Source organism: Cervus elaphus, chromosome 23 (genome assembly GCF_910594005.1).
Source record: "Cervus elaphus chromosome 23, mCerEla1.1, whole genome shotgun sequence".
Lineage (NCBI taxonomy): Eukaryota > Metazoa > Chordata > Mammalia > Artiodactyla > Cervidae > Cervus > Cervus elaphus.
Window position 1 is genome coordinate 31,411,998 of NC_057837.1, and position 243,793 is coordinate 31,655,790.

At 41.7% G+C, this 243,793-nt stretch overlaps 1 protein-coding gene and 1 non-coding gene across 2 annotated transcripts; one reads left to right on the forward strand and one right to left on the reverse strand.

Moving 5' to 3' along the window:
* Positions 1–39,405: 39,405 nt before the first annotated feature.
* Positions 39,406–241,777, reverse strand: RSU1 (Ras suppressor protein 1). Its single transcript, XM_043885150.1, has 9 exons — positions 241,617–241,777; positions 241,266–241,377; positions 216,643–216,693; positions 196,680–196,800; positions 188,648–188,766; positions 186,568–186,650; positions 186,177–186,291; positions 141,583–141,715; positions 39,406–39,958 (listed from the first exon to the last, which is right to left on the reverse strand). Exons 2-9 carry the CDS (start codon positions 241,372–241,374, stop codon positions 39,856–39,858), a joined length of 834 nt encoding a protein of 277 aa, XP_043741085.1. The 5' UTR covers positions 241,375–241,377; positions 241,617–241,777; the 3' UTR covers positions 39,406–39,855.
* On the forward strand, positions 64,924–64,995 carry TRNAE-UUC. The gene has a single exon. It is a non-coding gene; the product is annotated as a tRNA-Glu (tRNA).
* Positions 241,778–243,793: the final 2,016 nt, after the last annotated feature.

A 243,793-nucleotide genomic window follows, 5' to 3' on the forward strand; every position in this document is an offset into this window, starting at 1 on the left:
TGCAGAGGGGACACAATTCAGTCCATACTTAATGTCTAGTGTGGATATGCCCAAGAGACAAAGCATCATTGAAAATTCCAGTCATTAGCATGGCTGGGAAACTGGTATCCCTTGAGACTGGAGACCTATTAAGCATTTCCAATCCAAGTGTGGCTGCATTTTCTGCATTTTAATTGTGGCAACAGATGAATTACAGACATGGGCATCGCTTGACGCCAGGTTACCATTTCCTGGGAGTTTAATGAGTGTGACTTCTTTCATATAACTATGAGGTTTGAATGTCAATTGTGACTCAGTCGAGTTCTCTTTTGAAATCATCTCTAATTTTGAATTTTCTTCCTCCCAACTGCTATCAAAAGCATATCTTTATGACCAACACCGGGACCCTCATAACAGCTTCCTCTACCACCCCTGGGCTCGAGTTTGCTCGGTTCTTGTTTGCTGTAGATACTGAGCTTAGATTTTTCTTCCCAAGAGACATTGTTTATTGTTCTTTCCATTTCTTGTAACCTTCAAAGGAGACTTTCTTAGCTTAATCATCTCAAGATTAATCCTACATTCATAATGTCTTGCTAAGTACATGCTTAGGACTTTAATTTCTATTGCTACCAAAAATACCCCCCAAAGCCTCTTTTCTGAATCCCTCTAGATCAAGTTCCTCAACTTTCTGCTCACACATTTCATACACATTTCCAAGCCCAAGTCCTTGCTTATATCATTCCATCTGGAATATCTCAAAAGGTCTCAGCTCTCAGGAGACTTATCATTCTTTAAAAGAAAACCTGTCAGACGGAGAAAGACAAATATCATAAGATATTGTTTATATGCAAAATCTAAAAAATGGTACAAGCGAACTTTTTACAAAACAGAAATAGAGTCACAGATGTAGAAAATAAACTTATGTTTACCAGTGGGGAAGAGGGGGAGGGATAAATTAGGAGATTGGGATTAATATGTACACACTACTCTATATAAAATAGATAACTAATAAGAAGCTCTATTCAATACTCTAATGGGCTATACGGGAAAAGAATCTGAAAAACAGAGGATATATGTATTTATAACTGGAGAAGGGCATGGCAACCCACTCCAGTATTCTTGCCTGGAGAATTCCATGGACAGAGGAGACTGGTAGGCTACAGTCCATAGGGTTACAAAGAGCTGGACACGACTAAAGCGACTAAGCATGCATGCATGTGTATGTATAACTGATTCACTTGGCTGTATACCTAAACTAACACAACCTTGTAAATCAAGTATACTGCAATATAAATTTTTAAAAAAGAAAACTTGTATTCAAATTTTACTTCCTCAGAAATGTTTTCCCTGACCATTTTGACTACAATGGTGCCTCATCCACTGACATCCTATCACCCTGCTTTGCTTTTCTTTATGGTGCTATATTATTGGCTGAATTATGTTTCCCTCAAAAATTCAAAAATTCTTGTTTGAAGTCTTAACCTCCACTACCTCCAGATGTGGCTGTATTTGGGGATAGGGACTTTAGAGGAGAGATAAAGTTAAAATGAGGTCACTAGGGTGGGCCCTAATCCAACGTGACTGATGTCCTTGTAAGAGGAAAGTGTCAGACACAACTGAAGTGACTTAGCATACCCTCTACTAGAAAGTCAAGTTCAAAAGTGCAGAAACTTAATTTTGTTCACTGCTGTATCTTCATTTTCTAGACCTTAGTGCCCAGTGGATAGTAGGTGTTCAAAGAAATGAAGTTTGGAGCCCTTTCTATATGCCCAGCTGCAGCCATCTCTGCCTAATTCTGGGCAAGTCCATTGGCCAGCAGATACCAACTACCCCTCCTCAAAACATAGCTTTTTTTGGTAATAAAGGTAGTACTTTGGTCTCTGTTTGCTTTATACTATTTCTCAATTGGTCTTAAACTTGGGCAGGGAGGACAGGGTGCTAGGTTTCAGTACCCTTGCTCCCTAACATTCTGTAGCATCTTTTTTTTTTTTTTTTTCTGTAGCATCTTATAAATGCAGGTACTTCATGAATTTTTATCCCTAAGTCCCCTTTACATGGTTCCTGACAACTTCCACATATATTTTTATTTCTGGTTAAATTACCAGCTTCTAGAGGGCAGAGATTGTTCTCAGTGCCTGCACGTGCCCTTCTATTACAGGAGAAGCTCAGTAAACCAGTAATGACCAAACGACCAATACACATGTGGTGTGGAACCTTGGGGGAGTTATTAGTCCAATCCCAACAACTCTCCTTCTCAGAAGATGTTCTCACTTCTCCACCTCTCATCTCTCCTCCACAATCAACGTACACAGCACAGAGATGGATGGAGGTGAGTGTGCACCATGAGTCTCTGTCTCGTTCCCTTGGCCACAGACACTGGACCAGAGACGGATGCTGTTCCACCAGGGTAACTTCTTGGATTGAGACAGAGAGACTCATGCTGGCCTCTCGCAGCTGCTGGACTTATTTTTGTCCATTTAGGTGACAGAAGGAGGGCAACTGAGGCCCACCTTGTGACCCAGAAGAGAAACTGAAGGCGCAGGCAGCCAGGCAGAGAGGAAGGGAGACTGGGAGCCACCTGGAGCCATCATTTCCAGGAGACACCCTTGTGTCTTTGTTACCAATTTCTCCCTCTCTTGTCCCATCTTTACTTAAACTGGTTTGCTCCTGTTGTGTGCAGAAGAAAGCAAAATACACAAGGATAAAACAGAACCAACCAAAACCATTAATGCATTCACCCCATGAGAGCTTTTTGAGGTATAGGTGTAATTCCCTTCAGAGAATGAGGAATAAAAATCCCCAAGCCCCTCCTGAACCTCTCAAATCATCCATTAAAGTCCGTTTACCTCCAGGTAATTGAGAAGCTGCTGCTACGCATCAGTTAGTGTACAGTGCTGGACAGTATTTCTTTGCAATTCTTTCCAAATGGAAGAAAGTACACCTGTGCTCTGAAGTCTACCAGGAACACTCAATGTTTTTAAATCTATCTTTTGCTAAATTGCCTCATAAATTCTGGCTGTTCTCAGGATCACCTTTCTCAATTCTGCCAGCTGAGATCAACTCAGGTGGTTACCTGAAGAGTTCCAAGATGTTAAATTTGAAATGCTAAACAAAGACCTTTTATGGGAAGAAGGGTGTTCATTTTTTTTCTTCATGTGTTTACAGCTATACTGTTCAAGTGAGAAAGCTGGTGGGGGGAATCCTTGCATATGAAATTAAATCCAGATTGAACTGAGAGGAAAAAATTGTTGGACTCACCTTCAAGGACTCCCACCCATCTTCATTTGCATCTTATTGATAACCAATTAGAAGGTTGCTATAATAGATCAGGTCAGAGGGAGGCATGGACCAGGAGGTCTCACTTATCCAAGGAGACGGTGATAAGTGGTCAGTGAGGGCTCGGTGAGAATAAGAACCTGGGGGCAGAAAAGGAAGAGATAGTTCATAGACACAAGAATATAATGAACCAAGCAAGGATACATTTTGTAAAGAAAATAAAAAGGGTGATAGGACAGTGCCCTGTGGGCTACCTTAGTAGTAGTCACCCAGGACGTCTCTGAGAAATTAATAGGTAAACTAAGTCCTGGAATATATGGGAAGGAAAAAAATAACCCAGGTTAAGGAACCCGCTAGCAAAACACCCTCTCTTGTGAACAAGACTGACCGACTTGAGAACCACAAGAAAGGTCAGTGTGGCTGCAACAGAGTAAAATGAGGGGAAAAAGAGGTGGGGGGAGAGGACAGCACCTCAAGATCTCTGGTAATTTAAAAAGTCTTTTTTTGTGTGTGTGGTCTATATAGGATTTCTCTTTTTAAAAAAATCAGTATTTTAAAGAGAAGTTTTAGTTGTGCAGAAAAACAGAGCAGAGAGTACAGGGTTCTTATATCCCACATCTGCCCTCCATGCATGGTTTTCCCTCTTATTAATATCTTTGCATTTGTGTGGTGCATTTGTTATAATTGATGAACCAATACTGATACACTATTATTAACAGAAGTCTAAGGTTTATATTAGGATTCACTGTTTCATTAAAGGGGTCTTACCATAGGCAGGGGGATGGGATCGGCATGGTCTGACTTACAATTTTGAAAGAATCTGGTTCACAAAATTGTTGATACTGGTTGTACTGTTTCTCCCCAAAATTCATATGTTGAGGTCCTAAACCCTAGTCCGTCAGAATGTGACTATACTTGGAAATTGGCTCTTCAGAGATAATAAAGGTGAAATGAGGTCACTGGAGTGGGTTTCAACGTAATATAACTAGTGTCCTTAGGCTCTCCGGTGGCTCGGTGGTGAAGAATCTGTTTGCCAGTGCAGGAGATGCACATTCAATCCCTGTGTTGGGAAGATCCCCTGGTGAAGGAAATGGCAACCTACTTCCATATTCTTGCCAGGAAAATCCCATGAACAGAGGAGCCTATAGGGCTACAGTCACAAAACTGTAAGCTGGACATGACTTGGTGACTAACCAACAACTAGTGTCCTTATCAGAAGAGGAGATGATGACACTGATAAAAAGGGAAAACCATGTGAAGACAGGGGGAAAGACAGCCGTCTACAAGCCAAGGAGAAAGACTGAAGAAGAAATAATCCTACCCAAACCTTCATCCAGGCTCCTGGCCTGAGAGACTATAAATTTCTATCATTTAAGCTTCCCAGTCTGTGGAACTTTCCCTAAAAACCAATATGGCCGTGAGGACCTGCTGTAAGAAAATCGACTTGATTTCATTCAACCAAGTATTTTCCAACATTTAAAATCAGAGGACCTCCTTTCCAGTATAGACTATTGACACTCCACAGACTAGCAATTTGTAGAGGGTGCCCTGGGATGCCCTGAACTAGAATATAAGCTCCATGAGGGAGGGGGCTTGGTTCTGGTCACCGCTATGTCCTCAAACCCTGAAATAATGTTTGGAATTCATTAAATATTTGTTGAATAAGTGAACGACGCACATGGCTTTATGCCATTCATGTATACCTACTTCTTGTCCATCCTGTCCATCTATTCCCAGTCCCTTTACAAATCTCAGTACCACTTTTCCTCAGGTAAAGGGAAGGATTACCTCACAGCCTTCCTTTATTTTCTATGAACAATTCACAGGGAATGGGGGTCAACACCATCCAGAAACAGTCCTATCTACACACCCGTATCTTCCACAGTTTGGAAAAATGCCACACACTCCCTGATGTTTCCTTCTCAATGAAATTTTATAATTTTTCTATTTTCTCTGATGTTATTTTTAAAACACCTAAGCAAAAGGAACAGCCATAAGAAAACAGATATTCACTTTTTTTCCCTCATCATTCGAACCAGGGAAGTCTCTAGGAGCAGCTGGTTAACTAGGTAGTGTATACCAGGAAACTATATTCTCTGGAGAACTGTTTCATTGTCTACAGAGGGCTGGTATGCAGTAAGATTCTCCAAATAGTCACTGAATCTACATGGGACTTCCCTGGTGGTCTACTGGTTAAGACTCTGTGCTCCCAATGCCAGGGGTTGGGGTTTGATCCCTGGTCAGCGAACTAGATCCCACATGTTGCAACTAAGAGTTCTCATGAAGCAGTTAAAGACCCGGTACAGCCAAATAAATAAATAAAAATAAATATTAAAGAAGGAAATCAAGACTACACAGTACCATGTGAAAGTGAAAAGTGATCATCTTTGTTCTACATAGATTTAAGAGTAACTTTATAAGATATTTGAGAATAACAGCAATATCTGTTCTAGGAATTAAACTAGACTATTACTATTTGTAATAGTCTATGGTAGTAGACTCATTGACTCATTGGAAAAGACTCTGATGCTGGGAAAGATTGAAGGCAGGAGGAAAAGGGGACGGCAGAGGATGAGATAGTTGGATGGCATCACCTACTCGATGGACATGAGTTTGAGCAAGCTCCAGGAGTTGGTGATGGACAGGGAAGCCTGGTGTGCTGCAGTCCCTGGGGTTGCAAAGAGTCGGACACGACTGAGCGACTGAACAGATGGTAGTAGTAGGGCTTCCCTGGTAGCTCAGCTGGTAAAGAATCCTCCTGCAATGCAGGAGATCTCAGTCTGATCCCTGTGTCGGAAGGATCCCCTGGAGAAGAGACAGGCTACCCATCCCAGTATTCTTGGGCTTCCCTGGTGGCTCAGATGAAAACAAATCTGCCTACAGTGTGGGAGACCTGGGTTTGATCCCTGGGTTGGGAAGATCCCCTGGTGGAGGGCATGGCAACCCACTCCAGTATCCTTGTCTGGAGAATCCCATGGACAGAGGAGCCTGGTGGGCTACAGTCCGTGGGGTCACAGAGTCAGACACGACTGAGCAAGTAAGCACACACGGCAGTTGTATCTATAGTAGCACCTCCGGGACCAGGATGATTCTGAAAAAAGAACAGAGGTTCACTTCGGCGACTGAAGCAAAAGGGTATGTAACATAAAAACATCCATGCACTAGAGCAAAACCCATCAGAAAATAAGGTGTTCTTTATGACTGGCTTGAATTTTCTAGTGTCCACGTTCTCTCTTAAGTCTCCCTTCTTGTTTTCCTGATTCTGGGCATGTGGGCTCAGTTCTCCTTCAGGTCCTAATTGATCATTCTTTTGTATATTCTCAGATTCTGGACGGACCCAGTCTTCTTTGCTTAGTTCATTACCATAGTAACTTTGGGCAGAGTCCTTTGTATGAAGAAATCACAGGTCTTCAGACAGGCTGCCCAGGACCATTTCACAGGGCCCTACAGGTCTATGACTCCACAGTGACAGAGACTCTGGGGCTGCCTGTGGGCCACATCACTGGTCCAGTCAGAGCCCAGGCTTCCAGAGGGAGTAACTGGAGGGCCTGGGACCATGACATTCACTTGAATCTCAGTTGCCATCTAAGTTCTGCTTTAAGGCTCACAGTCTGAAGTGGTATAGTACAGCTTGGCCCTAAAAGCTTAATATAACAATGATGATCTCTTTATTGGTTATTTTCATATCTACTAATTGTATTTCATTTATTTGCAAATTATATTTTCTTTGCCCATGAGCTAGTGAATGTAAAACCCAACCTTGTTAAAAAAAAAAACCTCAGATGTACCTTGAGTGCAATTATCTTGATAGCAATTTCTCAATATTTATTTTAACTTGTAAACAGAAAGCCTGATAGCAAATATAAAATATGACAGCAAATAGATGGTTAAAAATTGTCAAGTAAATGAGATTTTAAGAAGCTGACATTGAAAACTGATGTCTCAGGGTGGGAAGAAGGCACAAGAGGGAGGGGATATATGTATACACATAGATGACTCACTTTGTTCTACAGAGGAAACTAACACAACATGTAAAGCAACTATACTCCAACAAAAAAGCAGAAAGAATCTCCGTCTAGATGAAAATTTCCTCTCTGTTTCCCTTGCTACGTGGGTGAGACCATGAAGTTGGCTCATGTGATCTGAGGAAAATGGAACATTTCCAGCATCAGTATGTGTAACTCTCTGCCCCTCCCAGCCCTTTTGACTGAAGAAGGACACATTTATTACTACACCTCAAACATCCTCCTTGCAGCTTCCTGGCTTCCTTCATCTGAAGGTAGACAAAGAGTAAAGAGTCTGTCTCCTCAAAAACAAATTCTGAAGGTTCTAATGGTCATCTCAAAGAACTTATTTTCTAGCAACTTCTTAAAAATCCAAGGGCTATGTGGACCTCGGCGGCGGGGCGGGGCGGGGGGGGGGGCTGGGGGGGGGTTGTGGAAGATGTACAAGCCAAAGCATTGGGATAAAAAATGACAAGAACATTTAGCCATTTAAAAAACCCATCCACGATAGTGCTGCTTAGATGTACAAACATCTTATATAAAATCTTCTCGCTTATTGGAAAAGAAAGAGGTGCCAAACCTGAGAAATGGCAGCTTCCCCCAAAATGCGTGAACAGGGAGGAAAGTCGGTTTATTTCTCACTGTCTTTGGGAATCCTGTTTTCACTGGGAAAAGACTGCCCCGTTTTTCTTTTCACTATATACTTAGCAGCTCTGCAGCCAGATTTCTTTCTGAGGAAGGAGGAAGGCTGGTGAGAAGCACTGTATGAGTTTTCCAGCCACTTGGCTGGCACGATGCATTTTAAAATGGGTCATATCACTTTGTATTTCCCAAGAACCCCAAATCATTCCAAAAGGAAGATCAAGGTAGAGCTAAAGTGGTTTTTTCCCTCCCCAAAGGATAACAAGTAGTTGTTTTACATTTTAATCTTGGGTTGATCTTTGATAGCTGAACTTAAAACATCTTAGATGTCCAACTTAAAATTTTTAAAAAACACATGGTATAAACTAGGAGTCACATTTTTGTCTCCTTTTCTGCTGGCAAGCATTTTTTTATTTCCCTTGGCTTGGGTGACAGCATATGCCAACCACCAGGCTTCCTTCCTATTTCCTGGTTGTCAGAAGCCTTGTTGATGGACTGCATCTTTAAGCTTCAGTATTGTGTTAAGGGATAGGGTTGTTGACTGGCAAAAAAAAAGAGAAGCGCCCTCTGCTGGCTGTGCACTCTCTCTGCAGAAATAAACATCTCAATATCCATTTAGAGGCTGGATTCTTCCATGTCCCGGCCCTGCCAGGCAAGTCTCTCTTATAATGGAGGTAAGGAGGGTCCATGAACCTGAGACCTCGGACAGCTCAACAGGCAAATGATCGAGCTGATTTCTCTGAGGATGCTCCATGAAGTTCTACATGCAAAACCTGAGATTCTGGACAGAGTTAAATTCCAACATTTATAACTCTGGAAGGGACAGATGGCAGACCTACCCTGAAATAGCTTTTCTGGAAGAGTAACACATGGTAAATTGCATTAATTGTAATAATTGCTTTTTATGCCTTGATAAAAACTGGCAAAGACCTTCAAAGATCTTTTAATCGTGGCAAATTAATACAGCTCCTCTTAGCAGTGACAGGGCTACAATGCTCTGGCTTTGGCTTCTGCTTAGAGCCTACAGGATTAAAAAGAGCATAGGAACCACTGACTCTGGAAAGAGCCACAGCTGAAGTCCTGGATATGCACAAGCTAGAGAAGTAGCTAGTCTCACTGGGAGCCAGACGGTAGGTATTTCTTACAGGTACATATTTGGTTAATTTCATAGTGACAGCACAGAAGGATATAGAAAAGCACCTCCCTCACCATATACTGTGGGTGAAGGTTATGTGTGTATCATAGCTTCCTTCCTTTCAAACCCAACAGAATAGAGAAGGGCAAGCTCTCCTACAACGTTTCCACATTTTTCTTCTAATAACGAACCATGTAACTCAAGAAGAGTTTCTATTATTTAACAAAAGCTTTGCATTTTTTCCTTTTCTCTTTCTTGTATGGAGGCTTTTATATCTTTGCGTCATTGCCCCACCTTTAAGTACTCTAAGTCAAACTTTGGCTTTGTGTGTGGAATTTGTCTACAACTGTGCGTATTTTCTCTTAGTTTAAGCCTCTAGGAATATTTATGTTTTTTTTTCTCTTCATTCACTCAATGAGTGCGAGAAATCTTTATGGAAAAAGCACCACATTTCAGTCATCTAACAATGTGGGGCATTCAAATGGCATGTGAGAGATAAAGATGACTTACAGGTGAATGAGCCCTTTTACAATATCTCATTTAATCCTCATGGCAAGCCTGTGAGATTATATTAACAATAACAATAATATAAACAGTATTCTTCCCATGAGAAACCAGGGAATCTAAACAAATGAAGTAATTTTCTCAAGGTCACACATTTCTTAAGTGGCAGAGCTAAAACCTGAAACTAGGCAGTCCAGAGCCCAAAGGACTAAGACAAAGATGATGTAAGTGAGCAAATTGGTTAAAAAAGCAAACAATTTCAGTTCAAGATGGTAAGAGCCCTGCTATATATATGCAGATGTTTTAGGGCAGGGGTCAGCACACTTTTCCTGCCAAGTGCCAGACAGTGAGTATTTAGGCTTTGCGGGTCATACAGTCCCTGTTGCAATGACTCAATTTTACCATCGCAACAAGAAAGCGGCCACTGACAATATGCAAACAAATGAGGTGACTGTGTTCTAAAAAATCTTTATTTATAAAAAACAGGTGACAGGCTGGATTTGACCCACAGGACTATAGTTTGCCAATGTCTGTGCTCTGTATAAGGGGATTATGAAAAATCAGGCACCAACTCTGTCTACAAGTAAGAGGTAGACATTTCAAGTAAGTCTTGGCTATCAGGCAACAAAGAAGAATGGCATCTGAAGCAGACAAAAACATGTTTGACAATGAGGAACATCTGATAGAAAATGAATACTTGGGAAAGATGTGAAATTGTGTCAAGACATATAAGATGGTGGCAGAAAAGACGCCTGGAAAGAAGGATTTGTATCTATGTTAATGAACAGTTTATTGCTTTTTAAGTGAGGTTTGTTTATTTCTTGGTGGGTTTTTGCTTTCCCATGAGAAGAACTTGTTTCTCTTCCCCTGATACTACTTTGATATTTTCCATCTTAATTTGCAGCATGGAACATCTTCATTTGCAGTTTTCTCAGCAAAACAGGAAAAAGAAAAATCATAGAGGGTCTACTGTCTACATGGAGATAAACATTGTCAAAGAAATGTGGTGTTCTAGAGATGCTGGGCTTAGACATTCTAGGAGAATGCTCAGAAGATGAGGACAAATTTTTGTCTTTTGTAAAACCCCGTGGGTGTAATTTTGCCATTAGTCAAGATGGATGTTTCAGTGTTGAGACATGAGAAATCGTTGAAACACCAACGGCATAACAAGAAAGCTGCAGGGAAACTAAGTGGATTCCATTCCTTTTCTTGGGCTGTAAGTCAGCTAAAGTTGCTTATGACAGCTTGCTGATGAAACATGATTTATAATGTTCACAGACACTTGTCCAAGTTATTAAGTTTATTAGAATTACTGCATAGATCTGAAAGCTGTTGAGGATGAAGTTGGATTCTCAGCTCTAAAAATCAAATGATCTTCCCAGGAGTGTATCTGGGATAGTTTCTCACGAGAGTTGAGTGCCCTCTCTGTGAGAGAAAGGCGGGGCTGGAAGATAGATCAGTTTCCCTGGAAACATGGGTATGTCCTCTGTATGCAATAAGGGAATTCCATTGATTTTAAGATTCCCCATCTGGGGGGAAAAAAGTTTCAGATGAATCACTGAGTTAATTAGATAATATTCCTAAATCAGGTGCTTGGTCAAGATGCAAGTTTTCTCAAAAGAGGAAAAGAAAATAAATTACGTGAACCTTAAGCTCCTACCCACATCAAAGGAATAAAAGGGTGCAAAAGAGAGTGATTAGTGTGTTTTAAGCTCCACTTCACCACACTCACCCAAGATCGGGATGGTGAGACTGTGCCCTGCACTTCAAGCCTAGAGGGGCTTCACCTGAAACCCCATGGTTAGAATGACATGCTAGGGCTCAGTGGACGTGTATCTGGTTCCTACCCCTGAAGGGTGGAAAGCAGGATGGTTAGCTGAAGAAAGGATGGCTGAGCTGGGGATCACCCTGCCTGGGAGAATCTGCAAGAGCAAGGATCCCACCAGGGTCTCCTGGAATTGGAGAAGGATCATGCGGGAGAAAGCCAACAAGAGATGGTCTTAGCCTAGTCTAAGATGGCTACATGGCCAGTGAAGGGACTTCAGCATAGGGAGGCTGGAGGTGAATGCAGACTCACAGAGGTGGAGGAAGGAGCCTTTAGGGACCAGTGGGGAGAGAGGTTCATCTTCCTTCATTAAGGAGACTGCAGATGGGACAGCTCTGAAGATGTCTCTGTAGAAGCAGCCACAAGAAGGAGAAAGTGTCCGACCCTTGCCAGACCCAGAAAGCCTAAAGCCAACACTGAGAGCCCCAGGCATGGAAGGACATCCATGCCCACTCGCCACTTTCAATCTGTAGCCCTCTCTCCCCTCTGCTCCAATGGTGGCGGTGTCAGAACCTGCATTTGGCAACGTGGGGAGGAGAAGATGGCAGAGTAAGGAAACACGTGTTTACATACGAAATTTTTTCAGTAAGAGAATAAGCCAGTGCAGGTCCAATGGATGACTACTATTTCCAGAATGCTTTCACACTGATTAATAAACTTTCAAAAAGAAATACATTTGCTGGCACTTAGTAAAATGACATATTGAGAGCTTTCATAGACAGATCTTTATTATAATCGGGATTTCCCAGTCTAGCCTCTCTATCTAATCTGTTATGTCACACATCTTTGGGTGTCCTTACTCTAGGGTTTCCCGGGTGGCTCAGTGGTAAAAGAATCCGCCCACCAATGCAGGAGACACAGGTTTGATCCCTACATCTGGATGATCCCTGGAGGAGGAAATGGCAACCCATTCCAGTATTCTTACCTGGGAAATCCCATGGACAGAGGAAGCTGGTGGGCTACAGTCAGTGGGGTCACAAAGAGTTGGACACGGCTGAGTATACACACAGTCTTCTGTACTAGAAGCTGAATCAGTTAAGAGGACTCTGAAGAAAAACTCTACCTCCTCCTCTTCCCCTATCATCTTCTCATAGCTTCAATATAACGTTACATCACTGGCCTAAATCCACAAAGCCCAGAATTAGCAAGTGCTGGAAGCAAGGTGTGGTCCCCATGGTGTCCTAGTCATTCAACAATATATTTCATCCATAATAAGACATTTCAGAAACCCACTGATTTTTGGTCATGCTCATTTGGGCAAATTCTGCTATAAAGTGTAGATACTCTGTCAAAGAGGTAACTTCCTAGACCGTCAAAAAATTTCAACCCTCTTACTCCTTTTATGGCACACTATTTATGGCTTAAATTCCCCCCACACATAAAAATATTAAGAGGAAGAAACACTCATGTAGAAAACAAACTTATGGTCACCAAGGGGAAAAGGAGGGGAGGGATAAATTGGGAGATTGGAATTGATCTGTACATACTATTAATACTATATATAAAATGGATAAATAGTAAGGACCCACTATATAGCACAGGGATCCTCTGTAATGACCTATATGGGAAAAAAATCTAAAAAAGAGTGGATACGTATATGTCTATAACTGATTCACTTTGCTCAACAGCAGACATGAACACATCATACATCAACTATACTCCAATAAAATTTTCTAAAAAAAAGAGGAAGAGACACTCAGGTGCAGACTCAGTAACCCAACAAAAGTGAAGCTGCTGTACCAACTCTTTATTTAACACCCGTGTATGTATTAAAGAGCCAGTCAGTGCCTGGACTGTGGATTAGGGCTCCATATGAGTTCTCGATCTTTCATAGAGATAAAGCTATCATATAAATGCTGACTCAATTGCTGGACATAACCAGATGTGTCATCACCAGCGGCCAGTGTTAGCATTAGGCAGAGAAGGGGAGAACAGTTCAATGCGATCTAATTCATAGTAGAGGATCAGGACAAGCACCTCCTGGTGTGCAAACTTTACCTCACACCGGCTGGCCACTCAGTGCCGCTACGAAGACTCCCTCACGCCGGCGCGTCAGTCAGTTCTGTCATTCCCCACCGTCTGCCATTATGGAGACGCCGACAGAGAAGGGGTTTGGTTACATGCCAACAGGCAATGCAGAGCATTTACCTTTCTGATTTGTGAAATTCACAATGATGCTGTGTATGGAAACAACAACAATGGATTCAAAAGTGAGTTGAATGTACAAAACGCTTCGGTTGACTTCTGACGAATTCTGTGTCTGCAGACAAGCTATGGCCACCAATGATAAATGAGCAGAGTTCTGAGATAAACGCCGGTTGATATTTTCGTTTACGTTAATGAGTAAGAGAAAGGTGAAACAACAAAGAAGACATATGTTGGAATTTCACTCATTTGTCAGTGACATGAACGACTTTCTTGCGGAGTCAGGTAATAACTTTTGAATGTGAGAATACCGTCTCCACTTTCTGTGGTATTCTTGGTATAGTAGCTACACATATAACCAACTTTTAAATTCCATCTGCATGGTTAACATCTTCTCCTTCATTTAATCTTAAGTGTAGAAAATGAAGAGAACAATAAATCAAGCTCAGACTGGCTGTACTTGTCAGCTTCTGTGGTGCAAACCTTAGCAGGTAATCCTCAAATGTTAATCACTAAACTGGGGACTTCCTTGGTGGTCCAGTGCCTGTGACTCTGTGCTCCTAATGAAGAGAGCTTGGGTTCAATCCCTGGTCAGGGAATTAGACCCCACATGCCACAGCTAAGAGTTCACACACTACAACTAAGACCCGGCGTAGCCAAATAAATAAACATTAAAAAAAAAATTCACTAAGCTGGAAGCTTGAGGGCAAATCTTATGTGCTAAACGCTGTGCCCCCAGGTCCTGTATAGTTCATGGTGCCTGGTAGATGCTCAAGAGATACTGAAAGAATGAGTAAGTTCTCTCTACCTGATGGTGAAATAAATAGAAAATAAGCCTGTTCACCTTTTGGGAGTTACCCCATACAAATTCCTTGTTTTACAGAGTTTCTTGTTACTGTTTATTCCCAATTTATGACTGTATATATTATAATACAGTATATTATATATATATTTATGTATGTAAATTATATATTATAAAATACATGATGCATATTATATATAAATTATATAACATGTACAAATATTATATATAAAAATATATTTATATCATATATAATTAGATAATCATTATATCAATATCATAATTATATCACATATATTATAATATACAATTATACTGTATATTATAATTATAACATTGATATATTACAATTATTAAAGCTATATGTATTTGTATATACATATGTGTATATGAATTATATTTATAATTAATACTATATATTATACAATACATATTATATATATGTATTATACTATACATGATACATATATTATAACAAATAATTATATATTATAGCATGCCTATTATATACATGTATGTGTATATATATATATATGAGCATATATAGACATATAAAATACATATTTGTCTATATGTGTGTATACATATAAACAAGGTTTTAAATAATGTTAAAAGTGAAGGAAGTTATTTCTTAGTGGTGGGTTAATTTTTTAAAAATTAGATTTTGAACTTCTCTGTATTGCTTGAGTTTATTTCCATTTTATATACTTTTTTATAGAGAAACATAGTTGTTATGAAGATGAAGGAAGGTAAGGAGAAGAGTAGGAGGAGGGTCAATTGGAAGGGAGGAAGAAAGTCTGACCCGGGGTGGAGTGCTCCAGGGAACAGCCTGCAGTAGGAGGGTCTCAGCCCAAAAAGAAAGGAAGAGACATAAAGGAGGGCATATGAGGGAGTAGATAGAGATGAGCTGAGGACCAGAGACCCTACGTACACAGGACCTTGCAGGCTGCTTCAGGGACTGAGCACTATATCCAAGTTTGAAGCCGAGAAATACAACAGAATTTCTATAATAAAAAGATCACTCCTTGAAAAATAAAAAAGTTAAAATAAAGAACAGAGTAAAAAGAAAAAAAAAAGATCACTTCTTTAAAAATTTACCCAGGTGGCTGCTGATTTAAGCAGGTACTGACGCTTAGTGATAGGAATATAATCACTGTGAGTACACTTAATTTAAAACACAACAAAAACAAAAAGACTACTCCATGTAAAACAGATAACTAATTGGAACCTACTGTATAGCCAGGGAACTCTACTCAATACTCTGTAATGACCTCTATGGGAACAGAATCTAAAAAAGGGTGGATATATGCATATGAATAACTGATTCCCTTTATGTACAGCAGAAAGTAACACCACATTATAAATCAACTATAATCCAATTAAAATTATTACTCCAATAAAAATAATAGAAGATTTAAAAAAAACAACCCCCCCCTCCCACAAGAAGAACACATCAGAGTTTTCACCTGAAACAAGGTGAATTTCTTCTCTCTTACTCAACTCATCTAGGTAGCCAGCATTTCCACCCCAGCTGGCATCTGGGGCCCCAAAGTGCGTTCTGGGTTTTGCTTTTAGCTCTACCCCAATCAGGAGATTTTAAAGACATAATCAATTGTACGTTTTCCTGCACAACATGAAAATCGGGCTTTGATTGGTTATAAAAGTTGAGTTCGTCCTTTAAGACAGGCAAAGAGGGAGGCAGGGAGAGAAGGAGGGAGGGAGACGGGAATGGAAAGAAGACAGAGAATTGCAAAACAACGCTGAGCTGAATGAAGCACATATGGAACAGAAGGCAGAAAAAAAGAAAGAGGAGAAGGAAAAAAGAAAAGGAAAGAGGGAAGGGAAGGGGGGTGGAGGAAGAAAGGAAACAAAATAAGATTTAAAGAATCAATACCAGCCGACAAGGGTGGATCCCTTCAGGCCCTCGCCTGCTGTAATTACTTAGCTCAATGGGCTGGGGCACCAGGCAGAGACCCCTGAAGGGCTTGGATTAGGCCCAGCACTGTGACCAATTAGCTTCACCCCATTCCCTGCTCTGCCTCAGACACTTTTCACCACCTCAGGTCTTGTACTTCAGTTTTTCAGCTTTTCACACCTCAGATTATTTCTCTATAAAACGGGAGCAGCAATATTTTTTTTGATATATATTTTTTTTCTGGCTCACAGATTGCTTTAAAAAATCTGCATAACTTACTTGACGGAAGCCACAGTGTCAATACTGAAAACAGAATTTTCAATTCAGAGCTCACGTTTTTGCTATTCCCAGTTTGTCAGTAAACAAAGGTTCCCTAAGGGTCAACTTTTGTGTTCAAAACTCTCTATTCAAAGTGGTGAAGGAGAACAAGCAGGTATTAAAAAGAATCCTTTTTCATCAAAATTCACAACTTCTGGTCTTCGAATGACAGTGTTAAGAAAATGAAAAGGCAAGCCACAGACTGGAGAAAATATCTATATCTAAAAATATAAGGAATAAAAATATAAAATATAAAAAAAAAGCTTTTACAAGATGAACAACCCCATTTTTAAAAATGAGCTAAAGATATCAACAGACACTTCACAAGCAGAGATATATGCATGGCCAGTAAGCATATGAAATGATGCTCAACATCATTAGTCATCATCCACAATGAGATTTCACTACACATCCATTACAATGACCAAAATTAAACAGATTTGACAATACCAAGTGTTGGCAAATATATAGAACAACTGGTGGTGGGAGGATAAAATTGTCCAACCCCTTTTGAAAACAGTTTGACAGTTTCTTATAAAGTTAAATATACACCTAACAGGCATTCAATCATACTACTACTGCATATTTACCAACAGAAATAAAAACATATGTTCACACAAAGACTTATTCATGAACGTACAAAGCAACTTCATTTATCATAGCCAAAAAGTGGAAACAAACTGTCCATCATCAAGTGTATGGAAAATGAATACACACATACGTTATCTTCATAGACTAGAATAATAACAAGGAAAAAAAAAGAATGAATTACTGGTATATACAACAATGTGGAGGAATTTCAAAAGCAGTATGCTGAAAGAAGTCAGACTCAGAATACCACACTCTGTAAGATTTGATTTATACAAAATTCTAGAAAAGACAAAACCAATCTATAGTGACAGAAAGTAGTTTAGCAGTTGCCTAGGGCAGAGGAGGAAGGGTTGTTGCCTAGGAAGAAACAGAAGAGAATTTTTAGGGTGACGAAAACGTCTCAGACCTTGAGGAGACTGTATACATTTGTCAAAACTTATTGAAATGTGTTCTTAAAATAGGTGCATCTTACTATATATAAAGTATACTTCTAAAACTTGATTTATCTTTCTGAAAAATAAAGGAAGAATCTCTACAGCAGAGGACTTGCTGTCTAAGAAGCGTTGTATCCTTGGGGCACGTTATTCCAAATTATATCAATTTGAGGAGGGGGAGAATTTTATAGTAGGGGGATCTTAAAGCCTGTTCTAATATTAACATACTTTCTATATTAATGTAACCATCAATCATATCTCAATCTACAAAGTGACAAAGATGCTAAGTAAATCAAATAGCATACCAACTCCCTCTACTGACATCTTGACTATCCTTTATAATGTCATCTGCCTTCAAACAAATCAAATTTTGTCCTAAGAGGTACTATTCATAATATTTGTGTCATCAGTTTTACATTTACTGTGCTTACTGGTTAATAGCAAGGTTTTTTAAGCTTCAGAGACTTAAGTGACATTTGAAAAATATCCACGATGAAAAATACAGTAGATGAATAATTTCCTTAATCAGTATAATCTCCAAGAAATTGATTATCACAGTTTATAACTGGTTCATGGGAATAGCTTTAAAGGCTTAGACTACTGTCAAAATAAATGTGTTACAAATGATCATTTATATTATAAAAAGAGAATTAATAATAAAAAGCTACTTTTTCATCTCCCTTCTACTCAAATTATTTCCAATTACTGTCACTCATTCTTTTGTGGAATTTCTTGCCATTACCTTTTCATGACAAGTTTAAGCTCTGGTGTATCCACAGGGAACAAGAATTGTTTCATGACTGCAGAGAGCGCTGGTTACAGTGAAATAACAGACTTCAGTTAGCCAAGAATGACGGCATTCCCCAGCAATCCTTGTGGAATGTTCCTAGTCTGGTTCATCCTAAAGTTGTTGATTATAAATAACCCTATCAAACAACATGGAGTGGAAAGATCCCCTTCAGACCCAAGACACAACAGGTTGCAGTCCTGAGACCTTCTCTTCTTTTTCTTTGTAACTATCAGGGAAATGGATTCACTACAGCAGAGACTCTACCTGATATGGAAAATACAATTTGAGGTCTGGCATTTCATCTTGGAACATATTCAGTAATAAGTTTCATTCTTGCTTGATCCACATTCATCCCTTCCTTAAAAAAGAACCAACAAGTATAAAGTAAATACTGAAGGCAGATACTTCAGAACACTTCAGTGACAAAAGATTTGGTCTATTAAAGAATCAGCTCAATAGCTAAACACTTCAGACCACAAAGTTAATATAGGTACATACACCTAGTACCAGGCACTATAGAAAGAGTTTTAATTTAATTCTCTGAATCTCTCTACAAAGTAGTCTTTATTGCTACTTTTCCATTTTGCAGAAAAGAAAACTGAGTCGGAACAGTTATATAATTTGCCCAAGGACACACAGTTCACAATCAGAAGAGGTAGGAGTCAAGTGTAATCAGTCTGACTCCAAAGTCACCAAGGCATTCAGCTTTTCCTACTGGGAAACTCAGTGCTTACTTACTGAGACATCAAGGATAATCTCACCATATTCAATGAGAGAGATTCTGTAGAGCATAAGCAATAGACTTATACTAAATCTAAAAGTCAACCTGAAATATAATTTTGACCTTGCAATACACTGCAAATCTACTAAGATAAGAATATTGGTATACGTTCACCTTCTCCTAACACTCTACCAATTTTCAACAAGGTTGATCCAAATAAAAGCATTTAAAAAGGTAATTAGCAAATGCTTTGGAGGAAAGATTGGCATAAATAAAGTTTAGATTATGCATTGTTTGGACTAAGCATTTCCACTTCCAGGATCTGTCCTGCAGGAAATTTGCACAAGTAACCAAACACATATGTCCAAAAACATTCTTTGCAAACATTCTTACACTGGCAAAAACTGAAACAACCCAAGGAGCATCACTGGAGAATGATTTTTAAAGTTTTGCTACATTAAAAAAATAACATTACTATGCAGATTTCAAAGAAGGAGGTAGATTTACATGGTGTGGGAAGTTATCCAAAATGTATTTGGTGGAAACACAGGTTGCACAACAATATGTGTATTATTTTTGTAAGAATAAAAAGATGTATGAAGAGAAAAATCTGAAAGGATATATGCTAGTTGTTTTTTCTTTTTCTGTTTTTGATGTGGACCATTTTTTTAAAGTCTTGATTGAATTTGTTACAATATTGCTTCTGTGTTATTGTTTTGGCTTTTTCGGCCACAGGCATGTGGGGTCCTAGCTCCCCAACCAGGGATTGAATCCACAACCCCTGCCTTGGAAGGCGAAGTCTTAACCACTGGATGGCCAGGGAAGTCCCTACATTCTAATTGTTAATGGTAGCTATTAAAGTGGTAAAGTATTATAGTGAAGTATTGATGAGATATGGAGGGGAAACTTTAGTCATCTTAGGTCCTCATAGACGTCTGCAATGAGAATGTGTCTGTGTGTTTAAATAAAAGCAAAGTATTTGAATTTACATTGCTCTTTACTTTTCACAATATATTCATATATATACATACATACATTGAAATATGAAATATACATGTGAATAGATCAAAATGTAACAATGATTATCTCTGGATGGTGGGACTAAGATTTCCTCTGAATTCTGTGTTGCATAGATCTTTATATTTTATAACTTTCCTTAATGAATATGTATTACTTTTATAATCATCCTAAATTATGTGAATCCCTGGAGAAACATCCTTCTCTCTGGAATTTGGCTCTCTCAGCCATCCCAAATGGGACAGACTGAAGGAATAGGATGTTCTTTTACCTCATTAGGCAAAACAACACATTCCCAACCTAAAACATTTGGCTTGACCATACACATTGGAGTGTTTGGTTTTGTGAATACACAGAGGCACATTCTTACATCTCAGATGGCTTGGGCATATTTGTTGGGGAATGTGCTCATCCAATCAAGCAACACAGATTTCTTAGGCTTTTGTTTTGCTCAAGAGATAAGGTGCTGTGGAGGAATATAGGAATGAGACCTGGCTTTGTCCTTCAGGCCTGGGAAGGTCAGGATCTCACCGAGCGGAGGGATACACATACACAGAATGGGAGCCAACACCCAACACAACATCTGAAGAGTCAAAGTGTCTGGTACCGATGCATGAACGCTATAGCAGAGTCAGAAGAAGAAAAGGGTTGAAAGGGTTCAGGGCATCGTGGCCCACTTGCCTCATTTGACACAGGAAATGCCATCAAGCTTTAGGGAGCATTTTGAAGTTATTCAGCAGTGCTGTTTCTTGTACCCATTGCTTTTTGTATTGGGTTTGCCATATCAGGTTATGGCAGAATCTGAACAAACTTTTTGGCTAAGCCAGTACCTATTCTGCTAGGCTAGATTGGCTTAATCGAGGCACATTTTGTTGTGAAAGGCTGTCCTGCGCATGGCAGAATGTCTACCAGCATCCCTGACCTCTCTACATGCAGGTAACATTCTCTGGCCCAGCTGTAACTATCAAAAATGTCATATCTGATCCTGAGTGACCACAATGATGGGGTAAAAGTAACAGGAATGGGAATGGCAAGGAAGGAAGCCAAGGGACTTTGCTGGTGGTCCAGTGGTTAAGAATCTGCCTGCCAATGCAGGGGACATGGGTTTGATGCCTGGCCTGGGAAGATTCCACATGCCATGGGGCAGCTGAGCCAGTGTACCACAACTATTGAGCTTGTACCCTAGAGCCTGCAAGCCACAGCTACTGAAGCCCACATACTCTAGAGCCTGTGCTCTGCAAAGAGAAGCCACCACAATGAGAAGCCCACACACCACAAGTAGAGAAAGCATGTGTGCAACAAGGAAGGCCCAGTGCAGCCAAATATAAGTAAATAAATGAATGAATGAATAAAAATATTTTTTAAAAGGAAGCCAATTTTCATTCATAGATGATGATAAGTTTCTTCATCAACATGTTGAATTTGAGGTCACAATGAGATACCCAAAGAGTAATGACCACCAGGCAATTAGGGCTAAAGACCAGAGTGGTTTAAGATAATCATTCCATATTTTACCAGTCCCAGGAGTGGAGATGTGACCTCAAGATGGTGAGGCTGAGCTTGTTGGTTGGCTGTGCAAAGAACCTGAACTCACAAACTTAAAAACAAAAGCCAAACATCTATGTGACCCAGACTACAAGGTACAAAGTGTCTCCAATCCTATTAGTTTCTTATTTAGCCATTCCCTCCTGAAGAGTATATAAGATACAGGCTGAGAAGATTATTTCTCTGAGGAGTTCATTTTATGTTTTCAGATATCATCAACATCCAGAGGAATTTATTTATTGCCAAATTAAATTCACGGTATATCAGGTACTGCACAAAGATAACAGCACAGATGTGGTCCCTGACTTCTAGACTCTTACTGATACAAATAGGTAAAGCACTTACAGATAGAATAAAACAATTCTAAACAATACAGAAATTTAAGCATGCTCATCACATATAAGTTGAAAGTACGGGGGAAAAAAGTCATACTGGGAAGACAATTTCAATAGTCACACAAAATGGCACTGAAGACAAAGCAATGTGAAAATAAGGTGGTCAGAGGAGTCTCCCTCCCCCTCATGGAATCACTGAACAGTTTTCAGCAACTTGGTTCAATTCATGGAGTTTGTATCTCTCCAGCTGTTAAATGCCACGGACATTATCTGTTCGAGGATACATTCATCTATCTACTTATTCAACAAATATTGAATTTTACCTCCATATGCTGTTCCTGGGGAAGATCGAGACATTTAAAACTGAAAGCAACATAACCCTTACCTTTGGAGGAAGCTGATGAGAAAGCAAACTTTACTGGAGGGAACCGTACCTGTTAGGATGCTCTTGACTATAGGTAACAAAAGATACAATAGAATGTGGCTTAAATAATAAAAAATAATTTTGATATGAAATTATTTCACATCAAAAAGTATCTCAAGATAGAGAGTTCTAAAGTTGACTAAGTCAGTGTCCCTGTGTCATGACAAAGGGCCCAGGTATTTTCTTTCTATTGACATTCTCAATGTGTTGGCTTCATGAATCAAGAAGGCTGCTGTAATTCCAGACATCACATCCTGAAGCCACCACAGGTGAAACTGTGAGGCTTACGAGAAATAATATGTATATAAAGCATAGGTCCTAGCACATAGAAAGGGCTCAAGGGATGTTAGCTTTTATTATTTTGTGATATTACACCAGAACTGCCATAACAAAGTATCATATGCTGGGTGACTTAAACAAGAGAAATGTACTGTATCACAGTTGCGACAGCCAGCAGTCCAAAATCAAGGTGTCAGTAGGACTGATCCCTCCTGAGGGCTATGAAGGAAGGATCTGTTCTAACTTCTCCTCCCGGCATGTAGATGGCCATCTTCTCTCCCTTTGCCTTTTTCTCTTTTTATAAAGTCATCAGCCATAGTGGGTTAGGGGTTCATTCCATTGCAGTATGACCTCTTTTCAACTAATTATGTCTGCAACGACCTTATTTCCAAAGAAATTCATATTCTGGGGTGTTGAAGATTAGGATTTCAACCTATGAATGTTGGGGTGGGGGCAAAATTCAGTCCGTTTTAACATTGCTTAGCAATGTGCTTCAGTGCAAGTATCTTTATTTTATCAATACTTCTAAAAGGACCTTTGAAGAGATAGAAAATAGGTGGAAAAGACTTTGGTGAAGTGTTCAGCACACTAGAATCTCCCTTCTAGGTGACAAGTCTCCTTTATCTGGCTATGGGTGGATTTGTGATGCATTTGGATGTGAAAGCCATTATGGGGAATTCTTTATACATCGAGCTCTTTTGGTAAAGGATGATGTCGTCTTCTCCTGGCCTTATTTCCTTTATTCTCTCCCCTCCGATTTCATCGCACCTATTTCCTTGCCCTCTTTAAGAAAAGACCAAAATAAAAAACCCTCTTGTATTTGTTTGCATTTCTTCCCTATATGGAGGAGAAAAACAATAGTGAAGAGTCTGGAGTATGTTCTTATTTGCTGTTCTCCTTTTCTTCTGATAGAGACTGTGCCTGGAACTGGGCCCTGGCTTTTATGTGGCCCACAGAGTGAAACAGGAGAAGGGGGCAACAGAGGATGAGATGGCTGGATGGAATCATTGACTCAATGGACATAAGTTTGAGCAAACTCTGGGAGATACTGAAGGACAGGGAAGCCTGGCGTGCTGCAGTCCATGGGGTTGCAAAGAGTCAGACATGACTGAGTCGCTGAACAAGAACAGAGTAAAACAAAGCATAATCCTTTCTACCAAGTTGCGCTGTTCTCCTGGGTGCAGGAAGAGTTTATAAGTTATTAAAAGTCGAGTGAGTGCTCTGGGCTGCTCAAGAGAAACACCAAGCCCATCTGGACCGTCGGCCCATCTTTTACCTGGGGCCACAGTCACTCTGTCCTGGGCCTGGAGGGAAGTCAGATGGAAGACAGGACTAGGTTTCATTTCTGGAAAGAGAGGGAAGTGCAGAGGGGGCCTGATAGGGACTCTCCTTCCTGTTCCTCAGCAGGACTGCTGGCTCCTTGGTTATTCAAGCTGAGAAGCAGTCTGCTCTCTGCTCCCTCACTTTACCAGCTCCTGTCTCCCCCCACCCTCTTCCTTCAGATTTTCTTTCCACAGGATCTACAAGTGCTGGGGAACCGGAGCTTTTTAACTTTGTAAACCCAGACCTACCATCCCAGAGCTGCTCCCACTGGTGTACTCTGGCACACTACCTGTACCCAGTCGGTGAGATGGAGAACTCAGCACTGCCCTTCCGTTCAATTAAAACAATCAGATTTGTTCACTGTGATGACTCGCAGGTTGTATGCACAATTTTTAATTTCAAGCTAAGCTTCTGAAAAAACCAAATTAAAGGCTCTTCTTTTCTCTTTTAATGCTTTACCATTAATATTTTCTAAGGAGAAATGAAAAAAGTTTCAGCATCTCCAACAGTGTGTTCCATGAGTTTCCTGGTGGGAGGTGATAAAGGCATTTTTTTTAACTGACTAAAAATGGTTAGCCACAACACCATGAAAATATCTCAGAATGTTTTAAAATGAAAAAAATTTTTTTCTGTGACATGGAAATAGCCATTTAGGGGCGGGGGGGGGGGGGAGGGGTCCAGGGGTTGCCGGCAGCTTTGAATGGTTGATTTTAGCCCTCTCTGGACCTCCCTCATGATTTCCACACCAATTTTCATCAACTTCAAAAAAGCAAGCCACCCAAAGTACAGAGAAGGGGAAAAGTATGGGACCATTTGTTATTTTGGACACAGATGATTCCAACTGAGGGAGGACATTAAAATGTTTCAAGAAACAGCCTTTGAAATACAGCAATAGGCTCACATCTATAACAGACTCTTCGTAATACAACCTCCCTCCATCGAGCACAGAACCCTTTTGTGACTCTGTAGGCTTCAGATCCGACCCCTGGGAAACTTTTTTAAGTAGTGGAATGTAGCCATAGCTTCCACTGATGCTTAACAACTGCTTGCACCATATACAGATCTAAGCATAAAATTATGGTAGACAACACCATTCTAAAACCTTCCACCATTTTAAACTTTGCTGTCAAAAAGAGAATAGACATGCATTGCTTTGCTACATATTCCTGGAGAAGAATTAATATCATGATATCAAGTGCTGTGTGTCTCTTAAGAGGAGGATTTCAGTCATATGGCTGCAAAACAAAACTAATTTAACCTAATTTGCATGTCTAAAGTGAAGGTGTACTAAAGACCTAATGATTATCTACTGCTACTGCAAATAATATTGAATGAAAATATGAATCCCATCATCCCAGTTGTTAACGACCTCAATTATTTCATTGATATGCAGGCCTTTTCATGACCACCTTTCTGCTAAACTTCCCCACCTTTTCAATCTTATTCTAGCAGTTCTAAGGGTTTTGATGTCCAAGAACTAGATTACTCAAGGGCCCTCATTTAAACATTTTCTAGATGCTTATTTATTCTGATCACTCCTTATGTTTTGTTTACTCAGCCTCCCTCTTACTTAGGGTGAGCTGCTTAGGAATTGTAACTCTTAAAGGAGATGGAGGATTCTGAGGTCTGGAAGAGAGAGCAGGGGAGGCAAAGTTATGGTAAGATGCTTCTTTGCATTTCAATCAGGCTTAATACTTAAGCCATCTAGAGACTGTCATACTGAGTGAAGTAAGTCAGACAGAGAAAGACAAATATCAGATGCTATCACTTATACATGGAATCTTAAAAAAAATGGTACAAATGAACTTACAAGTCAGAGTTACAAACGTGGAAAATAAACTTACAGTTACTAGGGGGGATGGGGGGAGGGATAAATAAGGAGATTGAGATCGACATATACACACCGCTATATATAAAATAGATAACTAACAAGGACCTACTGTACAACACAGGGAAATCTACTGAATACTCTGTAATGACCTATATGGGAAGAGAATCTAAAAAAGGATATTTATGCATACATACACACACACACACATACACACATATATGGACTTCCCTCAGAGCTTAGTTGGTAAAGAATCTGCTTGCAGCGCAGGAGACCTGGGTTCAATTCCTGGGTCAGGAAGATTCCACTGGAGAAGGAAATGGCAACCCACTCCCGTATTCTTGCCCGGAGAATCCCATGACAGAGGAGCCTAGCAGGCTACAGTCCATGGGATCACAAGAGTCGTACATGACTTAGTGACTAAATCACTATATATACACTATATATATACACTATATACACTATATATACACACTATATACACTATACACACACACACACACACACACATATGTGTATATATATATATATATATATATATATATATGTAAATATATTGCAAAAACCATAGTGCAAAATAACCCCAGCATAACATGGTAATGCTAAACAATAGGTTTGCATATCTCAGTTCACTGCTTTGCTTCACTGTTCCAAAATGGCTTTTTAAAAAAATTTTTATTGGAGTATAATTGATTTACAATGCTGTGTTAGTATCTGCTGTACAAAAAAGTGAATCAGCTCTGTGTGTGTGTGTGTGTGTGTGTGTGTGTGTGTGTCTGTTTTGTTTCTTATCTGCTAAATACAGGGGTTGGAAGCGATGGTCTCCAAAAACCTTGCCTGAATGAAAGCTCCAAGGTTCTCTGGCATCTTGTTTTCATACCTCAATCTTTAAGGGGAGGGAGAATGTGGATAAAATGGCAATATTTTATTTCCCAAAGCTTTGATTACACAAAATTGGCTGAGTAGGGAACTTACATCTCTCTACTCTCGTCTCCATATATAACGGCGTAAGTTGCTAACTATATGCAAGGAAGCATTCCTTGGGAAAATGTGAAAAATGTAAATGTGGTTAGAACACTTTTATAATGCACACATATGATCGTTACTTTATAAAGTTGGTGGGGGACTTCCCTGGCCGTCCAGGGGTTAAGACTGCGCTTCCACTGCAGGGTCCACGAGTTTGATCCCTGGTCAGGGAATTAAGATCCCACATGCCACACAGTGAGGCCAAAAACAGAAAGAAGTAGGTGATCTCTATTCTCCTGCAATCAGAAATCATACTGAAAAGAAACTAAAGAACTGCTGGGAGAGCTGTGTTAGTGGTCTTAAAGAGTAAAATGGTAAATAAAAGTTATGACAGAAATATTAATTGATTCAGTGTGACGATTTGGTGCCATCTTATTCTGATGCCCTTACATGGCAGCCTGAGTTTATGATAATCGGTTAAATGATGGTGCAGTGGGGGACTTCATTTGTGCTCATTGCTCTTCATGTGGAAATGAAGCTTATAACTTCTTAAGAAAGTTAGTGGTCAAAATAAAGAACCAGATTAAATACCACCTTCTCGGTTTTTGGTGTCCTTCAAAGACTTTTCCAGATTGGGCATGCCATTGCCATGGAAGTGAATGGCTACCATTTTGCTATCGGAGGTCAGTGAACTAAATATTACTTGGCTAACCCTGGTATCCCAACATCCAGGCAGCCTGACAAAGGTCATCACCTGGGCGTTACTGCACCCAGGGAGTCTGATACCTGTGTTCTCCACTTTTCCAAAGTGGTCTTCACATTAGATGATGTGAATTCTCTTCTTCAAATATTTCAGTGGATTCCCTGTGGGCTCACGAGGAAACACAAACTCCATAGATGGCTGAGAAAGCCCTGTGTTTGTTTATGCTGTGTTTCTACTGTTAGGACAGTACCAGGCCTGAAGTGGGCACTTGAACACTTGCTGAATGAATGAAAATTCTGTGTGATCTGGTCCCTGCTCACTCTGCCTTCCTCTTCACTTTCCCCAGTCATTCTGGCCTTTTACAAGTTCAAGAAACATGTCAAGCCTGTGCTCTGCTCAATGTTATGTGGCAGCCTGGATGGGAGGGGAGTTTGGGGGAGAAATGGATACATCTATGTGTATGGCTGAGTTCCTTCCTTGTTCACCTGAAACTATCACAACATTGTTAATCGGCTATACCCCAATACAAAATAAAAAGTTCAAAAGAAAAATAGATACATAAAAACTATAAAAGAATTATATAAAGTAAGCCTGACCTCAGCAACAAAGGAAAAAATAATATAATTTAGCCCTCTCAGAAAAACAAAAAACAAAAAAATTTTCATATTACTTCTTTGTATATGGCTCTGGATCAGAAAATAAGCATGAATACAGAATGTTACCCAACATCTATAAAGAGACAAAATTTCTTGAATGAGGTCACCAAGAAGTTTTTTTTCCCTCAAGAGAGATCATTCCATTTTTTCCTGCAATTGATAGAAGACACCTGATGAAACAGGAGTCATTCGGGTTCTTAACTGGAGAATCTGATGCACAGCCAGGAAGGAGAAAAGGCATCTCCCTTCGGCGCTCCTGGGACTCACAGCCCAGGTTGATCCGCTGGCTCCTACGGTGCTGGCCACACAGATTTCTGGGCCCGCCAACAATGGGACCGAAACCGCAGACGGCGCCGCTCTGCCGTGGCTCCTCTGCTCTGATCAGCGGGGCAGGCACTGGTGGCCGTGTATTATGTTCTGTGGGCCTCGCTGGCCTGTTCCAGGAAGCTGCCCGGGTTTGCTCTGAGCTGATTCCAGAGGCTGTACTCATTTCCCAGGGCTGCTGTAACACTGTCTCACCAACTTAAAACCAAGAGAAATATATTTTCTCACAGTTCTGGACGTGAGAAGTTTAAAATCAAGGGGTCAGCTGGGCTCTGCTCTCTCTGAGGGCTCCAGGGAAGGCTCCTTCCTTGCCTTTTCCAGCAATGCTGTTGCCCAGCAATGCTTGGCGCTCCTTGGCTTGGAGCTGCCTTACTCTGATATCTGCTTCCATTGTCATGTGGCCTCCCCCCGTGTGTGTCCCTCTGACATCACATGGCTTTCTTATAAGGTCACCAGTCCTTGGATTTAGGGCACACCAAATTGAGATCAAAGCAATCAATCCTAAAGGAAATCAATCCTGAATATTCATTGGAAGAATTGATGCTAATGCTGAAGCTCCAATACTCTGGCCACCTGATGCGAAGACCCGACTCATTGGAAAATACTCTGATGCTGGGAAAGACTGAGGGCAGGACAAGAAGGAAGTGACAGAGGATGAGACAGTTGGATGGCATCATAGACTCAAGAGACATGAGTTTGGGCAAACCCTGGGAGACAGTGGAGGACATAGGAGTCTGGTGAGCTACAGTCCATGGGGTCGCAGAGTCAGACACAACTTAATGATTAAACAACAACAATGAATCCAATATGACTTAATTTTTCTTTAAATAATTACATCTGCAAAGCCTCTATTTCCAAATAAGGTCATGCTCCAAAGTTTCAAGGTGGCCATGAACCTTGCAGAGGACACTATTCAACCCAGCCTGGTACCCGAGGCGGACAGATGACCAGTGTCCAAGAACAGCTAAAGCCTGTGTCCATCTGCCCCTCCATCAACAAGGACAGTTCCCTCTGACTGCGGCTTCTTCCTGTTCTGCAGAACTTGGGCCTCTTCACATGTGTGCTCCACGCACCTGCAATTTAGACCATCACTCTCTCGTATCATTTGTTTTTAGATCTGGGGTGATTTTTATTGCCATTCAAATCCTTTCCAGCATGCAGATCCTGATAAACCAGCAACAACAAAGCTCCAGCTCACACTGGAGCTGCTCAATGGTGAGACAATCTCAGAGCTTGGACCTCGTGTTCAAACAGGGTCTTCCCTCATGGAGACATCAGTCTCGCAGCTGTGTTAAGAAGCAATGCTTTGTTAAAATCCTGGTTGCACGGTGAGAAATGCAGCAGCCCACAAGAGCAGCCAGACCGTCTGCCTGGAGCGGCAGGGATATTTTGGGCGGCACATCGGGGGAGTTATGAATGGATCCGCTTCTCTCCCTACTCTCAGCTGTCAAACCAGCAGTCAGGGCAAGCTGCTTCCTCCTGGGGCAGGAACGAGTTGGTTTTGCTGACAACATCTGTACACAGAAAATGCCAATTTGAGAGCGGGCTGGGTAGCAAAGTATCAAGAGAACAGTGCCTCCAGAGACCAACTTGATCCTGTGAATGTGGAAACTGGAATGCTTTCCAGGGTGAGAGAGCAGGGTTTTTTTTTTTTCCGCTGTGCCTGATCTTAGTCCTGGGTGTTCATTGGAAGGACTGATGTTTAAGCTCAAACTCCAATACTATGGCCACCTCATGCGAAGAGCTGACTCATTTGAAAAGACCCTGATGCTGGGAAGGATTGGGGGCAGGAGGAGAAGGGGATGACAGAGGATGAGATGGCTGGATGGCATCCCCGATTCGATGGACATGGGTTTGGGTAGACTCCGGGACATGATGATGGACAGGGAGGCCTGATGTGCTGCGATTCATGGGGTCGCAAAGAGTTGGACATGACTGAGTGACTGAACTGAACTGATTTTAGTAGCAGCATGAAGGATCCTTAGTTGCAGTACATGGGGTCTTTTAGTTGCACCATGTGGAATCTTTAGTTGCAGCATGCAAACTCTTACTTGCGACATGTGAGATCTAGTTCCCTAATCTGGGCCCTCTGTATTGGGGGTGTGGAGTCAGCCTCTGGACCACTAGGGAAGTCCCACTGCAACAGAACTCTTGACCTCAGGGAGTTGTGTGTGTACTGTCAGCTGTGTGACAATCGCTTTTTTACTTCTTATGTGAGGGGCTGACACATCCCAGAAGTAGCAGGAGATGGCCGATTTTTCCCAATTAGAGGAAATGCTAACATTTCTGATAACGCTACCTTCTCACCCAATTCTGTTTACTTAGTTCATGCCCAACTCCCAAACCTGCAAACTTTTAGAGGTATTGCCTGATTCTTCAGAGAGTCTCTAAATATCCCATTTGGAGACCTGGCCTCTTCATTAATAAAGTGAGTATAAATGCTTAGGTACAATAGCAACAAGACACTAGAAATACACAGTGGAAAGTATTTATTCATCCAACAAGGTTTGAATGTCAATATATTCTAGGTACCCTGCCCAGGAGAAGGAGACCAGGGTGCCAGGGTGAATGAGATGGGCTTTCTCTTCAGTCTGATCTACTCAAACCAAAATCAGGTGGTCTGCTCCTGCCTGGAAAAACTGTTTGAAAATGAAACCCAAAACCACCCGCTGACTATTTCACAGGGGACTGCTCTTTGTTGGGCGGGTCATGGGAAAGAATACCTTTTGGAGAAAAATATTCCTTTGATGGGACAGTCAGGAAAAGGGCAGAGCTATTCTCAGGAGTTGGGTTTATTTGCTTCAGTCAAAACCTCACTGGCCATCAGAGAGATGCTGTCACCTTATCTAGCATGGGGAACACAGACAGTCAACCCCGAGGGCCCAGCACGGACAGAAGCGGGATGAGGCCTCACTAACCTGGCTGCCATCATGCACCAACCTCAATGCACTAATAAACTGACCATTTCAAGAGATCAAAAACAGAATCTCCAATTTCAGAGATGGAGGGAAGGGAAGGTCCTTTTGGAGAGATTAAGCGAGTGAGCTTGAAGCAGAGTGGCCATGTGGTACTGAGGAAATGGCTTTAGCTCTAGAACCAAAAGAACCTTCTTTACCATCTCTTCTCTGCCACTCAGTAGCTCTGGGTCCTTAAGAAAGCTCCTTAATCTGAGGTCAAGTTCCCTAAAAAATGAAGATAAGCAAAGAGTAAGAGTGAAAGAAAACACTGAGATATGGAAGTCCCTTGATAAAAGTATTGCTGTTAGTAATACACAGGACAGTTAGGCAATGTTAAATGACCAAATTCTATGATGTATGAAGCAGCATGAGGTAAGAGGTAATATCACAACATATTTACATGCAGTGTTATTAGAGAACCCTGGGTTATTTTTAAAATGCATAGGGACCTCCTCAGTCCCTCAGCTTATTGATGGAAGGATCAATGACATATATACATATGTATATATATTCATACATGTGTATATGTACATATATGCATATAGATATGTGATTATACAATTAATAACATACACAAAGTATACACAGGATGAGATTCCAATCATATTCCAAATGGAGACATACACACAGCAATAATTAATGCCTGATTTGAGGTCACAGGGTGTCCAGGTAGAACAGAGACCAATAGCATTAATAGTTTAGTTGTTGGTCCTGGCATTTTTATTTTAAAAATATTTATCTATTTGGCTGTGTCAGGCCTCAGTCACAGCATGTGGAAATCTTTGGCTGCAACACGCAGACTCTTAGCTGTGACATTTGGGATCCAGTTCCCTGACCAGGGATTGAAACCAGACTCCTGCACTAGAATCACAGTCTTAGCCATTGGACCACCAGGGAAGTCCCAGTCCTGCCATCTTTACACATTGGTTCTCAGAAAATTATAGTTTGGTAAAGATCCTTTTGAAACTGACTCACACTGACCAGAGCATTTTTGGATCTTTATCTTGGTGGGGGAGCGCCTTCCTATGAACTCGTAACAGGGAAATTGAGATGCAGGGCCCTTCAAGTTCAAGCTGCTACAGAAGAACTCCATGCCCCATTCAAAGTCCAGGAGATATAAGAGTTAATGGAAAATAAGCCTAGCCAACTATTTCTCTTAAGGGCCAGACAGCTACATTTGGCTTTGTGGGCCAAAATACGTGACAGTCTCTGTCACAACTAGCCAGCTTGGCTGTGACAGCACAAAGGCAGCCAGACACGCTCTGTAATCGAGCGGGAGTGGCCGTGTTCCAGTAAGACTTTATTTGCAAAAACAGGCACAGGCCGGGCTTGGCCTGTGGCACATACTTTGCTGATTCTTATCCTCATGGACCCTACATTCTGGAGGTAGGACAGAGGCAATAAACAAATTACAATTGAAAACAGATTAATCAAGGTAGGCCTGATTATGAGAGTGATTTTTTTTTTTTCCTTAACAAAGATTTGAAGTTGGTGAGGGACTTCTATTTGGGAGAACATTCTAGAAAAGGGACAGAAGGCACAAAAGCCCTGAAGTGGGGAGAATCTGAGGGTTGGAGTGGATCAAGTGGTAAAACCTGGAGGAGGAGGAGGAAGGCAGGGGACTTACCTGGTGGTCCAGTGGCGAGGACTCCACGCTCCCCATGCAGGGGCCCTGGGTCTGATCCCTGGTCAGGGAACTAGATCCCACATGCTCCAACTAAGAGTTTGCAAACACTGCTAAAGATTCTGCATGCCATAACGAAGACCCAGTGCAGCCAAATAAATATTTCAAAACTTTATTTTTTAAAAAAGGAAAGCAGACTACAGATGACCATGAAGACCACAGTAACTGGGGCTTTTATCCTGAGCAAAAGGAAACATCGGTGAAGATACCAGAAGGAGGTCCTGATGTCTGTGTTACAAAGATCATTGTTGGACACAGATTATAAGAAAGCAAGAGGGACCACAGGCAGGCCAACTGGAGGAAGTTGCGGTAACCCAGGTGAGAAGCAAGGGTGGCTGGAAGATGCTATGAAGTCTGAAATTCTGATTATATTTTGAAGGTAAAGCCTAGAAGATCTTCTCAAGGGTCCAGGTGGGATATTATGACCAGGAAGCTTTGTTAGAAATTTAACTTTGCAATGAACACATATTTAATACACAGTGTGCGAGGGTAAATAAAAGCAAAAATGTAGGGTCAACTTTGGGTGTATACTTCTGGCAATTGATATTTGACACTGATTTTCAGTTCCTTCCAGATTCGTATGACTTTCGTTCTCTATTCCAACTTACCATAGTGAGGATTCACCTATACTAAGTGGTTTCTGAGCAGTTTCTATTCTATAGAATGAATCTAATGTGATTCTAGGCTAGCTTCTTGATCCTGTGGAGAACGCATCCCCATGTGTTCCACAGACTACGAGTATGGTGCAGTGTACAGGTAACAGCGGTTAGTGAAAAAGGGATTCTGTGGTCAGATGGCCCTGCATAATATAGTACCTTTTCTGAGATTCCAAATGCACATAAAAATGGTAAAGTGTCTGCAGTCTTGAAGCAAAAAACAAACAAACAAACAAAACCAAAAAAGTCCAGGGACCTCCTTAGTGATCCAGTGGTTAGGACTCTACACTCACACTTCAGGAGACATGAGTTCAATCCCTGATCGGGGAACTAAGATCCTGCAAGCTGGGAGATGCAGTCACACAAAAAAGTACACAAGTCATTTGCATTTTAAACCAAAACCAACCAACCAACAAAACCCAAAAGAACAACTCCTTAACCTGAACGTCTCTCCCCAACCCTAACTTTTACCACTTGCTTCCCCTTGCCTGCTTGCTTCTACCTTAACTGAAGAGAAAATCAATACACTCATTAACAGAACACTGAACTTCTAGTAAAGAGAAACATGCTCCTTAGAGATCTGAGAACCATTAGACAATGTACACAATCCTGCCCTGCCAATCTCACAAAGTAGTTGCAACAACGGAATACATTTATCTACACAAGACTAGACTGCAGTAGCCAGCACATGGGCAAGACCAGTCTCCTACAAAAAGTGAAGTCCAAGGAAATATGTCTCAAACAAGGAATAAAAAGATCATGGGTTCCCACACAGGCTTAGAGCCTTGGAGTAGAGGCTCTCTTGAGAGGCTGCAAGGCAACCGCAGCAACAACCAAACTCATCCTTGTGCTCAAAGGGTCAGGCTATTTTTGCCATAAAGCTGCATTTATTTTGGAGAGTGATGTCACAAGATGGTGACACAGGTCTTTCACAGCTTCATTCCCCTCGTGAGAACAACTGAAAGCTCTTCATGGATGAGATGCCGCTGAGAAAAATCTAGAAAACAGGGGTAAGGCTGAAGCACCCTCATCATCACAGAGGCCCTGACAGACCACATTAGAAGGACGAGAGGGGCAGCTACATGCTGACCACGCGTCCCTCCCCCAGGTCAGCACAGCACCACATTCTGCCCTGAGTCTACGGTTCTCCAGTCGGGAAAGGAGAGCAGGGGGGACGTCCACTCTCCCTGCACTGTAAGGGGTTTCCTGGGGATTCCCACTCTGCTCTAACCTCACAGATAACCCAGGAATCTGTGGGGCTCAGCCACTGGGCATGTAAGATCTAATCAAGGAGTTCCATAAAGCTGCAGGATACAAAACTAACATGCAAAAACCAGAAGCATTTCCATATAACAATAATAATGATCTGAATAACAAATAAAGAAAACGATCCCATTTATAACAGCATCAAAAAATACACAGACATAAATTTCAGTAAGTGAAAGATCTCTACAACTTAAAAAGACATTGATTAAAAAAAAAAACAGAGGCAGACAAAAATAAATGGAAAGTTATCCCATGTTAATGGACTAGAAGGATTAATATTAGTTAGTGTTAGCTGCTCAGTCATGCCTGACTCTTTGTGACTCCATGGACTGCAGCCCACCAGGCTCTTCTGTCCATGGGATTTTAATATTAAAGTGTCCATATTTACGAAAGCCATACACAGACTGAAAGCAATCTGTATCAAGATTCCAAAGGCATTTTTTTTAAACAGACGTAGAAAACTAATCATAAAGTTGACACAGAACCACAAAAGACTCCAAACTGCCAAAGCAATCCTAAGAAAGAAGTACAAAGCAGGAGGCATCACATTTTCTGATTTCAACTTTTACTATAAAGCTAGAGTAATTAAAGGGCTTCCCTGCTGGCTCAGTGGTATAGAATCTGCCTGCCAATGTAGAAGATGTGGGTTTGATCACTGGGTCAGGAAGATGCCCTGGAGAAGGAAATGGCAACTCACTGTAATATTCTTGCCTGGGAAATCCCATGGACAGAGAAGTCTGGCAGGCTACAGTCCATAGGGTTGCAAAGAGTTGGACATGACTTAGTGACTAAACAACATAGTAATTCAGAGTATGGTATTAGCATAAAAACAGACAGACTGAACAATGGGACTGAATCAAGAGTTCAGAAATAAACCCATGCATACACAGTCAATTAAAGTTGGACAAGAGGGCCAAGAATACTCAGTGAAGAAAAGACAGTCTCTTCAATGAATGGTGCTGGTAAAACTGATATTCACATGTAAATGAAGCTAGATTCCTAACTTATAACACCCACAAAATTTAACTCAAAATGTATAAACTTAAGACCAGAAACTGTAAAACTTCTAGAAAAAAAAAACACTGAAAAACAGCTCTATGATATAGATCTTCACAATAATTTTTAAGATGATAACAACTAAAGCACAAGCAACAGAATAAACAAGGGTCACTACCTCAAACTTTAAAGCTTCTGCACAGCAAAGGAAACCATCAACAAAGCTGAAAGGCAACCTATGGAATGGGGAAAAAATGCAAGCCATTTGTATGATAAGGGGTTAATATCCAAAAGATACAATCACACAACCCAATAGCTATAAATCAAATAATTCAATTAAACAACTGACAAAACACCTGAATAGACATTTTTTTTTTTTTCAAAGAAGATAGATGAATGACCAACAGGTACATGAAAATGTACTCAATATTTTGCTCAGGGAAATGCAAATCAAAATCGAGATCAGCTCACATTGGTTAGAAAGCCTATCATCAAAAAGACAAGGGAAAAAGTGCTGGAGAGGATATGGAGAAAAGGGAACCCTGGTGGACTGTTTGTGGGACTCTAATTGGTGCAGCTTCTATGGATAACACTAAAGAAGTTCCACAAAAATTAAAGATAGAACTACCATATGATCCAGCAATTCCACTTCTGGGAATGTATCCAAAAGATGAAAATACTATGTCAAAGAGATATTTGCACCCCCACGTCCATAGCAGCATTACTCATAATACCCAAGCCATGGAAACGACGTCAGTGTCCATCGATGGATGACTGGATAAAGAAATTGTGTGATATAAATGGAATATGGTTTGCCATAAAAAGAAGGAAATCCTGCCATTTGTGGCAACATGGATGGACCTTGAGGATATTATGCAAAGTGAGTTAAGTCAGACAAATACTGTATGATCTCATTTGTGGATTCTAAAAATGAAAACCAAATCAAAATAAAATGATAGGAAAAGAGATCAGGTTTGCAGTTACCAGAGGTGGGGAGAGAGGGTGGAAGAATTAGATGACAATGGTCAAAAGGTATAAATTGCCAGTTATAAATAAGTACTATGGATATCACGTAACACTGCTGGATTACATATTTAAAAGTTGTCAAGAGAGCAGAGTTCTCAATACAAAGAAATAAATTATTTTTCTTTTTGGGGCGTATTAATACAAGATGATAGATATTAACTAAAATTACTGTACTCATCATTTCACCATATGCATAAGTCAATTCATTTATAATGTAAACATTAAAGTTACACAGTGTTTGGCAAATGTATCACAATAAAACTGGGAGAATGAAGTGTAACCTTTTGAACTGTATTTCATTAATCCACTTATTAAGTAACCAAAAAAACTGCAGGAGAAGATGTGAAAATGCACTTTGATGATTAATAAAAAGAAAAAAAAGGAAAGCCAACCTGAGATTTTATAGTACACTCCGTACTTAAATATATGATCACATTTTCTGGGTTGCATAATACACCAAATTCTATTTTGAAAAGATACTCATTTAGTATTTTCTGATTATGAAAATACACAGGATTATTACAGAGAATTTAAAGTACAGAATATAAAAAAGACGATTTAAAACATTTTAATCTACCATAGAAATAATTTATCAGCCATAAAATTCCAGTCCATTTCCATTTTTCTGTACATACACATTATAAACACATTTCCTTTTTTTCCACAATTGGAACCACACTTCTATAGTTTAAGTCTTTTTTTTTGTTTGTTTCTTACTTAACTGGATAATATGATTATCTCCCTTTGCCCCTAGATATTGTGCAATGATTTTTAGTATCTTCATAAAAGTTCATCATGTGGATACACAATTAACTCTCCTTCCATGGGTGGGCATTTAGCTTTTCACCACATTTCCACTGTGTCTACAAACCTATAGAAGCATTTTTCAAACAGAGCTCTGTGTGTGCAACTCTGACCATTTCCTCAGGATAAATTCCTAGAAATGAAAGTGCTGGGTCAGAGGACACAATTTTCAAGTTTTGCTACTTATTTTCAGATTTCTACCACCTTCTGGAGAGAAATTTATGTTCCCAAGAGCAGTGTATAAAGAATGTTTATCTCCTACGACTCCTCCAGCACTTAATATTACCTTTAAAAATATATGCACATTTCTCATTGTTATGCATGTCTTATTTTTGCTTTGATTTGTATTTTTTGGATTACTAGTGAGTCTAGATGTTTTCTCCCCGTTTCTTGAAGATTATTTTCTCTTTGTGAATTTATGTGTATTGCTCATATTTCTATCTAGAGTGTTCATCTTTTAAAAAAAATTATTTTATACTGTGATAGTTTTTACTAAGGCTTTGTTGCTAGTTAAATTTTAGATGAAGTCTTTCCAATCAACAATAGTAGAGGTATCGTTCTTACAGTAATTTCAAGAGCTAAAAAAAAAATCAATTAGAAAATTCAGACTGAGGCAAAGATGATACCTAGAAAAATTAAATCAACCAAATTTCCAAACAGGTGATGGCACCTGGGGATTCCTCTTCTCATGGCGAATGTTTTCTCAGGAAGTTATCCTGAAGCCAGAAGTATACAGACCTTCAGTAGTGACCTCTCTGACTCAAATGCAAAGTCCATCTCAGGATTTTTGGTTGGGTTTTTCTGTATTCTACAGGTCCTGGTCTCAGGGTTTCAACTGTAAGATGGAGAGAAGAGGATGCAGGGGTAGATACAGACAATCCACCTGAGCGTATGTTACATCTTCATACACCTTTTGAGACATTTCAGGCTTGGCAGTCTTTTTAGCACAAATGTTCTCCTTGGATTTGTTTCCATTGAGATACATATCAACTGTAGGTAAAAACAAAGCTGCCTATCACAGATGTTAATCAATGATTTGTTGAATGATTTTGCCACTGCAGTTTCTACTCTGGGCATGGTATTGAGTGTGCACATTTACACGACTTCTTTGGCATCATCAAAGTCACTTAGAAAGATGCTCTCATATGAGCAGATTTTCTGCAGTGACAAGAAACAGGCAAGTATTTTTCTCTCTCTGATTCGCAGCTCTCGCCGACCAGCCACTGGCAGAAGTCACCATTCCTTCAGCTAAGAAATGCTGCTTTCCAAAATCTCTTGGCAAAATCTTCTAGAGATTTGTTTTTCTGCTTCTTCCTAATTTAGAAACAGTCTTCAAAGAGGAAAAAAAAAAACAAACCTGACATATCAATGTGAGAAGAAACCAACTCATTTAATTCTGCATTTCTTTCACAGAAAGTTTCAGAATTTATCATCGATGACCAATAAATTGGACAAGATCATTGTGGGGTAAAAGTCAACAAGAACAGGTAGACCCCAAGATTCATTTTTTTTGTTTTAATTCAAGAAACAACGTGTGACACAAATTTAAGATTTTATTAAAATCATTTGTAAATTGACATAATATCTCAGTGGTGAAGGAAAACTTTGAACAAAGCAAAAATAATGAGTTGTGTGAATTAACAGAAGGGTGAACAGTGTTAAGGGTGGCATGTAAATGATTACATGATTTTAATTATTCTTTTCATAATAAGCAACTCTGTGAACATCTATTCAAGAAGTCGAAAGCTGTGCCTCGTATGGAACTTGCAGCTGAATTAAGGCTTTGTTTCCTGCCTTTGGCAATTTTAAGAAAACAAATGGAAATGGTTCGAAGAACTTATAAAAAATCCACCACCTACCGAAAGAATTTAAGGTAAGGTGGTAAGCATTAGAGAGAGAAAAAACAGAGTATTCATTTGTGAGACAGAAAAGAGAGAACAGACGTAATGAGAGAAGTGGCCGGAAGTGCAGCTCAGGCTGACCCCTTATTTATTCTTGGCTGTCAGGGGTTTCCGGCTGATCTTTTTCGATTTGTCATTATTTTTCTTTGGCGGTTCTGGGTTTGCCTGCATGTGTCTGCCGTAGAGGCTGAAAAGAGAGAGAAGGGAAACTGTGAGATCCACCTTGTGAACACAAGATACGCTTCTACTGGCAGAGTTTTCATCAACAGATTCATCTCCAGGCATACTGAGGGAGGCTATGAACACTGCAAGGGCATTTTTGTTTCCTCCGGTCATATGCTGAATTTACACATGTGCGCACACACACACACTCTCTCTCTCTCCTACTCACTCCACCATGCCATGAAGTCCAATTCTGGACCAGTCTCTTGGAATCGTACACTCTCTGGGCTAAGGAAGAGAGACCCAGGGCTAGGAAAAACATGAGGCTCAGCTTGGCCGCTCCAGACTGACGCTCCACAGGCCGTGAGTGTTGGAGCTGACGGTGACCAAAACTGAGCTGAGCTGAAAAGAAAGGGTGTCCACTTCCTGCAAAGTGAGCAGCGTGCTGGCCCGAGAGCCCCGGGGCTGGGTGATGCGACAGAGAGTGATGCTGTCCGAGCCTGCGCTAGCTGCTCACCCGTGATGGATGGCACTGGGGTGGCGACCACCCATCAATGCCACGTTAATAAGCACCGCTGATTAAATGTTGACGAAGTACCCTACAATCACAGCCACGGCATCCATCGCAGAGCAGAGCTGGCTCTGTGGCTGAGGGGATTGAACCTGATAGCAGATAGTAATTAATCGGTAATTTATGAGTCGTTCTGATTAAACCAAATTAAAAGCCACCCGAAAGTGAAAACAGCTCAACCTTAACTCCCCTTGTTGCTATAACTGTGTCCCTGAGAGAGGCCGGTGGGTGTCTCAGTGCTTCCCTAAGAGACGCAATACCTGACCCCACACTGAACAGGCTGGACACAAACACTGACCTTCCTGTACAAGGCGCCCCGTCTTCTAGGATCCATGTGGGTGATCGACACCCTCTCCTGCACTTGGCATACACTCCTGCTCCCGATGACACTGATGCTGTGGTTGATGGGCTGAGGGACAGACCTGGTGCCCAGAATTGTCCAGTTGACGGGGCGCTTAGGGAAACTTGGACTCTGGGTTTTGACAGGTCATACTGTCGTCTGCTTCTCCAGAGGCTTCCGAGCATCTCCTGAGAAGCAGGATCTACCAACAGTGGTCATGAACTTGGGTCTCTGTTCCCAAGGAGTTTAGAATGCGGAGAGTGGCAGCAGACAGACCTACAAGCTGAAGAATGTTAAGTCCAGCCAGGTGCTGGGAATGTTCTCCAGGTAAGGGGGAGCATCAGGGAGGAACTACATGTCCTCGACGTCATATCAGAGCCTGTAAGTTAGCATTTACCTCCTGTAGAAGTTCCCTTAGAGCAGGAGTCCCCAGCCTCTCAGATCTCATATCTGATGATCTGAGTGGAGCAGCTGTAGTAATAATAATGTGTACCATAAACATAACATGCTTGAATCATCTACCAACCACCATTCCCCTAGCCCCACCGTCCGTGCCAAAACTGTCTTCCATGAAACCGATCCCTGGTGCCAAAAAGGCTGCAGACTGCTGACAGAAGACTCTGAATGGGGTCTAACTGAAAGGAGAGGCAGGCCCAGTTCTGCCTGGCGTCCACAGCAGAAACATCCCCAAAAGAACCTGTCATCCAGGAAAATGGATCTTTAAACCTACACATGCCCCCTCCCTACACTTTTTAAGAAAACTGGAGTATCATTGCTTTACATACTGCATTAGTTTTTGCTGTGTGGCAAAGTGAATCAGCTCCACATACATATGTCCCCTCTCTTGGATTTCTTTCCCATCTAGGCCGCCACAGAGCAGAGTCGAGTCCCCTGCGTTATACAGCAGGTTCCTACTAGCTAGCTATTTTACACATGGTCGTGTATGTCAATCCTAATCTCCCAATTCTTCCCACCCTCCCTTCCCCATGTGGTGTCCATATGTTTGCTCACTGCGTCTGTGTCTCTATTTCTGCTTTGCAAATAGGTTCATTTGTACCATTTTTTTAGATTCCACATACATGCATCACCCCTACACTTTAAAAGGAGAAGCCGGTTCCCGTCAAAGTCTATGCTGTGGACACCTGGCAGTCCTGGATCCAGGCAAACAAACATTGGTTTGGGCAGAAAGGAAGGTTCAGCCAATCTGGCCTTACCACTGTTACCAGTCCCACTCCCAGTGATGTCCCTGTCCTAATCCCCCAGAACTTGCTGTTGTCACCTTACATGACCAAAGGGACTCTGCAGAGGAAATGAGGTTAAGGATCTTGAGGTGGAAAGATGATCTTACAATTTTCTAGGGGGTTCCAAGCTGTGCACCCCTTCCCCCACCCTGCCAGCATCTCTCCTGGATGCACCAGAACAGGGAGAGCAAACTGAGCCGAAGGAGAGTTGTGTGTTACACTCTTGATGAGACAAGCTGATCCTCCATAGCGTCGGCCCCTCTCCTCCTCCTCCCAGGATGCTGCTTTCCTAAAGATCAGCGGCTTAGCGCTAGAGTGGGGTGTGCACAAAGGGGCCTGGGGGGTGGGGCTCTGGTCTCCAAGCTCCTCCCACCTGGCACAAAGCCAAGGTCTGACTGTCCTGAGCATCCACAAAGGCATCTATGGTCTCAGCATCTTCCACTGTAATTTCTTTCTCACAGCTTCAGGGTCTCTCCTCTACTTTCCAAACTCTTATCCCTATACTCATTCTTGCTCGCAGATAACATCCAACTTTAAGGATCACAAAAATCTGTAGATACACAACTCCCTCGTTTGTGAATTTGGAAACCTGGCAAGACTCAGGGGCTGGGAAAGTGGTATCAACAGAAATAAAGAGGTCAGAGGAGGGAGAAGAGATGAAAGACTCAATGAGGGCCTTCTATGCACCACATCCTGAACACGCAGGCATGGAAGGCTTCCTGGACGGAGAGGCGGTGTTGCCGGGCCCTGACAGCGGTCATGAAGCAAAGTCATTTCAGCAGGTGTGCCAAAGCTGCTTGGGGCTCAGCAAGGCTCCTCTATGCAGGAAGGAACTAGAATGTTCCAATCTTTCATCGCCTGCCTTTTTAGACTCAGACCCCACTGTGTGCCTGGCCTTCCTGGGGCTACACAGCAAGCCACTCACTACAAAGGGTTGGAAGGGAGAGTGAAAAGTCTGTTTGCCACTTATGAGCTGTCAGTTCTAGGCACATGATTAGCAAGCCTCATCCCCACCGTGCCTTCGTTTCTTCATCTGTAAAAGAAAAAATGATGCTGTTTTCTCATAGCGTGGCCGTAATGCTGAGGTAAGCCAGGCACCAGGGCATGACATGGGGTTAGAGTGATTAAATAAAGATAATTATATGATTACTTCTCCAGGGTTTTTTCCTCTGAAAAATAACATGGTATTTTCTACCGACACCAAATCGCCAAGCATATATGGAAGAAAGGTTTGGATCCTCTTTGAAGATAGCGGCTCAGGCTAAAGGCACTGTCCCACTTCCTCCATGAGTCACCAGCGGATGACTCTGCCCTGCCCTGCGGGATCCTCTCACTCCTCCAGCTGTGTGCCAGAAGACAGCCGCGTTTCACTCTCATCTGCAGACTGGATCCATCAGAGCGATCATTCCCACCTGGAGATGAGGCTCTGGCCGGGCAGGAAGGACAAGCATCTCAGGGTCCCAAGTCTTGGATTCCCTCAGCTGTTAGTATTAGCCCTGGGGCCTCCATTCAGTAAGTGCAGGGGGCAGAATAATGGCCCCTCAAAATGTCCACATCCTGATCCCAGAGACCTTGGGGTCTGTAACCTTTTATCGCTAAAGGGACTGTGCAGAGCTGATTAAGGACTTGAAAAAAATTTTTATTGGAGTTGCTTTAGAATGTTGTGTTAGTTTCTGCCGTATAGCAAACCCAATCAGTCACATGTATACATATATTCCCTCCTTGTTTTTGGATTTCCTTCCCATTTAGGTCACCACAGAGCACTAAGCAGAGTTCCCTGGGCTATACAGTAGGTTCTCATCAGCTATCTATTTTATATGTAGTATCAACAGTGTGGGTCAGTCCCAGTCTCCCAGTTCATCCCATCTTTTCTTCCCCCTTTGCTATCCATGTTTGTTCTCTACAGATTTGTCTCTATTTTTGCTTTGCAAACAGGTTCATAGATGGAGAGATGATCCTGGATTATCTGGGTGGGCCCAACATAATCACAGGGGTCCTCTTAAGAGGGGAGACGGGGGTGCTGGAGGGCCAGAGTCAGGGATGCTCAGATGCTGGCTTTGATGATGGAGGAAGGGACTGCCAGTTGAGGACTGCAGGCAGACTCTAGACCCTAGAAAGGCAAGGAAACACATTCTTGCCTAGAGCCTCCAAAAGATGAAACCCTGCTGACACCTAACTTTCAGACTTCTGACTCCCAGAACTGTGAGATAATATACTTGTTCTGTTTTTGGCTACTAGGTTCGTGTTGATGTTTAGTGGCTAAGTCATGTCTGACTCTTTTGCAACCCCATGTACTATAGCCTGCCAGGCGCCTCTGTCCATGAAATTTCCCAGGCAAGAACACTGGAGTAGGTTGCCCTTTCCTCCTCTAGGGGATCTTCCCAACCCAGGGGTCGAACCCATGCATCTCGTGTTGGCAGGTGGATTCTTTACCACTGAGTCACCAGCGAAGCCCTTTTTGGCCACTAAGATCATCTTAGTTTGTTATCAGCAGCAACAGGGAACCAATACAGTAACTGAATCTCTCTGGGGCTGTCTGTGAAGGATTTTGCTTAGTTTTAGCTGGAGAAATTTTCTTCTGGGGTAGCAACTCACTGACAAGAAAGGAAAGTTAAAAACTAAGTTGCAGAAAGGCCACAGAAGGAGAATCTCCAAGGAAAAACGTGTGCTGTCTACAAGAAGAGAGGAGGTGGGCAGGCCAACTACCCCTCTCTGCTACAGTGAGACACGATGGGCCTGGATCCCTCTATGCGCTGAAGCTGATAGTCATGGTCCATGTTTGAAATGCATCCAGAATTTAATTTACAGAGGGGACAGTGACCAGATGGGCAGGTCAATGCCTTGGAAAGAAGTTCTATCACATGCAGTTACGTGCAGGGCCACATGGGGAAGCACCAGGTTGACTGGGAGGCAGAGGAGCCCCGGGGAGAGCAAAGCCCAGAGTCTTTATGGGTGGTTTCACAGGAAGGAATGGGCGAAACAGGGTAGGTGAAGAATTTGTTTAAAATCTCAGAGCCTAGAGCTAAAGAAGTGATCTCCAGTTGCCCAGTACCTGGATCAGGGGGAATATTGGCTTGGTGCATCAGAGTTAGAGAAAAGAAGTGGTTAGGATTGGGGCTTGGGGTTGGTTGGCTTGGATATGAAAGGCATGCTAACAGATGAACTGTTTGCTCCTCTGGGAATGAGCTCACTTGGGAGGGACAGTCTCCCCTCACCAGCATCATTATAGGAAGTGAAAAACAGGATTGATCTATACAACCTGCAGCCTTCAGGATGGATTTCTGTCCTCCTGACCATTCTGTACTCTCCTCTCATTATGTAACTTCCACCTCCTTGATCTTTGAAGATTTCAACTAACCCTTGGATCCTGGCACAAGATGCTTCTTGATGAGCACATCCCCTCAGTGATCTGCTCAGGTGGTACCCATCATCTAGTCCTACAAGAGCCCTGGCTCACTGCACGGGGGATTCTGGAGAACAGTCCTGGGGTTTCAAGCATCTGCATTCCCGAACCCTGTTTGCTCCAAAGGACGTGTGACATTGAGCAGGTGACTAACTTGCCACAGTCTGATGTCTTCATCTGCAAAATGATGAAAACTGCTATCCTGAAGGGCTTGTGGGGGAGATTAAATCAGACACGGACAGGGGCTGTGTGCAGGCACAGAACAGGTGTTCCAGGGCAACAGCTGCCACCTTTAACCTCTCGTGAAGGCCTAAGACCCAGGCTAAGCCGGCCAATTCCTCCTGCTTCCCAGACACTGCCTCTGAGCACAGCTAGGAGTTCAGCTTTGCCATCATGAGCTTGGGGGGCAGACTCTACTCGGGAAGGTTTCCAGGGGCACTGAAATCTGGTCATGCTGGTGTGAGAAACTGACAAGGGAGCCTGGCTCCCTGTCACGGATGGGGCTGCAGCCACCAGTGGTGAAGTGATCAGTTCAGAATATGGAGTGAACCTGTGGCACAGAGTCTTGGAAAATCATCTCTCCTCTGAAAGCTGAGGTCTACAGAGGATGACTGGGAGCAGTTCATGGAAGGAGAAAAATCAACAGAGAACCAGTTAAAGTGACAGGAAAGGATGAATTACGCTCAGGAGTCTGATGAACAGACTTCTGACGGTGAAGAGAATCCTCAAAGGTGAGATGCCTATGGATGACCTGTGCTGTGGGTGATGAGCGAGGCGGCATCACTTAGCTCATGAGGGCTCTCGTCTGGTCCCTGTGGGAGCAGCCCCTGACCACAGCAGCTAGCTGTCTGTAGAACCCCGGCCGAATATCAGCTCTGGAGGATTCATCATGAAATGATGCCGTGAACAGTAGAGGTCACCAGCCTGGTCACTTGAGAGGCATCGTGTTAAAGTTGTCTGCACACTGGCTCCCGACACTCCACACAACTCAACACCCCTGCCTGGTGACATCTAAGACGGCACAGCAAACAATTCCAGCCCATGAGAATGAGAATACATTTATTTCTCAGCAAACATTACATTGAGTAGTAGTCTGATATGCATGCTCTTCTATTATTGGTGGGTATATTTATTTAACATGGGCATATTCATTTTGTGAAAAAAAAAATCATTTGAGTTTTGCTGTTTCTGTTCAATCCAAGGGTCTCGTGCAGACCCTCACACCCCTTCATGGTTGCAGCAATGACCACCACTGGGGGCCGCATTTTTCCTTCTTGAGAAGTCTCCTCCCCTGGCTCCAATGCACTATCCTTGTTCTTATTTTTCCCCTGGACAATTATTACATCCTCCTCTACCATAGAGATTCTCGGTCTGTGGCAAGGGAGGATCTGAAGCTCCAAGCAAAGTTATATGTGCCTTTTTTCACCTGAAAGTGAACACAGCTTTCATCGGCTTCTCAAAAGGTCCATGACTCAATGGATTAATAAGATGCTTCATGGTACTTATTCTTATTTCTATCATCCTATGATTTTATTCATTCTCCTTTTCTTCTACCCTAAAATATGGCCATTAGATTAGTGTTTAACTGGTTCCTTCTTGGTCTCCCTTTTTTTGGCCATGCTGTGCAACTTATGGGATCTCAGATCCCCAACCTGAGATTGAACCCAGGCCCCACAGTGAAAACACCAAGTCCCAATCACTGGACCACCAGAGAATCCCCCCTTCCTGATCTCCTTGATAACAGTTCCTTCCTTCCTTCAAGTGTCCTACACACAACTGACAGAATTCTCTCTCCTTGGTTTATGCATGGAAAGCAGCGTCCACTACCCACTGGATCAGGTACCCAGCCCAGTATGTGACAGAGTGTCCACTGAACATGCCACGTAATGCCTACCCAGCCAAATTTCCTCTCTCTCTGTTCACTAACAGACCAAATACAGAAACGCTGATCTAGAGAAAGGCAATGTAGAGTGTAGGAAAGGTAGGCTGAGTGTTAGCTTTGCCACCTATTAGCTCAGTAACCTTAGAGTCTGTTATCATTCTGGAATCTCTGCTTATCTTTATTGAAAACTGGAAATATCTGAATACTGCCTACACCTTGCAGTTGATTTGAAAAAAATTTTGAGTGCTACACCCATCTAAGGCCTTTGTCAGCCAGGATTCCTTCTGGCCTCAGTTTTTGGCTGATTTGTGTTACTACTGCCTGAAATGCCCGCCCCCATCCTTTCTACAACTCAGATCTCATCCACATATTCAGGCTTTTCACAGCTTTCTCTGCTCTGCCCCCTGTCCAATTTCTGCCTTCACAAAATACTGTGGTGTTTATTGAGATTTCATCACTAAGTCCTTCAGAATAGACAAAGTACTTTCTGCTCTTGTCTGTTATTTCCAAGTACTAAAAGAGTGCCTTGATCAGGACACATGGTAAATATGGTTACCATGCAGTCAGCATTCACTACCGCAACTATCCAAGAAAGAAGGGGCTTTCATTATTTTCATTTTCCAAATGAGGAAACTGAGGATTAGAAAAAGGTGCAGATCACCCCCAGGTAATGACTCCAGAGTTCAAATTTTCTAGGAATTAAGTATATGGGCTTTCCTGGTGGCTCAGTGGTAAAGACTCTGTCTGCAATGCAAGAGACACGGGTTTGATCCCTGGGTCAGAAAGAGTCCCTTAAGAAGGGGATGGCAACCCACTCCAGTATTCTTGCCTGGGAAATCTCATGGACAAAGGAGCCTGCGGGACCGCAGTCAATGGGGTTGCAAGAGTTGGACATGACTTAGCAACTAAACCACCAACCATCACCACCACCATCTTTCTGGATTTCTCAGTTTTGTCCTCTTCATCAGCCTACCATTTTCTCAAGGGTGGGGACAGCAGACTTCACCTCTTTTGTATTCTACATACACAAGGCACTGCTGGAAGCACATTGTGTGCTATGTAAATATTATGTTTCAGAATGCCAGGTATATGAGAGGTACAATATGCTGTGCTTAAGTCGTTTGCTCCTGTCATATGCCTCCCTCCTGTTGTTTTGGGTGTTTCCATGGAAAGTCCTTATACAGACCAAGAAAAGAACCAATTTGAAAAATCTCAGTATATGGCCAGTGACAATAATGGAGAGAAATCATTTTGTGTCTAATCTGTAATCTTATGGTAGGATGCTAAATTTACAATCTCCGCAAATAAATCTGTGGACAAAGTGTGAAGCCCAGATTATTAATAAGCATTTGCCATATCTTTATTTATCCTATCTAGCAGCTTCTGAGGGGTTGGTGACAGAACCTTAGCACTTAAATTGCTGAGTCTTAAAGAAAAAAAGGGAACAGTTACCATATTCCCATGAGAAGTCTCATTAATTCAAAAGGCAATGATTTTTTGAGATCAAACCTCCAAGAGATGGTTCCATGAAATTCACTAGCACCAGGAGGTGTCTTCTACATTCTCCCTTATAACCCTCACTGCTCTCTGCCCCCAACATACAGTGTAAAAAGAAATTATCAACATACATGTGTGCAAACAGCATCTGTATAAATAGGAAAGAAGAATCTGTAGCTGGCTTAGGACAGATACTAAACTACACAAAAAAAAAAAACAAAATGCAAGGCAGATTTTAAAAATACCCCATACATTCTAGACTAACTATCTGCCCCACTGGAGGAGAGAAATGAGGATTCTGGCAGAACAAAACTAACAATCTCATGCACAAAAGATGCTCATTAAACTTCATCATCCTGTCTATTCTAATGATGCTTTTACTTAATAAAAATTCCCCAAGCAGTTGCAAGGATATTAGGCAAGGTCTTTGGTTATGTATCAGAGGTCTGAGCTGTCACCAGCAAGCATGCAGTTCGGGGGGTAAGGCTCCCTGGGGAAGGAGCAAATACAGCTTTCACAGAATACATGCAGAGAAAAATCAATAACTGCAACTTGCTTCCCTGCTTAAGCATTTAAGAGAATAGGTAATCCTTTTAAATTAAACTGCAAAGTGCTAAATGTTGCAATTTCCAGAATAAACTAAAAAACAAAGGAAAACAGGAGGAAGAGCATTTTTGTAAGTTTTCTAAGCAAGCTACTTCCTTAATAGACTTCAGACCTGGAGTATTGGAGAATATTTTTTATGAAAAGAATTATTTAGCGATACTGTTACATTGAGGCTGCAGAGGTGTCAATGTGTTGGTTATACACAAACCTATTTATAGACACAAGCAAGGAAGTGACAAGCATTTCTTTATTTTGTTGTTGTTTTCTATTTTTTGACCATGCCACGTGGTATAGCATGTAGGACCTTAGTTCCCTGACCAGTGATCGAACCTCTGACCCCTGCAATAGAAGTCCATTAATCAATGGACTGCCAGGGATGTCGCAAGAAATTATTTCTATTACATGCATGTAATACCACCAAAAATTATTCCTAAGAAAACATTACTATTAAAATTAACTATCTTGATAAGCATATGTGTAACTGATTTACCTTGCTATACACCTGAAACTAAGACAGCTCTGTAAATCAACTATCAGTTAAGTTCTGTTCAGTCGCTCAGTCGTGTCTGGCTCTTTGCAACCCCATGAACCACAGCACGCCAGGCCTCCCTGTCCATCACCAACTCCTGGAGTTTACTCAAACTCATGTCCATTGAGTTGGTGATGCCATCCAGCCATCTCATCCTCTGTCATCCCCTTCTCCTCCTGCCCCCAATCCCTCCCAGCATCAGGGTCTTTTCCAATGAGTCAACTCTTCGCATGAGGTGGCCAAAGTATTGGAGTTTCAGCTTCAGCATCAGTCCTTCCAACGAACACCCAGGACTGATCTCCTTTAGGATGGACTGGTTGGATCTCCTTATAGTCCAACACAAATTAAAAAAAAAAAAAAATTCACTAACTAGAATCTGGCTCTCAAAAGCTAAACAGTAATTATCTAATAGATCCCTTAACATGGACAGCTAGATGTTAATTCTATATAATCACAAATTATTGCTTCTGTTCACATTGTACAACCCATTTTAAATTTCATGTCCACTCAATACAGAGTTGGCTGGAGAGATATGAGAGTCGATGCAAGAATGAGGTGTGACCCCAAAACTTAAAGGCAGAAAGGTTGCCCTCTATGTGTTAAATGATCACGTCAACACAAATGAACCAAAGCAGGAACTCAGAAAGTCTCCCCAAGTAATACCAGCACAACTCAGGCCAGCAAGATTTGATCAGAAGCCAGCCAAATGAATGAAGAAAGCTGGAGAGAGACCCTGTGCATCAGAAGCATGGTGGTGTCCATCAGCAGCTCCAAGAGTGGGGTAGACGCAGGCAGTGGGCATCGGTGGGACCCAGCTGGGAGTTCTGTGGGCACCTTGATAAGGCAATGTCTGCAAGTGCAGGAAGAGAAATAAACATGGTGCCACTGCAACCCTTCCAAGGCTTCATGGTACAGCTGGGGCCACCTCCCTGCCTTCTGCCATGACCCTGCACGCTCCCAATCTCCAGCACATGGGCAAACAAATTAGGCCTCTGCCCACTTCTGAGGTCCATACTTCTATCCCCTCTGTCCAGCATGCTTTTCTCCAGGCCTCCCTAAGATCGGCATCGTACTGTCCCTGTTGCACAGGTTAGGGAAAGGACAGGTTAGGGAAAGAACTTCAATAACTTTGGTGTCAAAACAATTCAGTCTCAACCCTCCCTCTTTACTCTGGGTGCAGACACTGGTTCATACACGAGCATGTGGCCAACCTATGCCAACCACAGAAAGACCCAAGATCTTAGCTCAAGCTATTGGGAAGAAGAGCCCTTTCTTTTGAGTTGAATTAGGAGCCTAGATCAGCTGCTGGCCATGGTGGCGTCTGAGAAGAGAGCTTGCCTGGGAAAGAAATCAGCAGGCAAAGCAGAACTGAAAGATGGAGGGAAACGGAGTCCAGAGACATTGAGCCCTTGCTCACGTCATGTCTTAAAAAACCTACTTACGTACTGCTGGATTATTAGTAATATAAATTTCTTCTAACGCTTTGTGTTTGTTGCATTCCAAGGAACACTGAGCCCTGAATGACACATCACTCTGATCTACTTCAAATGTGAGTTCCTAAGAGACTTTTTTTGCCCGCATTCTGTCTTTAACCACATTCGTTTCCTTCATACCACAGTCACGATATAATTATTTTGATTATTATTAATTGATTTTTGTTTGCCACCTCCTTTAATGGAAGATTAACTCCAAGAGGACGGGAATCTTGTCTGTCTTCATTAGTATCCCCTCTGACCGGTGCACCACGGGCACACCATGATTGTTTGCTGATTGACTGAAGGAAAGCACACACCACTGCACTTACTAGGATTACTGAAATATCCAACTACCTGAGTCTCTTAACCAGCCGGATCATCAGTGCCTCGGAGGCAGGAGGTGTCTTAATCCTTTTATTTCTCCAGCGTTGGCCACACTAGTCACCACATAAACATCTACTGGTGGACTGAAAGAATATATTTTTAAAAAATATTCTTAATTGTAGGATAATTACTTTATAACACTGTGATGGCTTCTGCCATACAACAATATGGAATGCCATAGATATATGTATGACCCCTCCCTCTTAAACCCCCCTCCCTCCCCATCCCACTCCTCTAAGGTGGTCACAGAGCACCAGCTTTGAGTTCCCTGCATCACACAGCAGACTCCCACTGGCTATCTGTTTTACATAAGGCAATGTGACTGTTCCAATGCTGTTCTCTCAAATCATCCCACCCTCTCCTTCCCCTACAGTGTCCAAAAATTTGTCGTTCCTGTCTGTGTCTCCTCTGCTGCCCTGCAGGTAGGCTCATCAGTACTGCCCCGAAAGAGTATCTGAGCTGAGGAACATTTCCTGATTCATTCCTTAATTCCATACTCATCAAGTGATGATAGACATGTTTCCCATACAGAGGTGTTCACTGAGAAAACACGTGCTGTGCACGCCAAGGCAAGTCTTCTAGTCTTTAGGGGCAGATCTCCTCTGTTACAGAATTCCGGGCCCCTACGTAAGTTTCTTCTGTTGTTTCCCCCAGTCTCTGTGGGGTTTCTGAGGCTTGGAGAGGAGAGTGAGGTGCAGTAAGTGCATCATGGCGCCATTTTGTGAAGCTGCTTGGGAGCCATCCATTCTTCTCTTGTGGAGATTCTCTTTTTAAAAAATTTTTTAAAGGTTTTTTTTTTTTTTTTTTTTTTTTGCTGTGGACCATTTTTTAAAGCCTTTATTGGATTGTTGTAACACTGCTTCTGTTGTTTATGCCCTGTTTTTTTTTGGCCATGAGGCATATGGGATCTTAGCTACCCAACCAGGAACTGAACCTGCAGCCCCTGCATTAGAAGGCGAAGTTTTAACCACTGGACCACAAGGGAAGTCCTGGAGGGTCCCTCTCAAAATACTGTGTTACCAGGGGTTTTCATTCAATTCCTTTACAGCACAGTTTTACTGAATATTAACCATCATTTGATATTAGCAAGAATTAGCTGAGTGCTGGAATAGCTTAACACAGAGAATTAAGTCAAAATGGACATTATAAAAACGCTGGGGATTTCTTCCTTTCCTTCAGACAAATTAAACATCAGAATGAATTTTTATTATCATGGAAAGATGGAAGTTTTTCAAGCTACACATGGTTCCTTCAGGAAAGGCTCGGTGTTCACGACCTTTTAAGTTATTAAGCTAGTGATTGTAACAGCCAAACGCAGGCAGCACACGCTATACACCAGCATTTCCACAGGAAGCTTCTGCAGCATTTTCTGTATTAACTCATTTAAGCCTGAACAAAAGACATCACGGAGGGCTGCACAGCTGTCCTGGGGGTCTAGACATAAATGACGCTGCAACTGGAATACCAGTGTCCAAACAGCGAAGCTTCCGCCGGGTCTTTGTTTCTCAGACACAGGCCAACGGTAAAGCGTATCTACAGGTATTATTACTCATCCTCCTCTTCCTCTCGGTGGCTACTAATGTGGACTCCCTGCTTCCAGGGCCCTCCTCCCCTCTCAGCCCCGATGACCGGATGATGCGACACTGGCAGGTGACTCAAGGCCAGGTCAACAGAGAGCGAGCCATCTCTAAGTGCTAGTCTATTCAGGGTTCAGAGTGCATGGCAGATAATACCGACTCAGGAGGCAGAAGGCTTTGGAGTTAATCCATTGACTAAGGTAATCTGTGTTTTCCTACATAGGAAATGGCGCATTTGTATTTAAACAGGGGTGGGAGCCATCTAATATATGCACTGCCACCCTCCTGCCCTTCACCTTGCACACCGACTGAGCATTCACTCAGAATGCATCCAGAACCAACCTAGATCAAACCCTACGGGCAATGGCTGCAACCTGGTCACAGCTGGGCATCTGAATGGAACCTGCACGTTGTATGTATGAAACTTGTATAGGACTCTGCTTACATTAAAACTCATTTACCCTTCGGAAAAACCACATTCAATGAAACCTATCTCCAAGGTTCCTCTTACGTTCAGGTTACATTACAGCATGGTGCCTGAGATTCTAGGCAGCACTGTATCATCTGCCTCTCCTCCATGTCCACTAGATGGTCTGTGAGGTTATGTTCCACTTACACAGCAAAGAGAGTAAAAAAAAAAAAAAGAAATCACCTTAGAAGTCAAAACCAGAAAGCGTGCATCTACCTACAGATGGATGCAGCCATGAGGCTCCTGCCAGGTGGACTTCAGGAAGCAGCAGCTACAAGTCAGTTCTGGTCACTGTCTCCTGTCGCTTCTTCCCTCATCTAAGCTGGGCTGTCTCTGAAGTGCCAAGCCCTGCCACCCCTGGAACATGGCAGGTCAAGTTGACTGTGCTTTCCCTCCATTCCTGATTGCAATATTTTAACTAGTGGCCAGAGGTCGGCAGTAGAGGAGAAGCCAGGCTTTTGCGGCAAAGAAACAAAACAAATTACGTGTATTCACACATATATATGGAATCTAGGACAATGGTACAGGTGATCTTATTTGCAAAGCAGAAGGAAGACAGATGTAGGGAACAAACCTATGGATACCAAGGGGAAATGGTGGGTAGGATAAATTGGTAGACTGGAATTGACATGTATACACTATAGATAGACTATGTATAAAATAGTTAACTAGTGAGAACCTACTGAATAGCACGGGGAAGGCTGCTCAATTCTATGTGGGGACCTAAGTGGGAGGGAAATCCCAAAAAAAGGGATATATGTAAACGTACAGCGGATTCACTTTGCTGTACAGTAGAAAATAACACAACATTGTAAAGCAACCATATTCCAATGAAAACAAATAAAAAACTAGAGTGGATATATGTATATGGATAACTGATTCATTTTGCTGTACATCTGAAACTAATACATCACTATAAATCAACTACATTCCAATAAAATTTTTTTTAAGATATAGGAAATCAACAAAAACCCCAAAATGGTGCTTGGGAATTAGCCCAACAACTGGGGAAGAGAATAATGGAGAAAAACATCTAAGAGAGCTCAAGAATAGAAGAGCCTTTGGATCCCCATCTTCCTTGAGTTTTGAGTTCTGCAGCAAAAATATACTCCAAAAAGGAATGGAAGATTAAAAAAAAATAATTGTAGCTTTGATATACTCAGCAGATTTAATACATGTCATCTAGTTCCTCCTAGTTTTTTTTTTTAATCAGATTTTTAAGAGTTTCAGAGAAATTTATGGTCATCAAGTGCAAAAAGGTTAAAAATTAAGATGTCTGTGGCTTCTGCTGGATGTTAAAAATGGTCTACCGGAGAATTCTGTGCATCAGCCATGAATCTGGGTGGGGGTCCTGGGAATTTGGGGGGCGGCGAGGACTCTCCCCTGGGGCTCCAGCTTTAGTTGCCTGATGGCCCCATTGGGCCCTGAAGTCTCAGAGCAAAACCGTGGCTGTGGGTGGAGAGAGAAGAGCTTGTCACAACAGACCTTTTCATCCAAGAATCGCAAGTGTTTCATCTAGGAATCGCACCCGGCAAACACTCCTGGAAGGTGTTAGTGCTAAGCACAGGCGGTGGAAGTGAGGCGGAAGTAGAAGCGTGAGGTGGAGGTGCCAGAGGCCCGGGGTTTCTGCAAAATCCAGCCTGGTGCTGCTCTTTTGTCAGTTTCTGGTACAGGCAGACCCTGCTGTACTGGGCTTCACAGAAATTGCCTTTTTTATAATTTGAAGATCTGCAGCAACCCCACGTAGAGCAAGTCTACTAGTGCCATTTTCCCAATAGCGTTATTTATTTTTTAATTTTTAGTTTTTTTGGCCATGCTGTGTGGCGTGTGAGATCTTAGTTCCCCAACCAGGGATTGAACCTGTGCCCCCTGCTTTGGAAGTGCAGAGACCTAACTATTGGACTGCCTGGGAAAAGTGAAAGCATTAGTTACGGACTGTAGACCACCAGGCTCCTCTGTCCATGGGATTCTCCAGGCAAGAATACTGGAGTGAGTTGCCATTCCCTTATCCAGGGGGTCTTCCTAACTCAGGAATCGAGCCCAGGTCTCCTGCATTACAGGTGGTTTCTTTATATATATATAAATATATATATATTTAACTATAATGTTATCACACAGTTCACAATGTCAACATGACTTTTATATGCACTGGGAAACCAAACATCATGGGACTCACTTTATTTAGATATTTGCTTTATTGTGGGGTACAATGTGGTCATGATGTGGCCACGTGATGACACCTGGGATCACAAAGGAAACACGTACTCAACAGTTATTTCAAATATTAGAAAACAAAACAAAACAAAAATATTAGAAAACAATATTCCATTACAAATGACTCGAACTGACCTATCTTTGCATGGAAAAATACTCCTCCCTGAAGAGCTGTTAATCAAGAAGATTTCTGCCTGACATATATTGCCTGGAATGGTAAAAACAAGCCCCTCTTAGTCAGCCTACTGAATACCTACAGTGAGTTCATTTTTCCTCTCATAAATATTTCAGAAAGCTATTTTTAAAGTCTTATTTTTAAACACATATTAGTCCTTCCAATTTGTGGAGACATATTCTCTACTTTCACGTATGTACAGCATAGCTTGGTCCAAAACAGGAGATTCACAAAGGTAACTTTAAATTTTCTAGGAGCCACATTAAAAAAGGAAAAAGGAATAGATGAAATCAAGTTTAGGAATATATTTAATTTAACCCAATAGATCCAAAATATGATCATTTCAATGGGTAATCTGTATCAACATGGTAAATGATCTATTTTATTCCCAATCTAAGGATAAATGATTTAGTAAGTATATCATATAAATTTAATGATTTCTTTTTTGGTTCTAAGTGTCTTTGAAATCTGGTGAGTATTTGAAAACCCTGATAGCATATCCCAACCAGACAAGCTATAGTTCAAGGGCTCAAGAGTCACATGTTATTAGCAGCTACCATGCTGCAGAACACAGATAGAGACCATTTGAAAATGGTGCAATCGAGCCATCTTTTGTACTTAGATGAAAGACATTTTGAAAGCTGATGGACCCTTTCTTGACACATGGTTAGTTTTAATGTTTTTAGAAAAGTAAGGATGGAAATATGTACATATGCTTTATAAATATACATAAAAGTGTATACATACATATTTTTAAGAGTCATTCCATTTACCTAGAGGGTGTTCCAGTATGTTTGTGTGTAGTATTTTTGAGTATGAGCCTGGAAAGGTCACCAGGCTGACAAACAGAACTCCTAAAGCCCGTGAACTTGGTGAGGGCAAAGTATAGTCAGTCCCCTTCTTTCCCAATGCAAGAAAACATAAAAACAACAGTAAGGGCCAAAGAAACTCAGCAAGCAGCTGGGGACAGGCAACCAAGCAGATCTTCACTAAAAGGGGCTCAAGCAGCAGCAACAGCTCTAGACCATGTGCGTTCAGGAGTTTTGCTGCATCCCAGGCAAGCCTGACTTCCTCACTGAGCTGTGTTCCATTCATCCATTTATCTGCCCCACCACATGGCATGCATGCAGGATCCTAGCTCCCCAACCAGGGGTCAAATCTGTTCCCTTGTAGTGGAAGCACAAAGTCCTAACCACTGGTCCACCAGGGAAGTTCAGCTGTACTCTTCCAACATTTTTTTTTTTTTTGTATTAGGGTATTGACAGTTTCAGGTGAATACTGAAGGGACTCAGCCATACACATACAAGTATCCATCCTTCCCCAAACTCCTCTCCCATTCAGGCTGCCACTAACTTTGAGCAGAGTTCCCTATGCTACACAGTAGGTCCTTTAACCAATTTAAAATTGGTTATCTGCTTTTTTTTTTTTGGGGGTTAACATTTTTTTTTCCCTGATTATTTTTATTAGTTGGAGGCTAATTACTTTACAATATTGTAGTGGTTTTTGCCATACATTGACATGAATCAGCCATGGATTTACATGTGTTCCCCATCCTGAACCCCCCTCCTACCTCCCTCCCCATCCCATCCCTCTGGGTCATCCCGGTACACTAGCCCCGAGCACTTGTCTCATGCATCCAACCTGGACTGGAGATCTGTTTCACACTTGATAATATACATGTTTTGATGCTGTTCTCTCAGATCATCCCACCCTTGCCTTCTCCCATTGAGTCCAAAAGTCTGTTCTATACATCTGTGTCTTGCATATAGGGGTATCGTTACCATCTTTCTAAATTCCATATATATGCGCTAGTATACTGTATTGGTGTTTATCTTTCTGGCTTACTTCACTCTGTATAATGGGCTCCAGTTTTATCCATCTTATTAGAACTGATTCAAATGTATTCTTTTTAATGGTTGAGTAATATTCCATTGTGTATATATACCAAAACTTTCTTATCCATTCGTCGGCTGATGGGCATCTAGGTTGCTTCCCCTGGTTATCCCTCTTAAATACAGTTGTGTGCATATGTCTATCCCTTCACCCCTCACCCCCGCTGCTTTCCCCTCATGACCCCCTGTGGCGAGCTTCTGTAGACCAAGCAGCCACCCCCGACCCCCTGGCCCACAGGTGGGGGTGGGGCCCAGGAGACAGAGCAGGGTGAAGGACCAGAGTCTGAATTTAGTATTTGCCACTGAAAAAGAAGTGTACTGAGTGAAGTAAGTCAGAGAAGGAGAAATATCATTTGACTTCCCTTATATGTGGAATCTAAAAAGAAATGATACACATGAACTTACTTACAAAACAGAAAGAGACTCACAGACTTAGACAAAGAACTTATGGTTTCTGGGGGGAAAGGACAGGGAGTTTGGGATGGACATGTACATGCTGCTATATTTAAAATGGATAACCAACAGGTCCTACTGTATATAGCATATGGAACTCTGATCAATGTTACCTGGCAGCTTGGATGGGAGGGGAGTTTGGGGGAGAATGGATACATGTATATGGATGGCTGAGTCCCACAGCTATTCGCCTGAAACTAATTGTTAATCAGCTACACCCCAACACAAATTAAAAAATTTAAAATAATAAAAAAAAAAAGAGGGTTAAAAAAATAACTGGAAGCTGGGTAATCTTGGAGAGCTTAACTTCTCTGAGCATGCTTTCTTATCTAGAAAATGGGATGGATGATAATAATAGTACATAGCTCATAGGGTCCTTAGGAGGATGAAATAACCCGAAGTGCTTAGCAGGTACCCAACAGGTGCTTATTCAACAAGACTTTTACATACAATGTGCTCTGAACTGGGCTTGTCCATTCTAAACTCATCTGGAGCCACAAAGGTAGAAAATGCCTCATGGCTGCATGCCCAAGTTTTGCACAAGATGCAATCTCTTTCCAAAGAGATATTTTCTTAAATGTTATAATTTGTATGCTTGAGAAAAAAAAAAAAAAAGAAAAGAAATGGCAGAGAACATAAGCTAGGGGCCTTGGATATAAAACTACCAAAAAAGTTAGTCACTTTCTGAGCCTGGTCCTCATTGAACGTTAACACATAACCATGTTATTCAATGATAAAGATGATCATGGAGGCGCTTCCTGGAGAAAGGTGCCATCTCTTTTGCTCTGTCCAGGGTTCTGAATGGGAGGCTCCCCAGCACCAATGGGAAAAATGAATAAGGGTATTGAATACACTTTCAGTCCTCCTCTTGCATCAGCCCTCCCATTCACAGGCTAAGCTGTTCTGGAATCTATTCAGAGGGGAACCACATTACATAAGACTCAATAATCTTAATGGTAACTCTGCAGTGAAAGTGTCATTTGTTGTAATGAACACTGATCATAAGTTAAGCCCTGAGCTACTCTCTCTGTTATTTTTCATTATACTGTTCCTTGCTCTGTTATATTTCAGGAGCACTGAGGGAATTCACTCAACTGTGTTTGTTAGTCAGCGTTTCATTCCTCAAATTAGATTCTGCTAAGATGCAATGGACCAATGTGCAAACACACTGATTCTCAAGGAAACGCATCAGACGCTGATTATAGGTTCTCTGCTGGTGCCAAGGGGCACCTCCCCTTCCTCTTGGTTATGTATGTCTTTAGTTTACCATTTTTCTATCTTCCACTCAATCCACAGCATCGTTCTGCAGGCTCCAATCTGAGAGAGGATTAACAACGTGTCTCTGGATACTTGTCCTTCAGGAATGACTGTTCAATTCGACCACCAGAATACTGTTTCCAAAATCATCATCATCATCTCTCATTGAGCTCTCACTTGCAAACACCACTCTGCTTACATGACAATCATCGTCCTACCCCCCTCCCCACCCCCTGCTGCTTTAAAGCATACTAAGACAAATGGCACACCAGTGAGGGGAAGCTGGGATTTGTCCAAGTTTTAAAAACTCAATGTGAAAAATTCATCTTGGGCATTGTATATGAAGCTTGGGCGTATGTGCTTCCACGGGCATCTGTGCTCTTGGAATTGCTTATAAGTAGGTTGTGAGTCCTTGGAGAGACCACATCACCACCATACCTCAGAGGTCAACAGCACAAACACTTGGAGACTGTGTGGGTTGGTTCCTGGTCAAGAACACTCACAGGCTTTACCATTCTCACTGACCGCATCTCCACCTGACACTGGGCACTATCACTATTCCTTAGACCACAGGCCCCCAACCTCTGGGATCCACTGCCTGATGATCTGAGCGGAGCTGATCACTAATAATAGAAAGACAGTGAACAATACATGTAATGCACTTGAATGTGCTTGAAAACAGAGGGCGCAGCCACACTGCCTGCTTTAGTACCCATTATTTTGACTGGGTTCCCCAAGGAAGTAGCCTATGAATTTACTTCCTCTAACACGAGGTGCCAGGCTGGCCTTCTGACCAGTGAAAGTGCTCAGTCATGTCCAACTCTTTGCAACCCCATGGACTGTATATTCTCCAGGCCAGAAAACTGGAGTGGGTAGCCTATCCCTTCTCCAGGGGATCTTCCCGACCCAGGAATCGAACTGGGGTCTCCTGCATTGCAGATGGATTCTTTACCAACTGAGCTATCAGGGAAGCTCCGGCCTTCTGCCCAAAGACACAGAAAATCAACTCTGAAAGACTGCTGTTCCCAGACATACGGACGCTTACATTTGGACATGTGCGGAATATGAACTGTCAACTACAAATTGACATTTGCCATCTACCTTTACAAGATTAAATTATGTGCTGCTGCAGCTGCTGATTTTCAACACCCCCGAAGGAGCTCAGGGTGGAGAGCAAAAACGACCCACTCGGTGCTCAGGGAAAAACTGTCAGATCTTCAGATAGTTATTAATAAATATGTTCAGGAGATGATTTTACGAGCCCAATTCTGTATCTTCTTATATCTAGAAAAGCACTAAAATCCTTCATAGTGATAACTGCTCCCCAGAACTAACAGAAACCTTCTGTTAAAAAAAAAAAAGTATGTGCTTGATTGCATGTACTCCCCCTCCACCCAAATCACATATATACTGACCTTCCTCTTTGTCTCTTTGGAGCAATTTCTCAGTTATCTGAAATGTTGTCTCCCGGATTATAGTCCTCATTTGTCTCACGTAAAACTTAACTCACAACTCTCACATTGTACTTTTTAAAAGTCGATTGACAATTTCTTAAAATCGTAGAGAAAAAGGAGAAACTCTGGCATAAATCCAAACTATGTCTTCCTTCATTTTTAGACTTCTACATTTTACTTTTTAAAGAAACAGAAATATATTACATCCCATTGAGAAATTAAAAAGAGGGTTGAAAAAAAAAAACTGCCAAGAGTCTCCTACTTAAACATAAATTCTACTAGTATTTGGGTAAATTTCTTTCAAGTTTTCATCTGAAGTATTTTTAAAATATCAATAATCATAGTTTATAATTTTATAATTAGGTTTAGAATTTTATTTAAAAGTTAAGGCATCAGTATTTGCAACATAACTGCCATATATCAACAGGTTATCTATGAATCCATATAATTGCCATATATCGATAGGTTATCTATGAATCGCAATTAATGTGAACATTTTTTTGCTTGAAGACAGCAGTGTGGCTTTGGGGAAGCCATTTAACCTCTCTAAGTTTCAGTTTTTCTCATTGGAAAAAACAAACAAAAAAGGGATAAGTGATATTAACCAGCATCATTAGAACTTCATGCAAGTTAAGAGATCATACACTGAATGGAAGTAGATCTTACCAAAATGAAAGCCTCGGTTGAGGTGAACAATGGATAACACAGAAAATCATTTCCCACTGGATTATCTTAAAACAAAGCATATTTGCATATAAGCTGGAAACCCACAAGGAGGGTAGGGAAGATCCAGTCTTTCATTTATTAAGGAGAGGCCTTTGAGAACTGATCAACAAGTCTCAGAGAAGGGACTCAGTATACCCTAAACTGGGATTAGGAATGGCCATAGCCACTTCTGTTTTGGAAGTAGAGGGGTTTCAGGCATAGGCACAAAAATGCTAAAACAAGATCTCAAAAACTGCAGCACCAGGACTTCCCTGGTGGTTCGGAGGTTAGGAGTCTGCCTTCCAGTGCAGCGGACACAGATTTGATCCCTGGCCAGGGAACTAAGATTCCACATGCCATGGGCAACTAAGCCTACACACCGCCAACTGCTGACCCTATGTTCTAGAGGCTGTGCTCCACAGCTAGAGAAGCCCTCGGATACCACAATGAAGACTCAGCACAGTCAAAAAAAAAAAAAAACAAAAATAGACACACTCCCCCTCAAGATAAAAAAAAAAAAACCAAAAACTGTAGCATATTTTAAATACGCACACTTACTAAACCATTTAAGACAGTGACAACAATGGCAGTGAAAGCAAAACAATGATCTACATATAACACAGTGGTCCTGGACCCGGCACCATTCTGCCCTCCCCACGGGGCTCTTGGCAATATCTAGACACAATGTCTTGTCACACCTGGGGTGTGCTACTGGCCTCTAGTGGTTAGAGACCAGGATGCTGCTAAACATGCTATACAGGATGGTCTCCAACAACAGTGTCATCTGGACCCAAAGGTATCAATCGCATTTAAGTTGAAAAATCAAGGTGTGAACAACTCACAAGTAAAATTAAACCTTACTGAATATTAAAGCCAGGGAGATATGTCTGTTTCCCTCATTCCACCTCAGTATCCCCTGCCCCTACCCCCCGCCCAACCAATATCACATCTCCCCCACGTGACATCTTCCAAAGCTGTGAAATGACTACAGGTGCGGACTTTAAATTTTAATTATTATGCATTTTCTTTCATTGGTTACGATGCCAGTCTATTGTTTAGAATATGCTAGACAGGATCTTTAAAAAGAAATGTAAGAATGTGAATTGATCTAAAGAAAAATATTAAACCTTATATTAACTCCTATCTGGATATGGCAAAATCACTCTTCCAGAAGAGCGCTCTGTGTTTATTTTGATTTTTGTAGAGATACCACTCATATGAAGCCACTGCACAGATTCAATTTGAGGCTAAGGATGACATGAGGTTAGTAAAATTCTCCAAATTAACAAAATGTAAAGAAAAAACCCAGATCCACCCATTCCAAGGCTTCTTTTTCTCAGAAGGAACTCTGCTTGCAGTAATACTCAGGGATTTCAGAACCATGGCATTCCAAAGATGGAAACTGATCAGGACTTTATCAGTAATAGGCAGGGCTCTAGAAAATAGTGAAAAATTTCTTAGTTGTCTAGATTTACTGAAAAAAGATTGTTATAAACTAAGGCTAGAGAGAGTTTATGCACATACACACAGGTGCAACATGAAGGAAAATTAGCATTCCATTGGAACAGATGTGTAAAGGCAGAGTTCAGTGGCTGAATTTGAGCTCTTGCACATCAAACAGCTCCCTAGGATGAGCCTATATCTTAGAGAATAAGCTCTTATGAGCGACCTTGACTTCACTCAAAGGTAAGTATTCTTGATCTAGAGCTCTCCTGGGATCATTTGAAGGAAATACTAACTATTCAAGAAAGTCTGACAGCCAAGGCATGGAAGCAATCTAAATGTCCATCGACAGATGAATAGAAAAAGAAGACGTGCTATATATATACAGTGGAATACCACTCAGTCATATAAAAATAATGAAATAATGCGACTTGCAGCATCACAGATGGGCCTAGAAACTATAATACTGAGTGACGTAAGTCAGACAAGACAAATGTCATATGATATCACTCGTATATGGGATCCAAAAAAAATGGTACAAATGAAATTCTTTATAAAGTAGAAACAGATTCACAACACAGAAAAAAAATTATGGCTACCAAAGGGGAAAGGAGGGGAGGGATAAATAAGGAGTCTGGGATTAACTTATACACAGTACCTAATATAAAATAGATACCAACAGAGACCTACTGTATAGCACAGGGAACTCTACTCCGTATTTCTGTAATAACCTATACAGGGAAAGAATTTGAAATATATATATATATATATATATATATATATATATATATATATATAACTGAATCACTTTGCTGTACATTTGAACACATTGTAAATCAACTATGTTTCAATTATTAACAATAAAAAAATACAGCCCATGAAGAAGCACAGTGGGCTTCAGATTTCTCGACTCTAGGCGCCTGCATGAGAAGAGCCACAGCCCTCTTTTAGGTGATTTGACTGACACAACTGTCCACCTGCAGATACAACTCAGCAACCTGAGTTTCTGAGTGTGAAATTAAGAAAAGATTGCAAATTCGACTACAATTAGAGCTTGGGTTAAAAAAAACTGGAAAAATTAACAGACTAATCAGGCAAAGTCAAAAGCACATCACAACTTTATCTTCATTTAATCCATCTATAACTGCTAGTGATTCAAGGAACTAGAATTCAATGGATAGTAACACCTCAGTGGTGAGACTTAAGAGTGTGAAAACCTGGGCGGAGGTTTTGAGGTGCTTCAGACTAAGCCCCTTGTTCTAAGCCTAACCCATGCTGGGAACACAGAGCACATTCAGTTCCTTCAAGCAGCATCCCCACCTCCAGCTCTGGGAACCAGGTCCCTGAAGGAAGCCACCTCTGAGTGTTTGCGATGTCAGCAGCACCAACAGAGGGACACTATGGACACCGTTCACCTGGAACCTTTCCAATGGTCCAGTGGTTAGGACTCAGCGCTTTCACTGCTGGGGCCCAGGTTCGACCCCTGGTTGGGGAACTAAGAGCCTACATGCCACACAGCTCAGATTAAAACAAACAAACAAAAAGAATAACTGTGCAGCAGCTGGCGGGAGACAGAGCACTGAAGAGCTGAAGCGTCATGCCAGCAAGATTACTTCCTTTTCCTCTGTCTCTGTAGGCTGCCCACTGCCCATCACCCATTGGAAAGCTGGTCCCTTCTCTTCAGAGCCTAGCTGTAGTCAGCCTAACTTTTTCTGCCCATGATGGTCATTTCTTCCTCTGAACTCCCAAACTTCCCAGTCTGTGGAGTGGTCCTCGATCTCCTGTCCACCCCACCATAGCTGGGGACACAATATTCCCCCATCATTCACACTGGCTGACTCCCGAGACCCGGCAGATGGGGGGCACCTGGCTACAGGAAGTCCCCTATAACTGAATTTTCAACTTGCAAACTTTCAAAGATGTGAACATGCATTCCATCAACATCAGGCGTGAGTGAAACTGCAGCTCGCCCTCCGTCTCCTATCGCGGCCAACCCTTCAGCTCTACCATCTCCCACCTCTTCTCCCTCCTCCAGTCAGTAACTCTTCTTGCCTGTCCACTCGATGCCAGCCTCTGTGTGCCAGCTATTGTGCTGTATGATTGTGCTGTTTAAGGAACTATACTGCAAGATTAAAAATGTTTGTTTTTTTTTAATGTATCCTTTGTTGAAAAGTATTATAAACCTTTATAGTTCAGTACAATATAGCCAGTTGTATTAGTTGGGAACCTAGGCTAACTTTGCTGGACTTACAAATTAGACTTAACAAAATGTGCTTTCAGAATGGAACTCGTTCGTATGCAGGGAACATAATGTAGTTTCAAAAAGCTCCCTCCCCTCTGCACTGCCATTCTCCTCTTAAGCCACCAATAACTCCCCAGAGCCTGCCTTTATTTCACTGTCCTGAAATCCTGGCTCTCTGGGTCGGTGTGAACACCTCAATTAGGTGGAGGTCCTGAAGGCAAAAAAGGACATCTTATAAATCTCTGTCCACACACCTGGGTCCCGAACACACAAAGTATACTCAATACCTAATTGCTCATGGGCTGATTGATTAAATCAGCTCAGACTTAACTCCCTTCACAGGTTTGTATGAAGAAATATACCAGAAAACTGAAGGATACAGCTGGCTTCCTAATTAATATTAGTCACTTGGCAGTTCTTAATTAAGAACTGTAAAATAAAGACCCACCTTTCCACCGTGCCAAGTAGGTACCACCTTCATTAGTATGGAAGGGCTGTAACCACAACTTCATTTTTATGTTCTTTTCTCTGCCCTGCCAGATGGGAACACTGGCTGCATGGTATTTATTAATATAATAAACAAAGACAAATGTGGTGGCTTGGGGGAAATTGGGCAGAATTAGTCAACTGCACTTCTTCTGGACCAGCTTTATGTAGAAGATGGAGGAAGCCTTCTCTTGTTCTGAGGTAAAGTGGACCGGACTTGACGTAGGAGGTGAGCTGTGCCTCTCAGTCACCACCTATGGAGGGCTTCTTGATTTGGGACAAAGGGATAAAATCAACTACATAGCAGGGATGTTGCGGACCTCAGATAATGTCAGCAAAGCGCCTGGACACAGAAAACAGCAAGTGATGGGTTTCCAACTCACCTCAATAAGCCCTTTTACTTTTGACATCATAATCCTAAGAAAGGGCCCATAAACCCCAAGGGTGCTCTCATGTGGCGATGCTGGCCCGTATCCATGTGCTGGGGAAGATGGAGCCAGAGGGTTAAATGTAGGATTTTGGAGTTGGATAGCACAGTCTGAATCTCAGCTCCACTATCTGGCCACATAAGTGACTTTGGGAAAACTACTGACGCTTCCAGATGGCACATGTGAAAGACAGGGATGAAACACAGTCCCCTTGCCTTGTGGGGTGACAATGACCCCCTGTGGACTCCCTGAAAGTCCGTTAGGGTATCTGTGGTTGTCTTAATGATTGAGGACTCTATTGGTATTTACTGGATGAAAGTTTTGAAAAACAGGTGTCTTTGGAGAAGCAGGCTAGATGTGCAACATTAACATGGTCTCCCAGGCTTCATGACCTCATGGTGTCCACTGGACCTTCATGTAGATGGGAAACCCTGTACGTATGAACACAAAGTATACATTTTCTGCCCAGCATCAATGTACACCAGACAGTCCAGCAATGCAATTTTTGTGCAAATCAAGGTGGGAATGTATTTTTTGTATGTATTTTGGAGCTTTACCAAGAACTGTTCACCATCTCGGATAACCATAATCCCATTTCCCACATGGAGGTGACTTACAGTATGTGAGTAAGCTAGCATGTCACATCTCTGTAGGTCTGGATATTCAAGAGAGAATTTCCAGGTAGAGATGCAGACATCAGACTACTGCTTCCTCACCCCCGGTACTCAGGAGCAGGTGGTTATACGTGGAAGTACTCAATAGTAACCAATAATAAGCTGTATTCCTTGTATTTCTCTATCCTGTTACAGTTCGGGAATTATAATGACTTAACTGCACTACACGTGGAACAGGTTATGTTACTGACAAAATCCGGTTTAGGACTTCAGCAGCACTGACAAAGACACTGGTTGCAGCAAGGTTCTGAGTGGTTGGAGAAACAGTGTCCATTCTCAGAGGGTCCCAGGGAAGATTAAATGAGGTAACTAGAAACAGAGTATTGGGCTCAGAACTCAGCCTATAGTAACTGCTCAAGAAACATTCGTTACTATCAGTTGCATTAACAGTACCACCTCTCATGGCTTAAGTAACTGCTGCTATACAGTTTAATTGTAATTTCTTGCCTGGTTCTCCAGGTACTTCATCCCGAGGTGAGACAGGCAACAGTGAGGGGCATTCTTCTCTGCATCAGAGGGAGACTAATCAAGTGTGGCAAGATGCCCAGAAGGGAGAGAGATTTTTCCCAATAGCTCTGACATGCACCGAGTACACTTCATTAGCCTGTCTATTACAAAGCACTTAAGACACATATTTATTGACAGCAATCTGCCAATTGATTAAACATCTCAATATATGAAGCTGACTCCACATTAATTAGCAGTTGGGAGAACATGGTCCTCGAAGTTAGTATGGATAGTTTTGGAAATCCTCACCACACTTCCACTTGCTTTAACCTTCTGTGAAATAGCAACACAGGATCCAAGAATGAATTGTTGTCCATTTCAGAGCCCAAAGATGTGCACATATGTGTTAAAAAGCTCACATCCTAACATTTCACAGGAGATCTGAATCTCATTGTGGTCCATTTATGTTCTGTACATATGCTAATTTTTTTCAATAGGAAATCTTAAAGACTTCACTGAATGCACAATTTCACTTCCTCTTTGCAAGCTAAGATTTGATTTTTACTTGTTAGAATAAACTGAGGGCAAAGAAAAGTTACATTTTTTACTCTATGTTCTACAATATTTTGTGCATTTAAGGAATAGCCGCAGGAGACAGGTAGAAAAGGCATTCACTCCAGCATGCTGTGTTTTGTTCTTAACAACAATTCTGAGTAATTATTTTATACGACACACATGATTTTTCACTGTGGAGCTGTTTGATAAGAAATGTGAACTTTCAGATGAAAAAACAAAGAGTCCAAGAGTCCCGCAGTTAGCTCAAAAGAAGAACCTTGAGAAGTTCGGAGTGTAACTAAGCTTTTACTTTCTCTCTTTTTATTAATTCATACTCTTTACTAATTGGACTTGCTTGTTTGCACGTCCAAACAATCTGGAATGATTTTTTTCTCCAAAGGAAAAGGCCTAGGTCTTCCTCAGCTATGTAAAAAGCAAGATCCATGGAAAGAGCTTTTTAACTTTTCAGCTTCTTTTTGTGTTCAGGTCATTTTAATTTCTCCTGAGTGTCACATTCTTCAATATCTTATATGTACATGGTTCTCAAAAGCTTCACTCTTGCCCACAGCACCATGAAGGTGGCTATCACGACTCGATATGTTAGCATTTTCTCTGCCTGGGATCTCCCCCAGGGATCACCTGGGGGGCCCACTAACCATGCAAAGCTCCCAAATGTCAGCACACACAGGAGTCGCCCAGTAACCTGTTCACGTGCAGAACCCAATTCAGTGGGCTTGGAGTAGAGCCCAAGACTCTGAATTTCTGACCAGCTACCAGATGATGCCAGTGCCGCTGGCCAGGAGGTGATACCGGAGTATCACATGGCCAGAGGATCATTTTATTTTTAATTAATTATTTCTCTGGCCACACCTTGCAGCATGTAGGATCTTAGTTCCTGGACCAGGGACTGAACCTGCATCCTCTGCAGGGGAAGCATGGAGTCTTAACCACTGGACCACCAGGGAAGTCCCAGGATCATGTCATTTTAATTAGTGAAACTTTACGAGTAGACCCATTGGCATGAAAATGATCTGGGAATACTGCAGCTCCTGTGCATAGTCAAACAAAATACTTAATAATGGGAAATAAAAAGACGACTTCAGCAGTACATGTCTTCAAAGTGATCCCATGAATAGTTTCAAACTTATTCTGCCCACCATGTGCTCACTGATTATGGAACCTTCCCTGTGGGACATGCCTTGTGGCTATAAATGTAATAAGAACATTATTCGAGTGGTTCTTTGAACCATATTAAAGACCCAATTCAATCAAATTCCATGTTAACGTTCAGGAACTTAATGTTCAGTGAACTTGAAGAGTTACTTAATCTCTGAGTTCTGATGCTCTGATCTGCACAACAAGGGGTACAGTGTGTACAAGGGTAACAATAGAACCTCCCTCCTAAGGTTATGGTGAAGGTCAAATGAAATCATGTCCATTAACCTGGACATGTCATTACTCAATAAATAGCAGTTGTAATTACTGAAACACTGTAACTGCAACTTAGGCAGCTCAGATGATGATATTTTTTAAACCCATCTTGTCCAAAATGGATAACAAAGTTTGGTTGGGTTTTTCTTCCCTATCTTGGCAACAAACATCGACTTCTGCTTCGTTGACTATGCCAAAGCCTTTGACTGTGTGGATCATAACAAACTGCGGAAAATTCTTCAAGAGATGGGAATACCAGACCACCTTACCTGCCTCCAGAGAAATCTGTATGCAGGCTGAGAAGCAACAGTTAGAACAGGACATGGAACAATGGACTGGCTGCAAACAGGGAAAGGAGTACGTCAAGCCTGTATATTGTCACCCTGCTTATTTGACTTATATGCAGAGTACCTCATACGAAATGCTGGTCTGGATGAAGCACAAACTGGAATCAAGATTGCCGGGAGAAATATCAATAACCTCAGATATGCAGATGACACCACTCTTATCGCAGAAAGTGAAGAGGAACTAAAGAGTCTCTTGATGAAAGTGAAAGAGGGGAGTGAAAAAGCTGGCTTAAAACTCATCATTCAAAAAAATAAGATCATGGCATCTGGCCCCATCATTTCATGGCAAATAGATGAGGAAACAATGGAAACAGTGACAGCCTTTATTTTCTTGGGCTTCAAAATCACTGAAGATGGTGACTGCAGCCATGAAGTTAAAAGACACTTGCTCCTTGGAAGAAAAGCTATGACCAACCTAGATAGCATATTAAAAAGCAGAGACATCGCTTTGCTGACAAAGGTCCATATAGTCAAAGCTATGATTTTTTCCAGTAGTCACGTATGGATGTGACAGTTGGACCATAAACAAAGCTGAGCATTGAAGAATTGATGCTTTTGAACTGTGGTGTTGGAGAAGACTCTTGAGAGTCCCTTGGACTGCAAGGAGATCAAACCAGTCCATCCTAAAGGAAACCAGTCCATCCTACAGGAAACCAGTCCTGAATATTCACTGGAAGGACTGATGCTGAAGGTGAAGCTCTAATACTTTGGCCACCTGATGCAAAGAGCTGACTCATTGGTAAAGACCCTGATGCTGGGAAAGACTGAAGGCAGGAAGAGAAGAGGACGACAGAGGATGAGATGACTGAATGGGATCACCGACTTGATGGACACGAATTTGAGCAAGCTCTGGGAGTTGGTGATGGACAGGGAAGCCTGGCGTGCTGCAGTCCATGGGATCGCTGAGTCGGACACGACTGAACTGAACTGACTGGGTGACAAAATCATTAGTTTAAACCTTAAAATGGCTGGGTTGTTACCCATTCAAGTAGAAAAGCATAGATTTTCAAAGTGACCTAAACTCACTTTGTTTAAGCATCCTGTTTCTTTTTTCTTAATCTTAAAAAATCATATGAACACAGTACATTTGCACTCAAAAGAACATATAATCATGATTCAAGAAATTTTTAATAGCCTGCAGTCATCCTTATGGAGGAGAGGGAGTCCTATTTAAATTTAGTTATTTAGCAATATTCATTTAATACATTTAACAAACATTTATCTTCGTGCCCCAGATCTAGTTTTTAGTATAGAAGATCATTGGCTTTAAGAACTTTGCAGTAGAAAGGGAACTTAAAATTCCTAATAGGTTGTTAAAAAACTGTATCACAGAGAAAATTCAATTCTGATGTAGTCATTAGACAAATACTTCATGATCCACTACAGTAAAAGCATCTGGTTTCACAGATGAGAAATTGGGACTTGTTTGGGGCAAATGAGTTGGCCACAGCGCCAGAGATGATCAGTAGCAGAAATGCACTCAAAACTGACTTGAAGCTCCGATCCAGGCTCTCTCCAGACAGACTGCATCACTCCCTGCAGAGTCACCCAGAAGGTGTCAAACCAAATTAACAGAATCCAGAGATACCTCCCTGATGAAACTGCTGATGTGTTAGGATGTGTTGGTTTTTTTTATTAAATATTCGACAAACTAGGGGGTGCAAAGTTCTCATTCTTGTGTCCACTTAAAAAAAGGACATGTTCTCCCAGCTGATTTAAAAACAAACAAACAAACAAAACAGCCCTTGGGCTGTATGAACTTGGCTCCTATATGCTTTACCTCCATGGAAACTGCTGGTGTGAGAAGCCACAATGCCACCCAGTTGCTGGAATGCATTGCTGGAAAGGGAACCCCTTAGGGTGGAGCCCATGCTTTCTTCACAGTGATGATGGGACTGCATCTCCATACCCTCTAATCCTCAGCAAGTTTCTGTGAACCAGTTAGTGAGTGAAAGAGCGTGCCAAGAAAGAAACACAGGAACTCCGGAACAAATCCAGGTGTTCGTGCGATGGGCCTGGGACCTGCCTTCCTTCCTTCTCACACTGAGCCAAAAACTGAGCCAGTCTCTCCCTCGGCCAGGTTCAGTTCTGCTCTGCACAGCTCCTGGTGAGCAGGACCAGGACAGACTGGAGGCTCTGAGTCTCTTTAAACACCGGGGGCTTTCCTCCTTGGCGCATGAGAGGGAGAAAGAAGATCTCTGAACTGCTGCATGCTGAGAACTACAATTATGAAGAAGACAGAGTAAAAGGCACAGACAAATGAGATTTATTAAGTACAATTCCTTTAAACATCCCATTCGTCTTAGTTTGCATTTGTACCTTGGAAGCAGGAAAATGCATCAGGAAATCCAACCCAAGGTGCAACTGGAGAAAAACGGCAGGGACTTTAAAATTGTCTTTATCACAGACCTGGGTTCTGAAGCACACCCTGTTCTTCCATGGAACAAGGCCGTTTCATGCCTCTGTCTCTGCATCTGTGTCAATTTCCCCCTGAGAAATGAAGCCCTGTGAAGAGTAGTTCATGAGGAGGGGCTTGCTGCACTGCTGCAAGGTCAGGTGACAAACCAAAAAAGCAGCTAATGCTTCTGCCAGACAACCTTATCCGATGATTAAGGGCTGAGATGTGACATTAACGTGTTTAAAAATTGTTATTTTATATCAGCCATCTAATTTAACAAGAAACTATGAACCATTTAACTTTCCTGGAGGGGGAAAAATGTATTGAAACTCTCTCTTTAATTCCCCAAAAGTATTTATGGGTGTCCACCCTGGTGGCGCTATTGGTAAAGTACCTGTCTGCCAATGCCAGAGATTCAAGAGACGCAGGTTCGATCCCCAGGTCAGGAAGATCGCCTGGAGAAGGGCATGGAAACACATATTCTTGCCTGAAGAATCCCATGGACAGAGGAGCTTGGTGTGCTACAGCTTGGTGTGCATGGGGTCGCACAGAGTTGGACATGACTGAAGTGACTTAGCATGCACCCATGCACTGTTTACTTATTAAAGATTATTCTAGGGATGTCCCTGGTGGCCCAGTGGTAAGAATCCACACTCCCAATGCAGGGAGCCTGGGGTCTGATCCTTGGTCAGGGAGCTAGAACCCACATGTGGTGGTTCAGTTGCTAAGTCATGTCCGACTCTTGCGACCCCATGGACTGTAGCCTGCCAGGCTCCTCTGTCCATGGGATTCTCCAGGCAAGAATACTAGAGTGGGTTGCCATTTCCTTCTCCAAGGGATCTTCCCGACCCAGGGATGAACCCGGGTCTCCTGCATTCCAGGTGGATGTTTTACCAAATGAGCTACAAGGGAAGCCCCAGATCCCACATGTTGCAACTCAGAGTTTGCATTCTACAACTAAAAGATCCTGTGTGCCGCAGCTAAGACCTGGCACAGGCAAATAAGTAAAAATAAATTAGTATCTTAAAAAAGATTATTCTAGAATGTATGCTGGAACACTGCTGGTTATCATATCATAAGCCTTGCTAAAGAAAACCAGACCATTCACATACCTACATGAAATTAAGTCTCTATTCTCACTTCTTCTGCTTTTCTGTTTTCCCATTAATACTGGATCCCGCTCCTACTGTTTGGACAATCTTCCAGTAGATTATAACCCCTTCCAAGGACCAAGGGTCTGCTAGCCTCCTTCCTACTTGTCCCAATGAGAGTCAGAGACAGCAACCATTTCCTTGCATTACACAGCTCTAGGAAGCACCCACCTGCCTTCATCTTGACACCTCATTAAGGTAACCATTGATGCAACAGCGAAATGCTACCCAGAGCGAGTATGAGACAGGCTGACACCCAAGCCGTTCCTTTGTGAGCTGGGTGACTTTGTTCACAACATGACCCCACACTGCAGGGGCCTTTCATGATCTTTTCTCCAATGGTCAGATCTATTTAATTGAAAATAATTCCTCCCAGGTGGAATCCGCTAGACAGATTTCACAAACCTGGGACACAGCGTGAGGTCAATTGGATACTCAGATCTTGACCTTCTGGGAACACCTCACCCAATGTCCCTCAGATCTAATCAATGCCAGTTTTTGAAATTGAAATATCCCAACTCAAACCTCTCTGGACCAGAAAGTAACAATTCATTAACCATTTCTTCAATCTCTTTCTGCATAACCAGACTGAGTAGTTTTAGCTCAGATCACAGAGAACTCCATCAAAGTTTCCTGGCCTCATCTGCATCGCATACATTTCTTTCAAAAAAAAATTCACATTTTATGGGTTTTCATTTTTACCACCACCAACAAACATCAACAAATTTGGTCTAAGGGCTGTGAAGGTACCTATCATAATTAGCATCCAACTGTCTGCCAGCAAATGGTTTCTGACAATTAATTCGGCCATCACAGATAAAACTGTCATGCTTCACGGGAGAAGATCAGAAGACGAGCCTTTTGCGTGAAGCTGCGGTGCCATCGTCAGGGGAGATGGTTCAGAGCTCGTCCCCAGGTGGGAGAATTCAGAGCACTGAGGTGATTTAAGCCACGAGGAAGCCCAGGGTGCAGCGGTGCTGGGTCCCTCGGGCACCCAGGGAGCACCGTCACCCTTCAAAGAGCCACTTGCCCATTACTGTCCACCACCAGGGCCTCAGCCCTGTGTTCCCAGGAGCCTCACAATGAAAGGAAAGTAGGAAAGTGATTTTTTTTAAAAATAAAAACATGAATAAATAGCACCGCCAAAGGAGGATTTCTAGAACACATCAAATTCCACTTCATCCACCACGACCCAAGCAACAGCTCACTAATTTTAGTTTGGCCATTTTCATTCTTTTTAAAGTCTTTATTGAGTTTTGCTACAATATTATTTCTGTTTTATGTTTGGGTCTTTTTGGCCATGTGGCATGTGGAATCTTAGCTCCCTGACCAGGGACTGAACCCATGCCTCCTGCAATGGAAACATGGAATCTTAACCACTGGACTGCCAGGGATGTCTCCAGCCATTTTCATTTAAAAAGTCATGCAATGATGGGACTTCCCCGGCGGCCCAGTGGTTAAGACACCAAGCTTCCAGTGCAGCGGATTCGGGGCTCAGTCCCTGGTCAGGGAACAAATATTCCACATGTCCCATGACCAAAAAATAACTAGTAATAACAGTAAAAAGTCATGCAGTGATCATGCTTACATAAGCCAGAAAAGAAGAGAAAATCACCTGGTGGGCCTTCCGGAATCCCACAGACCTCTGTTTATACAACTGGTATAAGACAGTGTATTATGCCACTGAGTTACATTCATCATGGGCCTGGATCCCCCTTTTGGTCCCCACTTTCAAGCGCCCTAAGGAATGAGCACTTTGTTTCCATTCTGACACCCCAGATCTGGCATAGGCAGTCCCAGCTCTGAGTGGGCACCCCAGAAATATTTATGCTCTCCCTTTCCAAGTGTGGACCGGCTTGAGTCAAAGGACTTGGGGAGGGGGGAGGGGGAGCCTGCACTGACACCCCTGGCAGATGTGACAGGGCGGGTGCATCTGGAAGGGAGCCAGGAGCACTGGAGCTCGTCTAATTAGCTGCTGCCTTGACTGACAAGCATCTTCTCTCAGCATGCGGTCCACCCCACAAAGGATGGAGGGCAATGATACAATGCTTATGTCTGTTACACGACCATTACATATCAAAACCTGCACTGATATGGCTTTTGCCTCCTCCAGACAATGCGAAAAAGAAAACTCACTTGATTTCCTCTCAAAAATGTTTCCCCCTACTACACAAACCAAACCAATGAAACAAACCCCTATCAGACAATAAACAACACGGCAGACTTAGAATTCTACGTCAATGATGGAAAACAAATTGCATACTAAAACCGTATGAATAAACTACTGAAAAAACAAAACGAAGAGCCTTTTGAAACTCTTTATCCTGACTGCTCACTCTTCTCTCTTAATTGGAGGTAACCGATACCTCCCTAGGGTATGACAAGTAAGTTGGATGTATCTTTAAAAGCCCGGGAGGCTTTTAGAAAATAAGTCCCTACTTAGGATTCTAAGACATCTACCACTGTGTGCAGGAAGTTATAGATTAAAGCAAGCGAACTGCACCATCACCAGCATCACGTGACAACCACATGCCTGACGACTGATTCTCAATGAATTTTCTAAGGCACATTGCTTGGTTCTACTCTAACTTGCCTGAAAGAACCCTGAAGACAGAAATAAATGCGGAAGCTCTTATACTTACTAAACTGAAAATCCTGAATCTTCCTAGATACAAATAAAGCTGTGTGCCAGAGCAAAACATGTCCACTGTGCTGGCCACTGCTGGGTGGTGGTACCACTGGCTGGTTGCAACTACTGTTTCCTTTAGACCAGTTTTTTTTTTTTTTTTTTTAATCTCAGGGCAAAGACAGCTGGATCAGATAATGCTTTGTAGTAGGGGGCTGTCCTGAGGCTTGTGGGATGCTTAGCAGCATCTCTGGCCTCTACCCAGCAGATAACATGTTAAGACATTAAAATGGAGACGTTTTGTTCAGGTTTCAGAAGTAGGGGAGCAGGCCTCTGGCCAACTTCTGACCCTGCCTGGACGACATGCCTGCCTGGGAGCATACCAACGGTTACCAGCAAGTCAAGCAGCACTTTAGATAAGAAAGGGACTAGGTCTTAGAATTTCTTAAGCCCTGGGGACCTGGCCAGTGCCCAGGTGGGGCGGACTGGGGTGGTGTCTGAGGAATTTTATGACTCAAAAGGTGAAACAAACAGCATTGGTAAAAGTTAAAAGAAAATCAGAACTGCATTTCTGCATGTAAACTGATGATGATATCAGCTTGTGGCCTGGGATTAAAAGTGGGAGCCTGCAAAGCTGCATCTGAAGTCTCACCCATGGGGTGGACGCACTGCTCGGGACCCTTTCCCAACTCTTTTCCCAACTGGGACTCCAGACTGCTGTTACTTGGGAATTCCCAGTGCTGTTCAAGTCTGGATATATGTTTTCGCCCAAGTTGGGGATATATACACTATATATACACTATATGTGTATGTATACACATATATATGTATGATATATATGGTGATATATACACTATATATGACTTTTCTCATTTGTTTCTATTTCTTTTCTTTCAATGATTATATGTTGAAATTAAGTTAAATAATCTATTAAAAATTGAAACTGTTTGTGTGCAAGACATGGTTTCTTTTTGTTAACATATCTTTCGAACCTAAAACGAAAGTAAAATTTTCAGCAAAACATATCAGCAGCACCCCGACCCCGTGTGTGGCAACCACAAGGTCTCTGGCCACTGCTAAGTGTCCCCCTGCTGATCAAGACTGTCCTGCTAGAGAATCACTGCTTTAGCATGACAAATAATGGACTTCTGAGCAGCTATGAAGACTATAAACCCAATGTGACAAAGAAATCATCTTTATCGATTCAGTATTAAGATCAGTCAAGGCCACTTAGGACACAACGGTCTCCGGCTAATGAAAAAATTGCTTATTTGTGTTCCTACAGATCACCAAGAAAGGACAGAAATAAAATACATATGGTGGCTGTGATCCATCCACTCCTGGGGAGAGAAATAAAGCAACCAGAGAGAGGCACCACCCCACGCTGGTTGGGAGTTTACTTCTGTTTTTAGATTCTCTCCTTGAGTGGTGGAGGTCACTGGCTGGCTTGGTGAAGTTTTACCTGAGGGAATGGTCTGAATAACATGTGTGTTTTACAGTGAATGTGCCGAGGCATGAGTCCCAGGTCACTGCAGGTGACCGAGGCAGAGGGCAAGTGACCCTCAGACCAGGGTCTGACCAGGGATGCTGCAGAAGGAACTCCACATGGGATAAGTATCTGGACTAACTGACCTCCTCCTAACATTCAGCTCCAGTGTGTCATGAGCCTATGAGCCTTTCACTGATCGGCTCGTCACAGTCCCTTCTGAAGAAGCTGTGAGAAGCAAAGGCATTTGTCCTGCCCTGGGTGGGTCAGAATCTCACAACCCTGGGACCCTAAGCAGGGTCCAGGGTGACGACGGGCACCAACTGGACATCTCTCTACCTTCCCCACCGACCACAGATGAGGCAAGGATCCCCACCTGGTTCCGAGCTATCTCCAACTGGTCTTCTCCTCCCCACTCCTAAATCTCATTAACCCAGAAGACAAATTACACAAGTATGTGATCTCACACTGATGTTCAATCTGTCTTTTCTAGCATCCTCTATTTATCAGACGGCTTCAACCTGGTGGACCGTGACTCCTCAGTCACTGCCAAAGTCTACCCTTCCTCATGCACTGCTGAAGTATGGGGACAGGCAGCCAGGAAGTCACAGACGGAGATGAGCATCAACTCACATTTTGGTTCACTGACAGATGACATCTACAGCAAGATGGCAGTGGGGCTATGGGCTCCTACGGTCAGAAGGAAACAAATTTTCTCCAGGTCTCGGCTGGAGGGAGCTCAGGTGAATAGAACACTCACTCAGTAGTTCTGCCAAGTAACAGAAGCCAGTGTTTTGCTGTTTTAGTTTCAAAGCAAGCCACAGACATCCAAACGGTGGATTTGTAAGCAGTTTTTTTTGTTTCTTTATTTTTAAACCACCCAACTGCATCTCCCAAAATTTGTTCTGATTCAAACAGAACAGGCGACTTCCCTGGTGGTCCAGGGGTTGGGCCTCTGTACTTCCAGTGCAGGAGACACGGGTTCAATCCTTGGTTGGGGAACTAAGATCCCACAAGCCACACAGTGCAGCCAGTAAATAAAATAAATTGCTTTTAAAAAACAGCAATGGGAGCTATTCATAGGCATACAACTTTCTACATTAAATTCTGAGTGGAAGCCTACATCACCTTACAATGTTTTCCCTTAAAGAGTATGTGATTTTCACACGCATCTATGTACCTCACAAAAGACTCATCCATTTGCCTCTGCACACCTTATGTTCTAGGTTTTCTTCCCACGCCCAGTACATTAAATACTGCTCAGCTCCCACGGAATAAAAATTTGCAGTGATGTGGCATTCTGTCTGTTTATTACCATGTAGTTGAATTTCACCAAAATTCATAGAATGTGGGATCTGAAAGGGGCCTTGTAGATTACCCAGTTTATTTCCCCCATGTAGCTTCTGGGGAAATTGGGTCCACAGAAGTTCAGGAATGTTCCTAAAATTAACTAATAACTAAGCTGAGATTCTGAATTCCTATCACCTTGCACTTTCCATTAATTACAGCCTCTTTTCTACCAAAAGGTGAAGCATTTGCCTGGTTACTTTAGCAGAACCATTTAGAAAACTGGCAGTTTCTTACAGAATTAAATATATATATATATATTCTACGACCCAGTGATTCTGCTTCTAGGAATTTACCCATGGGAAATGAAAACATATGTCTCTAAAGCGACTTGAAAAAGAACATTCACAGCAGTTATATTCACGGTAGCCCCAAAGTGGAGATGACATTAATGTCCAATAGTATATTAATGAATAAATAAATGGCAGTATATTTCTACAGTGGAACAGTGGTTATTTCTGCAGATACCCTGGGCAAATTCTCCTGGTATAAGAAGAAGGAAAAAGAGAAAGTTCTGGGACTTCCCTGGTGATCCAGTGCTTAGGATGTCACACTTCCACTACAAGAGAACAGGTTCGATCCCTGGTTGGGGAACTAAGATCCTGTATGTCAAGTGGGGCGACCAAAAATGTTTTTAAAATGTAAAAGAAATTAAAAAAAAAAACCACACACAGGAAAAAGCTGAATTCTCTTGGATTAGCACTAGGAGCCCTCTGTACTCCTGACTATCCTAGTTCATTTCTTCTTTTTTCTTTCTCCTAGACAACTACTTTATACCTTTTTTCCTCTCTCAAACCTCTAATACTGTAATATTTCCTCCTCCATCCTCCCTCCTGGCTGATAACCTTGCTCCCTATTTGGCTGAGAAAATACAAACACTCCAAAGAGAAGCTCCATCCAGTACCAACATGGGTTTACCAACCTACCCGTTGCTTGTACCACACATTCTGCCTTTCCTCCGGCCACTGTGGAGGAACTGCCCCAGACCCCACCCCAAGGCTGACCCCACCCCACCCCAGATCCCTGTTCCCTGTTTGTAATAAACAAGGACATTACTGGCAGCTGACCCTTCTTCTACCTCATCTCCTCCCCTCACCCTGCTAGTCATTCCCATCATCATAAAACACGCTGCACATCTTAAAAACACCAGCTCTTTTCATAATGAATTACAGATGATTTACCATGTTGTGCTAATTTCTGCTCTATGGCATAGTGACTCAGTTATACACACATATACATTCTTTTTTAATATTCTTTTCCATTACGATTTATCCCAGGAGATTGGATACAGTTCCCTGTGCTATACAGTAGGACCTTGCTCTTTACCCATCCTATATATAATAGTTTACATCTGCCAACCCCAAGCCCCCAATCAATCCTTCCCCTTCTTGCCCTCCCCCTTGGCAATCACCAATCTTTTCTCTATGTCTGGGAGTCTGTTTCCGTTTCCCACACAGGTTCATCTGTGTTGTATTTTAGATTCCACATATAAGTGATAAGTATGGTATTTAAGATCTCCACCATGTTAAGCAAAGTGATTCAGTTATACAAATACATATATTCATTCTTCAGATTCTTTTCTCATCTAGGTTATCCCAGAATGTTGAGTAGCGTTCTTTGTGCTGCATAGTAAGTAGTCCTTGCTGGTTATCTATCTTATATATAGTAGAGTGTATATGTTCATCCCAAGCTCCTGATTCATCCCTCCCTCTCCACTTTTCCCCTTTGATAACCATAAGTCTGTCCCTCCCCTCAGGTTTTTATTTTTTTTAAAGCTTAGACCAAGCTGGAAAAGCTGAAAGTGGAAAACAGAGGGATCATACAGATAATTCTAGATCTGCATTAATATAAAGAAAAGTGATTCTAGGTGTAATTAATAAGCGACAGTAAACATTTGTAAGACAGTATAAACACAACTGGTAAAACCACTTAAATGAACACTCGGCTCAGCCTTAGATGAATGATTCCCTTTCTCTGTTTTCTAATATTCACTTATTTATTTGGCTGTGTTAGGTCTCATTTGTGGCTCACGCAGTCTTCATTGCAGGGCCCAGATTCTCTAGCTGTGGCATGCAGGCTCAGTAGTTGTGGCACGTAGGCCTAGTTGCCCCAGGCACATGGCATCTTAGTTCCTTGCCCAGGAATAGAACCTGAGTGCCCTGCATTGCAAGGTGGATTCATAACCACTGGACCACCAGGGAAGTCCCTAATGATTCATCTTCTGTAACTTGTAATATGGGCCTTCAAACGAAGAAGAGATTTTCCCAGCACAAAGGAAAGTAGAGTAGGAAGAAAAAAGGATTCAGAGAGATGGCTAGAATCCAAACAATGACAGCATCAGCCATGTCATCTCTGACCCTCTATTTACAGTAAGATCAAAGGAAAAAAATAATCATAACGTGTTACACATTTCTGGTCCTTTACGGCTTGAAACTCATAGGAATGTCTATTATCTCTTTCTCTACCTTGAGAAAATTTGTGTCATGGCCAGAACAGTGTAACTGTACACTTTGAATAGGTTTTATGTATTTTTATTTGTCTATTTTACAAAGAAAGAACATGGAGGCAAGACACACTTCCAAAGAGGGTCCTCTGGTCAACAAAGTTTGAGAAATGCTGCACCATGTCTGGCCTGGCAGGACACCAGAGATGAACACGTGCATATCAGAGAACAGTTTCCCCAAGGTTTCTCAAGTTTGTCTGAACATAAAACACTCTTTTTTGGCTTATAGGCTATTAATATCTTTGCATCTTAGACAGATCCCTCTAGTCTGAAGCTTCTTCAGCATCACTTCCTGTCCTCAAAAGACTTTCCAGAACTGAAGCCCCGGGTGGGTTTATGTTTTGACATGAAATCTTCACGAAAATGACAAGTCTAAACTAGCCCCGTGCCTGCTGTTCCGTCAGTGAGCCTGAGCTTCCTGGCCTCTGCGAAAGGACAGGGGCCCGGGGTGTTCTCATGGGAACCCTGGGCAAGGTTAGTTTCGGATGTCGTCTCTGAAATAGACATGGACGCCCAGAGGTGAGAATGCCTAGGAGCTTGGCAAAACCTGAGCTGCAGTGTGATGCACATGCCATTAAAATACACACAGCTCAATCAAGTCCAGATAAGAGCTTGTGACATGCCCTGAGGTCTGGCAGGATAGGTGGGGGGTGCTGGGGGAGGAGGGCTGGCAGGATGCGGGAGGGGGGTGCCAGGGGAGGGGGACTGAGCAGAAAATGCTACAGCAGAGCATGAATTCAGATTTCACAACTGCAAGAACAGATACAAACACCTTGCTGGTCAATTCATGCTTTTTTTAAACACGTGTGAAGTTATTGTGATTCATAAATGACTCGGCGAAACCCAGATGTGGCCTCCACTGACACAACACGATGCGGTGTAAAATGATCTCATTATTAAAAGCATTCTTTGATGCAAAAGGATCTTGGACAGATAGTCGGATACGACCCTGAAGGGTTCTGTTCCTCTTGATGAGCACTCATGTATGGGTAAATTTATTTCTTTGGTGTTGGGCGAATGGACGTTCTGAACTCATTATGAATAAATTATTAAGTTATAAAACACCACTGCTAATAAAACTGGGGCTACAGTAAGAAATGTGATTAAAAATCATATGTGGCTGTGACCTATTAAACAATAATGCATTAATTCATATAGCTGTATGCAGCTTACCCAGTTACTATAATTAAACTATGCTTCATCACTAATTGCCTCGCAAATCTTAAATTTTCCCAAAACTGTTTGCAATTGATGGCCAAACAGCGGCTCTGGCGATGCTAAGTCTTCTGATTCTGGTAACTAAGACAAAAACCTCTGTAATTAAAAAAACACTTGATCACTGTCCTATGAGACACAGATTTTCAGCTGGCAAATATTTTGGTAAAATTAACGTGTCTAAAGGCAGAAAAAAAAAATCCATGTGCAGAAATTGAAGGAAATAACAATGTTTCCCATATTTCTGCCAAGATATTAACAAATACGGCAAAAAAGAGCCTTGATATGTCATTTGCTGACGGATGAGAGTGGGGTGAAGACTCACGCAAGGGAATTTTATTGCTGGAGACATTTTCATCTGCAGCCAAATCACCAGGGAAACACTTTGTCAAACAACTTCATTCTGCAGGGGGACCTGGTGACAATATTGGCATCCTAAGAATTTGTTCAGGTTTTTCCGATTGCATCTACCTGTCTGTGCCAGGAAATATTTACAGCAACACCGCAATTCTTGCAGACATGCGGTTCAGTGCCTGGAAGCCACCTCGCTGGCTCGTGTTTCATCTCACCAGCGAGTTCAAAATAAGTGCTCTCGAGTTGTATGCTTTTCATATAAATGAGACAATATATTTTAGGAAGGGTTCGTATCAACCCCTTGTTTCATATTAATACGAACTGATCTAGCATCTGGTACCTACAAAGTTACGGACTGAAGTATCTTCACAAGCACCCAAGCTTTCTGCCTGAGTTCCACCAGCAAGTTAGGAAAATTATGAGAGAAGAAGAGAGAAAGAGAGGGGGTGGGAAGAGGGAGGGAAGGAGGAGAGGAGCGAAAAAGAGAGGTGTGGGGGAGAGAGGAGGAAGGGGGAGGGCAGAACACATGGCCTGTTGGATTCTGGTTATTTTGAATAGTATCTATCTATTTTTGACTTAACTTTTTATTTTATATTGGAGTATATGGTTTATAATAATGTTGTGTTCAGGTGCAGAGCAAAGGGATTCAGTTATACATATACAGGTAACTTTCAATTTTTATCTTTTTAAGAGTTTTTTTTTTTTAATATGGATCAATTTTAAAGCCTTTATGAATCTGTTACAATATTGCCTCTGTTTTATGTTGTGGTTTTCTGGCCATGAGGCATGTGGGATCTTAGTTACTCAACCAGGACTCAAACCCACACCCCCTGCATTGGAAGATGAAGTCTTAACCACTGGACCGTGGAAGGCCTTCAATTTTAGATCCTGTATTTATTTTGCCTGCTGTGGGAGCATAACCTCCAAATAACCCTTGATACTTCACTTGCCCTCCTGTCCAATTTTCACAGAAGCGCGGCCAAGTTCTCAGCCCTGAGTCACTTTCTCAACCTCTCCATCACTTCCCTGGTTCAGACTACTCACCCAGGCCCCAGAGACAGCCCAGCTATGGGTCTCTCCACGTCCACTGGCTCCTCTCCTCTGTTCTATACATGCAATCTAAAGTGATCTTTTTCCAAAGCGATTCTAATCACACCACTGGCCTTTCACACTTGGCATTTCCCTTTGTTCCCTGGCATAAAAATACTCAAGATGGGCCAGCAGGTGGCATGAGGTGGTCCCCCTGTTTAACATTCTGACTTCACCTGGGACTTCTCTCCCTGCTCCAAGCACAGTCAGCTTCTTCAATGGGCCATGCTGTGGCCAAAAGGCCTTTGCATGTGTGGCCTTCTCTGCCAGAAACATCCTTCCAGGCAGCCCCTGGACACCCTTCACCCTTCTCATTCATCCCTTCACCCGGTTAGCGCTGTGGTTCAGCCATCGGGGGGCCCTGTACAAGCCCACCCAGCAAGGTGAGCTCTTCCTTCCCCACACTCCCTGCGGTGTATGATACACGTCTGCTGATGAGCCCACGTGATCAGGGTGCGGTTCCCCTACTGCGCTAGGTCACGTGCGCAGGGGACACAGCGAATTTCAGGCACCTCTGAATCCCTTGGCTGATGGCCTGTCATGAACATAACACAGGGGCTCCAACAATACAGGCATGGGAACGGACCTCAACAACGGGTCCTCTCACTATGTTAACACTAGGCGAGATGACGTGTGACATCCTTGCCCAGCATCGGTACCACAAAGTCTAGGCTCTTCAGAGCCACGTGAGGAAGCATTTCACAGGTTTTAATCCCCTCTCAAAACAGAGAGCAGAATCTAAAAAAGAACTTTAAAAGGTCACACACAAACAGATACTCCTAAACAAGATAGGGCTTGTTGTAATCACATCTTTTTTTAAAGTTGTTTTTTTTTTAATGTGGATCATTTTTAAAGTCTTTATTGATTTTGTTACAATACTGCTTCTGCTTTATGTTTTGGTTTTTTGACCCTGAGGAGTGTGACCTTAGCTCTCCGACCAGGGCTCAAACCCATACCCTCTGCATTGGAAGGTGAAGTCTTAACCAATGGACCACCAGGGAAGTCCCAGTAACCACATTTATTAGAATAATCACAGAGAACTTGGGTCTGCCTGTGAGCAGACCTGGCTCTTAGAGCAGAGACCACAAACCTGCTCCCATGGCAAAGGGCCAGGGGGTCTCCAGCCCGGCAGAGATGGCTTCCTATAAGCCAGCTGCTATCTAAGTCTCACAAGAGTCCTAGGTAACTCCTTTCATCTCTAACAGTCTAAGACACAGCTCACTTTTGCAAACCTGGCATTCTGTGTTTATCAGAATGGAGCAATAACATCCTGCTCTGGCGTTCTCGTGGACATGGACGAGGGATGGAGTTGATCATGGACGTCAGACCGACTGGAGTCTAATTTTGACTTCCTCTGTCACCTAACACATTACCTGATGATACAGAACAACACTAACATATTCACTTTCTCTAATATCATTCAGTTCAGTTCAGTCGCTCAGTCGAGTCCGACTCTTTGCGACCCCATGAATCTCAGCACGCCAGGCCTCCCTGTCCATTACCAACTCCCGGAGTTTACTCAAACTCATGTCCATTGAGTCAGTGATGCCATCCAGCCATCTCATCCTCTGTCGTCCCCTTCTCCTCCTGCCCCCCAATCCCTTCCAGCATCAGGGTCTTTTCCAATGAGTCAACTCTTCGCATGAGGTGGCCAAAGTAATGGAGTTTCAGCTTCAGCATCAGTCCTTCCAATGAACACCCAGGACTGATCTCCTTTAGGATGGACTGGCTGGATCTCCTTGTAGCCCTAGGGACTCTCAAGAGTCTTCTCCAACACCATATTCAAAAGCATCAATTCTTTGGTGCTCAGCTTTCTTCACAGTCCAACTCTCACATCCATACATGACCATTGGAACAACCATAGCCTTGACCAGACGGACCTTTGTTGGCAAAGTAATGTCTCTGCTTTTTAATATGCTTTCTAGGTTGGTCATAACCTTCCTTCCAAGGAGTAAGCATCTTTTAATTTCATGGCTGCAGTCACCATCTGCAGTGATTTTGGAGCCCAAAAAATAAAGTCTGTCACTGTTTCCACTGTTTCCCCATCTATTTCCCATGAAGCGATGAGACCAGATGCCATGATCTTAGCTTTCTGAATGTTGAGCTTTAAGCCAACTTTTTCACTCTCTTCTTTGACTTTCATCAAGAGGCTTTTAGGTCCTTTTCACTTTCTGCCATAAGAGTGGTGTCACCTGCATATCTGAGGTTACTGGGACCCAATTAGATGGGATGGGCAAAGGCAGGGAGGGAGGAGATGTGGGGAAGAAGCAAGGGACAAGATCATAAGTGGTCTGGAAAACCCAAGCCTGAATAACCCAGAAAAGCTGTAAAATAACAAAGCACTGGCACTTCCCTGGTGATCCAGTGGCTAAGACTCCACGCTCCCAATGCAGGGGGTCCAAGTCTGATCCCTGGTCAGGGAACTAGATCCCGCATGCCACAACTAAGGTCTGGTGCAGCCAAAATTAATTAATTAATTAATTAAAAACAAAAAAAAAAAACCCCAACAAAAACACAAAGCACTGCTCTGGGGAGATGCACAGAGGGCATCTTACAGGTAAAACTGCATCAAAGCCAGCCTTTGACTATGGGGTCCGGTGAGCAAAAGGAACCTACCACCAGCTGTAAAATCTGGGTTGCTGACTTTTTTTCAACATGGATTTTTCACAGAGTGTCTGCTGCCTGCTGACAGTGAGCCACTTTCCTTTGTCTTAAATTTTCTGGCCATTAATTATATCCAGGATGGCATGTTTTCATATGGTGAGTAAACAAAGAGACATCATTCTTGGCTTTGGAAGAATATCAGTGTTATGTAAAATCAGACCATTATTCTTGAAATCTAATCTATAACATTCTTTTCTCTTCATACAAATATTCTCTAAAAGGATCCTGAAATAATATATTATGTAAAAGCCGTCATCTTAAACCTATTTCCAAAAGACTAATCGCCGTTTATAACAAAATCCTTGTGGATTCTCTATTTCGAATTTATATATGATTCTTTGCAAGTCTCCAGATTTCAAATATTTATGCTTTTCTGTGCTTGTTAAAAGTCGGGTTTACCAGGATATAATTTACACACTGGAAAATTTCATGCTCGCTCTGCAAACAATAAGCCCCCCAAAAAAATGTATCAATGCTTTAAAATAAAAACACTAATTCTAAGAGGTGAAATCATAAAAAGAACTTTTGATCAATGCATGTGTTCACTGCTTAATTAACTCAGGAGACAAAAACCAGTGATTAGTATTTTCATTATGAAGGGATTTAAAAACAGGTTAGCTATTCAGAGGTACAACCATGGAGGACAGTTATGGATCAGGATACAGCATGAGAAGTGAGTCCAATAATGCCTGACCATGTGTCCAGATTTGTCTGGACAATGTCAAATGCGTAATGATGATTTACAGAAAAGGATAACAGGTGTGGCCTGTTACTGAGAAGGGAAATATCATGATTGCCTTAAAAATGATGGCTACCTTTTACTTCAGAGTGCTTTTCTAGTGGACACTTGAAGGTATTTAGATTATTTTCAGTATGTGAAGAAAGCTCATTCATGGAAGAATTCATTCAATAAGCTAGTTCAGCATTTTACGGACCAACGTTACATGCATGATAATAAATGAACAACTTAAAATATACGAATTTTATGTCTATATAAAAATATTAGGCTTAGTCACAAGTATATGGTGAATTCCTATTACCTTACTCCACCTCCTTCCAAGAATTATAACAAACTTCTGTCTCGAAATTTATTCCCACTCAAATAACATAAAAGTGTGTGTTCATGCTCAGACACTAAGCCTTTTCCAATTCTTTGCAACCCCATGGACTGTAGCCCACCAAGTTCCTCTGTCCACAGGATTTCCCAGGCAAGAATACTAGAGTGGGTTGCTACTTCCTACTTCAGAGGATCTTCCTGACCCAGGGATCAAACTCGTGTCTCCTGTGTCAGCAGGTGGATTTTTAGCACTCAGCCACTAGTTCAGTTCAGTTCAGTCGCTCAGTCATGTCCGACTCTTTGCGACCCCATGAACCAAGCCACTAGGGAAGCCAATATAAATGTGATCAATGTTAATATAAATTGACCTATAGTTATTTTTTTTAGACCCATAGTTACTGATCCTTGGGCCAGATGTATTAACTGTGTGACTTTAGAAAACTTCCCTAACTTCTCTGTGCCTCAGTTTCTAAACCTAGTCACAGGGATAATAAGAGTACCTGGCTTCCTGGCTGTCCACCAGTTAAACTAGAAAATACAAACCCAGTTCTCTCCTTCTGCCCCCATCTGGGCCTGGAATAGCCCAGCCTTCAGTAAACACAAGCTGCAGGGATTATTATCAATAACTTACCCACTACACCCTCGAATGCAGATGACTGACAAATCATATAGGAAGTTCATGCTTTCAGAGTGAGTTATCGCCACAATCAAAATGTTCCCTGACAGTCTGAGGGATGTGAATTTAAACACACTTCCTTCCCACTAAGATTTAACCACAGAGACAGTAATTTAGGCACCATGAATGGTGCGTCCCGTGTGTCAGGGGCTCTGCCCTGGGCAGTCCACATGCTCTCTTATTTATCCTCACAGCAGCCCTGGAATGCATGGAGATGTACGGAGTTTACATGCTACCAAAAAGATAAAAGAGAAGTTAAAGAACAACTCAAGGTCATACACCTAAAAAATGGTGATGCTAGAATAAAAACCAGACTCTATGTCTTCGAGTGGAATGAGCTGCCGTGCAGAGTATAAAGTTGTAATTTTTGCATGCTAAGTGGGTCTGCCAAAAAAAGAAAAGGAATATTTATGGTGAACTGCAGAGTAATATCCAAAGTACTAGGAATGAAAGTTTTCCCAATGTTACTAATAAAAGTGACTTTTAAAGCCAAGAATACATATTGTGATAGGTTAAATTCATTTAAGAAAATAGGGTGCAAATAACTGAGCTTTAATTATTTCACGGCATTCTTGCAACAGCCTATTTTTTTTTTTTCCATGAAAGACTTTCAGAAAACCCTTTGTTCCTGATCTAATCTTACCTAGAGGAAAAGAAAATCAAAACAATTTTAATAGCTCTGATTTCTTAGGACCCTCTTTTGAGGGAAAAAAAAACCCAAATCAGTGATGTTGGAAAGGCTCCAGAAGTTTCAAGGTACAAATCTCTTTTTCCTTAAGCCATCAGGTGTCAAAACTAATGAGCAAAATCACATTATATGGTTTTTGAGAATATCCTGTCCAAGCTGCAAATTCACTATAGGCAGACCTCATTTCAGTGTACTTTCTTGTACTGCATGTGGCAGATACTGCATTTTTTACAAATAGAAAGTTTGTGGTAATCCTGCATTGTCAGATGATGCTCAACATTTCTTAGCAATAAAGAATGTTTAAATGAAGTTATTAAAAATAAATAAATAAATGCAGTTTTATACTTTTTTAGACAAAATGCTACTGCACATTTACTAGACTACGTGTAGTGTAAACGTAACCTTTATTTGCACTGGGAGACCAAAAATCCCGTGGGACTTGCTTTATTGTGATATTTGCTTTACTGTGGTTGTCTGGAACTGAACCTGCACTATCTCCAAGGTGTGCCTGTGAACAGGAAGGATTTGAGCCAATCAAGCATGCAGTAAGTCACTTATACTGTACAGCTTTTAAAGACAATCTCAGAAAGTCTTTAAGAGGCAGCATTTTTCTAAGTGAGGTATAGTACAGAACGTGGTTTTACTTGCATGTTTCACAGAAGCTGATCTTTTCACCAAAATCATCATGAAAGCTATCATAAAAAGAAAGAATACGGAAAACAAATAAACAAAACCACCTGAAAGTTCAAACACTGAACCATAGACAAAGGCTACTGTATTTCTGAAAGGTACTGTCCTTCATGCTTGTGAAGGACCAAGAGAAGTCATTTCATTTGTTGTGAAGTGAAGATGACAAATCACACTCCTTTTCCAAAAGGAATTTTCCCCCCCCAGATATCAACTTGGCACTAAAAGGGATTTTCATGGGTACTCCAAAATAACAACAATAACGACAACAAAAGCACTTCCTGGACCAAATGGGCACAGCTCTTGTTCAGCTGCTTTGTAGCATCCAGTCCTGTCTTATTCGATATGAGAATGTCCTTTCCCCAGTGAAGAGGGTGGTCATAAGGAACAAGATGCCAGGTCAGGAGTGTTGTGTTAAACCTTGGCCTAAAACACCTGAAATGTCAAGAATGAAGATCCACACTGGACAAGGATTGTTCTTAGCACAGTCAGGAACCAAATCTCTCCGTCCTTATTCCCCCCTTTTGGTTCAATGCCTAAAACATAATTGTTCACCAGAAATCAATACCATCTCCATGACCTTTTTTTCCTGGGATCAATAGCAGAATTGAACACTTCTTCCCAAGTATCCCTGTTCTCTGCCCACACTTTCTTCCAACATATTTCCCCAAAGACGACACTTCATGCATGCCTTAATGTGATGCTTTTTTCTTCTTTCTATCCTGCATGGCAAGGAGGCAGGTCTCAAAGCTATTTCCAGCTTCAGGGCTCAGTACAGACATGACACATGTTAGTACATGGGTAGCAATCATCAGTTTGTAAGATGATGTAACCAACAATATTAAGGCGAGAGAATAAGCACATAAAAGGATGCTCAGTATCACAGCCATTAGGGAAATGCAAATTAAAGCCACAATGAGCTGATATTTCACACTCACCAGGACAGTTAAGATGGGTGTCATCAGACAGATAACAACATGTGTTGACCAGTATATGGCAACACTGACATCCTCAGACATCGCTGGTGGGAATAAAATAGGCTGCAGGAGCTGGGAGGGCAGTCTGGTGGTTAAAAGCAATTCCATTCCTAGGTATACACCCAAGAGAACTGAAAATACGTCTACACAAATACATGTACACAAGTGTTCACAGCAGCAAATTCACAGCCAAAAAAGTGAAAACACCATAAACACCTATCCACTGATGAATGGTTAAACAAAATGAGGCTGAACCACACAACGGGATATTATTTAGCCATAAAAAAGGAAGGAACTACTAATGACACAACACAGACCATGAACCATGAAAACATTACGTTGAAGTGAAAGAAGCCAACCACAAAGGATAAATGATTCCATTTTTATCAAATGTCCAGAGTAGGGAAACGTCTAGAGATAGATTAGTGGCTGCCAAGGCTGAAGAAAGGAGTGAGTGTGATGCTAAGATGTGTGATTTTTGTTTTCTTTTTCTTTCTTTTTTAAGTTAATTCTTACTGGAGTATAGTTGCTTTACAATATTGTGTTAAGTTTCTGCTGCACAGGTACAAAGTGAATCAGCTATACATATACTTACATCCCCTCTTCCTTGGATTTCCTTCCCATTTAGGTCACTACAGAGCATTGAGTAGAGTTCCCTGTGCTATATACAGAAAAGTGAAGTGAAGGTTCTAATTGTTTATTTTTACATAGTATCAATAGTGCATATATGTCAATCCCAATCTCCCAATTCCTCCCTCTCCTTCCTCCCCCTTGGTATCCATACATTTGTTCTCCACATAAGAGGTGTGCGTCTTGAGGTAATAAAAATATTCTAATACTCTTGTGATGATGGATGCAATCTCTATGCATATATTACACGTCACTGAATTATACAGTCTGAATGGGTAAATTCAGGCAGGTGAATTTTATCTCAATTAAAACCAATTAAAAAAAAACCAATAATACATAGGACCATTGGACTATTCTTTGACTGGCATATAAGCAGGGGCTGAATAGTCACTAAACTATGTAGTTACATCAGAATGAAGTCTCTCTGAATCACTTTTTTCTTTAGTCTCTCAAAGACTGATCATTTTGGGGATACTAAAGAAAGCTGAATGCCGAAGAATTGATGCTTCTGAACTGTGGTGTTGGAGAAGACTCTTGAGAGTCCCTTGGACTGCAAGGAGATCCAACCAGTCCATCCTAAAGGAGATCAGTCCTGGGTGTTCATTGGTAGGACTGATGTTGAAGCTGAAACTCCAGTACTTTGGCCAACTGATGTGAAGAACTGACTCATTGGAAAAGACCCTGACGCTGGGAAAGATTGAAGGCAGGAGGAGAAGGGGACAACAGAGGATGAGATGGTTGGATGGCATCACCGATTCAATGGACATGAATTTGAGTAAACCCCGGGAGTTAGAAATGGGACAGGGAGGCGTGATGTGCTGCATGCCATGGGGTCTCAAAGAGTCGGACACGACTGAGCAACTGAACTGAACTGAAGGCAGTTCAAAGACTATCAAGTCAATCAAGGTCAGCCACTCTGACATCTCAGAAGCTCACTGATTTGATGACTTTCTGGACAGACTGCTTGTTACTCTTCTCCCTCCTGTTGCCCGTGAGGATATGTCAAACCTTGTTACAAGCCTCCAAATTAGAGACACTTACAGGAGTCAAAGATGACCAATTAGTCAAATTTATAATTTGTTTCAGGAAGCAAGAAAGAAACAATACCAAGGGGGAAAGTTATCCAGATGGCTAAAACAAACAAAAAAAAAATTTTTTTTTTTGTGAAATGAAGTAGGAAATTCAATGATTTGCTCTCACATCTCAAAGTAATGACTTATAAAGAATTAAATATACTTGGAATATATACAGAAGATTCAGAACAAGTTTCCATAATTCACACTCTACTGCTGAAAAGCAAGATACTGTTTTTTAATTGCTAACTTCACTTAACTATTTAAAAACTATTTAAATTTGCCCAAGTCACAAAGTATGAAAGCATTAGTTATGGCAGATGACACTTAGATTTATTTACAAAGAAAGACTTTCCTGTTGTATATTCATTTTCTACTTCCCACTAAGAATCCTATAAAATGAGATTCTGTTCTGAGACTTTTCAAATAGTTAACGGAAATCCATTTAAATATTTCTTCGAAAAATACCATGAGAACCTGATGAACTTGCTTCATCAAAGATTTAAACAATCTCATCTTTATTTATAATATATTTTTGAGCCATCCATGTAGCTTTAACTTAAAAAGGTTTTCATCAAATTTATTCATAAGTAAGACAAATACCCTAACAAAATGCAGATTATAACTGGCCCCTGTGAATCACAAAGACACAGTTTTCAGCATGTGTAAAAACTGGGAATTAAATTACTCTCCTTCTAGGAGATATCCATCTTGTTTTTTCAATATCCAAATAACCGGGACAACTGATTTATCCAAATCAATTAACAAAATTAAAAAGGATGAAAACATTCAAAGGAGAGAATCTTATCAGTATTTAAAAAGAAATACTGAACCTGAAAGAATCTCAACATAGCTCTGCAAATCTTAAGAGGGACTTAAAATTAGAGCCAATAAAAGAAGAAAAAATAAATTAAAAAATTTTAACTTTCTTATGTGGAAGAGGCACAAAAAGAAAGAAAACTGAACCAAAGGCTTTGTAACCACTATCGTGCAGATCAAGACAGGGGAAAATGCCAAACAGAATGATCACCTCCTGTCTTCCTTATGAAGTTCTTTATAGGCAAGCTAGGGCAGTTGAACAAACTAAATTCTCTGCTGAATTCAGTATGAAAATCCTCTGTAGAAAAAGAATGCAATTACTATCTTCAAATATCATTAACATTTGACTAACATCTCAAGTTCACTGGAGATCACTCCTTAATCTTGATTGAGATGAAATTTTAAGACACATAAGCACATTTACTAGAAACAAACAAACCCATTCTAATACAGTGATAAAAGTAAATTCTCAACTCCCCACTATCATCACTTTTATAGTATATAACAGTATTTTTGGACTTCTGTTGAAAAAAACAAACCAAACAGATCTTTGCCATTGAAAACTTCAAATTTCACTTTCTCCAAAGGATGAATTAGGACCAGGCACCTCTCATCACAGAATAACATACTTGTAGACTGGTTTTCAAAACTATACATATGCAATTATCTCATTAATTTTAACAATAATTAATTTTCTCCTTCCCTCAGGCTCAATCCATAATAATGGAGTAACGCTAACACAAAACTAAATTAAAACATCTAGGCATGTCCAGTCTGCAAAAGCAGAGATTGTCTCTCTAGCTCATTGTGGTTATTTTTTAAAATCCCTATATTTGCAGACACATCACAAGACTGACAGGGAAATAAATAAGCTCACAGTTTCAGTAATCGTCTTTCTGTTACTGTAGAGGTTTAAATGAAGATGACACAGTAGCACCCCTAAGCAGGATTTTAACACTTTTCTTCCTACACAAAATACTACTGACCTATTGTCAATGTTTACCAAATATGGCACACAGCTGGTGCTTCTGAAGTATTTATTACTGTATTGATAAAGACAATGATAAAGGTATCTTTTGAGAAGAGACTCATAAGTAGAAAGATATATAAAAGAAAGAGGCACAATGGTTAAGAACTGAATTTAAATTACCAATAAGGAGTCCTGAAAAACTTTTTATGGTTTTATCTGAAAAGAGAACACGGTGAATTTTTCATAACATATATTTCATTCATGTTTTTAATATTTACAACTGACACATACAATTTACTAACAAAAATGTGGACTCTGGAATTTATTTAGATTTGATTTACTCTAACCGTCTTTATTAGATAAATTAATTTTTTATTGTCACATATCCAAGATGATCTTCTCCACATGAATTTTTACTACAAAATAGTTTAAAAATTTAAATGCTATATGCCTCAAAGTTTTTACTACTGAGCTATCATGTTTCTTTTTATGCATTTATAAAACTTATTTTTCAAGTTTATGTCAAACAAGGCCTATATGATTGAATCCACGATCTGAAATAATCTCTTCTTTTCTTTCTAGATTAAAAGATGTTCTGTGTTTAATGATGAAACGTCCATTTATTTGGCCAACTTTTCATCCAAAATTTATTTGAGGAAAAGCCAGCTCAAATTTACATTATTTGAAGGGAAAATGCCAAATGCTCACCCTTCAATATTATTATTTTTTTTTACCTTCCTTTAGCATAAGCACATAAATTCTCAGTGTCACTGCTGCTGAGTTTCCCTGCTATTTTTATTTTCTACTGACAGAATATTCAAGGCTGACAAATGTTGGAGAACAGACATAGTTATTAAAAGCTTCAATTTACAGCAAATAGTGACAGTTTGCTTTTGCTGTTCATAAAGTAAAATCAAAGAGGTGTAAATACACAAGGAGAGTGGAACAAACATACTTCAGATACTTTTTTTTTTAAAAACAGTTCTGATAAGCAATGATCATTTGAAATACTATTCAAAAGATAATTAGTTCAGGTATCAACTCACAGAGTAAAAACAGAATGATGGCCGGCAACTTTCACAGTACTTTAAAAACCTCACTTATGAGTATCTCTTATATATAAGGAAGGCTTTAAAAAAAATGACAAAGAGTTGACTTAAAATAGAAGATGGAGAGTTTCAAACTAACCAAGAACCATTTATTTGCAAGAAAAAAAGAAAATAAACAAGATATGTCCACTGCACAAGAATGGTTGGCATGGTAATGAGATGGATTTCCTCCCACTGACAATAACCCAGACTTTTACTACATCTGACTCAATTTTTTGAGGAGGAGAAAGCATTTATGTACACAAACACTACATAAATTCTGAGTGATGTCCAGGGTCAGATAACGTAAGATAAATTTCAGAGGCAACACTAAAACACTTCTTATGTGGAACCCTTCATAACCTTTAAATGACCTTTTTTGTGAGGCTGACTCACAGTGGTGCTAAACCATAAAATATCTCGCCAGGATCCATTAGAAATAGGGAGACATTAGGAAAAAAAAAAAAAAAAAGAAAGAAAAACACACACACACAGGAAAATTCATACAAAAAAAAGCAAGCGAACTTCCTTCTGCTCAAAAAGCATGTCATCAGCAAAAAAAAAAAAACCTAATTCAGAAATTCTGCTCTGAAGCCATGGAAGGAGCCCTGACAACATGAAGAGGTGATTCACACACCTTCAGGCAAGAAAACCCAGTGAGAAATCTGGAGAAGTGCACCACAGCCAAAAGTAGACGAGTTTTGCCAAACTTTTCGGGGAATGGGAATGTTCTGTATCTTGACTGGGGAGCTGATTACAGGGACGGATTCATTTGTCAAAACTCAAGCAACTATGGGGACTTTCCTGGTGGTCCAGTGGTTGAGAATTTGCTTTGCAATGCAGAAGATGTGGGTTCAATACCTGGTTAGGGAACCAAGATCCCATGTGTCATGGAGCAACTAGGCCCACGTGCCACAATTAGAGAGCCCACATATCGCAACTACCGAATCCATGTGCTACAGCTAGAGAGTCCACGTGCCAAAGCAAAAACTCTGAGAGACCTAACAAAGATCCCACGTGCTGCAACTAAGACCCGCTGCAGCCAAATAAATAAAAAACACAGAATACCCAAACACAAAGCAATTAGAGAATACAAATTTCCTAATTAAAAACAAAACAAAACTCAGGGAACTATGAACATACACTCAGGGTCTGTGCAGTATAGGTACAGAAATTACACCACGACTAAAAAAAAAAGCCACAAATGTGTGCTAAGCATTATGTTAATTTTAATGCATTAGATACAAAATTAAGTCTTTCATTAATAATTTTTTAGAAAATGTTCTCAATAGAAAAATATAAAAGGGAGAGCTAAGGAAATCAAGGGAAAAAATAAGAGGGGAGCAGAGAAACAAAACACCAACAGAAAAAAAAATTTTTTTCCAAGTCTCAAGTCGTGTTCCTGGAAGAAGTGAAAAAAGGAAGGAATAAAGCTTCATATTTGCATAATGATATATTATGTACATTTAATAAACAAGTTATGTTATAACTCATAACAATACCCCATTTTGTTTTTTAAAGCATTTTTTAACACATATCAAAATGTACTTATTTTTATGGGAGGATAAGTGCTTTACAATGTCGTGTTAGCTTCTGCGGTACAGCAAAGTGAATCAGCTATATATGTATATCCCCTCCCTCTTGAGTCTCTTCCCCTGATGCCACCCCTCTAGGCCATCACAGAGCACCCAGCTGAGCTCCCTATGATGGACAGCAGCTTCCCACGAGCTCTCTGCTTTACACACCGAGTGCAACACCCTCATTTTCAAGTTGATGAAATATACAAATTAGTTCAGGGATGTGCCCAAGGATACACAATTAGAAAAGAACCAGGATACAAATAGATCTCTCAGACTCCTACACACAATTCATCTCACAAAACAATACTCTGTGTGCATATTGTGTGTGTGGTGTATAAAACATAAAAAGAAAAGTCACTGTTAGCTTCATATAGTTAGTGATGAGGCGGCCCGCCTCGCCTCCACACAGCATGGATGAGTATGAATGTGCTGGAAACTAACTAAACTCATGAACTAAAACAACCAAGAATTTTTCTTTCTTAAATAGTCATCCATTCATAGGTTTAAAAATCTGCAACAAGGTACTCTTGGGTATGCTACATTCTTACAACCGACAGGGCTCTCTGACTAGAAAGAAACACTAAGTATAATTTTAATATGTTAGTACAATTTTCATTATGATTTTGTTGAAGTTAGTTGTACTTGATATCATAAGAGCAGGAAAAAGATAATGCCATGAGGTTGAATTTTCTGTGCATTAATTACTGGAACGTGCTTTTCAAAAATCTTATAAAAAGTGAGGGAGAATGGTAGTCTCAAAGCGGTTTCAAAGAAGTTCAAGAGGCCCAAATGTGACTGCAGAGTTAATGGATGCTTTGGCTGGTCCTGGAAGCTGTATTCTCACTTACAGCCCTGTATTCCTAAACATGTTAGTAAGATTCTGCATCAAAAGTGCTTTTTTTCCCCCAGAAACACTCCAGTAATTCCAGCTGTCTAGCCTAAGAGGGTCAGCATGACCTTGAAGCACAAATGGTTCACCATCTTGGGCTCACTGGACTTACTCCCAAGTTAAAACACACACCCTCCTCCACGCACAAATCAAGGAAATGAGTTAGTGTGTATGTCAAAAATCACAAATCACTGCAACAACCCAAATATACCTTTTTCCTTCCTAAACAGAAAAATGCATTTTGCATTATACAATAAGATATGCAAAATGCAATCAAAAGCTTAGTGGACATTTAGGGATATAATACAGGTGTGAACCACCTGTTTCAATTCAATTGTGACAATCCTTCAAATTTTCTCTCAATCGAAATTTGTATCTTCTTCTACAATGAGAAATAGAAGAGCAGAAATAGGGCAATAAATGCAAAACAGGAGAGAATATACAACCACAAAAAAAGTACAGCAAAGTGTAGGGTATGGGCTCGAAAACCACAGACAATCCAACCATGTGAGAAAATTATATTTATACTTGAGGTGTATCTTTTAAAACTTTGTAAACCACAGGTATATAGTTTGCTTTTTAAACGTGTAACATGTTATGAAAATTCTCCAAAGTCATTAATCTTCTACAACACAACTTTCAATGGTTGCCTAGCATTTGATTGTATGGCTCCATGATTATTTACTAATCATGTATCATATACTTCTTATTTCCAATCATTACTATTATAAATGAAGTTAAGTTTTTGTTTTCTTGTTTATCTGTTAAGAGGATTGTTAGTTTATGTACAACATAAAGTGAACCCTAGCTCAAGAATGCCATTTTCTTTAAGGTTTTAACCAGGGGGTTGTAAGGTGGGGTCTTCATGAAATCAATGGATTTAAACAAGTGATTTCATGGTAACTTCACAATTCCTTTCCATCACGAATCCACAAGAAACCAAGTATACAAAAGATATACTCAACCATACTTGAATTAACAGAGTTTAAAACTGGAATGACTTGGGGGAGGAGCCAAGATGGCGGAGGAGTAGGACGGGGAGACCACTTTCTCTCCTACAAATTCATCAAAAGAATAACTGAATGCAGAGCAAACCTCACAAAACAACTTCTGATCGCTAGCTGAGGTCATCAGGCGCCCAGAAAAGACCACTGTCTTCGAAAGGAGGTAGGACAAAATATAAAAGATAAAAAGTGAGACAAAAGAGCTAAGGACGGAGACCCGTCCCGGGAAGGGAGTCTTAGGCGGCCTTGCTTGGGCTAGGGTCCGGGCCTGAGTGCCCTGAGGACAATCGGAGGGAGCTTCTGTGAGGTGCCAACTTGAACTGTGGGAGACCAAAAGAGAGAAAATTAACCGGCCGGAACACACTGCCGGCCGTTCGCAGAACAAAGGGACAGAGAAAGTCCCGAGAAGAGCTCGCAGGCTGCGGACCGGCCCAGCCCCGCCGGAGGCAGGAGGCAGGGGGGAGGGGAATGTCGCGGCGAGACACAGGGCGCAGGCACCCGACCGGCGCGGGCGGGGACTGGGGCTGGGGACGCAGAGGGCGGAAGGCGCGCGCACCCGACTGGCGCCAGCGGAAACTGAGACTGGGTCTGCGGAAGGGAGTGAGTGCGCCACACCTGGGGATAGTGCGCCCATCAAGCCCCTCGCTGCCTGGACCGCTCTGACGGGGAAGGCACAGAGAGCAGGCGCAGCTTTTCCTTCCGCGCTTTTGTGTAACACCCGAGGGCTGGAACCTAGCGCAGCGCGGGGCGCGCTCCATATAGAACAGCCGGGAGCCTGAGCAGCGCAGACGGAGAAAGCAGCGTCAGCCCCTCCCGGCAGCGCCAGCCCGCCCCCGCAGGGCCAGCCCCTCCCCGCAGCGTCAGCCCCGCCCCGCAGCGCCAGCCCATCCCCGCAGCGTCAGCCCCTCCCAGCAGCGCAACGGAACTAGCTAACTGAGTAAGAGTCCACCTCCGCCCGCCTGTGTCAGGGCGGAAATGAGGCTCTGAAGAGACCGGCAAACAGAAGCCAAATAAACAAAGGGAACCGCTTCAGAAGGGACTGGTGCAACAGATTAAAATCCCTGTAGAAAACACCGACTTCACCGGAAGGGCCCTGTAGATATCGAGAAGTGTAAGCTGGAACGAGGAGCTATCTGAAACTGAGCCGAACCCACACTGACCGCAGCAGCTCCAGAGAAACTCCTAGATATATTTTTACTTTTTTTTTTCTAAGTAAGGGAAAAAAAAAAAATTTTTTTTTCTTTTTATATTTTTTCTTTTTTATTTTTTCTCTTTTATTTTCCTTTAAAATTCCCTATTACTCCCCCATTACTCCTTAACTTTCATTTACATAGATTTTTACGATTTTTTTAATTAGGGGGAAAAAAAAATTTTTTTTTTCTTTCTTTCTTTTTTTTTGTTTTTTTTTCTTTTTTTTCTTTTTCTTTTTTCTTCTTTTTTTTCCTTTCCGTTTTCTCTTTTATTTTCTATTTTTCTTTTTCTCTTATTTCTTTTAAAGTCCTCTAGTACTCCTCTACTACTCTTCATTTTCATTTTCACTGCACTATAACCTTACCAAACAAAAAAAAAAAGAGAAGCCCTATCTTTAAACCGAAGATTATTCTCTCCCAATCTTGACTCTCTGTTTTCTACCTCAGAACACCTCTATTTCCTCCTTTCCCCTTCTCTTCCCAATCCAATTCTGTGAATCCTTGTAGGTGTCTGAGATACGGAGAACACTCTGGGAACAGACAGCTGCGTAGATCTGTCTCTCTCCTCTTGAGTCCCCCTTTTTCTCCTCCTGCTCATCTCTATCTCCCTCCTCCCTTTTCTCCTGTTCATGTAACTCTGTGAACCTCTCTGGGTGTCCCTAACAGGGGAGAATCTTTTCGCCATTAACCTAGAAGTTTTATTATCAGTCCTGTATAGTTGGAGAAGTCCTGAGACTACAGGAAGAATAAAACTGAAATCCAGAGGCAGGAAACTTAAGCCCAAAAACCTGAGAACACCAGAAAACTCCCGACTACATGGAACTTTAAGCAATAAGTGACCGTCCAAAAGCCTCCATACTTACACTGAAACCAACCACCACCCAAGAGCCAGTAAGTTTTAGAGCAAGACATACCACGCAAATTCTCCAGCAACACAGGAACATAGCCCCGAATGTCAACATACAGGCTGCCCAAGGTGACACCTAACACATAGACCCATCTCAAAACTCATTACTGGGCACTCCATTGCTCTCCAAAAAGAAGAAATCAAGTTCCACGCACCAGTACACTGACGCAAGCTTCCCTAACCAGGAAATCTTGACAAGCCAATCGTCTAACCCCACCCACTGGGTAAATCCTCCACAATAAAAAGGAACCACAGACCTCCAGAATACAGAAAGTCCACTCCAGACACAGCAATCTAAACAAGATGAAAAGGCAAAGAAATACCCAACAGGTAAAGGAACATGAAAAATGCCCACCAAGTCAAACAAAAGAGGAGGAGATAGGGAATCTACCTGAAAAAGAATTTAGAATAATGATAATAAAAATGATCCAAAATCTTGAAAACAAAATGGAGTTACAGATAAATAGCCTGGAGACAAAGATTGAAAAGATAAAAGAATTGTTTAATAAAGACCTAGAAGAAATAAAAAAGAGTCAATTAAAAATGAACAATGCAATGAATGAGATCAAAAACACTTTGGAGGGAACCAAGAGTAGAATAACGGAGGCAGAAGATAGGATAAGTGAGGTAGAAGATAAAATGGTGGAAATAAATGAAGCAGAGAGGAAAAAAGAAAAAAGGATCAAAAGAAATGAGGACAACCTCAGGGACCTCTGGGACACTGTGAAATGCCCCAACATTCGAATCATAGGAGTTCCAGAAGAAGAAGACAAAAAGAAAGGCCATGAGAAAATACTCGAGGAGATAATAGCTGAAAACTTCCCTAAAATGGGGAAGGAAATAGCCACTCAAGTCCAAGAAACCCAGAGAGTCCCAAACAGGATAAACCCAAGGCGAAACACCCCAAGACACATATTAATCAAACTAACAAAGATCAAACACAAAGAACAAATATTAAAAGCAGCAAGGGAAAAACAACAAATAACACACAAAGGGATTCCCATAAGGATAACAGCTGACCTATCAATAGAAACCCTCCAGGCCAGAAGGGAATGGCAGGACGTCCTGAAAGTAATGAAAGAGAATAACCTACAACCTAGATTACCGTATCCAGCAAGGATCTCATTCAGATATGAAGGAGAACTCAAAAGCTTTACAGATAAGCAAAAGCTGAGAGAATTCAGCACCACCAAACCAGCTCTTCAACAAATGCTAAAGGATCTTCTCTAGACAGGAAATGCAGAAAGGGTGTATAAACGTGAACCCAAAACAACAAAGTAAATGGCAACGGGACCACACCTATCAATAATTACCTTAAATGTAAATGGGTTGAATGCCCCAACCAAAAGACAAAGATTGGCTGAATGGATACAAAAACAAGACCCCCATATATGCTGTCTACAAGAGACCCACCTCAAAACAAGAGACACATACAGACTAAAAGTGAAGGGCTGGAAAAAAATATTTCATGCAAATGGAGACCAAAAGAAAGCAGGAGTCGCAATACTCATATCAGATAAAATAGACTTTCAAATAAAGGATGTGAAAAGAGACAAAGAAGGACACTATATAATGATCAAAGGATCAATCCAAGAAGAAGATATAACAATTATAAATATATATGCACCCAACATAGGAGCACCGCAATATGTACGGCAAACGCTAACGAGTATGAAAGAGGAAATTAATAGTAACACAATAATAGTGGGAGACTTTAATACCCCACTCACAACTATGGATAGATCAACTAAACAGAAAATTAACAAGGAAACACAAACCTTAAATGACACAATGGACCAGCTAGACCTAATTGATATCTATAGGACATTTCACCCCAAAACAAGCAACTTCACCTTTTTCTCAAGTGCACACGGAACCTTCTCCAGAATAGATCACATCCTGGGCCATAAATCTAGTCTTGGAAAATTCAAAAAAATTGAAATCATTCCAGTCATCTTTTCTGACCACAGTGCAGTAAGATTAGATCTCAATTACAGGAAAAAAATTGTTAAAAATTCAAACACCTGGAGGCTAAATAACACGCTTCTGAATAACCAACAAATCATAGAAGAAATCAAAAAAGAAATCAAAATATGTATAGAAATGAATGAAAATGAAAACACAACAACCCAAAACCTATGGGACACTGTAAAAGCAGTGCTAAGGGGAAGGTTCATAGCATTACAGGCTTACATCAAGAAACAAGAAAAAAGCCAAATAAATAACCTAACTCTACACCTAAAGCAATTAGAGAAGGAAGAAATGAAGAACCCCAGGGTTAGCAGAAGGAAAGAAATCTTAAAAATTAAGGCAGAAATAAATGCAATAGAAACTAAAGAGACCATAGCAAAAATCAACAAAGCTAAAAGCTGGTTTTTTGAAAAAATAAACAAAATTGACAAACCATTAGCAAGACTCATTAAGAAACAAAGAGAGAAGAACCAAATTAACAAAATTAGAAATGAAAATGGAGAGATCACAACAGACAACACTGAAATACAAAGGATCATAAGAGACTACTACCAGCAGCTCTATGCCAATAAAATGGACAACTTGGATGAAATGGACAAATTCTTAGAAAAGTATAACTTTCCAAAACTGAACCAGGAAGAAATAGAAGATCTTAACAGACCCATCACAGGCAAGGAAATCGAAACTGTAATAAAAAATCTTCCAGCAAACAAAAGCCCAGGACCAGATGGCTTCACAGCTGAATTCTACCGAAAATTTAGAGAAGAGCTAACACCTACCTTACTCAAACTCTTCCAGAAAATTGCAGAAGGTAAACTTCCAAACTCATTCTATGAGGCCACCATCACCCTAATTCCAAAACCTGACAAAGATGCCACAAAAAAAGAAAACTACAGGCCAATATCACTGATGAACATAGATGCAAAAATACTTAACAAAATTCTAGCAAACAGAATCCAACAACATATTAAAAAAATCATACACCACAACCAAGTGGGCTTTATCCCAGGAATGCAAGGATTCTTTAATATCCGCAAATCAATCAATGTAATACACCACATTAACAAATTGAAAGATAAAAACCATATGATTATCTCAATAGATGCAGAGAAAGCCTTTGACAAAATTCAACACTCATTTATGATTAAAACTCTCCAAAAAGCAGGAATAGAAGGAACATACCTCAACATAATAAAAGCTATATATGACAAACCCACAGCAAGCATCACCCTCAATGGTGAAAAATTGAAGGCATTTCCCCTGAAATCAGGAACAAGACAAGGGTGCCCACTCTCACCACTACTGTTCAACATAGTGTTGGAAGTTTTGGCCACAGCAATCAGAGCAGAAAAAGAAGTAAAAGGAATCCAGATAGGAAAAGAAGAAGTGAAACTCTCACTGTTTGCAGATGACATGATCCTCTATATAGAAAACCCTAAAGACTCTACGAGAAAATTACTAGAACTAATCAATGAATATAGTAAAGTTGCAGGATATAAAATTAACACACAGAAATCCCTTGCATTCCTATATACTAACAATGAAAAAACAGAAAGAGAAATTAAGGAAACAATACCATTCACCATTGCAACAAAAAGAATAAAATACTTAGGAGTATATCTACCTAAAGAAACAAAAGACCTATACATAGAAAACTATAAAACACTGATGAAAGAAATCAAAGAGGACACAAACAGATGGAGAAACATACCCTGTTCATGGATTGGAAGAATCAATATTGTCAAAATGGCTATTCTACCGAAAGCAATCTATAGATTCAATGCAATCCCTATCAAGCTACCAACGGTATTTTTCACAGAACTAGACCAAAGAATTTCACAATTTGTATGGAAATACAAAAAACCTCGAATAGCCAAAGTAATCTTGAAAAAGAAGAATGGAACTGGAGGAATCAACCTGCCTGACTTCAGACTCTACTACAAAGCCACAGTCATCAAGACAGTGTGGTACTGGCACAAAGACAGAAATATAGACCAATGGAACAGAATAGAAAGCCCAGAGATAAAGCCACGAACCTATGGACACCTTATCTTTGACAAAGGAGGCAAGGATATACAATGGAAAAAAGACAACCTCTTTAACAAGTGGTGCTGGGAAAACTGGTCAACCACTTGCAAAAGAATGAAGCTAGAACACTTTCTAACACCATACACAAAAATAAACTCAAAATGGATTAAAGATCTAAATGTCAGACCAGAAACTATAAAACTCCTAGAGGAGAACATAGGCAAAACACTCTCTGACATAAATCACAGCAAGATCCTCTATGACCCACCTCCCAGAATATTGGAAATAAAAGCAAAACTAAACAAATGGGATCTAATGAAACTTAAAAGCTTTTGCACTACAAAAGAAACTATAAGTAAGGTGAAAAGACAGCCGTCAGATTGGGAGAAAATAATAGCAAATGAAGAAACAGACAAAGGATTAATCTCAAAAATATACAAGCAACTCCTGCAGCTCAATTCCAGAAAAATAAATGACCCAATCAAAAAATGGGCCAGAGAACTAAACAGACATTTCTCCAAAGAAGACATACAGATGGCTAACAAACACATGAAAAGGTGCTCAACATCACTCATTATTAGAGAAATGCAAATCAAAACCACAATGAGGTACCATTACACACCAGTCAGGATGGCTGCTATCCAAAAGTCTACAAGCAATAAATGCTGGAGAGGCTGTGGAGAAAAGGGAACCCTCTTACACTGTTGGTGGGAATGCAAACTAGTACAGCCACTATGGAAAACAGTGTGGAGATTCCTTAAAAAACTGGAAATAGAACTGCCATATGACCCAGCAATACCACTTCTGGGCATACACACTGAGGAAACCAGATCTGAAAGAGACACATGCACCCCAATGTTCATCGCAGCACTGTTTATAATAGCCAGGACATGGAAGCAACCTAGATGCCCATCAGCAGATGAATGGATAAGGAAGCTGTGGTACATATACACCATGGAATTTTACTCAGCCGTCAAAAAGAATTCATTTGAACCAGTCCTAATGAGATGGATGAAACTGGAGCCCCTTATACAGAGTGAAGTAAGCCAGAAAGATAAAGAACATTACAGCATACTAACACATATATATGGAATTTAGAAAGATGGTAACGATAGCCCTATATGCAAAACAGAAAAAGAGACACAGAAATACAGAGCAGACTTTTGAACTCTGTGGGAGAAGGTGAGGGTGGGATGTTTCAAAAGAACAGCATGTATACTCTCTATGGTGAAACAGATCACCAGCCCAGGTGGGATGCATGAGACAGGTGCTCCGGCCTGGTGCACTGGGAAGACCCAGAGGAGTCGGGTGGAGAGGGAGATGGGAGGGGGGATCGGGATGGGGAATAAGTGTAAATCTATGGCTGATTCATATCAATGTATGACAAAACCCACTGAAATGTTGTGAAGTAATTAGCCTCCAACTAATAAAAAAATTAAAAAAAAAAAAAACTGGAATGACTTATTTCACCTACAAAACTGCCTTATTGTTGGACTTCATCAACAGTTTATGTAAAATACAAAAAAAAAAAGAAAGAAAAAAAAAGTAGCTTTAACCACAGGCAGAAATTTCACTCTGGGTTTTAAATAAAAATTTTTGCAAATACGTTGGTGAATATAAGGAAAATTTTCCTTATTTCTTGTGCTACTGAATCAACAAAATGAGCAATCAGCAGAAACATAATGAGAGACAGACATCTTAAGAGCTGTCAATAATGTTTCCCCATATCACAGAAACAGAAAAAAAAAAAAAAAAAGGACAAATAAATAACATTTCAAGGAAAAACACCCTTTGCTTTAAATCCGGAAAACATGCAAATACAAGAGAGCTTCGTAGGCTCGGAAAACTGGTTCTTTATTCTGTAGAGATTTTTCTGTCAGTGTAACAAGCTGAAAACAAAATATGAGTGACAAGTGCACATACTTAGCTGACGAGGAACACGGAACCCAGCAGTAACCACATTAATCTCTCATTGAGGTTATGTGACTTCCAGGCAGAAATATTGATTCAGACCTGGTCTCCTGCCACAAAGCTGGACACAGATTCAAATCTGAGCTGGGAAACTTCTCCTGCAAACATTAATTCCTAACACGTCCTTCAGCTTAAAGCTTGCTAATCAAAGAACTGACTTAACTGGTTTAATTCAAACATTAAAAAATTTTAACAAACAGGCTGCTGAAGAATAACAGTATGGACGTACACCTCAACAGAGACTGAAAAAACTAGTCCAAATCACATAATTATTCTAGGTTAGATTTTTAGCTTTGTGGGGTTTGCACGCCATCTTAAAATATCACCATAAATCTTTATCATACTCAACAGAAAGAACAATCGTAGGTTAGATTTTTATTCTTCTTAGACATCTATGTTTGCTTGCATCAAAGTAGAGTTCAGAAAATTCTCTGTATTTTCCCATTCCCACAATTTTCTTCAACTGCTCCTGAAGTTACCCCTACAGACAGCTCTTGTATCATGGTCATCAGGTTCTGCATTTATTCCCCATGCACTGCTCTATAACAAGGTGCGATCTGATCTTCTAAGATAACTTGGTGCTTAATAAGAACAGGGAAGCCTGGCGGGCTGCAATCCACTGGGTCGCAAAGAGCTGGACACAACTGAGCCACTGAACTGAACTGAACTGACTAAAGAAAAACACACAGTAACGTTTTTGTTAATTTTTTTCCCCTTGTGTTTGATACAATGGTAGAAAAGTTAAACTCAACTAGTTTGCCTGGGCCTTTGAATGAAATGAGATCCTACAGAACCCCCCACGGTATCTAAATATGTATTTATGTTGCTTGGAAATCAGTGCTTTCTCTCTAATAGATGATTCCAATTTTGCAACATTCTGAGAAAATTCTGTCTTTATACCTTAAACAAAGTGCCTCTCTATTGTTGGGAAATAACTCCCCATAGGATGCTGACTGCTTCCACATGTTTTGTGAGCAGAGGCACTGGCAGCTTTGGTTCTGGGATCACTTTTCCAGGATATCTGCATAATGAACAACCTTAGAACACAGAGTTGTCCCCCAGAGCAGAGCGTAGATTTGTTTATTGGCCTGGAGACTACAGATGTTGTCTCTCTCCTGGGCAAACTACTGGTGTGCTTCAAGTCCATTTTAAAAGAGTAGAGTGCCTAAGCTCAGGTGTCTATGCACGTGATACACCCACTGAGGCATCACCCCCACAGGACTTGGGGAGCAGGTTCTTGACATCCCCCAGTTTCACTATTTTAATATTCTGAATCTAGATTGACATATATGAGAGCTTTACATTCGCAGAATCACTCCTACTTCTTGACTCTCATCACTATTTTTTCACCTCCTCTATGTTTCACGTTAGGTAATTTCTTCATGATCTTCCTGTCCGTTAATTATCTCATCAGATGTGTGTAATCTTCCTTTCACCTATCTACTGAGTTTTTAACTGCAATGATTATATATTTTTCTCTCCTGTAATTCTACTTGGTTCCTTTCCAAATCTTGCTGATCATTTTTGATGGTATCTTATTTCTTGCTCAATGTTTTTTTCTTTATACACTTCACATGCATTTGTTTTAGATGCAGTTTTGAGCTCCCTGGTGTCATGAGACACAGGGAAATATAAACCTGTTTGTTTACTATCTCAGATGACTCTGGTATTTTGTTATTTCCTGTTGGGTAATGTTTGGATTGCTTTGTTGAATGTTGCGTATGTTTTATGGTATCTTCATATAAGCTGCATCTGTAGGAATTCTGAGGGCGATGGATTGCTAGCTCTCTCCTCTAGAGACAGTTCATGCTTATCTCTAACAAGGGCTGTAGGGATCCTCCAATTTGGAAATACATTGCTTTTCTAGGTTAAGGTTTCATGACCCTGTAAAAACTATAAATCTATTCCTTAGATTCATCCAAAAATAAGCTTAAAAAACTAGAACTAGAAACTCCCTCCAAATAAGCTTATAATCGCAGATTCTTAGGGGAGATGATGATTTCAATGATCACTGGTTTTCCTCCGCTTAGAATAACAGTAGAAATGGGGACATTTCCTTCCCTTCCCTTTCCCGGTGAGCTAATTTGTTTTTCGGCTCTGACTTTCAGTAAAGGTGTAGCCTAGCTTTGAAAGAGTGTTTCACATTTGGCCCTCCAGCTTTATTCAGACCCTAGGTCCAATCACTTCTTTTCCATCCATGGTCCCGAAGCTGCTGAATTCCTTACCCAGGCACTGCCACGGGGGCAGTCCTGGTCTCCTTTCCACACCCCTCTGGTTTCAAACTACTTTGTGTAATTGGGAAGTCCAGACTTTTTGTCCCTTGGAGAATCTCCCTGATTCTCTTACAAGTTCAATAGTACATGTAAGAAACACGTTTCTCTGATTTATGTTGCATCCACTCTTTCCTGGTGAGAAGGCTTTCAGGATACCTGGTTCCTCCCATAAATTACCATTTCTACATTTTTCCCCCCATATTATACCACCCCCCCCCCCAAATGGGTATCTTTTCCTTTTTTGTAAGTGTCTTTTAGAGATGGGTAAAATTAGTTGACCCTACAAGTAGGCAGAAGAGATTTTTGAAGTAACAGCTTTGCTGTATATTATAAAATTTAGACCAAAAGCAATCTGCAACACCGATACAGCTGGTATAATTCAACATATTTCTCAGACTGACATTCTCATTTTCACAAGTGTAAGAAACAGCATTTCGCTGACCACTGCATGCCACGTTCCCATGAGGTCTACAGGTAGCATTTCTCTTTGTGAAACATGGGAGAGTTATTTGAATGCATATCTGATAAAAGAAAAGACCAGAAATCCTTGTGAACCAATATTTATTTACAAGGCATCATACAATTACTACTACAGGTGCTTTCCTTGGTGGTCCAGTGGCTAAGACTCAGTGCTCCCAATGCAGGGGTCCACTTTCAATCTCTAGTCAGGGACCTCGATCCCACAGGAGGCAACTAAGAGTTTCCATGCTACAACTAAAGACCCCACGCTGCAACTAAGACCCAGCGCAGATAAACAAATAAATGCTTTTAAAAATTACTACTACATACTTCTAAGAGGAGTTTCCTTTTATTTTTTTATTTTCAGTGTGATCACATTTGTACCTCTTTCTTAAAGTTTTATTTTATTGGCCATGCCACACAGCATGTGGGACCCAAGCTCCCTAAGGATCGAACCCACACTTCCTACAGTGGAAGTATGGAATCTTAACCACTGGACCACCAGGGAAGTCTTTCTCCTTTTATTTTTGTTAAATATACAATGTAGCTCCTTACTGATCGCAAGAAGACTTCTCTCTGCTCACTTTCCCAATAAAATCACTCCATCCTCTGTGTATTCATTCTAGCCTGTGTTAACTCTTAATAGACTCTTATGTGTCCTAATTTTGGCAAATTTTGATCAAAGCTTTAGAAGTATATTTTTGATGACTTGAAACACATTTCAAAAATAATCTCAGAATACAGGAAAGACAAATTCAGAAAAGAAAACACAGCTGAAATTCTGTGTGTCTTTAAACCAGGGGAGCTCCCAGACTTCAGTCAGTTAGACATTCTCTGATAGTTCACACACTAATACAGATTTATTTTAATTAAAAAAAAAAAAAACAATTTTTTTCCTGCCATTGAAAAATAAAAGACAAAACGATCAAAGAAATCAGGCAAAAGATGACTATTCGTGAAGTTAAAGATTAAATTGACTATAATCTGTGACTATAACTTCAGCTGTGGTGATGATAATAATTTTGGGGGCATCCCTTAGCAATCCTTAACAAAAGCCTCTAAGTTTCAAAGAATGGAAGCACACTTGTTCAGTATAAAAACTGAGTATAAAGGAGCCAGAAATCATGCTGGAGAGAAAAGTCCGTTCATGCTCCTCAGTTTGTTGCTCTCACGTCACATGGCCTGCATACCTTTAAATCTTCAGGCAGATTTTGTATGTGCCCGGCCAGTCTGGCAGACACATCCAATCTCAGGCAGAAAAACTTACTCAGGATGGTCCACTCAAAGCCGTCTTATTCTAAGACTCATGGACACAGAGATCAGACTTTGGGGTTGCCAAGGGGGAAAGGGGAAGGAGAGGGATAGACTGGGAGTTTGGGGTTGGCAGAGGCAAACTATTATATACAGGATGGACAAATAACAAGGTCCTACTGTATAGCACAGGAAAGTGAAAGAAAGTGAAGTCACTCAGTTGTGTCTGACTCTTTGCGACCCCATGGACTGTAGCCCACCAGGCTCCTCTGTCCATGGGATTCTCCAGGCAAGAATACTGGAGTGGGTTGCCATTTCCTTCTCCAGGGGATCTCCCCGATACAGGGATCGAACCCAGGTCTCCTGCATTGCAGACAGGTGCTTTAACCTCTGAGCCACCAGGGAAGCATATAGCACAGGGGACCATATCAAATCTCCTGGGATAAATCACAATGAAAAAGAACATGAAAAAAAAAGAACGTGTATACATATAAAACTGAGTCACTTCGCTATACAACAGAGAGACTGGCACAACATTATAAATCAACTATACTTTCATAAAAACAGACAAACAAAAATCAACACACTTCAACAAAGTCATCCTGCTCTACATAAGGCATGCTCCATGTTCATGGACGCCAGAAGAAGAATCATTTCTGTAAGACTCTAGCTGGTTCTGCCCTTTTTCATACTCTTGAGACAGAGAAGTCCTTATCCTGGAAAGATAAAGGTATGGAAAATAAAGACAGATTATATTTAAGGCTGTGATTGGCTTGTTTGGGTATCTTGGTTCTTTAATGGCAAGAGCTGCACCCATACTCTTTGAACATTTCCTCTGGATGCTTTTGATAATGGGATAAATCTTCAGTCAAGGCTCAGTGCTGCTCTGAGGAACAAGGCCAGGACCACCGGCTTCCCCAGGTGCAGGAGGCTAGCTGAGTGGGAGGTGACAACCAGAAAGGTCCCAAAAATTGCCACTCACAAAGCAGGATGAGTCCCTGCATCATGAGTGGATCAAGGTCACCCACTGGTCTTTCTTAGTTTCACACGTGGTCTCCACAGAAACACAGAAGAAGGACTCCCCTTGGTACATGCCCTAGACTAGTGTTATGACAATCTCTTCACTTTAACCTCAAATACAAAACTGCAGTCAAGCCCGAAGGAAAAACTCCTAAGCCTGTGCTATGTAACAGAGGTGAAATCACTTCCTTTTTCCTCTTTTCTAAATAGTTCATGCATCTCAATATAAAAAACAAACAATCCAATCAAAAAAATAGGTGGAAGACATAAATAGACATTTCTCCAAAGAAGACAGAAGTCCAAGAGGCACGGGAAAGAATGCTCAACATCACTAATTGTTAGAGAAATGCAAATCAAAACCACATTGAGACACCACCTCACACCAGTCAGAATAAGTAAATAAGTGTAAGTAAGTGTTAGTCGCTCAGTTGTGCCCAACTCTTTGCGACCCCACGGACTGCAGCCCACCAGGCTCTGCTGTCCATGAGATTTTCCAGGCCAAGGATACTGGAGTGTGTTGCCATTTCCTTCTCCAGGGGATCTTCCCCACCCAGGAACTGAACCCGCGTCGCCTGCAGTGCAGGCAGATTCTTTACCAACTGAGCTACAAGGGAAGCCCCTAGTCAGAATGGCCATCATCAAAAAATCTACAAGCGATAAATGCTGGAGAGGGTGTGAAATCACTTCTTTCCATTCTCTTCTTTGGTGAAAGGCTGGCCCCAGAACTCAGGTAGTTAGTACCTCTACAGAACAGAATGCTCAGGTGGGCGGGGGGGGGGGGGCTCTTTTTGGGGAGGTGATAGGTAACGGGGCACTATCCAAGGAGAGCAGCCCAATTAACAATACACTCTGGGAATCACAATAGGGCCTGGGGTTAAATACGCCTAGGAGAACACTGTTTATGATGCAAACACTGACCTTTCCTTTATTGAGAATTTTATGGAACTCACTAAAATCTACAGCAGAAGCCTCTAATGCATCCCCTTTCACTCATGACTCTTATGTGTAAGAAAGAAAGGCTTCTTTTAATATTAGAAGCTTATGAGATCTCAGGGGCAATTCTAGACCACTCGGTGGGCAATCTCTTTTCTGCATCCCCAGCACGGTCACAGTGACCACCCCACTGAGGCTGGCACAGACAGCCGCTCACGTTCACTGAGACTGTAGCTGCTCTGGGACAGTCAGCCATCTTCTGCATGACTCTTGGGGGTATGAAAGAATACTTATAGGCGTTATCCTGGTGGCTTTGTGGTGAAGAATCCACCTGCCAATGCAGGAGAAACAGGTTCGATCCCTGATCCGGGAAGATCCCACATGCTGTGGAACAGCTAAGCCCATGCACCACAGCTACTGAACCTCTGCTCTAGGGCCCACGAGCCACAACTACTGAAACCCGCCTGCCTACAAGTCCATGCTCTGCAATAAAAGAAGCCACTGCAACGAAAAGTCCGTGCTCTGGAACTATAGAGTAGCTTCCCCTCACTGCGACTAGAGAAAGGCCCGAGCAGCAGTGAAGACCCAGCACAGCCAAAAATAAATAAATAATTCATTTTCTGAAAGAGAAAAGATACTCTTAGAGGATTAATAATCAGGAGGATACCAAACCAAGAGGAGGGGGAAGGTATATACTAGGTATCACACACTTCTTAGGTCCTACAAATGACCACATCTAGGAGAGATTCAGTGACCATTTCCTTTTGATAAACCAGATGCCTCTCTGGGGCATCCTTCACCTTTTGGGGGGCATTTCCCACTCACCCATGAAGACAGCATATTAAACTAGATTATCTGCAGTTTTTTTGAACTATAGTATATGATCATTTGGGCTTCCTGATGGCTTAGACAGTAAAGAATCTGCCTGCAATGCAGGAGACCTGGGTTTGTTCCCTGCGTCGGAAAGATCCCCTGATATGACCATTAACAGCCAAGTTTAAAAAGTAATATCTAGGGACTTCCCTCGCGGTCCAGTGGTTGGGATTTGGCCTTCCACTGCACGGGGTGTATGTTCGATCCCCAGCTGGGGAGTTAAGATCCCACATGCCTCATGGCCAAAAATCCAAAACATAAAACTAAAGCAATACAGTAGCAAATTCAATAAAGACTTTATAAATGGTCCACATCAAGAAACCTAAAAAAAAAGTTGCATCTCTGCTTCTTTCTTATTATCTAAGTTTTTATCAGTTTAGAGACATGTTGTGAAAGTCGCTCAGTCATGTCCGACTCTTTGCGACCCCATGGACTATACAGTCCATGGAATTTTCCAGGCCAGAATACTGGAGTGGGTAGCCTTTCCCTTCTTCAGTGGATCTTCCAAACCCAGGGATCGAACCCAGGTCTCCAGCATTGCAGATGGATTCTTTACCAGCTGAGCCACAAAGGAAGCCCAGAGACATACTACTGGAGATTAAAATCTCTTTGTCATATATTCTCGCTAAAACTCTAGCCCACACTTTCCGTGGCATCCTATGATGTACTATTAAGACTTACAGCACCTAATATCTATTAAGTGCTTATTATGTGCCTGATCTAGCTGTAAGCACCCTCTGTGCATTATTTCATAGAATCTTCTCTGACAACCCTATAGACATCATCATTGTTCAATTTTACACATGAGATCACTGATGCTCAAAAACTTAAATATGATAATAAGCAGCAGACAGAGGGTATGAACTGAACTCTAGAACTCAGCATACTGACCACACTGTTATCATGGCCACAGCAAGACTCTACATACCTAAACAAACCCAGCAACACCTAAACAAATACAGTTCTCCATAAACTCCAAATGACAACGGTGAACTTGGACTGTTCTGTTATTCCAAAGAATTCACACTGTGTCCAAATTTGTAGGTAGCTGGAATATTTTGATACCTAAATATTAATGATATTATAGTAACTTTTCCTACTGAATAAAGATTTTTGTCTAAAATTTATTCCCCAAAGGAAAAAAAAAAATCCTGCAAATTTTCTATAGAGATAGATGATTTCTTCTAACCTATCTGAAAGATTACATCAAGCAAAATGGAAATGATGAAATATGTATTTAGGAGATGCTGATACTGAAAATATTCCATGGATCACTCTAAAATTTAGACAAATTCCTATTACCGTGCCATGATAAAATGGACAAGATAATATATTGGATCAAGAAACAAGAACTCAACAGTTCATCTAGGCAGCTCCACAGTTATGAATAATTTTAATAAATATGCAAAGCTGGTATTCGGCCACATAAAAAAGCTAGTCAATTGTGAACCTGAAATATATTTTTGGAATATAATGTGTCTGTCCTTGGAATTAAATAATTAATGTTCACTTTCATGAATACTACGATTTTTTATTCTATGGTACCTGCCTTTCGTTTTGTGCTTTTTTAGGATTAATTTTTATCTCTTCACTGTTTTATCTGTGACTTTTTTTTAACAGATTAATTTTATAGCTCAATTTTTATTCTACGGCTAGGTTCTGCATAGTATTAACAGAATACACTGCCGATCACTTGCCACATGCATCTCTATACTCCAGAGATGACACTGCTGAACTGACTTCAAGGACATGATTAAATCCTACCGGTAAGCATGTGCTGGGTTGCTCAGTCATGTCTGACTGCTTCTGACCCTATGGACTATAGCTCGCTAGGCTCCCCTATTCTTAGGATTCCCTAGGCAAGAATACTGGTGTGGTTTGCAATTTCCTTCTCCAGATCTTCCTGAGGCAGGGATCAAAGCTGTGTCTCCTGCATTAGCAGGCAGATCCCTTACCTCTGAGTCACCAGGGAAGCCCAATAAATACTATTTGCAGCCCGGCAAATAGAGACAGGAAAACACGGAATACATGTAGAAATAAATGGATCTAGAGAACCCAAGAAAAGCTAATGAAGCGACTACTCAGCTTCTGTAACTGAACAGGGACATGACAACTACCTGCTGTAGCCATAACTAGAGGTCCTTGCTCAAGAGGCTGGTTCAGAAGTTATGTGTTAACTAGGACTGGATTCTAAAGACTCCAGATCTGTCTTGGTCTCCGGGATGAAACCAACAATTACCAAGAATGAAACTTAACAACCTCGCTGCCTAGCTAGGTAAGAAATCAGATCTGGAATGCAATATATTTTCCAAGACTGAATTTTCTAATTACATTCATTATAGATACAAAAAGAAGATAATAAAAGTGAAGAGAAGAGCACTAAACACTCAATTTCAGATCCTGTCTGGTGGTTTAAGGTACCTTAAATTACAGCCCAACAGTTACAGAGTACTTATCAAGTGATGTGAACCAGTCAGCACTTGATGTGTATTTTCTCACTTAGTTCTCTTAACAATGCAGTTATAATACAGCACCATACCCAACTGTCCTACAGCATGGAACAATTCGACTAATACTATAAAATGAATTATTATTAATTCCATCTCTCATACTAAAAAATATATGTAAGGCCAGCTAGTTGTGAGGTGTTTAGGAGCTAAGCAAATGGGTGAATCAAAAGGTGCTGATTTGAGCCTTCCTATAGGTTACAATCTCATAGGAAAAATGCATTACATCATCACACAAATAAATGTAACCTTACAGGAGTGGTAAGTGCTAAGAGAGGTATGAGGTATCCTGATACCAAGTAGCTGATAGAATAATGTGGTGAACTGGATGGAGCTCAAACTTTGCAGTGAGACTGCCTAGGTCTGAATTCTGATTCTACCCCACTATCAATCATAACCCTGGGCAAGTTATTTAATCCCCCTTGGAGAAACTTCCCTGGTCTAGTGGTCTAGTGGCTAGGACTTGGTGCTCCCAATGCAGGGGGCCTAGGTTCGATCCCTGATTGGAAAACTAGACCCCACATGCTGCAATGAAGATGGAAGATCCTGTGTGCCATAAGTAAGACAAAGCACAGCCAAATAAACAAATAAATATTAAAAAAATAATTGCCTTTGGAGCAGTTTCTTCTTCCATAAAAATCTAGATAAACACCGCCTATACCATAGACTTGTTACAATAGTGAGGTGTTCAACAAACAGCTGTGGTTGTCTTCTGCTATTACAATGATCTGACCTTGATGATGGTCAAATCAGAACAGCAGGGATTAATCAGGCAATAGATGAGGACAGGTGTGTGATAGGAGCAATATTTTAGACAGAGGCAAAAACACATGAAAAGATTAGATGAGCAATAGACCATATTAACTAGTTAGGTTATCTGAGATCTTTTAATCACTCTTGGATTCAATTTCTCCATCTGAAAAATAAGGGGCATTAGATTATCCCACTGGTTTCACAATAAATCCTCCGAAACAGACTTTCATTGAACACTTTTTTTCTTTTCTTTTCTTTTTGTGGCATGCAAAACCCCAGTTGCAGCATGTGGCATCTAGCTCCCTGACCAGAGATAGAACCCATGCACCCTGCATTGGGAACTCAGAGTTCCCAATGGAACTCCAGTTCCCACTGGACCACCAGGAAAGACCCTTTAATTGAACCCATTTGACTCCTTTCCCTGGTTCTAAATGCCAACTGGTCCTCAAATGTAAATTTTAAGAACATCTCCATTTTATCTCCTTTCTGATCCCCTTGCACTGATCTCTTTTATTATTAACTTTCCTATACCTCTAAATAAAAGGAATCACACTGCAGTGACCTCATTTTTTCTTTCCTTGAAGGTGGTTCACATTTTTCCAACTGTCACGTCAATTTTCTGCTTCAGGAACATCATCCATGGACATGATTCTAGGTAGCTATGTCCTATCGAAGGGTGTGCCGCCATGTACAAATATGGTGGGAAATGTGTTGAAATTTACCAAAAGACTGATATAACATCAGACATATTTACGGCCATGAGATGTTAATTCACTGCGTGGTAGTGGGCTCTTCCATCCACACTAGTTTGTACTGCTTTCTACAGAAGTTCAAGTGTCATTAGGTCAATCTAGTCTGTTAGAAGTATTTGCAAATTTCAGCTGCTTAAGCTGAACATTAGTACAAACTTCAGAATATGCAATGTCAGTGCAATTAGAGGTTATTTTCAATAACTAAATATTAGACCAGGTGACTCAAGAGTCAAACCCATAACCCTGTAGCCCTTAATTCATTACCCAAGTCAAACAAGTTCAGACCATTTAAATAATGTACTCAGGATAATACAGCTACCCTGATGTCAGAGCTATGATTCAAACCCAGCTTTACCTCACCCTAAAAAGACCATGCAAGTTCTCTTGCAGTGTCTTCTTGAAATTAACCTTCCTTCCTCTCTTCCTTCCTTTTCAAATTACTACATGGCTTTTTATGTTTTTCATCAACTTACATTTTGGAATTTCCAAAAAGTGCTGAATCTTTCAGTGGTTGGCACTGTTTTACTCATCCTATGGAAAGCTGATGTCTATTTCTCAGATCGGAAACAAGCCTCCCTCTAATGGTGACACTGTATTCATAAAAGCAGCCATCTCCTCATCTCCTCCTCCTCATTCTTGCTCATCCACCAGGAGTCTGAACAAGGCAAAAGTGCTCGTATTTAATAGTACTGTCTGTTTTAGCACAGACTGACTGAGAGAGGTCCTTAGAAAGTAGACTTGAGCACAAATGGCTTCTAAGTCAAAATACTAAATTATAAAACTAGGGCCCAGATAAAGCAGTTCCTATTCAGGCCTATGTAATATGAGTCAAGTCAATAAACTGTCTTCTAAAGCTGACCAAGTGAATGTTTGCTTCTCACTGCTTAAGTAAGGATGAAAATTTTGATGTATTTTAAATTACAGAGGACAGCATAGGGACTAGCAGATTTAGAGTTCATTCAATGATCCCCATGCGTGCTACACAACTGTACATGCTGAGGACTCCTCTTTATTCCACAACAAGATACAGAATATAGGCAGTCCACCTCTGACAAATTCCTTAAATCAGCCAGCAATGGCTACATATGGACATAAATTGATAAGCTGATCCTACCTCTTCAAAGCAAAAAGCTCACCAGTTAGAATAATCTGTTGCTGCCAAGTCTTAGACTGTGTTCCAAAGAGGGGTTGACAGGTTGGTAACTGGTCAGGGCAGAGGCCCAGAAAAGACTCACTCAAAAAGAACTCTTCCCTCTAGACTAAATTGACCTTTTGAATGCTAGCCCATAAAACCTCTTTCTGATTATATATCTGTCCACTTAGGGGTATCTAGAAATCTCAAATTCAGTATTTTTGTAAGACCAAATTCATCTTTCATGCCCTCCTGCCTTGCATCCTCCCTTTCTTCCAGCATTCCATTGGTCAGCACCATGGATAGCTCTATGGGAACCACCAACTCCAATTAAGGCTGAAGTGAAAGAAACTTTTTATAGTTTCTTTCACTATAGAAAGAATCTATAGTAGGGGGAAAACCTGAGGTGGAATGAATGGAATCTGAATTATTTTTATTTCTTTTTTAAGGTCAAGTAGTGTGATAAAAACGATACCATCCTCTCAATTCTATGATACTGGCATTAATAATTCTTCTATCACATTTAAAACCGTTTTAACTTTCTTTCGGAAAATATTACCTATACACCAGTCAAGAGAATAATCAAAGTCATTAGGGACCACCATCAGCTTCAAAAATAATCCACTAGCAGCATGTCTTGTTTCATTCATTTTCACTTCTGTCTCTCTCCCCTGGCTCCACTTATTTAGGTTACTTTTGGTTCATCTATAAACATTAAAGTATATAACCACAAACTATTATCACATAAACACTAATGACTCTTAAATATAATCAAAAACCCAGTATATAAATTTCCTGATAAGCTCAAAAAATCTTTAATACCTGCTTGTTTGAATGAGATTTTTAAAAAGCCTGTTGGAGATGCTGTAGTTATTATTCTTGTTGACATTCAAACCATTCTATTTTTGGCCAATGGGAGTCCCTATGTTGCATCCTGAGTTCTTCTGACACAGTCTTTGACAGCTTCCTTGTTTTCTGGATAGAAAAGATATTTCAGGCTCTTAACAGAGGCCCGGAATTAGCCATTGTTCTAAGGATCCCAGAATTCTTTGAGTGACAAATGGTATTTAAGAAAAAGGCCCAGGAACTTGAGGGTGTTCATTGCTACTATGTTGGGCATTTTTTTTCTAGGCTTATTGAATGGACAGAAAAACAAAACAAAAAAAACCAACTCTTTTTAAAGTAAAAAAAAAAAAATTCATCATGGGATCTCACTATATTTCCAAATCAAATTTAGGACTCTAAGATTTAATTAACTTCTTTAATTTTGTATATCCTTTCTCTTTGGGTAAAAATCCTAGTCCCCAAATATCAACATAATTAATATAATTTATATAATTATAAAAAACACAAGGGAATGAAACTAAAAGATGCATTAAAATCAAACTGCTCAAAATCAGCGATAAAGAGAAAATCTTAAAAACAGCCAAGCTAGGGAAAAGGTTACAAACAAAGGAACAAAGATAAAGATACAGCAGACTTCTTGTCAGAAACAATACAAGGGAGAAGATAATAGGAAACAACTTTTAATGTACTGAAAGACGTAACTAAGATTCTATACCCAGTGAAAGTATCTTTCAAAAATGAAGGTGAATTAAAGAGTATTGCAGATATATATATAAAATGTGAAAGAATTTATACATGGCAAACCTAAGAGATAAGAAAAGTTAAAGGAAGTCTTTAAGGTAGAAAAAAAATTATACTAAACAGAAATATGGATTTACACAAAGGAATGAAAAGCACTAAAAATACAAAATATGAGGCTAACCATATAAAACGCTTAATTTTTATTCATATCTCTATAAAAGAGTTTACTGTTAGAGATAATAAAAATAAAATGTGGAGTTTATAACTTTGTAGAAATAAAACATATGACAACAAAAGCTGGGAGATGAGAAATGAAAGTTCATTATTTTAAGGTTCCTAAAATATATGTGAAGTGGTATAACGTCATTGTGAAACATCACAGATGTAAACTGTAAGCCCTAAAGCATATACTAAGATTAAAGAATGAAAGATTATAGTTAAAAAGCCAACAAAGGACATAAAATAGTGTCTTAAACAATACAACAGTCCAAAAGACACAAAAGAAGGGTGGGAGGAAGATGAAACAAAGAGGAAAAAAGAGAGTAAGGTGATAGATTCAAACTCACCTGTGGAACAAATCATATTAGGTCTAACTGATCAAATTATCTGAATTAAAAGACAAAGATTGTCAGATGAGATGAAAAAGAACTATATGCTGTCTGTAAAAAATTCACTTCAAATATAGCAATAAATAGGTTAAAAGGAAAAGAATGGAGAATTATTTACCATTCTAACATGGATCAAAATAAAGATAAGGTAGCTGACTAAGTAGATTTCTGGCCAAAGAATATAACTAAGATTAGAGAAGTTCACTGCATAGTGAAAAAAGAATCAATTCATTAAGAGGATATAATTCAAAACATTTATAAATCTAATTATATAGCTTCCAAATATATGAAGTGAAAACTGACAGAACTGAAAAGAAATAAATCTGTAATTACAGTCTAAGATTTCAATACTCCTGTCTCAATAACTTCTAGAACAATTAGAAAAATCAGTGAAGATATAAAAGAATTAACACAATCAACACTGTACAAAAACAACTGATATCCATATGCAAATATATGAACTTTGATCCATACCTCACACCATATACAAAGATTAACTCAAAACACACTGTAGATCTAAATGCAAAACCTAAAATTATAAAGCCTGTGAACTAAAACAAAGGAGAAAATTACACTAACTTGCATTAGGCAAAGAACACTTAGACATGACACCAAAAGTACAATCCAAAAAAGAACAAGCTAATAAACTGAAATCAAAAAAGTTTTATTTTTCAAAAGACACTGCTAGGAGAATGAAAAGGCAAACACAGAAATGGAGAAAAGCTTTGCTAAGCATATATCTGATAAAGGATTTACAATGAGAACAAAGAATCTCAAAACAATAAGAGAAACTATTCCATTTCAAAAAATAGATTTGAATAAAAATTTCATGAAGTAAAAGAATCACAAAAGCTCAACACCATTATTCATCAGATGAATATAATTCAAAACCATAATGAGAACCTACTAGAAAAAATAAAATTGAAAAAAAGATCATATCAAGTGTGGAGAAGGATGTGGAAGAGCTGGAACACTAAGACATTGCTGGTCAGTATATAAAAAGACACCACCACTTTGAAAATGGTTTGGCAGGTACTGAAAAAACTAAATCTGTACCTGCTATATTAAACCAGGTGAAAAGTGAAAGTCACTCAGTCATGTCCAACTCTTTGTGACTGCATAGACAACACAGTCCATAGCATTCTCCAGGCCAGAACACTGGAGTGGGTACACTTTCCCTTCTCCAGGGGATCTGCCCAACCGAGGGATCGAACCCAGGTCTCCCACATTGCAGGTAGATTCTTTACCAGCTGAGCCACAAGGAAAGCCCAACAGCATATGAAAACACAGAGGCGTTACTTTACCGACAAAGGCCTGTCTAGTCAAAGCTATGGGTTTTCCAGTAGTCATGCACGGATGTCAGAGTTGGACTATAAAGAAAGCTGAGTGCCGAAGAAATGATGCTTTTGAACTGTGGTGTTGGAGAAGACTCTTGAGAGTCCCTTGAACTTCAAGGAGATCAAACCAGTCAATCCTAAGGAAATTAGTCCTGAATATTCACTGGAAGAACAGATGCTGAAGCGCCAATACTTTGGTCACCTGATGTGAAGAACTGACTCATTGGAAAAGACCATGATGCTGGGAAGGACTGAAGGCAGGAAGAAAAGAGGATGACAGATGAGATGGTTGGATGCCATCACTGACTCGATGGACATGAGTTTGAGCAAGCTCTGGGAGTTGGTGATGGACAGGGAAGCCTGGCGTGCTACAGTCCATGGGGTTGCAAAGAGCTGGACACCACTGAGCAACTGAACTGAACTGATACCTGCCATAAGGACCACCCATTCCGCTCTGAGGGATTACAGGAACAGAACTTGTTTCATCAAACACTTGTACACCAAAGCTGATGGAAGTTTTATTTTTAATAGCCCCAAACTGGAAACAACCTAAAGATCCATCAACAGTCAACTTGATAAGTCATATCCACTCAATGGATTACTATTCAGAAATAAAAGAAATGAATGACTGAAACATATAACAATGATTCTCAAGATTAATTATGTTGAATGCAAGGAACTTAAAAAAAAAAGAGAGCATACATGTGAAAGTTGCTGAGTAGTGTCCAACTCTTTGTGACCCCATGGACTATACAGTCCATAGGATTCCCCAGGCCAGAACACTGGAGTGGGTAGCCTTTCCCTTCTCCAGGGGATCTTCCCAACCCAGGGATTGAACCCAGGTCTCCTGCATTGCAGGCAGATTCTTTACCAGCTGAGTCACAAGGAAAGCCCTTGTGTATGTATGTTATATACATATATACACACACATATATACTAAGTTGGCCAAAAAGTTCATTCTAGTTTTTCCACACCATCTTACAGAAAAACCTGAATGAACTTTTTAGCCAACCCAATAAATAAAAAACCCTCTACAAAATGCAAACCAAGGTATAGTTAGACAGTAAGTCAGTGGTTGCCTGAGGATTGGGGGAAAGATGGGGAGGGGTAGGAGGGAGGGATCTGAAACATAAGAAAACTTGGGCTTCACTATCTTGATTGTGGTGACAGTCCCCGTGCAACCTGTGGTTCTCTTTTGTAAAGGAGGCAGCTACGTTTATTTTCGAAAGCAGAGATTTTGGCATAATGTAACCAGAGCAGCACTAATGGTTTATCTCTCTCTCTTTCTCTCTGCATGTGTACGTGTGTCCAGTCGCTCAGTCACGTCTGACTCTTCTGAGACCCCATGGACTATGCAGCCTGCCAGGCTCCTCTGTCCATAGGCTTCTCCAGGCAAGAATACTGGAGTAGGTTGCCATTTCTTTCTCCAAGGATCTTTGTGACCCAGGAATCAAATCCGCATCTCCTGCACTGGCAGGTGGATTCTTTACCACTGAAGACACCAGGGCAGAGGAGCCCAGTATCTCCCCAAGCACACCCCACATCTCCACATCACTCCTCCTCCCTCTGTTGGGCATCTTCTAAGTCTGACTGCACCTCAAACGCCACGGACAGGGGGATAAGTAATGACACCTCACTTGCTGCAGGTGAGGGCTCCTTCTCCAGGCAGCTGAACGGGAGTCCTCTGGTTCCTTGAGTGATGTCAGAGGGATTCCTTCTGGCCTTTCACATCTGGGTTCAGAATTGTTTTTCTGACTTGTCAACGAAACATAGTTTGAAGGCTGGGAGGAGGGGCTGCCCCCCTCTCATCCTCTTTTCTTTGACGTTTATTCCTCAGTAATGACTATGGTTCAAAGCCTGCCAAGGCACCTTCAATAGACTCTTTCACAGTATCCTGATGGAGGATAAAGCCACACCTGTGTTCTAAGGTAAAGCAGCCAAAATCTAAGTCCTCCACGCACAGGTGTATGGTAAAGGATGGCAGACTGGCTGATGCAAAAGCAAAACCCAGCTCATGGGCAGAGTCCAGGGCAACTACCCACTTGCAGCTCTGGTATTTTTCCTCACTGTGGCCTCCTAAACTTCCATGTGTGGAGTTTATTTCAAAGTCCAGCTAAGGGCTTCCCTGGTGATTCAATGGTAAAGAATCTGCCTGCCAACACAGGAGACATGGCTTTGATCTCTGGTCTGGGAAGATCCCCCATGCCAAGGAGTAACTATGCCCGTGCCATGGCTACTGAGCCCATGTGCCACAACGACTGAAGCCCGTGTGCCCTAGAGCCTGTGCTCCACAACGAGGGAAGCCGCTGCAAGGAGAAGCCCATGCACCACAACTGCAGATCAGCACCCACCCACCACAACTAGAGAAAAGTCTGTGCAGCAAAGAAGACCCAGCAAGGCCAAAATAAATAATCATACATATATTAGGAAAAAAAAAAAAAACAAAAACAAAGCCCAGCTGCAAAGATCTGGTAGACAGGGTGAGAAGTAGCTGGCTGGGGAAGGCTGCAGCCTTGGCAACATCACAGAAACTCTTGGGTGATGGAAGCAGCTCTAATAATATCATCAAGTCGAAGCAATTCAGACGCAAGAGGAAAAGGGAAATGTGAAAAACGTGTAGCGGCTGTGCAACGTGCAGTTTAAAGACAATTTCCTCCAGCAGAAATGGCTACATGGCAGGCTACAGTGTACAGCTGAAAGAACAACTCCCATTCATCAAGGACTCTGAGGGCCGAGCAGGTGCCAGGCGCCATCAGAGGCTCCCGGGGACACAGCAGTGCTCTCAACGAAGTCCCTGCTCTTGCGGAACTTCCAGTCCAGGAGGAGGCAGAAAAAATAAAGTTAGGGGCAGGGTGCGTAATGGGGTCTGTTTTAGGCAGAATGACACAGAACGTGCTTTGGTGACAAGGGGCTGATTTTGAATGAGATGGAGGGGTAGCCGAAGGCCACTGAAAAACTGAATACAAGGGTAAAGCTATTTGTGTTAAAAATCAAATATTAGCGTCTAAGAAAATAAACAGGGAACAGACGAAACCTCAAAAGGCTGCAGAGGCAGACCTTGTTTTATCTTGCTTTGCTTTCCTGCACTTCGCAAGTGACATTTGTTACCAACTGAAGGTCTGGGGCAGCCCCACACGCAGCAGGACTGTGGGAGCCCTCTTCCCAACGGCATTTGCTCACTTGCCCTGGACTTTGCTCACATTTTGCTAATTCTCACAGTATTTCAAGCTTTTTCATTATTATTGTATTTGTTATGGTGATCTATAATCAGCAATCTTTGGTGTTACTATTAAAACCTGCTGAAGGCTCAGAGGCTGGTTAGCATTTTTTAGCAATGAAGCACTTTTTTTACCTTTTTATTTTATCTTGGAGTATAAGATGATGAACATGCTGTAACAGTTTCAGGAGGACAGCAAAGGGACTCTGTCATACATACGCATGTACCCATTCTCTCCCAAACTCCTCTCCCATCCAGGCTGCCACAGAACATTGAGCAGAGCTTCCTGTAGTATACAGTAGGATGGAGCCTGTTGGTTATCCATGTTAAATATGGCAGTGTGTACATGCCGACTCTATAGTTCCTAACTACTCCTTCCTTCATTCTTCCACACTGGCAAACATAAGTTCATTCTTTAAGTCTGAGAGTCTGTATCTGTTTTGTAAATAAGTTCATTTGCATCATTTCTTTTGGGGCTTCCCAGGTGGCTCAGTGGTAAAGAATACAGCTGCCAAGCAGCAGACTCAGATTGGGATCACCCGGTTATCCTAAAGGCAATTCGTTCTGAATATTCATTGGAAGGACTGATGCTGAAGCTCCAATACTTTAGCCACCTAACGTGAAGAAATGACTTACTGGAAAAGACCCTGAGCTGGGAAAGACTGAAGGTGGGAGGAGAAAGGGACGACAGAGGATGAGATGGTTGGATGGCATCACCGACTCGATGGACAGGAGTTTGAGTAAGCTCCAGGAGTTGGTGATGGGCAGGGAAGTCTGGTGTGCTGCAGTCCATGGGGTTACAAAGAGTTGGACACAACTGAGCAACTGAACGGAATCAAACTAGCCACCTGTAAAACCATGCCCCGTCCTGTATTCCCTTCAGGGGTCCTGAAGCGGTGTCTCTGTCCCCCAGCTCTTCAGTTCCTCAAAGACTGTTTCCTGTATCACCCCTGATTCCCCTTATGTGGATGGTTCCAGAATGACAAATACACATCTATGTTCCTGCCAGCGACCTGGCTGATCTGGTCCATGTGTATTCATCCACTGAAGGCTGCACATTTATGCTATTTTAGAGCTAGACTTCAGTTAATGTGCTTTTGAGGCTGTGACCTTTCTCTCCCATAGCTGTACATACAGAATCCAAATTGGGAAGGGAGTACATCAAGGCTGTATATTGTCATCCGGCTTACTTAAGTTGCATGCAGAGCACATCATGTGAAATGCTGGGCTGGATGAAGCACAAGCTGGAATCAAGATAGTTGAGAGAACTATCAATAACCTCAGATATGCAGATGACACCACTCTCACAGCAGAAAGTGAAGAAGAACTGAAGAGCCTCTTAATGAAAGTGAAAGAGGAGTGTGAAAAAGCTGGCTTAAAACTCAACATTCATAAAATTAAGTATATGGCATCTGGTTCCATCACTTCATGGCAAATAGATGGGGAAACAATGGAAACTGATAGACTTTATTTTCTTGGGCTCCCGAATTACTGCAGATGGTAACTGCAGCTGAAGTTAAAAGATGCTTGCTCCTTGGAAGAAAAGCTATGACCAACCTAGCAGCATATTAAAAAGCAGAGACATTACTTTGCAAACAAAGGTCCATCTAGTCAAAGCTATGGTTTTTCCAGTAGTCACGTATGGATGTAAGAATTGGACCATAAAGAAAGCTGAGCACCAAAGAATTGATGTTTTTGATCTGTGGTGTTGGAGAAGACTCTTGAGAGTCCCATGGTCTGCAAGGAGATCAAACTAGTCAATCCTAATGAAATCAGTCCTGAATATTCATTGGAAGAAGAGATGCTGAAGCTAAAATGCCAATACTTTGGCCACCTGATGCAAAGAACTGACTCACTGGAAAAGACCCTGATGACAGGAAAGATTGAGGGCAGGAGAAGGGGACAACAGACGATAAGATGGTTGGATGGCATCACCGACTCAATGGACATGAGTTTGAGCAAGCTCCAAGAGTTGGTGATGGACAGGGATGCCTGGTGTGCTGCTGTCCAAGGGGTCACAAAGAGTCGGACACAACTGAGTGACTGGACTGAACTGAACATACAGAATCATCCACAGGTTTATTACACGGCTCATGATCTCACATTGGTGGGTCTTCATCATCTTGTCTGACTCACTCTGCCTGCAAGGAACCTACCAGGATTTGATTCAAGAACCAGAAAAGCTGAATGATCATGAATGAACCGTTAAGCCTCATACACTGACTTCTCCTTGAGAAGTTCAACGTAAACTTAGCATTTCCTCCCTTTCTTCCTTGATGTTACCCAAAAAGCAACGAGGTGAGTATGAGACATTGTTCTTTTTAACTTTTTTTAAAATTTTTATTTTATATTGGAGTATTGTTGATTAACAATGTTGTCTGTTTCAGGTGTACAACAAAATGATGCATGTACCTATACTTTTTCAAATTCTTCTTCCGTATGTCATTACAGAATATTGAACAGAGTTCTCTATGCTATAAAGTAGGCCCTTGTTGGCTTTCTACTCTAAATAAAGCAGTGTGTACATGTCAATGGATTTTGATTTCTGGCTCTACGACTTGGGTAAACTATTGGCCCTTTTACCTAACCTGAGGCCTTCACTCATCTGAAAGCCAGGCAAACACCCACATCCATCACATGGAATCAAGAGATGCTCGTAGATGAAGCCTGCAACGAACCTATCAGGGCCTGGAACACTGCAGGAAGTCAGTGAAAGTCAATTCTCTTAGTGTAACTGAGGCAACTTCTGTCACTAGTCACTGATCCATCTGGATGTTAGCATGCGAATACAAAAAAAAAAAAGGGATACTGAAAGTATCTGACTCTATCATGCATCTGAAATTTTCTTAGTAAAAGCTGCTTAAGATTCTCAGTATTTCAGCCACAGTAAAACCAAAACTCATCTTGTATTGCAGAATGCACTCATGTATGTGTGTTAATCACTCAGACACGTCTGACTCTTTGTGACCCCATGGACTGTAGCCTGCCAAGCTCCTCTGTCCATGAGATTCTCCAAGCAAGAATACTAGAGTAGGGTGCCATTCCTTTTTCCAAGGGATCTTCATGACCCAGGGATTGAACCCTGGTCTCATGCATTGTAGGCAGGTTCTTCACCATCTGAGCCACCAGGGAGGCCCTCATATAGTGGTCTCTTTAAAAAACAAAAATTAAAAAAAAAATTAATTTATTTATTTAGCTGTGCTGGGTCTGAGTTGCCACACTCAGGCTCCTCGCTAGTTGTGGCATGCAGGCTTAGGTGCCCCACAGAATGTGCAACCTTAATTCTCCGACCAGGGTCAAACTCATGTCCTCTGCAGTCAAAGGTGGATTCTTAACCACTGGACCACCAGGGAAGACCCTCACATGGTGGTCTTGAAGGAACATTTTCCCCAAGCACCATTATTTCTTTTTCTAACCATGTTTCAGTACAAAATTAATGAAAGATATTTTTATTCAATCAGCTTGATGACCAGTAGTATCTTTCTTGTTGCCCTGACTTATTAAATACACTGGCAAAAATGAAGCAGAAGCTGGTCTCAGAAAACCTAAAATATTACAGTTTCAAGATTTTAAGTATTTCAAAATAAAAACTTGTATTGACAAAATTCACATCCCTTAAGAATTATCTAGAATTTAGCACCAAAAGAAATTTCCTAGTTGCAAGACACATTCTATTAAAAGCTCACCACTCACGCAGTTTCTATTGAGAATGCACAAGAACAGATTAAAGATGCTCCTAATCTCACATAAACAGTCTGAAACACACACGTCATCTTTGCTTACAGCCAAAAAAAACTAAACATAAGAATTAAAACAAAAAAATATCCACGCCTCATATATGGGAATCTGAGGCTCGGTTTCTTCCTCTAATATAATCAGTTTTTACAAGACCCATTCTTCCATATTTCAAATCCTCTTGTGACCTTAAAAATATATCTTTTCTAAAAGCTTATCTTTCAATCCCTTAAAATCTAAGGTGGGAAAATATCCCTACATAAAGAAACTCAATGAAGAAGTAAGTCTTTTTTTTTTTTTTTTAAATTTTCCTTTGTCTCTTTTGTTATGTTTTTGCGGATGACCCCCTTTCCCCATGTCACACTGGGACCTGCAGGAAAACTGGATTGTTACAGATTCCTTCAAGGATACAGGAAAAACCTGATGCAATCTGAGAGGTGTTACAAACAAAGCCAGATTTCACAATGCTTAAGCCAAGAACAGGGAGGGTGGATGTGGGAAGTGAGAGACCTTCTCTCCAACTCTCACTTAAGAGTCTCTTTCCAAGACTCAGGATACATATTTGCGAGGTGATGTGACCTTGAAGGTTTCGACTGTACCTCGATTTAGAAAGACCAATCAGAATGGATGATTCCACTCAATCTAGACAGATAAATGGAAAGGGGACATGCAGTAAACACAACCAATTACACAGCTACATTCTTCGTGGTTTCTTCCTTCTTAAGTTCATGGGCTGTGTAGGTTAATTTTTTTTTTTTCGCCCAAGCAGCATGCAGGATCTTAGCTCCCCATCCAGGGATTGAACTCGAGGCCCCTGCATTGGAAGCGCAGTCTTAATCACTGAACCCCAGGGACGTACCCCCTGCTTTTTTTCTCCTGCAGGTTAAATTAAAAAAATAAAATAAAATAACCTATTCAACAATGAATACATGTAGAAAATGGAATATTCAATAGGTACCAAAGGGTGAAGTATGAAAAGAAGGTGACCTCCCTCCCTGTCTCAGGCATCAGGCTTCCCCCACTTGGGATAACCACCTGTCCTGGTTTATACTCTGTCTTCCTCAGCAACATCCCCAATATTCACAGTCACAACCACACACTCCACAGGCCCGGTAAAACACTCCCTTGATGGCCAAAGACACAGACCCACAGATTCATAGAGAGGAAGGTCTCCCTTTCATACATAACTCCTTCATTTGTGAAGTTAAGGAAATGTTTCATTTCCAACATGAGAGAAGCGTGGGCAAATAAGATCAACACAATTGATGCAAGACCACCGTGAAGACAGCATCTTCACTTACTATGTTGAGGATGCATTTTAATGTCTTGAGGCTTGTTTATTCTGTGCTGGCAGAAACCAAGAATGACAACTCGGTTTCTTCTCAATGTCAGATTGGCTTTTTCCTTTCAGACATTGGGGTGACCTGTCAGGGGCTCTTCCGCATGAGACGGCGGGTCATTCATGTAAGACACTGAGGCTGCCATGTGCATACCTCAGACATGAGAGAATCTGCAATATTGCTTCCAAAACCATTAGTTGCTTTTTTTTTTTTAAGATTATTTTTTTTTTGATCTGATGAGGACCATTTTTTTTGTTGTTTGTTTAAGTCTTTACTGAGTTTGTTACCATATTGTTTCTGTTTTATGTTTTGGTGTTTGGCCACGAGGCATCTGAGATCTTAGCTCCCTGACCAGGGATCAAACCTGCATTTCCTTCATCGAAAGGCAAAGTCTTAACCACTGGACCATCAGGGAATTCCCCAAAATTAGTTTCTTAAAGGAGAGAAAATATGCACTTTTACCTCCTCTTCCCAAATATAGGTAGTATTCACAGAAATAAATATTGAGTTATAAACTGCTGAAAGCATGCTAAGTCGCCTCAGTCACCTCCAACTCTTTGCAACCCTGCAGACTATAGCCCACTAGGCTCGTCTGTCCATGGGACTCTCCAGACAATAAAACTGGAGTGGGGTGCCATTCCTTTCTCCAGGGGGTCTTCCCAACCCAGGAATCAAACCCGCACCTCTTCTGTCACCGGCACAAGCAGGCAGGTCCTTTACTAGTGCCACGTGGGATAATGAGCTGAGCACAATGTCCGTCACATGGTAAACAGTCACTGCTCATAATTACTACTACTATCATTAAAATTAGCAACCAAATATTAAAATTGCTATTAAGCAAAAAGATTCAGAAGAAAGATGATAAAAGGAACCTAGATTAAATGGGCAATAGGGAAACCCTTGGAAAGAAAGGTTTCTGAAGAAGCAATAGTTAACATGATTCTTAAAGAATAACTGGACATTCAGCAGGTAGGAAGGAACATGAGAAAGGAACATTCCAGGCAGAGAAAACAGCACTGATGGTGAACTGAGACAGAAAGGTAGATTGTATCTTTAATGGAAAGTAACCCAGCATCATGGTTCTGGGTTCATCCCCAGTGGATCTCCATCAGGGCCCTTCTGGACCAGCCCAGCTCCTATCTGGGTCACTACCATGGTCCTTCTGTCCCACAGGATAGTGAGATTCTGGGACCCTCTCGACAGGGCTAGAGTGATGGAACAACTCCCCTCCAAGCAGCTCATCTCACAGAACAGAGACCCAAGTCTTTGATTATATCATCAGAATCATTCCATCTTCAAAGACAGTGCCAGGAACATGGGAGACAGAGCTTGCATCTCACATTTGCCAGGAGGTGCACATGGGGCCCCATCCACAGCAGAGGCAATCTGTCGACTGCTCTTTCCACGTGCCATTTCACAGAGCTCAAGTTTAGCCATTTTGCCCCAAAGGAAAGGCCTGAGACTTGATGTCTTAAGACTGGATGACAACTGTAATGAAATTCCAAAGAAAATGTAGATACTGTTTTCAAAGAAAAGCTATAAGCTTAACCCTGGAAGCTGATGTTTCCTACCTTCTGTATATACTGTGCTTCTCAGTCTTACAGTCGGACCACACGCAATATTCTACTAGAGAAAAATAAAGAGAAAAGGTTTTACCTAAGAAGATGACTTCCACCCTGCTGGGTTGGTGCATGAAATTATGAGTAAGCTTGCTGATAATGGCTGTAAATATAACACATAACCGACAAAAAAGCACAGTCTTAAACGATCCTTTACATGCCACTTTTTCTATCCTATTAAGATGCTCGTTGTTTCTTTGATTTATCTGATAATAAATTTTTGATGACTGGTAAGTCTCATAAAATTGCTCTGGTGCTGACTACACTGATTAATAAGTCTGAAGAATCGAAAGTGTCAGGAATTCATGTGTATGAATAAGTTACTGCCAAACATATATTAGGGATTCCATAAAATATAGAATAAAAAAGGTTGATCTGGTCATTTTAGCTTGTATCTGTTTTCCTGTAACAATTTACATTCAGGGTCATCATCATCTTCCATGGCCTTTAAAAATAAATAAATAAAGTAAAATCCACATGGGGGCAAAATCAATAATAAAACTAAAATAAAAAAATAATGAATTGTTATAGACAATCAAACATGTTTCCCAGAGAAACAGAGAATTGAGAATTAGAACTCATTGCTGAGGTGACTCTTAAGAGATGACCCAGCTTGAACCTCATTCCTTTAAAATGGCAAAGCTGAAAATGGGTGTGATGAAGTTATCTGCCACTCACAAAAGTGGGACTGGGAGCCACCTCTAAGACCAGTGCTTCAAGAACAGACTTTTTTTTTCCCCTCTGTTTCCTCACAGGTCCCAGAGAAGTCCATCACTGACTTTTTACGCCACAATGCAATATCTGAAAATATGCTCTCCATGTCTGACGTCTGCCCCGCACTGCAGAAGCTAACCAGCTTTAGTTACATGAGAAGGGAATTCAGTGCCCTGACCTTAGTAGTTTTGACCGTGCCCAGTTAAGACCCCAGAAATCTCCTGAGACAGGTTGCAAGATGGGATAAAAGGGCTCCAAATGTGGTTACTGAAACCCCAAGATGCAAGAAGAAATCCCTGATTTCTTCACACTGTACAGGGCAAAACACCAGTAGCCACCAGGTAGGACCATAAAGCAGAGAGAGAAAATTGCACATCTACCAGTCGGGGTCCCAGAGCAAGAAGGACCAGGGGCACCCCCACCCCCGTGCTGCATCTTGCAGCCACAGATTCTTGCTAAAGATAACAAGGCAAGGTCCAATGGTGGGAGCTCTATGGAACTCTCCCCTCTTCAACTGTCTAGCTGAATTCAACAAAGCAGGACATTTTGTAAGGTGCCCTTCGCTCCCAAGGGATCTTCAGATTCTAACCAGCTTCTGTTTCAACATAGTCTGTTCTTAAAGAATGATTACAAATAAAAACACTGACCCCTCTGCTCAACCAGAACCTAACCTCGGTGTCCCTAAAATGAAACAATGGTGAATTCACATGTTTTGAAAGAAGCTTTAAGTCTGAAAGTCAAATGCCTAAGAAAGGCATGGTGGAAGGCCAGGGGGGAGGGGTGGTTTAGACCTTCCAGAGGCATTTAAACACATTTACTGATAAAGAGAATGTGCCTACAGGGAGGTTGTGGGGGCTACAGGAGAAGAAAGACAGGGTGGTGGAACAAACTACAGAGAACTGAATACAGTGGAGTCACCACAGAGTTAGGGGCTGGACTGTGCCGTTACTCTGAATGTGACCGTATTTGAAGATGGCAGGGTCTTTATGGGGTAATCAAATTAAACCTTAGAAAAAAGCAACATTGTTCACACCTTGATCTTGCGATTTCTAGAGCTGTTAAGATAATAAATTTCTGCTCAGTGGCTAAAACAGCCAAAATCAGACAAAATTAGGTAGCAGCAGGAAAAAAAAAAAAAACAGAAGAAGGCGGGGTGCTTACTCAGTAAATAAAACAGCCTAAGTAAAATAACCAAAATCTCAATAACAATTTATGTATTCTCTAAACACACACTGTGTCACTGGATGGAGGGAAAAAGAAGTATACACATTTTGAAGGTGATAAAACTGTACGGGTTCCAAATGAGACTGTTTGAAAATTAACTATGACAGTGGAACACAATATTTTCTTGACCGCAAACTTTTTACATCATGAGTCTTAAAAAATACATATGAAATGATATAGTCAAACACAAGAGAACCAAATCTAGAGGGTTCTTTCCTTAATAGTTGATGAATAAATTGGATGTCAGTAAATGTCAGTGGACATAAAACTCATACTTTCTATCTGATTGATAAAAATGCCTTTCATAAGATTACTCACTCTAAATTACAGTATCTAACATTACAGGAGAACACTTAATTGTCAAAAATTACAAAAAAACAAAACCCCAACAATGCCTGAACAGAATAAGAGACCAGAGCTCAATAAAAAGTCAGCATGTAATAAATATTACCATGTAGAGAATAGAAATTAGACAGTTTTGTTTGATTATAAAGTGCCACTTATTAATTTATCTCTCCAATAAAAACAGCAAAGGCAGGCAATAACTCAACTTAGCTGGACAGGAAGCATCCAGCATTGAACTTGAAGACTGCTGGGAGTTAATAAAGGTTATCAATATGTAGGGTGGACCACGTCTTTGAGTAGGTCAATATTTCATAATTCGATATGATCACTTCAAGTGAGTTATCATCTAAAAATGGAACTCAAAATAGTTTTTTTGGAAGAGGAAGTAACCTGACACATTTCCTTTTTGGAGTGCAGATACAGCCTAGATTATGTTTATTTTCCTTCTGTCAAGGGGGACAAATTATCTGTATTCTATTTACCTTCAATTGATACTGTAATACATCATATTGTACATTACAGATGCACAAGACAAGTGGAAGGCAGGCTTGAGAGTCAATATACAAGGACGGAGGAGATGCACAGTGAGGGGAGGAGACAGACATGATTGTTTTGCCTTTAAAATCACGCATAAAAGTCTCTTGTGGCATAAGGATCAGAGTAAACATCACTCTTCTTGCCTTGATGGAGCAGTTATGTTTTTTCTCATTTGCCCCTCTAAGTTTATTTGCGACTCTTTCATGATAACTGCCCTCGTCGTGAAATAAACTGCAAAAAGACTGACAGAACCTCAGCTCATGGGTCAAACATGATGCCACAGTGCTCACCCAGCACAAAGTGGCTGAGGAGTGACTGCCTCACAGGACCAGAGATGAACGTGCAGACTGAGGGAGTCTTTTCCCAAGTCTGTATTTGCATCTAAGGCACGTCAGGGTGAAAGACATTTCAGCACACCTATAAAACGGGGTTTCCTGGACACTTTCAGAAATTCCAACTTAGCCTCCTGAAGCTGGTTTCCAAACCCTGGCAGAGTTCACCTTTGACCTTTACAGTGGAAGGGGATGGAGGTTCCCTAATGCACCCTTCCAGGCTCTGTGTCCACTGGGCATGTCAAATGGGCAGCACTGTTCACTTAAAAAACTGAACTGTTTCACATGAGCTATAAAATTATAGGAAAGCTTCAAAAGGCATGTACATACTTTATACATTGAAGAAATGGACATGCATGAAGAAAAAGGAAAAATACTAACGATCTCTGAAGTACATCTGAACAGCAGTGCTAAACTACTTAAAAAGCAGAAAAGTTAAACTCCTTTTAAATGTAAATTACAGTAAGCAATCTATCAAAAATGGAAGAGAAAAAGAACTGTCCTGCACTCTACCTCACATAATCTGTTTTCTTCCTTAAGAGGGGAGAGATAAATTTACCAGGGCAATTAATAGCTCACGGCTACACAAAGAAAAGAGACGATGGACCAAGTCAAAGACTAAGGTTGATGTTATGTCCTGTCCTGACCTAACTCAGTGGAATTAACATTTGTCAACTCCTTATACTGGTAGCATACTAGCTGGAGAACAAGGAATGATATGTAATTCTCATCACTGAAAGTTAACATGAAATAAGGGATGTGACATGGTACCGTCCAAAAGACAACAAATTTTATGGGTTTCCTTTTTTTCTTTGGTATTTCTTAGCAAGGTTTGTTAAATGAACAGTTACATGCAAATAGGTCCAGAAATGTCAAAAGTTTGAATCATATTTTGTATTATGGAGGAAATGTGAGAATCCACTTAATAACTTAAAGAAAGAACTAAAATCACACATGTAGCATCTATAAAGGAAATAGACATTACCAGGAGCATGATACACAGTCAGCTTTTAAAAACAATCTTTATGTCTGAAGGCTTTAGTTAGGAAAAATTGGTTCTTCTTTTTCATGTCTAATGTAAAGAAATACTGTGCTTCTCGGGCTTAGGTAGAGCTATTTTCAGATACAGTAATAAAAGAGAAAAGTCTTTGTCTTCTTGTGTATCTATTGTCACTACATAAAAGAAGTCCACTAACAGCTAGCAAGGTCCTGGCAGATTAACCCTCTCCTCCAGCCTTCTGTGATATTTATAAAACCATCTGCTTGTTCAGTGCATCCATTTTTACACTTCACCCGAAAAATAACGTTTGGAGAGTTTTAATAGACAGGATTTCCTTCTGCAAAGGGCTGTCTTAAATAAATGGGATCACCGATTAAGTTCAAAATTTTTTAGCCTTTTAGTAGACCAGCTGTATCTATTATGTAAGGCCCTTCTAAGTCAGCAGCCATTACAGGATATAGCAGTTAAGAAAGCCCAGGTACGGCTATTCTCAGACAGGAAAAAATCTGCCTGCCAACACACAACACACCAGTTTGCGGGTTTGATCCCTGGGTCAGGGAGAGCCCCTGGAGAAGGAAATGGAAACACACTCCAGTATTCTTGCCTGGGAAATCCAATGGACAGAGGAGCCTGGCAGGCTACAGTCCATGGGGTTGAAAAGAGTCGGACGTGACTTAGCGACTAAACAATAACAACATGGTCACTCTAGCCTCTAATAGGTTTGCCCAAGGTGCAGAACAAAAGAAGACATTTCTTTGCTTTAATTGTACAAGTAAAACAGCTTGAGAAACAATATGAACCAGAATCAAAGTCCTTATTCCTCCTTACGAACTAAACAGGATGATTTATTTTACTCGATTTCCAAGGGAAGAGAAATTTGCCTGCATTTTCCCATCAGTGCCCACCACTCCCCAAGCACTGCCTGGTTAAAATGTTTCCGCTAAGTAACCTGAATAATAGTATGAATGTCTTTGCATGGGACTGAAAAACAAAACAGAAAAGCACGTGAGTGTGGCACCTTTCGATGGACAGCAAAGAAAGTCACAAGATGGAAGAATGATGGGGAAGGAGCTTTTGAGTTATGCCAGTCTGGAAATGAGGCTTTAGGACTGCCAGGCATTACAAATTGCAGCCTTCATGAGAATGCCTGTTTTCCAAATGTCGCTTTCAACCGACATGGTTTCCGCTTAACATTTGTCAAACCTCTTCTTTTGTTAAGAGTTAACGTGTCAGCTTTTAAAATGGCTTGCAGTTTCCATCCACCTTCCTTGATGGAAATGTGAAAAGTGTGAGTTACTCCCTTTCACAAAGAATCTTGTCAAGGATCCTGACTCCAATCTGACTTCTCCTCTCGGCGACCAAAAAAAAAAAAAAAAAATCTGCCTTCTGGAAGCTTAATAAGCGGTGACGATCTGATCATAACTCTGCACAGAAACAGAAGTTACTCGACAATAGCCTACAACGCTAACGCGCTTGTAGGGTTTGAGCGTCGACATCCAGAAGGAGCCAATTCCTTTGACAGAGGGAATAAGTGACAACAAGCGGGCAACGCAATGACACCAGCCAATATGTTCCCTTTGCTGAAAGTACGATAAATGAACAAAGAGGAAGCTCCGTCTGAGGAATCATCAGAATGTGATGAATGCCCCAAACGTACCCCCAAAACAACCTCCTGAAGAATCGCCTCTCAGCACTCTCCCAGCCCACACCTGCCCACATCCCCTCCTGTTCCATCCTCATCCACTTAAATCCCTGCCAAGTATTTTAATTCCTCCTAAACACTGACTTCCCTGTTTTGTTTCAAACATCCATGTCACCTCTCGGAGTCTGTTAAGAGTCTGGAAATCAGATAATTCATCTCTCCTGGACTGTCGCTGCACGAGACTCGGAAGGCCTCTTAGGATGCGCTGGGAACAGGAAGGTCACCTTGAACCTCAACCAGGGACACGAAGGGAAATGAAATGAGCTGGTGAGTTCTTAAAGCTCTCATTTAGGTAACGGGTCGATTGGTTAGAAAGGGGAGGAAAAAAAAAGGAGATTCATTGGTATTTTAAGTGCCAGAATAAAAAATTAAAATATGCTTTTATGACAGGCTAAAGATCAATATATATAAAAAAAGGATTTTTTTAATTGGAAGGGGTGTACATGACTTATATAAAGAGAGATGAGGAAGTGAAGATTAGAAACTACAGGTTTTAACATAAAGGATCTAACACTAAGGTACCAAATAAGACATTTGCCTTGTTTAAAAAAATATCGGTGTAATACATAAACTGCCTCCATGCAAGTCATCACATGTACAGTTTTACAAAAGTAGCCAAATATCTGCTAATTAGATTTAATTTCTCAGAGAGTTGAGAAATCCTATAAGTCCTCTGATTATGAAGTGACTACTTAAAAAAAAAAAGAATTAAATTTTATTTCTATTTACATGAGGATATACAAACATATACTTATTCTTCTAAAAGAGGACCTTAAATTATAAAAATCAATAAAACATAGTGATGGCATTTTTGCACAAGTATATTTTTTTTAAAAACAGACTTGAGGCAGGGTCTTACTTGGTTCACAGGCCATGTTTCTGGCTGGTATGTTGATCAAGGAATGAAGGTCACTGCTCCACTGGGAGAACAGGAGGGCAGAAAGCTGAGATACAGAAAGTGGTTAACATTCTTCTCTTTCCGAAGGAGGGGAGAAGGGGAGAACTCTAAGAGAATTCACTTTAGGGAGGTCCCTGCTCCCAGGAGTTTAATGTCAAGGGCATTCTCGCAGCAGAGGCACACATACTCCTCTCAAATCAGTGAACAGAGCACTGACTGCTACCCCTGCAAAGGGGACAGTGGCTCTCCCACGCTTCTCTATGCTTTCCCATGCTGATTTAACTGGACAAAAGATAACAAAATTCTCCAAGAGGAAATCATGTAAAAAAATAAGCCAGTGGGCAAACTGCTTAGATGACTCTGATCCCCCAATATAAAATGCTATTGAAACAGACAAGAATATATACATCAAACATGGCATGGACTAAGTGGATCACAGATTCTCTTTCAAATAAGTATCAATAAACCCAGTTAACACCTCTCCTTTATCCAGAATCCTAACGACGTTCAAATAAACAGAAACCGCCTGTAATAGCACATAATGGTGATTAATTGCCTAATGACTCTAGTGTACTCAAAATCCATACATTCACAATGTAATCTCTTAGAAATGAAATGAAAATTAGAAGCACTTTCCTATGCACTGTACTCTAATTCTCTGTAAATTCTAAATTAGTGTATTAGTATAAATCCTAAATTAGGGTAGATTTAAAAAATCATTAACCAGAATAAACAACAGAGTGTTTCCCCCAATTCTGGATTAATAGTAGCTTATTTATTTTTCTGTAGTTATTATGTACAATGTTTTTCTAATAGTACACCACCCTACAAACCAAAGCACTGCATAACCTTCCATTCACTAATGAAACATTACAGGCTAATCTAAAACTGATGCTAGCAACGATTAAGAATTTAAGAGAAACCAAACAAACAATAAACAGCTAATTTGCAATTATACTTTCACACATTTTCATGATGAACTAGACAAATTTCCAACCCTGAGCTATGTTCATTTAAAAAAAAACAACTATGTATGTATAATAATTGCTCATATCTATGTGGTTCATGAAACAATAACACACACCCTACACATCTCTCATTTTACTCTTTAGTAAGTCTTATGACATAAGATAAATATTAAGATGTCAAAAAAAATGTTAAGGTATCATCTTAAAAGAAATCTAAACCATGCTTCAAGTTGCATTCATATACAAGGATATGCGTCATTTTGGCAATTTCAGTTTATTCTGCTTGAATATATATCATTGTTCTTTCACAGTTTACCTTCTCTGTGATTCTGTCTGCGGGAAATATACCAAAAGGAGTCCCAGATGTGTCACCAGGAGCATGGCATCATGAGGACTCGTACTACCAGGACCACCACTGGCCATTCATGGGCTAGGACTCTGCCCTGTCAGTTAAATCTGACCCACTGTTCCAACACAGATCCAGAGAAAGCCGTGTGGAGCTGAGGGGCAGGGAATAGGTCTGACACCCAGGGAAAAAAAAGGGAGACTCCACTGGCTGCAGCCTTTAATGATCCCCGAGGTCTTCTCTAAGAGTTGGGATGTTAAATTCTCACTGGACACAAAAACAGATTAAACTTGACTGTGAATTGTTTCAAGTCTTTTGCAGTTGCTTAAAACTAGAGGTGGCTAGCTTTCAGCATTAGAGGGTCACTGAAGCACTGAGCGAAATGATCACTTCAATTTGGGGGTGGTGAGTGGGGGGAGCAGAAAATAGTAATAGAAGACACAGAAATAGCAGAGCCGGTGGAAGTGGTAGAACTCCTTCTCACCCGAATACCCTGAGGAAAAGAGAGGCGGGAATACTTAGGTTTTAATGCTGGACCCCCCAGGGGTGCCCTGGACCAGAGGGAAGGACTTGGAAGATTTTGATGCTGCGACTTAAGCCAGCTGATCCCTCCTCGTTTTCTGTCTTATCTTTTCTCTTAAAGAACAGAATGATGCTTTCTTAGTATGTGCTACTGATTTTATAAATAAACCACTTAACAATTTTGTTCACAGCATTTGTTATTCTCTGCATTCAAAGGAGAAAAGAATATGTTCTGATCTTAATGTGTCTGGTGAATTTCCTTAGTGCCACGCATATTCAGCCAGTTTAATACCTTAAAAGATTTCTAAGCAAAACTGGTGTAAATTTCCTTTGACAATGTGAATGAAAAATAATCTATAAATAAAGACAATTACTATCTGTGGTTGTTAAACTGGCATAATTACAAGTACCATAAAACCAGTCTATTTCATAAAATCACAGTCTACTTACTATTTGTACGTCTCGGAGCGGATGTATTCAAAAACATGGGACACACCAAGCTGGAACTGGTCAGCAATAGGGGTAACCCAGGGATTGTTCTCTGCTTTGAATATCTGCTTCTGACCAGTTAAATCCAAGTTTCCTGAAAAGACGGAGAGAAAAAAAAATGAAGGTCATCTAACCAACAGAAATCAAATTCAAGAAGTAATGCATGCCTGGTAACCACAGCACAACCTTAAGCATCTTCTGAGTCATTCGATTTGTTTTAAAAACATTTAGCCCAAGTCATTGCTAGTCTATAAGCCATGTCAATGATTGCATACTGATGCAAGAAATTAGGAAGGAAGGGAAGGCGATAAGGCGAGAGGGGAGAGGGAGTAGAAGAAAGAGGTAAGAAGGAAGTAAACTTGGAAGGAATGCATACAAATGTAGCATTTGCTTCCTTTTTTCCAGTATTTGCTAAAGGAACAACAACGGCCTTCCAGAATAGAGAGAACCCTTAATATCAGGACATCCCCCAATTTCACCTTGACAGTGTGCATCACCATTTGCCCAGTAAGACTGAAACCTGATCCAATCAACACCACTTTTCATCAAAGCAGGACACAAGTGGAGAAAGATGAGAACACTGCCCATGTAAAACTACTACTGCCTCTCTCAGGTAGCATAAGCACATCTCAGAATCAGCACTAAACGCATCGCAATAACATGGTTAAGTGCAGAAATGCACACATATATATCCTACCTATTCACAAATCACCGGTGAAAAGCATTTCCTCCTTTGATTCTCCAGCAATCCCTAAAGTCAGTCATTGACATCACTTTACCGGTAAGAAAAAACACAGAAACTTGGGGAAATTAAGTAATATCTCTAAGAACACAAAATGTCAGAGTAGGGATTTGAATCTAAGCCTTCTGACTCCAAATCTCTTATATATTTCTACAGTGTTTGGTGACTACGTGTCAATCTAGATCAACCAAACATGAGCCAATGAAGGTAGCCAGCATCTGGGTACCATGTGTTGATGGCTCAGTTAATTATATATGTTTTTCTGTTTGGTATATTTGAAACTGGAAAAGGAAGTGTGAGAAAGAACTTCAAAGAACACACTTGCCTACGAGAGAGACAGATGTTACACAGTAGAGCTGCATGTGGTTTAAATGGCAGTCAGCTGGCTCACCGACATCCTTGCCCTGAAAGTCCTACTGACGAAGTCCATTTTCACACCCCTGGTCTACAATCTAAGATTTTTGAACAAAGACACCTAGCAATTATTCTTAATATTTCTGTCCTGTTCAGAGGCTCCAACTGCCAATTTTGTCATAACGAATAACTGCAGGATATGGAAAATATATTCTAAGGATGCAAGCACTGCTCAAAGCACATCACTTCCCAGCTAACCTGAACTTCAGAAATGAGAAAGAAACGTTTACTAGGACAGTGATGTAGTATTTCTTCTTAAAAGAAATGATGACACTCTAAATCTGCCTTCTTTCTGTTATATCAACGGAACCTGTATCACACTTCACTTTATTGTGCTCTGCACATCCTAATCACAGTTTTTATAAAGTGAAAGTTGCGGCCACCTTGCATCCAGCAAGTCTTTCGGTGCCATTCTTCCAACATCATCTGCTTACTTTGTGTCTCTGGGTCACATTTTGCTAATTCTTCCAATATTTTAAGCCTTTTTATCCTTATTATTTATGCTATGGTGATCTGTGATCAGTGATTTTTGATGTTACTACTACACGTCACTGAAGGCTCAGATGACGGTCAGCAGTTTTTATCAGTAAGAAAATTTTTAATATGTGTTTATTTTTGGCTGCACTGGGTCTCGGTTGCTGTGCATGGGCTTTCTCTAGCAGCGGTGAGCGGGGTCTACTCTCTAGATGCGGAGCGCAGGCTTCTGATTGCAGTGGCTTCTCATTGCCGCGCACAGGCTCCAGAGCTCATGGGTTTCAGTACCTGTGGCTCGCGGGCGTTAGCGCGCGGGCTCAGCAGTTGTGGCAAACGGGTTGAGTTGCGGCATGTGGGATCTTCCCAAACCAGGGATGGGCCCGGCAATGGCAGGTGGATTCTTGACCAATGAACCACCAGGGAAGTCCATCAGTAAGAACTTTTTAGCTAGATATGCACATTTTGGGGCCTCCCGGGTAGATCAGCAGGTAAAGGATCCACCTGCAATACAGAGAGACCCCAGTTCGATTCCTGGGCCGGGAAGATCCCCTGGAGAAGAGATAGGCTACCCACTCCAGCACTGTTGACCTTCCCTGGTGGCTCAGACGGTAAAGAATCTGCAGGCAACATGGGAGACCTGGGTTTGATCCCTGGGTTGGGAAGATTCCCTGGAGGAGGGCATGGCAACCCACTCCAGTGCTCTTGCCTGGAGAATCCCATGGACAGAGGAGCCTGGCGGGCTACGGGTCACAAAGAGACAGACACGACTGAATGACTAAGTACAGCACACAGCACATGTAGATTTTTAGACGTGGCACTACTGCACAATTAACAGACTACAGTATAGTATAAATAAAACTTTAATATGCAGTGGGAAACCAACAAACTTGAATAATCTGCTTTATCGTGATATTTGCTTTACTGTGACGGTCTGAAATGCAAACTACAGTTATCTCAGAGGGGTGCCTGAGTGAACTTGAAGCTATTCAGAATAACAGGAAAAACAGACCGACGGAAAAGTGATCCCTATTTCATAAAATGCTTTTAAAGAAAACAGATATTATGAAATAGTAAGAGAGTAATCCATCATGATATTTCCAAAGCTATTTAAAATCTGCTGGTTAAGTACAAAAATAAGCAGATACATTTCTCTCCAAGATTATCAATATTGTCAATTTCCTCATCTTAATGGTTAAACATTATTAGTCAGATATTAAATCACTTGGGAAATTAACGGGCTTTATGCTCTACACCGTGAGTCAGAAAACTGCTTGGGATACGTGGAAATGCAAATGCTGCACATACTGGGTTTAGCCAAATATCCTACGAAGGTGTAACACTACTGGCAGTGGACTGCTGTTTATATATTTTGCTTTTATCTTTACTTGGACAGGAGACAAGTTTTTCAGCTTCCCAAGAATCAAACTGATTGCTTGTTTAAATTTTGCTATAATTCTCATTTCCTCATTTGCTATACCCTATGTCCTCCTGTCCCTATAACTGTCTCATTACTTCTTTTTCTTCAATTTCCACTTTTCCTAAAAATGACTAGAACAGAAGTTTCTGGGGAAAGTCTTCCATTTACAAACAAGTCTGTATTTCTTAAGTGTCATGTTTACTTTAAGTTTTTAAAATATTTTTCGGCTATGCCACTCGGCATGTGGGATCTTAGTTCCCTGACCAGGGACTGAACACATGCCCCCCTGCGTTGGAAGCTCAGAGTCCTAATCACTGGACCACCAGGGAAGTTCCTGAAGTGTCGTGTTTTAAACGCACAGTGTATCATGTTGTGCACTGTCCTTAGGCAGCACAGTCACTGAGGGAAGGGCCGAGTGACCAGGTGATAGTAACCACGGGGCAGAAATTCTCCTAAAGTTGGGGGGTTACTAGAGGTAAAAGCCTCTTTCTTAAAACATTCACCTAATTCACAGCCTACACTTACCCAATATCCTCTTTCTGCCTTCAAGCCCTACCCTCTTACATTATCATGGAATCAACTGTGAAAAGAAATAATCAATGAGACCTTCAGAAAAAAAAAAAAGGTCTTCTAAAATGAGTAACCAAAAAAAAAGCCATGAAAAAAGCATAAATTACATAAAGACGTGAACGAATTTCTAAGCAAAGAAGATTTCCCTGATAGAGGTGGCTCTGCTCTACATATCTTTCTTCCTCATCCCCCCAAATTGGTTAGTCTAATGAAAAATTCAGTCTAACTTTCCCATGGGTAGAGTGTATCCGATGAACAAGCTTCCTGGAATCTGTCATTCACACATTACCATGAACTAACTCAACTGGACTGCTTTCCTATTTAACTTCTGGTTCAGATGGATGGGCATCACAGGAATATGACTTAAAAAACAAAACAAAAAAAAACTCTGGGGAAGAAGGAGGGTGGAAAGAGGAGAAGTAGCTGTGTCTGGAGCACAGAGGATTTCTTGGCTTGCTGTATTTTCAAGGCTCTGGGTCAGTGTGAGAACAATGTGAACCAGGGAAAGAGTTTAGGAAGGACCCCATAGACAAGCCTCAGTTTTTCCAAATTTGCCCAGGGGAGCAGGAGAGGAAGACGGTTCTCTTCTTTCCCAGACTGCATTTCCAGCTCCCTCCCACCCAGGTGCAGGGTTTGCCTGAGACAGACTGGCTTCTGAGGCCATTTGCTGCAAGACGTCCACCTAGACATACTTCTCCTCAAGCAACGAAATACGAAGAAACTATATGGGACTAAAAGTAAGTGTGTGCAAGCGCAGCTGGGGCAAACATGGACAAAAGATACAAAAAGACCAAAAAAGCTGGACTTATGCCACTTCTAACTGGAGAAGGCAATGGCACGCCACTCCAGTACTCTTGCCTGGAAAATCCCATGGACGGAGGAGCCTGGTAGGCTGCAGTCCATGGAGTCGCTACGAGTTGGACACGACTGAGTGACTTCACTTTCACATTTCACTTTCACGCACTGGAGAAGGAAATGGCAACCCACTCCAGTGTTCTTGCCTGGAGAATCCCAGGGACGGGGGAGCCTGGTGGGCTGCCATCTGTGGGGCTGCAGAGTCAGACACAACTGAAGCGACTTAGCAGCAGCAGCAGCAGCCACTTCTAAAGAGCCTGGATCAAAAACTAGATGTTGGCAACTGCAAAAGCAGGGTCCTGTGCACCCCACCCTGCACTCAGTACCACCTAAATGGTGGGCAAACCACCTAAGCCACCCCTCCAGCCCAATCCTTGGACACACTCCTATCTTCACCCCATATAAGGAACCAGCTCCCTCACCCCTGGGGAGTGAGCAAGGGAACCTATCACCTGTTCTCATTCCTCCCTGCTGCAACAGGAGCCCGGATAAAGCCTTGCCTGAATTTATCTGGCCTCTAGTCAATTTCTATTGATTGGGAAAGGACATGAACCCTGATCAGCATCATGCCCACTAATCCAAGGGTACAGGTATGTTATGAACAGGTTTTAATGGATCATCCTTGAAATCAACATACAGGTACAGGAAAGAACAGCCTGTACTCTCCTACCAGCAACTGACAAACCTGCTTTCCAGTGTACTTAGTAACATCCTCTGACTAAGCCTGGAGTCTTTTTAATGGTAATCCTCTAAGAATAATGTACTAAAGTTCGATGCTCCCTGGTTGCCATATATGGAAAACAGACCTGGGGGAATAACGTCAAGAAAGGTCAGCTCTGTACCCTGGACCCTCTCTTCTGAGACCTCGAACCCTCCAGAGAGCTGTCAGTCCCTAGTACGTCTCTATTTAAACACTATCAACGGAGACACAAGAGGCAGAGGATGACGCTAATGACGCCTGCTAACTGGAGCACGCAGGGACTGCGGGCTGCAAGCTGGACGTGGTTGATTCGAGGAAGAGGAATCTCATACTGATGAAAGTTGGGAGTACACAGAACAGACCGTGAGCATTTTCATTTCTATCACTCCAAACTCATCTTGCACTCTAGCTGGGGGAGGGGGAGGCTGGAGGGATGGAGTTACCCTCCCCCATCCCCATTTATTTACCTTAGTGTCAAACAATCCTCAGTCAGATTTAATACCAAACTTCAGATTCACAGGTGCTTCATGGAATACTGGAACTGGGAAGCCTAGCAGAAAAGTATGATTCATGTTCATTGACATGGGGTGTGGGGGGGGGGGGGATGGGCGGTAAGACCACACAGTAGCTTTGTGGTGGACGCTATGCTTTTTTCCTTAACAAAGAAACACGAAACCCCTGCTTCATGTCCACAGCGCATCTTAAAGCAGGCAACTATTACAGATGACAGAGATGAAAACCGCACAAGCCAGAGCCAGCACCAGCGCCGACTCTACGGGCTGTAAGCAGACTCGGTGCGAGGGGAAACGCCTGTTTTATTTTCTGAGTTAATGTCACTGGCGGAGGGTGCAGTACCTGCTTCGGTGCAGCTGCGATCCTCCCAGTCGGCTCGGTGTCTCTGGCTTTCTCACCTCCCTCTGAACGAACGCAGCAATTTCAGAAGAGGGTTAAGATAATTAGAAGAAAGCTCAGCCATCATCCCATGTGAAAAGCTGACACCTGGCTCCTGGGGGCCCGGCAACAAGTTCCCCCGACCTCAGCCGAGCTCATCCATCAGCTGTCTGAAGCGGCTTCCCTCTGCAGTAATAACATGCAGGGAGCATCTCAGCGCCCCGTCAGTCAGGCTGCGGGAGCCCTAACTTGCCGCACGCTTGGCTGGCTCCAGTTAGGAGTCCTCGCCCATCTCCTTTATTAGAAGCCTGAGCAGCGCTCGGGTGCTGTTCTAACAAGGATCAGGCGGCAGGATTAAGCACTGTGACAAAGAGGATATAATAAGCTAGAAAGAGGTGCACCCGCGGACACGCTGGCTGCCTCCCAGACACACATTCCCTCCGCTCGCCTCTCCGGTGGGGAGGCCCGGGCCACGTGCGGAGCCAGCCCGAGCCGTAATGAGTGGTGACCCTCTGACCGGCGCTGCCCTTAAGATCATCTGTCACTCACAGGCTGCTTCTGCAATTGCAAATTGGATTTTCCATTTTATTACCTGCAAAGGGACCACATGTGCTTCATCCCAGAACCTCGAGTACAGCAGCTCTGCCATGCGACGGTCTTTTGTAAAGGCTAAAGCGTGGAACACAAGCATTCCCCTCGCTAGTGAAACATGTGATCGGATGCAACAGGCCTCATGGCCCCACTGATAAGCAGACTTGTTTGCACGTATAGAAATGGGTTGTTTTCATAATTCTACTGATAAGAATTCTTCCTGAGTACTCCAAATCCTGAAACGCATGGCCAGGAACATCGTTTATTGCATATTAAGCAATCAAGGCAACCTGGGCAAATTTTTCACGTCATCGAAGCATCATTCCCTTCCTCCCTAATTCCAAAATCCTGTGGAACACTTTTTAAATGAGTGCATCCTAACAGCCAGGCTCCCTTGCTCACGAAACTCCAAGGCCACCGTCTAACAAGGTAAAACTAGCAAACCGTGGCTGATGGGGTACTCTATCATCAGTATACTGGATTTGCCCAAACTCAGGAAACTGATTCACTGCTGAAGGAGTCTAGATGGGACATGATGACAGCTGAGAGATCACCTCTGCTCTGCAGTAAATCCACACACAGGAGCTAACCACAAACAACTCCAGCACAAAATAAAAGTGACATTAAGGGCTGCTCCAAATACATACATACAGATATCCTACATGTAAATCCCTAAGCTTATTACTATGTAAGAGGCTTCTAATTACAGAAGTGCATGATGGCAGCTGGAGATGGAAAGCTTCTATCTTTCTCACTTCTTCAGCAACTAACTTTATTGAATGGAAAACGAGCATGAGGCTTATAAAATCATGCTCACATTGGAATAATGTATGTTTGCTATAATAAAACACTGGAAACAACCAGAATGTTCAGTAGGTGAAAAGCAGAATAACATGGCTACTCAATGAAATGTTATCTGGTTATTAAAACAAATGACAAAGACTTGTATGTTTTGACTTAGGAAGAGATCTACACCCTAATTTTAAAAAATTCAGGGTATACTAAGTTTGTTATGATTTCATTTTTTAAAAAAAATATAGAAGAAGGAAATCTCATATTAGGGATACGAGGAAACGTTTAAGTGAAAAAGAGAAAGAGAAGAGAAGGACACATATCAAATTGTTAATATGGGTTTTCTCAAAGAGGGGAAATGAAGGTGGGGAAGGGATTTGAACTCATAGAATAAAGGGTAAATTATTTATTTTCTTTCTCAAGAACTCCATGTGATTACAAGTATGAATTATTTTTACGATTAAATAAGAATAAGGTGAATGAAAAGGATATCATCAAAAATAATTCAAAATGCAAGACGGATGCTAATTAGTACAAAGGCAGTGCCTTTTATTTAAAATGGCATCATCCCACTGCAGGAACAGCCTGATGGTCTGCTAAGCCGTAACTGGATTGAGAAGCAGGGTCTGAGGCTGCTGCTTTTTCTGGGCATCATCGATGCAGTCCAAGTAGGCTGGAATGTCTCATGACAGCTCTCAAATTTATTCTGCGGGGAATTCGAGGCCACACTGTCATTCTGGCAATTGTCTGCTTAGCCTTCTGGGAACACATTTTTAAAACAGGCATTTAGCTCTCTTAATACATACGATGCACTGCTGCTTTGTGAAACATACTAAAACTGTGACTCTTCCGATCTAGTCAAGGGAAGCATACAACTTAAATGAAAGAGACTTTTTAAAAAGCCCAACACCCTGCCAAATCAACAACAGCGGCCTCTGATTTATGTGTGTATTGTGTGGAGGAGCCCAGAAGCCCTTTTAAAGAATGAAGAAAAAGATCACTTTACAGTTTTCCCCAGTGCCCTTCTTGGCCATGTGACATCTGTGTTCCAGGTTAAGATGGACTAGAAAAGGGTCTCTCAGTCACTGGTAAATACAATTCCTCATCAACAGAGCCATGGGCATCCTCAGGGCTCACCACCATCGCTGCTTTATCCAGCAAGCCCCTGTCCATGGAGGTTCAGTGAATAACTCATGTTGTAAACCTGGCCTTTGTGTAGGATTTCCCCATTTTTCTTCTAAAGATGGGAGAAAAAACCTTTTGCTTAATAGATTTCCCTTTTATTGTTTATGTAACATCAGGAAGCATATTCTTTTTTAAAAAAAAAAAAATTTCTTTATATATTTAGCTGTGCTAGGTCTTAAGTTGGATCATGTGGGATCTAGAGTTCCCTGACCGGGGATTGAACTTGGGCCCCGGCATTGGGAGCACTAGATCTTGGCCACTGGACCACCAGGGAAGTCCCCAGGAAGTATATTCTAAAGCCCAGTGGGTCTGGCTCTGGCTGCCACATACCATTCACTGGCTTTCTGACCAAATGACCTTGGGTAAATCCCCGTGTTTTCTGAGCTTCAGTTTCCTCATCTGCCAAGTGGGGATAATGTACCAATTGACAGGATGGTGGGCCGGAGCCCAAAGGTATACAAAGTCATTCTCTACCCTGGAAAGCACTGCATCAATATAAAATACTCTTCATTATTACGTTAAGCGAAATCTGCAAAGGAGAGAAAAATGTATACTGGAAAACAATTTGCCTAAAACAGAGATTCACTCAAGGAATTCATCTCCTGAAAGTTAAAGTCGCTCAGTCACGTTTGACTCTTTGCAACCCCATGCATGGAATTCTCTAGGCCAGAATACTGGAGTGGGTAGCCTTCCCCGTCTCCAGGGGATCTTTCCAACCCAGGGACTGAACCCAGGTTTCCCACATTGCAGGCAGATTCTTTACCAGCTGAGCTACAAGGGAAGACCAAGAATACTGGAGTGGGTAGCCTATCCCTTCTCCAGCAGATCTTCCTGACCCAGGAATAGAACTGGGGTCTCCTGCATTGAATCTCCTGAAATAGAAGGCAAAATAAACATCCATTTGCCTGGTAGTACTCTTTCAAGGAAAGGGCCCCCAAGTTCATAAACTTCTCAAAGGTCTGTGATCAAAAGTAGGGCTGTGGGGCTTCCATGGTGGCTCAGTGCTAAAGAAATGCCTGCCAATGCAGGAGACATGGGTTTGATCCCTGATCCGGAAAGACCCCACATGCCGTGAAGCAACTAACCCCGCGCGTCACAAATACTGAGCCTGGGAGCTGCAACTGCTGAGCCCACATGCCACAACTACTGAAGAGTCTGTGCCCTAGAGCCTGTGCTCTGCAACAAGAGAAGCCACCACAATGAGAAGCCCATGCACCACAACTAGAGAAAAGCCCCTGCTGGCTGCAACTAGAGAAAAGCCCACGCAGCAAAGAAGACCCAACACAGCTAAAAATAAAATAAGTGAGATTAAAAACAAAAAGTAGGGCCAAGAAAAAATTTAGGAATGCTCATCTCATTCCCTGAAGGGTGGCAGTCTGCAGCACCCCGTGAGGGTCGGGTCCCAGAGCGCATTAGGTCACTCAGCGTCCTCCCAGCCCTCACTGTCTTTCCATTGAAGTCCCCCAGTTCAAGGACAATGTTCTGACTGCCTGGGAAGTTGGAAATGTAAGTACCAATGAGAAAGCCCCAATTACCCCAGAGACCGCCAAGGAGACATCCCTGAATATCAACAACATAAACTAAATAAATGGATGTTCAAGGAATAAGTTCCAGCAATCACAACTTCTTATAAGATCAATAAAGGTATCACACCCTTCGGTAATCTATTCCAAGTATAGATGTGTAAGAATTCTGAAATTGAAACCAACTATCTCATTTTATGAAGAGCAACATGATGTGAGTGGAGGAAAGAACTGATTGCAAAAGAAGTGAGCACATATGTGGAATCTGGAAGAATGGTACAGATGAACTTATCTATCTGCCAGACAGAAACAGACAGGTGTGGAGAACAAATTTATGAACACCAAGGATGGAAGGGAAGGTGGGATAAATTGGGAGATTGGGATTGACACATAATACACTACTATGTATGAAACAGATAAAACTAATGACAACCTCCTGTGTAGCACAGGGAACTCAGTACTGTGGTGACAAATGGGAAGGAAATCCCAAAAAGAGGTAATATATGTATCGTACAACTGATTCACTTTTCTGTACAGCAGAAACCAACACAGTGTTGGAAAGCAACTATATTCCAATAAACATTAATAAAAAATATGAAAAGAAGTCAGCATATCTGGGTTCAACTCATGTCTCTCATGAACTACTCATATATCCTTGAATGTCATTTAAGCACTCAACTTTGGTTTCCTCATCTATGAAAGAATGATATCGAGACTGATAAGTTCTAAACCTCCTTCCCAGTGTAAAACTCAACTAAATTTTTTAAAGGAATTCTCAAAATTCAAAAAAGCATTTGTATTTATGTCAAAGGATGGATGTTAACTAAACATATCATGGTAATTATTTATAATATATGTAAGTCAAATCAGTATGCTGTACACTTTACACAGTGCTGTATGTCTATTATACCTCAAAGTTGGGGGAAAAAAAGAAAAAATTATGCTAAGGATACATAGATATTCACAGTGATTTATGAATTCAAAATTTCATTTATGCTGCTTGTGCTCCTCCAGAACATCTGGAAGCAACTCAAACAACTAAAGGGCTGGTTAATATATTACGAGACACTCTTAGGATGGCAGAGTATGTCGTCATACGGTTAAAAATGATTTCAAATAAAATTTAATTACATGGGGTAATGGTCATGACACAACATTGAAGGCTGAAATGTAAGCTATAAAACCCACATCAGAAGATCATATATTTAAAAAAAGTTATATACATATGTGTAGGAAAAAGACGAGAAGAACATACACACACGTGCATACATGAAAAGAGCAAAGACTTCTTTCTTCTTTTTTTTTTTTTTTTTTTGACTTCTTTCTTCTTAATAGCGGTTATTTCTGAAGGGGAGGATCACCCTTTACTGTGCTTCCTTCCCAGTTATTCTAAAGCAGTGATTCTCAGACTTGAATGCGCATCAAAATTTCCTGGAGGCCTTGGGAAAACCTCCAGAGTTTTTGATTTAGGAGGACCTGGATAAAACCCAAAGTTTACATTTCTAACAAGTCCTTAGGCTTCCCTGGTAGCTCAAACTGTAAAGAATCCGCCTGCAATGCAGAGGACTCAGGTTCAATCCCTGGATTGGGAAGATCTGGAGAAGGGAATGGCAACCCAACTTCAGTGTTCTTGCCTGGAGAATGCCATGGACAGAGAAGCCTGGCAGGCTACAGTCCATAAGGTCCCAAAGAATTGGACAAGACTGAGTGACTAACACTTCCACTTTAGGGGATGATGATGTCTTCTCCAGCAACCATACTTAGAAAAAGTTTCCATTTATTTATAATAAAAAAAAAATTTAAGCAATCAAATGTTTTTAAAAGCTTAAATAAAGCAGCCCCCAAGTATTAAATCTATTTGGAGTAGTAAAAAAAAAGAATCTGAATTTTCAGATACTACTACCAGTTCTATTAAGATGTTAAAAAAACACAAAAGCTTCCATAAAGTAGTGAAAGCTAACATTAGTATCATCTGTATCATAATTATAATAGCAATTAACTGCGGAGCATATATTATGCACCAGGTGTTGCTTCAGGAGCTCCACATTATTTCAAGGAGTAACGACAACGGAAAAGTATCACTATTATCTCATTTAAAGAAGAAGAGACAACTAACATTCAGGGAGGCTGAGCGCCATATTCAAGGTGGGATTCAAAGGCCAGGTTATCTGACTCTTTAAAAGCCCTTGGTGTTCCCAGTACAGGACACATAAAACATTTTCCTCTTCCTGCAAAAAGGTACTGAGGTGTTGCTGGAAAAGTCAACGAAAGTCAACAATACGACATGGTGTAAAGAACACTGAGAGACAGAAAGAGAAAAACACCCCTTACGTCCCTCACAGGGTCCAGAATCCTATCATCAGAACCACAGTCTAGAATCACCACTGTTACCTCCAGGAATTCTGTGTCTATATTAAGATACCCGGGCAGAGGAATGTGTTTGGCTGATATGCTTTCATTAATATGACAGTGAATATTTTCAACAGACCCTGTTAATATAGAGCATGCACTTCCCTATTCAAGAGTCAGAAAACAAGGCCAAGGGTTTCTGGTGGGTTTTTTTTTCTTTTTTTGCTTAAATTGATCATGTATTTTTTTTAATTAATTTTTGATGGAGTATAGTTGCTTTACAATGGTGTGTTAGTTTCAGATGTACAGCAAAGTGAAAGAGTTATACACATATGTGTACCTACTCAGTTTGAGATTCTTTCCCTGTATAAGTCATTACAGAGTATCGAGCAGAATTCTCTGTGCTATAAAGTAGGTCCTTATTACTTATCTATTTTATATTTAGAACTGTGTCTATGTCAACCCCACTCTCCCAATTTATTCCTCCCCTCTTTTCCCTTGGTGATTATGTTTGTTTTCTACATCTGTGACTGTATTTCTATTTTGCAAATAGGTTCACCTGTACCTTTTTAAGATTCCACATGTAAGTAATATCATGTGGTAATTTGTCTTTTTTAAAAAGAATCAAATCTTGTGTCATTATACACTGAACAAATTACTATTTTAAAAATAATAACATTTCATTAAGTCAGAATTGTTGAGGAAACATGCTTCAGAGAATTGAAATTATCCTGGGAAATTCTCATCAGAGAGAAAAGGGTAAACAGGTTTGAATGTGGGTGAGGAATCCCAGACAAGGCTACCGGGGCAGATCACAGGTGGTGTGGATATTGGTATATTTCAATCACCTTTTTTTTTTTTTTCCTGGCAAGGCTTTCTTGAGGCCCCTGCTGCAACTGGGGACAGTGAGAACAATCTGACTGCCTTGCTTGTTGGCTCCCCAAGGGGTGGGACAAGCCTGTTCCTTACACGGGCTGAGGGTAAGGGTGTGTCCAGGGCTAGAGGCGTGACTTAGGTGTTTTGCCCGCCTCTTGGGTGGTTTTGAGTGCAGGGCGCGTGCTCAGTATCCTGCTGTTGCTTCAGGCTCCTCAAAAGTGGCAGTTGGGTTTTTGGTCTCTTTGGATCTTTATAATTTAAAAGGAAACATCTATACTACTACAAAGAAATAGCCATGACTCACATTTTACAATCATCAGGGCTGAGTCAAAGCACTTCTGAGGGTCTCACGTGTCTCCAACAGTTTCAAAAGGCTGCCCTCTAGGGGTGGGAGGCAAGGACATTATACCCCATCTCTCTCATATCTCACCACTTCCTGAACACCATGATATCTGCATCAAATGACAACAATGGATCCGGATGGCCCCCAGATCTGAGGCTCCTCCCTTTTCACCCAACATCTGAAACTGCACTTGGGAGATTTCATAGGTACAGATATGCTCACTAACTGACATAAAGTATCTGACCACACTCTGGTGACTCAGTGGCTAAGACACCGTGCTCCCAATGCAGGAGGCCTGGTTTGATCCCTGGTCAGGGAACTAGACCCCACATGCTGCAACTAAGACCCCACACAGTAACAAATATTAAATAATTAAGTAACAAATATTGAAAAAGAATCCAACCACAATCGAGATGCACATACAACTGGAGAACACATTAATGAAGTTTGCAGGGTATGAGGGGTTGATGGAGATGGAGTCTTAAACACATCCAGATGTGTATCAAATTTTCATTTCCAAATTATGTAAGAAGTGGAAATGACTTTAGTTCACAGGAGATAACAGGTCAAATACAGGCTGATTCAATCAGTACAAATATGATCACCTAATCTTAATAATTATCATCTTAATCACCTTCCCAAATGGCAAGAACTTAAGAGTTTTAATGGTTAAACGTAAAAACAGTTGTTTGAAAAGCAGAGCGATTTTGCAGCCAGTAGGTCTGATGCTGAAGTTTAAATGTCACTGAAATACATGCCTAGGCATTTGCTCCTATGGAAGTATGAAATGAAATTAACTTTATTTTTTATTTATATATAAATACCCTTGAATCCAATTTTATTAAAGGTTAAGTAAGGGATCAGCCTACTACACAGAACCTAAACTTAAGTTATATGTAAAAATGGCTTGTTTCAGCTTTGCTTCTCACTCCGGAGCTTATATTTTTATTACTTTGGTGCCATGTGTTACAATCTCTGCAGAGGCTCTAGATGGTAAGAGTGCAGATATTATGCCACATAAAATATGTACTAAGATAATTAAGAACTGTGAGTGACACAAATGCTAAATCTACCTGAATAGAACTGCAACAACTGTAACTCAATTTCCAGTAAATTCAAAATTATTCATGCTAAAGAAAAGGCAAATGTCTTTCAGGTTATACATTAACAATCCATTTTAATCTGTTTTGATGAAAGTTATTTTCCCAAAAGTTTAGCAACTGTAGCTCAGAAGAAAGATGCAATGGGAAAAAACCCCACAACTATGCAAAAGCAGTATTTCCATGTGTGCAAATACATACATACACATGAATGCACATACACACACATTCACCTACTTGAGGACTTAAGAAATACGATAAAAGCAAAAACTACATATTATAGCAGAAAAGACATAGTAGAATATAAAGTAGAAAAAACCTGATGATTCTACTTTTAGTGTTACTCTTTTTTTTTTTTTTTAATTGGGCTAAACTGTGGAAAATTCTGAAAGAGATGGGAATACCAGACCACCTGACCTGCCTCTTGAGAAACCTATATGCAGGTCAGGAAGCAACAGTTAGAACTGGACATGGAACAACAGACTGGTTCCAAATAGGAATAGGAGTACGTGATATGCAGAGGACATCATGAGAAACACTGGCCTGGAGGAAGCACAAGCTGGAATCAAGATTGCCAGGAGAAATATCAATAACCTCAGATATGCAGATGACACCACCCTTGTGGCAGAAAGTGAAGAAGAACTAAAGAGCCTCTTGCTGAAAGTGAAAAAGGTGAGTGAAAAAGTTGGCTTAAAGCTCAACATTCAGAAAGCTAAGTCATGGCATCTGGTCCCATCACTTCATGGGAAATAGATGGGGAAACAGTGGAAACAGTGTCAGACTTTATTTTGGGGGGCTCCAAAATCACTGCAGATGGTGATTGCAGCCATGAAATTAAAAGACGCTTACTCCTTGGAAGGAAAGTTATGACCAACCTAGACAGCATATTGAAAAGCAGAGACATTACTTTGCCAACAAAGGTCCGTCTAGTCAAGGCTATGGTTTTTCCAGTGATCATGTATGGATGTGAGAGTTGGACTGTGAAGAAAGCTGAGTGCCGAAAAATTGATGCCTTTGAATTGTGGTGTTGGAGAAGACTCTTGAGAGTCCCTTGGACTGCAAGGAGATCCAGCCAGTCCATCCTAAAGGAGATCAGTCCTGGGTGTTCATTGGAAGGACTGATGCTGAAGCTGAAACTCCAGTACTTTGGCCACCTCATGTGAAGAGTTGACTCACTGGAAAAGACCCTAATGCTGGGAGGGACTGGGGGCAGGAGGAGAAGGGTAAGACAGAGGATGAGATGGCTGGATAGCATCATCAACTCGATGGACATGAGTTTGAGTAAACTCCAGGAGTTGGTGATGGGCAGGTAGGCCTGGTGTGCTGAGATTCATGGGGTCGCAAAGAGTTGGACACGACTGAGCAACTGAACTGAACTGACAGTTGCTTTATAATGTTGTATTAGTTTTGCTGTTTCTAAATTTTATAACTATTTACTTTCTTTCAGTATAAGTGATAAAAGGCAAGTAAGTATCCCAAACTACTATAAATAAGAGTACTTTCTAGTCTAGTGCTAATCCAGAGTCAAGCCCAGGCCACAGACATAAACAAATATAATTAAAAACTTTAACATTAAAGTTGAAGATAAATCAAAGTAAAATAACTGTATAACTCAAGAGATAAAAGTACCAGCCTCCTAAGGATCTTAGACAATTTACCAGACTTGGTACATTTCACGTGTAAAAAAGCATTAACTATAAATAACAGAGAGAAAACGGAGTTTTGCCACAATTTGGGATTTGGGTGAGCATGATGACATCATGAATTGGTTTCCAGTATTTTTGGAAAGCCAACTGTCTTGGGTTAAAAATATGAAATACTGTCACAGTTAAACAATAAAAAAGGAACGAACGTACTATAATACTCTAACTCAAGGGAAAAAACAATCCACAAATACAAAATCGTTTTTTAACATGTGAAGCTGTTACAGTGACTCAACTTGTTTACAAGAAAATAGAGCTCAAATGAGCCAATCCAGGCACTGGCACTTCTAAACAACTTCTCTCATTGCTACTGGTTTATACAGTGTTGTTAATCCCAAAATCCCAGCTTGCTGTCAAATTTCAGAGTATCCTGATATTCCTATTATCATCATAAAAAACTGTGAGAAAAAGGACAAACAGAATTAATATATTTTCAAATGCAAAAGTTGTTTTAAAGATTAATGACATCCTTATGGAGTAGACAAATTTATATGTGCCTTTTTATACATTACTAATTTTTTTTAAAGTTTTTTTGTTGTTATTGATGTGGACCATTTTGAGTCTTTATTGAATTTGTTACATTATTGCTTCTGTTGTATGTTTTGGCTTCTTGGCCAAGAGGCATGTGGGATCTCAGCTCCCCATCTAGGGTTTGAACCCACATCTCCTGCACTGGAAGGCAAAGCCTTAACCACTGGACAACCAGGGAAGTCCCCACACTTATCATTTCACTTAATCTTCATGATCTGGAGACCTAAAGAGTTGTTCAAAAGGGAAAAAAGTTTTGGTTGGCCATAATTTGACATCAGCATATAAGAACAAGTGGTGACTTACTGCTTAATCAGCAGCCAGGTCTCCCTAGCTGACGATGTAAACGTGAAACAGTAAATGGTAATGTCTAGCATAAATACACTAGGCTTACACAGTGCTCAGAACTATGGCCTTAAATTTTTAAACAGCTGAACTTTAAAAATGGTATCACAAAAAATCACTTACAGTACATCTAGAGGTACTTTCCATCAAACAATGTGTGACTTACTTGCAACGACCCAAACATACCAGGTTCTTGCTTCTGCACCCATGTAAACACCTTCTCCCCCGTGCTTCCTGGTAAAATGCAGTGTGTTCAGCATTACCTCTTCAGGGAAGCCTGCCTGGATTTCTCCACTGAAAAGTTGATCCCTATGATTTTTCACTGTCACAGCACCTGTTTGCTTGTTCTGCAGTGCTTATTGCAGTTTATAATTCTCTCTTTGGTCAAACTGTTTCCATTTCAGTATCCCCCATTAAACAGGATGGGAATTTGTCTTACTCATTTTGCTTTCTCAGGTGTCTTATTCAGGATAGGGGTGTCCTTCTCAAGTAGGATGAGGCTCCATATCCCTCTAAGGGTGTCTATCATATGACCAAAAGGGAAAGGGCTTTAAAAACAACTGCACTCTTGCTGATCTACATCTTACCCAGTCCCCACCACAGATACGGATACCCACCCCCACCTATCCCCTGCCTCCTGGTAGGGCAGTAATGACACGCATTGGAGATGTGACTGAGCTGGACACAGAACTGACTCTCGGGAGGGGCAGAGGGCAAAGACAGAAAGCGCTGTAGCCAGCACACAGAGGTCGGTCAACCTGGCAGATTGTGTTTATTTTCAGAAAGCACAATTCAATTTCACCCTCTCAGAAAAATAAAAGGAAAAGGATTGGGAACTCCCCTGGCGCTCCAGTGGTTAAGAATCCATCTTGCAACACAGGGGACATGGGTTCCATCCCTGGTTGGGGAACTAAGATCTCACAAGCCACTGAGCAGCCAAGCCTGCATGCCACTAGAGTCTGTATGCTATAACAAAAGATCCCACACGACACAACTAAGACCTGATGTAGCCAAATAAATAAATAAAAATTTTTTAAAAAAGAAATGTCCAGCTTAAGTAATAAACTACTGACTTAGAAATGGAGGAAATGCTGTTTTTGCATGTATGGACCACAGACTAGATGCTGTTATGCATGAGCTCATAAAGGACCATGTAAACTGAGAAGGTGCCTGACAGTTAAGGAAACTGAGGCTCAGAGAATATGCCACTCTTTCCCGAAGGCCACAGAGCCAGAAAATGGTAGTGCTGAGATTCAAACCAAGCTCTGCTCCTTCCTACGTGCCAAGGGCAACAGTAAGAAAGGACCTATTTGTTTGCTCATTTCTTTCCTCTCAATTCCTCCTCATTCTTCATTCTTCTCTTCTCTTCCCTTTAAAGAAAAAGGACAGCGATGATGACAAATGTACTCTGGTGTGCACTGGCATCAGGGCCACTGGCTGGTTATGCCTAAAAGAGCACATACCCATGATAATAATATAAAACATACAGTTTATCATACAAAATTTCCTATGTGCACACAACCTGCCAGATAGCAAACTGGCTTTTAGGAGTCATTTCACCTGCTACCGCATTAGTCTGCTAGGGCTGCCATAATCCCACATCACAGACTGGGCAGCTTAACAGAAATCAGTATTCTCCCAATTCTAGAAGCTGGAAGTCAAAGATCCAGGTGTCAGCAGATGTGGCTTTTCCTGAGGCTCCTCTCCTCGGCTTGCAGATGAATGTCTTCTCGTTGTGTCCTCACATGGCCTTTCCTCTTGGGAGCACAACCCTCTCTGCGTCCAAACTTGCTCTTCTGATAAGGACATCGGTCAAATTAGATTCAGTTCAGTTCAGTTCAGTCGCTCAGTCGTGTCCGACTCTTTGCGACCCCATGAATTGCAGCCTCCCTGTCCATCACCAACTCCCGGAGTTTACTCAAACTCTTAGGGCCCTCCTAATGGCCTCATTTTAACTTAATCACCTCTTTAAAGACCCTGAAGTGAAGTGAAAGTCACTCAGTTGTGTCCGACTCTTTGTGATCTCATGGACTATACAGTTCATGGAATTCTCCAGGCCAGAATACTGGAGTAGTAGTCTTTCCCTCTCCAGGGAATCTTCCCAACCCAGGGATCAAACCCAGGTCTCCCGCACTGCAGATGGATTCTTTACCAGTTGAGCCACAAAGAAGCCCAAGAATACTGGAGTGGGCAGCCTATCCCTTCTACAGCGGATCTTCCCGACCCAGGAATTAAACCAGGGTCTCCTGCACTGCAGATGGATTCTTTACCAACGGAGGTATCAGGGATATCTCTAAATAATATGATCTCTAAGGCCCTATCTCTAACCAAAGTCATGCTCTAAGGTACTGGGTTTAGGGCTTTAAAAGATGAATTTTTAGTTAGGACCCAACTCAGCCCAAAGCAGCCACTATCTTCACTTTCTTAACAGCTGAGTAATTGGAGCAGCACAATGTCTGCCCTACATATCTGTTTCACATTAATCATAAATTCCCTGGTCATTCAGATGGTAAAGAATCCGCCTGCAGGAGACCTGGGTTCGATCCCTGGGTTGGGAAGATTCCTCTGGAGAAAGGAATGGCTTCACACTCCAGTATTTCTTCCCGGAGAATTCCATGGACAGAGGCGGCCACAAAGAGTCACAAAGAGTTGGACACGACTGAGTGACTAACACTCTCACTTTCAAACGTTTACAGAAGAGCCAAATAGACAAAATTACAGACAACAGAAGTTAGAGGAAATTAAGGTCTCAAGCAAGAGCACATGACTTATACTTAACTCAAAGTACTGTATACTTATATATGTAATCACTATACTAATTGACAAAATTTGAGTTAGGGGAGTAAAGTGCATGGCAATCTGACTCTATCATTCTTTGTGTTTTCAACTACAGGTACCATATTGATAGATCAGAAAGAGAAGGAGATAATCAGAGAGAAAAGTTAAGTTTCTCTTTAATTATATAATATCCAGTATTCTTTCATCCTTTAAATAAAATAGTTTGTCAAGAATGCTGGCATCACTTTAAATCTTCAAACTGTGTAAACTTTTTTTTTTATGACAACACTAGGAATATTGGAGGGTAATTTAAGAAAATAACATTTTTTATTATTTTTTAAGGTTTTTTTAAATTCATTTATTTGGCTGCATTGGGTCTTAGTTGCGGCATGTGAACTCTTAGATGCGGCATGCATAATCTAGTTCCCTGACCAGGGATGGGACCTGGGCCCCCTGCACTGAACCCCTGAAGTCTTAGCAGGGAAGTCCCTGTGTATACTCTTTAAGGAAGGACCTTTTCTTTGTTAGGGCTCAGTCTTCAGGTGTCATGTTGGCACCAAATCAAACATCACAGAACAAAGGGCACCTTCCTCAAGCTCAGGGATGCAGAGAAGCAGGGGTTCTGATGGCAGGTTTCAGATGCTTTTTGATGATCAACAATAATATTAAGTTCCTGCCTGAAGGTAGCATCCAATAATTCTCCATTCCCTGGTATTAAAAACCTACAAGAGAACATTAAGCTAGCCTCATACCACCATGGACCCCCTCCCCCCCCACCGGTTAAAGCACTCTTCTGAGATTACCAGCTTCAAAGAAGCGAGGGTGGCAGTTATCAGGGCTAAAGCAGGACAGAGGAGAGACAAACCTGCAAAAAGATGGACACAGTAGGGTGTAGACACACTGCTGGAGGGTGGGGGTGGATGGGGCAAAATGAAATGGCACCAAAAGGAAGCGGAAAGTGGATCCACTGTACTCCCGTCACAACAAATCTCTCCTATCAGCCTTAGATTTTAAAGGTACTTACTCCTAAGGTCACTGTTGAGACATTCAGCTAAGCAGGATGGAGCTGAAGCATTTCTGCGTGTTCCCCTTCCTTAAAATCCACTTGGATATTTAAAATAGATGACTAATAAGAACCTACAGTATAGCTCAGGGAACGCTGCTCAATGCTCTGTGGTGACCTAAATGGGAAGGAAATCCAAAAAAGAGGGGATACATGTATACACAGAGCTGATTCACTCAGATGTACGGCAGAAACTAACACAGTATCGTAAAGCAACCATACTCCAATAAAAATTAATTTTAAAAAATCCACTGGGAGAAGGGAAAGAACGATTTCTTAAATGAAACAAGTGAAACATCACAATCTCCTATCATGAACTCTGATGAACAGTAGCTGGTTTCAGGGAAATTTAGTAGCAAGAGAGGAGGAACACTGGTGGGTGACACACAGCTTCTCAGAATTCCAACGTGATACAGGGGTTTCCAACCATCCGAAAAGCCCCATCAAGTGAGCCTATGTTAAAGTGCTCCTATCTAAGCAGAAGCATTTGCTGGGAGCAAAGGAAACCAGTGAATATGCCCAGAGAAACTCGATTTCACTGCAAACAACTAGAGGAGCTGAAGGGTGAGCACCTTGACTACATAAGCAGGGATGTGAGGAGAGGGAGAGAATGCACTGGGGCCACAACAGCACCCAGAGTCTCTCTAATTCCACCACCGGCCCCGAATGGGGAAGGTATGAGAAGGGAGAGGGGTTTTGTCTTAGCAAATACATAACGCAAATGCGAAATGGGGCTGACGCTAGATAATTCATAAAACAGGAAGAATAAAAATGAAATATAGCTATATGCAACAATATGGATCAACCTCAAGACATAATGTCAAGGGAAAGAAACGAGAATACATAGTGAACAACTCCATTTATACAAAATTCAAACCCAGCAAAACCAAGTGATAACACTAGCAGTGAAGACACCGGTTACCTTCCAAGCGGAAAGGAAAGAAAGCTTAGGGTTGAGTGGAAGGAGGTCTGAGGGGGAGTTCGGAGACTCTGGTGGTCTTCTATTCCTTGACCTGTGAGTTTCTACAGGGTGATAATTCACTGAGCCAGAGGCGTATGTTGTATGAACTTTTATCTTTGTGTGTTATGCCTTGATAACTGGGGAGGGAGAGAGAAAATAAATAAGTAATCTGATAGGCATCCTAGTAGAAAAAGAAGTCACCAAATAAGTGGAAAGACCAGGCTGGCCTCTGATGTCTCTCTAGCAACATTCAATGTCAACAGACTAGTTCTACAAAGTTCTAGAAAAGAAAAGGTTATTCACGATTTTTTCCAAACTATCTATTTTATCAAACTATTAAACAAGAAAAGGCAGACATTCTCAAATAGGGAAGAACTCAGAATCTGAAAAAAGCCTCTTAGAAAAAGAACTACTTGACAATGAAATCCAGGAAAAATTAAGCAAAAATAAAAAAGCCATCAACCTATTTTGAAAAATACAGTTTTAAATACACCAGGAGTTTCCTGGTGGCCAAGTGGTTGGGATTCTGGGTTTTCATTGATGTGGTCTGTGTTCAATCCCTGATTGGTAAACCAAGATCCCACAAGTACCATGGTACAGTCAACAAAAAAATAAAAATATAGTTATATATATTCATATATAAAACATATGTATATCTATCTATAAAATGCCTCAATGTTGCCCATAATTTTAATTTTTACATAGGGAGATCTTTTAGGAATTATTACCTTAAGTTTCTTTGTCTCAAACAGCAAAACTTCTGTAATTTCTTCATTTGATTTCCCTTTCTCAGATTCAAATAAAATTTAACATTAAAAAAATACTATTTTCTTTACTTATCAATATGGTTGCCTTTCCATCTTCTGACCCAGCCTTTTGTCTGTATCAGAATCATACCTCGAATGATAGTCATTAAAACTTAGTAATTGTTATTCAAGTTGGTGAAATTTTGAGCCAATGTTTTGAGGTTTCTGAATGTTTTAGTTCCTTAAGATAATGAACAAAAAGAACATAAAGTACTGTATAAAAGCTACACAGTATTTTTTTTTTCAAAGTGAATTAGTTGGGGCCAAAAAATGGAGCCCATTCCTTTTGTCCATCATACTCTCTATCACATCAAGACAAAAGAAAAAGCGCAAAATTTAATGTACCTAAAGCACAGACTTTGCTGTCCATGATCTGTCCTCACTGGGTGAAATGAGCCACAAGGTTCAGCGAAGATTAGCTGTCTTATAGACAAAACAAACAAAAACAGGATCCCTTGAGAGGAAAGAAACTACACATGATGTGACTGTTTTATAAAGAAGATGACATACTCTGATGATTAAACTTGTTTTCTTATTATCAAAACCAACACTCTGAACTACAGATCATTTTCTCTAACAACGTGCCTGGAGTTAATGAGGGCAGAGTTTCAAGCAACTAATTAATGCACATCCCTTCCAGCACAAACTGCCAGTTGGTGATTTCTGACAAGATGCCCACCAGTGAAGGAGCAGGTTGCCACCTGCTCACCTGCAGGGACAGAGGCCACCGCCTTCAGAGTCGACTCACCTGGGTGGGCAGAGTCAAGATGTTCCACCTGGCTGCATCTTTTGTAACAATTACATGGAGTGGCTAACCTGAACCGAGACAAATGATACAAACCTTCCCAGAGCACCCAATTCAATTTCCATATTAAACAAAAACAAACTCGCCCTCTTCTGAGATAAGGAAGTGTTTCTGGCAAATTCATGATCACAACGAAGACCAATTAAAATTCAAACAGAATCCAGTAAGAATCTGGGAGCTCGTTTTCCTAAGATACAGCAGAAGGCTGTTCAATGGTGGATCACAGCTACAAAAAATTTAAGTATTACTGATCAGGCAGGGTCAATGTGGAGCTGAGATTTCAAAGTTCTCCTCTTTCAAAATATACAAAGTTAATGAGAACTTACTGTATAGCTCAGACAGCTCTACTCAGAGCTCTGTGGTGACCAAAATAGGAAGGAAATCCAAAAAAGACGGGATATATGTATACGCATAGCTGACTCACTTTGCCGTACAGCCGAAACTAACACAAATGTAAAGCAACTATATGCCAATAAAATTAATTTTAAAAAACAACAGCAAAATACAGAGTGCCTAACTCAGGCCACTGTCTTCAGCACCAGTTTCAGGAGACTCTCAAGAAGAACTTTCTGCTTTTTTCATTCCAGATCCATACATACTGAGTGCAAGGCCCTAAAATTTCCAGTGATGAAACGAGTAAACATTAACAGTAAAGTGATAAAAATAAGAAAGAAGTTAAAACAGTATTCAAGACACCACTAGCCAAACGGCGTCGTGCTAATGACTTCTACTTTTAGATGACAAGTTGTGCTATTTAAACAACCAAATTTCACTGCAGACATCCTTCAGAAACAGGTACCAAGGCAACCACACTGATGCCAGGCTGTGGGGAGCCGTGGGGAACTGGAGGAGGAAAAACACACTTGATATACTGATAAGGATCCAGAACACCACCACAAACTTAAAAAATTATCTGAAGAGGAGCTGAAAACTGGACTTAATTCAACATCCATCTGGCATCTCGGAAAAAGAAATAACTCAGGACTCCGTGTCTTTACAAAAGTTGGTATTTCATAACTGCAAGTAAGGAAGATTCGAGTCCTCTGAATGGGATTATTTTAAAGAGATTTTGTGGCTGACATTTTAGTGATATTTCTGGACACGCCATCTTGGGTTGATTACTCAGGTATGGAATATTAAACTAGTTTTGCCCGTAACTTACTCTGGTTACAGCCGCTAAAAGCATGCCATCACTGCTGTCAAAGTACGTCACCAAAGACTCCTATTTCAAAATAGTTTTGTGTCAAAAACTATTAATCATAATATCAATATATAGAATGAGGGAGGAGAGCAATACGAACTTCATGTCTCCCCGAAATGAATAATGAAAATGAAATCATACACACACCTACATCCTTCATCAAATGCAGACCCAAAGCCCAATAGAATTAGGATCCTGAAGTCAAGAGGGACCACGCAGACCAGCCAGCTGGCACGACTCTGGGGGATGAGAGGTGAAAGAAATGATTTTCATGAATGTTACTGCATTATGAAGCTCATGTGTCCGGTCCTATGCGTGATAGGATGAGTAATGACTCCCAAATATATTCCATGTCTCAATCCCCGGAACTTGTGAATGTCAGCTTATATCTGTTAAAGAGGACTTTACAGATGTGATTAAGTTAGGGATCCTGAGGTGGGGGGAGTGTCTGGGTGGGCCTGATGTCATCACATAGGTCCTTCTGTGAAAGATGGAGGAGCAGCAGCAGGACAGAAGGCAGAGATGAGGGAAGCAGAGATGGATGGATGCATTTTGGGAGATGGAGGACCACACACAAGCACTAGGAACTGAAAAAAGGCAAGGAAACTGGATTCTCTCACAAAACCTCCTTCCGGAACCCACTCTGCCTTCAGCTTGATTTTAACTCAGTGGAAATGACTTCAGACCTCTGACTTCCAGATAGTATGAGAATAAATTGTGTGAAGCCACAGAGTTTGTGGCAATCTGCTATAGCACCAACAGGAAATGAACACACTATGCAAAGATATTCTGGGGCTGAATGAAATACACTGGCCGTTTGAGCTGGTGACAGTGTGTATCACCTTCTTCCACTTAGAAAACTTTTCAAGGCCTCAACGTACTGTTCATAAAATGTCTAAAGTAAAGTGAAAGTTTTAGTTGCTCAGTCATGTCTGACTGTTTGCGACCCCACGGACTGTAGCCTGCCAGACTCCTCTGTCAATGGAATTCTCCAGGCAAGAATACCGGAGTATTCCTTTCTTCAGGGGATCTTCCCCACCCAACCCAGATCTCCTGCATTGCAGGCAGATTCTTTACCATCTGAACCACCAGGGAAGCCCTCAGAATATCTAAGGAAGTTGTTACCTCCTGTTACAAAGTACAACGTAACACATTTTGACCCTGGCTCAGAAAGTCTGCAAATTAAGTATATTGTTACAGAAGCTATAAAATATTATTAGTGATAGTACAAAAACAACTATTTATATTTCCATATCAGACCTGTAAAATGGGTATTCTTCTGTGAAACTTGTATTCGGTTGGCCAAAAAGTTCCTTGGGCTTTTTCATAACATCTTATAAATGAACTTTTTGGCCAATCCAATATTAATCTCCATGACATTCCCCTTCTCCTGATATCTTCTGTGCATGGTTTCAAAGAGGAAGAAAAATGAACGGATAAGGCCAAGCTCCTGGTAACTCAGACTGGGGTTGGGGTGATGAAAGTCAGAAAATCAGAGGAAAATTAACTTATCTGCTCTGGACATCACTGTCACAAAAGAATGAAAAGATAAGGAGACCATTAAAGTGATTAAAACAAACAAACTATGACTTCTCCCAGGCTATAAAGTCAGAGGTTAGGCAAGGAGTTTCTTCTAATTTTTTAAATGGCATTTATTTCACTGTTCATGTCTAAGACTGTCTGCAAAAATGGCTCTAATAATCCCCCTCCCTGTAACCATGACCTTTGATCCTTTGCAGATTGTCTCTGGGCTTAGTCATGGGGCTTGCTTTGGCCAATGGGATATTAGCAAGTGTGAACCAAGAAGAAACCTGCAAAGTGCTTGTGCATCCAGGCACTGCAGAGCTTTGACTGCCAGCCTGCCAGCCCCAGGCAGGTGAGAGAGACCAGCCTAGGTCACCGGCTATCAACCAAGCCCCTGCTGATCCCAGAGACCTAAGAGAGCAGAGTTAAAATGTCAGTTAACACAGTTCTGACCAACAGAAAAGTGAACACATCAGGACCTCCCTGGAGGTCCAGTGGTTAAGGCTCCATACTTCCACCGCAGGGGCGCAAGTTCTATTCCTGGATGGGGAACTAGATCCTGCATGCCTTGGGGCAAAAGGCCAAAAAAGACTTTTTTTGAGCAAATAAAATGGCTCTGTTTTAATCCACCAGGTTTTACGGTAGTTTATCATTATGTTATTCAGTAAAAACTAACATGTTACAGTTTATAAAGCTAACACAAATGCATTGTAGAAATTTTGCAAAATTAAAGACAAAATAAAGACAGAAAAATAAAAATTACCTAGAATTCCAAAGGCATTAGTCAATAACTTTTGATTAACTCATTTCTATGTAGCTATGTAAAAATCCTCTGTAATTAGACTTACACTGTAAATTCAACTGCCTACTGTGCTGTAAGCATTTCTCATAATCTACCATAGTTTATTTATGGGTTCTTACTCAATGGATTTTAAAGTGGCTTTAAATACCTCATTTAGGATTAAATATCTTATTTAGGAGAGATAAGCACTCATAAAAGGTAGCTATTCATGTCATTATCTCACTGACACATTTTTAACCTTACTCTTTTGTAAAAACTGACCGATTTAAGATGATCAAAGGAAAAGTTACAAAAACCTGATTAACACAGAAAATTCAACATTATTCAAAGTGGTACTGGCTGCTGTTCATCCTGGGGTTATCACTTGTCTGTGCAAACTACAGTAGTCCACAGACAAAGAACGGTGTGATAAACTGAGGCGCAAAGTTCTGTTATGAAGGCTTCAAACACAGAAGATTTTTTTAAAGAAGTCAGTGAAGAGCTCAAACTTAAAAATTATCCTAAGAGAGCAAAAGTTCCGGAATGTCAATTAAAAGAATGAATGAAAAGAACAAGCTTGTATGTATGTATACATATGGTTGATTGACTTTACCGGACAGCAGGAACTAACACTGCAAAGCAATTACACTCCAATTAAAAAACAAAGAACAGGCTTCATCTTCTGGTCACTGCCCTAGGAACATAGTAAGCTAAGAAATAACACACTCTGAAGATACTGTAAAAAGTTGGACAACTAACTTTTCTGCATTCTTGTACAGCAAATTATAGCTAGCAAAGTCTTTTGGATAGCAATTGCTTTCACTTGGGTCAACTGAAATGACCAAACAATGAACCCCGAACACCAACCATTGATCTTGCTAATTGCATCTGCCACTATATTTGCTTCTTTCGTTTCCAGGCAGCCCTCTCTTCCAACACTATTCCAATTGTTAAATGGTCAGACACACAAAGTGACAGATTTAGTGTTTCACCGGCAATTTATGTGATTGACTGCAATGCTGCTGTTGTAGTGAATCATGATTTGTCTCACAGTGGAGCATATAACCCTTTAAATGCAACGGGTAAAAAGCCAAGACCTCTTTAAAGTTTATGTAGAACCATCTCCCACTATATCCTATGAACTAGATTTGAAGGAGAACCAATCAAATGAGTGATGGATTTCTTTCCTGTCTGTAGCCATCACTTCACACACAAGCCACTCCTGCATCTTGGGTTCAGTCACTTCTTTATTTGCATGTGACTCAGAAGGAAATCTGGGAGATATACATAAATGACATCTGTACCCATCAGCTAACAGAGCCTAGATTACAGGGTTAGAAGGAGTATTTGGGTGAGAATCCAACACCGAAGGGTACATGGATGTTATCTGGGAGCATCTTAAAATTCTCTGACTTACAGGTAAAAATTCATATGTGAAAAAATACATTTTGGATAAAGTAACTGTACAGGTTCCACTGGTTTCATAAAGGAGTCAGGGATTCTTGAAAAGATTAAATACAAAGGCTTACAGGAACAGGACTTTTATGTTGCAAAGTAAAAGAAGTGAAGGCAGAAATAAGCATGTAAACAATGAGACAATATCAAGAGACATCATGTTTTACACCAAGGCTTATAAACAAAGAGATGAGGGAAACTGGTGGTGAAAGGGCTGAATTGTGTCCAATCCCCCGACTTCATGTTGCAGTCCTAACTCCCAGGACCTCAGAATGTGACTGTTAGGAGACTAGGTCTTTACAGAGGCTATTTAATTAAAATAAAGAATGGGCTCTAATGGGTTTCCCCAGGGACTCAGAGGTAAAGAATCTGCCTGCAATGCAGGAGACACACAAGAGACGTGTGTTCGATCCCTAGGTCAGGAAGACCTCCTGGAGAAGGAAATGATAACGCACTCCAGTATTCTTGCCTGGAGAATCCCATGGGTAGAGGAGCCCATGGATAGAGGAGCCCATGGGGTCACAAAGTGTTGGACACAATGGGGCGATTGACCACACATGGGCTCTAATCCAATATAACCTGTGTACTTTTGCAGTAGGAAAGGAAATTTTGGACACACAGAGAGATACCCAATGTGGATGCATTCACAAAGGGACAACCATAAAGACAAGGGGAGAGGGACCTCCCTACTGGTCCAGTGGCTGAGTCTTCATGCTCCCAATGCAGGGGGCCCAGGTTCGATCCCCAGTCAGGGAACTAGGTCCCACATGCCACAACTAAGAGTTCACATGCTGCAACTAAGACTCAGCACAGCCAAATAAATACATTTAAAAAAAAGATACGGGAAGAAAGCAGCAATCAACAATCCAAGGAGAAAGATTAGGAATAGACCTTTTCTATAAGACCAGGAATAGACTCTTTCCTCAGAAGAAATCATTTCTGCTGATACAGGATCTGGAAATTCCAGTCTTCACAACTATGAGAAAATAAATATCTGTTGTTTAAGTCATCTACTTTGTTATGGCAGGCAATGCAAACTTATCTAGTTGGTCTCAGCTACAATAGTGGATTAAGAAGTTAACTCAAAAGTCAATGAAGACCAACAGATTATTCTACGGGTTAGTAAAGTGAAAGTTGCTCAGTTGTGTCCGACTCTTTGTGACCCCATGGACTTCCATATAGTCCATGGAATTCTCCAGGCCAGAATACTGGAGTGGGTAGCCTTTCCCTTCTTCAGGGGATCTCCCCAACCCAAGTATCAAACCCAGGTCTCCCACTTTGCAGATGGATTCTTTACCAACTGAGCCACAGGGGTTAAAAACTTGGTAAATGCCAGGAACGAAGGAGAAAATGGGCTAAGTGAATATTTGCAATAATGTGGAAGATTATACACATGATATTCTCTGACACATTTATAGACACTGCAAGGTACTCAGTCTTTCCAAAGTAAAAAAGTGAAAAAAAAACTGGCAAAGGTCATACACAAAAAACTCAGAAAACCTAATATTTATTAGGGAAAGACTGAATACCTTCTCCCTAGGATCAGGAATAAGACTACGATATTTGCTCTTATCACTTTTGTACCAGAGACTGTAGCTAACGTAATTACACAAGAAAATTAAATGTACTCAAATTGGAAAGCAGGAAGTAAAACTGTCTCAAGTTGTAAATGACATGATCATGTATGGAAAAAAATTCTAAGGAACTGCCTAAAAAGAACAATGAGAATAAATGAGTTCAGCAACCCTACAGGATACAAGATCAAAACAAAAATCTACTGTACTTTTAACACTAGCAATAAACAAATCAAAAATAAGTTCACTAAACAATTTCATTTATAATAGTATCAAAAAGGGCAAAATGCTTAGGAATAAATATAATAAAGGAAGTGTGGGTATTAGCTGTAATTTCCATTCTGTCACTTTCAAGTCTTTGTGTACTTGTTTTTCCAAACAGTCCCTTTAAGAGGGCAAGGATTATGCCTATTTCATTTATTGCTGTTCTCCAAACCTAACAGATCACTGCCTATGGGACCAGAGACCAGAATCTGATAACAGAAAGTAGGTAGAGGCTGTTTAGGTAGAAGAGTCATTCTTCTTAAAACTGCAAACATGAAAGACAATGGGGAGAGTACTATGGTCTGTAAATAGACTAAGAATGGGCACGGGCTTGTTTACCAATATGAAAATGCAGGCCATTGCTCAAAACTTCACAGATGCATCAACAGCACTGTCAGAGGCTTTCCTGCAGCAGGCAGTCAACTCACGAAAGTACGAACTGAAAATTCTAAAGAGGTCTAAATAAATGTAGATAAGAAAGGCTAACCCTCACACTGGTCAGCATGGCCATCATCAAAAAATCTACAAACAGTAAGTGCTAATGAAGGTGTAGAGAAAAGGGAACTTTACACTGTTGGTGGGAATGTAAACTGGTGCAGCCACCATGGAGAATAGAATGAAGTTCCTAAAAAACTAAAAAGAGAATTGCCATATGATCCTGCAATCCCATTCCTGGGCATATATCCAGAGAAAGCCATAGTTTGAAATAATACATGCACCCCAATATTCACTGCAGCACTATTTACAATAGCCAGGACATATTTGTAATATCTGTTGACAGAGGAATGAATAAAGACGATGTGGTACATATATACATTGGACTATTAGCCATAAAAAAATATATAATGCCATTTGCAGCAAATTGGATGGACCTAGAAATTCTCATACTATGCGAGGTAAAGTCAGACAAAGACAAACATCATATGATATCACCTATATGTGGAACCTAAAAAAATGGTAAAAATGAACTTACTTACGAAGCAGAAATAGAGCCACAGATGTAGAAAAAAATCTTATGGTTACAGGGGTGAGGGAACAGGGATGGGGGGTAAACTGGGAGATTGGGATTAATTTATACACACTACTATATATAAAATTAATAAGGACCTACTATATAGCACAGGGAGCTCTACTCAATACTCAGTAATGACTTATACGGGAAAAGATGACAAAAAAAGGATATATGTATAGCTGATTCACTTTGTTGTATAGCAGAAACAAAACATTGCAAATCAATCATACTCCAATAAAAATTTTTAAAGAAAAGAAAGGCTAACTCATGATGAGTCGTGATAAGGTACAGTTTTAGCTTTATCACTACACTGCTGGTGCCGACAACATGCAAGACATCATCCTCCACTTCACCTCATCCCTAACTCCCCCACCGCTACACTGAGAAACTCACATTCCCACATGTAATACCACTCAGGTCTAGTTCAGCAGAACAGGACTTATTTTTTTTATGTGGGCTAATATATAGGAGATGCTTTTAGGGAGATGCTACATAAACGTGAGATGTTATATATGTATTCAGGTGATAGGAACTGTATTTACAGATAAGCTTCTGGAATTAAAAAAAAAAATTAAATCTGGAAGCTCAGCCCTGCCAGCATTTCTCCCAGGGCAGGAATACATTTAGTATCCTATTAAATCAAAGGCTGGTCCACTGGAAACACTGGCTTGCTTCACCAGCTGGTGTTAACACAGATTGATGCCCATGCTCAATCATACCCAACCTGACACTGGGCTTCCTGAAATTTATAACATGGAATGGAAACGTTTTATGTGTTGCAACTTCCCACCCCCTTTAAAGCAGTAACTCACCAGGCAGAAATATAATTCACTTAGCATTTTTAAAATCCACACTTAAAGCATTTTCCGGGGCTAAAGATGCACTGGAACATAACATATAAAACAGAACTTGTTAAAAAATATCATGTAGGAAGACCTCGTGGGAGTCACTTTTGATGATCAACTAAGACCATGGGAATCCAAGAATAGGCTATCTTACTTTTTTGTGAAGTATGACAAAAGGAATATTAACACAGAAATAAAATGTAAGCGCATGCAACGTAATTCAAGGCAAAACTTCAAAGTCACATTTTATTTTCCAAAGAATGAAATTCTTGGAAATGTATCTGGAACCATAGGTTTGGGACCACTGCTGTCATCTAATGATAAATGATACCTTTCTACAGACTCAGTATTGATACATGTATGGATATGCTATTGGGAAGAATATTTATTGTTTAAGTCAAGAGATGGGAACTGAAAATCTGATGCTGTCAATAACAAGCTATGTCCACAATACAAGCTTTTGGCAAGCCACAACCTCACTATACATCTTAGTTTCGCCAACTTTAAAGTGACTGAAAAGCTCTTCTTGTCTACAATACAGAAGTGAGATAAAAGTCCATGAAACCATATTGTAAATATGGTACAGAAATAAAAGTATTTCTGTAAACCTATCTGGCATAAAAGTAACTTCAAAAATGTTCGCAGTCGACTGACGAAGTCAATTTTGTACAAGTGACACAGTTACTAGTTCCGTAGGAAAGTACTTGCCGCTCACTGCTTTATTAAGCAAACAGATCATGACCTGTGGCAACCACTTCACAGGCTAACAGCTTGTCTTCTGAGGTATGTATTGTTATTATTATCTAATCCATAGTGACTTTTTTTCCATATAAACACTATTTCTTTTTCCTAAGATTTCTTTTTTGATGTGGACAATGTTAAAGTCTTTAAATGGATTTGTTAGAATATTGCTTCTGTTAAATGTTTTGGTTTTTTGGCCACAAGGCAAGTGGGATCTTAGTTACCTGACCAGGGATCTCTGCCCTCTGCACTGGAAGGTGAAGTCTTAACCACTGGACTGCCAGGGAAGTCCCAAAATGCTACTTCTTTATATAGGCTTTATATAGGCTCTTTTATATTTCTCTTTGTCCTAGAATGGCCACAAAATAAGAGCAGCCAATGGTCCTACCCCTGTGGACGTGGAATAGTTATTCTAGATCATGGCAGTTCTATGTCTGGCTCCTAGTGTATCTGGCCATGTGACCCTCAGCAAGTTATTACAGCTTCATGTCTCCATCTGCAAAATGGGGAGAAAGCCTCCAATCTCTCACAGCTTTTGCGAGATTTACGTGACAAACTATATACAAAATGCCTACTGGAAAAGTTTATGTGCTCAGTAAATTATAGCCTTCTTTTTATATCCTTTTCTGCTTCTGTGGATCAACACAGAAATGCTACAATATTAAAAACAAAATAATTAACTCTGTAACCCTAGGGATGCTAAGAGATGCTTCTGTATCTCTGAGCTTCCTGCCCCTCCCTGGTTCCTCTTGGCAGACCTGCGGTGTTCCCTTGGTCCCTGCTGAACACAAGCCCTGTGCCAGGCTCCTTGATATCACCCAGGGCTTTAGGGCGACTTCCCCAAAGGTTCCCAAAGGAGTGTTTCAGAGCCACAATCAGTCACCTCCTCTAAAGGACACAGAGACAAAAGTCTAGAGCTTTACTGACCAGGATGATGAGGTGAGTTACACCAAAGGCAGATGTTTATGAAGCCAGCCAGGCAAATGCCCCCCACATGCATTCACTGACTCCTGTGTGTGAGCAGCATTTGTCACACGTAAAGACTGGGTCCAGGGGCTTCCCTGGGGGTCCAGTGGCTAAGACTTCACGCTCCCAGTGCAGGGGGCCCTGGTTACATCCCTGGTCAGGGATCTAACTCTCACAGACCTGCTTGCCGCAACTAAGACCCAGCGCATCCAAATAAATAGAAACAACTTTTTTTTTTGGTGTTTAAAAAAAAAGTTAAGGGGCACAATACAAGATAGGAATATTAAAAAAAAAAAAAAGAGTCTGAGTCCAGAAGTAAATCCAGGCTTTGCATACTCCATTATCTACAGGGGCCAGTGAAATCAATGAAGGAAGAAAAGCAAAAGAAACAACGCAAGTGAGGGGACTAGCACTTCCAAAAAAAGTCTCAAATTTTGGACATTTTTCCACCAAGTTGAGTTTGAAATGAGACTGTTTATCATGTAACTTAAAACTTGTGCACACTCTCCACACCATACCACTTGCAGCATTCTGAACTAAATTTTATAAACCCTCAGTGATATTGTGTTATATTTTTGTAACTTGTGAATTTGAAAAGGAAAAAAAATATATACAAATTATTGTATAACCCTGATATGTAATTTCCTCATTTCTGTTTAGAGAGGGATCTTCAGAGGCTCAGGTGAGGGTCCTGATAAACTAGAAAGTGTACCCCAGTTGGAAAAAAGCCAGATGCTATGAGTTATGGCCACTGAGTAATATGCAGGTAAGTGATCTGTTCAACGTCGTCTGTCTTGGGAGACTGGACGGTGGGTGATTCCAGGCCAGTGGATTCCCCTGCCGCACTCTCAACTATGCTGTCCCATGTCTTGATTTTGTTCATAAGTCTTAAAATGGACACGTTAAACAAAACCAAGAATAGAAGTAGAAAAGGGGGTCAATTCGAAGGACTGCTTCTCAGCCTAATCAGACAGACCATAACCTATTTCTATCTTTCACAATTAACAGGATTTAGGCAGAGAAAAGCAGCTCTGATAACAATATAAAGTTGCTTTTAGTCAGGGCAGATAATTCTCCAGAACAAAGAATCTAGACTAAAAGAAAAAAATGTTTAATGTATTATGTCTTTGGTATCTGCTTATTCTGGAGATGGCTAATAACTGGCATCACATCTTTTCTCAAGAAAAGAGTTAAAATATTTCACATGATAGCTAAACTATTAATAGCTTGCCTAGCTTGAAAACAGTCCAACTTTATGCTCTAGGATCTTTAATGCTTTTAATTTATAACAAAATAATAAAGACTTAGAAAGCATACTTCAAACATGAATTACTAGCATGTAGACAAGTGACAAAAGGATTACGGTGTATGCACACATCTGTAATATTAAAAAGTGAAGACAATTAGAACAGTGGTTATCAAGAGTTCTGGGAAAAGAAAAAAATCGTCAATGAAATGCAGAGTGTCACAAAAGGCAACCTAAAACAGTAAGAAATTAAACAAGTGAAAAAAACAAGGTATCTCTTGCAGGGAGGTAGTTTAAGATCTTACCATGGGATGAAGAAATGAGTTAGATCAAGTGCTATTAAGAATTCAATACTTATGGACAAGTTCATAGTCTTATATAGTACATCACAAAGTCAGGAAGTGAATGAATGAATGAATGAATGGAGTGAATGAAGCAACCAAGCAATGAACTAACCACAAGGAAAAACCAAGTGACTTGCTCCCAGTCTGAATCACACAATTCACAAAAAGGGCTGAGCCTGAAAATCACCTGTGACATCAAACATGTATCAGGAAAACAATGATGGGACTGAAAAGATTGCAATGAAACCCTTCCTGCCAGACTGCCAGACCTTTTGTCCACTGTGCGTGTTTGCCAGATGGGGCCCTCACCTTATCCTCCCCACTTCTCTCCCCTGAAGTCCCTCTGGACACCCCCTTGCATTTCCTCACTCTCCTCACCCGAGGCTAAGTCTCAGCCTTTCTTTCATCCAGCTAATCACAATGTGCTAGACTCCTGCTCACCAGGCACCCAGTTTCTAAACAGTGAACGTTTAATAGTATAAAAATCCACTGTGTGTATATTATTATTTTAATCTTCAGAACAGCACTACTACCCTCATTCTGCAGGAGGCACAGAAAATAACCTGCCCATTATCACAGAACAAGGAACTGGGAGACTGAGATAGGAACAGAAGTGTAGTGACAAAGAGATAAGCCTCTATAACCTACTATTATACATTAAAATATATTTTAACCTTCAGGATAAGATAACTGGCAACAATAACATGAAGTGGCAAGACATTTTTAATCAGGGACTTAACTGAGCAACAGGAGAATACCGTATCTCCTTCTCTTCAGCGTTAGGAGACAAAGTTTTTTCTTTAGCATCTCAACACTATTAAGAAAAGGATTAAGAGGTGTAACTGAAAGGATCTGACATGTATATACTCCACTCTATTAAAAAAAAAAAATTTGGCTGTGCTGAGTCTTGGTTACAACATACAAGATCTTTCTTCTTATGCTGGAGCATGCGAACTCCTTGATGCAGCGTGTGAGATTTAGTTCCCTAACCAGGGACTGAACCCAGGCCTCCTGCATTGGAATCGCAGTTTTAGTCACTGGACCACTAGGGAAGTCTTCCACTCTTTTCTTAATCCTGTTCATCCTGGAGAATACAATTGGAGGAAAGCTCACAATTCATGACACCACTTACTCTCTGAAGGGGATTAATATTTGTTTCCACTCTTCACAAATATGCTAGAAAGAATACAAAAGCGTCTCATATTTCTGCAATAAAAACTGTGATCGGTGGTGTGTAGAGCAGTATACAAAGCCAGCAAGGCCTAGATATACGTAGCAAGGCAAGCATCCTTCCTATAGGCTGTGTAAATGGGTGTAGATTACATTCTGACATCTAAAAACACTGCTTTGTTGCATGCCTAGCTGACTAATGCGACTTCCTTCTCCAGAAGCAATTACTGGGGTGACAAATGCAGAAGGGTTCCCATGACCGTCCAGAAACCAAGATAACAGAAATGATTCCACCAAGTGCAAATAACTGAACCCTGGGAAACTTAGGAAGGAGGCCATGTAAAAACACACAGTTCACATCTTTAGCTCTTATGGCTCATAAATCTTTTGTGTGTGGCAGAAAATGTGAAATCAGAACAGAATCTACTGCTTACAGGGTAACCAGCTCTGAAACCACAGTCAGGCTGCTGACTCAGGGGCTTCATCTGTTCTGAGGATTGGTCTAGATGTCTGTCTCCCCCTCATCCCCCACTAACACAGGTCTTACCTCCGCTGCATTAATTCATTCTTCTGCTAATTAAAAGGGGGTGAAACCTTAGTCAGTCACGTTGCTGCTTTCTTGAAGGAGAGATAGGCTGGTAGCTGAATTGTTGTTCAGCCGCTGAGTTGTGTCTGACTCTTTGCCACCCCATGGACTGCAGCACACCTGCCTCCTCTATCCTCCACATCTCTTGGAGTTTGCTCAAATTCATGTCCATTGAATCAGAGATGCTGTCTAACCATCTCATCTTCTGCTGCCCCCTTCTCCTTTTGCCTTCAATCTCTCCTAGCATCAGGGTCTTTTCCAATGAATCAGCTCTTTGTAACAGGTGGCCTAAGTATTAGAGCTTCAGCATCCACCCTTCCAATGAATATTCAGGGTTGATTTCCTTTAGGACTGATTGGTTTGATCTCCTGCAGTCCAAGGGACTCTCAACTGTCTTCTCCAGCTGGGTAGCTCGATATACTGTTCCAAAAGATACTCCTGGATTCAGGCAGGCTCAACAGAAGATGTCAACCATGTCTATTTCAGCCCTTCACTGGCAGAGTTAGCTTCACATGTCAGGAGAAACAGTTTCCCCACAAAGATAAAGCATTCTCACTGCAGTAACAGTGGGGGTTGATCATGAGGCCACAGAGAGGAGGCCACAGTCCCTGACTTGGGCACAGAGACTTGCTGAAGAGCCAGCCCAACCCTTAAAGGGGTTGGGCTTATCCTTCTGACTTCAGGGTTTAGGAACTAAGGCACTTCATGGCTCTATCTTCTACCCTCTGTGGTCACATCCAAGGGACCTCATCCAATCTGTGGCCTTACGCTTATGTTGATGATACTCACAATTATATGTGCAGCCCAGACCTGTCTTCTAAACTCCAGATTCTAATATCAGCTGCCTTCTCAACTTGACATCCGAACAGCATTTCAAACTTAAAATACTCCAAAGTCAGCTCATAACCAGCTCCTCTCCTCCTCCCTCACCTGCCCTTCCCTCCATCTTCCCCATCCTTTTTGTTTCCTAGCAGCTCAGTCACTCTTCGCTTTCTCCCCCTCATCTAATCACCACCAATTCCTGTTAATTTTACCTCTGAAACAGACCCAGACTCTAACCACTATGGCCACCTGGAAAAGCACAGAATGCCTGCATTCCTTCTGGATGCTTCAGGGGAAATCCTCGTCCTTGCTTTCCCATCCTCTGGAAGCACCCACATTCCTCGGCTTGTGGTCCCTTCCATGCCTGACTCCAGCCTCTTGATTCCGACATCACACCTTCTACTGCTGTCCCTGTCTCTCCTGCCTCCCTCTTTGTAGGAACCTCACAATTACACTGGGCTCAGTGTGCGAATCCAGGATAATCTCCCACCTCAAGCTCTGACACTGCATCAGCAACGTCCCTTCATCATGCAAAGTAGTCGATTCCTAGATTTCAGTGATTAGGAGGGGGCATCATTGAGTGGGGAGGGCATTATTCAGCATCTCATTCAGAGTAAAAGCCAGAGTCCTTGCAATGTCCTCAGGGCATAAATCCCCAGGTGATCCAGTCCCTACTTCCTACAGAAACCATCACCTCCCCTCATTTGGCTCCAGGCACACTAGTCTTCTGGCTGTTCCAGCATACACAAGTCATTTCAGGCCTTCTGGACCTGCCTTTCCCTCTGCCAGGCAAATTCCCTCCCTCCCTTAGGTCTCTGGCTAAATGACACCAGCTTCTGATGAGGCTTTCTTTGTTCAATTCAGTCGCTCAATCGTGTCCGACTCTTTGCAACCCCATGGACCGCAGAACGCCAGGCTTCCCTGTCCATCACCAACTCCCGAAGTTTACTCAAACTCATGTCCATTGAGTCAGTGATGCTATCCAACCATCTCATCCTCTGTCGTCCCCTTCTCCTGCCTTCAATCTTTCCCAGCATCAGGGTCTTTTCCAATGAGTCAATTCTTCGCATCAGGTGACCAAAGTTATTGGAGTTTCAGCTTCAGCATCAGTCCTCCAATGAACACCCAGGACTGATTTCCTTTAGGATGGACTGGTTGGATCTCCTTGCAATCCAAGGGACTCTCAAGAGTCTTCTCCAACACCACAGTACAAAAGCATCCATTCTTCGGAACTCAGCTTTCTTTAGAGTCCAGCTCTCACATCCACACATGTCTACTAGAAAAACCACAGCCTTGACTAGATGGACCTTTGTTGGCAAAGTAATGTCTCTGCCTTTTAATATGCTGTCTAGGTTGGTCATAACTTTTCTTCCAAGGAGCAAGCGTCTTTTAATTTCATGGCTGCAGTCACCATCTGCAGTGATTTTGGAGCCCCCAAAAATAAACTCTGCCACTGTTTCCACTGTTTCTCCATCTATTTGCCATGAAGTGATGGGACCGGATGCCATGATCTCAGTTTCTTTGTTAACGCCATAGAACAGAGTAACACCACCCCTTCCTTTAAACACTCTTCCATTTTCATTTTTTCCCCAGGGCATTTAGCATGATCTATTATGCCTTCTATCCAATCATCTATTCATCTATCTTCTCTCCCCAACTAAAATGTCATAAAGGGTGTTTTTGTCTCTTTTTGTTGTATCTTCCAGAAATAAAACATGGAGCAAAGACTCAGTAAACAGTTGTTGGATATGTGAATTCTACATTACTAGAAAAGTCAGTTCCTTGAAAACAAAACCTGGTCTAAAGTAGAACTTGATGTTTGAACGAATGAGGAAGTAGAAGAGTAAATGACAGACCCAGGGAGCGGAGGTGAGTTGGGAGACTGGAATTAACAAATCTACACTATTGGTTACTGTTGTTTTTTATTCACTACGTTGTGTCCAACTCTTTTGCGACCCCATGGACTGTAGCCCGACAGACTCCTCTGTCCGTGAGGATTCTCCAGGCAAAAATACTGGAGTGGGTTGCCATTTCCTTCTCCAGGGGATCTTCCTGGGCCAGGGATCAAACCCATGTCTCCTGCATCGGCTAGCGGATTCTTTACCACTGAGGCATCAGGAAAGCCCACACTATTGATACTACATGAGACAGATAAATAACGAGAACCTTCTGTACAGCGCAGGGAACTCGACTCAATGCCCCGTGGTGACATAAATGGGAAGGAAATCCAGAAAAGAGGGGAGGTGTATATACATATAGCTGACTGACTTCGTTGTATGGTAGAAATTAATACAACATTGTAAAGCAAGTATACTCCATAACAAATTTTTTTAAAAGACAGGCCAGCCTTCCATCTAATTTTATACAAATAAACTGATTAACATAAAAGCAAGTGCTTTACTATTTGGGAACCAGACATAACAGTTAAAGTAACTTATTCAGGGGTGCACAGCAAAAGGAAACTAATACATTTACGTATTAAAACTTCAGTCCAGTCCTTGACTTTATGTGGCAGTGTCCCTGCACGTTCTGAGGCCCAACACGTCAGAATTCATCTGCATTCCGTTGCTTCCTTCAAATGCTCTTACCTACGAGGCTTCAAGTTAATAAACTCCAAATTTATTTTTAAAAGAAAGTCCACAGAAGTCTTGAAAGCCTTTACCTTGTTTATTCAGATGTATAAAAAGTAAATACGCAGGGGAAGAGAGATCATTATCTGCCCTTGAAAATACATGCTGAAGCAGTCCTGCAGCTAGGGGATGCTGGAGGGATGGACCGAGAGAAGCTTCGAGTCCACAGTCCCCAGCGCTGCTCAGCCCCCAGCCAGGGCAGCTGCAGAAACCGCCTTGGGTACAGGTACACAAACGGAAGACACTTCTACTGTGGCGGGGTGGCTACCCCGTGCGGGGTGGAGGGACTTGGGGGAGAACCAGAACAACTGTGCAAGCGGCGTGGCATGGAACAGCAGAACTGCAGCTCTTTCATTTTGCCAAGTGTGACTGCAGTCCTGCTGCTCACACGCCCGCGCAGCCGGCCGGACCACTGGCCGCAGCGAGCGTCCCCTCCTTTTGCCGCCGTCTGGGGAAGCGAGCAGGTGCCGTGTTTTGTTCACATGTGGAATCAGCTTTCTAGGAATCCTCTCAGTGGCACATAGGTGGGCAGGAGTGCGCCCCAGTGGTTAGGAACACGGACCTGCACAACGGGCTGCCAGGGTTTAAACCTTGCCTCCGTGACTCTCTGTGTCCCTACGGATACGGCACCAACCCTTTCTAAGACTCCGTCTCCTCATCTCTAAAAAGTCCACTTGCTATTCTTAGATAATGCAGGAAAAGCATCTAAGTAGTGCCTTGGCACACAAGACCTTAACACATATTATAGTAACTATTATTATACTACTAGCCATTATAGTATTCTTGACTTTAAAAAAAATCACTGGGATTTCTCAGGTGGTGTAGTGGTTAGGACTCCAGTCTCCCAATGCAGGGAGCACAGGTGTGATCCCTGGTCAGAGAACCAAGACTTTCCACTTGGCACGGCATAGCCAAAAAAAAAAAAAAAATCACTGTTCAAAACTAATCACCTGTCTTCCTCTTGAGTTTAGACAGGGGTTTACCATTTATTTCCAGCTAAGTGTCTGCCTGCAGTTCGGGAAAACTGCCACCAGGAAGATGCTGAGACCAAGTTTTTCCAGGTATGGCTAGCAAATACAAACTCATTTAAAGACTTTCTCCTCAACCCTAGACCTGAACAAAAAAATATATATTATTTGGTATTGGAGAGCATAACAGAAGTGTTAGGCAAATGTGACTATGTGCGATATTTAAATAGGAAGATCAATGTGACTTTTAAAAATATACAGGTAGGCAGGTATGTGTGGGTTTAACTAGGTATTTTTCTACCAAATTTTTAGCTGATAGAAATCACTAGTTAATCCAATACCCTATATTGCCTCAGTGCTTGAAAAATGAAATAAAACAAACCTTTTTTTAATTTCTCCTTGTCACACTAATCAAGGACAGACTTTAGAAGCACTAAGTGAATTTTACTAAATTATACAAGAGTTAGTCTCACAGGTGATTTGGATCAGTACTTTGGGGAGGGAGTAGGTATTTGCATTCTGCAAAGCTTCCTGTGAATCCCTAACGCCAACATCTGTGGTTGGCAAATATCTGTCCAGAAACTTTCTTTTGGCAAGAAGACGTTTTGCCTTAAAAACACTGTTAACATCTCTTGATCTTGTAGCCTGCTCCTTAAAAGCAGGACTTGGCAAGTCAAAATTCAGCAAAGAGGCAGTGCCAACTTACTCCGCAGCCCTTAAAATCAGTACAAACTGGACTTCCCTGGTGGTCCAGTGGTTAAGAATCCGCCTGCCATGCAGGGGTCACAGGTTCGATCCCTGGTCTGGGAAGATCGCACGTGCTGTGGAGCGACTAAGCCGCTGTGCCACAGCTACTGGGCTCAAGCTCTGGAGCCCGTGCTCCGCAACGAGACAAGCCACCCCTATGAGAAGCCCACGCCCTGCAGCTAGAGTAGACCCCTCACCACAACTAGACCCAGCAGCAACGCCTGCAGCAATGAAGAACCAGCACAGCCAAAAAGAAAGTAAATGAAATCAGTACAAACTCCTCAAGACCTCGTTCAGCAACAAAGGATCTGCAGAAGCTGGGGAAGCTGGGGTGGAACTGTGTATTTGTTCAGCGGAACCAAGTGAATGCTTTTCCTTTAGACTAATGCTGCCCGACAGAGCTTTCTGCCCATGGCAACGTTCTGTACCTGCATCTTCCCAAAAGGGAGTCACGTGAACATCTGAAGTGTGGCTCACGGCTTCTCCTGGACAGCTCTGGACAGAAGCCGGACTCGGCCTGCCTGTAGTCTTCCCAACACCTTGCTATCTGAGGTCTTCGTATCATTACCTCATTCAGTACTTATCTCTCGAGAAGCTACCTTGTTCCCAGCATGTGGGAGGCGCTGGGGACAGAGCAGGAACACATATGTACCCCCTTTCTCACAGAGCTCACATTCTCATTGATAACAACTGGCCTCATAACTACCACTCATTTGAGATACTTCCTCAAAGAATTTCTGGGTCAAATGTGTTTTTTAAAGTTGTGTTATTCTGCAGACATAGAAAACATAATGGTAGTTGCCAAGAAAGGCAGGTAGGAGAGGCATGGAGTGGGAGTTTGGGGTTAGCAGATGCAAACTTTTACATATAGGATGGATAAACAACAAGGTCCTACTGTATAGTACAGGGGACTATAGTCAATACCCTGTGATAAACCATAACGGAAAAGAATATGAAAAAGAATATATATATATAAAAAACTGAATCACTTTGTTGTACAGGATAAATTAACACAACATTGTGAATCTATATTTCAATAAAATGCAATAAATAAACAAGTAAATAAAAGCACGCTATTTTGGAGCAAAAAAGCAAACAGTCATAGTTTGAGAAACAATACAGTTCAATGTACTGAAGAAATGAGAGGACATCCAGAGTCTCCACAAGACAAGACAGGAGGACTCACGAAACTTTTCTAGAACAGCAGCATAACATCAATAACAGAGGAGCTTGTGTGAACGTTATTTCCGAGGAAGGTCGTAAGGTCACCTAGGGCCATCTGAATGACCAGACAGCCTATTAAGATGCAGGGGCCACGGCAGGAGGACCAAGGAATTCCCAATGAGAACATATGTAACCATTCCCACTGAAGATGGCATCAGGAAGAGAACCCCACTCATGTATGGAAACTTTAGTTTTAAGCAACTGTCATAAATACTGTAACTATTTGATGATAAAAAGTTTTCAAGGGATTAAGATAGAAAACTAAATGATCAAAAAAATGACTGATAAGATTCCTTTCAAAAAAGCCATCATCACCACCGGTAAAGGAGGGAGCCCTGGGTAAGACCATCACTCCTCATGCCAGGCTCTTCCCACGACTCCAGGCAGGCAGCCAGGCTTGGTCATCTGCCATCAGCAGTGTCGAGATGCTCAGAGTTGCAGGTGCTCAACGGAGCCTCAGGGCAGGTCAAACACAGAGCAGCTCAACTCGGGTCAATGACAAATGCTACTAGAAAGGATGAGAACTGGGTGCCCAGGTGGAGGGTTCTCGCCGAAAAGAGGAGAGAGGGGTTTTCAGAGTTGCTGCACTGGGATCATTATTAATAATTAAAGCCAGAACTCAGCTCATTCATCAGCCACCTTACCTAGTTCTGGGGGCAGAACAGTCAGGCGGTTCCCTTGAATGTGGAGCTCCTTAAGCTGAGTAAGCTCCCCGATTTCCTTAGGCAGCGAGATCAGGTCGTTATCCCTAAGGCTGAGCTAAATAGAAGAGAAACAAGGGGGTGTCAAAACAATTTTCACATAAAGAGGCGCTCAGCAGAGGCCCTCGTCCTCGCTCTTGCCCTCTCTTCCTCGAAGGCTCAATCCTTCCAATTTATTTACAAAAGTCTGCAGACAAGCAACGAACGGTCTCGGGGAGCAGTGGCTTTTATTCCTGCAAAACAAACCGTACTCCGGCTCAAATTGCCTTGATTCCACTCCTACAAGGGCTGTAGGAGTGAATTGATTTTCTAAGAATTTAGATAAATTACTTACTATCTGCAACTTTGTGAGTTTCCCGATATCTGGTGGCAGGATTTCAAAATCGTTGTCACTTAGATAGAGTGCACGCAGGGTGGCTGCAAATTAAACAGCAATATATAAGCAGGGTGGCATGGAACCCAACCATTTGAGGTCTGATCAATACGTGGGAGTCAGCTTTGATTAATAACCCTGGCATGGTGAAAAGCCTGTGACACACCTAGGGCTCGCGATAATAACCAGCAGGTCAAACTTAGATTTACTGGCTTATTGTGTAGCTGGTGTGTTCAGGAAAATATCTATATCCAAGAGGACTGATATAATTAACAACTCGTGGGCACTGGCAGCTTCTGCCACAGAGTTTCAATACGCTTTCAGAAAAGATAGCTATTTTTCTTCAATTACTTCTGATTCACCTGTATGGCTCGATTTGCATCCAGAGTGAAACCAAGAAAATCACTGTGTCATTTATATCAACGCTCAGGGCAAAAGGGCTCAGCTGTGTAGAGAACTAGGTCAAAAAATAAAGAACCAAAAGGCTTTCTCGTGATGGAGGTCAGAATCATAGTTCATTGCTTCCATCATCAGACTAATTATTACCACTTGTTTTATAGCCTTAACCACAAAAATAAATGAAGACGAAGGAGTTAAAATAATGCAGTGGAATTTAAAAACAGAGAAAACCCTAACTTAGGCAGGTTTATAATATTATACAAGGATATCAGTCCCTAAACTACTGAAGGGTAAAACCCTAAGGCATCATTTTATCCTTAACCAAAAGGAAGGAGTATAATTAGACGTAGTTTTATTTGTTTACAGGAATTAAACTACATTCTAACGTCTTAAAATTCAACAGAATTGTATGTTAATGTACATAAGATAAACAATTTCTCCCACGGCCCATGAAAACATGTTAAAGTTGGTTTCATGGGCCTGACAAAGTCTGGGATAAAGAATATGTGCGGTGTTTAATCTCTCAGTATCTCGCAGTTGTGTCCGACTCTTTGTGACCCCCCGGACTGTAGCCCACCAGGCTCCTCTGTTCGTGGGGATTCTCCAGGCAAGAATACTGGAGTGGCTTGCCATGTCCTCTTCCAGGGGATCTTCCCAACCCAGGGATCGAACCCAGGTCTCCTGTACTGCAGGTGATTCTTTACCATCTGAGCCACCAGGGAAGCCCAAGAATACTGGAGTGGGTAGCCTATCCCTTCTCCAGGGGATCTTTCAGACCCAGGAATCACACTGGGGTCTCCTGCATTGCAGGCAGATTCTTTACCAGCTCAGCTACCAGGGAAGCCCTGATAAAGTATTTATGGAAGGTTAAAAAAAAAAAAATGAAACTTTACAGAGACTAACTCAGAAAAATCAGAATTTCTGGATGCCAGCTATGTCACTATTTGGAAAAACAACATTCACATAAGGACAACACTCTCTCCTAAATATTTTATGAGTTCTTGGAAAAATCACTTTTTCCTACTTTTCACAAGCATCTTCAGCAAGAAATGTGTTTGCATATAAGAGGATAAAGTGTTCATCTATGACTGATGATTTCTTAGTCTCTGATGATATGCTATAGATAAAACAGATTATATCAATAAGAATACTTTTTAAAAGTCTTATAACAAGAATCCTAGCTAGGAATGTTCAAAATTTGGTTAGTGGTTTATTAATGTATATTTTTATAATTAACTCATTGGAATATTTTGGGGCAAAAAGCCTACAAAGAATTAATAGCAACACATGAGAAAGTCACATACTACACACATATATAAATATATATAATTTTTTTGGCATGTTCTTTAAAAAGACAGTCAAGCTCTCTAGCTAAATGTGAGGCGATCTCATTTAGGCAAAAATCTCTATCATAAAGTTAATATGACATTACCAAGTCCACTTGAGTGCAATGGTGTTAGATCACGATTTATCAAATATACATACTGCTGAGCTATGAGGGAACATTCAAAGGAATCTGAAGGAAAAAAAGAATATATATGTCCAATAATTTCTCTTGGAGTTTGGAACCTGGCAAATAAATTTCCCTTTTAGAATGCAGAGGACCATTTTAAGGAGATTTATAGGATTAAAAGTTTCTTACTCAGGTAGAAGAAGTTTCCAGGAAGAGAATTTTCATTCAAGTTGTTATAAGTCAAATCAAGGACCTCCAGAGCCGGAAGTGATCCAAATCCTCGAGGCAGAGTGTTTAATCTATTCATGCTGTTGTTGGGGGTAAAAACATAAGATGTCACACACAAAACATGTACGTATACGGACTGCTCAGATCACCTCTGTGTGCAGAGTCTCAGAGTCACCTGTGAGGGGCTCAAAGCTGAAAACCCAGCCATAATCCCATTCAGTTTATGTTATTTTTACCAGCCTACTCATTCTAGACAGGTGATTTCCAAGTCCATGAAACATTTGAAAATGCCTTAGCTGTCACTTTCTCCAATGGTGGTGTTCCAACACTGTTTTACACAGAAAACAAACACATCACAAAATATCTGTCCTTCTAGAGAAAAACTTCTTTATAAGTATAGCAATGATAAGACCTCAGAAGATATATGTGAAGTCTCATAGTTTTCAGACGTCTGCTTTATTTGATTTTGCTTATTCCTCCCAATGGGAGACCGGAAAAAAAAAAGAAAAATCACTTTTTTTTGTTTTGTTTTGCAACTACTGATAGTAGTTCAGTACCATCTCCAATTAGAATCAAGTTTGCCAGGGACCGGGGGTAGGGTGGGAGGAGGAGAATGGGGAATTGTTTAATGGGTATAGAGTTTGTATGGCAAGACAAGAAATTTCCAGAGATAGGTTGCAAAACAATGGGAATACACTTAATGCTTCTGAATCACAGAAACGTAAATATGGTATACTTTACGTTATGCGTATTGTATACCACAATTGAAAAAATTTTAATATATATGTAAAGAGTGAAAGTGTTAGTTGCTCAGTCATGTCCGACTCTTCGTGACCCCATGGCTGAGGCTCCTCTGTCCCTGGGATTCTCCAAGCGAGAATACTGGAGTGGGTTGCCATTCCCTTCTCCAGGGGATCTTCCAGACCCAGAGATGGAACCTGGGTCTCTCGCATCACAGGTGGATTCTTTACCATCTGAACCATCAGAGAAGCCCTTAAATACACACACACACACACACACACACACCTCTCCAATGAAACCTAAGGAAAGCTAAGAAACATATTTTTCTATTATGTTCCATTTGTAAGACTCTTTATTTTTCTTAATGTTATTCCCTTTGAATACACTTAAAATATGATTTCAAAAAAATGTTTAATAATATAGGCTGACAAATACTGAAAGGTGGGGGGGTGGGGCGCTGTGACACCAAACATAAATCTAGACACCAATCCTTTTCACACGACACACAATCCTATTCAAACCCACCAACCAGGCCTCATAGGAAACAGCTGAGAGCAGAGAGAAACCCAGGAAAAAGGTGAGGCCCACCTCTGCATGGGTATGAAGTCTCAGCCTAACGTCACAGTTAGCAAATTAAGCTCCAGTAGAGTTGGCTGGACCGCGCTGCAGCTGTGCCGTGCTCAGGCGTGTCCAACTCTTTGCAATCCCGTGGACTGAAGCCCACCAGGCTCCTCTGTCTATGGGATTTTACAGAGAAGATTACTGGAGTGGGTTGCCATTTCCTTCTCCAGGGGATCTTCCCAGCCCAGGGATTGAATCTGCATCTCTTACATCTCCTGCATTGGCAGGTGGGTTTTTTTGTTTTGTTTTGTTTTTACTATTGTGCCACCAGGGAAGCCCTAGTAACTGATACTTTCTGTGAATTCACAATCTGTGAAGCACACCTCTGTCAAGTGTTTCACGGGGTCTCCAAAACTGAAATGCAGGCAGGACAGTACTTATAATGATCTCTGGAACATGGCAACGGAGGGTCAGGTTAACACAGGTTTAGCACCAAGGACCTCTGACTCTCCTGATGAGAATGACAGGTATCTAAGAGCCCCCAGCCCCAAGGCACCCCTGATTCCTGGACCCCCACATGAGGATGCTGAGTAAACTGAAGGAAAGAAGTCAGAGACAGACAGAAAGGCACAGAAGTATACAGCAAGTGCTTCCTTCCTTAAATCTTGCTCTGAGTTACCCATTTTTGAAAATGACCAATACAATTTTTCTTTCTAAACCCAGAAGTACACTTTTGAAACATAAGGTGCAAGAAATCCACTTTCAGACTTTCTTCGTGGGAAGAGGCATCTCACCAAAAAGGCAGATCTCGTCCACTCTCCAGCCTAGAGCAAACCCGAGCCAGCCCACCTGTGCATGTCAAGAATCTACTAAACTTATTCCCTGAGCAAGAAACCAATCCCCACCCCCCCCCAAGGTGTTAGGGACTCAGCAGAGTCCCCTGCAGTCAGCAGCGGTGACAGCACTGGGCCTGCTAATCCAGAGGGCAAAAAGAAAGCCCTAACTTAAAGCATCGGGAAGGTCTGAAAGCAGGGTGGACTCAGCTACCACCAGCATCAGCAGCCACAGGACCTGTGCCTCTGGACACCAGCACACAAAGGGCTACTCCTGGCTCCCTGGTCCTGACAGGTGTCATGTGCTGCCTTCCCCTGCAGGGGTCATCAACATCCACCTCCATCACACATGGGGGCTGCCTCTCTTCAGGACATCCCCTGAGAGCTCCAGCACTCAAGGATGCCCAGAGAGGATAGAACAGAGCTAGGGTGGAGGTCCAGCTCCAGCACTCGCTGACTGGGTGGCCTTGGGTAACTCAGCTCCTCTGAGACCCGATTTCCTCAACTGTAAGATGAATGCTGTAACTGATGCTGAACCTGAAGTTCCAATACTGTGGCCACCAGATGCAAAGAACTGACTCATTGGAAAAAGACACTGATCCTGTGAGGGACTGAAGGCAGGAGGAGAAGGGGACAACAGAGGATGAGGTGGATGGATAGCATCACTGACTCGATGGACATGAGTTTGAGTAAACTCCGGGAGTTGGTGATGGACAGGGAGGCCTGGCATGCTGCGGTCCATGAGGTTGCAAACAGTCGGACACGACTGAGTGACTGAACTGAACTGAAGATGAGGACAGGGATACCTTCCCAGAAGGACCACTAGAAAGTGGAGAGAGTAGACATGGGAAGCCCCCAAAACAATTTCTGGCTCCCGGATAGGTTCTCAAGGAATGATGGCTGTAACTACAACTGCTTTTCAGGAAGCTGGAGAGAGATTCTGACTAAGCTTCAAAGAGATGAGCTTGCCTAAGGAGACCGTTGTAGGGTCTGAACCATCATGGAAGGCTTCCTCATCTGCTTACTCTCCAATCAATTCAGATGTTAGAAGATAAAGCTACCAATGACTCAACCATGCCCAATGGTTTAAGTTCTGTTTGCAGGTGAACGTTTTTCAAATGCATATGGAATGTGAAGATGCCCGCATATGATGGAGAACTTGATAAAACCAGAGTCAAAGGATGTCTGGCATTTTTCCCCATTTTCCTCTTCAAAAGCTACAGGAAGGCCCATTTGAACACTTCTCTTTTGGAACACTGATCTCCAGAGGTCCTCTTGGGTGAGCAGATTTTTTTCTCACCTCCCCAGCTACCTTCTCACACACTTAGCAAAACAAAACAAAACAAAAACAAAAACCATGAACACTCAACACTGTGCTCAATGAAAACTTCTAAATCTTCATAAGATAAGCTCCTTCATTTAACTAGGTCAAAACATCAAAAGTTATTCCAGGAAAAACAAACAAGTTATTCTAGGGACTTCCCTGGTGGTCCAGTGGTTAAGACTCCGTGCTTCCAAAGAACGGGGCTGCGGCTCGATTTCTGGTCAGGAAATTAAGATCCCACATGCCAAGCAACATAGCAAAAAAAAGTTATCCCAGAATAGTTAGCATGATGCTCTTGCCATGAGGTTATACCCAAAATAATTACCAACTTGTAACCTATGTGACTTTACACTTTTTTAATAAAATAAAAATAACTCTGCACAAGGAATGACACAATGGAAGAATGAAGAGCATCATTCTGCTTCCTTCTATTTATTCAGATGGCCTAAAATCCTCTCTGGTTTTGGGATAATCAGAATAAATAGCAAATTGGATATAAAACTTCAAAATCAATTTCCGGCTGAACATGAAGCTTGGATTACATGTGGCCAAACTGCTCTGCTGTGTTATTTTTTTTTTTTTTTTGTCTGTTTATTCTGAGTCCTTCTCCAAGCCTTGCCTTAACCAGGGCTGCACAGACACAATTCTTCATGCCATTTGAGGAAAAAAGTACCATTTACAGAAACCTATCTTAATCCCTCTCCCAGAGAACTAGGAACTGGGTTCAAACTCTAACAACCCCATCCATGCAGCTAGGTAATTAAATCCAGAGAGTGTTACACAATAAATAAATCAGCAAGAGCCAAAAATGCAAACAGCCCCAAAGTCGACAAAGAGGCAACTCAAAAGTGTTTGATGAAAAAGGAAAGTTTACAACTCTGTCCTGAAGCACCTTGAACTCAACCGAACAAAACCTAGGCCCCTTCCCTCCTCCCCAAAGCTGTGTCTATACATCTATTTCAGCTCCACCATCCCATCCGTACCGCCTCATGAATTTTACCACTTGTATCTGCTTTTCATATAAAATCCCTCCCCACCTTCACTGTTCCTACCCTGGTTCACCAGGAACGCTAACCTGGTGGGTTTCGGCCATCAGTACCGCCTCATGAATTTTACCACTTGTATCTGCTTTTCATATAAAATCCCTCCCCACCTTCACTGTTCCTACCCTGGTTCACCAGGAACGCTAACCTGGTGGGTTTCAGCCATCAGTACCGCCTCATGAATTTTACCACTTGTATCTGCTTTTCATATAAAATCCCTCCCCACCTTCACTGTTCCTACCCTGGTTCACCAGGAACGCTAACCTGGTGGGTTTCAGCCATCAGTACCACCTCATGAATTTTACCACTTGTATCTGCTTTTCATATAAAATCCCTCCCCACCTTCACTGTTCTCACCCTGGTTCACCAGGAACGCTAACCTAGTGGGTTTCGGCCATCAGTACCGCCTCATGAATTTTACCACTTATATCTGCTTTTCACTGTTCCTACCCTGGTTCACCAGGAACGCTAACCTGGTGGATTTCGTCCAACTTCTCCTCCACGTGATCTTTCACACGTGATCTTTCATCTTACCTGCCACTTCCCGGTGACAGCTCCCTAAAGGTCATCAGGTTAAGACCAGAGCTCCTTTATCTGACACACAAGGCCCTCCATCAGCACTCGACTCCCTGCCACAATGGACATTTACTTATTTACAGGCTGTTTCCCCAACTGTGATATAGGTTCCCTGAGGGCTGGATGGCCAGCACCTGAACAGAGATCCCAAGAAACACTCATCGAATGCACAGCAGACTCCGTGCTTCTCTGCCTGCCCTCATCTCCTGCCTTACCTCCTACCGCCTTACACTTTCCACTCAGGACACCATGAAACTTGCAGCACCTGGAACAGGTGGTGCTCTGAGCTTTTTATCTTTTGTTAGTTTATTTTAATTGGACGATAATTGCTTTACAAGGCTGTGCTGGTTTCTGCCATACATCAACACAAATCAGTCATAACTATACATATGTCCCCTCCCTCTTGAGCCTCCCTTCCACCCCAACCCCTATTCCACCCCTCTAGATCATCACAGGGCATGGAGCTGACTTCCCTGTGTTATATAGCAGCTGCCCACTAGCTCCCTATTTCACATGAGGTAGTGTTTATATGTCAATGCTACTTTCTCAATTCATCCCACCCTCTCCTTCCACAAGTCCATTCTCTATGTTGGTGTCTCTATTCTTGCTCTGCAAACAGGTTCATCAATACCATTTTTCTGGGTTCCATATGTATGCTAATACATATTTTTCTCTTTCTGACTTATAACAAACAGACTCTAGGTTCACCCACCTCAGTAAAACTGATTCACATTTGTTCCTTTTTATGGCTGAGTAATATTCCATTGTATGCACTGACTGAGCTTTTAACTAAGTCCTTCTCACAATCAGAGGTGTCGCCATCTACCTGTCAGTCAGTCATCTCAGTATCAGAGTCTCAGCTCTAATGCGACCCCTTGCAGGAATCTTTCCAAGAACCTGACCTATAGGCTAACACGCTCCTGGCCCCTTTCTCCCAAGGTCACCTCACTACCTCCCCCAGGTCAGTGAGCCAGCTGCACACTTCCCTGCTGACAGCTGCTCTGCCCCCATCCTTAAGGCTGCGACATTCATCACTGATCTTCAAATGAGCAAGGCTCTCATGTAGAAAAGGCACTTACATAGTCCCAAGATAAATGAACCTATAAATAAAACAATGATGATGATAAATGTGCCAGATACTATGCCTAGCACCATTTTTTAGGTGAAAGAATGTTTATTCAGAGAGATATGTACTCCACAGACAAGACTGTGGGCCATGCATCTCAGAAGTCAAGAGGCACCAGGTATGGGGTTATCAGTTTTAACTGGGGTGGTTAATTTCATACACCAATGAATGGGAGGATTATCCCAACTATTTTGGGTAAGGGGCATGGATTTCCAGAAATTGGGCCGCCACCCACTTTTTGACGTTTTATGGTCCACCTAGGAACTATCATGGTACCTAAGTGTGTGTCATTTATATGATGTGTTAAAATGAGCACTTACTGAGGCTCGAGGTCTAATGAAAGTCAATCTCGGACCTAGGTGGTTCTCTTGTACCTTATATATATCAACTCACTTAGTAAATGATGAAGAATTTAATAGTAAGAATACATGTCTAGTACTGGGTTGGCGAAAAAGTTCACTTGGGCCAACCCATTATATATGTCTTGTTTTAGCTTCCTTCTTAAATGCAAATGAAATATTAGGACTTAATCTTTCAAAACAGAGATATAAACAGAGGAGCCTTTCTTTTCTGGTTTGCCAGATGGGTACAGTCTCCGTATTTTTAAGAGAAAGCTGTCTGATATCAGGTGACTTTTCCCCTCTTCTAAACCCTACTTCCTCTCAGACACTGAGAAAAGAATGCTCACAGGTCTTACAAAGACAGTCTCTCAACTGGAGTGAACAGCAAATGAAGAGAGTCTGACCAGATTTCCGGTGGAAAAACATGAACTAAAAATCAGTCCATGAATGATTTTTTTTTTTCCACGATTGCTTCCTAGTAAATTGACAAATACCTGGCCAGCTCCTATAGCCACTCCATGTAAATCACTAGCTGAATCAGTGTTTATGGCTAAAATTTAATGATATATTACTTTACATGGAGGATGAGGCTCCTCCATGTAAAGCAGGCATGTTTCCTAAAACAGCTCAACAATGAAGCTGGAATTCGGAAGTCCAAGTTCTGGGGGGCGCGTATGGTGCTCATGGACAGTGGGGTTCTCTGTCTGCTCAGCCACTAACCTGAGGGCCAGTCAGGAGCAAGCCACTTAACCTCTTGAAAAAGGCTTGGCTTCCTTCCACACAATGAAATCCGTAATGCCTGCCCTTCCCCATTCCCAATTGTTAAGAGGGTCAAACACTGGTATGAGGACTCTGAAAACTGCAACATAAGAACACAAAGTTTTACTATTATTCACTGCAACCTGGTTCTGTAACCTCGGCTGAATCAAAACTCCTCTCTTCACCTTTGTATAAAGACAGATACAGGATTGATAACTTCTCAAATATAAAAAGGAAAAATTGTTAAGAATCAATGAAGTAGTGTTAGGAAGCATATCCTCCCCTCCATAGAAGGAAGGTGCTTTGGACACTATTTCTACTCAATACAGAGAGAGAAAAAATCAACCATATTACAACTGGCCTGTACATTTCAAGCTAGCTATGCAAATGGGTTCCTTCTCAGGCAACATAACGGAAACAAGATTTTATTGGAAACAAAATACAGTAAAAATAAACTCCCTTATTACACCAACAATTAGCTTCTCAATTAGCACGCAGATAGATTTGCGCTAATGTAGGCCATTGAAAGGATGTATTAAAACAATAAAACTTTTTTAAAAACCTAAAACATGGGGAAAAAATTAGAGATCTGCTGCTCCTGTAAATGGCAAAACCCTCCCTCGCTCCCGCCCGCATCCCGGCTTCCAGCTCCTCCTCCTCTTGTTTTCTTCTCCCTCCAGGAGACTCACCCCAGGTTCAGGTGTTTGAGTTTCTGAAGACTGCTGATCTGCGTGGGCAGCTCCTCAATCTGGTTATTAAAAAAGTTAAGCACTTCCAGATTCTTCAGTTCTGCTATGTTTGGTGGCACAGCTGTGGAAACAGAAACGCTGAGTGTGAATGCAGAAACCTTGCCCCTGGCAGCGAATGCCAGCGACACATTTTGCTTTCCTTTCAAATGAGAGAAAGATGAAACTCCAGCACAATCACTTTATCCATATATATATATATCTTACTTAATTTCTGTAGGTAGTTTCTTAAGTAGTAGCTTACCACCGAGTTCACATGGAAATGTTTCCTCAAAGGGCAGAAGAGAAAAGCTGCGCCATGAACAGTCTCTAAGCGAACATTACAGAACATTCTATACTTAAAATTTTTTTTCCTTCCAGTTTTATTGAGATATAATCAACATACAGCTCTATGTAAGTTTCAGGTGTACACCCTAAGTATTTGACTTACATCATGATTATCACAATAAGGTTAGTGAACATCTATCATCTCATAAAAATACAAAAGAAATGTTTTTCCTTCTGATGAGAAGTCTTAGCATTTACTCTCCTAGATGTAAAATTATATTTTTTAAAATCATGTAATGTCTACCGAGTCCAGTTGTTTTCTTCCTTCTACTTCCCTCATATCTCCAAACGAAAGTCAGTAAAGTCCAAAATCCCTTCCCGAGTAATGTATCATCAAGCTGTTTAAATAATCTGCTATCTGAAGAGCTGTTCTCCTAACACTTGACTAAATCACGATGATGTTTAAATTCAATCTTACATGATAAAACAGTCAACCTACCGAGTTTCTGATTTTTGCTTTTGCATCTCAATCAACACACACACACACACACACACCCCTTCTATCAGATTAGCAACTGATCACCGCATTGTTATTATTCAGGCGTATGAAAAATCAGTTCAGTAGCAAGACGGTGGACATGAGTGTGCATATCAAAGGTTAAAGAAAGTGACTGGGGAGCTGAAAGCATTCCCCTTCCCTACAGTATATACTTGCAAATACAAATTTAAAAGCCAAAGGCATCTTTACCACAAAAATACTAAGTCTCACTTGGCAGCAGCAGGACATTCAATGTATTGTACTTCATGTATCTCATCTGCTGATTCAGTCTCTCCACAAACATTAGTTACTGGCCACCAGCTCATTCACAGTTCATGTAAGCTCTTAATACCAAAATATTTAGGTAACTGAAACTATGGACAAGGGTCTTGGGTACCACAGAAGAAACTGTTAGGTCTTCTGTTAGTGCATTTTCTTCCCATCTCAACATCCTCTTCCAGGGGTGCCCCAGAAAACTGGAGAAACCTGGGGACAACGTTGCTGAAAACCAAGGCCAAGGTGTGTGTAACATTCCAGACAGACACCTCAGGTTTTTTGTTTGGTTTCTTAATTTATTTGGCTGCACCAGGTCTTCGTTGCAACATGCAGGATCTTTAGTTGTAGCCTGTGGGATCTAGTCCCCCAACCAGGGATCAAACCTGGGAAACCTGCAATGGGAGTGTGGAGTCTTAGCCACTGGACCGCCAGGGAAGTCCCCAGACACCTGAGATATATAAGAAGACAGCCATATCAAGAACCCCAGTGGATAACTCCCAGGGGAACAGAAGTAAGGTGGCAGGCACAGAGCTCATTACAAATGAGTCATCATTTTCAGCTTTATAAAATGTCTAAGGTATCAATGACCTGATTACTTTTAAAGGCTTGGTACAAGTTCAGAGACACACATTTGCTAGAGGAAGGGACTGTGGAGAAGAGGAATTAGTCTGAACGAAGACAGCTGGGAAGAGGTAGTGGTCCAGATGGAAAATGAGCAAGGCGTGGATGAGTTGGTTACTGAAGAGGCTGGTTGTGGGGATGGCGATAAAAAGGTAGGCTTTAATGGGATCATTGAGGCAACTGGGAACTCCTCTAGCACCTCACTCCCCAGTGCCAAGAGGAATGCAAACAAGCCCTAACTGTAGGATCTGGCTACAAAAGCACATGTTTAGGTGTGTCCTCCATAACATACTTTTCAGGAATGGATCGTATTCACTTTGCATAAATGACCACAAGGAAATTCATCAGATTGTGCCTGCTGGATTTAGAGGTGTTCATTTATTTGTTCTCTCTACCTGGACCCTGAAGTGTGTCAAGTGCGAATAGACAGAGGACTACAGCCCTGGTCAGAGACCTCATTCTTTCCCCATTCACCCTCCAGCTACCACTAAGCTTTTCTCCCCGCATTCATCTGATTAGCTTGAAGAGCAATAAAGAAAGTTAGGGCAACCAGGAGAAAATGATGATCTCAATTTAACCACAAACCAAGAATAATGCAGCCAGAATTACTGCCGCTTTCCTGAAGTTACTTTGCCAATGCAATTAAATGCTGGTCCGAAGGTATCGCCTTTTTTGACAGGATGAGAGATTATTTCACTCTCCTTGCTAAATCAGTCCAATTTAAAACCACACGTTATGCTAAATGTGATTTAGGGCTTTGTTCTGTGGACACAAACAATAACCCCACATTCAATTTACCCAGCCTCTCCCAGATTTTTGGTGCGCATGTGAATCGTTTGCTAAAGACTCCATTCAAACGAGAAAGGGAAAAAAGATTTTACAGCTAATATTCTTCCTAAACTACAGAATCCTCCCCCCCAGCACCCCCACTGTAGTTAAAAGCAAAGGAAATTAACCTTCAGACCTATCTGGATGGGATGACATTCACGCTTTCAACCAGCATTTAGAGAATGCTTATTTTGTGCACAGAAGCATAAACTTACAGCACTGAACATTTCAATACTGTTGGGATAAAGTAAGAGAAGCAGACTATTTAAAGAAAATAAGTCACAGGACCTGTCTGGTGGTCCAATGGTTAAGAATCTGCCTTGCAATGCAGGGGATGCAGGTTTGATCCCTGGGCAGGGAACTAAGATCTCACATGCCACCCATGTGCTGCAACTACAGTCCATGAGCCGCAACCCAAAAAGATCTCACAAGATGCAACGAAGATCCCAGGCAGCTAAATAAATACTTTTAAAAAAAGAGAGAAAGAAAAAATTTTCAATTTAAAAAATAAAAGAAAGTTGCAAAAAGGTGGATGATCAGAGTCGATCACCAGAGACAGGTCTGGTGGCTGGAAAGCAAACTGATCCCAACAAAACTGTCCATTAAAAAAAATAATAATAACCAGTTAACAATATGAGTAACAGTTGTGCAGTGGCTAAATCATGTACATAGATTCATGAACAATATACGAAAATCTATAATGAAAAGGGAGCAGCAACGTGTCACTGGTGAGAATATTCTGTTGGAATTCTCAAGGCACACCAGCAAGAAGCAACATTTTAAAATATAACTAAGCAGTGAGCATCAATATATTTCTTATTATGCATCTGAAATGTTCCTTCTCCATCCACCTGTCCAGTTTCTGACCCCTCTCTACCCCCGCCAGTGGTTCACACCGAGTCTACAGACAACAAGGAGTCGAGGAGAAGAAAAAGAGAGGTTGTGTGACGCAAAAACCCAGGAGGCCTGGCTCACTCATCTTGGGCTAGCTCTGCACTTTCTTGACCAGCTCTGAACTTGCTATGTGTCCTTAACGCATAACTTCTGTGTGCCTCCATTCCCTTCAGCCTAAATTAAGAAGGCTGGATTATGACCATTTCTCCATTCCCTTCCACCCAGCTGTAGTATTCTGTGATTCTGAGAAGAGCTGATTGCAAAAATCAATGATATGGATTTAAATAATGCAAGAAATGGGGCCCTCAATTAGGAAGCTCAGTCATGTAGAACTTTGCCTGTGACAGAGAATTTAGTATCGTTTGCTGTCCAACTAGTATCATGGGCTGCCTCAATTCTGAGACTTCAGTTGCTAGAGAAACTCACAGGGATGCCCAGGCTCCTGCATGCCACACGACTGGCTCTGGTTGCGGGAACGGAGAATGAATGCTGGGGGCGCTCTCAGCCCAGAGCTTCTGCTGTGTTTTGGAAAAGTGGAAAAAGATGGGGTCATTCATCCCAGGAACTCTGCCCAGAGACTCATCTCGGAGCATCTTCTGGCATTTCTAATTATTCAAGCTAACAAGCTCAGGAAGACCCTCTTTTCCTTCAAATCCTCTTCAATCTAAAATTGTTCCAGAGGTTTGTAAGCCACCAGCCCCTGGATGGTTCTAGGACAAGAAACCAAAAGTGCCTGGGGACACTCAAGAAGGGAGCAAGACAAAAAGGGTCTCGCCTGATCTCCATGAACATCTCTTTACAAGGCCCCGGAGGGCAGGAAGCACTGGACGGACAGTTCCAACTCTAAGAACCCACTGGCCAGCTTCAGTCCTGAATGACAACCTGACTCCTAAGAGGACATGTATCTGTCCACGTGAGTTACACGTACAACAGGCATAGCCACCAGCAATGCATAGATGATGACGCGTGTTCACAAAATCAGTGTTACACTCAGGAACATGCTTTCCCCACTAGCTAACAACAGCTTACCCTCTCTCCAACATCAGACCCTAAATCAACTACTATTGTAGCAACTGGAACTTTACTTTAAGAGCAATTTTCTTCCAGGATAAAATTAACCATTGCACAATCAATAACTTATTTTCTTGAAGGCTTTCAGGAGTTTATTCACACAATAATAAATGGCAGGAGATGCTGTGGGGCTGGGTGGGTGAGGATGCAGTCATTAGTTACATGTGGCTCCTTAAGCCTAGAGTGGGAATGTTAAGTTGGTGCAGCGTCTATGGAGAAGTGTGGAGGTTCCTCAAGAAATTAAAAACAGAACAATCATATGACCCAGCAGTCCCACTTCTAGGCCTTTAATCGAAGGAAACAAAGTCATTATGTCAAAGCGGTACCTAAACCCTCAAGTTCACAGCAGCATTATTCACAAGAGCCAAGATATGGGAACAACCTAGGTGTCTGTTGACAGATGAATAAAGAAAATGTGATACATACACACTCATTCTCTCTCTCTCTCACACACACACAGACACACAAATACAATTTGACCATAAAAAAGAAGGAAATCCTGCCATTTGCAACAACATAGATGGACCTCAAAGGAATCATGCTAAGTGAAGAAAGTCACACAAATACTGTATGATCTCACTTATAGCGAAATCTATTAATATTAAAAAACAAAACAAAAAACCAAACAGAACAACACAACACAGCAAGAAAGCTTATTGAAAAAGAGATCAGATATGTTGTCACCAGAGGTCTGGAGGTGGTGGGGTGGGGAATGAGGAAACATGATGAGGGTATTACAGAGGAGCCTGGTGGGCTACAGTCCAAAGGGTCGCAAAGAGTTGGAAAGACTGAGGCAACTTAGCACGTGTGCACACTAAAAAAGAAAGAAAAACAGCAAGTAATAAATTTGAGTTGAGACTAGTTGACATGAAATAGAATTAGTAGTTCAGTTGCCTGGTCACAGAAGCCACATTTAGAGACCTTGACAGTCACTGGCAGCTGCCATGCCGGACAGCAAGAATACAGAATATTCCAATCTCTGCACCAAGGTCTAAAGCATTTGGCCTCTGATACCTAATTTAAAAAAGAAAGAAAGAAATGAATTTATTTACAAAACAGAAACACAGATATTGAAAACAAGCTTATGATCACCAAAGTGGAAATGTGGGGAAGGGGGGATAAATCAGGAACTTGGGATGAGACCACACACATACACACAACTATATATAAGATAGGCAACCAACAAGAACCTACTGTATAGCACAGGGAACTTTACTCAAGATTATGTAATGACCGATATGAGAAAGGAATCTGAAACAAAGAACTCATATGTGTATATGTGTAACTGAATCACTTTGCCATACACCTGAAACTAACACATTGTAAATCAACTACAATCCAATAAAAACTTGAAAACAAACAAATCAGTGAGCCTCAAAGCCTCAAGTACATCAGAATTCCAGGAGGGCTTGTTAAAATACAGATTTGGGGGCATACCCTAGAGTTTCTGATTCAGTACTTTGGGGTGGGGCCCAGGAATCTGCCTTTCCAACAAGTTCCCAAAAGTCAGTAATGCTGCTGGTCTAGAGGCCCCTATTTTGGTTCAGAAAACATTCTTTTTTTAAGTTTTTTTTTTCTTAATGTGGACTATTTTAAAGTCTTTATTGAATTTTGTTACAACATTGCTTCTGTTTTATGTCTTCTTTTTTTCTTTTTTGGTCAGGAGGCATGTGGGATCTTAGTTCCCTGACCAGGGATTGAATCTGCACACCCAGCACTGGAAGGCGAAGTCTTAACCACTGGACCACCAGGGAAGTCCCCCAGAAAACTTTCAAGTCAGTGGTGATGTGAAAATCACAAGTCCAATACATATGTCCTTGGCTGCACCCAATCACGTAGAGCAAGATCATGACAATCAATCTGATCCACATTAGGACTCCTCTGCCAGCCCAGTGGGCTACTGACATCGGGGGCAGATAAAGTGGGAAAAGTGAAAGTGTTAGTTGTTCAGTTGTGTCTGACTCTTTGCAACCCCATGAACTGCAGCCCACCAGGCTCCTCTGTCCATGGGATTCACCAGGCAAGAACACTGGAGTGGGAAACCACCTCCTTCTCCGGGGGATTTTCCCAACCCCAGGACAGAACTCGGGTCTCCTGCAGGGCAGGCGGATTCTTCACCACCTAAGCCACCAAGGAAGCCCGAAACGAAAGGCACTTCCGATGGAGAAATCACACAACTGGGGGCTGCAGTCAGTTTCCAATCAGCATCTGCTCCCCACACAGATCACTGCCGGGAAGTCAGCGCGGGGGAGGACGATGACAACCAGGGGAAAAGAGCACCAAAGCCCCTTGTCCACAGAACCGTGTTACGTGGCGGCAACTTCACGGTGGTCACGTGAAGCGGTGTCACTCACTGTCCTTCTGGCCAGAGGGTTACTGTAGGATGCCAGGCGGCAGCGATGGCAGAGCAGCCCAGCCGGGGCACAGCCGATCCGGGGGCTTTTCAAGCAAGAGCATCTTGCAGCCCCCGAGGCAAAGAAACAAAACTGTGAAGGGTGACAGGCTCTGGGTGCAGCAGGTGCCATGCAGAACATAAGGACGGGCGCTCGCCTGTGCACAGCCCACGGAAGGGCCGGGGGGTGGGGGTGGGGGTCACACATTGGTCTTTAGAACCATCTGGTTGGCACTGAAAACAGGGTCCCCTTCAGCTACAAAAGGGGAGGAAGAGACCAGGCATCAGCGGCTGCCGGGAGCCGGAAGCGGCTGGACCACATGGAGTTTCTTTCGTCAGCATGGGCGGGAAGACTACCCACCAAACTCCCCCTCCTGGCTCTTTCTGCAGCATCATTCACACTGCTTTTGGCTCTGGTGATTCCTGCAAAGGAGAAACACAAGGGCCAGGGCTTGAAAACCAGGGGTCCCTGCCCCACATGCCTCCTTGAAAGCCCAAGTTAGGGGCTGAGCTGTTGCCACCTTTATGGGGAACCACTGATGGGCTGCCGGCTACCCCAAGTGCAAGGAGACAGAGCCTCAGAGCGAGGGCTCAATGAAGCCAACAGTGAGGCTGAGACCAGGACATGACCCAGAGGCGGGCACGACCCTGCGATGTGAGGGGTGAAACGTTATTGTCTTAGGCCCATTTCCACGGACACCCCTGACCAGACAAAGCCCAAAGATCCCATAGGGAATAAGGTAAACCAAAATAAATCAAATAGCACTGCTTCCCCAAATTTGACACATTTATACTAAAAATGGGAGATTTGTGTCTGTTGTCATAACAAATAGAAATGCCCAGTCAAAATTTTCAGACGCTTCTGCTGCTGTATAAAATTTCTTTAACAGAGAAGTTTAAGGGATCATAGATGATATTCAAATGAAGCCAGGTATGCTGATTTTTTAAAAATATATTTTTTACAAGTTTTATTTATGTTTAAAAAGTTTTTGGCAGGTGGGGTCTTAGTTCCCTAACCAGGGATTGAACCTGTGACCCTACAAGTGGAAGGCAGAGTCTGAACCACTGGACCACCAAGGAAGTCTCTGCTGATTCTTAAGTTACACTCCTGCAATGAAGTCAGAAAAAATGACCAAAAACATCCAAATACATGAAAATGAGTGAGATTATTCATTACACAGTCAGTGGCGGGAGAAAGTCCATTTGAGAAGAAATCATGAAAGCAAACACTGCTTTGTCCCAATATTTGACGAGTATACTACTGAACAATCACCATCCCTCTTCACCCTGGTGGGAAGATGCCAAAGTAACAGAAGCCATATGAAATACCAAACTATAGGAAATATGAATCAGTGCATTCTTGGTCAGAGTGAAAGGAAAGTCCTTTTAATCCTCAGCTACAATAGCTAGAAGGCATTAGTCTATTCATATCGCAGAGGTGACGCCTAGACTAATTATATAGATGTCAATTCTATCAACAAATTAGGAATCTTTGTTCTGAAAACCATTCTAATGATCACATGTAAAGAAGAATCTCCTCACTCTGGCAAATAATTATGCTCTTCAGAATTTTATATTGAGGTGGAAAAAAAAGGTCATTTGTACCTATAGTGATTAATGACTTTTGTTTTCTGGTCAAAAACAGGAGGTGGATAATGAACTAATTATCCTAGCGTAAGAACCTGAAGTTCAAAAGTATACTGATGATAACCAGTTTTCCAGATTTTATGAGATTTCGCCCAAAGCAGCAATTAAAACAGTGAATTACAGTAGTTACGGGTTATTTAAAAACATAAAGTTTATGGAACAGTAGAGAAAATTCTCATTTAACAGGATCTACAAGTTCCTCAAGGTAAAAATGAAAGAGCAGAAGAGCTAAGTAGCCACTGACAAAGGCCAAGGTCCCCCAAATATCATTAGCATTGTAAGTGACAAAAGCGATGCTGCCTCCAGCTAGTCAGCGGTACTTACTGAGCACCCACACCTAGAAGGATAGACTTAGTGTATCCTATCACCGGCTTCCTTAAGATCCTGCAGCTCACAGTGGTAAAGAATCTGCCTGCCAATGCAGGAGACACGGGTTCCATTCCTGGGCCGTGAAGATACCACATGCCGTGGAGCAACTGAGCATGGGTGCCCGGGAGCAGCAACAATTGCTGCCCTAGGGTCTGTGCTCCACAACAAGAGAAGCAACCGCAATGAGGAGCCCACACACCACAACTAGAGAGCAGCCCCCGCTCACTGCAACTAGAGAAAAACCTTGGCAGCAACGAAGACCCAGCACAGCCATCAAAAAATAAAAGAATAAAAGAAGTTCTCATCACAAGAAAAACATTTAAAAAAAAATCTGCAGCTTAAGTCGTTTTACTAACCAGAGACATTCCTCACGTAATTTACTGCAAAGAAAAAAAAAAGGTTCAACTCTTTCAGCAACAATGAGAATAATCAATTACCCCCAAAGTAGGTGAAGTTACAAGCAAGCAGTAAGGCAGCTTTTATAGTACAAAGTCTAACATGCAAAAATATCTGTCCCTGGGGTATGACAAGTGTGTACACACAGTCAAACAAATCTTCTAAAAAGCTGACAAGCATGGATTTCTGCTCCTCTGAGGACACAAAACTTAGTTATGTCTGAATCTCCAATCAACTTCCCAGAAGGAACCAAGCAATGGTCCACACGGTCTTCGTCCTTCCAGACCCAGAATTGTTTTGGTAACACACCCTGGAAATCACACTCCAGTGCGAAGGGAATGCAGCCTCCACCAGCAGGACATCCACAAATAGCTTCTGTCTGAGAGCCGCGTCAGAGCAGAGACACTAAGAGGAAAGGCAGTGACCTTCCATCACCTGGGAGGAAGTGACACCTAGTAAAGGACAAGAAGAGGATGGCGAGCGCTTCCTCCGGGAAAGATGCCCAAGAAGCCTGGAAACACGGCAAAGAGCAAGGAAGAACAGAACACTGAATGCATTTCAGTCAATCAACACAGAAAGCATGCTCAGCTCAGTGAAAGAGAGCTATTTAGGCTCTGAAATTTTTAAAAAGTATCATCATAATGGAGCACACACACACACACTCAATCCAAGATTATTAAGAGGGAGACAATGGACAAATACAATTCACACACACACACATCATGCTTTGCCGACAGCTCATATCTTCTTTTACAGTGATATATACACACGACCATGTGTAAGACAGACAGCCAACGGGGAGCTGCTGTAGAGGCATGGGGATCTTAGCTTGGGGCTCTGCGATGACTTCAAGGGGTGGGAGGCCGGCAGCTGGGCGTGCTGGTAGGACGCTCAAGCAAGAGGGAGGGGATGTATGTATACATTAAGGCTGATTCTCATTGCTGTCCAGCAGAAACCAACACAAGATCGTAAAACAACTTTCCTCCAATAAATAAATAAATAATAAAGGTACTTCTGGGGGGGGGGGGAGAAAAAATAATTACTCCAGCAAATGGATAAACAACAAGGTCCTACTGTATAGCCCAAGGAACTATGTCCAATATCCTGTGATAAACCATAGTGGGAAGAAAAGAAAATGAAAAAGATTTTTACAAATGTATGTATAACTTTGCTCTACAGCAGAAATTAACACAACATTGTAAATCAACCGTACTTCAATTAAAAAGAAAAAGAATGACTTCAGCAAGACATCATCCACACGAAGTTGCTTCTCTTCCTTCCCTACCTCATGTCTTGGTGCTGGTGATGGAGTACATGAAGCAGGGGGAAGCGGGTGGAGGAAAATGCCCAGTGCTAGAAAAATCCACCTTGGACCTTGTTAACTCCTCTTCTAATGATAACAACTATGCCTTCACCCTTAGGGATGCTCCCTGCTCATCCATTTGAGCAAGTGAAGATGCAGGGCCAATGTCTGGTCCACCAAGCCCCGGGACTCCCTGGAGCAGGGCGTTACCTGTACACAGACATCGACAGAGGAGGCAGCAGGGGAAAGGGGAATCCAGAGGCTCAAAGCCACATGAAGCCCCCACCTCCAGCTCCGCGTCCTCAGCCACATGAAGCCTGCTGCTTGTCCCAGACACAGCGCAGGGCATCCAAAACCACCCTCTCCGTTTGCACTCAGGTCATGGTGTCTGGGAGGTCTGGTCCTTCAAGGCTAAAAAGCTATGAATAACCTCACCCTTTATTTTCTACATAGCTGGCTGCAAAGGAGGGCTTCAAGGAGAAAGGTAAGAATTCATCTCCCCTCTTGGAAGGATGAGCAAGATAGAGAGAGAAGGGCAGGCATTCCACTAAGCATCAGGTGCCTGGAGTGGACACTACACAGGCAGGAAAAAACTGCTAAAGGAACAGTAAGAGGTTAGACAAGATAGGGACTTTCCTGGTGGTCCACTGGTTAAGACTTCGCCTTCCAATGCAGGGTATACAGGTTCGATCCCTGGTCGGGGAGCTAAGACCCCACATGTCTTGGGGCCAAAAACAAAAACATAAAACAGAAGTAATATTGTAACAAGTTCAACAAAGACTTTAAAAATGGTCAACATCAAAAAAATATCTAAAAATAATATCTATCATAAAAAGAATGAGCTTCACGTTAACTTAAAAAAAAAAACCTTATCAAAGTTTTGTACATATTTCCAGGAAACATCATCAGTGTATCCACACTGCAAATATACTGTTATCTTTCCCCAACTCCAAGGTTTCTAAATCTGAGCTGCATGTGCCCCTAAAAAATTTATGAATGGTTTTAGCAGGATCTACAAACCTGGTGAAATTTTAAGGATTATGTGTAGCTTTCTAGGAATCATGGACACAGCTTTCACTGTTCTTAAAAAAGGTCAGTGAGTTATGAAATGTTAAGAACTGCTCTAAAAGAGTGTTTATTCCCAAGTATCACATCTTATAGAACATCTCCTCCTCCCCTGCATGACACACATGTATACATACGCTATCTAGGAGAGTCAACAGAGGATTTATATAGAAATGTTTGCTAGCAGATCAATTCCATTTGAGGGTTCTATTGTAAATAGTAAATGACAGCCAGGACATAGAAGCAATCTAAAAATCCATCAGCAGAGAAATGGATAAAGAAGATGTGGTACATATATACAATGCAGTATTACTCAACCATTAAAAAAATAATGAAATAATGCCATTTGCAGCAACACAGACGAACCTAGTGGCTTCCCTGGTAGCTCAGCTGGTAAAGAATCCACCTGCAATGCGGGAGACCCCAGGTTGATTCCTGGGTTGGGATGATCCCCTGGAGAAGGGATAGGCTACCCACTCCAGTATTCTTGGGCTTCCCTAGAGGCTCACACAGTCAAGAATTCACCTGCAATGTGGGTGGCCTGGGTTCGATCGCTGGGTTGGGAAGATCCCCTGGAGGAGGGCATGGCAACCCACTCCAGTATTCTTCCCTGGAGAACCCCATGGACAGAGGAGTCGGGAGGCCACCGTCCATGAGGTTGCAAAGTCAGACACAACTGAGCGATTAAGCACAGCACAGATGAACCTGGAGACTATCACCCTTAGTGAAGTAAGTCAGACAGAGAAGCACAAAGGTGTATCACTTACATGTGGAATCAAAAAAAAATCACATAAATGAATTATTTACAAAAAAAATAGCGTCACAGTTGTATAAAGCAAACTACGGTTACCAAGGAGAATGGGGGCGGGGATAAATTGGGAGATGTGAACTGACACATACACACTACTATAAATAAAATAGATAACTAATAAAGACCTACTATACAGCACAGGGAACTCTACTCAATACGCTGTAATGATCTACATGGGGAAAGAATGTAGAAAAAGCATGGATGTAGCCATCTGTATAATCGGTTCACTTTGCTGTACATCTGAAACTGACAGAACACTGCTAATCAACTATACTCCAAAAAAATTTTTAAAAAATTAAAAGTTTTAAAAAACAGTAAAAGAAACCCTATCCAAGACGAACTCCCCACAGTGGGCGAGCTATGGTTTGGAAAGTGACAGGTTCAACCTGCCCGCACATGAGGATCGCCACAGCCTGCCATCTTTCTGAAACTCCCATAAGTGAAGTCACTCCTTTTAAAAATACACTATGGAAGAATTAACACCTACCCTTATTTTGCTTCCTCTGAGCACAGGACAAGACTCCAAGAAGAGAGATTCTAGAGTAGGTGCATTCAGGATGGAAGGGCTGACATGAAAAGGATCAAGGATGACAAGTGTCTGAGCAGAGGACACAAGTGTATCAAAACTGCTTCTCCAACTTCACATGTTGGCCTTGGGTTGTGCTGGTTCTGGACTATGGGATCAACAGATGCTTCCATGTGACGATCCCACATGCTTCCTAAAACTGCCAAAAAACAAACTCCCAACTATAGACAATTTTGTAAATGGTACCTAACCGGTGGCACCACTGGAAAGACACTGTTCAATTAATAGCTGTCTGACTCACTACTACGTATACATTTTTTCAAATCCAAATCTTTCAAATGATGGCATAAGAACAAATTGATGAATATGCACTAATTAGAAAAATAAGCTATTGATCAAAGCCTCTGGTTTATAAATACATTTGTACTCTGTTAAAATGCAAACAGCAAGTTGTTTTGATATTGTCACAAGATAAATTCATGACACAGAGACAATTTATTTTGCATATTCTCCCCTCATAGTTTAATTTCATACAAGCCATGCACTAGAACTTTTGCATAAGGCATGACAAGTAATCTATGAAAGCGGAAATAACTAGAGACTTGGCAACAGAAAGATGTTGGAAGACTGGTGAAGGTCATTCTTATAAGTTGGGACAGTTAATTTTTCTCATTCATCTCAACAATCAATTATGTCTGTAGAAAATGGTTTCCATTTATTACGCTTTTTAAAAAACTGCTTAATTTTCTTCATTATAATTGGGCCTGCATATTATGAGATTGCAATATTTTCATGCAAAACATCTTCCTTAATTCCTTTACAATAACACTTTCAGTAGAGAACCTATCAATATATACATCTGCATAAAATCTTAAAACATTACATTAGTTTCAATGTGTTGACAAAAGAAATTAATGAAATCACTAAAGAAAATATCCTGGCATTTACTTCTTCACTATAATTTTGAATTCATATATAGGTGTTAAAACTAGTAAGAAACAGTCTGTTAAAAAAAAGAAACAAGTTTTGCTATAACACTTAGGTTTACTGCCTGTCCAGCCATTTGCGACACATTAGATGACAAGAAATGGTCCCAGTTAAGGCTTGAAATGGCCAGCAAAGCTGCTAGTATCTCAAGAAAATGTTTTACATGACAGTTAAAAGTTCCACGTGTAAAACTAAGCAGTCACATTCTGAGACTCACACTTATGAAAGGTTTACATAGAACCCGCTGATCAATGTTTGCACAGAGCAAAAAGACATTCTTTGCATTTCCTGCAGAAAATGATGAGGGTTTAGTCCTTATCATGCATAGGTCACAAAATGGAAAATACTGTTGTCATATTTGAAGTACTGGGTTTTGCTATAAGAATAAAATTCTTTTTAAAATTAAGAAAAGCATCATATTAAAAAACTAATACTCAGATTACTTTACCATTTATGCAAAATGTGAGTCATTTCATAATGCATAGTATTCCTCCTTACATGATGGCATTCAGTAAAAGAACCAATATAAATGGACACAAATGCATATTTTTCTGAATATCATACAGTTATTTTTTTTAATTAAAATCTGGTTCCATACATATGTATTTTAAACTTTCTTCCAAGGGAGAAATAAATTCTATGTATACTCCATACAAAAAAATACTATAAAAGGCAACAGAATTCTTTCACTTTAAAGAGAGTGGAGGAAAAGTTTCTAACATGAGAAAGTAACCATAATAAACACTAAATATGACACGTGAAACTGAACATGTACTTTAAGTTTCGGAGTCAAAAGAAAAATAACATACCTCCTTATGGAAGGATCAACATTAATGGTGGCAAAACGGGCCTATGTAAATGGCAGTAACAACATGCCCTGAGAGAAGCTTGCAAAAAAATTTCATCGTCTGACAACACCAATTCGATTTTTTATCTTTTAGTGTGAGATGAGGAGGGAGGGGGGAAAAGTATCCCAACAGTGACCTCTAGTGGACAAGTTTTAAAACGATTCTCTCAGAAATTCCTCTTTAAGTCTGAAAAGTTGAAAAACATTTACAAAGCTAATACTCCCAAAGACTGTAAGAACCAGGGATTAGATAAGATGCAGACTGCAAAAGACTCAGCGAACACCGGATTACAAGGGAGGGTCACCACAAAGGCAGGCAGGCAGAGACACAGGAAGACCATCTTTGAAATAAATGCTGCGTCCCCTTCTTAGAGACCCTGAGAGCAAGCAAGCACTGAGTCTATCATCTCAGACAGCTGGACCTCACCACCACTCACGACCTACCAACCCATTTATCAACTGGCATTAACTCAAGGGTCTACTTCATGTTCTGCCTGTTTTTGGCACTTCTGTGGAGTGTATGTACAATACCTAGGCATACGACAGCATTCCTAATTTCAAGAAACGTATCCTAAAATTAATTGTTTAAAAACACTAGTAAATCATTGGGATCTTAAATACATAAAACAGAGCTTCCCAGGTGCCACTAGTGGTAAAGAACCAACCTGTCAATGCAGGAGACATAAGAGACTCGGATTTGACCCCTGGATGGGGAAGATCCCCCGGAGGAGGGCATGGCAACCCACTAAAGTATTCTTGCCTGGAGAATCCTAAGGACAGAGGAGCCTGGTGGGCTACAGTCTGAACGGCTGCAAAGAGTTGGACACAACTGAAGTGACTTAGCACACACACATGCATACATAAAACTAAGGGAAAGAGTAACAAGGGGACCAAACCAGGAGACCTAGACTAGTAGTAGGTCTTCATTTCCTTTTGGAGAAGTCACTCAGCTGAGCCCACCAGGTTTGCCAGGTGGAGAAAAGCACCCACAGCTGGTCCCGGCCCCAGCTTTCCAACTGTGCATCCTGGGGTGTCCCTGAGGAGCCAGACACACCGCGGAGACAATGCAGGTTTGCTTTCAGACCACCCACCGCAACAATGCAACGACTGCAATAAACCGAGTCACACAAACTTTTTGGCTTCTCAGAGCCTGTAGGAGTTGTGTCTACACTCTACAGTTGTTTATTAAGGGTGCAAAGTATTATGTCCAAAAAAAGTACATATCTTAATTAAAAAGCACAAAGCTTAAAAAAAAAATGCTAACCATCATCTGAGCCTTCAACCAGTTGTCACCTTTTTGCTGGCGGTGGGTTTGAAATATTGCGAGAAATACCAAAGTGACGCACAGACACGAGGTGAGCAAATGCTGTTGGAAAAAAACAGCCCAGAAGCTTTGCTCAACTCAGCGTTGCTGCAGACCTTCAATTTCCCCCAATTCAATTCAATTTCCGCCAAGTTCAATAAAGTGAGGTCTGCCTGTACCGTGTGAGTACATCATTCCTTCCCTGCGAAAGGGCCGACATAAAGGGGAAAGACAGCAATTCCGAGGACAGAAGGCTCTGTTTCTCTGCTCAGCACATTGGAAAGGAGCCGACAAGCAGTGAAGGAACAGAAGCGTGCAGTGGTTACACTCACTCAGATCCACACACTGACTGATCCTGAAGAAGCCGGCAGCTTCCTCCACTGACCGCTTCACCCAGACCCGCTGTTTCCCACCCTGGTCCTGCCATCGCTGCCTTTGCATGAGGGCTTCCTGGGAAGCCATTCTGTGCTCAGCAACGGGCAGTAAAGAGGAAGGAAAGACGGTCTCAGCCTTCAACAAGGCTTAAGACTCTTTGGAGAGGACGGAACAGCAAGTGACAGGAGGACAAGGAAGAGCCATGCTGGTGCCAAGCATCTCTGAACATGAGACTTCCCTGGAGGTCCAGTGGCTAAGACTCCACCTTCCAATGCAGGGAGTGCAGGTTCATCCCTGGTTGGGTAACTAAGATCCCACATGTCTTGTGGCCAGAAAACCAAACATAAAACAGAAGCAATATTGTGACAAATTCAATAAAGACTTTTAAAAATGGTCCACATCAAAAAAAAAAAAAAAAAAGCGTCTCTGAACAACAGGATTTGGGGGAGAGAATTCTCGTTGCCAAGGCAGGCAGAGGGGCCAAGAGGAAGATGGGCAGGGTGTGACGCAGGCAAGGGAGGAAAGGAGGAGGAGAGCCTGATGGCAGAGCCTCGTCTTTACTCTGCAAACATTCCCCCTGGGAGAGCAAGCACCTCCATCCCGGCTCAGAGAGTCACCTGTCCAATCACAGCAAAAAAAAAAAAAAAAACTCCCTCGCCACTGCACCTCCCACCTCCTTTAATCCACTGCAGACATTGTATGGACTGAAGGAGTTGTTACCAGCAGAGTAACCCCCCAGTGACTGCACCAAAACCCACCAGCTCCACCCCATCCCCCCAGAGTTACACATCAATCATGTCGCTGTAACAATGAGGAATCTCTGACAGTGATTAGACAGACAATTTTGAAAGACCCTGACAAATTCTCATGTCAAAAACTTTAAGAATTTCTGCTCACAAAATCTTGGGAGCTTGAGGGTCATCAGCTTGCCTTCCCCTTTCTCGTGGCCTCACTCCTACTATGTTGAGGGGACCTGCTGATCTGTCAAAACCACCAGCAGGAAGAGCTCAGCTCAGCAACACGCTCTTCCAACAGCCCCAAGGTACCGACTCCAGCCCTGGAGTTGAGAGCTGTCCCCAGACCAAGTCCCAGCGTGAGTGAGCTGGTGATTCGTCCCCCAGGTACACGAGAGGACACATCAGAAGTGTAATTGGCACATGAGGATGCAAGATAAAAGCAGTGCTGAGGGGTTTATCTTTTGAGTCCCATCAGTTTGAATGTGGTGCCGTCAGCTAGTCCCCATTAAAAAACACGGGAAGTGAAAGACACTGATTACAATGAAAAGTGACAGGAGGCCGGACTCACCCACCTCCACGTAATGCATATTTATCTTTCCATCAAATGGACATATTTACTATAAACACTGGAAAAACCATAGCGAAACCATTCATTTAAATGCCAGAAAAATAGTAAAAGATGCTAATTTGACCTTAGTGAAACAGATCGGGCGTCACTGACACCACTCACAATGGCTTGAAACAGAATTTACCAAGACGATTAATTAGAGCTGACTGGATTAGGTCAAGAGTGTCTCAAATGGGAGAAAAGGGGAAAAAAGAGGTGGGGGGTAGAAAGAGGAGAAAAAGTTTGAATCCACAGCAAACCTCTTTAATAGCAGACACAACTTAACTCTGTTTATGCCTCCCTAAATTAATCTTACACTGCACGTCTAGAAAGAGAAGCTAACACCCTGGTCCCAGAGATTTCTTTATGGATATATAAAAAGAAAAACTATGACTGTCTGAAAGACTTTTTAAGGAACCAATCAATTAATGGTATAATGGGAACAAAACAGGTTTGGCTTCCTTTTTCAATGGAAACTGTTCTTCCCTCTGATGACGATGCAAGATTGAACACTAGTGGTAAACTTGGCAATTAGGAAATATTTTCATGAACTAAACGACAGAGAGAGCATCAGAAATTTCTGCTTACCAAATCTGGGGGAATTTAGGGATCACGCAGTCCACCCTTCAAAACAAATTTCAAATCCCCTCAGAACTGGGATTAGGGTCTCAGCGGAGACAGAGCAGGACCACTCGCTACAAAAACAATGAAAGTGGCAGCATATTACCTGTTCCAGTAATGATCACACGTGACTTGTCACCCTCACTATCAGCTGCTAGGGCTCCCAATACTCAAACATGACAATAGTGCCACTCTGCCCTGGCTTTTTGCTAAAAACGAACTGATCTGCCTGTCTCCTGCTCATGAGAGGCCCTCACTGCCACTCTTAATTCTCCATAATCAACAGCTCTGTGACATTGCTTCAAGCTGTATATAATGCAACACACACATAAATTCACGACGCAAATCCCTCAACATCACATTCTGCTCTGTTTCACCGAACTCGGAAAGCTCCCTCACAAATTCTTGCCACATGATCAGAAAAGCATTCAAGTCTGCAGGAAAAGCACAAAGATGCGGCCATCAATCAGACATGAGCCGGGACATCGGGCCCCGTCATTAACACCTTTTAAGCCACAGCTCTGAGAATACAATGGCCCACGTTAGTCACGCAAGATTACACTTTACCAAGAGGTATGAAACCTACTATACGTTAATTGTACCACTCCCAATGCCTGGGACAATTTTCCTTGGAAATCAGACTCAAGAACTTGAAAAACACAGATGCAAATGTCTATCACTTCTACAATTTTGTGCTCCCCACCTGCCCCCATCAAGCAGGGAAAGAAATCAATAATTACATTTTCCTGGAGAAAATGTACTTTGAGGAGAAAGTACTTTTGAGGAGAAATGTACTTTCCCGGAGAAATATACTTTGAGGAGAGAGTATAAATGAAAGCTAACAATGTTTTGCTCTGAAAAAAAACTCTAAAAAAAAAAAATTTTCTTTTTGTTGTGGATCATTTTTTAAAAAGTCTTTACTGAATTTTTTACAATATTATTTGTTTTATGTTTTGTTGTTTTGGCCATGAGACAAGTGGGATCTGGCTCCTGATGAGGGATCGATCCCACACCCCCTGCATTGGAAGATAAAGTCTTAACCACTGAACCACCAGGGAAGTCCTCCAACACTTTTTTGATAAGCTTTTTTCCCCCCCGTGAAATAATAACGGAAGTCTTAGCATTTCAGGCCACTCACTGCAACAGTTTGCATGCCCAAAGGGGACCATTATCGGAGGAACAATGTCACTGTCTTCCTTCAATTTACACACATGAAAAATTGAGGAAAAATTCCTCAAAACAGAGAAAACTACAAAATACAGGAAGACCGTATGCTCAGGTATGTTAGAGCCATCTCAGTACACTTTCACTTTGCCCAAATAATCGTTTGTCATTACTGTCTAGGAAAACAGAAGAATTAGCAGTTCCACCACGTTACCTACAGGTCAGAAATTGTGTAACAGAGGACAGCAATGGTTGACTCACTTGTTAGCTTGTTGTGGCTGAGGACCAGCTGTGTGATGTGGGACAGGGTGACTGGAAAAGAAAAGAAAAAAACACACAGTCAGTTAATGTACCCAAATGACACTCGCGCTCCTGCAAGGTAACGTGCTAAGTTCTTTTCACAGGTTGGAGTGTTACCACTCATAAAAACAGACGCAGGGATTCACAGAAGGCTGTCTGTTCAATGTTAAACCGCATGAGGAAAAGCCACCCAATAAACGGTGCAATTAGAACAGCAAGTGAGCGCTAATGGAATTTCAGCACTAATGGGATTAACATCACAGGAACCAACAGGACCAGGGCCAGTGAGCTCTGCTCAGGGACCTGGAGTGCTGGTCCAGCCTCAACAATTCACCTCACTAAGGGAACCAGTCAGGAAATCTGGGAGGAAAATTCCCCTGCCCATGCTTAGAAAACCATCCCATCAACACAGACAGACCACTGCTTCCCAAGTCACTGTCAACCCCGAAATGCGCCTACATGCTCTCGATGACCAGAGTAAAAGCCCTCCACACGTTCCTCTCCACAAGTTTGGCTGACATTTCAAAGAACCAGCAGATGGCTCACCAGTTTCGAATATGATCATGGAAGCTTAAACTGCTGAAAAAGACTAGATTTGCCTTTAAAAAAGAAAAGAAAAAGGTTTCTCCAAGTACCAAGAAAGAAAATATGTATAAAAATTCACTAAAAAAAAAAAAGAAAGGCCAGAGGGGATTAAAAAGTGACCTCTACTTTGGGTTCTAAAACTTCACTTTGTGGTGAGCAAGCTATATATATTTATTATGTGGGTGTGTATATGTATATATATATATGTGTATATATATATATACTGACATAAATAATATATATACACCCATGTATTATTTGTTAAATTTACATTTATATACAAATTATATATATATTTACCTTTTTTTATTTATATTAAATTGTATATTTATATGTATAAAATAAATCTAAATGATTATATACTATATACTATTTATACTAATTAAATATAGTGTCTTAATATAAAGTTTTAAATGTGAAATAGATATATATTCATGAAGAAACATATTAGAAATTTTTCTAATATTCTTTCTATAAGGACCTTATTTTAATATGACAGTTTTCTTCCCTTCAAGGGACACTAAGACAAATATTTTTTCTCAAGAAGAGTCTCAGGATTGGAACCCAGCATCCTTGAAAAAAATATGCATCACCCCGACTGCAACTTTTGAGTGTTTTTCTTTTGTTCAAACTAGCACAAAGTTACAGAAAAGTTCAAAATACAATACAAAGACCCATTTCTCTGTCCTGACTCATAAACTTGATGTCCCATAAACTTTAGGGTATTCCTACAAAGACATTCCCCTGCACTGTACATCATTATCATCTGATCCTCAGCCCTCACCCACTCCAGTTTCACCAAATGTCCCAAACAGTTCTTTAATAGAAATGGATCCAGTTTAGAATCCATGATGCATGTAGCTGCCAGGCCTCTTCAAATCACGTCTTAGTCTGGGTCACTGTTTCCTTGATTTTCATGACCATGAAGATTGTGAAGCACACAGGCCAAGGTACTTTGTGTTATGTCCTCCATGTGGTTTTTTGTCCTTTAATTTTTATTGGAGTATAGTTGCCTTACAGTGTTGTGTTCATTTCTGCTGTACAACAAACTGAATCAGCTGGACATACCCATGTATCTCCTCTTTTCCAGATTTCCTTTCATTTGGGTCACCACAGAGCATGGAGACCTTTGTTTATTCTTGATTAGCTCAGGCTATGCACCATTAGCAGGAATCCAGAGGAAACGCAGTCATCTTCTCACTGCATCCTATCAGCTGGCACAGATTTCTGCTGCATTCGTGTTAGTTGCTCAGCTGTGTCCGACTCTTGGTGACCCCATGGACTGCAGCCTGCCAGGCTCTGCTGTCCATGGAATTCTCCAGGCAAGAATACTGGAGTGGGTTGCCATTTCCGTCTCCAGGGGATCTTCCCAACTCAGGGATAGAACCTGGGTCTCCTGCATTGCAGGCAAATTCTTACATCTGAGGCACCACTGGTGCGGAACACTGGTCTAAGCGGTGGCATCTAGCATCTAGGGCCCAGGGATGCTGCTAAAATCCTACAAATGCACCAGGCAGCCCACCCAAGAAAGAATCATCCAGTCCAAGACATCCATGAGGCTGCTGTGGAGAAATCATGAATTCATTTTACTTCCATTTGTATGGCTTTGTGGTTTCCTATTTCAGTCAATGGGTTACATCATTTGCTCAGATTATGATGATGATTTGTTCAGATTATGATGGTCCCTGATGTGGCTGGTGCGAATCCCCCATCCAAGCCGGCTGCCTGGTCCTTCTGAAATGTCCCCCTCACTCTCTAAGTACTTCTACTCTTTGGCACAAGACAGTTAAACTCATCTTGCGCTTTCACTGTCACAGGCCTGGAATCCATCAGCCATTTCTCCAATGAGCTTTGCTTCTTTTTTTGTGTGCAGAAAATGGTACTTAGAAGCCAAAATCTGGGCAGTAGCTGTGCTCACTGTTATTTGAGGTCTCAGTACTCTCAGGTGATGGAAGTAGAAAATACACACACATCTGTGCAGATCTCACTATATTATTGAAAACCCCAAGTTCACACCAATAGATCAATTTCAATACAACCCTGCATGGTTCATTCTAGTGTTCTCCCTTTCCTCCTGTAGTTCCCTCTCTAACAGTGAGAACTCTGGTTTCCATTGTCTTTAAGCTACTTATGTATGCAGTCAGTACCCCTACATGTAACTGCATGAAGCAGAGTTATCTCACATCTGGGTGTGGACAGCTCTATGCTGACCTGCAGGGACACTGAGTCAAGGTAAAGATGAGTAGGCAAGCTCGAGATGTGTCATGTTCTGTTCAAAGTGGGAAAGACCTTGGAGGCTCTAGGACCAGCTTGTTCACACATCCAAGGATATGCAGGTCATTGGCTTACACTTGGCTGCAGATGCCTGACCAGTCACACACAGAAGACGGTGCTGGAGATCTCAGTCCAAGCCTTCCCAACACCCGGACTTCTTGGATATGTCTTGAAAGTTCACATCTGGAGACAAAGTATGTCCTAAGCAACTAAGAAACGACCCTGGGGCAGGGGAGGGTGGTAGACTGTGCCAGTAAGCCTCTGGGGCCCCTGATGGTCATCTGTGCTTTCTTATCTCTGCTAAGCTATGTCTTGTGACTTTATAAACTCCCTGGGTGAGTGGGCTCTGTGGAACCTTCTGGGTTCTTTCAACTATGCAACCTATGTATTAATGTAGTAACCCATCACCCCCTTTCTTCCCACCTGGACACCTGTCCAACTCAACCTCCTCACCTGCTCGCCTACCTTCCTCAACCTGATCCCGCTCGGGCTCAGACCCCCCAAGCCAGGCTCCCTACCCTGCAGAGAGGCTCTCCTCACCCCACTCACAGTTCCATGCCCGGCTCTGGACCACCATGCCCACCCACACCCTCCTACCCCCAAACCTTGAATACGTCTCTTTTTCTGTTGAACCTACTGACTTTAGGATTGAAACTTTAGGGAATGAAGGACAGAAAGGCAAAGCAAAGGAGCAATTTTACAATTTTTAAAGCATTACCACGATCGCTTCTAACATGAGAAGCTAGATTTTAGACACCGCATAGCATCTTGCACACATCTATATTTAAGAGTTAAGACTGTTCCTGTCCACTAGATACAGCATTCCTTTATCTCTGAGGCATACAGTCTGATATGAAAACAAAAAATTGCCAAGAGCGGCCTTCACATAAAACCAGAAGAAATAGATTGATAGATATGTAAGTTGAGACAGTAGCCAGAGTCATGTGAGGACAAACCGGAAATAACAGGGGTTACACAGAAGTTTCTCTCACTTACACACGGGCAGTACAGAGTTGCTAGTTTCTTGCGACACAGCCATTCCCAACGTGTGAATCCCACCTCATAGTCCAAAAGGGCTGCCTAAGCTTAGCCATCATGTCTATATTCCCCTTAGGAAGATGGAAAGGGGAAGAAAACCCTTCTAAGAAACTGCACTTCCACTTATAATACAGTGATGCCTAAATGCAAAAGAGGTGGATTACAAGTGACCACACGTGAGATAAAATTAGGGGTTTTAAAACCAACAAAGATGGTGCGAACCAAAACCAGCAGACACTCACACTACGCAAATACTTCATTTGAGTGTCACAGAAATAATTCTGCTTACCAAAAAATCCCCTGATAATCCAATATCCTGCCTTAATTTTTCCTAAAATATAACAACTACCTTAATTAAGAAGAAAAAAACTTTGCTCTTCTCCCAGCTAACATTCATAATGAAAGATTTAATAAGAGAAAGTTGAGTTTTTTCAACCCTTTCATTGTCTTTTCTATTATACAAGCATTTAGCAGGAGAGAAAATGAAGTTTGAAAGTTCTTTTTTTTTTTTTAATAGAGAAATGCATGTGTTGCTTCACCTGATCACATTACTATTAATAGATGTATTTTTCTTTCTAATTATTGCTACAGGGCTACATATTAAATAAGAAGGAGAAAAATTAGAACAGAAAAGGCAAAGTTAATAAAAGACCTTTGAGGAAATATTTACGGCAACAATAGCCTCTGGGCTGGGTCCGCTGGGAGGGCAGTTAAGCTGGACAGAATTGAAATCTCAGAATCAATCACAGAGCCTGTGACAGGCAAAGACCAAAGAGCCAGACAAGTATTCAAGCAGCTGCCGCTGCCCTCCACTTGGCCACGCAGAGTCCACTGTGGGTCTTATCCTGACACTGCACTGGTTAAAAAGAAGGGAGAGAAGGTCTACCAACAGAGAATGGGTTATTTAAAAGTACAAAAGCCACCCTAGTCAACCATGTGGGCAAAATGGAACCAGGTCTCCCCACTGGCCTGCCCTGCTACTGACTAACACACTAGGAAATCTCCCCACGCAGGAATATCCTAGCTTCGGGTCCTGCTAGCCATACACTGTCCGGAAGCAGTGGCACCAGAACAATGATGACAAACTGTTATTAAAGGTCCTAAAGCAGTGTTGAACTGTGTTTTGCCCAGGCATTTTCAAAGTAGAATAGACTTCCAAAAGTCAACTAAATAACAGAGAAAATATGCTGGCATACACTGTTAATGCTGCCATGCCCTGGCTCTCATTCTGTCTCGAGCCTTTAGAAATGGTATGTGGGTAGGAAAGGAAAAATTGGGAGATTGGGACTGATTATATACATGCTACTACTATAAAATGATAACTAATAAGGACCTACTGTATGGCACAGGGAACTCTATTCAATACTCCGTAATGACCTATACGGGAGAAGGATCCAAATAAGAGTGGATATATGTGTATATGTATAACTGAATCACTCTGCTCTGCACCTGAAACTAGCACCTTTGTAAATCAACTATACTCCAATATAAAATAAAAACGAGAGCAAATTAAAAAAAAAAAAAGAAATGGTATGTGGGTGAACACTGTATCAGGCCAAAATGAACACATGGGGAAGAAAATTATGAGGAGAGGGTTGTCTGAAGGTGAAGGGCGTGGAGAAGGGTGAGCTAGCTGGTGCTGTGTGTGTGTGTGAGTGATGATGGTTTATTCTCCAGCCAAGGATGGAATTGGCCAGAAAGTGCTAAATGGTCAAAGAAAAACCGGCTGTTTCAGTAACTTCCATGAGAGATCCCTTCAGGCACTCACGGACTGGACATTTACCAGGCACGTTCAGCGTGGCGATGGTGTCTTCCGTGGAGATCTCTGAGAAGTAATGTCAGACGTAGAGAACACTCGTATGGACACCAAGGGGGAGAAGCAGGGTGGGATGAATGGGTGATTAGGATTGACATGTATACACTACTATGTACAAAAGAGACTACTATTTTATACACAGTATACCATTTTATACACAGTATACTATTTTATACATGGTACACAGCTCAGGGAACTCATACTAAGTGCTCTGTGTTGACCTAAATGGAAAGGAAATTAAAATAAAGAGGGGATATATCTATACATATAGCTGATTCACTTTGCTGTAGACACTAATACAATACTATAATGCAACTATACAATAAAAAATTTTTAAATAAATTAAAAATAACTAAGCAAAAGAAATAAAAAATAAAAAGCAGCAGCAATGTCAAGCATACATCCTCATTAGATCGGGACAGTCATGGATTATGCCCAGTGTCCCTCTCAAAACTGTCCTGATTTGAATGATAAGCCACACAGTCCCTCAATTTAGGCAATACAGAATATAGAATTGGACTTGGAAGACATACAGAAGTTGGAGCTTATGGAAGCAGTTCTAGCCTTATTCAAGTGAAGAAACGAAAAACAGGGAAGGTACAGGGCTAGGTGGGCCAGCCAGCATTACAATGGACTAGACTCAGAACAATCAAAGGACCAGCCAACACTCCTAGAAAAAGAAGCATTATGTGTGGATAATGCATGGAAGCAGGTATTATTTCAAATAGGTTCAGCTTTTTTCCCTTCATCGTCTAGTAGACAGCACAAGAGAAAAATGAGCAGGAGGAAATCTACAGCACCAGATGACGACATGGCAGACCTGCTTTCAAAACAATCCAACAAATCACAAAGATGTGCCACTCTGGAAACTGTCTCTCCAGCTTTCAGTCTGGCAAATCAGAAGCAAATTATTCCTCTGGTGGCACTTTAGAAAGGTTTAAAAAGTTCCAGCTTCACAGAATGACATTTATATCCAGAGGAAAAAGCACAGCCTAATGGGAATGATACTTGGAAACGCACGCAGTGACACGGGACTTGAAAGTTTCCGCCATCCTGTGGAAGGCCAGAACTGGGCCTCTCGGTAGCTGAGCTGGTAACGCATCTGCTTGCAATGCAGGAGACCCTGGTTCGATTCCTGGGTCAGGAAGATCCCCTGGAGAAGGGATAGGCTACCCACTCTAGTATTCTTAGAGGGCTTCCCTGGTGGCTCAGTTGGTAAAGAATCCACCCCCAACACAGGAGATCTGGGTTCAATCCCTGGGTTGGGAAGATCCCCTGGTGAAGGAAACAGCTACCCCTCCAGTATTCTGGCCTGGAGAATTCTATGGACGGTATGTATAGTTCATGGGGTTGCAAAGAGTCAGACACAACTGAGCGGCTTTCATTGGCTGATTCCCAAAGAACAATTCTGGAACACTGGTCACCAAAAACTGGACTATAACCATCAGCTCATTTCACCGGCTGCATTCCCCATAGAAGCAATCAGAAAAATACAGCTACCATCAGAAGACAAATAGTCTACCCCTTTTCGACAACTCTTGCGGGATCAAATACTGCATTGGGAGAACAGCCGTACCCTCCCTGAGATGCTCAGAGAGGGTCACTTTTGACTTGTTTTACAATTCCAGGGGGACAACCTTCAAGTTCAGTGCAACTCTATAGATTACACTGCAAACAGTATGCTCTATTCCTCCCAAAGTGGTTGATGGAAAAGAATTCATTTGAACTGAAAATACAGGATGGTTCAAAAGGCTGTTCTGACCACTTTGGGTCCCAAGTCTCCACAATGTGTGACTAAAATGCCTGCCCGTGTCACATGCTAAAGTTATTTCACCCCTGGCAGAAGGATGTAGATTCAGATCTTCTTAAATATGCAGCTTCTGACGATATATTTAAGTGAAGACAGACAATAAAATATTTGATACCAAGATATAGTACAAATATCATATTCATCTACACATCCAGAATCTTAAAAAGTATTTCTTTGAATTTTGTTCGTAATTTAAAACTTCAGAAAAAAAAAAATCCATGGTATAAAAGCTTTCCTTGACTTTGCAACTAAATACTGTGGAGAGGCAGAAGTGTTTTTGTAGCAAGTTTTCAAAACTGGTTACATGACTGAGTCCTATTTGCAGATAAAGGGTCCCTCAACCACAATGACTTGCTTTTTCACTCAACAGAAAGCAATTTATCATATCTGATGATTTTTAAAATGTGACATCTCATTCTATACATAAATAAGAGCAGAGAATTCACATGTACTGAGAATCCCCATAAGCTGATCACTGACTGAGGCTTCTGTGTCTACAGGGACATTAAGTCAAAAGATGCTCGACCCAGAACACTGTGTTACTGACAAGGCAGAACCAACATGCTTCCAGTCCAAACACATCACCTTACAGTCTCTCCTTCAGGAACAAAGACAAAGAAAAACTTTAAATTCTAAAAACCCGGGAGAATTAAAGAGGAAAATACAAGTACACAGTTATTTATTGCTCTCAGGGGATGTGTAGGGTGATATGAATAAATGCTCTGTGAATTACAGACTGTTTGCAAGCACTGTATTTGGTTGGTGTTGACAGACATAGAAAATGCATGAAGACATAGTTACTGTCCTCAAGGAGTTTACTCTGTAACAAGAAAAGTGAAAGTGAAGTTGCTCAGTCATGTCCGACTCTTTGCGACCCCATGGGCTGTAGCCTACCAGGCTCCTCTGTTCAGGGGATTTTCCAGGCAGGAATACTGGACTGGGTTGCCATTTCCTTCTCCAGAGGATCTTCCCAACCCAGGGATCGAACTCGGGTCTCCCGCACTGTAGGCAGACACTTGATGGTCTGAGCCACCAGGGAAGTCTATAATAAGGGGAGGTAACAAAAACCTATGACACATTGTATGCACAGGCCACACCTTTATCCATCCTTCCCCGGTGGACATGTGGGTTGTTCAGAGGCGTATTAGTCACAGAAAGGAATGAAACTGGCTCATCTGGAGAGACGTGAATGGACCCAGAGATTGTCATACAGAGTGAGGTAAGTCAGAAAGAGAGAAACACATGTGTGGACAGCAAGGGGGACGCGGGGGTGGGATGAACTGGGAGCGTGGGGCTGACACACACACTGCGGACACTACGTAGAAACCAGACAACTAATGAGGACCTACCGTGTAGCACAGGGAAGCCTCCTCAGGGCTGTGGCTGGGACGGGAAGGCAGTCCTAGAGGGACGGGATGTATGTGTACACACAGCCGATTCACTCTGCTGGGCAGCAGAAGCGAACACAACACTGTAAAGCAACTATACTCCAGCAAATGTTTAAAAATTAAAAAAAAAATAAATAAATTTTCTTTGTTCATCTCAAAAAAAAAAAAAAAAAAGACCTGTGATACAGGCAGATTAGCAGCACCATAAGGAGGTAAGCTGATAACAAACTCCCATTAAAAAGGAAATGTTGGAAGGTTTTTTTTCAGGCTTCTCCGTCCATGGGATTTCCCAGGCAAGAATACTGGAGTGGGTTGCCATTTCCTTCTCCAGGGGATCTTCCCGACCCAGGAATTGAATCTGGTTTTCCTGCATTACAGGTGGATCCCTCCTCCGACTGAGCCACCATACCTCCTATATCAAAATGTTACGCTGGGCACTGAATCACCACTTATAAGAATCAAAAATGTTAAAGTAGTCATGACAATAATGTTTACCAAACACTTAACATGTGGCTGCCATGGTTCTAAGAATTTTATTACCTCCTTTATTCGTCACAGTAGGAATAGGGCTTCCCTGGTGGCTTAGACGGTAAAGCATCTGCCTGCAATGTGGGAGACCCAGGGAGACCCTGAGTCGGGAAGATCCCCTGGAGAAGGCAATGGCACCCCACTCCGGTCCTCTTGCCTGGAAAATCCCCTCAACGGAGGAGCCTGGTAGGTACAGTCCATGGGGTCGCAAAGAGTCGGACACGACTGAGCGACTTCACTTTCACTCCTCACAGTAACCCTAACAGATATAGCACTGTTATTCTCTGCCTCCCTCCCAATTTTGGGTGAGAGAAATGAGATCCAGAGAGGTTAGGCAACCTGCTCACAGTTTCAGCTCTAGTAAACAGAGAAGATTCTTTACAAGCCGTCTCCAAACGAGAATCTGATTAACTCTGACTGTACTTTTCTACAAGCCAAACAAATCCAGCAAATACCCACAAAGAGAAGACTGTATATATCATTTTAAGATGCCCAAAAGATAACACCTGGACTTGAAGTAAAAAAAAAAAGTCTTTCCAGCATCTAGGAAAAAAAGACAGAAGAAAATAAAATCAGATCATTAGACTTCTGGACAGCAAGGCTTTACACCAAAGAAAACAGGATAACACACTAACAATACTCCAGGAAATAAATTATGAGTCTTCAGTTAAGTCTGACTTCCAAGTAAAAAAGGCCCAAGCTTTAATCTACTATCAATAGGCACAACTCTGGTGATTAGGCTTCCGGTGGCTCAAATGGTAAAGAACTTGCCTGCAATGTAGGAGACCCTGGTTCAATCCCTGGGTTGGGAAGATCCCCTGGAGAAAGAAACGGCTACCCACTCCAGTATTCTTGCCTGGAGAATCTCATGGACAGAAGAACCTGGTGGGCTACAGTCCGTGGGATTGCAAAGAGTCGGACACAATTGAATGACTAACACTTTCACTGGTGACATTATCCTCTTGAGTGCTCCTGAGCAATCTACCAGTGTACACGTTTCAGACATTCAACATGATTAGAGATACTGACCTGAGGGCTATCTGATCAGCATGATGAGCATGAAAGACACAAGTTCCTGGGTGGTGGGTTCTTACCGAGGGAACCTGAGTGGAAGCAACACATGTCCCTTCCAGACCGAGACCCTCAAGGCTGCAGGTCTGCCAAGACCTCTGAGTGCTGGCTGCCCAGCTCTGAGCCAGCAGATGCGGACAACGCCCTGTGTGGCACAGAGAAAGGAACAGAAGGAAGTGGAGATCCGTGAAGGCTACCAGGAGCAGAGATGCTCGCTGACCTACAACACTCATCCTAGGCTGTGCTGTGAAGGAGAAAACACTTTTAAAATTCTTTAAGCCAGGGGTCCCCAATCCTCAGGCCATGAACCATGTACCAGGTACACGGCCAGTGGAATTTCCTAAGTGACAGAGCAAGGAAGCTTTTGTTATGTTGATGAGATGACTTCTGGAAGCTAGCAGCCAGGGCAGCCAGACCTGTGATGAGAGGACTGGAACCACCCTGGCCAATCAATTCTTTCTAACTTGGTCTACAGAGTCAGTGCAACCAACTCCAAGGAAAATCACAGCACATTTATTTTATGAATGTCGACAAACTGAACCTAAAAGTGATATGGAAAGGCAAAAGGCTCCAAGTAGCCAATAAAATACTGAAAAAGAAAAACTCAGAAAATTGTCATGTCCCAACACAAAACTTACTATATATAGCCACAGCCAACAATGGGTGAAAAAACAAATAGACCAATGAAACATTAGAGAAGCAAGAAGTAGACTCACACAGATACAATCAACTGGTCTCTGACAAGGGAGCGAAGGCAACTCAATGGGAAAAGGACAATGTTTTCAATCAATGGCTGGAACTTGACATCTACATAAGGAGAAAAAAGAAGAAAGAACCTAGACACAGAACTTACAACTCTGAGAAATATTAACTCAAAGTGGTTCACTCTCTTAATTGTAAAATGTAAAAGCATAAAGTACTAGAGGGAAAATCTAGGCAGTCCTTGGCCTGGTAATGATGTCTTAGATACAACACTAAAAGCATTATCAGGGAAAAAAAGAAAGAAAAAAGGTGTGTTACCTGGTTGGGAATTCATTAAAATTAAAAACACTTCTCCTCTGTAAAAGACAATGTTAATAAAATGGAAAGGAGAGCCACAGACTGAGACAGAAGTTTTTGCAAAACACATATCTGATATATAGGACATCTTTGTAAAATACACCAAGAAATTTTAAATTCAACAATAAGAAAGCAAACAACCCAATTAAAAAATGGCCCAAAATTCATACTATGTGCAAGTATCAAGTCACGAAGCACTACACCTGAAACAACTATTGTACATCAACTATATTTCAATAAAAAATAATAATTTTATTTAAAGCATAACAGAAAAGAAAACCTACACAAAATAGACTTTACTTAAAAAAAAAATAGGCCAAAGACCTTAATAGACACCAAACAGAAGACAAACAGATGGCAAACAAATATATGAAGATTTTCCACATCACCTGCCATGAGAGAACTACACAATAAAACAATGAGATTGAGTCAATTCCTAGGCTGATTGATGGTAAGTCCAGGGTTCCCAAGGAGGATAAAGGGGTCTGGGGTTCCGTAAGTGGAGATAGGAGTCTGGAATTCTCAAGGAGGAGAAAAGGACAAACTTTTTTTCCTCTACATTCCTTCAGTTCAGTCACTCAGTTGTGTCCGACTCTTTGCGACCCCATGAACTGCAGCACACCAGGCCTCCCTGTCCATCACCAACTCCTGGAGTTTACTCAAACTCATGTCCATCGAGTCGGTGACGCCACCCAGCCATCTCATCCTCTGTCGCCCCCTTCTCCTCCTGCCCCCAATCCCTCCTAGCATCAGGGTCTTTTCCAATGAGTCAACTCTTCGCATGAGGTGGCCAAAGTACTGGAGTTTCAGCTTCAGCATCAGTCCTTCCAATGAACACCCAGGACTGATCTCCTTTAGGATGGACTGGCTGGATCTCCTTGCAGTCCAAGGGACCCTTAGTCAATTACACAACTAAGTTTAAACTCTGTACCAGGGATTATACAACAACAATGTATCCCGCTGGAGGACAGTTTCTCCTTCCCCAAAACCTTCTGACTAATCCTGATATCCTAGAATGTATATTATGGGAGTGGGTCTGGTAGGATCTTTCTATTGTTAAATTCTAAAATTGTTATCCTAAAATGTAAATTGTTGGAGTGGGTCTGGTAAAGTTTTCACAAACTTGAGACATTCTTTTGATTCATTGTAATAACTAATTAAAAAGTATATAACTCCCTTGCTAACACTAGAGGGGGGGCATACTCTCCATCTCCCTTCTGTTGTCTGCGTCAAAAGCTATCTCTTTTATACTTTAACAAAACTTTATTACACAAAAGCTCTGAGTGATCAAGCCTTGTCTCTGGCCACAGATTGAATTCTTCTCTTCCAGAGGCCAAGAACCCTGGCGTCTTTCATGGTTCAGCAACAATCTTTCAAGATACTGCTACTAGCCTATTAGGATGGCCAAAATCAAGAACACTGACAACACGAAATATTGAGAAGAATATGGAGCAACAGGAACTCTTATTCATGGCTGGGGGACGTATGTATGATTGGAAGTCCGTGTGTTGGTTTCTTAGGACACCAAACGTATTCTTAGCATACAATCCAGCAGTTGTACTCCTTTGCCCAAAGGAGTCAAAGAACCACGTTCACACAAAAATCTGCACATGGATGTTTATAGCAGCTTTACTCATAATAGACAAAATTTGAAAACAACCAAGATATCCTTCAATAGGTGAAAGGATAAACAAAGTGTGATGCATCCAGACAATGGAATTTTAGTCAATAATAAAAATATACAAGTTATCAAGCCAAGAAAAGACACAGAGGAACCTGAAACGAATATGGCTAAGTCAAAGAAGTCTTTCTTTAAAGGTTACGTACTATACGGCTTCAACTATGTCACATTGTAGAACACGCAAAACTAGAAAGACATAAAATTTCAGTGGCTGCCTGGGGTTTGGTGTCAGGTAAGTAGGAAGAGAGGGGGAAAAAAACCACAAAGGGTATTCAGGGCAGTGAAACTACTCTGTAGGACACTATGCATCTGTTAAAAGCCACTGAGTGCCTATGTTTCTGCTTTGCAAATAGGTTCATTTGTTCAATTTTTCTAGATTCCACACATAGGCAGTAATAAACGATGTTTGTTTCTCTCTTTCTGGCTTGTTTCACTCCATCTCTAGGTCCATCCACATCTCTGCAAATGGCACAACTTCATCCTTTTATGGCTGAATAATATTCCACTGCATGTATGTACCACGTCTTCTTTATCTTTTCCTCTGCTGATGGACACTTAAGTTGCTTCCATGTCCTGGATATTGTAAGTGGTGCTGCAATGAACACTGGGGGGCATGTATCTTGGAATTATGTTTTCTACAGCTATATACCCAGGAATGGGATTGCTGGGTCACATAGATGATTCACTTTGTACAGCAGAAACACTACGCAGTAAAGCAATTAGACTCTAATAAATTTTTTAAGGCCATCACGTATCACAACACAGAGAGCAGACAACAATGTAAACTGCGAATTTTAGTTAATAATGTATCAATCATCAACTGTAACAAAAGTACCACTCCAATGCCAGATTTTAACAACAGGGGAAACCGTGGAGGTTTAATAACAGGGAAAACTTGTAAAAAATGAAGTATGATTTTTTTTTAAAAAAAAAAAAAAAGGAGGAGAATGGGGAGAGAACACGCACGAAACAACTGTTTTCAGCAATATCTTGGTGGCAATATCCGCACTGTTAATTGTGTGTAACTGACCAGTTGTGTGTAAGGTACCAAAAAAGCAACTGTGAGATAGTCTTAACATCATGAGCATCCTTGAGAATCAGGATTCTCCGAGTGGCAGAAAAGCAGAGACACGGCATTGAAGAAGTTCAGTAAAAGCACTGTCATTTGCAGAGTCATATTTGAACTGGACCCACCAGTACGAAGTCTTTAGATATTTTAGTCTTTACATAGTGGACACAGGGGTGGGGAAGGAGATGGGATGAATTGAGAGAGTAGCATAGACATATATACACTACCATGTGTAAAACAGATAGCTGGTGGGAAGCTCCCATATAGCACAGGGGACTCAGCTTGGTGCTCTGTGGGTGATCTACAGGGGTGGGATGGGATATACACACATACACACACACACACACACACACACACACACACACACACATATGTACAAATATGGCTGATTCATTTCTGAGAAACCAACACAACATTATAAAGCAATTACACGCCAATAAAAAAGGAATGCTATTAAGCCTTTGCTAGTCATTTATGTTTCAAATATTTCCCCCCATATTTGGGACTCTTGCTTCCATTTTAAAGCGTGTCCAAGGGCACACCCCACGACCCAGTAACTCCACCCCTAACCTGTAACCAACAGAAAGGAACGTGTGTGCTGACAAGACCACAGCAGCAGCACTGGTGACAGCCCTGGCCTGGTAGCCCCCAAACATCCATCAACAGCAGAACACACGTGGGGACTTGGGCCATCACACCCTAAATGTTACCCAGCATCACGACACAAATGAACCTCAGGAATAAGAGGCTGAGCGTGAGAACCAGACAGCGGAGTGCGTGCTGTAAGCCCTCCTTCCTTTGAATGATGCCGATCAACTGGCAAAGGAAATCTTCGCTGTCAAGAGTCAGGACCCTGTCTTGAGGGGCGAGTGGCTAGGAGGTGCCGATTGCCTTCAGTTTCCTGGTTTGGAGATCTGTCACGCTATACTATCAGGTGTGCAATTCCCCACAGGAACACTCTGATAAAGGCATTGTGAAAGGGAGCTTTTTAAAAAAGAACATGTGAGTGTCTGAGGAAGAAGACTGCTGTTTCCTGAGCCCAGTCCGCTGGAGCGTGGGAAGGTCAGATCCCTGAACACACTCCTCGATGGACACGGAATCAGCAGCCCACACAGCTCAGGGAGGCGGCTTCTGGAGCCAGCAAGCACTCACTGGATGCTTGCTGAATTAGTGGTTTCATCTTTGTATGTGCACCTGACTCTCGAAAATGTTAGTGACATAAGAGAGGGAAGAAAGCGTGAGCTGCAGCCCAGCTTTGGAAGCCTGACCGCCTGGCTTCACGTCTGCTGCTTATGAGTGTACTAATGCTTAAATACTTATTAGTGTGCTCAAGTTCCCGAAATCTCTGGGCCCTCAGCTGCAAACTGGATACGGAGAACAATGACGATGATGACAACAATCCTAATGGAGCCGTGGGGTTTAAGACAAATAATCCAGGGACTTTCCTGGTGATCCGGTGACTAAGACTCTTCTCTCCCAGTGCAGGCGGCCTGGGTACCATCCCTGGTGAGGGAATGAGATCCCACATGCTGCAACTAAGATCGAAGATCCTGTGTGTCCAACAAAAGACTAGGCATAGCCAAATAATATTAAGAAAAAAGAAAAAGAAATAATCTATATGCAGAACTGCACACAATGCCTGGCATATGATAAGCAGTGTGTGCGCGTATGGATTAATATACTCTTGTATATAGCTTCAGTTACCTATTATTTTTATCCTTCTAGTAAAGACTGTACAACTTGAAGAATACATAATAGGCTGCATAGGCATCTTTTACAAAGCCTGAAGATGGAAATATTCACAGCTATAAAAAATCAACTGTCTTGCCTATGCAAACATTTGCACAACAACCATTTGAATACTGAGGTTGCAAACCATGTCACCAATTTCTGCCTATTTCTGCGCTATGCTCTGAAAAACCAAGTGTCCAAGACCCTCTCCAATTCACTACCTGGTCTGAGGTGTGCTTCTCATTAGCCCACTTTATGCTTAAGAACTGTTCAGAGTCTGGAGGCACCATTAACATATACGCACAGAAACGTAGTAAGTGAAAAGGCTCTTGATGAATGACAGGTAAACTGCAACTACAGTTACCATTTCATGCAACTCAGGTTTATTCTACTGTGATATATGAAGACAGAAAAAATGAATTAGCACATAGTTAAAAAAAAAAAAAACTCATATGTGACTGTTAAAATCCATTAAGAATAATAGTTTTTCACAAAAGCCTTAAGAAACCAGGAGGTTCAGAATTAACCCTGATCAGACAGAGACGAAGTTGCTTCTACTGTTTTCTTCGACAGTTCAAGTCCTACAGCGATGTGATAAACCTGTTTCCAAGCTGGAGGGTTGCAGGAATGATGCATTTTCTTGGCCTAGCACAGTGCTCTTTTTTTTTAATTGGAGGATAACTGCCTTACAATGTTGTGTTTCTGCTATACAACGAAGTGAATCAGCTCTAAGTACACATATATCCCCTTTCTCGATGCTTTTTGTTTCTTAATGCCACAACCTAAATCTGGACTCTCTATTCTATCCCACTGGTCTACATGTCTGTTCTTATACCAATACTACAATTTTTTTTTGGCCATGACACATGGCACGTGGGATCCCAGTTCCCCAGCTAGCGACTGAACTGTATCCCCTGCAGTGGAAACTTGGAATCCTAACCACTGGACCACTGAGAAGGCCCCTAGGACAGTGTTTTTAAAGAATTCTGAAATTGACTGACGTGAGGTGAGCCCCGCCAGTCCAGCTTAACCCTGGAAGCCCTCACGCCTTAAGGCCTGAGCCACACAGCACAAGATTACAGAACACAGCTGTTAGATACACCCAGGTGTGTCTAACATGTGAGGCTGGGATTTTCTCAACCTTCTGTCTGCTCACGTGTGAAACACTGATGATTACTATCTGCACCAGAGGCTGATGTGAGAAGCACTCACGTGTGCACCACTCAGAACCTCTAATGCAGATGTGATGGGCTGATGGTGGCCCTTCAAAGTCCTCTAGGGAAACCCTGACCCCAGGTATCTCAGAGTGAGACTGTACTTGGAGTCAGAACTTTCAAAGCATGATGAAGTAATGAAGCCACCAAGTTGGCCGTAATCCAAGTTGAAGGGCATCGTCTCAGGCATCAGAAGTGGACACAGAGAGGGTCCAGGAATCCATGTCAGCAGAGGCCACGTGAGACACAGACTAAAGGGGGCTGTCTGCAAAGGAAAGAGGCCTCAGAAGAAACCAACCCTGCCGACACTATGGCCTCCAAAACCATCAACAATCACTGTCTGTGGCTGAAGTCCCTGGGTCTGCGGTGTGCTATCCGGCAGCCCTGTTGCTGTTCAGTCGTGTTTAACTCTTTGTGACCCCATGGACTACAGCACACCGCGCTTCCCTGTCCTTCACTAGCTCCCGGAGTTTGCTCAAACTAATGTCCATTGAGTCAGTGACGCCATCCAACCACCTCATCCTCTGTCATTCCCTCCTCCTCCTGCCTTCAATCTTTCCCAGCATCAGGGTCTTTTCCAGTGAGTCAGCTCTTCGAATCAGGTGGCCAAAGTATCCCTATGGAAGCCCTCAGTTCAGTTCAGTTCAGTCACTCAGTCGTGTCCGACTCTTTGCGACCCCATGAACTGCAGCACGCCAGGCCTCCCTGTCCATCACCAATTCCCGGAGTTTACTCAAACTCATGCCCATCGAGTCGAGGATGCCATCCAGCCATCTCATCCTCTGTCGTCCCCTTCTCCTCATGCCCCCAATCCCTCCCAGCATCAGGGTCTTTTCCAAGGAATCAACTCTTCACATCAGGTGGCCAAAGTACTGGAGTTTCAGCTTCAGCATCAGTCCTGCCAATGAACACCCAGGACTGATCTCCTTTAGGATGGACTGGTAGCCCTAGCAGACTAATAAAGTAGATGATGTTATACTATCATTTATCTTTTGGGCTTTATCGATGCCTCAAATCCAAAACACTGTTTTATACTGTTTAGCATCACACACTGATGAAATCTGCCCAAAGGGGACCTGGCAAATTCCATTTCACCCCCGTCTTCCACTGGGAAACATGCTGACTGATCAGCAGCTCTCTGTCCAGAAGACTCTGTGCTGTCAGAGGAGACTCCAGGTCCACAAGGCAGTTCACAAGCCAGCATCAACAATGCTCTGGGCCAGACACTTCACAACAAACTGTCTGGAGGTTTCTCAAACTCTGAGCTTCACAGGTCAAGTGACATAAACGAAGGGATCTCCTGACCTGAAGGAAGAGACGCAATGAGGAGGGAGGAAGCCGAGTGCCCAGGCGGCAGTGGACACTGGGGCAGCAGAGGTTGTATTTAGTCTTCCGAGGGACCTGGAGCAAAATGCAGAGGCTCGGCACTGCCCCCTACTGGCCAGGCACGTCCTCTACATGGACTGCTCTCCCAACATCTCTGTGCTGTTTGGCTGAAACAAATAAACCAACCTGTGCAGACTCGCTATTCAAAGAAGCAACAGACCTTTACGCAATGTAAAAATATCATCTCTAGCTTCTGCTCTATGATGGTGGATCTTGTTATATTTAGACTGGGTTTTCTTTAAACCAGGCTCGTGTACATTTAGGGAAGGGAGAGACGGGGTCTGGTTTTCAAGTACTATTCTTATCAATTCCAGCACTGGTTTTCACAATTAAGAGCTGGCTAGCAAGGCAAAGCAGTGGATGTGATGGCTTCTTATGGTGACAATCTAACTTCTTCAGATCTATTAAATAGGCTACAGTTTTTTTAGAAGAGCTCGTATTAATTTATCACTGGATAATTTAAGAGCATCAGTGAGGAAGAAAGTCCCAGAGAGACTTGATTTACGTACTGTCCATCATGAAAAAAAAAATACACCCAATACTGGCAATTGATGGTAAATAATATTTTAATTATTAACTGAAAAACTGCCAATTTTTGGTTTGCTTTTGATAACCACCTCTTACGCCGAACAGACCCAAGCCCATCACAATCAAAATCCTGTGAAACGCCCTGCTGTCCCCTCAGCGACCCCCTTCAGTGTCTGAGGCTCCGCACGTACCATGTGGGGTCACTCATTTCGCTGCTGACTTGTCACGCTCTCTGTGCCCACCTCACCTTTCCCGGGATTTGAGACAGTGAGACTAGCCGGGAGAGCCCGCCACCAAGAATCTCAGAAATTAAAGAGATATTGTTTTGCATTTTTTACACCATCACAGATAAAACACATGTTTAAATACTAATAATAGAATTCCCTGGTAGTGCAGTGGTTAGGACTCCATGCTTCCACAGCGGGGGGCAGAGGTTCAATCCCAAGTCAGGGAACTAAGATCCTGTATGCCAATGTCTCATACAAAATGTAAAAGTAAAAAATAAATTTTAAGAAGTCCTATCATGATGAAAAATCCCCAACAGGCATCACATTCCTGCGTTAACAACTCCTCCAGATAAGCAAGCCAGGATTACATCTGTTGATTCTTTTGCAGACTCCTTTAGAAAAACAATTCCCTCACAGGCGGTTGATTTTTCTCTTTTAAAATTTACCTGAGAGACATTTAAGTCCTAGCTGGGGTGGGGGGGGGGGGGGGGGGGGGAAACCTGATAAAAGTTTGACCAGAGCGCAATAAATGTGAAGAGATTAAAAAGTCACAAAAGTCTTTAAAGAAATAAAAAACAGTCTCTCTGGCTCCTGAGACTCCCAGGAAGCTGATTACAGGGCCCTTCAAGAGTAACTTTATTATCCGGGTAAAGAGTTGCTGCATGGGAGAGAGTTTCCTCATGAAATCTCTTTAATAAAAAGTACAAAATTATACCATTCCTCCTGGAAGCTTTAAGGAGAATGTGTATGATTACATGCCATGCAGAAAAAAAAGGAAAAGAAATAAAATGAGGGACTCCCCTGATGGTTAAGACTGTACTTCCACTGCAGGGGTTGAAGGTTCAATCCCTAGCCAGGCAACTAAGAGCCCACATGCCACATAGTATGGCCATAAAAATAAAAGGTTTTGAAAAAAAAAGAAAGAAAGAAAATGAGAGATCATTTCAGAGAAACAGTATATGGAAATCCCTGAAAACCCCACCCAAAGGGCTAAAACACAGTAGATTCCATTAAGCTGCATAGAAAACATCAACACGTAGCATACACAGATGTCTTACCTCATCTACCTAACCTAGCTATTCTCAGTTCAGAACAACGACTGTGTCGGGACTGGTTACATCTGAGGCTTACACACTCACTCTGGACATTTGTATGAACAGTTGACAGTCACTGTGTACTCAGTACTGGGCTCGGTGCTAAGCACTTGACATGAAGCCGTGCACTCAGGTCTAAACCAGTGCCAAGTGGGTACTTGCGTTATACTGTGCTAAGTCCCTTCAGCGGTGTCCGACTCTTTGCGACCCTATGAACTGTAGCCCCCCAGGCTCGTCTGTCCATGGGATTCCCCAGGTAAGAACACTGGAGTGGGTTGCCATGCCCTCCTCCAGGGGGTCTTCTGACCTCGGGATCAAACCCTCATCTCTCACGTCTCCTGCTCTGGCAGGAGGGTTCTGTACCACTAGCGCCACCTGTACTTATGTTTCCATCTAATGATGAGGCACTCGAGGCTCAGAAAGGTATGTCATTTCTCTAAAGTAACAAAGTGATAAGATGGACAATCTGAAGCCAGTCTATTCGGCTCCAAGGCCCCACTTGTAAGCACTGGACCATGTCTGCCTCTCAGGGTCAGATCTGACATCCCCAGAACCCGACTGGACTGACAGAAAACTCTAAAACCTGGCTGACGTCTGTCTCCAGCCTAGGAAGTTTTCTTATCAGAAAGCTTTTGGTACCTCAACTCCAAAGTTGCTTTTTTGAAAGGCAATTTACTGCCTTGGAGCAAGGAAAGTGTTGCATTTATAAGACCCAACTTTCCAAGCAGAAACAAAGCCTATTTCCTATGCTTAGAATAAGTATGCAACAGCCACTCTTAGATTCAAGGCTTAATTCCTGCTCTTAGAGAAACTAAAAGTAAAGATAACAAACAGAGGGACTTCCTAATGGCTAAGACTCTGCATTTCCACTGCAGGGGACATAGATTCGATCCGTCAGGAAACTAAGATCCCGTATGCCACACAGTATGGCAAAAATTCTGAAATTAAAATAATAACTAAAAAAAGATAATGAAGGGAAAGCTTGAGATACAATAACCATTCTCTGTCCGTGGAAATAAGCTGTTCCCTGGGTTCAATCCTGATACTAGCACATGAAACCTTGGGGACCTCCCCGGCAGCCCAGCGGTTAGGACTTTACACTTTCACAGCTGTGCCTGGGTTCAATCCCTGGTCGGGGAAGTAAGATCCCACAATCTGAACAGACAAAATAAATTCAAAAAAATAATAAGTAAAACCTCATGAATTCAGTCAGAATTTTATAAGCAAAAGACTATGGGGATCCTTATAGTACAGCTAACATGATCATGCCAAATATTTTAACACCTAAGATATTAAAGTACATGGAGGAAGCATTCTGTACACTACTGACCACTGAGCCCAGTGGAGAGTGGGGTCCTGAAGGCATCCTGGGACCCTCCAGACTCCAGAAGTCAGGGAGTATTTTGCAGAAAGCGGTCACTTCTTAGGTCTAGCCCACTCCAGAGGATGGAGGCAAAGTGTCCAAATTCACTGCCACTAAACTCCCCAAGAAGCACTCTTGCTCTTCCTGAAGAAACTTCTCTGGGAAAATGAGAAGAATGACCTTGCTTTTCAGCACCTAACATTACACAGGAAGCAGCTTTTTCAGGAAGCAAGTGGCTATCTTTTCTTCTTCAATACAAGCCAAGGCTTCAAAGAGATAAAACAACTGAACTGGAATAGCTCCACCACTCTCCTGACTTATAAATATAACATAGAGAACCCTTTTCAAAGCTGAGGAGTACAAAGTTCCTCTAGTGAGAGCAACCTTTTTTCGAGCCCATGAGAGAGACATCCTGAAGAGCAGAAAGCCATGGGGCCAAGGGCACAGCTGAGCCAGGCCTCCTGCTTGCTCCTCAGCATCTTCTTCTGACGCAGCCGTGTGCCTGACGACCACTGTGACCCTACAGGGAGGGGCAGTGAGGGGACACATTGATGTTCCCACCCGTCAGCTCAGCACCTGAGACCCCTGCTCTGTCGCTGCCACCAAGAAGCCACCACCACTGAGAAAGCAACACATTACAGGAGGCTGAGATGCTAACCTTCATGGCCGGTGTCCTCCAAAGGACTAGCAAATGCAAATCACCTACAGTTTTCCATTCTCTGGCCTTCTATAGAGATATATCAATGACACCAACCCCGATCTCTGTTCAAGGCACAAACCTGAAGGCATCTGAGATTGCAATCCCTGGTTTAAAGGAGAGAGTTGCAATAAGATGCCTGTTACAACACTGAAAGCAATACAGTGTTTAAAGTACAGGGGCAGTTAGGGGGAAAGATGGGGAAAGAGATAGTTAGGGAGTCTGAGATTGGCCTGTATACTCTGCTATATTTAAAATGGGTAACCAAAAAGGACCTACTGTATAGCACAGGGAACTCTGTTCAATGTTATGTGGCAGCCTGGATGGGAGAGGAGTTTGGGGGAGAGTGGATACATGTAAATGTATGGTTGAGTTCCTTTGCTGTCCACCTGAGACTATCACAACACTATTAATTGGCTATGCTCCAATACAAAATAAAAACTTAAGGGCAGTAAAAGTGGAGGTGAGAAGTAACATTAGGAAGACAGCACAATAGCACAGGAGGAAGAAACAAAAGCCTGAACTAAGTCAGAAGAAAAAAAAAATGGAAAAAGATAAATGAGTCAAGAAATGCTTAATTATCATGTAACTTTCACATGCAAAAAGAGAATGGAAAATGATTCAGAAATAATTTCCCATTAAAAAACCAAGTGACACATGAAAAGATGCTCAATATCACTAATTATTAGAGAAATGCAAACCAAAACTACAATGAGGTATCACCTCACACTGATCAGAATGGCCATCATCAAAATGTCTCAGTTCAGTTCAGTCGCTCAGTCATGTCCGACTCTTTGCGACCCCAAGAATCGCAGCATGCCAGGCCTCCCTGTCCATCACCAACTCCTGGAGTCTACCCAAACCCATGTCCATCGAGTTGGTGATGCCATCCAGCCATCTCATCCTCTGTTGTCCCCTTCTCTTCCTGCCCCCAATCCTTCTCAGCATTAAGGTCTTTTCCAATGAATCAACTCTTCAATATGTCTACAAACAAACAATAAATGCTGGAGAAGATGTAGAGAAAAGGGAACCCTCCTACACTTCTAGTGGGAATGTAAATTGACAGAGGCACTACAGAGAACAGCCTGGAGGGTCCTTAAAAAGCTAAAAATTGAGCTACCATATGATCCAGCAATCCCACTCCTGGGCTTATAACTGGAGAAAAACATGTTTCAAAAGGATACAATGTTCAGCACTGTGTATAATAGCCAGGACATGGAAGCAACCAAAATGTCCATTGAAAGATGAATGGATAAAGATGTGATACATATATACAATGGAATACTACTCTGCCATGAAAGAGAACGAAATAATGTGATTTGTGGTGACATGGATAGACAATGAGTGATGTCAAACAGAGAAAGACAAATATCATATGATATCAATTTTATGCCGAATCTAAAAAGAAAAAAAAGATACAAATGAACCCATTTACAAAGCAGAGTCACAGATGTAGAAAACTTCCCCAAGAGGGAAGGGGAGGAAAACTAGGAGATGGGGTTTGACATATACTCACTACTATGTACAAGACAACTAATAAGGACCTACTGTATAGCACAGAGAACTCTATTCAGTACTCTATAATGACTTATATGGGAACAGAATCTAAGAAAGGGTGGATGTATGTATCTGTATAACTGAATCACTTTGCCATACAGCAGAAACCAGCACATTATAAATCAGCCATGCTCCAATAAAAATTATTAAAAAAAAAAAAAACAAAAAAAACCCAAGTGGCTATTTAGTAAACTGTGGAAAATCCACCCGAAATCAATCAGCATGGACAAATGATGAGATCCAGCAGCCACAAGTCCGTGTGATTCTTAACCTGGCTCTCGTGCCCGTTTTCCAGCTGAGAGAACAAATCTGATTGCAAGCTTTCTGAGCTAAGCCCTAGACAAGTGCCCTTCACAAGCACCAGGTGGGGTGGACCATCAGAATGTCTCGCACCGCCACGAGAAGTTACTTGTTAAACTGATAAACCCGTCCACCCTCTCTGAGAGGAAGGCCCTCCGGAGAACTTACACAGGCCGTTGACGTCCAGCATGTTAGAGATGCCCCGGTCACTCATGTCCACTTCCGGCTGGTTCTTCTCCCGGCTCTCTTCCACCAACTTTTTCAGAGACTTGGACATGACCTGTACCAAACAACAACAAAGCACGTGGGCGACGGCCAGAAGGGTGCAGGGAGAGAAATGAGGGAGCCCCCGGCTGGCACTCTCCAGCTTTCCCCAGGTCTTGGGAAGTGGGCAGCGGCGGGCAGGGTCTGGGAACAAGGATGGGGGGTGGGGAGCGAGGGACAGAGAAATGGGGACGGTCCAGCACCATTCCTGCCGCGGAGAAGCAAACACAACTGCAACCACACACACACACTCACTGCGGAGGGCTGCACCTAATAGGCACAAACTACAGGCTTCTGCAGGGCTCACTCCGGTGGCCGGCGAGAGATGCGCTCGGTCGGTGCAAAACGAGCACCCAAACGAGGAACACGCCCTGTCCCGGCACTCCGCGCAGGCGCACATCGGACCGCTAGCAACTCCAGGCCCCGCCCGCGCCCGGCCCTTCCCTAATTAGGAGACCGGCTTACTAGACGTGGCTCAGGGCGAGGCTCCGCCCATAAAAGAATGCGTGCCCTGCGGCTAGCCAATCATGTATGCTGTTCGGCCTGGAGACTCCGCCCCACCCGTGGTTAGTGCCCCGCCCCCCAGGTTAGGCTTCCGATCCTAAAGAAGCCGATGCGTGCGCAGGCTCAATTTGTAGATGGAAGTCAGCGTGCTGTGGGCGGAATCAGGGAAGTCTGGGCCGGGGTTCAGGCTGGGTCAGAGGCAAGTGACAAGTCAATATTCTCTCACTGTGCTATTTCTTTAACTTACTGGAAGTTGCTACCCTGAATCCTTTCCCCACAGTTGTACCTCGCGGTATATTTTGAGCTCCTGAAAGCAAGAATTTTCTGATGGTGCGTGTGTCCCTGGTGTCCAGGTCTCAATCATGGAGCCTTGAGTCACAGGACATGGAATAGACATATGATAAATACGTGACCCCTCTGTTCTTATGCTATGGCATAGCTTAGTTTGCTTTCTGTTGAATGATGATTTCCTCGAACAATTTTGTGTTTTTGTTTTTTGTTTTTAACTAGAATTTGTGTTTTTTTTTCTTCTTGTAACCTTAAGCTTTTCATTACTCTCCACTGTTTGAAATCCAATGGATTCTTCCTGAAGACTTTAGGAACCTACTAATATACTGCTATAACTTGGACTGATTTTTTGTCCTTCCAGCTGAGAGATTGTAACTTTTTAAAACTTGGTTCCTGGGTTTAAACAGACATTTCTCGTAGGCACCTTGCTGAGTAGCTACTCTCAAGTAACCTTCTCTAAAAGGATGTATAAGAGGCACAGATGTTAAGTAGTTGCATGTTTTAAATGTCCTTTTTCTGCCCACGCTCCGCATGGAATTCTAGGTTCAAAATTAGTTTCTCTTAAATCTCAATGGCATAGTTCCAGTGACTTCTGCTTTCGATGTTGATGCCCAGAAACGTCTCCTTAAATCTTTGCAGTAAACTATTTTTTTCCCTTGAGAAGCACTTGTGATCTTTTTATTATTCATAACCGTAATCTCTCTGATGGAAGCTCTTTTTTTGTTTAATCTGTTCAGTGCTCATTGGGTCGTTTTCAGAGGATGATTCATTTCTCTCTTCCTCTCTGGAAATTGTTTTCAGTTATTCTTTTGAAATTTCCTACCATTTTCTATGATTTATCACTCTTGGAAATCTTCGTCATATGGCAGCTTCCTAGGACAGTTTTCAGTAGCTGGGGTTTTTTTCTCCCACTTATATATTTAACACCCCCCCCCCCACACACACACACACAGAGACACACACACTTTTTTAACTTAACATTCTGGAAGATTTTCTGTATTTTATCTTGCAAAGATATTAAATTTTTTAAAAAATATTAAATTTTTAAAAGTTGTTTTGACTATTAATGAAATATGCTTCTTAAGCCCTCCTTGTTTAATAGTGCCCTGCTTTTATTTCATGAATGCACACTCTTCTCAAATATCTCTGAGGACAGCAATTTTTAAACCTTTCTTCTATTTACTAAATTGTTTCCTCATGTCCCACTTTTTGTTAGTTTTTCTAGTTCTTTCCCATTCCGGCTGCTGTAACTTTTCCTCTGTCTGCTGACTCCTAGTTTTCCTTTTGTATTTAAGCATGAAACCTGAGCTGATTTTTCTAACTAGCTGTTGTGCTGTACTTCCTCCTTTATTGTTAATGTGTATTTGTTTCCCTCTTAGGTCATCATTAATTTTCCTGGGCTATTTGTTAAATTTCTTCATAGGTTAGAAGATGGTCCTCACAAGGCTGCTTCCCCATGTTCGCATTCACTTCCAATTTCCCAGAAATTCATTTTCACTCCCTTATAACCTTCTTCCATTCTTTTCACTTTTCACCAGTACAGTTCTTAATGAAATATGTCCCTAAGTTCCAGATTTTTATAACATGGAAACAGGACCGGCTTCCTGGATATGCAAACTGTACACGGTGATAGAAAACTC

What these genes read in the sequence shown, in the direction of transcription:
- RSU1 (XM_043885150.1), bottom strand. Translation starts at nt 241,374, where the DNA reads ATGTCCAAGTCTCTGAAAAAGTTGGTGGAAGAGAGCCGGGAGAAGAAC. An exon ending in CAGCCACAACAAGCTAACAA is followed by an intron (nt 196,801 to 216,642) that starts GTGAGTCAACCA and finishes CTGTTTCCACAG; the next exon opens with CTGTGCCACCAAACATAGCA. An exon ending in TGGAAACTTCTTCTACCTGA is followed by an intron (nt 186,651 to 188,647) that starts GTAAGAAACTTT and finishes TTTAATTTGCAG; the next exon opens with CCACCCTGCGTGCACTCTAT.